Consider the following 288,358-nt stretch of genomic DNA (forward strand, 5'->3'; position numbering starts at 1 on the left):
GCATGTCACAGGTATTTTGGATGTGGAAACGTTACACAAGAGAAATACCGCAGATAATGTCGCTGATGTCACCAGCGGCTAATAAAAAATTACAGGGAATGTCACAGGTATTTGGGATCTGGAAACGTTACACAGGAGATGTACCCCAGGTAATGTCACTGTCCGCAGCGGACACTGTCTATGGAAAAAATACACTGGATGTCACAGATATTTTTGGGATGCACACACGTTACACAGGAGATGTAGCGCAGATAATGTCGCTGTCTGCAGCGGCCTAACTATTGCACGCTATTTAGCGCAGGATGCGCTAAAAATAGATATTGCTGCCACACACACAATAGTCCTTAAAAGGACTTTTGGGTTTGTAAAGTTTTTGAAATTTAGCACAGGTTACGCTAAAAATATATATTGCTGCTGCCACACACAACAATAGTCCTATCACCTGCGACTAATAAAAAATTATAGGGAATGTCACAGGTATTTGGGATGTGGAAACGTTACACAAGAGAAAAACTGCAGATAATGTCACTGATGTCAGCAGTGGCTAATATAAAATTACAGGGAATGTCATAGGTATTTTTGATGCGGAAGCGTTACACGGGAGAAATACAGCAGATAATGTCAGTGATGTCACCAGCGGCTAATAAAAAATTATAGGGAATGTCACAGGTATTTGGGATGTGGAAACGTCACGCAAGAGATATACAGTACCGCAGATAATGTCAATGCTGTCACCAGCGACTAATAAAAAATTATAGGAAATGTCATAGGTATTTGGGATGTGGAAACGTTACACAGGAGAAATACCGCAGATAATGTCGCTGATGTCACCAGCAGCTAATAAAAAATTACAGGGCTTGTCATAGGTATTTGGGATGTAGAAACGTTACACAGGAGATGTACCCCAGGTAATGTCACTGTCCGTAGCGGACACCGTCTATGGAAAAAGTACACTGGATGTCACAGATATTTTTAGGATGCGCACACGTTACACAGGAGATGTAGCGCAGATAATGTCGCTATCTGCAGCGGCCTAACTATTGCACACTATTTAGCGCAGGATGAGCTAAAAATAGATATTGCTGCCACACACAATAGTCCTTAAAAAGACTTTTGGGTCTGTAAAGTTTTAGCAATTTAGCGCAGGTTGCGCTAAAAATATATATTGCTTCTGCCACACACAATAGTCCTTAAAAGGACTTTTGGGTCTGTAAAGTTTTAGCAATTTAGCGCAGGTTGTGCTAAAAACATATATTGCTGCTGCCACACACAACAATAGTCCTTAAAAAATAAAATGTCACTCCCTAAAACTATCTTTCCCTTCTTCAGCACAGCTCTCCCTGTCCCTGACTAACACTGAGCCGAACACGTGTCATTGGGTGCTAGATAGCACCTGATGGCGCGTTCCGGCCAGCCAATCACTGTAATGCCAGTTCCCAACATGGCTACGTGAAGGGCAGTACTTACCTGTATGTTTATTGGGCTGCGTAGCAGGCAACAAATGTGCGGGGAGGAGACTCGAGCATTGCGCTCGAGCGCCATGTGCCGAGCATTCTCGATCAACACTAGTTATTACCACATAAAACGACACATCAGATTTACTAAAAATGGCCTGGTCCTTAACCCTTTCATGACTAAGGGTCATTGATGCCCCAGTGTCCATGTCAAATTTTATAAAACTGACATGCGTCACTTTATGTGGTAATAACTTTGGAACACTTATTTATCCAAGCCATTGTGAGATTGTTTTCTCGTGACACATTGTACTTCATGATAGTAATAAATTTGAGTCAATATATTTCACCTTTATTTATGAAAAAATCCCAAATTTACCAAAAAGTTTGAAAAATTTGCTATTTTCAAAATTTCAATTTCTCTGCTTTTAAAACAGAAAGTGATTCCTCATAAAACATTTATTACTTAACATTCCCCATATGTCTACTTTATGTTGGCATCATTTTGGAAATGTCATTTTATTTTTTTAGGACGTTAGAAGGCTTAGAAGTTTAGAAGCAAATCTTAAAATTTTTAAGAAAATTTCTAAAACCCACTTTTTAAGGACCAGTTCAGGTCTGAAGTCACTTTGTGGGGCTTACATAGTTAATACCCCCATAAACGACCCCATTGTAGAAACTACACCCCTCAAGTTACTCAAAACTGATTTTACAAACTTTGTTAACCCTTTAGGTGTTCCACAAGAATTAAAGGAAAATGGAGAATACATTTCAAAATTTCACTTTTTTGGCAGATTTTCCATTTTATTACATTTTTTTCTTTAACACATCAAGGGTTAACAGCCAAACAAAACTCAATATTTATTACCCTGATTCTGCGGTTTACAGAAACACCCCACATGTGTTCGTAAACTGATGTAAGGGTGCACGGCAGGACGCAAAAGGAAAGGAACACCGTATGTTTTTTTGAAGGCAGATTTTGCTGGACTGGTTTTTAGATGCCATGTCCCATTTAAAGCCCCCCTGATGCACCCATCCAGTAGAAACTCCCAAAAAGTGACCCTATTTTAGAAACTGGGGGATAAGGTGCCAGATTTATTGTTACTATTTTTGGGGGCATATGCCTTTTTGATCGCTTGGTGTTGCACTTTTTGTGATGTAAGGTGAAAAAAATTGCTTTTTGGCACTGGTTTTATTTTTATTTTTTACGGTGTTCACCTGAGAGGTTGGGTCATGTGATATTTTTATCGAGCATGTTGTTACGGATGCACCAATACCTAATATGTACACTTTTTTTTAATTTCACTTTAACACAATAATAGCATATTTGAAATAAAAAAAATGATGTTTTAGTGTCTCCGTGTTCTGAGAGCTATAGTTTTTTTATTTTTTGAGCGACTTTCTTATATATGGTCTCATTTTTTGCGGGATGAGGTGACGGTTTTATTAGTACCATTTTGTGGGACATACGCCTTTTTGATCGCTCTGTGTTGCACTTTTTGTGGTGTAAGGTGGCTTTTTTGACAGCTTTTATTTTTTATTTTTTATCGTGTTTATCGTACGCGGTCGATCATGTGATATATTTATAAAGACTGTCGCTATGGACGCGGTGATACCTAATATGAGTAGTTTTTTTTTTCTTTTTCATTTTTTATAGAAAAAGGCAATTTATTTTTTTTAATTACATTTTTATTGATTTTTTTATTTTTTACTTTTATTATTTTCACTTTTTTTTTTTATCAAGTCCCACTTGGATCTTGAAGATCCAGTGGGGCTGATGCCTGTACTATACTTTGCAATGCTTTTGCATTGCAAAGTACAATACTATCAAATGTCCTGTAGATGGCAAGACCGGGCGCTTTTGCAAAGCGTCCGGTTGCCATGGCAACCATCGGGGCGCTGCAATCACAGCGCGGCAGCCCTGATAGTTGAGAGAGGGATCCCCCTCCCTCTATTAACCCCATGGATGCCGCTACTGCGGCATCTAAGGGGTTACAGCAGAGTGTCAGCATACAGCTGACACTAGCTGCTGATGTCGGCGGCTCAGGAATGGAGCCGCCGACATCAAATAAAGCAGGGGGACTGCATCGGGGCAGGAGGCACAGATAGGGGGCAGCGCTTTAAAGGGGGGGGCATGGTCAGCAGGAGGGGGCATATTTGGGGGTTTGATGCATGCATCGGGGGGAGGCGGACCGCATCAGGGGTACAAAAAATGGATGGGGGGTGGGGATCGCATCGGAGGCCAGGCTCACAGGAGGGGTGGGGAGGTTGGAGGCGCACAGGAAGGGGGCAAAGATCGGGGGCACAGATGGGAGGCTTCATTACACATTACCTGATTTCAGGCTCTGATCTGCAGAGCGCAGATCAGAGCCTGAAACCGGCATTTTAACACTGCCGCAATCCAATTGGTTAGTCTGCACAGACTAACCAATCGGATCGATTGCCGGCAAGGGGCCACTCTGATTGGTCCCTTGCCGGCATTACTAGACTGTATGCTGTCCGTGACAGCAGCAGGGCAGGGGAAGAAGCTTTAAAAACTGCCTGACGTCTATACACGTGGTAGCTGCACGGGGCATGTGCAGCTATCATGTATATATACAGATTGCGGTCGGGAAGGGGTTAAGGTGAAAAATGGCAGGGTTCTTAAGGGTTAAAAGGAGTCTGTCACCTACTTAGAGCGTTTTAGACCGCTTATATCACATTATAGCACAGTTGCCTAACATAAAAATTGCATATCTCTTGTGTCTGTCCCACATCCACAAGCGGAAAAAAACCCTCCTCTGCTACTTCATCCTCCTAGTTCCACAATAGTGCCAAATACTAACTTCCCCCCGCTAGAGTCTATTGACTATAATGGAGCCCGGCCAGTATCCAGTCTTTTTTCAGCATGAGTACCGAGATTCAGCTGGGCAAAAATCTCTGCAGAGGTATTTCTCCAGTTGAATCCTAGCACTGATGATGGAATCATGCCAGATCCCTGCCGGCTTCCATTATAATCAATGGGCCTGGCAGTGCTCTGGCTGTTTTTGGCTGTGCCGAATACAATAAAATCTGGCAAGCTGCTCCTCTGCCTGCCCCAAACTTTTAAAGGTAGTATGAAACTAGCCTTACCAGCCTCAGAAACCACACTAACCACACATTAACAGCACCTAAAATTAGAAGCTAAATAAATTATTTACTGAGATGAATTAACAGGCACATGTCAACATCAATTGTTCAGAGGAGACTGCAAGAATCAAGCCTCTATAGTCGAATTGCTGCAAAGAAGTCACAACAGGGGAACAAAAAGTATAAAATAATTTCTTGAGCCAAGAAAGACAAGGAATGAACATTAGACCAATAGAATCTATACATTGGTGTGATGATTACAAATTTGAGATGTATGGTTTCAATCACTATATCTTTATAGGAGAAGGTGTGTGGATGGTTTGTACATGTGTGGCTCCGATCATGAAACATACAAGAGGTGGTGTGATGATGTGGGGTGTGTTTCAGCTGACACTATTCAAAATTCAAGGGACACTATCAGCACGGCTACCACAGCTTTCTGCAGTGAAATGCCATCCCATCAAGTTTGCGCTATGCGGGGCTATTTTTTGTTGTTCAATAAAAATATAGGCTGGCTCACAGTATTTTTGCTTTAAAATTTATTGATACATTCAATCAAAACAGATTGACTGTGTCAGTATCAGCATACATATATAAACAAAATGTGTAAATAGGTATATAAGTGCGGAGCTCACGCACAAACCTAAATGACCGGAGTACTCCTAGGAATAAGACCTAATGGCTAGAGTTGGGCTGCAAGGAATATTCTATTAAACCGCTCATATGTCCATGCTTTCAGATGTCAATTTACCAAATAGTTGGAACCGGAGGTTCTAATTTGTCCCAGTTATATTTCCCACAGAAGGACTCTGTGTTTGAATGTCGTCTGACAAAATAGAAACCGCACTCTTTCCAATCTGTAGGGCTCCACTTACTTGTTGTTAGCGGAGCAAACCATCAGAACCGCTCTCTCAGCGTCCCACGTGTCCAGCCAGGTAGTCGATCGCTGGTTTGTGACGCAGGAGTCTGAACCGTCAGACCAACGGAAGCTGGTACAGCTGAGTTGAATCGGTATTGCCTGAACTTGTCAGGTCAGGGAGAGTAAACAGGATTTACCTTGTATTTGCGGCAATGTCAGATATAGCGACACAATATCAGTCCACTTAGTGAGTCCTTAGTAGATGGAATCTTTGCAGCGGTATAGGACGTCTTCTAATGCTTTAGAAAAGGATTGCACAAACAATAATTGAAGAAAGTCCTCTTGCGTTTTTTGAAAAACCGCACTGGTAGCCTGGTCTTAATACACACTAGACGCGTTTCGGAAACAAGTTCAGCATTATACAACTATCTACTGAGGAAGGAACTTGTTTCCGAAACGCGTCTAGTGTGTATTAAGACCAGGCTACCAGTGCGGTTTTTCAAAAAGCGCAAGAGGACTTTCTTCAATTATTGTTTGTGCAATCCTTTTCTAAAGCATTAGAAGACGTCCTATACCGCTGCAAAGATTCCATCTACTAAGGACTCACTAAGTGGACTGATATTGTGTCGCTATATCTGACATTGCCGCAAATACAAGGTAAATCCTGTTTACTCTCCCTGACCTGACAAGTTCAGGCAATACCGATTCAACTCAGCTGTACCAGCTTCCGTTGGTCTGACGGTTCAGACTCCTGCGTCACAAACCAGCGATCGACTACCTGCCTGGACACGTGGGACGCTGAGAGAGCGGTTCTGATGGTTTGCTCCGCTAACAACAAGTAAGTGGAGCCCTACAGATTGGAAAGAGTGCGGTTTCTATTTTGTCAGACGACATTCAAACACAGAGTCCTTCTGTGGGAAATATAACTGGGACAAATTAGAACCTCCGGTTCCAACTATTTGGTAAATTGACATCTGAAAGCATGGACATATGAGCGGTTTAATAGAATATTCCTTGCAGCCCAACTCTAGCCATTAGGTCTTATTCCTAGGAGTACTCCGGTCATTTAGGTTTGTGCGTGAGCTCCGCACTTATATACCTATTTACACATTTTGTTTATATATGTATGCTGATACTGACACAGTCAGTCTGTTTTGATTGAATGTATCAATAAATTTTAAAGCAAAAATACTGTGAGCCAGCCTATATTTTTATTGATTTATTCCTCCTTTTCAGCTGGTAACTGAAAGGCTGCGCTCCAGTAGTTTGCTGGTGGAGCCTTTTCTAAATATCTGTTACTTGTTACTATTTTTTGTTGTTGTTTTTCAACAGGGTAATGAACCCATACACACCTCCAGGCTATGTAAGGGCTGTAAGACAAGGAATGAGGTGATGAAGTACTGTGTCAGAGGACATGGCCTCTACAGTCATCCATTGTTAACACAGTTGAGATGATTTGGAATGAGATGTACCATAAAGGGAAGGAAAAGCAGCCAACAAGTGCTCAGCAGCTCTGGGAGCTCCTTCAATACTGTTGGAACACTATTCCATGTAACTACCCCATGAGGCTCATTGACAGAATGCCGAAGGTGTGCAAAGCGGTCATCAAAGCAAAAGAAAGCACAGGAACAGCTAGAGATGTAACCCCAGAATCTCAGCACAAAGGTTTATGGGACTACAAGTTCAAAATGCTAGTTGTCTGCAGTATCATGGATGTTAATTATTATAACTTTTTTATATATTTTTGTTTTGGGGGGGGGGGTTGCGGGGAATGGTGGGGTGACTGGGTAAATTAAGATTTAAGATTAAGATAGCTGTCAGCTGCAATACTGATCATCCAAAATACATCATTTAGAATTTTAGAGGACAAGAAGGGAGAGGTCTACTCTGAGACCCTGCTATGGGTATCAAGATTATATCCCACCACTATAGCCAAATTATATTCACTGATATCTGTAAAAACTGAGATCCAAAGTGGATTTCTGCATCTCCAGTGTTTGTTCATGTGACTGACTACAAGTGCAAAGTTGAATGTACAGTAGCTCCATTAATTTTCAATGTATTTTTTTTTTGTAAGTTCTTTAAATTTCATAAACTATAGATTTTTTAGGTGCAGAAGATGTAAAGTGCATGCTGTGTGCTTTCATAATTAAAAGTAGATCGATTTCTACAGTTACAAGACAGCACATTGAACTCCAAAATGTTATTTTTGTTCATGGATTAAAAGTGTAGAAGGTTAAATGCATCTACAGAACATAGCACCTAAAATAATGCTCTTCAATGTCTGTCCAATTAATTGTATTCAGAAAATGTCAGCTGCAGAACAATCCCTCACCATCCGGACAAATCATTAAGATGCAGAAAGAGCAACTGCACTATCTTGAAATTTTACTAATGATGCTTCTCTAACTTTACTTTCTCTCTCCTCACTCGGATGTTATGTCCCTTGGCCATTTTTAACCATTGTTAATCTTTAAAGAGATTTTTAATTGCTGTGGATTTGCTATCGGACGTAAGGAGGTGATGGAAAAGGTTGGAAAGGTTTTGTCTGTGGCATCTTACTTAACACCAGCTCCTTCTTAATGGAACAACTTCTTCTAGTTCTGTTAAAGGGGACAGGCAGATGTTCTCCAGAACATCACTCTAATTGGACACCTTGAAATATTAAAGGGTTTCTACCACCTCATTTTGACCTAATTAGCTCTCAGACACTAGCGATCTGCTAGTGTCTGATCTACCTAACAATACTATTCTCAGACCTGTGTGTGGATCAGTTTCACTAAAAAATGAACTTTTATTAATATGCTAACGAGCCTCTAGGTGCTATGGGGGCGTCTTTTCAGCACCTAGAGGCTCGGTCTACTCACATTGTATGCCGCTCCGCTTGTCCGTTAAGCCCGCCCATCTCCTCTTGAATGCCATCCTCCATCTGAGCCAGTGGACGAATTCTCGGGCCTGCGCCGTGCGCGTCTGTATTCGGTGCAGGCGCAGTTAATGTCTGACCGCTGCCTGAACAGACATCTCGGTCATCGGCGCAGGCGCAGTGGAGATGTCTGTGCAGGGAGCAGTCAGACATTCACTGCGCCTGCGCCAAATACAGACGCGCAGGCGCGAGAATTCGTCCACTGGCTCAGATGGAGGATGGCATTCAAGAGGAGATGGGCGGGCTTAACGGACGAGCGGGGCGGCATACAATGTGAGTAGATCGAGCCTCTAGGTGCTGAAAAGACGCCCCCATAGCACCTAGAGGCTCATTAGCATATTAATAAAAGTTTGTTTTTTAGTGAAACGGATCCACACACAGGTCTGAGTAGAGTATTGTTAGGTAGATCAGACACTAGCAGATCGCTAGTTTCTGAGAGCTAATTAGGTCAAAATGAGGTGGTAGAAACCCTTTAAAACTATCTCTAAAGAATTTCAACTGATTCTGACTGACAAATAAAAGTAAAAATTCGGTTAATTGTAGGTCATTATGATCAATTTACCCTTCTTAATAGTTTGCATGCTGATACCATAATCTATCATTTTGTTTCCCACAGATGGAACAGATATCCACCAGGGAATATCCTGTGTATCAGCCTTCACAAAATGTTACTTTTCCTAAAGTGATTCAAGAAAATACTCCCTTTGAGTGACCTTGTACATTATGAAAATAAAAGGTGTCTAAAAACAAGAGGAAAAAAAATACTATGAATTTGTGTTGTCTAGATGTTGTTTATACGCAAATACAAAGACGAATACACATTAAAGCAATTAAAACGCCTTCTGCTTCAGCCTGGATCAATAAAGTCTGATCAATAATATTACAGAGTACGCAGTATCTCTTAGCAAGTGCGAAGAGAAAATAATCTACTAAACTTAACTAGAACAGTGATTTAAAATAATCTCAAAACTAACAACTGAGTTCATTGGAAACTTACAGTCATACATCAAATATAACACCTATAAAGATGTAAGTCAAAAAGTAGAGCCTGCACACTTTTAACCCCTTAATGACTATATCTATTGGGGCCTTAATAAGCATAAAAAAAAAACTTCCTGCTGAGGAATTGGCACAGTGCGGTTCACTGTGACAGTTGTGGTCGTGTAGGCTGGCTGCATGTTCTCTCACGTACTGGCTGCAGGCTGACTCCTGTGTATGCTGGTTGCTTGGGGTTGCGTGCTGCATGCTGGCTGTGGTATTGTGTGGAAACTGTTGCCTGTGTTTGTGTATTCCCCTATCCATATTTATATAGTTCCTGTCACCGGGGCCGTGCAGGCTGGCTGCATGCACTTTGTGTACTCGCTGTAGCGTTCCCATGTATACTAGTTCTTCGATGCGTGCTGGCTGCGGCCTTGAGTGTGAAGAGGGTCTGAGTGTGGATGTAGTGTGCGGATCTGTCACTTCTTGCTGTGTAGGCTGGCTGCCTATAACCTCATATGGGCTACAGTTTATCGTGTGTATGCTGGTTGTTGTTTGGGTGTGCTGGCTGCAGCATTCTGTGACTGTTTGAACTGACATTTGTATTGTTTGTTATTTGGTTCTTGTTACTCCTGATTCTGGTGGGGTTAACATTGCCTGGTCTGTTCCTGGGTGTGATATATCAGGTGCCCTCATTATGCAACTATTTTTATCTGTTAGCTGTGGGCTTGTGGTCAGTCTGTTTTGTGTCTTGCTGGGTGTAGCCCCTTTCTGCTAACCCAGGGTGTTTTACCATCCGCCCTTCTGTGTCGCCTGGTAAATTGTTGATGTTGTATACTGCCATTTCATGTCTTGCCTCGCAGTGTAACTGCTTCTGATCCTGCCTGTTTCATGTATAGCCTGGCAGTGCCTAACTGCTTCTGATCCAGTCTGTTCAATGTCTTGCTGTCATAACCAGACAGCTGAGAAGCTCTGACAGGAGCCTTCCAGATCCTCCTCCTTGAGTTTCTTTGTTTTGGTTTCAGTTCCTCATCTCGTTAGTCTATCTCAGATGTCATGCAGTTGGACTGATTGCTTCCCTTTAAGTTCCTCCCCATAATGCAGTAGTGTGCAGCTTATACAACTTCCTGGAGTGTGTGTGCATGCTGTTCCTTATTTCCCAGTCCTCTGCAAGATAAGTGCTGTTCCTTTATTTGTGATTTTCTGTCTGCTGGATTTCAGGAGACCCTGACTCCCTCCGTGTCTAGTGTGGTCGTGTCCCCTCACTATTGTAGGGTCTTCAGGTATTAGATAGCCGAGGTATGTGGATATGCGCCCATCCACCTTTGGGGTGTTCGCATAGGCTGAGCAGTCAGGGAGAGTGGCAGGTCTCATGCAGGGGTCTCCCTTTTGTTCCTTAGTTGTGGATCCAGTGAGTCATTAAATATATTGCATTGTCTTGTTTCCTGTACACCATCCATGACATTATAAGCCGCCAAAACCGTCTCAAGCATGGATCCGGTTTCACTTTTGGCTGAACGCTTCCAGGGTCTTTCATTGGAGGTAGCTGATCTCCGTAAGACTTTTTCTCAGTTTCAAGTGACCGGTTCAGCTTGCGTTCATGGAGTTTGTTCTGAGCCTAAGATCTCGCTCCCGGATACGTTCTCCGGGGGTAGTGAGTATTTTGTGCGTTTTAGAGAGGCTTGCAAACTCCATTTTCGCCTTCTTCCCCATTCCTCTGGTGATGAGGAACGGAGGGTGGGGATCATTATATCGCTGCTCAGGGGTAACGCTCAGTCCTGGGCCTTTTCGCTGCCGGAGGGGGCAAGGCCCCTCCGTTCAGTGGATGAATTCTTTTTAGCCCTGGGTCAGATATATGATGATCCGGATCGTCTTGCTCTGGCTGAGTCTAGACTACGTCTGTTATGCCAGGGTAAACAATCCGCAGAGATATACTGCTCAGAATTTCGGAGATGGGCAGCTGATACTGGTTGGAATGATGCTGCACTCCGAAGTCAATTTTGCCATGGTCTATCAGAGGGATTAAAAGATGCATTTGCCTTTCATGAGAGACCTACCTCCTTGGATTCTGCTATGTCTCAGGCCGTTCGTATTGACAGGCGTCTTAGAGAGAGAGGAGAGATCTCTCCTTCCTGTCATACTCAGTCCCGGGACAGTGCAGCGGTCTCATTCTGTGCGCAGGGGTCTCAGTCGCTGTCAGCCCCGTCTGAGCAGGAGCCCATGCAGCTGGGGTTGATTGCCTCTGACAATAGAAGATTCAGCCCGCATGGGAGGGTTTGTTTTTGTTGTGGAGGTATAAATCATTTGGCAAATGTTTGTCCCTCTAGGAGATTCAGGCAGTCTTCTGGGAGTAATAAAGAAACAAAAAGGAAAAAATCTTTTAAAAATGTTCCGTCTGTTATTATTGGCAGGGTTGAGGCGGAAATTGAAGGTTTTCCGTTTGCTTGTAGTTCCCGTTTTGTCCTGCCTGCTAGGGTGGCGCTAGAGAGCAAGAGCATTTTTTGTGAGATTTTTGTGGATAGTGGAGCAGCTGTCAATCTCATTGATAATCAATTTGCAATAACTCATGGTTTCCAGGTATGCACTTTGGGAAAGGATATTCCTGTTTTTGCTATTGATTCCGCTCCACTTTCTCAGAAATCATTAAAGGGCATAGTTCACAATATCCGTTTAATTGTGAGTGATGCTCATGTTGAGGATGTGTCATGTTTCGTCCTTAGCGGTTTGCCTACTCCTCTAGTGTTGGGGCTACCCTGGCTCACTAAACATAACCCCACCATTGATTGGCAAGCGAGGCAAATAAATGGCTGGAGTGCCTTTTGCAGAGAGAATTGCCTCATGACATCTGTTTCTGAGGTTTCTACTAAGACTGTACCACCTTTCCTCTCTGAATTTTCGGATGTCTTCTCTGAGAGTGGAGTTCAGGATTTGCCTCCGCACAGGGAGTACGATTGACCTATTAATCTCATCCCAGGCGCCAAGCTGCCTAAATCTCGTTTATACAATCTTTCCCAACCTGAGAGGGTCGCTATGCGTGCTTATATCTCTGAGAGTCTGAGAAAAGGACACATACGACCCTCAAAGTCACCTGTTGCCGCTGTTTTTTTCTTTGTTAAGAAAAAAGATGGTTCTTTAAGACCTTGTCTGGATTTCAGGGAGCTGAACAGTATCACTATTCGTGACCCTTATCCGCTTCCTCTGATCCCGGACCTGTTTAACCAGGTTGTTGGGGCTAAAGTCTTTTCCAAATTAGACCTAAGAAGGGCATACAACCTGGTCAGGGTCAGAGAAGGAGACGAATGGAAGACGGCTTTCAATACCCCTGAGGGCCATTTTGAGAATTTGGTTATGCCTTTTGGTTTGATGAATGCCCCAGCCGTTTTTCAGCATTTCGTGAACAGCATTTTTTATCATTTAATGGGAAAATTTGTATTAGTGTATTTGGATGACATTTTGATTTTTTCTCCTGATTTCAAGACTCATAAGGAACACTTACGTCAGGTCTTGCTCATCCTGCGGGAGAATAAATTATACGCGAAACTGGAAAAATGTGTGTTTGCGGTTCCAGAAATTCAATTTCTGGGGTTTCTTCTCTCCGCTTCTGGTTTTCGCATGGACCCCGAGAAGGTCCGCGCTGTGCTTGAGTGGGAGCTTCCTGAGAATCAGAAGGCGCTGATGCGTTTTTTGGGCTTTGCCAATTATTACAGGAAATTTATTTTGAATTATTCCTCTGTTGTTAAACCACTCACTGATATGACCAGAAAGGGGGTAGATTTTTCTTCCTGGTCGGTAGAGGCGCGTAAGGCCTTTTCTAATATCAAGGAGAGTTTTGCTTCCGCTCCCATCCTGGTACAACCTGATATTTCGTTACCCTTCATAGTTGAGGTTGATGCTTCTGAGGTAGGGGTGGGTGCGGTCTTGTCTCAGGGTTCCTCTCCTGCCAAATGGCAACCGTGTGCCTTTTTCTCGAAGAAACTCTCCTCCGCAGAGGGAAATTATGATGTGGGAGATAGGGAATTGTTGGCCATCAAGTTGGCTTTTGAGGAATGGCGCCATTGGCTAGAGGGAGCCAGACACCCTATGACCGTGTTTACTGACCATAAAAATCTGGCCTACTTGGAGTCAGCCAAGCGTCTGAACCCGAGACAGGCCAGATGGTCTTTGTTCTTTTCAAGGTTTAATTTTGTTGTCACGTTCCGCCCTGGGGTTAAGAATGTGAAGGCAGATGCCCTGTCACGTTGTTTTCCGGGAGTTGGGAATTTTGAAGACCCGGGTCCCATTTTGGCTGAAGGTGTGGTGGTCTCTGCTCTTTTTCCTGAATTGGAGGCAGAGGTGCAGGCAGCCCAGTCAGAGGCTCCTGATCTTTGTCCTCCTGGGAGGTTGTTTGTGCCTCTCGCTTTGAGACACAAGATTTTTAAGGAACACCACGATACGGTCCTTGCTGGGCACCCGGGGGCAAGAGCCACACTGGATCTCATCGCTCAGAGATTCTGGTGGCCTGCGCTTCGTAAGTCGGTTGAGGGTTTTGTGGCAGCTTGCGAGACTTGCGCTCGTGCCAAAGTCCCTCATTCACGGCCATCAGGTCCTCTCCTTCCCTTACCCATTCCTTCCCGTCCTTGGACACATCTGTCCATGGACTTCATAACGGACTTGCCTCATTCCTCGGGGAAGACTGTGATTCTGGTGGTGGTGGGCCGTTTTAGCAAAATGGCGCATTTCATGCCTTTTCCTGGTTTGCCCAATGCTAAGACGCTGGCGCAGGCATTTATTGACCACATTGTCAAATTGCATGGTATTCCTTCAGACATAGTCTCTGATAGGGGCACGCAGTTTGTTTCCAGATTCTGGAAGGCTTTCTGTTCTCGCTTGGGGGTTCGATTGTCATTCTCTTCTGCTTTCCACCCGCAGTCGAATGGCCAGACAGAGCGCGTCAATCAGAATCTGGAGACATATCTGCGCTGTTTTGTGGCGGAGAATCAGGAGGATTGGTGTTCTTTTTTGTCCCTTGCTGAGTTTGCTTTAAATAACCGTCGTCAGGAGTCCTCTGATAAGTCACCATTTTTTGGTGCATATGGGTTTCATCCGCAGTTTGGGACTTTCTCGGGAGAGGGGTCTTCTGGTTTACCTGATGAGGACAGATTCTCCTCGTCTTTGTCATCTATTTGGCAAAAGATTCAGGATAATCTAAAGAGCATGAGTGAGAGATATAAGCGTGTGGCAGATAAGAGACGTGTGCCTGGTCCGGACCTGAATGTTGGTGATCTGGTGTGGTTGTCTACCAAAAATATCAAATTGAAGATTCCCTCCTGGAAGTTGGGTCCTAGGTTTATTGGGCCTTACAAGATCCTGTCTGTCATTAATCCTGTTGCCTACCGTCTTGATCTTTCTCAGACTTGGAAGATCCATAATGTTTTTCATAAGTCCTTATTGAAACCTTATGTTCAACCTATTGTACCCTCGCCTTTGCCTCCTCCTCCTATTATGGTTGATGGAAATCTTGAATTTCAGGTCTCTAGGATTGTGGATTCTCGTCTTGTCCGCGGTTCCCTCCAGTACCTCGTTCATTGGGAGGGTTATGGTCCTGAGGAGAGGATGTGGGTCCCAGTGACGGACATTAAGGCCACTCGTCTCATCAGGGCTTTCCATAGGTCCCATCCTGAGAAGGTGGGCTCTGAGTGTCCGGAGTCCACTCGTAGAGGGAGGGGTACTGTCATAACCAGACAGCTGAGAAGCTCTGACAGGAGCCTTCCAGATCCTCCTCCTTGAGTTTCTTTGTTTTGGTTTCAGTTCCTCATCTCGTTAGTCTATCTCAGATGTCATGCAGTTGGACTGATTGCTTCCCTTTAAGTTCCTCCCCATAATGCAGTAGTGTGAAGCTTATACAACTTCCTGGAGTGTGTGTGCATGTTGTTCCTTATTTCCCAGTCCTCTGCAAGATAAGTGCTGTTCCTTTATTTGTGATTTTCTGTCTGCTGGATTTCAGGAGACCCTGACTCCCTCCGTGTCTAGTGTAGGGAGCCGGTGGTCGTGTCCCCTCACTATTGTAGGGTCTTCAGGTATTAGATAGCCGAGGTACGTGGATATGCGCCCATCCACCTTTGGGGTGTTCGCATAGGCTGAGCAGTCAGGGAGAGTGGCAGGTCTCATGCAGGGGTCTCCCTTTTGTTCCTTAGTTGTGGATCCAGTGAGTCATTGAATATATTGCATTGTCTTGTTTCCTGTACACCATCCGTGACACTTGCTTGCAGTGCCTTACTGCTTCAGTTTCTGTCCTGTGTTTGTCCGGCCTTCGTGAGAGGGCTGCTGGGTTCTCTGGAGGGAGGACATCTTGTCTGTGTGCAGCTCTGCCTGTAACCACCATGTTTACATTCTGCATGGGATCCAGACATCTGCTTATGAGCTGGTTCCCGTTTGTCTTGTCTGTACTGGGTCCTGTGCGGTTTTGTTGGGTTCCAGTCTGCGTTTTCCACTGGTGCTTGTACCAGCATGGTTCTTTGCAGGTAGCGGCCAAGTGTACCGGTACCATCCTGGAGGTGCAACCAGTGAGCCCTCAGCCAAGTTCATCCCCACCACCAAAGGGTTTGTAAGGAATGGGACTCGCTGGCTCTCCGCCCTTTGGGTTTGGCCTCTAGTCTACTGGTCCACTAGATGTTTTAACCCCTTAGGGACGCATGACGTATCGGTACGGCATGTTTCCCGAGTCCTTAAGGACCCATGACGTACCGGTACGTCATGTGTTGTTCTGATCACCGCCAGGCGGGCGGTGATCGGAACACGGTGCCTGCTCAAATCATTGAGCAGGCACCACGGCTAAATGCGCGGGGGGATCCCGTTACCCCCGTGTCAATTCAGACCTGCGGTTTGCGGCTTTTTATCGTGTGGGCGGCGGTAGTATCGGGTCCCCATGGGGCTGTGGGGGACCCAATAGCATGGAAGGCAGCACGATGCCTAAGGAAGGCATCGCGCTGCCTTCCGGTGAAGAGCCTGTGAGATCCAGCCCCCTGGATCTCACAGGCCGGAAGCTGTATGAGTAATACACACAGTATTACTCATACAGCCAATGCATTCCAATACAGAAGTATTGGAATGCATTGTAAAGGATTAGACCCCAAAAAGTTCAAGTTCCAAAGTGGGAAAAAAAATAAAGTAATTTTTTTTTTTTAAGTTTCATGTAAAAATAAACGAAAACGTCATTTTCCCCAAATAAAGTTAAAAAAAATTGGTGAAAAATAGGGAGGAAAAAAAAAAAGTATACATATTAGAGATGTCGCGAACATAAATTTTTCCGTTCGCAAACAGCGATTGCAAATTTCCGCAAATGTTCGCGAACGGGAGAACTGCCATAGACTTCAATAGACAGGCAAATTTTAAAACCCACAGGGACTCTTTCTGGCCACAATAGTGATGGAAAAGTTGTTTCAAGGGGACTAACACCTGGACTGTGGCATGCCGGAGGATGATTCATGGCAAAACTCCCATGGAAAATTACGTAGTTGACGCAGAGTGTGGTAAGTTAAATTCGCAATGCGATTAATATAACCTGTATTAATTGCATTGCGATTACAACTTAGATCTGAGTTCCTAATGGTTGTATTGCTAGAATTGACGAATATAGCACTATATTCTCAATCTTCGTTATATTCTAGCAATACAACCATTAGGAACTCAGATCTAAGTTGTAATCGCAATGCGATTAATATAACCTGTATTAATCGCATTGCAATTACAACTTAGATTCAGTGGCGTTGCGAGGGGGGTGCGGTGGGTACGGGCCGCACCGGGTGACACCAGTCTGATGGGGTGTCACCCGCGGCCCGCCGGCGCAGGAGTTCTCACTCACAAGTTCAACTTCTATACTTCGCAAGCAAGCACGTCGCGCCGTCACGTGGTAAAGGGGGACGGGGGTGTGACTCACTGCAGCCTGGTGAGTGGTGGGGCGCCGCGGCAGCTGCCCTGCAGGAGTCTCTGGTGCCGGGAGGAGGAGGTAGGTAGAGCGGCTCTGACTTTATAGACCAAATTATTTTAATAATACCCCAATAATAATAAGTTAATAACCTAACCCCATTCATAAATTACTGGTGGATTATTATAGAGACGGCCCCAGGCCAGGAGACATAAGGGGTTGGGTTGAACTGTGGGCCGGGGCCACCTGGCCACATTTACAAATCTTTGCTCAGGGGGGCCCTCATAAATATAAACCCACATGGTGTGGACTGGTCATTTTTACTAAGGAATATAGTTTAAACTTTTATGTGCAAAAGAGAAAATAAGAAGTCAGCTCCAATCAGATATCTGCACATAGACCAAGACTCCGGGTCTATGCAGATATCTGATTGGAGCTGACTTAGTGACTTCTTTTTTTTTTCTCTTTATTATGGCTTCGGGTGGGGGGCAGGGGTGACACCATTTTCTACCGCACCGGGTGACACCAGCCATAGCAACGCCAACCATTAGGAACCCAGCTCTAAGTTGAATTCGCAATGCGATTAATATAACCTGTTATAATGGCATTGCGATTACAACTTAGATCTGAGTTCCTAATGGTTGTATTGCTAGAATTGACGAATATAACGAATATAGCACTATATTCTCAATCTTCGTTATATTCTAGCAATACAACAACCATTAGGAACCCAGCTCTAAGTTGAATTCGCAATGCGATTAATATAACCTGTATTAATCGCATTGCGATTACAACTTAGTCAAATTTGTGACAGTGCAGCTTCCGAATTAATCTAAAATGGATGCTGTCCAGGAGGTGGGAGGGTCTGGGAGGGAGGGTATGCAGCTGATTGGCTGGAATGTGTCTGCTGACTGTGAGGTACAGGGTCAAAGTTTACACAATGATGACGAATAGGGGGCGGACCGAACATTGCATATGTTCGCCCGACGCGGCGAACAAGTGATGTTCGCCGGCGAATAGTTCGGGACATCTCTAATACATATTAGGTATCGCCACGTCCGAATCGATCGGCTGTATAAAGATATCACATGACCTAACCCCTCAGATGAACACCGTAAAAAAAACAAAAAAAAAAACTGTGCTAAATAAACCATTTTTTTGTCACCTTACATCACAAAAAGTACAACAGCAAGCGATCAAAAAGGCCTTTGCCCACCAAAATCTAACCGTCACCTCATCCCGCAAATAATGAGCCCCTACCTGAGACAATCGCCCAAAAAATAAAAAAACTATGGCTCAGAATATGGAGACACTAAAACATTATTTTTTTTGTTTTAATAAAGCTGTTATTGTGTAAAATTTACATAAATAAAAAAAATGTATACATATTAGGTATCGCCGCGTCCGTATCGACCGGCTCCTTAAAAATATTACATGACCTAACCCCTCAGATGAACACCGTAAAAAATTTAAAATAAAAACTGTGCTAAATAAACCATTTTTTGTCACCTTACATCACAAAAATTGTAATAGCAAGCAATCAAAAAGTCACAAGCACCCCAAAATAGTGCCAATAAAACCGTCATCTCATCCCGCAAAAATCATACCCTACCCAAGGTAATCGCCCAAAAACTGAAAAAAATATGGCTCTCAGGCTATGGAAACACTAAAACATGATTTTTTTTTGCTTCAAAAAAGAAATCATTGTGTAAAACTTACATAAATAAAAAAAAGTATACATATTAGGTATCGCCGCATCCGTGACAACCTGGTCTATAAAAATATCACATGATCTAACCTGTCAGATGAATGTTGTAAATAACAAAAAATAGAAATCGGTGCCAAAACAGCTATTTCTTGTTACCTTGCCTCACAAATAGTGTAATATAGAGCAACCAAAAATAATATGTACCCTAAACTAGTACCAACAATACTGCCACCCTATCCTGTAGTTTCTAAAATGGGGCCTTTTTTTGGAGTTTATACTCTAGGGGTACATCAGGGGGGCTTCAAATGGGCCATGGTGTCAAAAAAAACAGTCCAGCAAAATCTGCCTTCCAAAAACCGTATGGCATTCATTTCCTTCTGCGCCCTGCCGTGTGCCCGTACAGTTGTTTATGACCACATATGGGGTGTTTCTGTAAACTACAGAATCAGGGCCATAAATATTGAGTTTTGTTTGGCTCTTAACCCTTGCTTTGTTACTGGGAAAAATGGATTGAACTGGAAAATTTGCCCAAAAATTGAAATTCTGAAATTTCATCTCTATTTGCCAATAACTCTTGTGGAACAGCTAAAGGGTTAACGACATTTGTAAAATCTGTTTTGAATACCTTGAGGGGTGTAGTTTCTTAGATGTGGTCACTTTTATGGAGTTTCTACTCTAGGGGTGCATCAGGGGGGCTTCAAATGGGACATGATGTAATAAAACACCAGTCCAGCAAAATCTGCCTTCCAAAAACCGTATGGCATCCCTTTCCTTCTGCGCCCTGCTGTGTGCCTGTACAGTAGTTTACGACCACATATGGGGTGTTTCTGTAAACTACAGAAACAGGGCCATAAATATTGAGTTTGTTTTGGCTGTTAACCCTTGCTTTGTAATTGGAAAAAAAATATTAAAATGGAAAAAAAGTGAAATTTTGAAATTGTATCTCTATTTTCCATTAATTCTTGTGGAACACCTAAAGGGTTAACAAAGTTTGTAAAATCTGTTTTGAATACCTTGAGGGGTGTAGTTTATAAAATGGGGTCATTTTTGGGAGGTTTCTATTATGTAAGCCTCGCAAAGTGACTTCAGACCTGAACTGGTCCCTAAAAATTGGGTTTTTGAAAATTTATGAAAAATTTCAAGATTTGCTTCTAAACTTCTAAGCCTTGTAACATCCCCAAAAAATAAAATATCATTCCCAAAATGATCCAAACATGAAGCAGACATATGGGGAATGTAAAGTAATAACTATTTTTGGAGGTATTACTATGTGTTATAGAAGTAGAGAAATTGAAACTTGGAAATTTGCAAATTCTTCCAAATTTTTGGTAAATTTTGTATTTTTTATGCAAAAAAAAATATTTTTTTTGACCCAATTTTAGGAGTGTCATGAAGTACAATATGTGACGAAAAAACTATCTCAGAACAGCCTGGGTAAGTAAAAGCGTTTTAAAGTTATAAGCACTTAACCACCTCAGGACCGCCGTACGCAGGATTGCGTCTTTGCGGCGGTCCTGTTGTTCTGGGTGGACGCGCCGGTGCGTCCTCTCGCGAGACGCGAGATTTCCTGTGAACGCGCGCACACAGGCGCGCGCGTTCACAGGATCGGAAGGTAAGCGAGTGGATCTCCAGCCTGCCAGCGGCGATCGTTCGCTGGCAGGCTGGAGATGTGACTTTTTTAACCCCTAACAGGTATATTAGACGCTGTTTTGATAACAGCGTCTAATATACCTGCTACCTGGTCCTCTGGTGGTCCCCTTTGTTTGGATCGACCACCAGAGGACACAGGCAGCTCAGTAATATGTTGCACCAAGCACCACTACACTACACCCCCCCCCCGTCACTTATTAACCCCTTATTAGCCCTTGATCACCCCTGATCACCCCATATAGACTCCCTGATCACCCCCCTGTCATTGATTACCCCCCTGTCATTGATCACCCCCCTGTAAAGCTCCATTCAGATGTCCGCATGATTTTTACGGATCCACTGATAGACTGATCGGATCCGTAAAAATCATACGGACGTCTGAATGCAGCCTTACAGGGGAGTGATAAATGACGGAGGTGATCACCCCATATAGACTCCCTGATCACCCCCCTGTCATTGATCACCCCCCTGTAAAGCTCCATTCAGATGTCCGCATGATTTTTACGGATCCACTGATAGACTGATCGGATCCGTAAAAATCATACGGACGTCTGAATGGAGCCTTACAGGGGAGTGATCAATGACAGGGGGTTGATCACCCCATATAGACTCCCTGATCACCCCCCTGTCATTGATTACCCCTCTGTCATTGATCACCCCCCTGTAAAGCTCCATTCAGATGTCCGCATGATTTTTACGGATCCACTGATAGACTGATCGAATCCGTAAAAATCATACGGACGTCTGAATGGAGCCTTACAGGGGAGTGATCAATGACTGTGGTGATCACCCCATATAGACTCCCTGATCACCCCCCTGTCATTGATTACCCCCCTGTCATTGATCACCCCCCTGTAAAGCTCCATTCAGATGTCCGCATGATTTTTACGGATCCACTGATAGACTGATCGGATCCGTAAAAATCATACGGACGTCTGAATGCAGCCTTACAGGGGAGTGATCAATGACTGTGGTGATCACCCCATATAGACTCCCTGATCACCCCCCTGTCATTGATTACCCCTCTGTCATTGATCACCCCCCTGTAAAGCTCCATTCAGATGTCCGCATGATTTTTACGGATCCACTGATAGACTGATCGGATCCGTAAAAATCATACGGACGTCTGAATGCAGCCTTACAGGGGAGTGATCAATGACTGTGGTGATCACCCCATATAGACTCCCTGATCACCCCCCTGTCATTGATTACCCCTCTGTCATTGATCACCCCCCTGTAAAGCTCCATTCAGATGTCCGCATGATTTTTACGGATCCACTGATAGACTGATCGGATCCGTAAAAATCATACGGACGTCTGAATGCAGCCTTACAGGGGAGTGATCAATGACTGTGGTGATCACCCCATATAGACTCCCTGATCACCCCCCTGTCATTGATTACCCCTCTGTCATTGATCACCCCCCTGTAAAGCTCCATTCAGATGTCCGCATGATTTTTACGGATCCACTGATAGACTGATCGGATCCGTAAAAATCATACGGACGTCTGAATGCAGCCTTACAGGGGAGTGATCAATGACTGTGGTGATCACCCCATATAGACTCCCTGATCACCCCCCTGTCATTGATTACCCCTCTGTCATTGATCACCCCCCTGTAAAGCTCCATTCAGATGTCCGCATGATTTTTACGGATCCACTGATAGACTGATCGGATCCGTAAAAATCATACGGACGTCTGAATGCAGCCTTACAGGGGGGTGATCAATGACAGTTGGGTGATCACCCCATATAGACTCCCTGATCACCCCCCTGTCATTGATCACCCCCCCTGTCATTGATCACCCCCCTGTCATTGATCCCCCCCCCCCCCCCTCTGTAAGGCTGCATTCAGTCTTTTTTTTGGCCCAAGTTAGCGGAATTTTTTTTTTTTTCTTACAAAGTCACATATTCCACTAACTTGTGACAAAAAATAAAATCTCACATGAACTCACCATACCCCTCACGGAATCCAAATGCGTAAAATTTTTTAGACATTTATATTCCAGACTTCTTCTCACGCTTTAGGACCCCTAGAATGCCAGGGCAGTATAAATACCCCACATGTGACCCCATTTCGGAAAGAAGACACCCCCAGGTATTCCGTGAGGGGCATATTGAGTCCATGAAAGATTGAAATTTTTGTCCCAAGTTAGCGGAACGGGAGACTTTGTGAGAAAAAAATAAAAAATATCAATTTCCGCTAACTTGTGCCAAAAAAAAAAAATTTCTATGAACTCGCCATGCCCCTCATTGAATACCTTGGGGTGTCTTCTTTCCAAAATGGGGTCACATGTGGGGTATTTATACTGCCCTGGCATTCTAGGGGCCCCAAAGCGTGAGAAGAAGTCTGGTATCCAAATGTCTAAAAATGCCCTCCTAAAAGGAATTTGGGCCCCTTTGCGCATCTAGGCTGCAAAAAAGTGTCACACATCTGGTATCGCCGTACTCAGGAGAAGTTGGGGAATGTGTTTTGGGGTGTCATTTTACATATACCCATGCTGGGTGAGATAAATATCTTGGTCAAATGCCAACTTTGTATAAAAAAATGGAAAAAGTTGTCTTTTGCCAAGATATTTCTCTCACCCAGCATGGGTATATGTAAAAAGACACCCCAAAACACATTCCCCAACGTCTCCTGAATACGGCGATACCAGATGTGTGACACTTTTTTGCAGCCTAGGTGGGCAAAGGGGCCCACATTCCAAAGAGCACCTTTCGGATTTCACTGGTCATTTACCTACTTACCACACATTAGGGCCCCTGGAAAATGCCAGGGCAGTATAACTACCCCACAAGTGACCCCATTTTGGAAAGAAGACACCCCAAGGTATTCCGTGAGGGGCATGGCGAGTTCCTAGAATTTTTTATTTTTTGTCACAAGTTAGTGGAAAATGATGATTTTTTTTTTTTTTTTCATACAAAGTCTCATATTCCACTAACTTGTGACAAAAAATAAAAACTTCCATGAACTCACTATGCCCATCAGCGAATACCCTGGGGTCTCTTCTTTCCAAAATGGGGTCACTTGTGGGGTAGTTATACTGCCCTGGCATTCTAGGGGCCCAAATGTGTGGTAAGGAGTTTGAAATCAAATTCTGTAAAAAATGACGAGTGAAATCCGAAAGGTGCTCTTTGGAATATGGGCCCCTTTGCCCACCTAGGCTGCAAAAAAGTGTCACACATGTGGTATCTCCGTACTCAGGAGAAGGTGGAGAATGTGTTTTGGGGTGTCATTTTACATATACCCATGCTGGGTGAGAGAAATATCTTGGCAAAAGACAACTTTTCCCATTTTTTTATACAAAGTTGGCATTTGACCAAGATATTTATCTCACCCAGCATGGGTATATGTAAAAAGACACCCCAAAACACATTCCCCAACGTCTCCTGAATACGGCGATACCAGATGTGTGACACTTTTTTGCAGCCTAGGTGGGCAAAGGGGCCCACATTCCAAAGAGCACCTTTCGGATTTCACTGGTCATTTACCTACTTACCACACATTAGGGCCCCTGGAAAATGCCAGGGCAGTATAACTACCCCACAAGTGACCCCATTTTGGAAAGAAGACACCCCAAGGTATTCCGTGAGGGGCATGGCGAGTTCCTCGAATTTTTTATTTTTTGTCACAAGTTAGTGGAAAATGATGATTTTTTTTTTTTTTTTTTTTTTTCATACAAAGTCTCATATTCCACTAACTTGTGACAAAAAATAAAAACTTCCATGAACTCACTATGCCCATCAGCGAATACCCTGGGGTCTCTTCTTTCCAAAATGGGGTCACTTGTGGGGTAGTTATACTGCCCTGGCATTCTAGGGGCCCAAATGTGTGGTAAGGAGTTTGAAATCAAATTCTGTAAAAAATGACGAGTGAAATTCGAAAGGTGCTCTTTGGAATGTGGGCCCCTTTGCCCATCTAGGCTGCAAAAAAGTGTCACACATCTGGTATCTCCGTACTCAGGAGAAGGTGGGGAATGTGTTTTGGGGTGTCATTTTACATATACCCATGCTGGGTGAGAGAAATATCTTGGCAAAAGACAACTTTTCCCATTTTTTTATACAAAGTTGGCATTTGACCAAGATATTTATCTCACCCAGCATGGGTATATGTAAAAAGACACCCCAAAACACATTCCCCAACTTCTACTGAATACGGAGATACCAGATGTGTGACACTTTTTTGCAGCCTAGGTGGGCAAAGGGGCCCACATTCCAAAGAGCACCTTTTGGATTTCACTCGTCATTTTTTACAGAATTTGATTTCAAACTCCTTACCACACATTTGGGCCCCTAGAATGCCAGGGCAGTATAACTACCCCACAAGTGACCCCATTTTGGAAAGAAGAGACCCCAAGGTATTTCGTGATGGGCATAGTGAGTTCATGGAAGTTTTTATTTTTTGTCACAAGTTAGTGGAATATGAGACTTTGTAAGAAAAAAAAAAAAAAAGAAAAAAATCATCATTTTCCGCTAACTTGTGACAAAAAATAAAAAGTTCTATGAACTCACTATGCCCATCAGCGAATACCTTAGGGTGTGTATTTTCCGAAATGGGGTCATTTGTGGGGTGTTTGTACTGTCTGGCCATTGTAGAACCTCAGGAAACATGACAGGTGCTCAGAAAGTCAGAGCTGCTTCAAAAAGCGGAAATTCACATTTTTGTACCATAGTTTGTAAACGCTATAACTTTTACCCAAACCATTTTTTTTTTACCCAAACATTTTTTTTTAATCAAAGACATGTAGAACAATAAATTTAGAGCAAAATTTATATATGGATGTCGTTTTTTTTGCAAAATTTTACAACTGAAAGTGAAAAATGTCATTTTTTTGCAAAAAAATCGTTAAATTTCGATTAATAACAAAAAAAGTAAAAATGTCAGCAGCAATGAAATACCACCAAATGAAAGCTCTATTAGTGAGAAGAAAAGGAGGTAAAATTCATTTGGGTGGTAAGTTGCATGACCGAGCAATAAACGGTGAAAGTAGTGTAGGTCAGAAGTGTAAAAAGTGGCCTGGTCTTTCAGGGTGTTTAAGCACTGGGGGCTGAGGTGGTTAAAGTGACACTGGTCAGTTTTGCAAAAAATGGCCAAGTCCTTAAGGTGAAATAGGGCTGAGTCCTTAAGGGGTTAATAAATCACTAGTGTCTTTAAGACATTTTTAAATTGTCCCACTATTTTCTGCAAAAAAAAATCTACATAAATTGAAATCAGTTGTAATAAACATCCCACACAAGATACGATTGTTTGACCTGGAGGGTTCACATGATCTTTGCTGATTTTTGGCAGTAAGTAAAAAACAGGTACTTTAGGATGTTCACATAACAAAGTTCTAGCTGGTTTCTCTTTGGCTACTGAAGCACATGGCACAGTACAAGATTACAATACTTATTCATAGGCTGTTCTCAAAAAATGATTATAATTTTTGGTTGCATTATTATATTATTGATTAACCACTTCCAGACCTGGCCATCTACCCCCCTTCCTGAGCAAACCTAATTCTGAAAATCTACCATGCGTAATATTATGTGGTGTAAGGGATCGCTGTACTTGGGGGGGGGGGGGGGGTCATTCTCACAAGAATCGCCGTCCACCGCAGCTTTCGAGGCCAAACATTGCATTTATAGGGACATTTTTCATAGACGGAACAGTCCAGTTAATAATTAATCACTGGTGTCGTGAGGTTCCCACATACATCAAAACAAAACAAATACCTGCCTGGCTGGGCTCTCACTACACCTGTTAACGTGGTTCACACACGGAACCCATATGCGGCTTTTTTCTCAGCCCATAGTTCCCCAGCCTCGCCGGCTTAATCAGTCCCGTGCCTATATGGGGAAGTGTGGCCCAACAGTCCTCCCAACTCCGGCCTTGTGACCCTTGAATCCCGGACGGCGTTCCCCAAACTTCGGGCTATCACAGTGCCCCAGGGTCTCTCAGCCTGGCGAGCTGAGACCACGCACAGAGCCTCTGCTCTGGGTCTCTGTATCTGACAGCGTATCTCTCCCCAGACTGACCTCTGAGGCGCTTTATGCTAGCCTGATTACAGCAGGCCTCACCTGCGATCACCTCAGGTAGAAAGGAAAACCCGTACTGGAATGGTGTGGACTGGCAACTTCCTCTACCAAGCTTAGCCACCAGTCCAAGTAAAATCCAGCCCAGAAAATGCATACAAAAATGTCTCAGCAAACTATGCTTTGCTGAGACTACTGCCACTCTCTGGATTTTATCTGTCTCACCCATCTGAGGTAACTGAAGTGGGACAACACACCTTCCAGCACTGTTCACATTACCACAGTGGTAGTAACTTTGAAAAGCTTTTACTTATTGAAGCCATTCTGAGACTGTTTTCTCGTGGCATGTTGTGCTACACATTTGCAGGAAATTGACATCAATATGTTTTTACTTTATTTATTCAAAAATCCAAAATTGACCAAAATTTTTAAAAATGTACTATTTTTTTAAGTTGAATTTCTGCTTTTAAGATGCATAGTGATAACTCATAAGTACAGTTGAGCGAACACCTGGATGTTCGGGTTCGAGAAGTTTGGCCGAACTTCCCGGAAATGTTCGGGTTCGGGATCCGAACTCGACCCGAACTTCGTCCAGAACCCTAACCCCATTGAAGTCAATGGGGACCCGAACTTTTCGGCACTAAAAAGGCTGTAAAATAGCCCAGGAAAAGGCTAGAGGGCTGCAAAAGGCAGCAAAATGTAGGTAAATCCCCTGCAAACAAATGTGGATAGGGAAATGAATAAAAATAAGCATAAAATAAATAAAAATTGACCAATATCAATTGGAGAGAGGTCCCATAGCAGAGATTCAGGCTTCATGTCATAGCAGAGAATCATGCTTCATGTCACCCAACACTGGAACAGGCCATTGTCAGATATTTTTAGGTCCCGACACCCAGACAGAGGAGAGAGGTCCCATAGAAGAGAATCAGGCTTCATGTCATAGCAGAGAATCGTGCTTCATGTCACCCACCACTGGAACAGGCCACTGTCAGATATTTTTAGGCCCCGGCACCCAGACAGAGGAGAGAGGTCCCATAGCAGAGATTCAGGCTTCATGTCATATCAGAGAATCATGCTTCATGTCACCCTCCACTGGAACAGGCCATTGTCAGATATTTTTAGTCCCCATGTCCTCATCATCAGGAAACATAAGTGGTTGTGCGTCAGTGCATTCTATGTCTTCCACCGCTGGGGAAGGGCTAGGTGGATACCCTTGGGAAACCCTGCCAGCAGAGTCTTCAAACAGCATAAGAGACTGCTGCATAAGTTGGGGCTCAGACAGTTTCCCTGATATGCATGGGGGTGATGTGACAGACTGATGGGCTTGGTTTTCAGGCGCCATCTGTGCGCTTTCTGCAGAAGACTGGGTGGGAGATAATGTGAACGTGCTGGATCCACTGTCAGCCACCCAATTGACTAATGCCTGTACCTGCTCAGGCCTTACCATCCTTAGAACGGCATTGGGCCCCACCAAATATCGCTGTAAATTCTGGCGTCTACTGGGACCTGAGGTAGTTGGTACACTAGGACGTGTGGCTGTTGCAGAACGGCCTTGTCCTCTCCCAGCACCAGAGGGTCCACTAACACCACCACGACCATGTTCGCGTCCGCGTCCCTTACTAGATGTTTTCCTCATTGTTACCATTCACCACAATAAGAAAAAAATTATTTGGCCCAGTGTATTAAATTCAAATTCAGGCCTTTTTTTACAGGCACCTAACACTATCTGGCTATCTACTTAGGTACCGTATTACACTAATACAGGCACAGCAGTAACCACAGATTTAGCTGAATATAAATTGTAGGCCTAGTATTTAGGCGGTGGATGACAGGTATACGTTTACGGACAGAATTAGACTTGGAGATGCACGGTAGCGTTTGAAGTTATTGAGAATGACCCTATCCGCACCTTCAATCTAATATACCCTTTTATGGATAGATTTAAACGTGGCCTGATACAGCAGAAACCACTGATTTAGGGAATTGCTAAGTTGGGAATTGTATTTCAACCCAGAACAAAAACTGTGTTTTGGCAGACACTAAATAACTTTGCCAGGCACAGCAGTAACCACAGATTTAGCTGAAAATAAATTGTAGGCCTAGTATTTAGGCGGTGGATGACAGGTATACGTTTACGGACAGAATTAGACTTGGAGATGCATGGTAGCGTTGACGTTATTGAGAATGACCCTATCCACACCTTCAATCTAATATACCCTTTTATGGATAGATTTAAACTTGGCCTGATACAGCAGAAACCACTGATTTAGGGTACTGCTATTTTGGCAATTGTATAATTTCACCCCTCAATAAAATAGCAAGCACAGCTAAGCCCCTGATGTAGGATATAGCAAAAAAAAACAACACACTATTGATGGTTAAATGTACTTGGTGGCAGCTTGTGCTGGCGCACTACAAGACACAAAATGGCCACCGATCACCCCAGAAAAAAGTGACTGAAAAACGCTCTGGGCAGCCTTAAAACAGTGAGCAATTGAATAGCAGAGGTTGTATGATACACTGCTGTACATCGATCACTTCAGTAAGTAAATCACTGCCTAATCTCGCCCTAACAGCAGCAGCTGCATCCTATCCCTACACTGATCAGAGCAGAGTGACGTGAAGCGCTACGTGACTCCAGCTTAAATAGAGGCTGGGTCACATGCTGCACTGGCCAATCACAGCCATGCCAATAGTAGGCATGGCTGTGATGTCCTCTTGGGGCAAGTAGTATGACGCTTGTTGATTGGCTGCTTTGCAGCCTTTCAAAAAGCACCAAGAAAGCGCCGAACACCAAACCCGAACCCGGACTTTTACGAAAATGTTCGGGTTCGGGTCCATGTCACGAACACCCCAAAATTCGGTACGAACCCGAACTATACAGTTCGGGTTCGCTCATCCCTCCTCATAAGATAGTTATTAGTTCACATATGTCTACATTATGTGGGCATCATTTTGTAAATGTCATTTAATTCTTTTAGGATGTTAGAAGATTTTAGAAATGTTGTTAATCCTTTAGGTGTTTCAAAAGAAGTAAAGCTGAATGGTGAAATTTAAAAATGGCATATCTAATGTGCCACTACAATCATTTTTTCTTTTTAGTCAATAGTGTGTATGCCAACAAGGCTTTCAAAAGCTAGTAGTCTACCTGCTCTCAACCAATTCCCGACCACCCATAGACTATAAACGTTTGGGGGGTCAGGATTTATTTCAGAACGGATGTTCTGAATTGTCCTTTTAGAGATTGTAGCTGCATGCTTATCGTGCAGCTGCTGTCATGGGAGCCTGCTGTCAGTGACAGCAGGGCACCCCATAGAGAAGGCAGGGACTATTCCACAATGTCCCTGCCTTCTAAATTGCTGTATACACTGCTCTGAATGATCAAGGTGATCTTCCTGTTTTAACTTCAGAGGTGATGTGACCTCTGGGGCCGGGAGACTGCAGGAGTTGATTCTGTTCTGATCATTGTATGATGACTTTTGGCAGGACAAAAAAATACTACACACAGATTTTTTTGGTTTCTCTGAAAGCCAGCAAATATGCCATAAAGTGACCAAATCCTATTATAGATAATGGGTATCTGGTGGTGCATGGTGGTATCCCTCTATGTCGGATACAGTGAAATCAGTCATTCTGTTCCTCCACTGAAACAGACCGCCTGAGTTCACAATGCTGATTTGAACATGGCCTTACTTTGCTCTCCTCATTCGCTACATAAGCCTGCTCGGAATGGGAGAGATAGCTCTTGACCGAACAAGCTGCCTCATGGTGTATGGCCAGCTTCAGTCAACAAACTGGGAAGGATGATGAAGGCTTAAACATGAATTTACCAAAGGAAGCCATTAGGAACTATTTATTTGCAATGGAAATAAAATGGTTAATTAACTCTGCACATGGACATCTCTCCATTCCCTTGACATTAAAAGTAAATGCTTAGGTTAATTGATGTAATACCACTGAAATGGCTGACTTCCTTTATCCTGCCCTAGTGATAGAGGGATTAATTAGGCAGTAACAAATAGAATCAAGGTAATTGTACAGCAAAAGCCACTTGTAGTGAATGAAAGGCATCCTGTGACAAAGGCCACTGGTTATTGATATGTTTTAATGACTCTTAATTATATTCATACAGTTTCTGACCCAGACTCTTAATTATGTAAGAAAATGACAATAAAGTGTGTGGTGACTATATTGTTTTATATTGCTCATTATTGTGCTCTTAAACTTTTACTCATATGACTCATGCTTTATTCTTTCATGAGCCCTGCGATTTTATGTTAGAGACCCCGCTGGCCCTATTAACCCACACTAAAGCCACCAATGCGTTTGAAGCTTTTATTATTTTCAGGCGTCGTCGTCCCAGATTTTGTGAATATTATTAAAAATTGAGAACACCAGACATGCTTTAATTGTCTGAGATGTACTGTGCTTTAATTTGGTCTTCAAGTACAGATCCTTAGAAGTGGAAGCAGCAATGTTCAGAAGATCAAAAACAGACTCTTGAGAAATACTTATTAAATATCATATTAGGTTATATATGGACTAGTGTGCAAAATCTAAAAACATCAGATGCAGGGGTGGCCTTACTGAATCATGCCCTGTGTGGAGCCCCCCCCCCCCCCCCATATAGTTTTCCGCAATGCAATGTACAAATATTGTTTCTATACCGTTGCATAAATACAAAATACACAGAAAAATGTATAAACTATTAAGTGCAATGCCTGGTTAATACCACCAAATAGTTATAACGTAATGAAAGCACACAGTGACCAAAAAACAGCTTCATATGTACATGAAGTAATATAATAACAGTGCTACATTATGTTTCAAAACTACTGCCACACATTTAATACAGTATTTTTGAGCGACTGTCAGCAGGATGAACTCTATTAAACAGGCATACTGCCTGGTAGGACTGATCCTCCAAGGACATACTGAGAGGGACCTTGTGAATAACAAATTTTGGCTCATCGGAGCCCATACATTTTAATACTGCACAGAGACGAATCTCCGTACAGTATTATTCCGAAGTTTTGAATGAAGTGACTTCGGATGAAGCATGAAGCATCTGAAGCTCGCTTGGCTCAACACTAGTTACAACATTCCCAAAGAAAAAAGACATAGAGGGTCATTTATGAACAGATATATGCCACTTTTTGGATCTGGGACTTTTTCCCTAGCTCACGCCAAGTCTGAAAAAGGAGCCGTGTCGTGGGCGGGGAAAAGGGCTGGCTGGAAGGCTAGTTTCATTTATCATTTTCTACTCTTGTTTTATATGTAAAAAATGGTCTAAATCTAAGCCAGCAAGGAAGCTGGTGTAGACTCAAACAAGTGTAAAGTCCGCCTAAGTAATGTAGAGGCCGCAGGAGGCATGAACACCAATGTCTAAATCACCGGTCTTCATAAATGTCTCCCATATTCTTTAGTGAGAATGAGGGCTTCAGTGCACTGAGGGGTGAGGTCTAGGTGCTCCTTACCCTTCCCATGTTTGGCGCTGAGTGCACTGAAGCCTTCATTTTCTTGGTAGTACCACAACAGATTTTCACAAGACAGGTGTAATTTTAATCAGGGGATCAATCCTACTAGTTATTATGCCTGGTTTTTTAAGGTTCAAACTGCTGACAGGTGCTCTTCAAGTGTTCTAGAATAAAATATGCCCCCTTCTGTAGGAATGGCTGATGTACACTGTGTAGTCACATAGGTTGTACAACTCTATGGCCAGACCTGATTAAATATTGCCAAGAAGTTCATTTTCCATGTAAATTACTAACTGTGCAATTAAAGCTCATCAGGTCTGCTATGTTACTAGCACAGGGTCAGTACTACTGGCTGTGCAGCTGCCTGTCTTGCTGTCACTTTCATACAGTGAGCAATAGTTAAGATGACATGATGATGAGATGACAGCAGGATGGGTGTCAGCAGCAGGTCTTCTGCACTGAGCAAATGGATTCATCTCATCAGCAAGACTTCTTTACCGGTGGGGGTTAGTCCCCCAAAGAGGACAAAGTGTCCAACTGCCACTAGACTGACAGGGTGGGACATTTTGCCCATCCATACATAGAGATCAGCGAACTAGTCGAGATTTGTTTCAGGACTGGTTCTCTGATTTTAAAAAAAAAAAGATCAATTCAGACCCGAATTGATTCGGGCCGAACCAAAGTTGTTCCAATTGCCACGAAAGTTGGTACATAACCCCCTCTAGCCTCCTAGGACTCATAATATTTAGGAAAACTTGTCATCTCTTTTCATTTATTGTTTATGAATTTTTTTCCCCTCCCCAAGCTCTGGAATACAATGAGAGCATAGTAAATGATGTCTGAGTGACACTAACACACACCGCAACCCAAAATATATATATATATATATATATATATATATATATATATTATTTGTTTATCTGTAAGAAATGCTATCCTCAATGCAAAAACATTCTGTTAGTTGACTGAAGATCTTCATTTTTTGAATGCACTGAAAACCCTCTCCTAGATGACACTGGAGGCTGGGCAGGAAAGAAGATAGAAAGTTCATGCCACTGTTCCAGTCTGCCTGCCCAGAAATCTATGTCATCAGGGATCTGGGTATGTGACAGAGACTGACCATAGTTTAGGTAGCTTGAACCTAAGTGTTGAGGCAGGAGCTGTCAGCTAGCTGACTGTCATCAGTCGGGCGTGGCACGTGGAAAATCTGCTCCATCATGTTGAGGAAACTGAAATGGTTGCTGCTGCTCAAGGCGGCAGGAGGGGGGCCTCCCTTTCAGACATGCTGACGGCAGGCATCTTCTCGCTGTAAGCTGAGGAAAGCTGCTTACACAGTGTTTCCTGGTAATAATTTGTCCTCCCTTTCTGCCAGAGAAAAACATTCCCCCATTTTGCCTGGGTAGCGAGGGTCTAAAAGCACAGCTATCCAGTAATCATCAGATTGCTTGATGTCAAAGATACGCCTGTCACTACGTAAGCAAGCCAGCATAGAAGTGGCCGTTCTTTCCAGAGTGCCATAAGAGCCACATCTTTCCTGCTCTGACCCTCACTGCGACACTTTGGTGACTTTGCCAGTGCCATCCTCATCATCGTCCTCTTGCTCCTCCACTTCCAACTCCTCCTCCTCTTGCAGTAGCAGCTCCTCATCCTCATATTCGTCATCCCCCTCCTCCATGGCAGATTATCTTTGTGTGTATCCAACAGCTGTAGGGCAGACAGTAAGATGTGTCAATTGCTCTTCTTCCGCCATGGTCTCCTGCATGAGCTCAGTGTCTGTTCTAAGATAAATAAAGATAAATATGAGAGGGATGACATTGTTCATGCAGCAGTTGTCCCTGCTGACAGTTTGTGGCCCCTTTGAAGGGCTTCAGCACTCAGGCATTTATGATAAGCTGCTACTGCCTGACCTTGAAGCAACACATGATTTTGTCTAGTGCATGACAAAATCGTTCATGGTTTTCCACTACTCGTACAGATGCTTAAGCATGTGTAATGTCAAATTCCAATGAGTTGGCATGTTGCGGATTAAGCGGAGTAGCGGCAGGCCGTTCAGTCACTGAAGGTCCAGGAGAGCATTACTGTCCACTTAAGAAAGGCTGAAGTGCTTGGACAGTTTCCTGGACTTTGCCAACATCTTGTGCAAGCCAGTGTATTATTTTAGAAAGTGCTATATCACTAGGTTGATGACGTGCACCATGCAGGGAGTATGTGTTATTTTGCCCAGGTTCAGGCCAGCCACGATGTTGCTCCCATTGTGTCTGACCACCTTGCCCAGTTGGAGACAGAGGAGTGACAGCAGGTGAGATGTTTGATGCTTGATGTACTTGAGCAACTGCTCACCAGTGTGGCTTCTGTCTCACAGGCCAATCATCTCTGACACGGCTTGGCAACTCTTGACCTGACACATGTGATAGGAAGGAGGGGTAGTGTAGGCAACCATATACCCATCTGCTGTTGGATATGGGAAAATGTCCAAGGAAGAGACTAAGGAGGAGGCAGAAAAGTTTATTTTGTAGGAGCCAGGCCGACACAATTGGGGGGGGGGGTCAAAAGGATCTGGCCTTGTTGCCGGGGTGTTGCCTCAGCACTTCCCAAAAAAATATTGACCCAATGGCCTGTGAAAGTCATGTACTCTTCCTGCCTGTAAGAGCTGCTCCAGATGTCAAGTTTAGCGTGAACCTTGCCACACAGTGAGAATTGCAGGGAGTGGCCCATGTTGTCTGTCATGTGAGAGTACAAGGCAGGGATGTTTTTTTAGTAGTAATAATGCCAGCTGGGAATCTTCCAGTGAGGCTGAGAATATGTCATTATCTCCTTAAAGGCAGCAGACTTGACTAAATGGTATGGCAGCACCTGCACCACCAGCAACTTGTCCAGGTGGGAATTAAGCTTGGGCACAATCTTTGCTAAACGCCTAACCCACCCACAGCATCAGCTGCATTACCATATCCCAAAGCAGACAGAGCCCTGATAGGGATGAGCGAACCCGAACTGTATAGTTCGGGATCGTACCGAATTTTGGGGTGTCCGTGACACGGACCCGAACATTTTCGTAAAAGTCTGTGTTCGGGTTCGGTGTTCGGCGCTTTCTTGGCGCTTTTTAAAAGGCTGCAAAGCAGCCAATCAACAAGCGTCATGCTACTTGCCCCAAGAGGCCATCACAGCCTTGCCTACTATTGGCATGGCTGTGATTGGCCAGTGCAGCATGTGACCCAGCCTCTATATAAGCTTGGGTCACGTAGCGCTGCACGTCACTCTGCTGATTCAAGCATAGGGAGAGGTTGCTGCTGCGACGTTAGGGCGAGATTAGGCAGATTAACTCCTCCAAAAGACTTCATTCTGTGATCGATCTCCAGCTGTGGATCATTGAAGTGCTAATATCGACTTGCTCACTTTTTTTAGGCTGCCCAGAGCGTTTTTAGATCACTTCTTTCTGGGGTGATCGGCGGCCATTTTGTGGCTTGTGGTGCGCCAGCACAAGCTACCACCAAGTGCTTTTAACCATCAATAGTGTGGTTATTTTTTGCTATATCCTACATCAGCTGCAGGCTGAGCCTGTGTCACCCAAGTGCATTTAACCATCAACAGTGTGGTTAATTTTTGGCCATATACTACATAAGGTGCAGGCTGAGCCTGTGTCACCCAAGTGCATTTAACCATCAACAGTGTGGTTAATTTTTGGCCATATACTACATCAGGTGCAGGCTGAGCCTGTGTCACCCAAGTGCATTTAACCATCAATAGTGTGGTTATTTTTTGGCCATATACTACATCAGGGGCAAGTTGAGCCTGTCACCCAGCGCCTAAAAAATAGACCTGACATTTCTATTCAACCAAATCTGTACTGTTTGAGCTGGTCAAATTATTTGTAGTGACCGTAAAAGCACAGTTTTTGTTCTGGGGTTAAAAACTATTCCCAAATTTGACATTCTCAAAATAACTAAGTAGTTTATGCTATATGAGGCCTACTTGAAATCTATCCCAAAAAGGATATCTTCGATTCAAGGTGCTGATAGTGTCATTCAGAAAAACTTAACACACACGCTACCGTGCAGATACAAGTCTAATTCTGTGATTAAACCTATACCTGTCACACAGCGCAAAAAAAAATAGGTCTCACATTTCTATTCAACCAAATCTGTACTGTTTGAGCTGGTCAAGTTATTTGTAGTGACCGTAATAGCACAGTTTTTGTTCTGGGGTGAAAAACTATTCCCAAATTTGCCATTCTCAAAATTGTGGTGAGCGGGAACAATGAGGAAAACATCTAATAAGGGACGCGTACGCGGACGTGGACATGGTCGTGGTGGTGTTAGTGGACCCTCTGGTGCTGGCAGAGGACGTGGCCGTTCTGCCACAGCCACACGTCCTAGTGAACCAACTACCTCAGGTCCCAGTAGCCAGCAGAATTTACAGCGATATTTGGTGGGGCCCAATGCCGTTCTAAGGATGGTAAGGCCTGAGCAGGTACAGGCATTAGTCAATTGGGTGGCCGACAGTGGATCCAGCACGTTCACATTATCTCCCACCCAGTCTTCTGCAGAAAGCGCACAGATGGCGCATGAAAACCAAGCCCATCGGTCTGTCACATCACCCCCATGCATATCAGGGAAACTGTCTTAGCCTCAAGTTATGCAGCAGTCTCTTATGCTGTTTGAAGACTCTGCTGCCAGGGTTTCCCAAGGGCATCCACCTAGCCCTTCCCCAGGGGTGGAAGAGATACAATGCACTAACGCACAACCACTTATTTTTCATGATGATGAGGACATGGGAATACCACCTCAGCACGTCTCTGATGATGACGAAACACAGGTGCCAACTGCTGCGTCTTTCTGCAGTGTGCAGACTGAACAGGAGGTCAGGGATCAAGACTGGGTGGAAGACGATGCAGGGGACGATGAGGTCCTAGACCCCACATGGAATTAAGGTCGTGCCATTGACTTTCACAGTTCGGAGGAAGAGGCAGTGGTGAGACCGAGCCAACAGCGTAGCAAAAGAGGGAGCAGTGGGCAAAATCAGAACACCCGCCGCCAAGAGACTCCGCCTGCTACTGACCGCCACCATCTGGGACTGAGCACCCCAAAGGCAGCTTCAAGGAGTTCCCTGGCATGGCACTTCTTCAAACAATGTGCTGACGACAAGACCCGAGTGGTTTGCACGCTGTGCCATCAGAGCCTGAAGCGAGGCATTAACGTTCTGAACCTTAGCACAACATGCGTGACCAGGCACCTGCATGCAAAGCATAAACTGCAGTGGAGTAAACACCTTAAAAACAAGGAAGTCACTCAGGCTCCCACTGCTACCTCTTCTGCTGCTGCCGCCTCGGCCTCTTCTGCTGCTGCCGCCGCCTCGGCCTCTTCCTCCGCCTCTGGAGGAACGTTGGCACCTGCCGCCCAGCAAACATGGGATGTACCACCAACACCACCACCTGCGTCACCAAGCATCTCAACCATGTCACACGGCAGCATTCAGCTCTCCATCTCACAAACATTTGAGAGAAAGCGTAAATTCCCACCTAGCCACCCTCGATCCCTGGCCCTGAATGCCAGCATTTCTAAACTACTGGCCTATGAAATGCTGTCATTTTGGATGGTGGACACAGCTCATGTCGCTTGCTGTCCCACAGTATGTTGTTCCCAGCCGCCACTACTTCTCCAAGAGAGCCGTGCCTTCCCTGCACAACCAAGTGTCCGATAAAATCAAGTGTGCACTGCGCAACGCCATCTGTGGCAAGGTCCACCTAACCACAGATACGTGGACCAGTAAGCACGGCCAGGGATGCTATATCTCCCTAACTGCAAACTGGGCAAATATAGTGGCGGCTGGGCCCCAGGCGGAGAGCTGTTTGGCGCACGTCCTTCCGCCGCCAAGGATCGCAGGGCAACATTCTTTGCCTCCTGTCTCCTCCTCCTCCTACTCAGCTTCCTCCTCCTCTTCTTCCACCTGCTCATCCAGTCAGCCACACACCTTCACCACCAACTTCAGCACAGCCCGGGGTAAACGTCAGCAGGCCGTTCTGAAACTCATATGTTTGGGGGACAGGCCCCACACCGCACAGGAGTTGTGGCGGGGTATAGAACAACAGATCGACGAGTGGTTGCTGCCGGTGAGCCTCAAGCCCGGCCTGGTGGTGTGCGATAATGGGCGAAATCTCGTTGCAGCTCTGGGACTAGCCGGTTTGACGCACATCCCTTGCCTGGTGCATGTGCTATATTTGGTGGTGCAGAAGTTCATTCGCAACTACCCCGACATGTCAGAGCTGCTGCATAAAGTGCGGGCCGTCTGTTCGCGCTTCCGGCGTTCACACCCTGCTGCTGCACGCCTGTCTGCGCTACAGCGTAACTTCGGCCTTCCTGCTCACCGCCTCATATGCGATGTGCCCACCAGGTTGAACTCCACCTTGCACATGCTGGACAGACTGTGCGAGCAGCAGGAGACCATAGTGGAGTTTCAGCTGCAGCACGCACGGGTCAGTCGCACTGCGGAACAGCACCACTTCACCACCAATGACTGGGCCTCCATGCGAGACCTGTGTGCCCTGTTGCGCTGTTTCGAGTACTCCACCAACATGGCCAGAGGCGATGATGCCGTTATCAGCGTTACAATACCACTTCTATGTCTCCTTGGGAAAACACTTAGGGCGATGATGGAAGAGGAGGTGGCCCAGGAGGAAGAGGAGGAAGAGGGGTCATTTTTAGCACTTCAGGCCAGTCTCTTCGAAGTGACTCAGAGGGAGGTTTTTTGCAACACCAGAGGCCAGGTACAAATGTGGCCAGACAGGGCCCACTACTGGAGGACGAGGAGGACGAGGATGAGAAGGAGGTGGAGGAGGATGAGGATGAAGCATGTTCACAGCGGGGTGGCACCCAAAGCAGCTCGGGCCCATCACTGGTGAGTGGCTGGGGGGAAACACAGGACGATGACGATACGCCTCCCACAGAGGACAGCTTGTCCTTACCTCTGGGCAGCCTGGCACACATGAGCGACTACATGCTGCAGTGCCTGCGCAACGACAGCAGACTACTGGGTTGCCACCCTGCTGGATCCCCGGTACAAAGACAATGTGCCCACCTTACTTCCTACAATGGAGCGTGATAGGAAGATGCGCGAGTACAAGCGCACGTTGGTAGACGCGCTACTGAGAGCATTCCCAAATGTCACAGGGGAACCAGTGGAAGCCCAAGGCGAAGGCAGAGGAGGAGCAAGAGGTCGCCAACGCAGCTGTGTCACGGCCAGCTCCTCTGAGGGCAGGGTTAGCATGGCAGAGATGTGGAAAAGTTTTGTCACCACGCCACAGCTAACTGCACCACCACCTGATACGGAACGTGTTAGCAGGAGGCAACATTTCACTAACATGGTGGAACAGTACCTGTGCACACCCCTCCACGTACTGACTGATGGTTCGGCCCCATTCAACTTCTGGGTCTCCAAATTGTCCACGTGGCCAGAGCTAACCTTTTATGCCTTGGAGGTGCTGGCCTGCCCGGCGGCCAGCGTTTTGTCTGAACGTGTATTCAGCACGGCAGGGGGCGTCATTACAGACAAACGCAGCCGCCTGTCTACAGCCAATGTGGACAAGCTGACGTTCATAAAAATGAACCAGGCATGGATCCCACAGGACCTGTCTATCCCTTGTGCAGATTAGATATTAACTACCTCCCCTTACCAATATATTATTCTACTCCAGGGCACTTCCTCATTCAATACTATTTTTATTTTAATTTTACCATTATATTGCGGGGCAACCCAAAGTTGAATGAACCTCTCCTTTGTCTGGGTGCCGGGGCCTAAATGTGTGACAGTGGCCTGTTCCAGTGGTGGGTGACGTGAAGCCTGATTCTCTGCTATGACATGAAGACAGATTCTGTGCTGACATAAGGCCAGATTCTCTGTTACGGGACCTCTCTCCTCTGCCTGGGTGCCGGGGCCTAAATGTGTGACAGTGGCCTGTTCCAGTGGTGGGTGACGTGAAGCCTGATTCTCTGCTATGACATGAAGACAGATTCTGTGCTGACATAAGGCCAGATTCTCTGTTACGGGACCTCTCTCCTCTGTCTGGGTGCCTGGGCCTAAATGTGTGACAGTGGCCTGTTCCAGTGGTGGGTGACGTGAAGCCTGATTCTCTGCTATGACATGAAGACAGATTCTGTGCTGACATAAGGCCAGATTCTCTGTTACGGGACCTCTCTCCTCTGCTTGGGTGCCTGGGCCTAAATGTGTGACAGTGGCCTGTTCCAGTGGTGGGTGACGTGAAGCCTGATTCTCTGCTATGACATGAAGACAGATTCTGTGCTGACATAAGGCCAGATTCTCTGTTACGGGACCTCTCTCCTCTGTCTGGGTGCCGGGGCCTAAATATGTGACAGTGGCCTGTTCCAGTGGTGGGTGACGTGAAGCCTGATTCTCTGCTATGACATGAAGACAGATTCTGTGCTGACATAAAGCCAGATTCTCTGTTACGGGACCTCTCTCCTCTGTCTGGGTGCCGGGGCCTAAATATGTGACAGTGGCCTGTTCCAGTGGTGGGTGACGTGAAGCCTGATTCTCTGCTATGACATGAAGACTGATTCTGCGCTGACATTATGCCAGATTCTCTGCTATGGCATGAAGAGACTGATTCTCTGCTGACATGAAGCCAGATTCTTTGCTATGGCATGAAGAGACTGATTCTCTGCTGACGTGAAGCCAGATTCTCTGCTATGGGACCTCTGTCCAATTGATATTGGTTAATTTTTATTTTTTTTATTTTTATTTTAATTCATTTCCCTATCCACATTTGTTTGCAGGGGATTTACCTACATGTTGCTGCCTTTTGCAGCCCTCTAGCTCTTTCCTGGGCTGTTTTACAGCCTTTTTAGTGCCCAAAAGTTCGGGTCCTCATCGACTTCAATGTGGTTCGGGTTCGGGACGAAGTTCGGGTCGGGTGCGGATCCCGAACCCGAACATTTCCGGGAAGTTCGGCCGAACTTCTCGAACCCGAACATCCAGGTGTTCGCTCAACTCTAAGCCCTGACTGTTTTTCAGGAGGTACGTGGCAACGGGGGCCATTACTACCACCAACAAAGTTATGCCTTGGTTCTGTAGCCGCCGCCTCCTCCTCCACCTCAGGGCAGTACAAATGCTGACTGCTCTCACATAAGTCGTTAACAGGGAAACTCTCTTGACTAACTGCTGTAGGGTGTGGTGGAATTTTCTTGTCACTTCTTAGGAAAAAGGAAGGTGCCCCTAAAGGAAGGGGCAGTGAAGACTGGGAGTACTCTACTGAAAGCCTTGTTGGGGCTGCCAGGAGGAGGAGTAGGAGGAACACTGTGATTCCTGGCTCCATTGCACAGTGTCGGACTCTTAACTTACCTCAACGTCCTGCTGCGACTCAGAGGAGGAGTGATCCATCCATTCCACAATCTCATCCTCTTTCTCTTCAACTGTAATGTTGCTCATTTAAAGCCAGCAGGGACAACTGAAGCCTACTACTACTACTATCACTACTTCTAGCCAAATAGATGGTGCTGCTACTACCCACATTCTGGCTCTTGGTCTCCTTCCAAAGGAAAAGATACTGAATGCCCTTAGAGAAAATTTCACTAGTTACCTAAGCAGCTTTGAGCTTGCTGTTTCTCTTTAGAGAGACAGCCTAATATGCATGAGAAGTAGCAAAAGGAAAGCAAATTTTTAAATCTTTCCCAGAAATCCAAAAGGTATGTAAATTAGCTTTCCTTCCAAAAAGAAAAGAATACTAAGCTTATCTGATATTAGCCGCTGTAAGATATGCTACTTTGCATGTGTTTCCCAGAAATGCAGAGCAATGTGCCTCATGCATACTAGATGATCTCCTTAATGAGAAAGAGCACCTCCAAGAGCACCTCCTCTAGGTCACTCAGGTAACAGGGTAACTTTCTCACTCTAGTGATTTTATCCTTTTGGAAGAAGATCTGACAATTGGTCTCATTTAGAGAAGTATTATGCTTGGGTCTGTCTCTGTGATTTAACTAAAATAAATGACAAGAAATTTGGGTGAATTCTGAATAAGTAGAATATCTTTACTCATTGCTAATATATAGATATATGAATAAACTACTAAGTGTGTCTGGATGTTACATTCAGTTCAGTTTAAAAGATAAAAGAGCCAAATTGGCTAGCATCATGTTTTGAACGTATTCTTCTCAAAAGCTTAGTGACTGGTGATGCCATTAGTTTTTAACCTCTGTTTTTTAATGAATAAATGGTGTTACATGGCACTCCTTAACTGCCTTCAGTGGAGGACTTAAATCCTTCAGTAACAGATGCTCCTCTCTTCTGTTTATGTGCGTGTATTATTGTAGGTGAGGCTGGGAACATGCAATATGTTTGTGTTTAACATGTGGCAGTTTTCTGTCCCTGCTGACAAGTACAATACCATTTTCAACACATCTCCTGGCAAATAGAACTGTTCAGTGTCAAAACATATCACTACTACCAGATTTTAGACATTCTCTTTAAATTGAATACTCGGGGTCTGTTCATCGTGATAGGCAATTGATATAGTAGATATAATTTATTTGCTTCAAATTCCAGCAGTCTAAAGAGAATATTCTGTCACTAGAACAGATCCAGATAGATAGATAAAAAATAAAGATACTCTGCGGCACTTCCGTGAATGTGCGTTTATTCACCCGGTATCATGCGACATTTCAGTCCTCTCAGTGGGACTATTCCCAAGCAGTGGTTACCACTTTCTTTATTTTTTGTATTTTTGGGCTTGAGGGATCGCCTTTCAGCCGCTGGCACTCCAGCATTTGCTTGATTTACAGCGGTGCTCCCAGATTTTTTTATTCTTAGATAGATAGATCTATGAAGAAATATTTTACAATGTTTACAGTTTATACAGACTTATCCAATAGTCTGCACACTAGTAACATTGATGAGGAGAGGATGTTTAGAATAGATTGCCACTGTTTGTACGTAAATGGCCAGCTTCTATACTTACAATCAAATAATGTGATTGATATGAAAATTACATGATTGATCAAGTTCCCATTCCCTTACAATGGAACAGTATCAATACATTTGCATCATATCAATGAAGTACTATTCTATGCTTTGTTGCAGCATTCATCAGTAGGGTGGAATCTGTCATTACATTAGTTAAAAAAATAAATTAAAAAAATACAAAATCCTTTAAAGGGGTGCTTCAGGAATTAATAAAATTACTGAAAATAATTAAATATTACAGTATTATAAATATAGTCACAAATACTTTCCATTAGTTATAATGGCTCATTTTGTCTGGCGAGCAATCATTAGGAGAAATAAAATGGTTGCCGTCCTATTAGTGCACACCACACCTGTCCTAATCACACAGGAGGACAATTGTTTTTTCTTTTTTTCTTTTAAAGAACATTGAGATAAAGAGCTGCCTCCTACTTCTCTCCTACTTGTCAGGGATTATCATCCTGTATACAGCTAATAAGATCTTTAGATAAATCTCTGTAGGAATGAAGTTCATGAGGAGACATGAAGTACCGAGAGGACGGACAGGACAGATTGTGGTAATATGGAGCTGTGGTAATGGAGACTGTATATACAAATTCTGCTGCTTATTAGCCACATCCCCACCTCCTCTCTGTACTTCAGGTTCAGAACTAAAATCCTGTCCTAGACAGAAGAAAAAAATAAAACTTCTGGTTTACCTGTTTAAGGGCATTTTACTTGGCGTATCCATCCAATTATGTAAATTTATTGCATCATGTTTCTTCTGTGCTGCCTTTTTTTCATATGGCATTGCATATCAATTCAACTGCCAATGCAATTTCAAACCAAAAATCATTATGAAATACATTAAAAGGCATATCGAATCTATACCTATACATATTTGGAAAGCAGAGACACCCAGCACTCCTAAAAATAAAAGTTCACTTCTTGCAGAGTTTATACTGTACATGGTATTTATGCCTACAGTATGTAAGCCAAGTTCGGGGGGGGGGGGGGGGGGGTTGCAGTTACAAATAGAGCAGACAGATCAGGGGCAGCAATGAATAGTCAACTTTGCAGACCAGCCTGATAGGTTAAAGGGAATCCGTCATCCTGATTTTGGATTATTATCTACAGTATTTTGGATTATTATCTACAGTAATACATGTGTAATACTGCAGATATGGAGTCCAGATTACAATTTTTTAAATTTTCCTACTGCTTCTCATTCCCCTGCTGTCAGTGCTCAGAGCTTCATTGAAAAACATGGTCAGGATTGCTGTGCTGCAGTGAGTACTGACAGCGGGGGAGTGGGAGCAGTAGGAAAATGGTCATTTAGATAATAGGTAAACTTGATTTTTTCATCAATGGAGTTCAAATATTGATTAAAATTTGTGAGATGGATATTCCGTTTAACTACCCTGAAACCTAATGGCCTTAGTGTTGATTTTAGGGCTACAGTCGGTATGATGAGTTAATCTCCAGTATCGTGTTATTAGGGCTAGTGAATTCTAGCGATATAGTATAGTATATTATTTTGTTGGGTAATCATTAGATGGTAGCATAACATTTATTTTTTATTTATTTTCCGTTTGTATATGTATTTCGCCATAGTGATCTGCACCTACAGGCAGGTTGTGCTGACCCAACCCCTTATTTTTTATTTAGGTTTATCTCTGTAGCATTGAAGATATACATCATGCAGGAAGGATGTCATGGCCCACATCGTTATATATAAAAACATACGGTACGTCCTTATAATTGATTGAAATGATTTATGTGTTATAATATATTGCTATAATAAATGCCTGTCAGGGGTTAATAATAGAGAAATGCCTGATGGATTTTTGGATTGCGTTATGTGACCGTTGATTTTGAGTGATTGCTGCCCTGGCGCGATCTGATAACTATCTGGCATTGCGATTTGCATAATTACATGAACCATAGTTATATAGGGTACATATGATTTTTTATGAAGATGATCACGGCATTGCCCATTCCCTTGCCCTTAAACAAGATGGTGACCGCTATCTGCAAGGGGAGTTGGCAATAAGAACTGGGGCATGCGCATTGAATGGAGGATGACGCCGAAGCCTTGACGCCGCGCTTGTGTGCCTGCTCCATGTCAGTAAGGTGATTACTCATTACAGAGGTCCATGATCTCCTTCTATTGCGATGTATGTGATACAGCCAAGCGCTTTTTTTAATGTTTTTTAATATGTACATTATGCACTTTAGGATCTATGCGTATATATAAATATCATACCTCACATTATAACAGTATAATTATGCCTCACACTAGAAGAAATGCACATGTATGCTGAGGAGGTTGGGGAATATATGCACTATTTTAATTGAATCATGTTTGAGCACTGAACCTATATTTAATCATGTAAAAATTATATAATGATGAAATGATACACATTGAAGTTTTTATTGGGCACTGATTGATTAATTGACAGTGATTAAGTATATGCATTTACACTGGTATAATTCACTTAGCTTGAGAAAGGGTCGTGAGGTGACCGAAACGTCGCTGCTGTGAAGCCTATCGAAACAATGTCACAGCGAATGCGTGCCGTAATCAAAGCTAAAGGCGGTCCAACTAAATATTATAGTGTGTGACCTTTTTTTTTTTTGGTGGTGACTTTTTTTTTGGACAGGCAGTGTGTATATATTTATATATATACAGTATATATATATATATATATATATACACACACACACACAAAGCAGGATTTAATGATGGGAGTTAAAAACATATGTGTAGCCGCCTCTTTATTCTTTTTTCCTCCTAGATCTTGTCCTTTACAGTAACCCTAGCAATATAGGGGGTTAATTATTACCAGAAATGCTCTTATATTAGGATAGATCTAAAAAAAAGGGTGTGTGGCAAGGATAGAGAAGGGGATGGTCCCGCAGGTCTGTCATTAATCCTATGCCTATTTTAGGAAGAGAAAATGGTCTAAATGTAAGGCAGCAAGAAAGCTGGCTTACACTTAGATCGGCGCTGGATGTGCTGAAGTTATGTAGATCCACAAAAGTTATGTAGATCCACTGCCAGCACAGGTGCTTATTATGATCGGCGTCTAAAACTCTAGTCTTAATAAATGACCCCTGTAGAGTTTATGCTGGGGCTAGAAGTGGAATACCAAGCATATTTAATCCCTTAAACCACCATGATATACCCATACCTCATGTGGGCTAAAGGGTTATATGGAAGAATTTTGTCCTGTTTTCCAGTGCAATCTATGGTAAATTAAGAAATAAGCCCTCATACAGCTATTTAAAAAGTTATGGCTCTTGGAAGGTGGGGAGGAAAAAACATATATACAAAAACAAAAATTGACTAGGTTATTAAGGAGGGGATTAAAATAAATAATAATAATAATCAATCAATCTAGAGATATCTAATAAATTAAATTCAGCAACAAGAGTAAAATATTTGCTCTAAGATGTTTTCAGATACATCTGGTGCACAACAGTAAAAAATCAACCAAAAGAAGAAAAGAGTAAGATGAAAATTCAGCTTCTTTCATACAGAACTGATCAAAGACAGTGAGAGCTCATTAGACAACAAGATGCTGAAAGAAATGGAACAAAACTTCACAGCTTCTGTAAAATCCAAGCATTTTCTACCTTTCTGATCCATCTCCCCCTCTTTTCTGTCATCCAAATCCTGCTCAGCTGTCGTTCTGATAAGAAAATGGTTGTGTTATTGCCAAGACAGCGATAGAAGTTGCTGATGAATTTGCACATAATTGGAGAAAGTTGGCAGGATCCTGCCAATGAAATATTTCAGGACTTTTGTTGTCACTGGCAATAATTGTGCTTGGCTATCTTTGTATTGTTCATATTGCACACTGTGGTAGAATGAATGGGATGCACTTAGGGAGATTATTGAACTAAATTATTTTAATTATAGAGGAGCTTCCCTTAGTTTCTTCAACTTTCTGCAAAAACTCATATGTATGTACTTCTGATAAATGAGAGGATATATTCATATCCAGTTAGATAGCCTTTGCTCCTGACACCTACATTAAAGTTTTTGAGGCTAATTGTGGCCCAGTGGAACCGGGCGTCTTAATGGAAGAAATTTTGATTTTTCCCAGGATACGATATAAACTGGGAAAAATCAAAATTTCTTCCATTAAGACGCCCGGTTCCACTGGGCCACAATTTCCGGGTTAGTATATTGACCCCAGCAGACTCCTTAATGTATCTGGGTATCCAGATAGTGTCCAAATTGGAACATTATTTGAAACTGAATATACTCCCAATAATAGATAAAGTTAGGGAAAAAATTAGAACATGGTTAAAACTCCCTCTGTCACAAATTAATCAAATAGCGCTTATTAAAATGACATTATTACCAATGTTACTATATGTTTTCAACGCTAGCCCAATTATGATAGAAGATAAGTTTTTCAATAAGTTAGAGACCCTCTTTAATGAATTGATATGGGGCCGCAAACGAGTCAGAATTAAGATTCAGTATCTGTATAAAGAAGAGGGTGGAATCTCCATCCCTTTCTTAAAAGGATATTATCTAGCTGCCCAATTCAGATGGTGTGTGAGGAATCGAAAGAACAAATGCATTTGCCTTTTCTTTGGGGAGCACTGTAGATCATGGTCGGATCTCTTTCATATTCTGGAAACTGGTATTTTTAAGACTATAATAAACCCGTTTAGTAGAATGCTTGGGTATATCTGGCAACAAACTAGAGATATGGTGGGTGCATCTGAAGCAGTTCAGTATACCCCACTATGGGGGAATGCACACTTACCACAAGTTATGCAATTAGGCCACTCTGAATACTGGGAAAAACATGGGATATATTTAATAGCACAAGTTTTTCATCAAGGACTGATTAAGCCCTTAAATGAAATACTACCAGACATTAAATTGGGATTCATTGATAGATTTCGATATGAACAATTACGTCACGCTATACATCACACGGAGAATAAGAATTATTTGAAGATAGTAAGGAACACTTTCTTAGATTTCTGTCAAGATATGACACCTAACACTTCTATATCACATATATATGCTAAGCTTAAACATGAATACACAAAAACGATTACATTTAGGGGTGAGGCTAAATGGGAAAGAGATCTACATAAACGGGAACCTATTATGTGGAACACCGTGTACAGAAATATTAAGAGATCGACTGTGTCACCGGCTCATGCATGGATCCTTTTGAAAATGATACACCGCCTCTATTATACACCAGCATTACTGCATATCATTTATAAAGACAAGAGACAGAACTGCTATAAGTGTAACAAAGACAAAGGAGACTATAAACATCTGCTGTGGGAATGCCCAGGGATAAAGGAATATTGGCTTAAAATATTTCGGAAGCTGCAGGACTGCTCCCCTATGAAGTACCAGGCATGCATTGACTACGCCATCCTGGGTACATTCCCAGAGACAGACCAAAATAAAACTGAGCAGATATTGTGGCTTCGGGGCATTGCGCTAGCTAAAATAATAATTGTTAAACACTGGGGCACTATTAAATACCCCAGTTTCCAGGAATGGGTGGAGTGGATGAATAGGGTTAGGCAGTACGAGAACATTCTAGCCCAAACAGCAGGGAAAAAGGCAGTCTGGCGGCGGATATGGGGCAATTGGAAATAACGACAGGCGATGTAGATACGGCAGTCCCGTGAAAAGGAAAAGGGGGCAACTGGAAATAAAGATTAAAATGTGGACACAGCAGCCCCGCGGAAAGAAAAAGGGGGGGTTGGGGGGAGGGATAGGGGGGTATATAAATAAAATGGAAATTCAATACAGGATGAAATGAATCTATTAATGTATTTCTATCTTACCGTTTTGTGATTCTGAAATAGAAGATTGCTGTATTTTATCTTTTGGAAAATAAAATAAAATTTCTCTAAAAAAAAAAAAAAAAAAAAGTTTTTGAGGCTATTGACGTCTTTGGAGTTATTTTTTTAATTGATTTAGAAATATCGTAGATTAAAAACAATTGCAATCATTGCCACAATTTGGCTTCTGCAGCTTCTATGTTACACGGTACACAGCAGCTGCAGAAACCTGTTCTGTGATAATCTGTCAGAGAGCTTGTCTGATGGCTCACTTTCCTTCTCCTCTCTGACCTCTACTGAATGAACTTCTAAGTTGATTTACTGTTTGCCCAAATCAAAGTTTTCTGACAAATGTTTTTACAGACCAGTATTCTGCTGCTGCTTACGTACTATGAAAAATAAAAGCTTTTAAAAAACTGAATTTTTTTAAATTAAAACATTGCAAAATTGTTTTCCAGTCCAAAATACTTCTAAATCAATAATAAAAAAAATGGCTTTGAATTTGTACAAAGCCTTAAAGGACTTGTTTCATCTCAGACATTGGGGGCATATCGCTAGGATATGAACCTGAATCTGTCTGATAGGTGCAGATCCCACCTCTGGGACCAGGGAAAGTCCCGGAGGGTGCATTGCTTTCATATATTTTGGGCTTTTTGCTCTTGAATTATCAATGAAGTTATTTGGATTCTATATTGTCATATATGAGTGTAGGTTGTGCAGGATACATTAAAGTATAGCTATGGTATTTGTGGTTATGTTCCCCTGTTGATACAATATTGATTTTGTGCATTATCCTGTTTTTATCTTTGACACCAGTGATGTGTTCCCTAATCCTTACCCCTTTATTGTTTTATTTTTGTCTATTCCATCTCCACTTGAAGGGTTGTGCAACCTGTTAGTGATGAGCTATCTTCAGGATAGGTCATCAATATCAGATAGGCGGTGGTCCAACACCCGACATCCCCAATGATCAGCTTTTTGAAGAGGAGGAGGCACTCCATGCAAGCACTGCTTTCTCTTCATTACACTGCCCATCGTCTCTGCAGTGAAGTGTCATTACAAGTACTCGCTCCATTCACTTGTAATTACACTATGCCACCGCTACAGGGGAGGTGACGTGTAGTGTAGTGAAGAGGAAACAGAACTTCAATAGAGATAATTGAATTATTCAAAAATTCGATTCGGCTGCCTCGCCAAATTTTAGAAAAAAATTTGCTTTGTGATTAATTACTTTGTCATGAAGCACATTTCTTCGTAAGCAGTGGCGGCAAATACAGGGAGCGGCGATAGCATAGCCCCCCATCATTGTGCCACTAAGATGCCACGTTCATACATGATAACGGCATCTGATATAAATAACACAGTGTCAAATAAAAAATAAAATAATAAAGAAATCATTCTTACCTCATCCACTTGCGACGGGGCCAGCTGCTGCCAACTTGCTTGAAGATCTGGCACGAAATCTTGCACAGCCCATGGTGACATCATACAGTACTTCACTACGGCCGGGATTTTGTGCGAGCAAATGGATGAGGTAAGTATGATTTTTTTTTGTTTTACACTATTTTAGGTAAAATCGATTCACTACAATGAAGCACAAGGAAATCTAATTTATCTCATAATTCGGATTAAAGAATCACAGACTTTTATTCACTTAACATGAATGTAAAACTGCACAACCCTTTTAAATGTCAGCTACTGGATGACCAGTCTGCACTCTTTATTGATAACTTTTCCATTGTTTATTGGGTTCACATGTCACATTATATGGCAGCATATAATTCCTAAATATTAAATGTGTATAATGGTTTATGGTTGAACTGAATTCACATAAAAGTTAATCTAAAAAATAAAAGCAAAAAAAGAGGTAAAATGGAGAAACTGCGATAAAGAATATTCTTATATAAACACGTAGACAAAAAGCACATTACAGCGCAAACAGTGAGGTGCCAAGAGACTTAAGTGACAGCTTGCCTTCTGGATAAGAGCCAAACTGAATTCCAAATATTGTCACACATGGCTTGCCCCTAAGACATCTTGACTTGGGGTGACATCTAGGGACAAAAGGAAGAATAAAGCAAGTCAACCGTGAATGATCCGTATACCACAGAGAGCAGAGAGAGACCCAAACATGCCCTTGTCTCTTCTCTGCAGTTCATCCAAACTCTCCTAATAACTCTGCAGTTCCCTAGTGTCCATGCTGCCACTAATGAAGGAGTAGAATATGTTACAATAGACCTCATAATTCCTGGAGATTAATTACCTTGCATTTCCCTACTATATAGAACCTATATCTACATTTGACCATTGCTGAGTATTTTTCAGCACTTATTGGAATTCTATTGTTTTCCCAGCTAGAATGAGATTACAAGCAAAGAGCCGTTATCAAACATTTTTACTTTTCTAATAAATGTCTTGCTTCCATCAGAAAAAACATCTGTGGCAGTGTATGATAATGAACAGTATTAACAAATCTGGAAATAGTTAGGGTCCTTTTACAGGGACAGATAAATACCCACAACAACCACATACTCACAAAATGACTTGATAAAAGAGCTTTTGCATCCATTCAAATGATCGCTCATGACTTACCACGGTTTATGCAGCTGTTCGTTTCTATTATTGTCGGCAGCACATACCTGTTTATATAGATAGACGTGTTTCCAACAGACTGTGATTTTTAATACTACATAAAAGATATGATTAGTTGACAATCACAGTGACTTTTACAAGGGGCGGTGATCAGGAATAAATGTACACATTCCAAACACTCTCTTAGATCTGGTCAAAATATACTGCTATGAGGGCTGATTTTGATATTTGTCACCTTTAAATGAAAACTAGCAATATGTATGGAAATAAAAAGCAGGAAAAAATAATGTCTGATAAAAAATAAGTTCTAATAAAAATGTAATACTTTAAATGTGCCCCCCATAACCTCTGCTATACTGAATATTCTGGATTAATGATGTCTATTGTAGCATAAAATTCATAGTATGATACAACTGATACATGATATACTGTAACTTTATACTGCTACAATTGTCACAAAGTGAAAGGACAATATTTTTAAACTTAAACTATTATTACTTAAAATTTTCTAATAATTAACAATTTCCTTCTTGCCGTCCTATAACATATTTAAGTGCCAAATTAAAAGTATTGCCTCATAAGACCCCCCCCCTCCCCTGGCAAACAAATTATGGGGGTCATTTATTAAACTGATATAAAACAGAACTGGCTTAGTTGCCCATAGCAACAGATTTGGAAAATTAAAGGAGGAATTTGATGGGTTGCTGTAGGCAACTAATCCAGTTCTATTTTTCACCAGTTTGATAAATGACCCCATATGTGTCTAGGAGTCTCAAGAGATAATCCTTTTAAATGTGTATTTTAGAGATGAGGAAATTAGTTTGGTGTCCTATTCCTCAAATAAATAAAAATAATGATTTGGGTCCCAATTAATTCTACCTAAATCAAAAATGCTCAAATTGCTCTAAAAATGTGTATATAACAGTTACTGCTCTCCTAGAACTCAGAGAGGAAATATTAGTCCTAGAAGACTAGAAAGGGTCCCATACGAAATATTGTACTGAAACCCAGTTTTCCTTCCAAAAGAACAAGGGTACTGAGAGTCTTAAGGGAATATTGCCCTCCTTGTTAGCTGAGTGACCTTGGAGGTATCTTGGGGTGCTATTTCTCTTTAAGGAGACCAACAAGTATGCATGAGGAGTATAGCAGTCCAGCTAACACTGCACTGTGTTTCTGGGAAACAAATATGAAAATTTTAGTATCTTACTTCAGTTGGCATCAGATAGACTTAGTGGGTTTTATTTGGAAGGAAATCTATTCGGAAAGATATTCAATGGCATTCAAAGATATTCAAAAAGCTTTTCAAAAATATAATTTCAAAGGTATTCCGTACTGGAAGGACAACTAGCTTGCACATCTAATTTTCAGTGGAGTAATATGTCTCTCTGTCACGAAATTTGGGTTTGTTAAAATCTAAAATTTTCTGTGAAATTTGGGATGAATTCCAAATTTATTTGCTGTGAGATGCTGGTATGTTTGTGGCCAGATAGACATTTCATCTGTAGTGGTCCAGGTCAGGTCCTAAGAATGAGAGCTGCTGCTACACTGTAACAGTAGACCAAGATACGGTCAAATTCATATCACCTTCCAAGGATTTGCTCTCCTGTTCATCTGTAGCAGGGTGGAATTATGGCAATGTAATTCTTATACCATGTGCCACAATCTTATCTCCCTTTTAATCTAAAAAAGACATAAGAAAGAAAAAAATCTTATGATTATGCAATGGTAACATATTTTCAGTTATCGGGAAACAATGTAAAAACATCTAGTGAATTTATAGAATTGCATAATGATATTGTATCATAGCAATTTCTTGTTACACAAATGAGAAGGAAAGCACGTTTGACACATTTGTTTAGATCATAATTTAATATTTCAGATTATATCTATCAATAATTTATTTCTTGCCACTATATTTCAAGTCTACCTCTTCTTTAAGGAAATTTTTGGGTAAAATGTATACACTGTGTTATGTCTAGTACAGAGCCTAAGGGGGTGGTGCATGACACAGAAATTTAAAGTCAGCTTCAACCCCTATTTTACTATTCAGATCTTCACTGTACCTAAAATAAAATAAAATAAAATAAATAAAGACTAATTTCCCTGCTTCCCACCACACCAGTGCCAAGGATTCAGTCAAAGTCCTTTTTCTTTTCATGTGTAAACATCCATAAATGGTCATATGTGCCATTATGGCCAATCATTAGCTTCATTGGCAATATGTCCCCAAGCAGTGATGTGTCAATGCTGAAGCCAGTGATTGGCCACAGCGGCACACATGACTCTATCTAGGAAACAGAAGAAGCCAAACCAAATCCTTGGGGCAGAGAGAAGGTGAGTGTTATTTTATTTTAGGTACAGTGCTATCCTGGCACTAGCTAAATGGGAGTTAAAGCTGGAAAAATCCCTTTAAATAACAAATCGAAGAAAAAAACATTGTTAATGCATTGCCCCCTCAGTCCCTGTTCTAGACATAGCACAAGGTGTACATATTGCCCTAAGTGTTCCTTAAAGCCATTATCTATTCTCTGTGTCATGGGGGTCTCATCCATATTATAAATTATTACAAAGTTATCTAACATGATAACTTTTTACTAATCAGAAGGGTTATTTCAATATTATTTGACAATACTTCACCAGTTTTTTTCCCTTTCATGCAGGCAATGAGATGTTTGGCTTATTATCTGACTTTATGATGTGCTTGCTTCTATGGTATATTTACCCTTTTTTATACCTGTTTTTATACTTGTTTACTTGGGCCATTCCCAAGTTTTTACTTGGGCCAAATGTACATTTATCAGCAACTACCAAGTCCTAGCTCTAAAATTAAATTGGTGAGGATGATTGGCCCAAGTAAACAGGTTTTATTGATCTGGAAGTCATACTAAAAAGCCCCAATGAAACCAATTACAACAATTATGTCTCACACAGAAACAAACTCTTCCCCGGTAATGGTTACTTGGATCAATACTCAAATTCATCTTCAATCAATAAAGAATAATTTAGGTCATGTTACATTGTATATGGCAACATTTACTTAATGTCAGTAAACTTGGAGCTGGTTAGCTTTTCTTACATCCACTGATTGCATATTTATACATTTTATAAAATATTTCCTCATGGGACTTGAAGATTTCCTCAAGAAACATTACAATGAATTATAAGCTTCTTAGGTCCTCTATAGGACAACATGCTGCAATGTAATAATAATCTGCAAATGGACGTGATGTTTTATGATGATTTAATAAGGCTCAATCTGAATCAGTAAAACTAAAAGTACTGAGACAACTAGAGCCTTGTACCCAAAGGCCCCTTAAAGGGGTTGTCTCACTTCAGTAAGACAAATTTCATGTAGAGAAAGTTATTACAAGCCACTTACTAATGCATTTTGATTGTCCATATTGCTTCCTTTTCTGGCTGGATTCACTTTTCTATCCCATTATACACTGCTCGTTTTCATGGTTACAGACCACCCTGTAATACAGCAGTTGTGGTCGTGCTTGCAGAATATAGGAAAAAGCACCAGCATATGTGAGCTCCCACTGTCCCGGTCCCGAGAGAGGCTGACACATTTTCCTATAGTGTGCAAGCACGACCACCAATGATGGATAGCAGGGTGGTCTGTAACCATGGAAACGAGCAGTGTGTAATGTGATGGAAAAATGAATCCAGCCAGCAAAAGAAGCAATATTGACAATCACAATACATTAGTAAGTGCCTTGTATTAACTTTCTCTACATGATAAATGCTACTTACTGAATTGAGACAACCCCTTTAAGGAGTTTTACGGCTTCCACAACCATTTTAGCTAGAACCAAGACAGCACTGTACCTGTTCCATTCTAATGCAGTCCAACTCCGATTCCCAGCGTGTAAACTTCCAGACAGGATCACATGTTCCACAATTAGGGCCATTATTGGGAGTAAGTGTTCTTAGGAACACTCATTCACAATATTAGTCTTGTGAAAGTGTTGCAGATCACCTGATGCTCATTAATTGGGTGAAATCATTGTTGATGTGGACACCAAAATCAACATTCCTGGGCAGCAGATCTGTGTAAACATGGATCTGCTGCCCAGAAACAATTAATTTGTTTTGGGCCAAATAATCGCAGGAGCTATCACTCGCCCTCATACAAAAGAGACAATTGCTGCATGTACATTTTCTGCTCATGGTCAGGTAATTGTAAATTGTTTATTCTCTATAATTCTCTATTATAAATTATCTAATTTATATAGAGCCACTGAGGAAGGAGCATGTGAGCTCTAAAATGCGATTGGCAAATAATAATATTGATTTATATTTCTAAATGGGCAAGAATCTATGTCTAATATACAGATAGATGGACCTGGTTGGAGGAGTGTATTGGAATTACAAGTGCAGATCACACACAGCGCATTGGGCCAACCAACACAGGAGCTGGACATCACATGGGACGCCAGGTGAATGAGAGAACTAATGCATTAGTCTATACTCAGAAGTTCTCTGCTAAGCTGGACAGTACCTTGCATGTGGGACTGCAAGAGCCCAGTAAGAGCCAGCGCTCCCTCCCAGCAGAGAGAGAGATGGTGGAGGATTACTTCAGGATTGGTAACATTGAGCTCAATATCATTGGACATAGTTACTTATTACATTACCGGTATATTAACACTACCAGACACCCGGGCAGTTAATTATCACTAACCACCAATAATATACAATATGTTTACATATGCACTAAGACTGTGAAGAAAGCAACATATGGTGATATTTGATCCTGATACTAATTCATTTTATTTTGACTTTTTAATCATTGCAGTGGGGGGGGGGGGGGTATGTTCAAATTTTAAATAATCATGTAATAATCATGTAATATATTTTTATTTTTATTAAACTATTGATTAATACCAATTAATAATATTTTTTCATTATAGTGTGCCTGTCATTATTATTATTTTTTTTTAAAATGGGGTATAATTGGTAACATTTGGTAACAGGAATGAACCTTACTATTCCATTCCTCTCCTCTTAGTAGAAGTAGGCTAGTCCAACATCCTGCCAAGGTGTGGGCTAAGCTAGGGAGATTCAGTTTTAGTGAAGAGAGTGAGGAGTGAGGGAGAATGCGATTCATCTCCTGCTCCTCCATACCAGGTGAACCACAGGGGAAGTTCACCTAGCAGGATGTAATTGCCCCAGGTGGATCACAGAGGTGTCTTACCTAGGAGGATGTAATTGCCCCAGAGAGACTGCAGGGTTCTAGGCCACAGAGGAATTGCAAGCTAAGGCTACTTTCACACTTGCGTTCGGGGTTCCGCTTGTGAGCTCCGTTTGAAGGCTCTCACAAGCTGCCCCGAACGGATCCGTACAGCCCCAATGCATTCTGAGTGGATGCGGATCCGCTCAGAATGCATCAGTTTGGCACCGTTTGGCCTCCGTTCCGCTCAGCAGCCGGACACAGCTTGCAGCGTTTTGGTGTCCATCTGGCCGTGCGGAGCCAAACTGATCCGTCCAGACTTACAATTTAAGTCAATGGGGACGGATCCGTTTGACGTTGACACAATGTGGTGCAATTTCAAACGGATCCATCCCCCATTGACTTTCAATGTAAAGTCAGGAGTCCCCTATTAATATACCATCAGATCGGAGTTTTCTCCAATCCGATGGTATATTTTAACTTGAAGCGTCCCCATCACCATGGGAACGCCTCTATGTTAGAATATACCATCGGATTTGAGTTAGATCGTGAAACTCAGATCCGACAGTATATTCTAACACAGAGGCGTTCCCATGGTGATGGGGACGCTTCAAGTTAGAATATACTGAGAACTGTGTACATGACTGCCCCCTGCTGCCTGGCAGGTGCTGCCAGGCAGCAGGGGGCAGACCCCCCCTCCCCCCCTGTATTTAACTCATTGGTGGCCAGTGCGGCCCCCCTCCCTCCCCAGTATTAAATGTGACCAGTGCGGCCCCCCTCCCTCTATATTCATTGGTGGCCAGTGCGGCCCCCCCTCCCTCCCTCCCCAGTATTAAATGTGACCAGTGCGGCCTCCCCTCTTTTCCCCCCCTAATTAAAATCACCCCCCCCATCATTGGTGGCAGCGGAGAGTACCGATCGGAGTCCCAGTTTAATCGCTGGGGCTCCGATCGGTAACCATGGCAACCAGGGTGCTACTGCAGTCCTGGTTGCCATGGTTACTTAGCAATTTTTAGAAGCATTATACTTACCTGCGAGCTGCGATGTCTGTGACCGGCCGGGCGCTCCTCCTACTAGTAAGTGACAGGTCTGTGCTATAAGCAATGCGCCGCACAGATCTTTCACTTACCAGTAGGAGGAGCTCCCGGCCGGTCACAGACATCGCAGGTAAGTATAATGCTTCTATTTATTGCTAAGTAACCATGGCAGCCAAGACTGCAATAGCGTCTTGGCTGCCATGGTAACCAATTGGAGCCCCAGCGATTAAACTGGGACTCTGATGGGAACTCACTGCTGCCATCAATGATGGGGGGGTGATTTTAATTAGGGGGGGGGAGGGGAGGCCGCACTGGTCACATTTAATACTGGGAATCCGCACTGGCCACCAATGAATATAGAGGGAAGGGGGCCGCACTGGTCACATTTAATACTGAGGAGGGAGGGGGGGCCACACTGGCCACGAATGAATATAGAGGGAGGGGGGCCGCACTGGTCACATTTAATACAGGGGAGGGAGAGGGTCTGCCCCCTCCTGCCTGGCAGCACCTGATCTCTTACAGGGGGCTATGATTCGCACAATAATTGTGCGGATCACAGCCCCCTGTAAGAGATCGGGTGCTGCCAGGCAGCAGGGGGCAGTCATGTACACAGTTCTTTTAGTATATTCTAACTTGAAGCATCCCCATCACCATGGGAACGCTTCTGTGTTAGAATATACTGTCGGATCTGAGTTTTCACGAAGTGAAAAATCACTTTTTTGGTATGGCAAATCACTGCTTCAATAACTTTTTTGGTACCATACCGTTTGTCACTCTGTGTAGCTGTGGTATTGCAGTAAAACCGCAAACAAATGCTGAACTATCCAAGTGCACTATATAGAATGTATAATATTTGTATATAACACCCCTGCTTGAATCACATTTTTTTTTTGGGGGGGGGGCAACTGGTATATCACACCAGTTAAAATTATTTGTTCCAATAGCGTTTGTCACTCTGTGTAGATGCGGTAAGGCAGCAAAACTGCAGACAAATGCTGCGCTACCTAAATGAAATATATAGAAATATATATTATTGGTATATAACACCCCTGCTTCAATAACTTCTTTGGGGGGGAACTGGTATATCACACCAGTGGAAATTATTTGTTCCAATAGCGTTTGTCAATCTGTGTAGCTGCGGTAATGCATCAAAACCACAAACAAATGCTGTACTACCCAAATGCACTATATAGAAAGTATATTATTGGTATATTACAGCCCTGCATTCATCAGTTTTTTGGGGGAAACTGGTATATCACACCAGTAGAAATTATTTGTTCCAAAAACGTTTGTCACTCTGTGTAGCTGCGGTAACGCAGCAAGACCGCAAACAAATGCTGTACTACCCAAATGCACTATATAGAAAGTATATTATTGTTATATAACACCCCTGCTTCAATCACTTCTTTTGGGGGAAACTGGTATATCACACCAATAGAGATTATTTGTTCCAATAGCGTTTGTCACTTTGTGTAGCTGTGGTAACTCAGCTAAACCACAAACAAATGCTGCACTACCCAAATGCACTATATAGAAAGCATATTATTGGTATATAACACCCTGATTCAATCACTTCTTTTGGGGGGCAACTGGTATATCACACCAGTAGAAATTATTTTTCTGTAGGAAGGTGCAAGGGTCAGTCATTGACGGAAGGTACATGTCACCGGGTTCCTGGCCTCGGTGAGATAGGAACCGGTAATTTTGTGTGTCAGCGGCAGCTAGTGCTCGCTGACACCCAGCCAGCAGATCAGCTGGGTGTGGTATGATCCTCCAAGTGATAGTGGAGCTATGGAAGCTCTGTGGTTTTGGGAGCTGAGGAGATCCGCCATGCTGCAAGGCTGAGAGCCGCAAGAGAGCCGCCTGCTGGGAGTCAGGCGCCCTAAAGCCTGTTGTGGTCTGCCAGGTGATTTATGTTGTTCTGGGGACTCTTGCTGTGTGAATTAACACCAGGACCCTATAAAGCATTGTTTTTAATTTTCTGTCTTTTCTGTGTGAATAAACACTGGACTTTTGTTTTTCAACCGTGGTCTTGCCTCTGTATTGCGTCCGCTTACCCTGCCTACCAGAGCAAATCCCTACAATTGGTGGCTTGAAGCCCTGGTAAGGGCTTCCCTGGTACGCTCCGCTGAGTACACCGGCCGCAAGGTCGGAGTCATGTGTATACATGGGGACTTAAAAGACTACTGCTATGGTGTCTCTGTCCTCGGTTTCCGGCAGGTGTACCCACGAGGTGGCTGTTACAACCAACCAACACTATGAACTTATAATAGGGAGAGACTTCCCGGGCTTCCAGACACTGTGGCCGGTTACGAGAGTGACTGATACTCATGAGACAGGGGTAACCCTAGCAGAGTGGCCCGGCTCAGGGGGGAGACCAGAACCCTGGGAACCTGAGTCCGAAGGGCCAGCGGTAGGAGTGACCGCCACTTCAGTGTAAGAGGGGGAAACAACTTACACATTAAGTGTAATGGTGGGTGACATGGAGGACTTGCCGCCGGGGCCTGAGCTGGCAGACCTCAATGTCTCCGGGAATAATTTTGGTACTGCACAACACCGGGATCCAACCTTATCCCGAGCCTGGGAAAATGTACTAATAATAGATGGTGAACCACAACAACCAGGGGCAGAGTTGGTGTTCCCACGTTTTGTGGTTCGTCAGGATATGTTGTATCGGGTAAATCAGCTGCGAGGTGAATCCATTGAACAGTTGGTGGTGCCCCAGGCTTATCGCAAACTCGTGTTAGAGTTATCCCACCAGTATGTTCTCGGGGGTCATCTGGGAATGCAGAAAACGCAGGACCGGATACTACAAAGGTTTTACTGGCCCAGTGTGTTTAAATAAGTAGACAAGTTCTGTAAGTCTTGCCCTATCTGCCAGGCAACTAGCCCCCAGCACTTTTTCCCTTGGTACCTCGATGATCGGTAGTTGAGCGACTCGCTATGGACCTAGTAGGCCCAGTACCGAAGTCTGCTAGGGGACACCAACACATCTTGGTTGTCCTTGATTACGCCACTCGGTACCCAGAGGCAGTGCCACTGCGACATACATCAGCAAAACTTATAGCTAAGAGCTAATGGAGATGTTCTCCCGAGTGGGGCTACCTAAAGAGGTCCTGACTGACCAGGGGACCCCTTTTATGTCCAAGGTCATGAGGAAACTCTGTAAGTTGCTGCATATTAAACAGTTACGGACGTCCGTGTACCATCCACAAACGGACGGACTGATTGAAAGGTTTAACAAAACACTAAAAACAATGTTAAAAAGGGTGGTGTCCAAAGATTGAAAGGATTGGGACCTTCTTTTGCCCTATCTCATGTTCGCAGTGCGAAAGGTGCCCCAGGCCTCTACTGGGTTCTCACCCTTCGAATTGTTATATGGCAGACATCCTCGTGGCTTGTTGGACGTAGCCAAAGAGGCATGGGGACAACAACCCACTCCGCATAAAAGCGTCCTTGAATATGTTACCAAGATGCAACAGCGGATAGAGACCGTTTTGCCTCTTGTCAGGGAGCATATGGAGGCCGCTCAGCGAGCCCAGAGTCGGATCTATAATCGGCAGGCTCGGGTCCGGATCTTTAACCCGGGTGATCGGTTCTGGTGCCGACTATGGACAGTAAGTTCCTAGCCAGGTGGCAGGGGCCCTACGAGGTACATGAAAAAATTGGAGAGGTAAATTACAAGGTACACCAGCCGGGGAGGCGAAAGCCGGAGCAGGTTTACCGTGTTAGTTTACTAAAACCTTGGAAGGATAGGGAAACCTGTACAGAAGACAGCCCGCGGCGGGGCTTTCTAGGGCAAGAGGTTCCGGCTCCTCTGTCTGATGCAAAAGAAGCGGTTGTCACAATAAAAATTGCTGACAGCCTCTCTAAACAGGCGCGGAGTCATCAAAACCCAATTAAGCTAAATAGAGGCGATATGGAATTGGCCCCGACCTGCCAGCTCTAGACAAGTAAAGTCGCTCCTGGGAATGGTTGGCTATTACATGAGGTTTGTCCCCCATTTTGCCACTTTAGCGGCTCAGTTGACAGGTCTCTTAAAGGGACAAAAGTCTGTGATAGTCCGCTGGAATGACAAGGTGGAAGAGGCTTTCTCCGCTTTAAAGTCGGCCCTGTGTGGGTCCCCGGTTTTGGTGACGCCCGACTTCAAGAGGGAATTTATGGCACAGACTGATGCCTCCGAAGTAGGCCTCGGTGCGGTACTGTCTCAGGAAGTCAACCGGGAGGAGCATCCAGTTATCTTCCTCAGCCGTAAGCTCACTCCAGCGGAGACCCGGTACAGTATAGTGGAGAGAGAGTGCCTGGCCATCAAGTGGGCACTCGAGTCTCTCCGCTATTATCTGTTGGGGAGGAAGTTCCGTCTGGTGACCGATCATTCCCCTCTAAAGTGGATGAGCCAGGACAAAGAGAGGAATGTTCGGGTGACCAGGTGGTTCTTGTCTCTACAAAACTTTAAGTTTACTGTAGAACACAGGGCAGGTCGTTTACATGGAAACGCGGATGCTCTGTCCCGAGTACACTGTCTGGCGTGTGTTCACCCCCTCAGTGTTGAACAAAGGAGGGAGGTATGTAGAAAGGCACAAGGGTCAGTCATTGACGGAAGGTACGTGTCAGCAAGGTTCCTGGCCTCGGTGAGATTGGAACTGGTAATTTTGTGTGTCAGCAGCAGCTAGTGCTTACTGACACTGTTTTACTTAGTGTGGCTGTAAAGCCAATCCTGGCAGGTTCTTATTGGGAGCAGCCAAAGAGCAGGGTGGGTGGCTGTTCCCCACGTCCAGGCCAGGTTTTGGGCTGGGTTTAAAAACACAGCCAGCAGCTCAGCTGGGTGTGGTATGATCCTCCAAGTGATAGTGGAGCTGTGGAAGCTCTGTGGTTTTGGGAGCTGAGGAGATCCGCCATGCTGCAAGGCTGAGAGCCGCATGAGAGCCACTTGCTGGGAGTCTGTTATAACACACCAGTAGAAATTATTAGTTCCAATAGCGTTTGTCACTATGTGTAGCTGCGGTAATGCAGCAAATGCTGCACTACCTAAATGCACTATATAGAAAGTATATTGTTGGTTTATAACACCCCTGCTTTAATCACTTTTTTTGGGGGGGGCAACTGGTATATCACACCAGTAGAAATTATTTTCTCCAATAGCGTTTGTCACTCTGTGTAGCTGCGGTAACTCAGCAAAGCCACAAGCAAATGCTTTCACTACCCAAATGCACTATATAGAAAGTATATAATTGGTATATAACACCCCTGCATCAATCAGTTTTTTGGGGGGGAAACTGGTATATCACACCAGTAGAAATTATTTGTTCCAATAGCATTTGACACTATGTGTAGCTGTAGTATCGCAGCAGATCCGCACACAACTTCTGCACAATACAAATGCACTATAATATACTTTCTATGTTAGAAAGTATATTATAAGTATATTACACCCCTCAGTAAGTCACACCTATCGATAGTACACCTATACCAGTCCTTAAAAGGACTTTTGTGTCCCTATTAGCTAGCTTTTGGTGTCCCTAACAGTCTGTCCCTGCTCCACACAGCAACCTCTCCCTACACTGGCAAAAGACTGAATGTAAAATGGCAGCCAGATCAGGTTTATTCATGAGGTAGGCTGTATGTCCATGTGCTGAAACGTCTCAATTTTCTCTCCTGTACCACCTGATGGATGTGGCATGGGTCAAAGTTCTTCACAATGTAAAAGTATATGGCACTGGCGGACATCGCCATGTGTTCGCCCTTTTGGCGAACCGCGAACGAGCAAAGGCCATCTCTAGCAAGCAGTAAGGGATAGGGAAGTGGCCATGATGCTGATGGTGCATGCAGAGACCGTGGCCCTGGGCGCGTTGAAACTTTGCCTGCTGCCAGAGCACAAGAAAAAAAATCATCCACGATACCTAGCTTCATGTCCCAGTTTGCAGGGCGGCGTAGGACAACCAGGTGGTCGGTTGGATTGCAGCAGATAATGGTTCCAGTCGTTTAAGCACCACCCTGTTTTCCTCCAAGTCCAGTGTCAGTAGCCAAGAGTCTGGTCAACACAATCCTCACCCTGATCCTCCTTCCTCCCACCATGGAGAGTCTTGCCAAACAAGTGATCCTACACTCGGATATTCCGAGGAGCTTTTTTCAGCGCCATTCCTTTATTTGGGCCTTTCGACAAGCCCGCTTGAAGAGGGACAAGAGATATTGTGCCCTGATTCCCAAACTCTTGAGCATCCACAGTCACAAGAAGATGACGGTGGGGAATGGCAATTAGTGTTTCACAAGGTGGATGATGATGATGAGACACAGTTGCCAATAAGTCAACGGCAATTAGTGTCTCAAGAGGTTGATGATGAGGATGAGACATAGTTGTCAATAACTGAGGTTGTTGTTAGGTCAACAAGTCAGGAGGATGAGCAGAGTGAGGAAGTGGAAGAGGATGTGGTGGACGATGAAGTCACTGACTCAACCTGGGAAGGTGGCAAGCCGAGCAAGGACAGCAGTACAGAGGGGGAGGGATCCGCAGCACCGCAACAGGCTGGAAGAGGCAGTGGGATGGCAAAAGGGAGAAGGCGGGCAAATCAAACAGGCCCGCAACTGTTCCCTAGAACACCCCCTTGCGGCAATCTCCCTTGCCAAGGGGTAGGTGTTTTCCGCAGTCTGACGCTTTTTTGAGGAAAGTGAGGACGACAAAAGAATTGTAATTTGCAACCTCTGCCGTACAAAAATGAGCATGGGCGTAAACACTAGCAGCCTCACCACCACCAGGATGATCCGCCACATGGCATCAAAGAACCCTAATTGGTGGGCCGAACCCCTAGGTCCACAATCAGTGTCTGCGGGTCACACCACTGCCTCCTCTTCCCCTGTGTTACATGCTGGCAAATCGCCTTTCCAACATGCAGGCCTGGATGCCTCTCACAATGCACCTGAACCTTCACAAGCACCATCAGCTAGCAACCCCACTTATCCTCCTCTGCCTCCTCCTCCATTTCCACCTCAGAATTATCCTCTTGCAGCATCAGTCAGCCATCAGTAGGTAGCTAGAAGCAGTGTAGCACTGCAGTGGGGAAGCGTCAACAGACCTTGTTTAAGCTGATCTGCTTAGTTGACAAACAGCACACCAACGCAGAGCTATGGCATGGGGATAAGAGACCAGACTGAGCTGTGGCTCTCGCCATTCAACCTAGAACCGGGCATGGTTGTGTCTGATATTGTCCGTAACTTGGTGGCGGCTTTAGAGCTCGGGAAGCTCACACGCATCCCATGCCTAGCCCACGTCTTCAACTTAGTGGTTCAGCGGTTTCTCAAAACCTACCCCAATTTGCCTGAGCTACTGGTGAAGGTGCACCGCGTGTGTGCCCATTTCAATGCTGCAGTAGAGGGCAGTAGTGGAATACCAGCTGCAACATGGTCGTCGCCTTTCCAGTTAACTTCCGCTCTTCACAAGCGATGAGTGAGGCATTGATGTCTGACCTTTGTAAAGTTTTAAGAAACTTTGAGGAATCAACACAGATGGTGAGCGGTGATAACGCTATTATCAGCGTCACTATCCCACCACTTTGTCTACTCAAACGCTCGCTGCACACAATTAAGGCCGACACTTTGCATGTGAAAGAGGTGGAAATGGGGGAAGACATTACACAGGGTGATAGCCATACCACGCTCAGTTCATCTTCTCAGCGCAAATTGTATGATGCTGAGGAGGAGGAGCAGGAGAAGGTTGCCTCCGCTACAGAGGGTAGTACCCAAGGAAGAGGATGAGGAGACTGAGAGTCATCCTCCTGATGACGACAGCAAAGTCTTGCCTGTTGGGACTCTGGCACACACAGCTGACTTTATGTTAGGCTCCTTTCCCGTTACCCACGCGTTTTACGCATTTTGGACAACACCGATTACTGGTTGTTCACCCTTCTTGACCTCCGCTACAAAGAGAACTTCTCATCTCTAATTCCTGTGGTGGAGAGGACTAGCAAAATGGTGCAATGCTAGAAGGTCCTTGTGAAAAAATTGCTCCAAAAATTGCTCCAAAAATTTCCAGCTGACAACGCTGGCGGCAGGGTACATAGGTCCTTGGGCAACCGATGAGGGGAGACGAGGGGAACACACAGAAGTTATAACAGAGGCAGGGCAACACTCTCCAAAGCCTGGGACAGTTTCATGACGCCCCGCCAGCACCCTCACCCTGATGCGTAGCCTAGTGTCACAAGGAGGGAACAATTTTGGAAGATGGTGAAGGAGTACGTAGCAGACCGTATCAGCGTCCTCAATGATCCCTCTGTGCCTTACAACTACTGGGTGTCCAAGCTGAACACGTGGCACGAACTGGCACTCTACGCCTTGGAGGTGCTGGCCTGCCCTGCCGCCACTGTTTTGTCAAAGCGGGTATTTAGTGCTTCTGGGGACATAATAACTGATAAGTGCATCCGCCTGTCAACTGAAAATGCTGACAGGTTGACTTTTATCAAAATGAACAAAATGTATTCCCATGCACCCCTTCCACCATAAAAAGGTTATATGGTTCAATATTCCTTTTCTTGTCCTCCTCCTCTTCCATTAAATCAACATGCTTATTAGTCTGCTCTCATTCCTAATGTTGTAGAGGGTCAGCTCACCTGCAGGCCCTCGCATATAATGTTTTAGAGGGTCAGCTCACCAGCAGGCCCTCAACTCCAATATTTTAGAGGGTCAGCTCACCTGCAGGCCCTCACATATATTGTTTTAGAGGGACAGCTCACCAGCAGGCCCTCACCTACAATCTTTTAGAGATTCATCTCACCTGCAGGCCCTCGCATATAATGTTTTTGAGGGTCAGCTCACCAGCAGTTATAGCAGGGATATACCATAGCTAGCCTTTTCTTAGTTAGGTTAAGGACAGCTTAAGGACAGTATAGTCCTAGGTACGAGAACAGGGAACACCTACCATCAAGGTGTGTCCCTGGGTTCAGAAGTGTAAGGGATCAGTTAAGGGATAGTTCATATTCCCCGTATCTGACTGGTTGCTGCCCTGGCACCTCACTTCCTCAGCCCTCTTGTAGTTGATAGCTCGCAATATTTGTCAAAGGATCCATTGGATCCATGGGTGTCATTATTTTATTTGTATATAATTAAAAGTTATGTTTTAGGATACTTGCTCTCAGTGATAGTTGTCAGCTCACCAGCAGTCCCTCAACCATAATGTTTTACAGGGTCAGCTCACAAGCAGGCCCTCGCCCATAATTTTTTCATTGTTCAGCTCAGCAGCAGGCACTTGCCCATAATTTTCTCGATGCTCAGATCAGCAGCACGCACTCACCCCTAATGTTTTAGATGGTCAGCTCAGCAGCAGGCCTTAGCCCGTAATGTTTTAGAGGGTCACCAGCAGGCCCTTGCTCCTAATGTTTTTGAGGGCCACCAGCAGGCCTCAATCATAATTTTTCAAGGGTGTATGATGCCCTCCTTTATGTGTAATAAAGGGTATATCGGAGTGCCGGTTCTTTGTAATTTTTGGAAGCCCTTTCGCTAACTTCGGTTTTGTGCGTATTATTGTCAGTCTGTAAAAGTGGCGTACTACTCGGACAACATCGTTCCCAGCAACGACCTAGAAGTCCAAGATGCATCCAGACATCCTCCCTATGCTGTTCCCAAACCATTTTGGTGGTGTTTCTATCAATTTATGACCCTTTTCTATGAACCAGACACCATCTCCTCTTCAGAGCAGGGGGTGCCTGGTTTAAGGTTCTCCCATTGACTTCCATCCTGAGGTGTTCGACCCGAGCACCCGAACACCCGAGCACTTTGGTGCTCGATCATCACTAGCTGCGAAGTAACAGCTCTGTATCTGTCATTACCACATGGGTTTATAATGGAAGCTCTGGAATTTCGATTGGGAGCTTATAGTGAATGCTCATTGGATCTCATATACAGGGTGGGCCATTTATATGGATACACCTTAATAAAAAGGGAATGGTTGGTGATATTAACTTCCTGTTTGTGGCACATTAGTATATGTGAGGGGGGAAACTTTTCAAGATGGGTGGTGACCATGGTGGCCATTTTGAAGTCGGCCATTTTGAATCCAACTTTTGTTTTTTCAATAGGAAGAGGGTCATTTGACACATGAAACTTATTGGGAATTTCACAATAAAAACAATGGTGTGCTTGGTTTTAACATAACTTTATTCTTTCATGAGTTATTTACAAGTTTCTGACCACTTACAAAATGTGTTCAATGTGCTGCCCATTGCGTTGGATTGTCAATGCAACCCTCTTCTCCCACTCTTCACACACTGATAGCAACACTGCAGAAGAAATGCTAGCACAGGCTTCCAGTATCTGTAGTTTCAGGTGCTGCACATATCGTATCATCTGAAGGCAATCGTCTATGCTGTGAAGATACGAGATGTTCAGCACCTGAAACTACGGATACTGGAAGCCTGTGCTAGCATTTCACCTGCGGTGTTGCTATCAGTGTGTGAAGAGTGGGAGAAGAGGGTTGCATTGACAATCCAACACAATGGGCAGCACATTGAACACATTTTATAAGTGGTCATAAACTTGTAAATAACTCATGAAAAAATAAAGTTATGTTAAAACCAAGCACACCATTGTTTTTCTTGTGAAATTCCCAATAAGTTTGATGTGTCAAATGACCCTCTTCCTATTGAAAAAACAAAAGTTGGATTCAAAATGGCCGACTTCAAAATGGCCGCCATGGTCACCACCCATCTTGAAAAGTTTCCCCCCTCACATATACTAATGTGCCACAAACAGGAAGTTAATATCACCAACCATTCCCATTTTAATAAGGTGTATCCATATAAATGGCCCACCCTGTACTTTTTTTTAGAAATTACAGTTTTTCTAATTAAAAGCAATTTTTTTCAGTTTGATAAAAAGTTTTTTCTACAAAAAAATTGGTGTGACTATGGGCGCAAATACTCTCCCTCCCTGGCAAATTTGGCCATGGCTTACTGAGAGACAATGTATATTGATAATGAAAATAATCCTTTTTTGGATAATATTAGGTGGTACGGCAGATACATCGATGGCCTGCTATTTATCAGGCAGGGAGATGTGTCTGCCGTACCCCCCTTTATATCCTATTTGAATAATAATAACTACAATCTTAAATTAACCCATACTGTAGATGAATATGAAATTACATTTTTAGATCTAAAATTACAGAGTATACCAAATCAGGAGATCATCACAGCTACATATAGAAAATCTATCTCAGGTAATACAATTCTTTATGCAGGTACATTCCATCCATAACATACATTGAAAGCTATTCCCACTGGTGAATTAATAATCAGAGCCAAACGTAATTGCAGCACAGAAAAAAACTAACAATGTGAACAGAAAGCTATACACAATAGATTGTCAGCCAGGGGTTACCCTAACTGGATGCTAAAACAAGCCACTGCCCGTATTAACAAGTTAACACGACATGAGCTTTTAACAAAAGAACATAATGAAAACAGGAACAAAAATAAAAACAAGTTCACACCAACCCTTATTTTGCAATATAATCCTCTTTTTTTTAATCAAGTACGCTCTTTAATTTACAAATATATACCAATACTTTATGAAGATGAAAAATTACATCACATATTATCAGAAGGATTTAGAGTGTCTTACAGAAAAGCTCAAACAATAGGTAAAAAATTGCACCTAGCGATTTAAAAACAAATTATTCCAAATCGCTCACATGGCTATCCAATTTAGGATTTTATCCCTGTGGGAATCATGCCTGCAAAACTTGCTCTTACGCTCACTCAACCAAAGAATTCCCACACACCCAAAAATAAATAAAATACAATAAAAAAAGCTGCATAAATTGCAACACAGAAGGCATCATATATATGATTGTATGCACACTATGCAATTTAACTTACTTAGGCAGCACAACCAGAAAACTCAAGGTGTGTTTTCTTGAGCATCTGAATGATATCACCAACAAAAATAAAAATCGTAATATCTCTGGCGCATCTAAACACTTTTTGGAACAACTTAATGGTAAGCTTGCGTCCCTCAGTTAAATTTGTATAGAAAAAGTAAAATTATACAAGCGAGGGGGCAGTTTCAAAAAATTATTTAAATGAGCAGTTACATGCCTCTATCTGAATACTTTATACTATGAATCTATGAAGAAGACCTGTCTTATGGTTGAAACGTGTGGATTTTATGCAGGAGGATTACTTGTTTGTACATTTTTTGTTTTATGAAGAAATACAGAATCATTGATTTTACTCTCCATTTGGACTTTTTTGCTATAGCTAGAAGCATGAATTCATTGGATGCCTAAAGTCACAGGTGCCAGAGTAAAGCCATAGGGAAGGGAAGCATCAGCTAGCAAGTTTCTGAGTGACATCTTTGATGGAGAGAATTGCGCTTTGTATGAACTGCTGATGAATGTGCTGTTTTTTGCACTCAGTAAAAGAAGAAGTTTTTTTTGTTCAACAATTTCTGCTTGGTAACTTTCATCATCACCTTTTGCACTACATCAAACCCCATGAGGTAGGACACTGACACAACAATAACATCATCAGGGCATCCCTTCTTCTGCACTAGCTCCTCCAGGGCTCACTGCATACTGTATAAATTAGATGAAGAGGAAACAATTTATTTCCCAAACTATGTCCAGAAAAATTCATGAATTGCAGATGCCGAGTGTGCAAATGGTTCTAGACACAGAATAAATTGTTCAAATAGCAAGTGTGAACATGGTTCTAGACACTGAATAGATTGGTCTAATAGCAAGTGTGAGTATGGTTCTAGAAAGATGAAGAGTTGGTCGGCACTCCTAGTCGATGTGATGGTGCTCAGTGATAAATATTTCAATGCCAAAATATATCAAGACCACGGCACACCAATAGTTAATTCATATAGATATTAGTGTTTTTTTATTCCATCCAAAGTAGTACAAAGACAATGGCCAATGTTTTGTTCTAACCTAGACCTTGTTCGCGACCTTGATGTCATATCAGGCATGAGCAAGGCGTGAATAAGGTCTACGTTATACCGAAACGTTGCCCATTGTCTATTTACTACTTTAGATGGAATCAATAAATCACTAATTTCTATATGAATTAAATATTGGAGTGTTGTGGTCTTGATCAGAGATGAGCAAATTTTTAAAAAATTTGATTTGCTGGTATATTCACGGCGAATTTAGTTAAAAACCTGTCTATTTCCTGGCTGCAGAGAGCCTTTATAGTGGTATAGAACACTGTGCCTTGCAGTAACACGCATAGGAAGTCTGCTTTGGTAGTGAAATAATACTGTGAGTCAGTATGACATGCAGATGACAGGCCCTTTCACACGGGCGAGTATTCCGCGCGGATGCGATGCGTGAGGTGAACACATTGCACCCGCACTGAATACTGACCCATTAATTTCTATGGGGCTGTGCACATGAGCGGTGATTTTCACGCATCACTTATGCGTTGCGTGAAAATCGCAGCATGCTCTATATTCTGCGTTTTTCACGCAACGCAGGCCCCATAGAAGTGAATGGGGTTGCGTGAAAATCGCAAGTATCCGCAGCAAGTGCGGATGCGGTGCGATTTTCACGCATGGTTGCTAGGTGACAGTCTATTCACTGTATTATTTTCCCTTATAACATGGTTATAAGGGAAAATAATAGCATTCTGAATAAAGAATGCTTAGTAGGTGATCAATTGAGGGTTAAAAAAATAAATAAAAATTAACTCACCTTTTTCTCTTGTTCGCGTAGTTCCCGGTCTCTTCTTTACTTCTTAAAAGATGAAAATACCGACTAGGACCTGTGGTGACTTCAGATCACATGCTCCAATCACATGGTCCATCACCACGGTGATGTACCATGTGATTGGAGCATGTGATCTGACGTCACCAAAGGTCCTTTAGCCCACAGCTCATCATTAAAGAAGTAAAGAAGAGACCGGGACCTATGCGAACAAGAGGAGAAGGTGAGTTAATTTTTTTATTTTTTTTTAACCCTCAATTGATCACCTACTAAGCATTCTGTATTCAGAATGCTATTATTTTCCTTTATAACCATGTTATAAGGGAAAATAATAACATCTACACAACACCTAACCCAAGCCCGAACTTCTGTGAAGAAGTTCAGGTTTGGGTACCAAACATGCGCGATTTTTATCACGTGAGTGCAAAACGCAACGCACCCGCACATTTTCCTGCAACGCCCGTCTGAAAGAGGCCTTAGAATCACTGCACACTTAACTTATTTGGGCAGTCATGGGGCCAAAAATGACCAAATTACTCAAGTATGAACTCAGCCTCACAGGTCAATGTTTGCGCCAAGAAGAAGCACACTCCTTTTACACCATCATAAGCTAATTCCACATAGATGTCTACAGAACCTGTTCTATTAAACGCTTATACAAGTAGAGTAAAGTTTGTGTCGACGTCACTGATTATTTTGCCCTTCCTTTGATCCATCAGAACTATAACCCACAAAAAAAAGATCCCATCTGTGGAGCATCCTCCTTCACTTGGACAGCATTTAGTCAGTAATCCATCAGTATTGCTAATGCCAAAAAATACAGGAGTGGGTCCAAAACAGAGATGACATGTGAACAGAATATTTGCAAGTCTTCTGTGTTTTGTACCCACTCCTGCTTTTGGCTACCAAATCATAAGCCAATTCTGATGGGACCATACAGTCCTTACAGCTGCTACACAGAGAGGATCCGTTGTGTGTCTCATTTTACCATCCTTCTAACAGATCAGAAGAAGTGTCAAATAAATGATTATGTCAGCCAAACAAAAAAGGAAAATTAGTGGCCCACTCATGAAGTGGGGAGGGTGGTAACAGCATGGAAGTCCACAAAGTGGCCCAATGACAGAGTCTGGTGGCAGCAGCATTAGAAGGCCACAGAGTGGCAAGGTGACATAGAGTGGAGGTGGCAGCAGCATCAGGAGGAAACAGAGTGGCATGGCGACATAGTGTGGAGGTGGCAGCAGCATGAGGAGACCACAAAGTGGCAAGGTGACATAGTGTGGAGGGGGCAACAGCATCAGGAGGCCACAGATTGGCAAGGTGACATAATGTTGAGGTGGTCAGCAGCATCAGGAGGCCATAGAGTGGCAAGATGACATGGTGTGGAGGTGGCTGCTGCATGAGGAGACCACAGAGTGGCAAGGTGACATAGTGTGGAGGTGGCAGCAGCATCAGGAGGCTTAGCAACATCCCTAGCAACCAATAGGAAAGTTGCCTACCACTTTACTATATAGGAAACTCCCCAGCAGCCATTTTCTGTTGTTTTTTGAAGATCTGGTAGAAAGGGCAGTGTCATTGCTGTGCTCTGTGATTTGCAGACTCATCTGGATCCTAATTTAACTAATTACCTTAGATAGTTAGCTTATATTTATATTTCAGATAGTTAGTGGGAGATAGTCAGTGTAGGTTAGATAGTGATATAGTGTAGCTGATAGATTCCAGTGCAGGGTGCTAGGTAGCGTAATAGGAATTTCTGTACTGTACAACAATACTTAGTGCACCAATCAGTAATATCTACTCAGACCTGATAAAATGTGAAGTTTCATGTATTGCAAAAAAAATATGTGCATCATTAGTGCCGATTTACGCAATCGCGAATATATTGGGGCACTCTATCTGCATATAAAGCTATTGTTCTGCCATGCGTGCGAAATGTAATCAAAAACAGTGCTGAAATGTAAAATTACTTACAGTGATCAGGAGCTTTTCCTCAGACTCATGAAAGTTACTGCTAACCATTTTCTCCAGTCTCAGGAAACTTCTAGCAGCTTGACAAATGTAGCCTGTATTGGTGCGCAATATGCGCAAATAATATTGACGATTTTCACAATAAAAAAATGACTGGAGATCGTGAATTCTAGAATTTGCAAATTTATGGCAAATATTGGGCCATAAATTTATGAAATATCGCGAAAACGAATATTGCCTATGCCGCTCATCACTATTATGGAGGTGTCTGCAGCATCAGGAGGCTACAGAGTGGCAAGGTGAAATAGTGTTGAGGTGGCAGCAGCATGAGGACACCCCAGAGTGGCAAAGTGACATAGTGTGGAGGTGGCAGCAGCATCAGGAGGCCACATAGTGGCAAGGTGACATAGTGTGGAGGTGGGTGGCAATATCAGTATCAGATGTGTGGCATCAGGCGGCATCAGAATATTAGCTGAGGCAGGTAGCCAGAAGAAACCGGTCTCGTTTGTCAAAGTGTTGGTGTGGCACCATGGACGATATAGTCTGATGCATGAGGAATTGGTGGGTGGAAATCCTAGCTGATCGACATCTAATTCATCTTGACAAAGGTCAAGGACAGTCAAGTTCTTCTTGGGGTAACTATGGCCCCCGCCGCACTAAACACCCGCTCTGATGCCACACTACTGCCAGGGCAGGACAGCTTTTCCAGGGCAAACTCGGGCAGTTGCTGCCACAAATCCAGTTTGGGTGCCCAGTATTCCAGCAGATCTTCAGGCTGCTGCTGATGGAGATGGTACTACTCCTGCCACCCCACTCCCGCCATATTCTTTTACATTGTGAAGAACTTTGACACATGACACATCCATCAAGTGGTACAGGACAGCCAATTGAGACGTTTCAGCACATGGACATACCCCCGACCTTATAAATAAACCTGATCTGGCCGCCATTTTACATTCAGTGTTTTGCCAGTGTAGGGAGAGGTTGCTGTGTGGAGCAGAGACAGGCTGTTAGGGACACCAAACGCTAGCTAATAGGACCACAAAAGTCCTTTTAAGGACTGGTATAGGTGTTCTATCGATAGGTGTGATACACAGAGGGGTGCGATATACTTATAATATACTTTTATAATGAGTCAAAAACACATAGATCTATATAGTGATCACCTGAAAGTCAGGGGCCTAGGGGCTAGGGGCTTACTAGGGCCATTTTTATAGAGGGTAAGGTTGCGGACGGGGTAGCATTTGCGGATCCGCACTTCTGCATCCGTGCTTCCGTTTCCGCCAAAAAATAGAACATGTCCTATTCTTGTCCGCAATTGCAGACAAGATTAGGCATTTTCTATTATAGTGCCGGGGATGTGCAGTCCGCAAATTGCGGAATGCACATTGCTGGTGTCCGTGTTTTGCGGATCCACAAAACACTTAAGGACGTATGAATGGACCCTCACAGTAACATTATTAAAGGTTACGTTTATGTATTTGTATAGCGCCACAATATTCCGCAGCGCTTTACTTTATGTATATTCTAATGGATTGCCTTACTTGTACAATGTTATAATATACTTTCAATGTTAGAATATATATTATAGTGCATTTGTATTGTGCGGCAGTTGTGTGCGGTTCTGCTGCGATACTGCAGGTATATAGAGGGACAAGCGTTATTGGAACAAATAATTTCAACTGGTGTGATATACCAGTCGTCCCCCAAAAAAACTGATTAAAGCGGGGTGTTATATACCAATATACTTTCTTTATAGTGCATTTGGGTACTGTACAGTGCATTTGCGGATGCGCATACTCGAAAATTATATTGCCGATATTTCACATTGAAAAAAATAATGAATGGAGATAGCAAATTCAAATAATGCATCTGGTATGTCACTGTCCATGTTGTTGGACTATTTGTGCAGTTCTAGCAATTATTTCTTGGCTGCAAATATGAGCTGAAGGTTTTTCAGGTTCGCCTGCCATTAAAATGAATGAGACCCACCGCCAACTTGTGGTTGGCGAACATTTGATCGCGTTTGGGCGATCGCGTTTGCAAACCGTCCCGGCAGATGTTCGTCCATCACTAATAGTGAAAATTCGACTGTCAATACCCAAGCAAGTGAGCCTGCAGCAGGCCATTTGCGCAAGTGACTCAGAGGATCTCCCTGCCTCCATTTCCACTGCATACTGCCACGGTGCGTCTGAGTCCTCTGCCTCATCGCCCTGTAGCTCCTCTGGCTGCTCCTGCTCCTCCTCTCCTGTCACCTGTGTAGCATAACCACCCATTTCACTACACAGGGCTCATGTGGCCGTGAGATGTAGGCGCCACGTCTCCAGTTCCCTGACCAGCCAGATTTATCAGCATCTGTTCCTGGTCATGAAGCAGTGGAATGAAATCATTCATCCCCTAGTCCTGGCGACTGACAAATAACGTGGCCTCCTCAAAGAGCCTGAGCAAACGGCAGGTGTCACGCATGAGCTGCCACTGGCTGACATCAAAGTTACACAGGGGAGTACTCCTATCCGCTTAGATCATCAGGAAATAGTTTATGGCCTTTCTCTGTTCGTGCAGTGGGTCCAACATATGGAGGGTGGAATTCCAACGGGTGGAAACGTCGCATATCAGCCTATGTTGGGGGATGTCATTCTGCCGCTGCAGCTCAGGGAGGATGTGCTTTGCGGTGTACGTCCATTTTTAGGTTGTCTTGCAGATAGGTGGAAGACTTTAGGAAAAACTTGACAACCAAAATGAAACCGTGTGCCATGCAGGGTGCATGGCTCAGCCCTCCTTGACACAGTGCCGACACAATGTTCTTCCTGTTGTCGTTCACCATGGTTCTGATTTTGAGTTGTCCCAGAGAAAGCCAGGATAAAATTTTTTGCTGAAGGACACGGAGCTGTTCCTTCTTTGTGTGACTCCACTATGCCCTGCACATGTGGTATGCTGGAGGGGCACTGTGAATTATCCCTGCAGTGGAGGCTGAGGATACGGTGGACAATGAGCAGGCAGAGACGGACATTGTTGCAGGGCCAACTGCGTGGCAACGTGCAGGCCGAAGCAGCGTCACCTGGCAAAGTTGCTGGTGTGGCTGTGCAGGAACCACATTGACCCAGTGGGCCGTAAAGGACATTTATTGTCCCTGAATGTAGCTGCAGCTTCACACGTCAGCACTGCAGTGCACTTTGGAAGACACCAACAGGATCAAGGACTGGCTCACCTTCTGCTCTACATGTTTATGTGCAGGGGTGGTACTGCCTTTTTGGCAAATAAATGATGGCTTGAGACTGTCCACCTCAGCTCGGCCCAAGCCATCAGTTCACTTAAAGGTGCAGAGTCCACCACTTGGAAAGTGAGGGACTGCAGCACCAGCAACTTGGACAGGAGCAAGTTCAGCTTCTGCGCTGTTGTATGAGTGCACGCATACAGTTGTCTCTTGGCAATTGCTTCGGTGATCGATTGCTGACAGAATAAGTGACTAGGGCTAGGAGGAGGAGGAGGATCAGGAGCATCAGGACCAGCAGATGATGGGAAAAACAGACAGATAACTTCGGCTGAGGTGGTGGAGCCTTGACTGCCTGAAATCTGCTGCGTGCCACTGTGTAATGCAGTGGTTGCTGCGGCTGGCTGGACCACCACATCAGAGCCAAGGTTCTCCCAGGCCACATTATAGCGACACTGCATATGTTAACACAGCGATGTAGTGCCAACATTGGCACCCTGGCCATGCTTCACTTTCTGCCCACAGATTCTACATATGGCCACGTTCACCTTCTTCGGCGGCTTAACAAAAAACTGACACACCGCCGAGTAGGTGATTTTACCCCCAATTAGGCAATTGGGACCAAATTTTTTTCTACTTTTACACAACACAAAAGGCTTTTCAACAGATAAGTGCAGGCAGAAAGGCAAATACATTTTAATTTTGCCACTGATACTTGGCAAACAGGGCTTTAGAATATATCACTGCACCGCTGAACGGCCATAAGGCCCAAATTATTTTTTACTTTTACACAACACAAAGGGCTTTTCAACAGATAAGTGCAACTCTGAAAGGCGAATATATTTTTATTTTGCCACTAATGCACTGCAAACAGGGCTTTAGAACATATCACTGCACCGCTGAACGGCAATTAGGCCCTAATTGTTTTCTACTTTTACACAACACAAAAGGCTTTTCAACAAATAAGTGCAAAGCTGAATGGCAAATATATTGTTATTTTGCCACTAATACACGGCAAACAGGGCTTTAGAGTATATCACTGTACCGCTGAACGGGAATTAGGCCCTAATTATTTTCTACTTTTACACAACACAAAATTCTTTTCAACAGATAAGTGCAACGCTGAAAGGCGAATATATTTTTATTTTGCCACTAATACATGGCAAACAGGGCTTTAGAACATATCACTGCAGCGCTGAACGGCAATTAGGCCCTAATTGTTTTCAACTTTTACACAACACAGAAGGCTCTTCAACAAATAAGTGCAACGCAGAACGTTAAATATCACTATCACATATCACTGCACTGCTAAACGGCAATTAGGCCCTAAATATTTTCTACTTTTACATAACACAGAAAGCTTTTCAACAGATAAGTGCAAAGCTAAAAGGCGAATATATATTAATTTTGCCACTAATACATGGCAAACATGGCTTTAGAATATATCACTGCACTGCTAAACGGCAATTAGGACCTAATTTTCTTCTACTTTTACACAACACAAAAGGCTTTTCAAAAGATAAGCGCAATGCTTAACGGCAAATACATTTTTATTTTGCCACTAATACACTGCAAACAGGGCTTTAGAATGTATCACTGCACCGCTAAACGGCAGTTAGGCCCTAATTATGTTTTACTTTTACATAACACAAAAGGCTTTTCAACGGATAAGTGCAACGCTGAATGGAGAATATATTTTTATTTTGCCACTAATACCTGGCAAACAGGGTATTAGAATATATCACTGCATCACTGAACGGATATTAGGCCCTAATTATTTTTTACTTTTACACAACACAAAATGCTTTACAACAGATAAGGGCAACGCTGAACGGCGAATATATTGTAATTTTCGCCACTAATTCATGGCACACAGGGCTTTAGAATATATCACTGCACCGCTAAATGGCAATTTGGCCCTAATTATTTTCTACTTTTACACAACACAATAGATAAGTGCAAGGCTAAACAACTAATATATTTTTATTTCGCCACTAATACACTGCAAACAGTGCTTTAGAACATATCACTGCACCGCTTAACGGCAATTAGGCCCTAATTATTTTTTACTTTTACACAACACAAAAGGCTTTTCAACAGATAAGTGCAAAGCTAAAAGGCAAATACATATAAATGTTGCCACTAATACATGGCAAACAGGGCTTTAGAATATATTACTGCACTGCTAAACGGCAATTAGACCCTAATTATTTTCTACTTTTACACAACACAAAATGCTTTTCAACAGATAAGTGCAACGCTGAAAGGCGAATATATTTTTATTTTGCCACTAATACACTGCAAACAGGGCTTTAGAACATATCACTGCAGCGCTGAACGGCAATTAGGCCCTAATTGTTTTCAACTTTTACACAACACAGAAGGCTCTTCAACAAAAAGGTGCAACGCAGAACGTTAAATATATTTTTATTTTGCCACTAATACAATGCAAACAAAGCTTTATCACTGCACTGCTGAACGACAATTAGGCCCCAATTTTTTTCTACTTTTACACAGCACAAAAGGCTTTTCAACAGATAAGTGCAAAGCTGAACATCTAATATATTTTTATTTCGCCACTAATACATGGCAAACAGGGCTTTAGAATATATCACTGCACTGCTAAACGGCAATTAGGCCCTAATAATTTTCTACTTTTACATAACACAAAAAGCTTTTCAACAGATAAGTGCAAAGCTAAAAGGCGAATATATATTAATTTTGCCACTAATACCTGGCAAACAGGGTATTAGAATATATCACTGCATCACTGAACGGATATTAGGCCCTAATTATTTTTTACTTTTACACAACACAAAATGCTTTTTAATAGATAAGTGCAACGCTGAACGGCGAATATATATATTTTTTGCCACTAATACATGCACAAAGGGCTTTAGAATATATCACTGCAACGCTTAATGGCAATTAGGACCTAATTATTATCTTCTTTTACACAACACAAATGTCTTTTCAACAGATAAGTGCAACGCTAAACGGCAAATATATTTTAATTTTGCCACTAATACACGGCAAACAGGGCTTTAGAATATATCACTGCACTGCTAAACGGCAATTAGGCCCTAATTATTTTCTACTTTTACACAACACAAAATGCTTTTCAACAGATAAGTGCAACGCTGAAAGGCGAATATATTTTTATTTTGCCACTAATACACTGCAAACAGGGCTTTAGAACATAACACTGCAGCGCTGAACGGCAATTAGGCCCTAGTTGTTTTCTACTTTTACACAACACAAAAGGCTCTTCAACAAATAAGTGCAACGCAAAGCGTTAAATATATTTTTATTTTGCCACTAATACAATGCAAACAAAGCTTTATCACTGCACTGCTGAACGACAATTAGGCCCCAATTTTTTTCTACTTTTACACAGCACAAAAGGCTTTTCAATAGATGAGTGCAACGTTGAAAGGCGAATATAATTAAATTTTGCCACTAATACACGGCAAACAGGGCTTTAGAGTATATCACTGTACCGCTGAACGGGAATTAGGCCCTAATTATTTTCTACTTTTACACAACACAAAATTCTTTTCAACAGATAAGTGCAACGCTGAAAGGCGAATATATTTTTATTTTGCCACTAATACATGGCAAACAGGGCTTTAGAACATATCACTGCAGCGCTGAACGGCAATTAGGCCCTAATTGTTTTCAACTTTTACACAACACAGAAGGCTCTTCAACAAATAAGTGCAACGCAGAACGTTAAATATATTTTTATTTTGCCACTAATACAATGCAAACAAAGCTTTATCACTGCACTGCTGAACGACAATTAGGCCCCAATTTTTTTCTACTTTTACACAGCACAAAAGGCTTTTCAACAGATAAGTGCAAAGCTAAACAACTAATATATTTTTATTTCGCCACTAATACATGGCAAACAGGGCTTTAGAATATATCACTGCACTGCTAAACGGCAATTAGGCCCTAAATATTTTCTACTTTTACATAACACAAAAAGCTTTTCAACAGATAAGTGCAAAGCTAAAAGGCGAATATATATTAATTTTGCCACTAATACATGGCAAACATGGCTTTAGAATATATCACTGCACTCAGGGCTGGGACAAGGCCATTTGGTGCCCAGGGCGAAGATGGCAAACTGCGCCCCCCCCCCCCCCGTTTTTAAGAAAAAAATTAGTTTGTTATTTGTATTACATTATTTTCTTACTTTTTACAGTCTGTGTGTGAGTAGCAGCTAGTGAAGGCAGGCTCCTCGTGGCTTGTTCTTCACGCGCCGACACAGCTCCCTGTAGGCTGCGCGAGTCCTCCCTCTCTCACCTCACACCTCGCCTCCGGCGTGAGCCGCGTGACGTCACACGGCGCACGCCGGTGGTATCAACCAAATGAATCCTCCATGGGGGGGGGGGCGAGGAAACGCAGAGGAGGAAAGGGAGCCCGAGCCAGGAGCGCAGTCGGCACAAAATTCATAGGGGGAGAGAAGGAGCAGCGCTGACATGGCTGGTGTGGACGGTGTAGGCGGGTGCAGGAGCGCACTCAGCACAGCAAGCACAGCAAGTGGCGCTTGGCTAATGTGGTACAGTGAAGCTGTACACTGCTGGCACTTCACCTGCGCCCCCCCTCCTGTCCGCAAATGGTAGCGCCCAGGGCACCCGCTCCTTCGGCCCCTGCCTTGTACCGGCCCTGACTGCACTGCTAAACGGCAATTAGGACCTAATTTTCTTCTACTTTTACACAACACAAAAGGCTTTTCAAAAGATAAGCGCAATGCTTAACGGCAAATACATTTTTATTTTGCCACTAATACACTGCAAACAGGGCTTTAGAATGTATCACTGCACCGCTAAACGGCAGTTAGGCCCTAATTATGTTTTACTTTTACATAACACAAAAGGCTTTTCAACAGATAAGTGCAACGCTGAATGGAGAATATATTTTTATTTTGCCACTAATACCTGGCAAACAGGGTATTAGAATATATCAATGCATCACTGAACGGATATTAGGCCCTAATTATTTTTTACTTTTACACAACACAAAATGCTTTACAACAGATAAGGGCAACGCTGAACGGCGAATATATTGTAATTTTCGCCACTAATTCATGGCACACAGGGCTTTAGAATATATCACTGCACCGCTAAATGGCAATTAGGCCCTAATTATTTTCTACTTTTACACAACACAATAGATAAGTGCAAGGCTAAACAACTAATATATTTTTATTTCGCCACTAATACATGGCAAACAGGGCTTTAGAATATATCACTGCACTGCTAAACGGCAATTAGGCCCTAATAATTTTCTACTTTTACATAACACAAAAAGCTTTTCAACAGATAAGTGCAAAGCTAAAAGGCGAATATATATTAATTTTGCCACTAATACCTGGCAAACAGGGTATTAGAATATATCACTGCATCACTGAACGGATATTAGGCCCTAATTATTTTTTACTTTTACACAACACAAAATGCTTTTTAATAGATAAGTGCAACGCTGAACGGCGAATATATATTTTTTTTGCCACTAATACATGCACAAAGGGCTTTAGAATATATCACTGCAACGCTTAATGGCAATTAGGACCTAATTATTATCTTCTTTTACACAACACAAATGTCTTTTCAACAGATAAGTGCAACGCTAAACGGCAAATATATTTTAATTTTGCCACTAATACACGGCAAACAGGGCTTTAGAATATATCACTGCACTGCTAAACGGCAATTAGGCCCTAATTATTTTCTACTTTTACACAACACAAAATGCTTTTTAACAGATAAGTGCAACGCTGAAAGGCGAATATATTTTTATTTTGCCACTAATACACTGCAAACAGGGCTTTAGAACATAACACTGCAGCGCTGAACGGCAATTAGGCCCTAGTTGTTTTCTACTTTTACACAACACAAAAGGCTCTTCAACAAATAAGTGCAACGCAAAGCGTTAAATATATTTTTATTTTGCCACTAATACAATGCAAACAAGCTTTATCACTGCACTGCTGAACGGCAATTAGGCCCTAATTATTTTCTACTTTTACACAGCACAAAAGGCTTTTCAATAGATGAGTGCAACGTTGAAAGGCGAATATAATTAAATTTTGCCACTAATACACGGCAAACAGGGCTTTAGAGTATATCACTGTACCGCTGAACGGGATTTAGGCCCTAATTATTTTCTACTTTTACACAACACAAAAGGATTTTCAACAAATAAGTGCAAAGCTGAACGGCAAATATATTGTTATTTTGCCACTAATACATGGGAAACAGGGATTTAGAGTATATCACTGTACCGCTGAACGGCAATTAGGTCCTAATTGTTTCTACTTTTACACAACACAAAAGGCTTTTCAACAGATAAGTGCAACGCAAAAAGACAAATATATTTTAATTTTGCCACTAATACATGGCAAACAAAAGCTTTAGAACATATCACTGCACTGCTGAATGGCAATTAGGCCCTAAATATTTTCTACTTTTACACAACACAAAATGCTTTTTAACAGATAATTGCAATGCTCAAAGTCGAATATATTTTTATTTTGCCACCAATACACTGCAAACAGGGCTTTAGAACATATCACTGCACCGCTGAGAGGCAATTAGGCCCTAATTGTTTTCTACTTTTACACAACACAAAAGGCTTATCAACAGATAAGTGCAACGCAGAACGGCGAATGTTTTTATTTTGCCACGAATACAATGCAAACAAAGCTTTAGAGTATATCACTGCACCGCTGAACGGCAATTACACCCTAACAATTTTTTTTTACTTTTACACAACACAAACGACTTTTCAACAGATAAGTGCAATGCTGAAAGGAGAATATATCTTTATTTCACCACTAATACACGCCAAACAGGGCTTAAGAATATATCACTGCACTGCACAAGGGCAAATATTATTATTTTTTGCCACTAATACACGGCAAAAAGTGCTTTACAACATATAACTGCACCGCACAAGGGCAAATAAGACATACTCTAGAAATATCTCTTTGCAATAAACCCTGTTAATGGCTGTATCAGCACTTGCACCCCAATGACAAGAATGGTTTAACTGGAATTACAGAGCTGTCTAATAGCAATTTGGATCCCCATTCAGTGCACCAAGTTGTAAAAGGATTGTTCCTATTACCCAGTCTGTATCCTGCTTTAGGCTACATTTGACACGTGACATTTTGTTGCACTAATGTCGCGCAACAATTTTTAGAATGGCAGTCTATGGTGTCACACTGCAACATGCAACATGCTGCGACTGTTAGAGATGGATTTTTCTGCGACTGTTGCGTCGCAGCATGTTGCAGTGCGACACCATGGACTGCCATTATAAAAATTGTCACGCGACATTAGTGCAACAAAATGTTGCGCTACAAATGTTGCAGTGTAGTTGTGCCCTATCTGTCGCACGACAAATGTCGCTGTGTAGACGTAGCCTCACTAAACCCTGTTCTACACAAATGCTGTGGAACGATTCTCCTCCTATCCTTTCCCTGCACTTATAAATAGTTTTTTTTCACAACAATCAAGTCTTTCCTATTACTGTCCCTAGCGCCTGCTGAAGTCTCTCCCTGCACTAAGTACACTGGTAAATGCAGAATCTAAGATGGCTGCCGCTATTTATAGGGCTGTGACATCACAGCACTAACTGGCTGCTGATTGGCTGCATGGATGGCATTATGGGTGATCCGCCTTTCAAAGTTCCTTTCTCCATGTCCTCACATGTGCCGCAGCCCATTTTAAGAAAATATTTGATTTGTATACTACGAAGCGCGAGGAAATTCGGCTTCAGTGAAGTTAAAATTTTTCCTGAAATTCGGATCGAATTACACTTCGTCAACTTCGATTCGCTCATCTCTAGTCTTGATATATTTTGGTATTTGAACATGGTTATAGACACTGAATACATTGCTCTAATAGCAAGTGTGAATATGGTTCTAGGCACTGAATAAATTGTTCAAATAGCAAGTGTGAACATGGTTCCTACTGCTAATAGCAAAAACCAAGTCACTTAGGCCTCTTGAACACGACTGTATGTATTTTGCGATCTGCAAAAAACAGATCCTCAGAAAATACGGATGACGTTTGTGTGCATTCCGTATTTTGCGAACGGAACAGCTGGCCCCTAATACAACAGTACTATCCTTGTCTGTTATGCGGACAATAATAGGACAAGTTCAACGGATATACGGAAATGCGGAAACGTAATGCACATTCCTTTTTTTTTTTGCAGAACCATTGAACTGAATGGTTACGCATACGGACCGCAAACAAAAACCGCAAAAACGGAGCGGAAACGCAAATAAACTAAGTTTTTTGCAAGAGGCCTTATTCAAATGCCAAGTCTGAACATGGCTCTTATTACTATATTGGCTGTTGAAATACCAAGTGTGAACACAATGCTTAATAATCACGAAAATGAAGAGATGAGGAAAAAAAGGCACTCACCATTTGTTGTATTGATAGTAGCTTTATTTGGGTAAAAACATGCTAGATGCGGGTCACAGCACAGCAATCCAGGGCAACAGCCGTTTCTCACTAAACAGTGCTTTGTCAAAGCCTCCTGTGACGTGGCTGAGGGGCGTAGTAAATACCACATTCACTCGTCCACGTGACCGGTCAACAGGTGAGACAATTACATGTCAATGTATCTAGTACACAGTACATACATGTGTTAAAAACAAAGCAATTATATGAAGACAGCCAAGTCATTTTTATCGTTCAGACCTAATGATCCCATGGCATTAGTTTTGATGATCCATTCAGGTTTCATTTTGTAGTAATTTATGCTTTTTATCTCCTCCTCTCAAAGGTAGTTTAACTACTTCTATGCCAGCACACTTTAAAACCTTTTGATCTCCCTGATGCATAGTGTGTATGTGTTCAATGAGGCGGGTCGCTCCGATACCAGTTTCAATTGATTTCTTATGTTCCCTAAAACTAACATATAGGGGCCTGTAGGTTTTACCTATATAAAATCGGCCACATGGGCAGAGAATAACATATACAACATATTTAGTTTTACAATTAATACATTCTCTAACTATGTGCTGTATACCTCCTATATGAATTAATGTACCTCTGTACAACAAAGTCACACATAGAGCAGTGTCCACATCTAAAATTTCCCCTTGGCCCCCATTTACCAGCCAATTGGTTTGCGAACTCACAAAATTGCTATCAGTGATAACCTCTCCTTTAGGCCTCATGCACACGACCGTTGTGTGCATCCGTGGCCGTTGTGCCGTTTTCCGTTTTTTTTCGCGGACCCATTGACTTTCAATGGGTCCGTGGAAAAAACGGAAGAAATGCCACCGTTTGGCAAGCCGCATCTGTGAGCCGTGTTTCCTGGCCGTGAAAAAAATATGACCTGTCCTATTTTTTTTCACGGCCAACGGTTCACGGACCCATTCAAGTCAATGGGTCCGTGAAAGAACACGGATGCACAACAAGATTGGCATCCGTGTCCGTGATCCGTGGCCGTAGGTTAGTTTTTATACAGACGGATCCGAAGATCCGTCTGCATAAAAGCTTTTTCAAAGCTGAGTTTTCACTTCGTGAAAACTCAGAACCGACAGTATATTCCTAACACAGAAGCGTTCCCATGGTGATGGGGACGCTTCTAGTAAGAATACACTACAAACTGTGTACAAGACTGCCCCCGCTGCCTGGCAGCCCTGATTTCTTACAGGGGGCCGTGATCAGCCAATTAACCCCTTCAGGTGCGGCACCTGAAGGGTTAATTGTGCTGATCCCGGCCCCCTGTAAGAGATCAGGGCTGCCAGGCAGCAGGGGGCAGACCCTCCCCCCCTCCCAGTTTGAATATCATAGGTGGCCAGTGCGGCCCCCCCCTCCCTCTATTGTAATAATTTGTTGGTGGCACAGTGTGCGCCCCCCCCCTCCCTCCCTCTATTGTAATAATTCGTGGTGCAACAGTGTGCGCCCCCCCCTCCCTCCCTCTATTGTAATAATTAGTTGGTGGCACAGTGTGCGCCCCCATCGGCCCCCCCTCCCTCTATAGCATTAACAACATTGGTGGCCAGTGTGCGGCCTCCCATCTCCCCCCCCATCATTGGTGGCAGCGGAGTTCTGATCGGAGTCCCAGTTTAATCGCTGGGGCTCCGATCGGTAACCATGGCAACCGGGACGCTACTACAGTCCTGGTTGCATGGTTACTTAGCAATAGTACAATAGTAGAAGATTCATACTTACCTGCTGCTGGCTGCTGCTGCGATGTTCGTGTCCGGCCGGAGCTCCACCTACTGGTAAGTGACAGGTCTGTGCGGCGCATTGCTAAATGAACTGTCACTTACTAGTAGGAGGAGCTCCCGCCGGACACAAAACATCGCAGCTCCCAGGTAATGTATGAATCTTTTACTATTGTACTATTGCTAGTAAACCCGCTGCCCCAATGATGGGGGGGGGGGAGATGGGAGGCCGCACACTGGCCACCAATGTTGTTAATGCTATAGAGGGAGGGGGGGCCAATGGGGGGCGCACACTGTGCCACCAACGATTTATTACAATAGAGGGAGGAAGGGGGGGGGGGGCGCACACTGTGCCACCAACAAATTATTACAATAGAGGGAGGAAGGGGGGGGCGCACACTGTGCCACCAACGAATTATTACAATAGAGGGAGGAAGGGGGGGGCACACTGTGCCACCAACGAATTATTACAATAGAGGGAGGAAGGGGGGGGGGCACACTGTGCCACCAACGAATTATTACAATAGAGGGAGGAAGGGGGGGGGCGCACTGGCCACCAATGATATTCAAACTGGGGAGGGGGGGGGAGGGTCTGCCCCCTGCTGCCTGGCAGCCCTGATCTCTTACAGGGGGATATGATAGTACAATTAACCCCTTCAGGTGCGGCACCTAAGGGGTTAATTGTGCTGATCACGGCCCCCTGTAAGAGATCGGATGCTGCTAGGCAGCAGGGGGCAGTCATGTACACAGTTTGTAGTATATTCGAACTAGAAGCGTCCCCATCACCATGGGAACGCCTCTGTGTTAGATATACTGTCGAAATGAGGTTTCACCATCTAAACCTCATATCGACAGTATATTCTAACATAGAGGCGTTCCCATGGTGATGGGGACGCTTCAAGTTAAAATATACCATCGGATTGGAGAAAACTCCGATCTGATGGTATAAAAGGGACTCCAGACTTTACATTGAAAGTCAATGGGGACGGATCCGTTTGAAATGGCACCATATTGTGTCAACGTCAAACGGATCCGTCCCCATTGACTTGCATTGTAATTCAGGACGGATCCGTTTGGCTCCGCACGGCCAGGCGGACACCAAAACGACTTTTTTTTTCATGTCCGTGGATCCTCCAAAAATCAAGGAAGACCCACGGACGAAAAAACGGTCACGGATCACGGTAAAACGGAACCCCGTTTTGCGGACCGCAAAAAAATACGGTCGTGTGCATGAGGCCTTACTGCGCCTAAAACTAATTGGCATATTCTGTGTTTTATCTCTCAAGAGGTGATCTCTTTGCAGCATATGCCAATTGTTCAGAATGGTTTTTTTAATTGCTTGGGCCATAGCGGAATATTCAAATGTGAACACTGCTTTAGCGTTTTTTGGAGTCTGTCCTCCAATATTTATTTTTTTTCTTGCGTAACGTCAGGCCATTTACCTTTTGTGCATGCGCTTTTTGGTAAGCTTTGTCAATAATTTTTGCGGGCTCCAATGCACTGAACGGCCGGTTAACGGCCGAGTGCATGAGCCCTTAGGCCTCTTTCACATGAGCGTGTCCAGATAAGGTCCGGATGCATTGTGGCAAACCCGCACGAGTAGGTACGTTCCGTTGTTCAGTTTTTATCGCGTGGGTGCGATGCGTTTTGCATGCGCGTGATAAAAAACTGAATGTGGTACCCAGACCCGAACTTCTTCACAGAAGTTCAGGTTTGGGTTCAAGGTTTTGTAGATTGTATTATTTCCCCTTATAACATGGTTATAAGGGAAAATAATAGCATTCTGAATACAGAATGCATAGTACAATAGGGCTGGAGGGGTTAAAATAAATAAAATAATAATTTAACTCACCTTAATCCACTTGTTCGCGCATCCGGCATCTCTTCTGTCTTGTTCTGTGAGGAATAGGACCTTTGATGACATCACTACGCTCATCACATGGTCCGTCACATGATCTTTTACCATGGTGATGGATCATGTGACGGACCATGTGATGAACGTAGTGACGTCATCAAAGGTCCTATTCCTCACAGAACAAGACAGAAGAGATGCCGGCTGCGCGAACAAGTGGATTAAGGTGAGTTAAATTTTTATTTTATTTTTTTTAACCCCTCCAGCCCTATTGTACTATGCATTCTGTATTCAGAAAGATATTATTTTCCCTTATAACCATGTTATAAGGGAAAATAATAATGATCGGGTCCCCATCCCGATTGTCTCCTAGCAACCGTGCGTGAAAATCGCACTGCATCCGCACTTGCTTGTGGATGCTTGCGATTTTCATGCAGCCCTATTCACTTCTATGGGGCCTGCGTTGCGTGGAAAACGCTCAAAGAGGAGCATGCTGCGATTTTAACGCAACTCACACGCGATGCGTGAAAATCACCGCTCATGTGCACAGCCCCATAGAAATGAATGGGTCCGGATTCAGTGCGGGTGCAATGCGTTCACCTCACGCTCTCAAAACTCGCCCGTGTGAAAGGGGCCTTAGAGTGAATCCAGGTGGTTTTAGGACCTGAAGACTGAAGAGGCTAGTTGATAGACTAGTACCTAAATTAAGAGCCTTTCTAGGGATGACACGATAACCACAATATTTTTATATCACTAAATTTGTTATTATATTGTAAAAATTGTCCAAATTTACTTTTATTTATTAACTCTGTTGTTCTCGCCGTGATGTCCACAATCCCCAATAGCTCCTCCCTGAATTTTTTAATCGAATACTATGAGCTCTTTTTAGTGTCCATTCAGGGTAACCTTGTTTTTTCAAATGGCTTAGGGCTTTTTCATATGAGTGAATCCATTGAGGGAATCACGCTTCGTGTGTGAGTGTAATCCTTTGTTCTGGACTTGCAGGAGCGCACAGTATTATCATGATTTATAATGCTATGTACCTCTGCTTGACCTTACGTCTACAATATCATACTGGCAGCTTTATGGAACTATAAGGCCTCTTTCACACTAGCGTTTATTTTTTCCGTTTTGCGGGCCGTTTTTTGTGTTCCGTATACGGTCTGTATACAGAACCATTTATTTCAATGGTTCTGCAAAAAAAACTGAATGTACTCCGTATGTATTCCGTTTCCATATCTCCGTTCCGTGCAAAAATTTAACATGTCCTATATTTGGCCGCAAATCACGTTCCGTGGCTCCATCAAAGGGTCCATTCACACATCCGCAATTCCATTCCGCATTTTGCGGAACTGAATTGCGGACCCGCACTTCCGCATATGTATAGACAAGTATTTTTAAAAACCTATTTTTAAATATAATTTTAAATGATAAGACGTAATTACAAATTAGGTATTAGAAGGTATTTACAACAAATTTGGAACAAAATTTGGATTTTACAAAATACCTCAGCCCGCAAGCCCACGTCAAGGGTCCTCATACTCTTGCGAGTCCCTAATCTAAACTAACAACAGGGGATCTAACTAAACTAAGAATATTGAAATTTAGATCAAATTTAGAACCAGATTCCAGCTGAAATCAACATCTACCACGGATGGAGTCCAACTGCCACGACAATGCCCCCTCAGGACTGCAGAAGTAGTCGGCATAGAGTTCACGAACAGCTAGTCCAGCCGTTCCAGGGCGTCCAGGCCGATTGAGGTCTAAAATGACAGGAGATGTCATATTTAGGCCCAATTCTGCATCTGTGGAGGCATCGTGGATCCTGGTGAAGTTGTGTAGTAGTACACAAGCCTGTATCACCAGGGTGGCATTGTTCGGATTCATCTGTATGGATGACAGGAATACTCTCCACTTTGTGGACAGTATTCTGAAAGCGCACTCCACATACCGACGGGCACGAGTCAATCGATAGTTGAAGATACGCTTCCGATCATCCAGATCGCGTCTAGGGAAGGGCCGCATCAGGTGGGGTGCCAATGCGAATCCTTCGTTTACCACGATCACAAATGGAGCCGGCGGACCTGCAGATCCGGGAAGTCTACTGGTCTCTGGCAGGGTAAGCTGGTTTGTCTGAAGCCGTTCACCCATTCCGGAAGCACTAAAGATGCAGCTGTCTGAAGTGCTCCCATAGGCCCCGATATCCACAATTACAAACCTGTAGTTACTGTCAGCCAAGGCCATCAGCACCACAGAAAACTACTGCTTGTAATTGAAGTACCGGGGCCCTGAGTGAGGCGGCTTCTTCACACGGATATGCTTACCGTCAGTGGCGGATTACAATAGGGACGTTCGGGTCGGCAGCCCCGGGCCCAGCGCCGCTGGGGGGACCAACGCTGACCCGAACGCCCACATACTGCGCCGGGGCACGGGAGCGCATAGCTCCCTGTCCCGTCGCCGATCACCGCCATAGGCTTCAGGCCTTGTAGGCCTGAGGCCTATGCGGTAGTGAAATCCCATCGCAGTGACGTCATTGCGCGCCCTTGCCGGGACGCAGCACTGTGACACGCCTGACTCATCCCGCCTTCCTCTGCGAGCAAGCGCCTGGACATAGGTGAGTATTTATCTTTTCATTTTTTGTTCATTTTCTATTTTTTTATTTCATGTGCCTACTTTGGGGAGGGGGGGCAGTGGTGGGGGCAAATTGCTGTGTGGGGGCAAATTATTATGAGAGGGACTACACTATGTGGGGGTAAATTGCTGGGTGGGGGCAAATTATTATGAGAGGGACTACACTATGTGGGGGCAAATTGCTGTGTGGGGGCAAATTATTATGAGAGGGACTACACTATGTGGGGGCAAATTGCAGTGTGGGGGCAAATTATTATGAGAGGGACTACTATGTGGGGGCAAATTACTAGATGGGGCAGTGTGGGGGCAAATTGCTATGTGGGGGCAAATTGCTGTGGGGGCAAATTATTTTGAGAGGGACTACACTATGTGGGGGCAAATTGCTATGTGGGGGCAGTGTGGGGGCAAATTATTATGAGAGGGACTACACTATGTGGGGGCAAATTATTATGAGAGGGACTACACTATGTGGGGACAAATTATTATGAGAGGGACTACTATGTGGGGGCATAGTGTGGGGGCAAATTGCTATGTGGGGGCAAATTATTATGAGAGGGACTACTATGTGGGGGCAAATTACTAGATGGGGCAGTGTGGGGGCAAATTGCTATCTGGGGCAGTGTGGGGGCAAATTATTATGGGAGGCACTACTATGTGGGGGCAAATTTCTATATGGGGCAGTGTGGGGGAAACTATTGTGTGGGGGTAATTGCTATGTGGGGATAGTGTGGGGTAATTTCTACACTGCGTGCAGAATTATTAGGCAAATGAGTATTTTGACCACATCATCCTCTTTATGCATGTTGTCTTACTCCAAGCTGTATAGGCTCGAAAGCCTACTACCAATTAAGCATATTAGGTGATGTGCATCTCTGTAATGAGAAGGGGTGTGGTCTAATGACATCAACACCCTATATTAGGTGTGCATAATTATTAGGCAACTTCCTTTCCTTTGGCAAAATGGGTCAAAAGAAGGACTTGACAGGCTCAGAAAAGTCAAAAATAGTGAGATATCTTGCAGAGGGATGCAGCACTTTTAAAATTGCAGAGCTTCTGAAGCGTGATCATCGAACAATCAAGCGTTTCATTCAAAATAGTCAACAGGGTCGCAAGAAGCGTGTGGAAAAACCAAGGCACAAAATAACTGCCCATGAACTGAGAAAAGTCAAGCGTGCAGCTGCCAAGATGCCACTTGCCACCAGTTTGGCCATATTTCAGAGCTGCAACATCACTGGAGTGCCCAAAAGCACAAGGTGTGCAATACTCAGAGACATGGCCAAGGTAAGAAAGGCTGAAAGACGACCACCACTGAACAAGACACACAAGCTGAAACGTCAAGACTGGGCCAAGAAATATCTCAAGACTGATTTTTCTAAGGTTTTATGGACTGATGAAATGAGAGTGAGTCTTGATGGGCCAGATGGATGGGCCCGTGGCTGGATTGGTAAAGGGCAGAGAGCTCCAGTCCGACTCAGACGCCAGCAAGGTGGAGGTGGAGTACTGGTTTGGGCTGGTATCATCAAAGATGAGCTTGTGGGGCCTTTTCGGGTTGAGGATGGAGTCAAGCTCAACTCCCAGTCCTACTGCCAGTTTCTGGAAGACACCTTCTTCAAGCAGTGGTACAGGAAGAAGTCTGCATCCTTCAAGAAAAACATGATTTTCATGCAGGACAATGCTCCATCACACGCGTCCAAGTACTCCACAGCGTGGCTGGCAAGAAAGGGTATAAAAGAAGAAAATCTAATGACATGGCCTCCTTGTTCACCTGATCTGAACCCCATTGAGAACCTGTGGTCCATCATCAAATGTGAGATTTACAAGGAGGGAAAACAGTACACCTCTCTGAACAGTGTATGGGAGGCTGTGGTTGCTGCTGCACGCAATGTTGATGGTGAACAGATCAAAACACTGACAGAATCCATGGATGGCAGGCTTTTGAGTGTCCTTGCAAAGAAAGGTGGCTATATTGGTCACTGATTTGTTTTTGTTTTGTTTTTGAATGTCAGAAATGTATATTTGTGAATGTTGAGATGTTATATTGGTTTCACTGGTAAAAATAAATAATTGAAATGGGTATATATTTGTTTTTTGTTAAGTTGCCTAATAATTATGCACAGTAATAGTCACCTGCACACACAGAAATACCCCTAAAATAGCTAAAACTAAAAACAAACTAAAAACTACTTCCAAAAATATTCAGCTTTGATATTAATGAGTTTTTTGGGTTCATTGAGAACATGGTTGTTGTTCAATAATAAAATTAATCCTCAAAAATACAACTTGCCTAATAATTCTGCACTCCCTGTATGTGAGGACAGTGGGGAAATTGCTATGTGGGGGCAAATTACTATGTGGGGCAGTGTGGGGGAAACTATTGTGTGGGGGAAATTGCCATGTGGGGACAGTGTGGGGTAATTTCTATGTGGGGACAGTGGGGAAATTGCTATGTGGGGGCAAATTACTATGTGGGGGCAGTGTGGGGACAAATTACTATTATGGGGGCAGTGTGGTGGAAATTACTATGTGGGGGCAGTGTAGGGCAAATTACTGTGTTGGGGCAAACTACTATATGGGGGCAGTTTGGGGGAAATTACTGTGTGGGGGCAAATTACTATGGGGGATTACTATGTGGGGACAGTTTGGTGGAAATTACTATATGGGGGTGTTGCTATTGGGGAGGCACTGTAGGGGCAATTCTATTATTTTTGGGGACACTATACAGGGATTATTGCCTGGAGCATAGTATTGGGTGTTATTATTATTGGGGCACTCTAGGGGACATTATAGCTGCTGTGGACACTATAGGAACATTTGGGGTAATTTATCAAACTGGTGTAACGCAGAACTGGCTTAGTCGCCCATAGCAGCCAATCAGATTCCACCTTTCATATTTGACAGCTCTTTTGGAAATCCAGTTCAACTTTACACCAGTTTGATAAATTACTCCAATTATGTCTATTAGGGTCACTATTTTTTCAGCAGTATAGTTCCTGGGGCATTGGGGAGCACAACGGGCACAGTATTGGGGGTGGCAGGATGACACTGTGGGGACACCAGGATGAGGAGGTTGATGGAAAAATTGAGAAATCTAACGTGTCTGTGTTACAAACTGTAGAGACGAGATGCGGCTGAAAGAATTTGCCATGGTGGTCGGGGTCAAATGGAGGAGAAGAGGAAAGAGAAGGTCTACATGACAGGAGATGTCACTGGATGTAAGAGGTATGTGGTGCTGTATTTTCCTCCATGTCTTTTTTATTACAATTATATGTATTTTAAATTTGGCGACCAAATTTTTCAGTTTAGGACCCAATTTGGGGTATTCTTTTTTAGTCTGAAGATGTCATATGGCCTAAGAAGAGACTGTGACGCCCATGAAGCACCCCAGCCTCTTCATACAAAAAAAAAAACTAAACTAAAATGGAGGGGGGGGGGGGCAAGTTGGGTAGACAGCCCCGGGCCTATCATGCACTTAATCCGCCCCTGCTTACCGTCCAGTGCCCCAATGCAGATAGGAAACTGCGCTGATTTGTAAAATCCCTCGGCGATACTAAGCCAATCTTCCGCCTTGGGGGTGGACATCACCGCTTCTCTGAGTCGCTGCCAGATCACTTTGCAGGTGTGACAGACGATCCCAGAGATTGTTGAGATCTCAAGGAGAAACTTCATAGGGTCCTGTCGCAGCTCATTGTATAAAGTATGGAACTGTCCTTTTTGAAGGCGTTGAGCAACAATGGGATGGACCCACTGCCGTCTCCTCTTCCTCTCTGGTTCTTCGTCCAGCAATTGAAAAAAATCGAAAGGATTTTGCGGAAAATGGAACGAATATCTGGAAAGGGAAAATACTGATGTGTGAATGGAGCCTAAACTGTATATGCCATACGGAAAAACGTAACCTAAACGGGAACACAACGGAAACAAAAAACAGAACAACGTATCAGTGAAAAACGGACCGCAAAACACTGAAATAGCCATACTGTAGTGTGAAAGAGGCCTAATTCTGTAGAAGCAGAGGCACATAGCATTATAAATCATGATAAGGCTCCATTCACACGTCCGTGGTGTGTTGCGGACCCACAAATTGCGGATCCGCAACACACCCGCCCGGCACCCCTATAGAAATGCCTATTCTTGTCCGCAGCTGCGGACAAGAATAGGACATGTTCTATGTTTGAGGAGCTGCGGACCCGAAGATCGGGGCCGCGCTCCGCAAATGTGGATGCTGTCCGCATCCATTCCATCCCCATAGAAAATGAATGGGTCCGCACCCTTTCCGCAAAATTGCAGAACGGATGCGGACCCATTTGCGGACGTGTGAATGGAGCCTAATGCTGTGCGCTCCTGCAAGTGCCGACTCAATGAGACAAGCAATTTCTGTTTGAAATCTGGATGTGGGATCACCTACTAGTTTTTTTATATACCTTAGAATCATCAAGGCTTCGTTCACATCACCATTCAACCTTTCCGTTCTCCTGCTCCATTTAGGAGCAGGAGAACGGAAAGAACGGAAAAGGCACATAACTGACGCCAAACTGAGTCAAACGGAGCCCTTAGGACCCCATAGACTATAATGGGGTCCGTTATGTTTCCGCTCAGAAGATGATTTTGAAGCGGAGACAAAAGTTGTGCATGCAGGACTTTTGTCTCCGCTTCAAAATCATCTTCTTTAGCGGAAACATAACGGACCCCATTATAGTCTATGGGGTCCTAAGGGCTCCGTTTGACTCAGTTTGGCGTCAGTTATGTGCCTTTTCCATCCTTTCCGTTCTCCTGAGCAGGAGAACGGAAAGGCTGAATGGTGATGTGAACGAAGCCTAAGAAACAATTCTACCTGGCTATATTAGTCATGATTATCCATGTAAACCACTGTGTCCCCCTTATCAGACATTTTGACAGTGATATCTGTATATCTTTTGAGTTCATGGAGGGCCTCCCACTGTGGTGGAGAGAGATTTCACCTTGGAATCCTAATTTTGTTAATATCAAAAATCCTAATTTTGGTAATATCAATTTCTCTTTTCCAGATTTCTCTCAATCAGTATCTGGAACCTTTCCTTGGATTTAGTTCTTTATTTTAGGAGATAAAATGCAGATTTGGCAGTTTGAAAAACAGCATTCTGTTCCACCACATATAAATTATCACTCAGTTGTATACGGCATAGTAGAGACATTTGTTCCCTGAAACATAAACCACTGAATTCATTTTTAACTTTATTTATATCTATATCTTGTTGTATGGTGTCATCCGCTTCATAAAAATGTCTCCAGACAGTTAATCCACATATAAATTTATTTAATGTATATCCATAAGAGTATTAAACAAATTAAATTCTTTTAAACAACTTAAATGTAATACCTAGAGACTAAACTTCAATCTAGACAAGAATAAAGACCTTTGATGATAAATTAACCACATCCAGACTCTCTTCTGCATCTAGCGCTTGCATAAAAGAGGAAACAGAAAACTGGTGTTTTCCTCCAGTGCTTTTATCCTCTCCTCTTTTCCTCCTTTTTGGATCCTTTATTCTTATAGGCCTCTTGCAGACGAGCATGTCCGGATTAGGTCCGGATGCGTCCCGGTGCATTGCGGCAAACCTGCGTGAGTAGGTACGCAATTGCAGTCAGTTCCGTTTTTATCGCGCGTGTGCAATGCGTTTTGCACGCGCGTGATAAAAAACTGACTGTGGTACCCAGACCCGAACTTCTTCACAGAAGTTCAGGTTTGGGTTCAAGGTTGTGTAGATTGTATTATTTTCCCTTATAACATGGTTATGGATCATGTAATGGACCATGTGATGAACGTAGTGACGTAATCAAAGGTCCTTTTCCTCACAAAAGAAGACAGAAGAGATGCCGGCTGCGCGAACAAATGGATTAAGGTGAGTTAAATTATTTTTTTTTTTTAACCCCTCCACTTATTGTATATGCATTCTGTATTCAGAATGCTATTATTTTCCCTTATAACCATGTTATAAGGGAAAATAATAATCATCGGGTCCCCATCCCGATCATCACCTAGCAACCGTGCGTGAAAATCGCACCGCATCCGCACTTGCTTGCGGATGATTGCGATTTTCACGCAACCCCATTCATTTCTATGGGGCCTGCGTTACGTGAAAAATGCACAAAGTGGGGCGTGGTCTGAGCATGCAGCAGTGAACACGCACATTACAGAGCTCCCGAACCCTTGGCCCTTATACCTGAGTTATTTAGCAAAGATTTTGATGCTACTGACCTAAAAACCATGGTCAGACGTTCGGGCCGCCGAGGGTCTACTTTCATGTCCTCGGATCCTAATATATCAAGGTATTTTACGGCTACGCCGAATCCCGCTCCAGACCCCACCAAGATGGCGCCGATGGAGGAAGGAGCCGCGCTGCAAACCGCTCCCTCGCTGCCGGGAGACGGCGGTTCCCTGCTGATACAAGCGGACCCCCTGCCTTCGCTCTCACCACCCTCGGACTGGAGGCGCCTGTAATACCGCTAGGCCCATCGGGACTCATCTCACAAGCCCTACAGCAGAGGGTTCACTTACCCCTCGTTGCGTCTGGAGAAGATCCACACATACCACCTCCTGCGTCTGACCCCAGACTTAAGGACTCTGGCGGGACCTCGGTTCTGGCTTCCGGTGAGTGCGATATGCTTTGATCCCCACCTAGGCCACAGCAAAGGCCCTACCATCCTCAAAGCACCCTCTTGATCACCCGGAGACTCCTGTCCCATTATCAGAGGATTCCATTACCACACACAGGCCCCTGATACACGCTCCTGATTTACAGGCCTTGAGTGGTGCGCAGGCAGTGGTTAGAGGTGGCCGGCCTACCCAGGCCCATTCGCCTGACATCCCTTCTACCCCAGCTATATTCCATCCGTCTGCTGCCTCTGATCATCGGGGTAATCGTCATCTACCTCATCCTCCCAGGGCAAACCTGCTAAACGTCCCAAACTGAAGGACATTTGGTCATTGCTGAGCGCGCTCCCAACTAAGGCAGACCTTGAGGTGATCATACAGGAGGGTCGAGGCCAAACATGATCAGGCTATTGCTGAGGTCAAGGCGGACTTAGCATCTATCTCTACAAAAGTAACCTCGCAGGCCCAAATCTCATCAGATCTACATACCCGCCTATCTAATGTGGAAAAGATGGTCTCATCACAACAGGCCTTAAACAGACACCTATTGCTACAGATGGATGACCAAGAAAACAGAGGCAGGGCGTAACAATATCAAAATCCGTGGGATCCCGGAGGAGGTACAGTCTGCCGATTTGAGGAAGGTGGTGACGCAGTATTCAACTCGCTTCTTGACAGGCCGGAGGAATCTATTATTGAACTTGACAGGGTTCATAGGGTCCTAGGCCCTAGACGTTCAGAAAACTCCTTGCTCATGACGTCCTATGCAGAGTTTCACTTTTTTAGGGAAAAAGATGACCTATTGCAAAGAGCCTGGAGACAGGTCCTATCCCTTTCAGAGGATGCCAGATCAACTTTTAACTGATGTTTCAAGGAGAACTTTGTTCATGAGGCGCACGCTCAAACCTCTTCTACAGATAGTCATAAATGCCGGGGCCACGTACCGCTGGGGGCCACCCTTTCCACCTAATAATCCACAAGAATGGCGTCTCGTTTGCTCTACACTCTCCAGACCAGGCGGGTGAGCTTAGTCGGTTCCTGGACTGCCCTCTCATCTCCCTACCGGATTGGCAAGATGTCCCAATTTCCTCAATCCAATGGGGGGGCCTCCCCCACGTCTGCATGATGGTCTCCGTCAAGTTCGTCATCAGCCCCGCACTCACCTGGATAGAGGACTTCTTGGTTCAAATGTCCTCTAGTTAATAAGGGTGTGTATAACCCATGCTCTCTGACCACAATACCTGATGTTGTACCAGAAGTGGGGGGTGGTGCGGGGAGCAGGTGGCTGCCTAGACGTTCTTGTTGTCTGTACTCTATAATCCGGGTCGGCGGCCTGCTCCTTGTACCCCCTCCCTACTAGGTATTGTTGTTGCTTTAATTACTGGGCCGGGGGAAAGGCAGCTTTACTGAGTGCTCTTCTTCACCCCCCACTAGGTCAGTGAATCTTGGTTGGCTCCTTTTCCTGGCTAACCTGAGAATCGCATAGTGGATTGCTTTCTCCACTGGTTAATTTAGTTTGGAATTTTATCTGAACCGGATTAGCTGGTTCTGATACTTCGCCTTACAGGCGTGTCTGTATTTGTTTGTATACCCTATAGTAGTGTATACCCCATCCTTGTGTATGTCCCCTCCTCTCTCCCCCCCTCATATATTCCCCCAACCCCTGCTTTCTGTTTTTTACAGATTCAGGATCATGTCAGAGATCACCTTTTCTTCCATTAACGCCAATGGGTTGAATACCCCTGAGAAGCGTTCTTCCTCCATTCCTCCGGCTCCTATGGAGTAAAAAGGTACAGATCGCCTTCATTCAGGAGACTCACTTCCGTAGGGATACTATGCCAAAATTTAGCTCCCCCCGTTATCCGGACGCTTATCATAGCTGCTATAGCGATTCTTAATCGAGAGGTGTGAGTATCCTCATTGCTAGATCCGCCCCCTGGGAGTTCATAGACTCTAGCACTGACAATAATGGCAGATATTTGTTCGTTAAGGGAAGAATAGGGGGCCCAGTTGTATACCCTGGCCAATTGTGTATTTGCCCAACACGAAGCAGTTGAGAGCCCTTACAGTAATACTGTTCTAAATTGGATAGCTTTGCTGAGGGCACGCTTCTGGTCGGGGGGATCTTAATGTGGCCCTGGACCCATTGGTGGATGTCTCCAAGGGTTTCCTCTCACCTGCCTTACTCTACATTCGCCGTTTCAGGAGCCTCCTTCACTCTCATCAGTTGGTAGATGTGTGGCGAGTGATTAACCCCTGAAGTTAAGGACTTCACATTCTACTCCACTCCTAGAGATGTATACTCCAGATTGGACTTATTTTTTGCTTAGACACTCGGCAGTACCTCTCATTGCCTCTTCCACTATTGACCCAATTACTTTTTCGGATCACGCCATGCTGCATGTCTCTTTGAAATCCCCTCTTCCCTCGCCCCGGTCCTGGAGATGGCGTCTCAATGAGTCCTTACTTCAGGATATGGAAGTAGCGCAGAGTATTGACTCGGCCCTTTCACATTACTTTGAGAAAACCTAGTTGACGACACCTCCCCCCTCACGGCATGGCCGCGCATAAGTGTGTGATCAGAGGGGAGTTCATCAAACATGGAGCACGGCGTAAACGGGAGAGGGCTTTGGAAATTTCCCAGATTTTGAAGAACATTTCCGATCTGGAACAGATCCATACACGCTCCCATGCACAGTCTGTTCGAGCTGAGCTCACACAGGCAAGGTGCAAGCTTAAAGATAAACTAGATACCCGTACAAAAATTCTCCTTTCACAGGGCAGGAGACACTTTTTTTGAATATGGCAATAAGAGTGGTAGACTCTGGCCAGATCCTACGTGAACAAAGGGCAAAGGAACTATATCCCACGCATTACTCCACCAACGGGGACCAGCAATACATAATCCTGACTCGATCACAGAAGCTTTTTCGGATTTTATCAGAACCTGTACAATCTTCCTCAGTCCAGTCAATCTAGTCAGGTCTTGGACTCGGCCATGAGCTCACTATTTGGTTAAGTCGGGTTACCGAAATTACCGAGTGAGGCCATGGAGAGTTTGAACAGTCTGGTTTACAGCTGATGAGATTGGGGAGGCTCTGAAATCAATGCAACCTAGTAAGGCTCCAGGCCCAGATGGCCTATCGGCCTCCTATTATATGAGATTCCTTCCCATCCTGCGTACTCCCCTTACCAATGCCTTGAATAAATTAAGCTCCGGAGTTCCTCTCCCTAAAGACATGTCTCATGCCACATTACTGTTGTCCATAAGGAAGGCAAGAGGACCCCGACCGCTTGTGCCAGTTACCGTCCTATATCTCTAATTAATGTGGACATTAAGCTTTTCGCAAAAGTTTTGGCACCCGTCTGACTCCATTCGTGGCGGATCTTATAAATTTAGATCAGGTGGGTTTCATTCCCTCAAGGGAGGCGAGAGATAACACCACAAAAGTCTTGAACTTGGTCCATCTAGCCAAGATTCAACGTTCCAATCTGTGTCTCCTGTCCACAGATGCCGAAAAGGCTTTTGACAGGGTTGGATGGCCTTGGTTATTTGCAGTATTAAATCATGTGGGTGTGGAGGGTTCCTTATTGACATGGATACGTTCCCTATATTCTTCTCCCTCGGCAGCCACAAAGGTTAATGGGGTCCTCTCGCCTCCCTTTGAGATTAGGAATGGTACGCGTCAGGGTTGCCCTTTATCTCCTTTAATTTTTATCCTCACTCTAGAACCACTCTTGAGGACTATAAGGAAAAACCCTGACATTTCTGGTCTCATGGTGAAAGAAAAGGAGTTTAAGATAGCAGCCTATGCAGACGACCTGATGTTCATGATTACCGAACCTCGAGTTACCCTCCCTAACCTTATTGAGGAATTCAAAGTATTTCCATAACTTGTCCAATCTTAAAATTAACTTACTTACAGAAATCTGAGGCGCTTAATGTCTCCATTCCATCGGCTCTAGAAGCCGAACTGGCGGGTTCCTTGCCTTTCCGTTGGACGACAGGTGCCATTAAATATTTAGGCACAATGATTCCCAGGGATTTGCGAGAGCTTTTCTCCAGGAATTTTACCCCCCTTCTGAGTCAGATCAGAGAAGACCTCAAGAGGTGGTCCAAAGGCCTATATACATGGTTCGGCAGGTGTGCCATTTTTAAGATGAACATCCTCCCACGCTTACTGTATTTGTTCCAGACCCTCCCTATCCACATTCGGCCAGTTTTTTCTCTGTTGTACATCGGAACTCTTTCGATTTCTGTGGCAGGGGAAGGGTTCAAGACTGTCTAGATCCTTATTACATGTGCCAAAGGAAAGGGGGGGCCTGGGGATCCCTGGACCTAAGGTAGTATTATGCAGCCTCTATGTTTCAACGATGGTAGATTGGTCCCGACATACCCAGTTCAAACAATGGGATCTCAATTGAGCAATTCACATCCCGGACTCCTTTGGCCCTCCTGCCATGGACGGATAGGAAGGTCCCTAGTGACCTTTCCTCTCATCTCTCATAGGCCCCTACCCTGGCCCAATTCCACAATACAGATCTCCACAATTTCCCCAGCGCCCTCCCCTATGTTCCTGTCTTTGGACATCCAAACTTTTCCGGCGGGCTGCTCCGGGGGCCCGTTCGCACAATGGAGATCGAGTGGTAGTGTAGGGCACCATTCTTTAGAACCTCTGGAGGTGGCTTACTTACTCGGAACTATTAGGTCTGACAGACCCCTGCCCTCTGGGTCCTTGGAGATCAAGACAGCTTCACGACTTCCTTTCTTCTATCCCGTCCTCTCAGGGTTCTGATAGGGCGCTCACCCCTTTTGAAAAGATATGTATTGGCTCTGGCCCTATATCGGCACTCTCTCTCAGAATTATACAAGGCATTGGTAACGCCGGGTTCGGACTATCTCCCCCCTTACTCAGCTAAATGGGCTCAGACTTGCAGAAGGATATCTCTCCAAACCAGTGGCTTAGAATTCTCCAGTTTACCCATAATCATCCATTGCAAGTAAATATCAGGAGGCCAGTTACATATTACTGTCGAGATGGTATTATGTCCCTACCCGTCTCCAGAAAATGTTCCCGTCGGCATCTCCTCTATGTTGGCGATGTGATTCCCACCAGGGTTCCCTCTACATATTTTCTGGCAATGTGACAAAATCAAACCTTTCTGGAAAACTGTTCATAAGGCCCTGGCTTCCATTTTTCCCTTTTCAAATTCCTAACACACCAGAATTTTTCTTACTCTTCCTTTCGGACTTGCCGTTGATACTATTTCGACGATCCTGTTTGCGTCATCTGGTTATAGCAAGCTAGAGCTTGTCTCCCTGCGAGGTGGAAGTCTGGTTCTCCCCCTCCATGGGAATGTGGAATTCAGAAGGTTGAGGAGATCGGAGAATGGAGGAACTCACAGCATCTTTGAAAGGTGGTAACAGAGCATTTGTGACTATGTGGTCCCCCTGGTTTACCTTTCAGGATACCCCCCGAGTATCGGAATTTTAAAACATGACAGGAGGCTTTCCTATTTTGCTTTAAACTCTCTTTACTAACTCCACAGCAGTAAATAAAAAAATGTAAAGAGTAACAAGTAGATCACTCCGCCGCATAGTATTTAAGGGTCATGCTGCCTGTACACTTCCTCTTTCTTTACTGCTCCATCAGCAGACAGGTCAGATTTTTGCTCCCCCTGGAGCTATATTACTTCTTGTGCATTTATTTCTTACTATATCGTATTATTATCATTTACCTCGGGTTCCTCAGGTCCCCCTCTAGCCTGGAGTGCCTCCTGGCTCCTTCATTTTTGCGGCCGTTTTCCCGCCATTTTCGCGGCCATTTTCCCGCCATTTTCGCGGCCGTTTTCTCGCCGTTTTCAGCCATCTTAACCACCTCAGCCCCCAGTGCTTAAACACCCTGAAAGACCAGGCCACTTTTACACTTCTGACCTACACTACTTTCACCGTTTATTGCTCGGTCATGCAACTTACCACCCAAATGAATTTTACCTCCTTTTCTTCTCACTAATAGAGCTTTCATTTGGTGGTATTTCATTGCTGCTGACATTTTTACTTTTTTTGTTATTAATTGAAATTTAACGATTTTTTTGCAAAAAAATGACATTTTTCACTTTCAGTTGTAAAATTTGCAAAAAAACTAGATCCATATATAAATTTTGCTCTAAATTTATTGTTCTACATGTCTTTGATAAAAAAAAATGTTTGGGTAAAAAAAAATGCTTTGGGTAAAAGTTATAGCGTTTACAAACTATGTACAAAAATGTGAATTTCCGCTTTTTGAAGCAGCTCTGACTTTCTGAGCACCTGTCATGTTTCCTGAGGTTCTACAATGGCCAGACAGTACAAACACCCAACAAATGACCCCATTTCGGAAAGTACACACCCTAAGGTATTCGCTGATGGGCATAGTGAGTTCATAGAACTTTTTATTTTTTGTCACAAGTTAGCGGAAAATGATGATTTTTTATTTTTTTTTTCTTACAAAGTCTCATATTCCACTAACTTGTGACAAAAATAAAAAATTCTATGAACTCACTATGCCTATCACGAAATACCTTGGGGTCTCTTCTTTCCAAAATGGGGTCACTTGTGGGGTAGTTATACTGCCCTGGCATTCTAGGGGCCCAAATGTGTGGTAAGGAGTTTGAAATCAAATTCTGTAAAAAATGACCAGTGAAATCCGAAAGGTGCTCTTTGGAATATGGGCCCCTTTGCCCACCTAGGCTGCAAAAAAGTGTCACACATCTGGTATCTCTGTATTCAGGAGAAGTTGAGGAATGTGTTTTGGGTGTCATTTTACATATACCGATGCTGGGTGAGATAAATATCTTGGTCAAATGCCAACTTTGTATAAAAAATGGGAAAAGTTGTCTTTTGCCAAGATATTTCTCTCACCCAGCATGGGTATATGTAAAATGACACCCAAAACACATTCCCCAACTTCTCCTGAGTACGGAGATACCAGATGTGTGAAACTTTTTTGCAGCCTAGGTGGGCAAAGGGGCCCATATTCCAAAGAGCACCTTTCGGATTTCACAGGTCATTTTTTACAGAATTTGATTTCAAACTCCTTACCACACATTTGGGCCCCTAGAATGCCAGGGCAGTATAACTACCCCACAAGTGACCCCATTTTGGAAAGAAGACACCCCAAGGTATTCCGTGAGGGGCATGGCAAGTTCCTAGAATTTTTTATTTTTTGTCACAAATTAGTGGAAAATGATGATTTTTTTTTTATTTTTTTTTTCATACAAAGTCTCATATTCCACTAACTTGTGACAAAAAAATAAAAACTTCCATGAACTAACTATGCCCATCAGCGAATACCTTGGGGTCTCTTCTTTCCAAAATGGGGTCACTTGTGGGGTAGTTATACTGCCCTGGCATTCTAGGGGCCCAAATGTGTGGTAAGGAGTTTGAAATCAAATTCTGTAAAAAATGACCTGTGAAATCCGAAAGGTGCTCTTTGGAATATGGGCCCCTTTGCCACCTAGGCTGCAAAAAAGTGTCACACATCTGGTATCTCTGTATTCAGGAGAAGTTGAGGAATGTGTTTTGGGGTGTCTTTTTACATATACCCATGCTGGGTGAGATAAATATCTTGGTCAAATGCCAACTTTGTATAAAAAAATGGGAAAAGTTGTCTTTTGCCAAGATATTTCTCTCACCCAGCATGGGTATATGTAAAATGACACCCCAAAACACATTCCCCAACTTCTCCTGAGTACGGAGATACCAGATGTGTGACACTTTTTTGCAGCCTAGGTGGGCAAAGGGGCCCATATTCCAAAGAGCACCTTTCGGATTTCACTGGTCATTTTTTACAGAATTTGATTTCAAACTCCTCACCACACATTTGGGCCCCTAGAATGCCAGGGCAGTATAACTACCCCACAAGTGACCCCATTTTGGAAAGAAGAGACCCCAAGGTATTCGCTGATGGGCATAGTGAGTTCATGGAAGTTTTTATTTTTTGTCACAAGTTAGTGGAATATGAGACTTTGTATGAAAAAAAAAAAAAAAAAAATCAGCATTTTCCACTAACTTGTGACAAAAAAAAAAAATTTCTATGAACTCGCCATGCCCCTCATTGAATACCTTGGGGTGTCTTCTTTCCAAAATGGGGTCACATGTGGGGTAGTTATACTGCCCTGGCATTTTCCAGGGGCCCTAATGTGTGGTAAGTAGGTAAATGACCTGTGAAATCCTAAAGGTGCTCTTTGGAATATGGGCCCCTTTGCCCACCTAGGCTGCAAAAAAGTGTCACACATGTGGTATCGCCGTATTCAGGAGAAGTTGGGGAATGTGTTTTGGGGTGTCATTTTACATATACCCATGCTGGGTGAGAGAAATATCTTGGCAAAAGACAACTTTTCCCAAGATATTTCTCTCACCCAGCATGGGTATATGTAAATGACACCCCAAAACACATTCCTCAACTTCTCCTGAGTACGGCGATACCAGATGTGTGACACTTTTTTGCAGCCTAGATTCGCAAGGTGCCCAAAGTCCTTTTAGGAGGGCATTTTTAGACATTTGGATACCAGACTTCTTCTCACGCTTTGGGGCCCCTAGAATGCCAGGGCAGTATAAATACCCCACATGTGACCCCATTTTGGAAAGAAGACACCCCAAGGTATTCAATGAGGGGCCATGGCGAGTTCATAGAATTTTTTTTTTTTTGGCACAAGTTAGCGGAAATTTATATTTTTAATTTTTTTCTCACAAAGTCTCCCGTTCCGCTAACTTGGGACAAAATTTCAATCTTTCATGGACTCAATATGCCCCTCACGGAATACCTGGGGGTGTCTTCTTTCCGAAATGGGGTCACATGTGGGGTATTTATACTGCCCTGGCATTCTAGGGGCCCTAAAGCGTGAGAAGAAGTCTGGAATATAAATGTCTAAAAAATTTACGCATTTGGATTCCGTGAGGGGTATGGTGAGTTCATGTGAGATTTTATTTTTTGACACAAGTTAGTGGAATATGAGACTTTGTAAGAAAAAAAAAATAATTCCGCTAACTTGGGCCAAAAAAATGTCTGAATGGAGCCTTACAGGGGGGTGATCAATGACAGGGGGGGTGATCAATGACAGGGGGGGGTGATCAATGACAGGGGGGTGATCAATGACAGGGGGGTGATCAATGACAGGGGGGGTGATCAATGACAGGGGTGGTGATCAATGACAGGGGGGTGATCAGGGAGTCTATATGGGGTGATCACCACAGTCATTGATCACCCTCCCTGGAAGGCTCCAGGGAGACGCCTGTATGTGTTTTGCAGATCCGATCCATCTATCAGTGGATCCGTAAAAATCATGCGGACATCTGAATGGAGCTTTACAGGGGGTTGATCAATGACAGGGGTGTAATCAATGACAGGGGGGTGATCAGGGAGTCTATATGGGGTGATAACCACAGTCATTGATCACGCCCCTGTAAGGCTACATTCAGACGTCCGTATGCGTTTTGCGGATCCGATCCATCTATCAGTGCATCCGTAAAAATCATGCGGACATCTGAATGGAGCTTTACAGGGGGGTAATCAATGACAGGGGGGTGATCAGGGAGTCTATATGGGGTGATAACCACAGTCATTGATCATGCCCCTGTAAGGCTTCATTCAGACGTCCGGATGCGTTTTGCGGATCCGATCCATCTATCAGTGCATCCGTAAAAATCATGCGGACATCTGAATGGAGCTTTACAGGGGGGTAATCAATGACAGGGGGGTGATCAGGGAGTCTATATGGGTGATAACCACAGTCATTGATCATGCCCCTGTAAGGCTTCATTCAGACGTCCGGATGCGTTTTGCGGATCCGATCCATCTATCAGTGCATCCGTAAAAATCATGCGGACATCTGAATGGAGCTTTACAGGGGGGTAATCAATGACAGGGGGGTGATCAGGGAGTCTATATGGGGTGATAACCACAGTCATTGATCATGCCCCTGTAAGGCTTCATTCAGACGTCCGGATGCGTTTTGCGGATCCGATCCATCTATCAGTGGATCCGTAAAAATCATGCGGACATCTGAATGGAGCTTTACAGGGGGTTGATCAATGACAGGGGTGTAATCAATGACAGGGGGGTGATCAGGGAGTCTATATGGGGTGATAACCACAGTCATTGATCATGCCCCTGTAAGGCTTCATTCAGACGTCCGGATGCGTTTTGCGGATCCGATCCATCTATCAGTGCATCCGTAAAAATCATGCGGACATCTGAATGGAGCTTTACAGGGGGTAATCAATGACAGGGGGGTGATCAGGGAGTCTATATGGGGTGATAACCACAGTCATTGATCATGCCCCTGTAAGGCTTCATTCAGACGTCCGGATGCGTTTTGCGGATCCGATCCATCTATCAGTGGATCCGTAAAAATCATGCGGACGTCTGAATGGAGCTTTACAGGGGGGTAATCAATGACAGGGGGGTAATCAATGACAGGGGGGTGATCAGGGAGTCTTTATGGGGTGATAACCACAGTCATTGATCATGCCCCTGTAAGGTTTCATTCAGACGTCCGGATGCGTTTTGCGGATCCGATCCATTTATCAGTGCATCCGTAAAATCATGCGGACATCTGAATGGAGCTTTACAGGGGGGTAATCAATGACAGGGGGGTGATCAGGGAGTCTATATGGGGTGATAACCACAGTCATTGATCATGCCCTGTAAGGCTTCATTCAGACGTCCGGATGCGTTTTGCGGATCCGATCCATCTATCAGTGGATCCGTAAAAATCATGCGGACGTCTTATGGAGCTTTACAGGGGGTTGATCAATGACAGGGGGGTAATCAATGACCGGGGGGTGATCAGGGAGTCTATATGGGGTGATCAGGGGTGATCAGGGGTGATCAGGGGCTAATAAGGGGGTTAATAAGTGACGGGGGGGGTGTAGTGTAGTGTAGTGGTGCTTGGTGGGACTTTACTGAGCTACCTGTGTCCTCTGGTGGTCGATCCAAACAAAGGGGACCACCAGAGGACCAGGTAGCAGGTATATTAGACGCTGTTATCAAAACAGCGTCTAATATACCTGTTAGGGGTTAAAAAAAACACATCTCCAGCCTGCCAGCGAACGATCGCCGCTGGCAGGCTGGAGATCCACTCTCTTACCTTCCGTTCCTGTGAGCGCGCGCGCCTGTGTGCGCGCGTTCACAGGAAATCTGCGTCTCGGATAGAGGCCGTGGAATCCGCGGACGCGGACGTTCCCGCTTTACTGCAGGTAAGGACCCATATTCCTCCGTTGTTACCATGTACCCACACTGCGGGCCGTATTTCCCTTTTTTCCACAATTGGGCCGCCCTTTGCTCAGACGCTTGGATTCTACAAACAGTGCAGGGATATATCATAAACCTAGTGGGAACCCCCTTTCAGGTTCAGCCCCCTCACCCCATCCACATGTCGTCTTTCGACCACAACCTCGTCAACGCGGAGCTACGCGAGCTTCGGGTCAAAGGGGCTATTCAACCAGTCCACGACCAGGGAGGTTACCTTCAGCAAACATCTTCTCGTGCGGAAGAAGTCGGGAGAATACCGCCCAGTTATCAATCTTCGCGCCCTCAACGCGTACGTGGTCTATCGCCACTTCAAGATGGAGGGCATCCACCTCCTGCGGGACCTTCTTCGCAGCAACGACTGGTTCGCCAGGCTCGATCTAAAAGATGCATACCTGTCAGTCCCGGTGCACCCGGACTGTCGAGCACTCCTACGTTTCCTCTGGCATGGTCGCCCTTGGCAATTCACTTGCCTCCCTTTCGGGCTCAGCTCAGCCCCATGGTGTTTCACCAAACTCCTAAAACCGGTAGTGGCCCACCTGAGGTCCAGGGGCATTCGATGCATCATCTACTTGGACGACCTCCTCCTGTTCTGCTCCGACGAACGCAGACTACGCCAACACATTCACCTGGCAGTATCCCTACTGGAATCTCTGGGCTTCGTGGTAAACCAACAGAAATCGGAGCTGACCCCTACCCAGACGATACAATTCCTCGGCTTCGAGATCGACTCGACGACGTGCACTCTGAGGCTACCAACCTCAAAGATTGCAACCATTCGCAAGGAGATTCGCAGAGTTCTCCGACTCGATTCCATCCCTCTACGCAACCTGGCCAGGATTGTGGGACTCCTCTCAGCTTCCATTCAAGCCATATTTCTGGGTCCTCTCCACTACAGGGCCATGCAACGACTCAAGGCAAAATACCTTCGCCACAGACCTACCTACGATCAACCCGTCCCGGTGACGACAGAAGTTCGCGAAGAGCTGTCATGGTGGCTGGACAGCATGCAAGCCTGGAACGGCAAGGCCATATTCGGAGACACTCAAGATTTCGTTTTAGAATCAGACGCCAGCTTGTGGGGATGGGGTGCCACCAACGGAACCATCTCCACGGGAGGAGCATGGACGACGCAGGAGCTCTCCATGCACATCAATTGCCTCGAACTCCTAGCAGGATCCTTCGCGATTCGCAGCCTGGCTCGGGAGAGCTCCAATTGTTGCATCCTCCTTCGCATGGACAACATCTCCGCAGTCCAGTACATCAACCGCCTAGGAGGCGCTCGCTCACGCCTACTGTCGGATATCACGAGGAACATCTTCGACTACTGCCTCCCTCGCAACATCACGTTACAAGCGGAATACTTGCCGGGAGAAATCAACCTCACAGCCGACTGGTTCTCTCGCCACTGGAGAGACGTCAGCGACTGGAAGCTGAACACGAGAATCTTCAGGGCCCTGGCAGCCCGGAGGGGTCCCTTTCACCTGGATCTGTTCGCCTCTCGCAACAATCACCAGACCCCGGAGTTCTTCAGCTGGCTTCCGGACCCGGAGAGCAAGGCGACAGACGCTTTTCTCCAACAATGGCCGGCGACAGGAGCCTACGCTTTTCCCCCATTCTCCATGATTGCGAGAACACTACACCAGATGCGGACACAGCAAATCAAACTGGTTCTCATAACGCCCTTGTGGCAGAGTCAACCATGGTTCCCGGACCTCCTGGACTCCTCCTACATGGATCCTCTCCTCCTTCCATCCTTCCAGGACCTGCTCACGGATACCAAAGGATGTCTCCACCCGCTCATCCTGGAAGATCGACTATCCCTGGTGGCTTGGTCTCTTTCCGGGGTTCCTGGCGAGTCAGCGGACTATCGCAGACTGCTAGGGACCTCTTATGGGACTCATGGGCCCCGGGAACTAGACGCTGCTACCTTTCAGCTTGGGCCTCCTGGTCTACTTGGTGCATGGAACGGGACTCCGATCCATTTACGGCACCTGTTCCCATGATTCTCAATTTTCTTTCCTCCTTGTTTTCTTCTGGCCGCTCTTATCGCTCTATCAACGTCGTTCGCTCCGCGATTTCGGCAGCCCATACTCCCGTCGGGGACCTCCCGGTCGGCAAAGATCCTCTGGTCTGTCGCCTACTCTGCAGCATGCGGCTCCGCCGCCCCCCAGCTCCCAAATACCATCACCTATGGGATGTGGGACTGGTTCTCAGTTTTTTCAGGGATTGGCCTCCGAATGACCGCCTCTCCCTTCGCCAACTATCCGCTAAGTGCGCTTTTCTCCTCTGTCTTGTGTCTTTCCGACGGGTGTCGGACGTTCGGGCCTTCGATGTCGATGCCTTTGAGGTGACCCCTGAAGGAGTCACTTTCCATATCTCTCGTCGCACTAAATCAGGTTCGACATCGGTCTCTTATCCCTTTTTTCCAGACGACCCGCAGCTCTGTGTTGTGTCCACCCTTCGCAGTTATGTTTCGGTTACCTCCTCACTCCGTTCCTCTAATTCGGGTCAACTCCTAGTTTCCTACGTGCGCCCTTACGCCCCAGTCTCTGTCACCATGCTGGCCCGTTGGATCCGCTGGATCCTTTCCCTCACAGGTATAGACCCCGCTTTCGGCGCCCACTCCGTTCGCGGAGCGGCGGCTTCAGCAGCCCTAATGGCAGGGGCGTCCCTTTCGGATATTCTCCGAACGGCGGACTGGTCTAGGGAATCTACTTTCCGTACCTTTTATTTTCGCACTCCCCCTTCTGCTGGGACATCTCTTCTTCAGTGTTAAAATTGCAAAATAGGAAGCCTCCTGTCATGTTTTAAAATTGAAGATTATGCTAGCTTTAGTGTACTAATAATCTTAATTTTAATAAAGACAGGAGGCGAGTATTTTCCCTCCCTTCTATTCCCTACCCTGACTCTTTGGGGGAGTGAATCTCAAGGTGTCGGATATGGGGCTCAATTTTAATAATCTCTCTGTTTTGGGACATATTCAGAATTTCTCACCCTAAGTATTGCCTCCCTGACGGGCAGTTCTTAGTTGTATTACATACTTACACCTACCATACATTTAGCCACTAGCTAATTTGCACGCTATTTGTAATGATTTAATTTTACACTATTCCGTTAAAGCCCATAAGTGTGAATAGTTACGATTCTATACCTAACCTATTTTATACTCTCCTTTCAGCGTAACCCTCTTCAGGTCCTCCACTGGTCACTGGTTTGTTAATCTTACGACCCCATAGGATGAGATGAGAGCTTCGTTCGGTCTTACCTCCAACCTCGTTTACCAGAAGTCTCCTCAAGTTCTGCTCGCCAGAAACCGCTGTTACAGTTTTCGTTGAATTTCTGGATGTTCGAGCTCAACCTGGACTTTAATGTCGCTTTTAGAAAGAGGAAGTGTACAGGCAGCATAACCCTTATATACTATGCGGCGGAGTGATCTACTTGTTACTCTTTACATTTTTTTCTTTACTGCTGTGGAGTTAGTAAAGAGAGTTAATGCAAAATACTCGCCTCCTGTCTTTATTAAAATTAAGATTATTAGTACACTAAAGCTAGCATAATCTTCAATTTACTGGCGTGAGAGTCTCATCTGGCCACTCTTATACACTTCATTCACCCCCCCCCCCTTATTTCCTTGCACCCCTTGTCCACTAACTCTTCCTTTCGTGTCATTGTCTTGTGTCCCCCCTCCCCCCTTTTTTCTTGTTATTGTTTGTCGAATTTACTTTTATTTTCTTGCTATGGCCACTTCTTCATTGGCCTTTTGATTTGTGTAAGGTTCTTGTTAAATGAATCAAGGTGCTTCATTGTCACAATAAGCTGAATATCAAACACAGACTAACGTGTTGTATTGGTTTGAGCATTATTGTATTATGCTCCAGAATATCAGTCGGCATGGATCCGACTATTATTTTCTAATGTATGTGCTTCAACATGCAATAATTTGTTACTTTTGCAAAATAAGAAATAAAGAATTAAAAAAAAAAAAATGCACAAAGAGGAGCATGCTGCGATTTTCACGCAACGCACAAGTGATGCGTGAAAATCACTTTTCTGTCGCTGCAAGTCGAGGAGGGAGTTCCTTTCTACATAAAAATGGCTGAAATGCATGGAAAGTCTCCTAGACATTTCCATAACCATCTGCAAGCCACTGTACTTTTTTAAAAGGCGTTGTAAGACTAAATTTACTATATATGGAATGAAGGGAGTATGTGTTATTTCTAGAGATGAGCAAATTTCTTAAATTTTCAATTTTGCGGTTCACCGAAAGTTTTGGAACAAATTGACTTCAATCCGAATTAATTTGCAGCGAATTAGGTTAAAAAAAAACAGCTATTTCCAGGCTGCAAAGAGCCTTTAAACTGGTTTAGAACACTGTGCTTTGCAGTAAACATACATAGGGAGTCTGCTGAGGCAGTGAAATAATACTGTGAGTCAGTATGACATGCAGATGACAGGCGTCGCTTTTAGAATGACTGCATACTTCACTTATTTGGGCAGTCATGGGGCCAAAACAGACCAAATAACTCAAGTATGAACTCAGCCTTACAGGTCGATGTTAGAGCCAAGAAGAAGCACACTCCTTTTACACCGTCGTCAGCTGATTCCACATAGATGTCTACAGAACCTGTTCTATTAAACGCTTATACATGTAGAGCCCCCTGACAGAGTGGAGAGGGTGTCAGCAGTAAGTTTGTGTTGAAGTCACTGATTAATTTGCCTTTCCTCTGATCTGTCAGAACAATAACCCACAAAAACATATGCTGTCTGTGGAGCATACTCCTTCACTCGGTCAGCATTTGCTCAATAATCCAACAGTATTGTTAATGCCAAAAAAAACAGGAGTGGATCTAAAACAGAGATGACACGTGAATGGGATATTTGCATGTTTTCTGTGTTTTGTACCCACTTCTTATCTGGCAAGAGTTGAGCGGACACCTGGATGTTCGGGTTCGGCAGGTTCGGCCGAACTTGAAAAAAAGTTCGGGACCCGAACTTTACCAGAACTTGACCCCGAACCCGAACCCCATCGAAGTCAATAGGGACCCAAACTTTTGGGCACTAAAATGGCTCTGAAATAGTCCTGGAAAAGGCTAGAGGCCTGCAAAAGGCATCAAAATGTGCTTAAGAGCGTGACAACTGTTCTGCAAACAAATGTGGATAGGGAAATGACTTAAAATAACATAAAATACAGAAAAATTTTAAATAACAATCTGGATCTAGGAGTAGGAGGTTGAGGAGGTGGTGGATGGGTGGATGTGGCGGTGAAGGTTGACGTGGCGGTGTAGGTGGAAACGGCGGTGAAGGAGGAATAGGTAGCCAACACTGATTTGTGTTATTTTTTATTTTTAAATTGGGGTTCATTCATGGCAAAAGGGGGTATATGTCACCCAGCAATACAACAGAGGATTTTGAGAGATTTAGGCCCCTGTCAGCAATGCAGAGCAGGGGTTCATTCACGGCAAAAGGGGGTTCATGTCACCCAGAAATACAACAGAGGATTTTGAGAGATTTAGGACCCTGTCAGCAATGCAGAGCAGGGCTTCATTCACGGCTAAACAGGGTTCATGTCACCCAGCAATACAACAGAGGATTTTGAGAGATTTAGGCGCCAGTCACCCAGGCACGGCAGGGGTTCATTCACGGCAAAAGGGGGTTCATGTCACCCAGCAATACAACAGAGGATTTTGAGAGATTTAGGCCCCTGTCAGCAATGCAGAGCAGGGGTTCATTCACGGCAAAAGGGGGTTCATGTCACCCATCAATAGAACAGAGGATTTTGAGAAATTTAGGCCCCTGTCAGCAATGCAGAGCAGTGGTTCATTCACTGCAAAAGGGGGATCATGTCACCAAGCAATACAACAGAGAATTTTGAGAGATTTATGCCACAGTCACCCAGGCACAGCAGGGGTTAATTCACGGCAAAAGGGGGTTCATGTCACCCAGCAATAGAACAGAGGATTTTGAGAGATTTAGGCCCCAGTCACCCAGGCACAGCAGGGGTTCATTCACGGCAAAAGGGGGTTCATGTCACCCAGCAATACAACAGAGGATTTTGAGAGATTTAGGCCCCTGTCAGCAATGCAGAGCAAGGGTTCATTCACGGCAAAAGGGGGTTCATGTCACACAGCAATACAACAGAGGATTTTGAGAGATTTCGGCCCCTATCAGCAATGCAGAGCAGGGGTTAATTCACTGCAAAAGGGGGATCATGTCACCAAGCAATACAACAGAGAATTTTGAGAGATTTATGCCCCAGTCACCCAGGCACAGCAGGGGTTCATTCACGGCAAAAGGGTGTTCATTTACCCAGCAATAGAACAGAGGATTTTGAGAGATTTAGGCCCCAGTCACCCAGGCACAGCAGGGGTTCATTCACGGCAAAAGGGGATTCATGTCACCCAGCAATACAAAAGAGGATTTTGAGAGATTTGGGCCCCTGTCAGACAGGCACAGCAGGGGTTTGTATACTCCAAAAATGGTAAAATGTTACCCGACAAATGAAAATAAGATTTTTTTCAATTTAGGGCACTAAAATTGGCCTTTTTTTTATATTAAAATGGCTCTAAAATAGTCCTTGAAAAGGCTAGAGGGATGTAAAAGGCACTGGAAACAAATGTGGATAGGAAAATAATTTAAAATGAAATAAAATAACTAAAAATTACAAAATTATTAACCTGCAACTCAGAGAAGGAGGTGGATATGGAGTCGGAGGTTGAAGAGGCGGTGAATGTGGTGTTGTAGGTGGAGGCAGCAATGGAGGAGGAACAGGTAGCCAACAATGTTTTTTTTTTTTATTGGGGTAGGTAGCCCCCAAAATATTGGGACAAATAAAAAAAATAATAAAAAAGAATCATTGCACTTGACTTGAGTACAAGAATGTATGTTTGATGGTGGTATAAATATCTATTCTGCAAAAGGTACAGACAAGTCTTGTGGGATCCAAGCCTGGTTCATTTTAATGAATGTGAGCTTGTCTACGTTGGCTGTGGACAGGCGGCTGCGTCTGTCTGTAATGACGCCTCCTGCCGTGCTAAATACACGTTCAGAGAGTACACTGGCTGCAGGTCAGGCCAGCACCTCCAAGGCATACAGGGCAAGCTCTGGCCATGTGGACAATTTGGAGACCCAGAAGTTGAATGGGGCAGAACCATCAGTCATTACGTGTAGTCGTGTGCACAGGTACTGTTCCACCATGTTGTTCAAATGCTGCCTCCTGCTAACACGCTCCATATCAGCAGTTGTGGCCGTTTGTTGCAGCGATGTGACAAAGCTTTTCCACATGTCGGCCATGCTAACCCTGCTGACACGGCTGCGTTGGCGACCTCTTCCTCATCCCCTGCCTTCGCCTTGTGCTTCCACTTGTCCCCCGGCGTCAGTCGGGAATGCTCTCAGGAGCGCGTCTATCAGCGTGCGCCTGTAGTCGCGCATCTTCCGATCACGCTCCAGTGAGGGAATTAAGGACGACACATTGTCTTTGTAACGGGGATCCAGCAGGGTGGCCACCCAGTAGTCAGCACACGTTAAAATGTGGGCAAGTCTGCAGTCGTTGTGCAGGCACTGCAGCATGTAGTCGCTCATGTGTGCCAGGCCGCCCAGAGGTAAGGACAAGCTGTCCTCTGTGGGAGGCATATCGTCTGCATCCTCCGTATCCCCCCATCCTCCTCCTCATCCTCCTCGTCCTCCAGTAGTTGGCCCTGGCTGGCCAAGTTTGTACCTGGCCTCTGATGTTGCAAAAATCCTCTTTCTGAGCCACTTCTAAAAGACTGGCCTGAAAGTGTTAGAGATGACCCCTCTTCCTCCTCCTCGTCCTGGGCCACCTCCTCTTCCATCATCGCCCTAAGTGTTTTCTCAAGGAGACATAGAAGTGGTATTGTAATGCTGATAACGGCGTCATCGCCACTGGCCATGTTGGTGGAGTACTTGAAACAGCGCAACAGGGCACACAGGTCTCGCATGGAGGCCCAGTCATTGGTGGTGAAGTGGTGCTATTCCACAGTGCGACTCACCTGTGCGTGCTTCAGCTGAAACTCCACTATGGCCTGCTGCTACTCGCACAGTCTCTCCAGCATGTGCAAGGTGGAGTTCCACCTGGTGGGCACGTCGCATATGAGGCGGTAAGCGGGAAGGACGAAGTTACGCTGTAGAGCAGACAGCCGAGCGGCGGCAGGATGTGAACGCCGGAAGCGCGCATAGACGGCCTGTACTTTACGCAGCAGCTCTGACATGTCGGTGTAGTTGTGAATGAATTTCTGCACCACCAAATTCAGCACATGCGCCAGGCAAGGGATGTGCGTCAAACCGGCTAGTCCCAGAGCTGCAACGAGATTTCGCCCATTATCGCACACCACCAGGCCGGGCTTGAGGCTCACTGGCAGAAACCACTCGTGGGTCTGTTGTTCTATACCCCGCCACAACTCCTGTGCGGTGTGGGGCCTGTCCCCAAAACACATCAGTTTCAGAATGGCCTGCTGATGTTTACCCCTGGCTGTGCTGAAGTTGGTGGTGAAGGTCTGTCGCTGACCGGATGAGGAGGTGGTAGAAGAGGAGGAGGAAGCCGAGTAGGAAGAGGAGGCAACAGGAGGCAATGATTGATGCCCTGCGATCTTTGGCGGCAGAAGGATGTGTGCCAAACAGCTCTTCGCCTGGGGCCCAGCCGCCATTACATTTATCCAGTGTGCAGTTAGGGAGATATAGCGTCCCTGGCCGTGCTTACTGGTCCACATATGTGTGGTTAGGTAGACCTTGCCACAGATGGCGTTGCGCAGTGCAAACTTGATTTTATCCGATACTTGGTTGTGCAGGGAGGGCATGGCTCTCCTGGAGAAGTAGTGGCGGCTGGGAACGACGTACTGTGGGACAGCAAGCGACATGAGCTGTTTGAAGCAGTCTGTCTCCACCAGCCTGAATGACAGCATTTCAAAGGCCAGCAGATTAGAAATGCTGGCATTCAGGGCAAGGGATCATCGGTGGCTAGGTGGGAATTTACGCTTTCTCTAAAAGATTTGTGAGATGGAGAGCTGAACGCTTGAACGGTGATGTTGTTGGTGGCACATCCTCTGTTTGCTGGGTGGCAGGTGCCAACGTTCCTCCAGAGGCGGAGGAAGAGGCCGAGGCAGCAGCAGAAGAGGGAGCAGGAGGGCCTGAGCCCTTTCTTGGTTTTGAAGGTGCTTACTCCACTGCAGCCCATGTCTCGCATGTAGATGCTTGGTCATGCAGGTTGTGCTAAGGTTCAGAACGTTAATGCCTCACTTCAGGCTCTGATGGCACAGCGTGCAAACCACTCGCGTCTTGTCGTCAGCACATTGTGTGAAGAAGTGCCATGCAAGGGAAGCTGCCTTTGGTGTGCTCAGTCCCTGTTGACGGGGGCCAGTAGCAGGCAAATTTTTTGGCGACGGCTGCTCTGCTTTTGCACCCTGCTCCCGCTTTTGCTACGCTGTTGGCTCGGTCTCACCACTGCCTCTTCCTCCGAACTCTGAAAGTCAGTGGCACGGCCTTCATTCCATGTGGGGTCTAGGACCTCATCGTCCCCTGCATCGTCTTCCACCCAGTCTTCCTCCCTTACCTCCTTTTCAGTCTGCACACTGCAGAAAGACGCAGCAGTTGGCACCTGTGTTTCGTCATCATCAGAGACGTGCTGAGGTGGAATTCCCATGTCCTCATCAGGAAACATAAGTTTTTGTGCGTCAATGCATTCTATGTCTTCCACCCCTGGGGAAGGGCTAGGTGGATGCCCTTGGGAAACCCTGCCAGCAGAGTCTTCAAACAGCATAAGAGACTGCTGCATAACTTGAGGCCCAGACAGGTTCCCCGATATGCACGGGGGTGATGTGACAGAGTGATGGGCATGGGTTTCAGGCGCCACCTGGGAGCTTTCTGCAGAAGACTGGGTGGGAGATAATGTGAACGTGCTGGATCCACTGTCGGCTACCCAATTGACTAGGGCCTGTACTTGCTCAGGCCTTACCATCCTTAGAACGGCTTTAGGCCCAACCAAATATCGCTGTAGATTCTGGCGGCTACTGGGACCTGAGGTAGTAGGTTCAGTAGGACGTGTTGCTTTGGCAGAACGGCCACGTCCTCTCCCTGCACCAGAGGCTCCACCAACACCACCACCACGACCATGACCGCGTCCCTTATTAGATGTTTGCCTCATAGTTAGTGTTCACAAAGCAAAGTAAAAAGTGGTTAAGTATGTTAAAAATAATTAACCGCCAATATAAACCCTGATGTAGGGTATTGCACTCAAATTATTATTTTTTTAACACTCTATATGACAGCGGTATTTGTAGCCTAAATGTGACACTCACTTATGCACGTCTTATCCCAGATGTGCAGTATATTAGAGGGCTTTTCCACCCTAACCAAAAAGCTGTATTTCTGTCCTAAATATGACAGTGACTTATGCCAGTGTAATAACAGATGTGCAGTATATTAGAGGCTTTTTTCAACCCAGTAACCAAAAAGCTGTATTTCTGTCGTAAATGTGTCAGTGATTTATGCACGTGTAATCACAGATGTGCACTATATTAGAGGCTTTTTTCACCCCATTAACCAAAAAGCTTTATTTCTGTCCTAAATGTGACAGTGACTTATGCATGTGTAATCACAGATGTGCAGTATATTAGAGGGTTTTTTCACCCTAACAAAAGAGCTGTATTTCTGTCCTAAATGTGACAGTGACTTATGCACGTGTAATCACAGATGTGCAATATATTAGAGGCTTTTTTCACCCCAGTATGCCAAAGCCGTATTTCTGTCCTAAATGTGACAGTGACTTATGCACGTGTAATCACAGATGTGCAGTACATTAGAGGCTTTTTTCACCCCAGTAACCAAAAAGCTGTATTTCTGTCCTAAATGTGACAGTGACTTATGCACGTGTAATCACAGATGTGCAGTATATTAGAGGCTTTTTTCACCCCAGTATGCCAAAGCCGTATTTATGGCCTAAATGTGACAGTGACTTATGCATGTGAAATTACAGATGTGCAGTATATTATAGGCTTTTTTTACCCCAATATGACAAAGCCGTATTTATGGCCCAAATGTGACAGTGACTTATGTACGTGTAATCAAAGATGTGCAGTATATTAGAGGCTTTTTTCACCCCAGTAACCAAAAAGCTGTATTTCAGTCCTAAATGTGACAGTGACTTATGCATGAGTAATCACAGATGTGCAGTATATTAGAGGGTTTTTTAACCCTAACCAAAAAGCCGTATTTCTGTTCTAAATGTGACAGTGAATTATGCACGTGTAATCACAGATGTGCAGTATATTAAAGGGTTTTTTCACCCCATTATCAAAAAAACTGTATTTCTGTCCTAAATGTGTCAGTGAATTATGCACGTGTAATCACAGATGTGCAGTATATTAGAGGCTTTTTTCACCCCAGTATGCCAAAGCCGTATTTATGGGCTAAATGTGACAGTGACTTATGCACATGTAATCTCAGATGTGCAGTATATTAGAGGGTTTTTTCACCCAAATCAAAAAGCTGCATTTCTGTCCTAAATGTGACAGTCACTTATGCACGTGTAATCCCAGATGTGCAGTATATTAGAGGCTTTTTTTTACCCCAGTAACCAAAAAGCTGTATTTCTGTCCTAAATGTGACAGTGACTTATTTATGTGTAATCACAGATGTGCAGTATGGTAGAGGGTTTTTTCACCCTAACCAAAAAGCTGTATTTCTGACGTAAATGTGACAGTGACTTATGCACGTGTAATCACAGATGTGCAGTATATTAGAGGCTTTTTTCACCCCAGTAACTAAAAAGCTATTTCTGTCCTAAATGTGACAGTGACTTATTTACATGTAATCACAGATGTGCAGTATATTAGAGGCTTTTTTCACCCCATTATGCCAAATCCGTATTTATGGCCTAAATGTGACAGTGACTTATGCACGTGGAATCACAGATGTGCAGTATATTAGAGGCTTTTTTCACCCTAACCAAAAAGCTATATTTCTGTCCTAAATGTGACAGTCACTTATGCACGTGTAATCACAGATGTGCAGTATATTAGAGGGTATTTTCACCCCAGTAACCAAAAAACTGTATTTCTGTCCTAAATGTGACGGTGACTTATGCACGTGTAATCACAGATGTGAAGTATATTAGAGGCTTTTTTCACCCCAGTATGCCAAAGCCGTATTTCAATCCTAAATGTGACAGTGACTTATGCACGTGCAATCACAGATGTGCAGTATATTAGAGGGTTTTTTCACCCTAACCAAAAAGCTGTATTTCTGTCCTAAATGTGACAGTGACTTATGCATGTGTAATCACAGATGTGCAGTATATTAGAGGGTCATTTCACCCCAGTAACCAAAAAGATGTATTTCTGTTCTAAATGTGACAGTGACTTATGCAAGTGTAATCACAGATGTGCATTATATTAGAGGCTTTTTTCATCACAGTGTGCAAAAGCAGTATTTATGCCCTAAATGTGACAGTGACTTATGCACGTGTAATCACAGATGTGCAGTATATTAGAGGGTTTTTCCACCCTAACCAAAAACCTGTATTTCTGTCCTACATGTGACAGTGACTTATGCACGTGTAATCACAGATGTGCAGTATATTAGAGGCTTTTTTCACCCTAGTAACCACAAAGATGTATTTCTGTTCTAAATGTGACAGTGACTTATGCACGTGTAATCACAGATGTGCAGTATATTAAAGGGTTTTTTCACCCTAACCAAAAAGCTGTATTTCTGTCCTAAATGTGACAGCGACTTATGCATGTGTAATCACAGATGTGCAGTATATTAGAGGGTCATTTCACCCCAGTAACCAAAAAGATGTATTTCTGTTCTAAATGTGACAGTGACTTATGCACGTGTAATCACAGATGTGCAGTATATTAGAGGCTTTTTGTAGCGGGGTTCCGAGGGTGCACTCGGTCCCCCATTAGCCGCAGACCTGCTGCTTAGCTTTGGGAACGAGGATCTGTGTTTTACCTCGTTCCCAGGGCGGCTTTACTAGCTGGGTGGCTCCCTGCTCCTAAGTCTGCCTTGAGCGCCGAGCTGTTCACTCGGTGCTCGACTGGTTGGTCTGTCGGTCATGTGGCCACGTCACATGACCCTCACTCCCCACTATAAATACAGGCAGCCTGCTGGCGACAGGTTGCCTGTTAATTTAGGTTCCACCTGTGATTTGGTCTTCCTGGCGTACTTACCTCCTGCTGAATTCCTGACCATCCTCTGCCTGCTCCTTGTGTACTTTGCTGCTCTCCTGGTAATCTGACCCCGGCCTCCTCCTGACGATCCTCTGCTGACTCCTTTGGTACTTCACGTCTCTCCTGGTATTTATGACCCCGGCTTCACCTGACTATTCTCTGCTTGCTCCATTTGTACTTTGTAGCTTTCCTGGTATTGACTCGGTCCGTTCATGTTCTGTTGTTTGTCTGTCTGTCATCCCTGCACTTATTCTAAGCTAGGGATTGCCGTCCAGTTGTCCCCTGTCATTAGGGCTTGCGAGGCAAGTAGGCAGGGCCAGGGGTAAGGGTGGAGCGCAGTGGTCACTTCCCTCCCCCTGTGTGTGTGTGTACGCGACCGTTACACCCACAGCATGATGCTGCCACCACCATGTTTCACTGTGGGGATGGTGTTCTTTGGGTGATGTGATGTGTTGAGTTTGCGTCAGACATAGCGTTTTCTTTGATGGCTGAAAAGTTTCATTTTAGTCTCATCAGTCCAGAGCACCTTCCTCCATACATTTTGGGAGTCTCCCACATGCCTTTTCGCAAGCTCACAACTTGCCATTTTGTTTTTAGCTGAAAGTAATGGCTTTCTTTTTGCCACCCTGCCATAAAGCCCAACTCTATGGAGCATACGGCTTATTGTCTTCCTATGTACAGATACTCCAGTCTCTGCTGTGGAACTCTGCAGCTCCTCCAGGGTTACCTTAGGTCTCTGTGCTGGCTCTTGGATTAATGACAAGTCCAGCATTTTGATGCAATCGGTATGATCGAGTTCCTTAAAGCATCAATGGTCCAGCAAAAAAAGGCAAACCCTTAAAATCATAAACTTTATTTAATCTGTTTTAAAAAACGGGAATTAGAGGTCCCGGTAATCAATTAATCTATTGGCCAATAATGTGATACAATTGAAGACCAGACATACACAAAAATTCAGGGGACCAACCAGGAACAGACAGGGGGAGGGGATCTGACTGGCCCTTCACTTACCCTATCTAAACCCTCAGCCCAGGGACGACCCTGGGTGGTAGGGACTCCCTGTCTTCGTATCTAGGCTGAGTATACCCTGGTTGTCCCTATTATGAACATATAACAAATCACATACCCAGTGATAACTTTATTATTTACTAGTGTCCCCACTAGATAATCTTCTGTCATGGGGGCTATCTAGTACATATAAGTGACACCTCGACGTGTTTCTCCCTATAATACGGGTTCCTCAGGAGGTAATTTTTATGGGTCACTATTGTATAAATGTAAATTCAGATAAGAAATTGATATTAGATGCAGCAGTGGCAACCATGTGTGTTAAACACGTCTTCCAGAAGATACGCCAAAATACACTTCCATGCAATATCGGATGAAAAACACTGTGATAATCCGTCAGGTAATGGTTCCCCAGTAATGCGATCACTACCCACAACATGGTTTCCTATCGGATTGTGGTGATACCAGTAAGGGATCCGAGGTCAGTGGAAGATGGCACACCATAAATGTCCACTCTGCTAATGTCACAATGGACAAAATAAGTCCATGAGTCCACTGTGACATTGGCAGAGTGGACATTCATTCCCTTTTAAAACAGATTAAATAAAGTTAATGATTTTAAGGGTTTGCTTTTTTTGCTGGACCATTGATACTCTCGGATTAATGCCCTCCTTGCCCAGTCCATGAGTTTTGGTTGGCGGCCATCTATTGTCAGGTTTGCTGTTGTGCCATGTTTTTTCCATTTGGTTATGATAGATTTGATGGTGCTCCTGGGGATCATCAAAGATTTGGATATTTTTTTTTTTATAACCTAACCCTGTCTCAATAACATTGTCCCTTACTTGTTTGGAGAGTTTTCTCTTTTTTTTTTTTTTATAATTCCCATTTTATTTTATTTTCATATAGTAGAAAACACATATTGTAATAGAAAAAACAGCCAATACAAAGAAGCCACTATACAAAAATAGTCAGCTGTCCTATAACGAATAGCAGAATCCTACAGAGATTATAAATAGGGCTGTAAATTCATACTTACTACATATAATAAAACTATAAGCACTCATCCCTTCCCCCGTTTTCTATTTCTAAACAATAGTTTTATTTATATCTTTTTTTCATTTTACTTCACCAACTTAGACTATTGTGTTCTGATCCATCAAATAAAATTCAGATTAACAAAACATTGAACTTAAGGCTGTAATGTACCAAAACATGAAAAAAGTCAGCCCTTCAGGACCGCCCTTGTACAAGTCTAGGTTTTAAACAGTAAAAATCCAGAACAAAGGTCTGCGATCAGAAATATAACGCCAATCGTAGACATTTAATACCTCAGATTCCATAGTCAATTGTGACCACAGCATTGAGGCTGATTTCCCTCGGAGCGCTATTCTCTCAGGGCCCGAACAGCTTCTCTGCACGGAGATCAGGGAAGCCTTTGATTCTCTGTAATAGCCTGGGTCTCCCCGTCTCTCCCATACATTGCCATTCTAATTCATTACAGTGTAATTGAGAAGTGATCTGAAGATTATTATTCTTGTTCCCTAGGGGAACTTTAAAAAAGGTAAAAAAAAAAAAGGTTTAACAATTTTTAAAACATATTTATCCCATTTGAATGGGATGTAACAGAAAAATAAATGAATATGGCCGACTCAACTTTTTACCTCCACAAAATTGAACAAAAAGCAAAAAGTGCTCAAAAGTCATACACACCACAAAAAGATATCAATAAAACAATACAAATGAGCTCATAGCTCCATAGACACAAATATTTAAAAAGGTGGAGGGGTCAGAATACAGCAATGCAATGGAATGGAATGCTGTAAAAATTATAGCTTGTTCTTTTCCAATTTTACCCCATCTGAAATTTTTTTTCTAGCTTCCCGCTACACCTTAAGCCATATTATTAGGTGCCATTAGAAAGTACAACTTGTCCATTTAAAAATAAGGTCTCAAATGGCTATGTGAATGGACAAATAAAAAAGTTATGGCTCTGGAAAGACCGTGAGGTAAAAAAAAAAAAAAAGAAACACAAAAATGTAAAATAGATGGGTCCTGAAAGGTTTAAAAAAATCTGAAATGTTAAAAAATTCCTCTTAGTAAACCCATCTGGACAGGTTTCTTAGCCAGAAGCAAACAAAGTCTATGAATGTAATATATCTTTTTTTAATTACAAGAAGTGGTAACCTGGCTTCATAAACTGTGCTAGCAGAAAAAATGCTCAAATCATCTGAATAATTATTAAAGGCAACAAGGAGGTGAAGCCTTGTAGTACCTCAGTACCCAAAATCAGAACAAAGTAGGTGAATAATATCAGTTGGTTCCACTTCCACAGTCTTCATTAGTAGGGCTGTATTTTTATGACACAATTGTAGTTTTCTCTGGAATCTAATTCATGATGTGTGCTTATTATTTTAAAAGAAATCTGTCACATAGTTTACCAATATGTAAGTACAACTATTGCCAAGTAGAATAAAATACCTTATTTCTTGATGTACCCTTCATTCTGTTTTTCTGGCTTTCATTTTTGCGTAAATCCACTTTTTGTATTATGCAAATTAGGGAGTAAGGTGCCCAGAGGGGCACTATTATCATTCAAAAGTGCCCAGAAACGCCCCTCTCCAGTGCCCAGCCTGCCCTCCATCAGTGCCCAAACACGCCTTTCCAAGGCCGAAACCAGATGCCCACACCAGTTTGCCGCCGCCTCCCGCTACATCATAGAGGGGATGTAACTCCGCCCACATGTGCCTTCTACAACACCCCACATATCGCTTATCCAACGCCGAGAAATCTCACGTAGGCAGTCCATTATTCTGAGAGATTTCTCGGGGTTGGATGAACGATATGTGGGGCTTTGTATGAGGCACATGTGAGTGTAGTTACATCACCTCTTTGACATAGCAGAGGGGGGGCGGCAAACAGTCCTGGTGTGGGCGTTTATTTTCGTCCCTTGAGAGGCCTGCTTTGGCTCTGATGGAGGGCAGGCTGGGCACTGGAGGGGGGCGTTCCTGGGCACTTTTGAATGATAATAACGCCCTTCTGGGCACCTTACTCCCAAATTTGCATAATACAAAAAGTGGATTTACGCGAAAATGAAAGCCAGAAAAACAGAATGAAGGGTACATCAAGAAATAAGGTATTTTATTCTACATGGCAATAGTTGTACTTTCATATTGGTAATCCATGTGACAGATTTCCTTTAAAAGTGTATTCATATTGCATTGCTACTGTATTTTAGACTTTGCACATGGAAAATACCCCAAAAATTACAGTATTTTTCGCTTTATAAGACGCACTTTTCCCCCCCAAAAGTGGGTGGAAAATGAGAGTGCATCTTATAAAGCGAATGGTGCAATTTTTAAATGTCTGACACTGATACATCGCCGGCCGCTATGCTGCACAGCGTGGCCTGCGATGTATCAGTTACAGTAAACCTCTATTACGCAGGGTGTGAGGAGGAGCCTGAGGCCGGCAACCCGATGCAGTCACTGTACTTCATTACACCGGGCCCTGCTCACAGCAGTCTTTACATGTAAAGTCTATTTATTTAATGCTCAAGAAGTGGCTCTGGTTTTTTAAACTAGCGTAATCATCTGTAGTAGTACTCACTATCAAAGCGGCGGGCAGGCCGGCAGCGTAACATCACTCACTCGGTCATGCTCCTCCTACTTCATTAATGAAGCTGGCAGACCAGGAGCGTGACTTAGTGAGTGATGTTACGCTGCCGGCCTGCCCGCTGCTTTGATAGTGAGTACTACTACAGACGATTACGCTAGTTTAACAAACCAGAGCCACCGCTTGAGCATTAAATAAATAGACTTTACATGTAAAGTCTGCTCTGAGCGGGGCCCGGTGTAATGGGGTCCCTATTCACACAGGGACATGAGGGGACACATTAATAATGTAATACTGTAATACATAGGGCCATGAGGGGACCAGCATAAGATGCTATATGTGTGTCATCCACAGATCCCCCCATAACAGTGTCATCCACAGATCCCCCATAATAGTGCCATTCACAGATCCCCTCATAGCATTGTCATCCACAAATCCCCCATAATAATGTCATCCACAGATCCCCCCATAACAGTGCGTCGTCCACAGATCTCCCCATATCAGTGTGTGATCCACTGATCCCCCAAAACAATGCATCAGCCACAGATCCCCCATAACAGTGTCATCCACAGATCCCCCAAACAGTGTCATCCACAGATCCCCCATAATAGTGTCATCCACAGACCAACATTAGTTCAAAACCCACCAAGAGCACACCTTTTGGTTTTCTTATTTTCCTCCTCAAAAACCTAGGTGTGTCTTATCATCAGGTGTGTCTTATAAAGTGAAAAATACAGTAGCTAAATGTATCCATAAGGTCCTAATAGGATGATGCTCTGTACCTATACAGTGGAATACATCACAAGCCAACTTCAGAGGTATACATTAGGAAATCCACCTGACATAAGTTTCAAACACAATGAAAGGAAGGTCTGAAATAAATAAGATTACATCCATTATATATTCACTGGCTACCTGTTGCTCTGGCAATAATAACCTGCATCACCTCTAATTTAGTGTAGACAGACACTGCTTATGTAAAAGTGGTATATATCTTAATATGAAATGTGATGAACCACATGTAGATATGAGTTTTATACTTGGATTTTATTGTAAAACATTGTTCAAACAAGAGGTTTCCCTGTCAAAAAATATTGCAGAAAACTAATATATTGCTCCCTTAAATTACAGTATTAGTATGTTCAGGGATGACGCTGATAACTTGAAAATATTATAACCCGAGACCATAATGCTATGGAAAACTAATAATAAGTTCAGAAGCCCCCACAATGTCAACCTAAAATAAGACAATTGAAGGATACAGAAAAATATGCACAAAACTAATATACAGGGTAGGCCATTTATATGGATACACCTTAATAAAATGGGAATGGTTGGTGATATTAACTTCCTGTTTGTGGCACATTAGTATATGTGAGGGGGGAAAATTTTCAAGATGGGTGGTGACCATGGCGACCATTTTGAAGTCGGCCATTTTGAATCCAACTTTTGTTTTTCAATAGGAAGAGGGTCATGTGACACATCAAACTTATTGGGAATTTCACAAGAAAAACAATGGTGTGCTTGGTTTTAATGTAACTTTATTCTTTCATGAGTTATTTACAAGTTTCTGACCACTTATAAAATGTGTTCAATGTGCTGCCCATTGTGTTGGATTGTCAATGCAACCCTCTTCTCCCACTCTTCACACACTGATAGCAACACCGCAGGAGAAATGCTATTACAGGCTTCCAGTATCCGTAGTTTCAGGTGCTGCACATCTCGTATCTTCACAGCATAGACAATTGCCTTCAGATGACCCCAAAGATAAAAGTCTAAGGGGGTCAGATCGGGAGAACTTGGGGGCCATTCAACTGGCCCACGACGACCAATCCACTTCCCAGGAAACTGTTCATCTAGGAATGCTCGGACCTGACACCCATAATGTGGTGGTGCACCATCTTGCTGGAAAAACTCAGGGAACGTGCCAGCTAGATAAGCAGTTTCCTGGAAAGTGGATTGGTCGTCGTGGGCCAGTTGAAAGGCCCCCAAGGTCTCCCACTAATTGGCTCATCACGCCCCTCATATTAGGTGTTAATTGACCCCTGTGCCCAATGCCAGGTATGTCCCAGAAAAATGCATGTTATAGTTTTGCACTGTCTCTGGCATTGTAAGTTGTATATTGAACTGATGGCAATATTATAAATACCACATGGTGGCTATACAGGACAGAACCCATTACAGACAGATTTGATGTGGACTAATATTGGATCTACAGTATATTGGCAGCTAAAGAGCACAAGATTGTGCTTTTTTTTTTCTATACTCTTCATATTGCTTTAAATAGTTTACATTCTTCTCTTCCTATTATGTGATTACAGTGTGAATTGTCATAATACCTACATATTACAGGGGGACTATCCTTTTCTATTTTATCTTATTTTATTGAAATGTATCTGATTCATGGATGTGTTTTTGTACTTTTTTTATTGATATTAAATTTGTTCTATATTTAACCTTCTGCGTGACCTCAGATTTAGAGTTCCGGACTCTATATCAATACTTTCTGTACATTTTTTCTGATTGGGTGAATCAGATACAACTAGCACCTTACTACAGTCACTGAATAGGTGACCCACTATACCATTTTTGCAAATCTAAGTTGTATGTTGTTTCAAATTATGTTGGTTCGGGTATGACCACTGCAATACGAAAATGTTGTAACCTGAAAGAGGCCAGTGTAACGTGATGGACCACTCATAATGGGGTGCGTGGGTGTTTTTAATGGAAAATAGCTTGCAATGGTGAAATAGATTTTGTTTCAGTAATGCTGGCAAAAGGACTAACATTTTCTTGCAGATCTGTAGACAATCTTATATTTATGACTGTCCTCCTGCCCCACGATAGTAGGGAGAAAAACGAATGGACAAACTGGATAGAGATAAGTGGCAGCATGTTTTTGGCAACCACTTATTGTCTTCTATTAAATAAAGTGCTGATTAGACAGGTCTGCTGGAACAATGAATTAATAGGAAATTATAACTGGTCGCAATGGTAATATACAGCTGAATAAAATAATATTAGCATAAGGTACTAATAAGCAACAAGAACACAGAATATTAATTTGACATATGGCCAATCCATATATACAATAGTTCAGTGCCACATTCAGAAGAGTGTTTCATAATTTTATTCAAAGCTTTTATCAAATTCAACATTTCCGTATTAGCATTAATTATGACTGAACATATCTACTTAATATATTTTAGATATTCAGGTTGAGATTTCAGAGCTTTAAAGGGAACCTGTCATCTCAAAAACACATATAAAACCGCCAGCAGTTTGATCCGGTAGTCTGATGCTCATTTGCTTAAAAAACTGCATTTTAAGCGCCACCAGCGCTATCTTGCCGGTCAGCTTCAAGTCAAGGGGGCAGCGGCTTCCTTGCTTCAAGTCAAGGTAAGCACGTCCCCTAACAGTCTCCTCTCTTGTTTGATTGACAGCCAGAAGTCTCACACATGCTCGGCGCACTCCTTGGTAAGGCGCGATCCCGTCTCCGGCTGCCGTGGTTTGCCGGCTTTGAGCGGCGCACCGCGCATGCCTGAGACTTCTGCGATCCCGGCCGCACTTCAGGCTGTCAATCAAACAAGAGAGGGGACAATTAGGAGACTTGCTTACCTTGACTTGAAGCAAGGAAGCCGCTGCCCCCTTGACTTGAAGCTGACCGGCAAGATAGCTCTGATGGCGCTTAAAATGTCGTTTTTTTAAGCAAATGAGCATCAGACTACCGGATCAAACATATGATTAGGAACAGACTGGGGTTCAGACTATAAGGTAATGCTGGCGGTTTTATATCCGTTTTTGAGGTTCCCTTTAATGAAATCATTTCAGATATTTTGGAAATAGGTGCAACACTATACTCAATAATGATTTATAGTTTTATACATTGATGTTATTTAAAAAATTGCCATTAAAATGTATAAAAATTAGCAAATCATTAAGGAATTTCTATTCTGTAGAATCAAGCATTTTCCATTTAAAATAGCACGGCAGTGAATCTTGTTATTAGAAGGGATGAGCGAACCTGAACTGTATAGTTCGGGTTCGTACCGAATTTTGGGGTGTCCGTGACACGGACCCGAACACGAACATTTTCGTAAAAGTCCGGGTTCGGTGTTCGGCGCTTTCTTGGCGCTTTTTGAAAGGCTGCCAATCAACAAGCGTCATACTACTTGCCCCAAGAGGCCATCACAACCATGCCTACTATTGGCATGGCTGTGATTGGCCAGTGCAGCATGTGACCCAGCCTCTATATAAGCTTGGGTCACGTAGCGCTGCACGTCACTCTGCTGATTCAAGAATAGGGAGAGGTTGCTGCTGCGACGTTAGGGCGAGATTAGGCAGATTAACTCCTCCAAAAGACTTCATTCTGTGATCGATCTGCAGCTGTGAATCATTGAAGTGCTAATATCAACTTGCTCACTTTTTTGAGGCTGCCCAGAGCGTTTTTAGATCACTTTTTTCTGGGGTGATCGGCGGCCATTTTGTGACTTGTGGTGCGCCAGCACAAGCTATCACCAAGTGTATTTAACCATCAATAGTGTGGTTATTTTGTGCTATATCCTACATCAGCTGCAGGCTGAGCCTGTGTCACCGAAGTGCATTTAACCATCAATAGTGTGGTTATTTTTTGGCCATTTACTACATCAGGGGCAAGTTGAGCCTGTCACCCAGCACCTAAAAAATAGACCTGACATTTCTATTCAACCAAATCTGTACTGTTTTAGCTGGTCAAGTTATTTGTAGTGACCGTAAAAGCACATTTTTTGTTCTGGGTTGAAAAACTATTCCCAAATTTGCCATTCTCAAAATAACTAGTTTCTGCTATATGAGGCCTACTTGAAATCTATCCCAAAAAGGATATCTTACATTGAAGGTGCTGATAGTGTCATTCAGAAAAACCTAAGACACACGCTACCGTGCAGATAGAAGTCTGATTCTGTGATTAAACCTATACCTGTCACACAGCGCAAAAAAAAACAGGCCTGACATTTCTATTCAACCAAATCTGTACTGTTTTAGCTGGTCAAGTTATTTGTAGTGACCGTAAAAGCACACTTTTTGTTCTGGGTTGAAAAACTATTCCCAAATTTGCCATTCTCAAAATAACTAGTTTCTGGTATATGAGGCCTACTTGAAATCTATCCCAAAAAGGATATCTTACATTGAAGGTGCTGATAGTGTCATTCAGAAAAACCTAAGACACACGCTGCCGTGCAGATAGAAGTCTGATTCTGTAATTAAACCTATACCTGTCACACAGCGCAAAAAAAAACAGGCCTGACATTTCTATTCAACCAAATCTGTACTGTTTTAGCTGGTCAAGTTATTTGTAGTGACCGTAAAAGCACACTTTTTGTTCTGGGTTGAAAAACTATTCCCAAATTTGCCATTCTCAAAATAACTAGTTTCTGGTATATGAGGCCTACTTGAAATCTATCCCAAAAAGGATATCTTACATTGAAGGTGCTGATAGTGTCATTCAGAAAAACCTAACACACACGCTACCGTGCAGATAGAAGTCTAATTCTGTGATTAAACCTATACCTCTCACACAGCGCAAAAAAAAAAAAACAGGCCTGACATTTCTATTCAACCAAATCTGTACTGTTTTAGCTGGTCAAGTTATTTGTAGTGACCGTAAAAGCACACTTTTTGTTCTGGGTTGAAAAACTATTCCCAAATTTGCCATTCTCAAATATGTGGTGAACGGGAACAATGAGGAAAACATCTAATAAGGGACGCGGACGTGGACATGGTCGTGGTGGTGTTAGTGGACCCTTTGGTGCTGGGAGAGGACGTGGCCGTTCTGCCACAGCCACACGTCCTAGTGAACCAACTACCTCAGGTCCCAGTAGCCAGCAGAATTTACAGCGATATTTGATGGGGCCCAATGCCGTTCTACGGATGGTTATGCCTGAGCAGGTTCAGTCATTAGTCAATTGGGTGGCCGACAGTGGATCCAGCACGTTCACATTATCTCCCACTCAGTCTTCTGCAGAAAGCGCACAGATGGCGCATGAAAACCAAGCCCATCGGTCTGTCACATCACCCCCATGCATATCAGGGAAACTGTCTGAGCCTCAAGTTATGCAGCAGTCTCTTATGCTGTTTGAAGACTCTGCTGCCAGGGTTTCCCAAGGGCATCCACCTAGCCCTTCCCCAGGGGTGGAAGAGATAGAATGCACTAACGCACAACCACTTATTTTTCCTGATGATGAGGACATGGGAATACCACCTCAGCACGTCTCTGATGATGATGAAACACAGGTGCCAACTGCTGCGTCTTTCTGCAGTGTGCAGACTGAACAGGAGGTCAGGGATCAAGACTGGGTGGAAGACGATGCAGGGGACGATGAGGTCCTAGACCCCACATGGAATGAAGGTCGTGCCACTGACTTTCACAGTTCGGAGGAAGAGGCAGTGGTGAGACCGAGCCAACAGCGTAGCAAAAGAGGGAGCAGTGGGCAAAATCAGAACACCCGCCGCCAAGAGACTCTGCCTGCTACTGACCGCTGCCATCTGGGACCGAGCACCCCAAAGGCAGCTTCAAGGAGTTCCCTGGCATGGCACTTCTTCAAACAATGTGCTGACGACAAGACCCGAGTGGTTTGCACGCTGTGCCATCAGAGCCTGAAGCGAGGCATTAACGTTCTGAACCTTAGCACAACCTGCATGACCAGGCACCTGCATGCAAAGCATGAACTGCAGTGGAGTAAACACCTTAAAAACAAGGAAGTCACTCATGCTTCCCCTGCTACCTCTTCTGCTGCTGCCGCCTCGGCCTCTTCTGCTGCTGCCGCCGCCTCGGCCTCTTCTGCTGCTGCTGCCGCCGCCTTGGCCTCTTCCTCTGCCTCTGGAGGAACGTTGGCACCTGCCGCCCAGCAAACATGGGATGTACCACCAACACCACCACCTGCGTCACCAAGCATCTCAACCATGTCACACGGCAGAGTTCAGCTCTCCATCTCACAAACATTTGAGAGAAAGCGTAAATTCCCACCTAGCCACCCTCGATCCCTGGCCCTGAATGCCAGCATTTCTAAGCTACTGGCCTATGAAATGCTGTCATTTAGGCTGGTAAACACACACAGCTTCAAACAGCTCATGTCACTTGCTGTCCCACAGTATGTTGTTCCCAGCCGCCACTACTTCTCCAAGAGAGCCGTGCCTTCCCTGCACAAACAAGTGTCCGATAAAATCAAGTGTGCACTGCGCAACGCCATCTGTGGCAAGGTCCACCTAACCACAGATACGTGGACCAGTAAGCACGGCCAGGGACGCTATATCTCCCTAACTGCACACTGGGTAAATGTAGTGGCGGCTGGGCCCCAGGCGGAGAGCTGTTTGGCGCACGTCCTTCCGCCGCCAAGGATCGCAGGGCAACATTCTTTGCCTCCTGTCTCCTCCTCCTACTACTCAGCTTCCTCCTCCTCTTCTTCCACCTGCTCATCCAGTCAGCCACACACCTTCACCACCAACTTCAGCACAGCCCGGGGTAAACGTCAGCAGGCCATTCTGAAACTCATATGTTTGGGGGACAGGCCCCACACCGCACAGGAGTTGTGGCGGGGTATAGAACAACAGACCGACGAGTGGTTGCTGCCGGTGAGCCTCAAGCCCGGCCTGGTGGTGTGCGATATTGGGCGAAATCTCGTTGCAGCTCTGGGACTAGCCGGTTTGATGCACATCCTTTGCCTGGCGCATGTGCTGAATTTGGTAGTGCAGAAGTTCATTCGCAACTACCCCGACATGTCAGAGCTGCTGCATAAAGTGCGGGCCGTCTGTTCACGCTTCCGGCGTTCACACCCTGCTGCTGCTCGCCTGTCTGCGCTACAGCGTAACTTCGGCCTTCCCGCTCACCGCCTCATATGCGACGTACCCACCAGGTGGAACTCCACCTTGCATATGCTGGACAGACTGTGCGAGCAGCAGCAGGCCATAGTGGAGTTTCAGCTGCAGCACACACGGGTCAGTCGCACTGCGGATCAGACACACTTCACCACTAATGACTGGGCCTCCTTGCGAGACCTGTGTGCCCTGTTGCGTTGTTTCGAGAACTCCACCAACATGGCCAGTGGCGATGACACCGTTATCAGCGTTACAATACCACTTCTATGTCTCCTTGAGAAAACACTTAGGGCGATGATGGAAGAGGAGGTGGCCCAGGAGGAAGAGGAGGAAGAGGGGTCATTTTTAGCACTTTCAGGCCAGTCTCTTCGAAGTTACTCAGAGGGAGGTTTTTTGGCAACACCAGAGGCCAGGTACAAATGTGGCCAGACAGGGCCCACTACTGGAGGACGAGGAGGACGAGGATGAGGATGAAGCATGTTCACAGCGGGGTGGCACCCAAAGCAGCTCGGGCCCATCACTGGTGCGTGGCTGGGGGGAAACACAGGACGATGACGATACGCCTCCCACAGAGGACAGCTTGTCCTTACCTCTGGGAAGCCTGGCACACATGAGCAACTACATGCTGCAGTGCCTGCGCAACGACAGCAGAGTTGCCCACATTTTAACGTGTGCGGACTACTGGGTTGCCACCCTGCTGGATCCCCGGTACAAAGACAATGTGCCCACCTTACTTCCTACACTGGAGCGTGATAGGAAGATGCGCGAGTACAAGCGCACGTTGGTAGACGCGCTACTGAGAGCATTCCCAAATGTCACAGGGGAACCAGTGGAAGCCCAAGGCGAAGGCAGAGAAGGAGCAAGAGGTCGCCAACGCAGCTGTGTCACGGCCAGCTCCTCTGAGGGCAGGGTTAGCATGGCAGAGAAGTGGAAAAGTTTTGTCAACACGCCACAGCTAACTGCACCACCACCTGATACGGAACGTGTTAGCAGGAGGCAACATTTCACTAACATGGTGGAACAGTACCTGTGCACACCCCTCCATGTACTGACTAATGGTTCGGCCCCATTCAACTTCTGGGTCTCCAAATTGTCCACGTGGCCAGAGCTAGCCTTTTATGCCTTGGAAGTGCTGGCATGCCCGGCGGCCAGCGTTTTGTCTGAACGTGTATTCAGCACGGCAGGGGGCGTCATTACAGACAAACGCAGCCGCCTGTCTACAGCCAATGTGGACAAGCTGACGTTCATAAAAATGAACCAGGCATTGATCCCACAGGACCTGTCCATCCTTTCTGCAGATTAGATATTAACTACCTCCCCTTAACAATATATTATTCTATTTCAGGGCACTTCCTCATTCAATACTATTTTTAATTTCATTTTACCATTATATTGCGGGGCAACTCAAAGTTGAATGAACCTCTCCTCTGTCTGGGTGCCGGGGCCTAAATGTGTGACAGTGGCCTGTTCCAGTGGTGGGTGACGTGAAGCCTGATTCTCTGCTATGACATGAAGACTTATTCTGTGCTGACATGAAGCCAGATTCTCTGTTACGCGACCTCTCTCCTCTGCCTGGGTGCCTGGGCCTAAATATGAAACAGTGGCCTGTTCCAGTGGTGGGTGACGTGAAGCCTGATTCTCTGCTATGACATGAAGACTGATTCTGCGCTGACATAAGGCCAGAATCTCTGTTACGGGACCTCTCTCCTCTGCCTGGGTGCCTGGGCCTAAATATGTAACAGTGGCCTGTTCCAGTGGTGGGTGACGTGAAGCCTGATTCTCTGCTATGACATGAAGACAGATTCTGTGCTGATATAAGGCCAGATTCTCTGTTACGGGACCTCTCTCCTCTGCCTGGGTGCCTGGGCCTAAATGTGTGACAGTGGCCTGTTCCAGTGGTGGGTGACGTGAAGCCTGATTCTCTGCTATGACATGAAGACTTATTCTGCGCTGACATAAGGCTAGATTCTCTGTTACGGGACCTCTCTCCTCTGCCTGGGTGCCTGGGCCTAAATGTGTGACAGTGGCCTGTTCCAGTGGTGGGTGACGTGAAGCCTGATTCTCTGCTATGACATGAAGACTGATTCTGCGCTGACATAAGGCTAGATTCTCTGTTACGGGACCTCTCTCCTCTGCCTGGGTGCCTGGGCCTAAATGTGTGACAGTGGCCTGTTCCAGTGGTGGGTGACGTGAAGCTTGATTCTCTGCTATGACATGAAGACAGATTCTGTGCTGACATAAGGCCAGATTCTCTGTTACGGGACCTCTCTCCTCTGCCTGGGTGCCTGGGCCTAAATGTGTGACAGTGGCCTGTTCCAGTGGTGGGTGACGTGAAGCCTGATTCTCTGCTATGACATGAAGACTGATTCTGCGCTGACATAAGGCCAGATTCTCTGTTACGGGACCTCTCTCCTCTGCCTGGGTGCCTGGGCCTAAATGTGTGACAGTGGCCTGTTCCAGTGGTGGGTGACGTGAAGCCTGATTCTCTGCTATGACATGAAGGCAGATTCTGTGCTGACATAAGGCCAGATTCTCTGTTACGGGACCTCTCTCCTCTGTCTGGGTGCCGGGGCCTAAATATGTGACAGTGGCCTGTTCCAGTGGTGGGTGACATGAAGCCAGATTCTCTGCTATGGCATGAAGAGACTGATTCTCTGCTGACATGAAGCCAGATTCTTTGCTATGGCATGAAGAGACTGATTCTCTGCTGACGTGAAGCCAGATTTTCTGCTATGGGACCTCTGTCCAATTGATATTGGGTCATTTTTATTTTTTTTATTTTAATTTTAATTCATTTCCCTATCCACATTTGTTTGCAGGGGATTTACCTACATGTTGCTGCCTTTTGCAGCCCTCTAGCTCTTTCCTTAGCTGTTTTACAGCCTTTTTAGTGCCCAAAAGTTCGGGTCCCCATTGACTTCCATGGGGTTCGGGTTCGGGACGAAGTTCGGTTCGGGTTCGGATCCCGAACCCGAACATTTCCGGGAAGTTCGGCCGAACTTCTCGAACCCGAACATCCAGGTGTTCGCTCAACTCTAGTTATTAGAAGACACTCCTTTCTTACATAAGTACAAGAGTTATAAGATGGGCTTTTCTAGGACCCAAGCTGAATGTGATCTTGTTCTTCAAGCTCTAAAAATCCTGTGTCCCTTAGGCCATGTTCATAGTTGCCATTTGAATCCAGTAGGCTGCATGCAATGGTATTTGTGAAGCCAAAACCTGGCATTCATGCCAGAAAAGCGTTTGGATCCCCACTGGATCTTTTTAGGTTGGGTTCACACGGGTGTTGCGGGTGACGTGCGGGAACAGATGCGGGTGCGTTGCGGGAAAATGCACAATTTTTCCCAGCGAGTGCAAAACGTCTTAATGCGTTTTGCACGCGCGTGAGAAAAATAGTTATGTTTGGTACCCAGACCCAAACCCGGACTTCTTCACAGAAGTTTGTGTTTGGGTTCAGTATTCTGTGAATTGTATTATTTTCCCTTATAACATGGTTATAAGGGAAAATAATAGCATTCTTTAATACAGAATGCTTAGTAGAAGGTCAATTGAGAGTTAAAATAAATAAATAAATTAACTCACCTCCTCCAATTGATCGCATAGCTGCCGGTCGCCTGTTCTTTCTTCAGGACCTGTCAAAGGATCTGTGGTGACGTCACTGAGCTCATCACATGGTCCATCACCATGAGGTATCATGTGATGAGCACAGTGATGTCACCACAGGTCCTTTGACAGGTCCTGAAGAAAGAACAGGAGACCGGCAGCTACGCGATCAATTGGAGTAGGTGAGTTAATTTTTTTTGCTATTATTATTTGCTATTATTTTCCCTTATAACCGTGTTATAAGGCAAAATAATACAGTGAATAGACTTTCATCCTAGCAACCATGCATGAAAATCGCAGCGTATCTGCACTTGCTTGCGGATGCTTGCGATTTTCACACAGCCCCATTAACTTCTATGGGGCCTGCGTTGCATGAAAAACGCACAATATAGAGCATGCTGCGATTTTTACGCGACACGCAAGTGCACAGCCCCATAGAAAATAATGGGTCCAGATTCAGTGCGGGTGCAATGCGTTCACCTCACGCATTGCATCCGATCGGAAAACTTGCCCGTGTAAAAGGGGCCTTATAGTCAATGGGGATCCGGCTGTCACAGGCACTCCTGTGACAGATGCCAGGAGATCAGAGAGATTGGCAACATGTGAGTTAATCTGACTTGTTCTCTGTGGATCATTTGTGTCTGTGTTGTTTTGGCAATGACCACACCTCTTGCAGGTGTTGTTGGTTTGGTCATTTAACTTCCCCTATTTATTACTGCTTACCCCTTCTGGGGGTGCGGTTTATAGCTTCAGTTTATGGACTCTGAGCTAGCTAGTTGTTGGATCTCGGTTGAGCTTCACACCCCATCCGTGACTCCGGCGGTACAAGGTTGTATCCCGCAATGCTGGATACCCTGAGCTCCAGTTTGTATCCCGCAATGCTGGATACTGTGAGCTCTGGTAGCCTGATCCTCAGTCGGATCAGGCCACCAAAATGCAAACATAACTGTGAAGGGGGCCTTACCAACTACTATAACTATTATGATATGCAGGGATGGAAAGTCAAGAGACCCTACAGGGAAACCTGCCGATGGGTTGATGCCCAGTGGTCTATTTGAGCCCTCCTCAGCTGCCAGCAAGGTAAGTAATATTCTGATGCACTCAGAGTTAAATATTCCTGAGACTGTCAAGTACTCATGTACCTGACTGGCAGCCACAAGTGCCCTCTTGACACCTGAATTCAACTGTATTGCCATCTTGCCATCCTGAGACAATTGGAGTATGAGGACAGAATGTGGCAGCTGTGGATGGCCCCTACAGAGGGGCAGCTTCTAGGGAGGTAGTTTGAGCTTCTAGGGTATTATATTGTGCTGCACTGTGGTATTTGATTCTGCTGGGGCGCTATTTTGTGCCACAATATTGTACTGTTGCTTCTGCCTACTTCTGTTGTCCCACCTTCTGTCAATTTGTACCTGCCTACAACATGGGGATACTTTTATTTTTTTACTGGGCCACTTTAGTTTACAGTCTGCCACTGATGATATTTGTTGTATAGAGGGCTTTGTTTTAATAGTGTTTATCTGGCTTTAGGAGCAATTGACCCCTCAGGCACTGGACAAATGACCAAATATTCAACCCACAGACTAAAGAGACAAATTGAGAGTACTGCCTAATTAATTTGACATTGGGAATGGTAGAATTATTTCCCCACATTAGGATCAGTTCGGGAGAAGCCCTTATATTCTATATGTTGGAACCATTTAAATACACGACATCTACATACACGACATCGACATCTTGAAATTCTATAATATTTGGAGAACTTTATAAATGTATGCGCACACTTCGATTTACAAAGTCAAGTCTGAAGTTCAATTCATGGAAGTCACTCAAAAAGCAATAAATGAACGGTTGGACTTTTCAACTCATTCAGTTCAGGTTATAGAGAATATGTTGTACCCTAGACCTGGGGGTACTACAAATTGTGTATTGCCATGCATTGCATCTTACTGTTGCTTCTTGGTTATTACTACCAGCAAGGAAGCTATGGCAAACGTTGACAGAAACAATATTAACCACCCTGTCCCTCCCTTCTTGGTAGGAGAGGGCTGGTCCTGCTTTTTGTCAAGAGGAAGAGTTTCTATGTAGAGATAGTGTGGAGAAGATGCAGACTGTACTGCTCCTTCTCCTACAGAGAATTCTCCGGAGAGAACAATAACTAAATTTCCATTTCATCCACCATGACGGCCCACATTGAGATTGACCCTTGACCTCTGTAGGGGCAGGAACACATAGAGAGTTTAAATTCCCCCCACCCCTCCACCTCCTCAGTGCTTTCCTGCCCCTACAGGGGCCAACATGTAGAGAGAGCCCTCCTTTCAGGAGGGTAGCAGCTTTATTCTCTTACAGGAATCTCCTGCTGGCCTCCCACGGCAGGAGCCAAGGCTGGCCAGCTTGGAGCAACAGGGACCCTCGTCTTAGCTTATGCTGAGGCCTGCGGTCCTTCCCTACCTCAGACTTCCTTCCCTCTGCTGGGTAATAGTCGGGGGTGCCGGCTTCACAAGGCGCCTCGCGCGCGGCGCTTGGCGTCCTTCCTCTCAGGTGACCGGCAGGAGGAGTGGTGCGGCGCATGGAGTGCATTAAGAGCGGGCCGGGCGGCGCACGTACCTTTTTCTACAAGCTGGTGCGGCGCAGGCTCACGCTGTCAGTCGGGGGCGCTGCTTGATGACGTCAGACGCCGGGACAAGAATTTAAAAAAGCGCGGGTGTCAGCCTTTGACTGCTGCACCGCGATGTCTGAAGCACCTACTCCTCGCCAGGAAGGCTCTGACCCTTCGGCCATCAGTACCGTGAGTCCCCTCTGGGGGGTAATTGTATTTGGAATTTTACTTTCTGTTCCAATTCTAAATACGGTATATCTGGTTGCTTCCTCCAGGGCAGCAAAGAATCTAAAACTAAAGCAAAGCTCTCAAAGTGCTGTGCATGCTCAAGAAGGTTACCTGAAAATTACAAAAAGAGGCTGTGCAAGCCTTGTACTGCTGAAATATGGAAGGAAGAGCAACCAGATATTCTGTCCGAAATGAAAACTTTTATTACGGACGAAATCAGATCTTCTTTGGCCACTATGTCTGTTCCCGCTAGTGTCCCCAACCCTCCCAAGAAGCGCAAACTGTCGGTCGTTTCCTCATCTGAGGGCGAGGATGTAGAGGAAACTTCCGTCACATCCAGACAGATTCCTGCTGAGGACCCCTTGTCAGAGGGGGAAATTTTGGAGGAAGACAAAAAATATTTTTTCTCCACAGACGAGATGGAGGATTTACTCAGAGCAGTCAGGTCCACAATGGGAATCGAGGATACACCTAGACCCCGGACCGTCCAGGATGAAATGTTTGGGGGCCTTAGATCCAAGACTTCCATTGTCTTCCCCATAAACGAGAATATACGGGAAATGATAATGGAGGAGTGGTCAGATCCTGAGAAGAGACTAGGTGTCCCCAAGGAGTTCAGGAACCGACTCTGCTTTGACCCAGCAGAATGCAAAATATATAATCAGACCCCCAAAGTCGACATACAGATGGCTAAGGTTGTAAAGAAAACCGCTCTTCCTTTTGAGGATTCCTCCCAATTGGGTGATCCAATGGACAGAAAAGCAGACGGGCTCCTAAAAAGATCCTGGGAATCAGCAATGTTTGGGGTAAAAGCAAACATTGCAGCAACTTCAGTAGCCAGGGCTATGTATATATGGCTGGGGGAATTGGACGAACACCTAAAAAATAAGACCCCAAGAGAAGAAATCAGGGAGTCTATTCCACTCCTTCGTTCCGCCACAGCATTCTTAGCGGATGCCTCTGCGGAATCCTTCCGCTTCTCAGCCAAAGACGCTGCTCTCTCTAACGCAGCCAGGCGAGCATTATGGATGAAGGCATGGTCAGGGGACAAGGCATCCAAAGCCAAACTCTGTTCCATCCCATTTTCTGGGGAGTTTGTCTTTGGTCCCACTCTAGATAAAATTCTAGAGGGAGCGGCAGATAAGAAGAAGGGATTTCCGGAGGACAAGGAGTCTAGAAAGAAGCCCTTTCGTCAGTTTCAGCCCCAGCAGAGATCCTACAGGGGGAAAGGGAAAACTGGCAGATGGAGCTATCCCAAAGGGGGAAGAGGGAGAGGCTTCATTCTCAATCCCCAAAACAGACAGAATAAGCAGCAATGACGCCAGAGTAGGGGGGAGACTGAAGGGGTTTTTACCATCTTGGGAACCGATCACCTCAAATCCCTGGGTTCTAAACGTAGTCTCTCAAGGCTACAAGATAGAATTCACATCAATCCCCACAAGAAGATTCTGCGTCTCAACCCAGAACAAAACAGAGCTTCCAAAAATATGGCAGGGCGTCCGAGACCTCTTAGATCTAGGGGTAATTCAGAGGGTCCCGCAACTAGAACAAAGGAGAGGTTTCTACTCCAACCTCTTCCTAGTAAAGAAACCAGACCAATCCCTGCGAACCATCATAAACTTAAAACCTCTAAACAGATCCATCTTATACAGGAAGTTCAGGATGGAAACCATCACATCCACTATTCCCCTAATCCAGAAAGGAGCGTTTATGTCGTCAATCGACCTCAAAGACGCATACTACCATATCCCTATTCATCATCTCTCCCAAAAGTACTTAAGATTTTCCCTAAAAGGTCTGGACGGCTTAATCCACCATTTTCAATATGTCGCCCTCCCTTTCGGCATCTCCTCGGCCCCCAGGGTCTTCACAAAGGTGGTAGTAGAAATGGTGGCCTATCTTCGTCGGGAAGGTATAACAATTATCCCATACCTAGACGACTTCCTTATTCTTGGCAATACAGAAGCCGAAAATCTGTCTGCAACTCAGAGATTCTCAGAGATACTAAAAAGTCTGGGTTGGATCATAAATACAAAAAAATCCACTCTGATTCCATCCAGAAGAATAAGGTTCCTAGGCGTAGAACTGGACTCAACCCTGTTAAAGACCTTTCTTCCCCAGGACAAAACAGTGGCACTAATAGAGAAGATCCGAATGTTTCAGAGTTCTCACAGATGCTCCATCAGACGGTCCATGAGTCTTCTAGGAAGTCTAACTGCCTGCATCCCCTCGGTTGCCTGGTGCCAAAGTCACACAAGGGTAATCCAAAGTTGGATCCTAAGTGTATGGGATGGAAGACAGATAAACTTAGACAAAAATTTATGGATTCCTCAGTCCGTAAAATCGGATCTAAGCTGGTGGAAAGAAAAAAGAAGACTGCTTGGAGGTCTACACTGGCGGAACTACCCGGCCGTTCAGGTAATAACAGACGCAAGTCTCGAAGGCTGGGGAGCAAAAATAGGAGACCATCTTCTACAGGGTACTTGGCCAGAAGACATAAGAAAAAGATCCTCCAATTACAGAGAGCTGTACGCTGTCCTCGAAGCATTAACAAAAGGAGTGGACCTACTAAGGGGTCATCATTTAAAGATCCTATCCGACAATACCACAACTGTGGCATACCTACGACACCAAGGAGGGACAAGGTCACGCCTGTTGGGTGCTGTAGCAACGAGAATCTTCTCCTGGGCAGAAGAGAACATCCTGTCGCTCTCCGCCATCCATTTAAAGGGCTGCGAAAACACAGTAGCAGACTACCTGAGCAGGGAAAAAATAGATCCAGGGGAATGGTCCGTGAACCGAAAGATCTTCCAGAGGATCTCAAAAAGATGGGGTCATCCGGAAGTAGACTTATTCGCTTCAAGAAAAAATACGCAGGTAGAATGCTTTTGCTCCCTAAACCTGGAGGACGGCCCGTGGGCAATAGATGCCCTATCAATTCAGTGGAATTGGAGACTGGCTTACGCATTTCCCCCGATACCACTATTACCCCGAGTCATCCAGAAGCTTCTAGGAGAACCAACTACTCTCATCCTAATAGCCCCCCTATGGCCAAAGAGGAGCTGGTTCTCTACTCTGAAGCAGCTATCGCTGGAGGATCCCTGGGAAATTCCTTTTCAGAGAGACATCTTAGTCCAGGGCCCGCTTCTGCATCCAGACCCAGAAATCTTCAGACTGGCAGCTTGGATCCTGAGAGCGAAACCTTAAAGAGCAGAGGCCTGTCAGATAAGGTGATTCTCATGCTCAAGCCAGTAGAAAAAAAGTGACATCTTCCATCTATTTAAAAATCTGGAAAAGATACTGCTCTTGGTTAGGGATTGATCACCCGGACACCTCCTCTCCTCCCATCAACAAGATTCTGGACTTCCTTCAGAGCGGCCTAGAATTAGGTCTGAGACCTAGTACTCTGAAAGTACAAATATCAGCCCTCAGTACCTTCTACGACTGCAGTTTAGCCAATCACAGATGGGTCAGGAGATTTATTAGAGCAGCTTCAAGGTTGAGACCCACCCTTAAATCTAGAGCTCCAACTTGGGACTTGAGCATCGTCCTAGAAGGCCTAACAAAACCTCAGTTTGTACCGTTATCGGAGATCTCCTTAAAGCACCTCTTTCTGAAGACTGCTTTCCTGGTAGCAATTACTTCAGCCAGACGTATTGGAGAACTTCAGGCCCTCTCCTGCAGGGAACCATATCTCCAAATCAGTAATAATCACATCCGCCTAACGCTCGACCCTGGGTTCCTCCCTAAAGTAGTCTCCTCCTTCCACCAGGAACAGGAAATTTTTCTACCTTCTATCACTAGGTCCGAAGTTGCAGGGTCTGGTGATAACATGTATCTCTTAGACGTTAAGGATACAGTAATTCAATACCTGGAGGCTACCAGGGCTCTTAGGATAGATAATAATCTCCTAGTTCAGTTCTCTGGAAAAAATAAAGGGAAGAAGCTAGCTAAATCCTCCATAGCTAGATGGATCAGGTCCACCATCGAGTGTTGCTACAGGATACAGGGCAAGCCCAGTCCCGGCAATATTAAAGCCCACTCCACTAGGGCCACTGCCTCCTCTTGGGCTGAAAAAAGAGGCGTCTCACTAGACCAGATTTGTAGGGCCGCAACCTGGGCTAGCACAAACACCTTTGTAAGACACTACCGCCTTAATCTTCCGGACTCGAATGAGGCTCTTTTTGGTCTGAAGATTTTACAGGCCATATCCCCACCCATGTAGTCATTTAATACATCTCAATGTGGGCCGTCATGGTGGATGAAATGGAAAAACCGCAATTAGACTTACCGGTAATTCCGTTTCCTTGAATCCACCATGACGGCCCCGTACTATTCCCATCCCAAAAAAAAAAAAAAAAAACACATATCATATATGTATATATAAAAAATAAAAATACGAGTTTAAGGGTATGAATCAATATCTCTTTACTCTCTTTTCCACCTTTCGGATAATTTGTAAAGCACTGAGGAGGTGAAGGGGTGGGGGGAATTTAAACTCTCTATGTGTTCCTGCCCCTACAGAGGTCAAGGGTCAATCTCAATATGGGCCGTCATGGTGGATTCAAGGAAACGGAATTGCCGGTAAGTCTAATTGCGGTTTTTCCTCAAGTAATGCCTTAAGAAGATAAAGACAGCAGAGTGAACTGCTAAATTCAGCTTCCACAGACACTGCTGTGAAGTGAGGGAGTACTAAGCCACGCCTCCCCAAACAACCACTAGGCCAGTATCACCTAATCACCACCAATCCACCTGTCTAATATCCTTGCTGGTGCCAGAGAGGAAGTGCACTAAAGCTTGCTGCTACTGTATGTATTTTCAAGTTCTACGTTGCACTTAGTAAAAAGGACTTTCACTGCAACGAACCCCAAGGAGCGACGGCTTTTATAAAGGACACTGTGACACCAAACACTACATTAGGACCACTACCACTCCAATCCTCTATAACGGCTCCCACGGGGGCTCTCTGCAGATAGATAACATTCTAGACATTTTCTGTAGCCTCTTAAATAAAGAATATCTTGAGGCAGTAAAAAAGCACCAGTTGCGGTTTTGCACTTCAGTATAGGAAAATTGACAATACCAAGCAGGCTTTTTATTTTTGCACAAATGCTAAAAAATCGTGGCATTCACACATGTTTTGTAAAAATGTTAATTCAGACAACATTATGAATTCATTTTTTGACCGCCCGTTAATATATTTATCATTTCAAACCCTAAAAATAGTATCTATTGATTTCAGAGTTATAGACTTGCAAATTTTGCCCAAAATGTCAATCAGTGTCTAGACTAGTTTTGCCTGTGGATGTACTGTATCTATCGTGTTTTCACATGCATCATGTCCCTTTTGATGCACCCCATTTTCTTTGTCTTGGCAGCAACTGCTTGACACTACTTAGCACAGTTTTTTATATTTTTTTATTTATTTATTAACTTATATAGGGCTTACATATTCCACAGTGCTGTACAGTCGCTGTCCTCATAATGTGTCCCCTACTGAGCGACCATGATGCCCAGTTAACTTTACTGTGAACTAAAATTCCTAACTCGGTTCTCATGTCAATGCTGCTCAGTGTTTTCACGCTTAGCATATACTTTTAACTTTTATTTTTCTTCCCCATGTGCATAATCTTACATTTATCAGTGTTGAACCGCATTTGCTGCTCCTTTACCAACTTATCCCAATCTATTGGTAACATAATACTGTCTTCCTTTGTGTTCATTGCCTTTCCCTATTTAGTATCATTTGAAAATACATTTTTACTGTGTAATCCATCTAGAAAATCATTAATAAATATATGAAACAGAACAGGGCCCCTGTGGTACCCACTAGTAATGGTGACTCAACCCCAGATTGTACCATCAGGCTATAGCCACATCTACATTGCAGCATTCCAATAGTCTGTTCCAGTAGAGGAGCAGACTTTCATAAGTAAAATATTTAGTATAGCCAGAAACCGGTGGGATGAGCCGGATCCCCATTTTCTATAATTGAATCCATTGAGTTTCCTGCATGAATGCCGACTTTGTGCTAGAAAAATACCACTGTTTGCAGCAAAATATGCCAGAATTCATACCATAAAAATGGACGGATCCAATTATAGTGAAACTGGTGAGCCCTGGCGGTGTTTGGCTGTGCAGAATACAGTAATTATGGTAATCTACTCTTCTGTCAGAACAGACTACCGAAATACTGTAATCCAGATGTGAACCTAGCCTTAATAACCATTCTCTATCACTGAGGCCTAGTTCACACGACCGTATGGCTTTTATTGTTTTTTGCGGTCCGTTTTTCACGGATCCGTTGTTCCGTTTTTGAGTTCCGTTGTGTTTCCGTTTCCTTTCCGTTTTTCCATTCCGTTTTTCCATATGGCATATACAGTATACAGTAATTACATAGAAAAAATTGGGCTGGCCATAACATTTTCAATAGATGGTTCAGAAAAAACGGAACGGAAACGGAAGACATACGGATGCATTTCCGTATGTGTTCCGTTTTTTTGCGGACCCATTGACTTGAATGGAGCCACGACCCGTGATTTACGGCCATATATAGGACAAGCTCTATCTTTCAACGGAACGGAAAAACGGAAACAGAATGCATACGGAACACATTCCCAGTCACTCCAGCCCAGTCTTGATCTTACGTACCTCCTGTTACGCAGTGACAGGCCTCATGGTTGTTAGGGGAGATATATGGCAGGATTTGCTGTGTCTTCCCCAGAATCACCAGGTCTGAAGAAAGACCAGGTGCAGTAATCACCTGGGGATAAAGAATCCTCAGAGTGAGAGGGGGGGGGACTTGCACACAGAAGGCTGGAGTGGTTCTGTGTGGTCTGAGCCGGGAGGGCTGAGAGACCACTATCCCACAAGAGACACTGGTGTGGGAGCAGCCTGGAGGTTGCTGGAGGTTGGGCTGGGAAAGCCGTATCTCATCACGGGTGTGAACTGTGGTACGCTTTAGGTGAGTCAGGGAAACCTATGTGTTTAGATCGGGCCCTGACGGGCAAGGTATTTTATTTTGGCTTTGTATGTTTTTGCTTTATGCCGTGTGCCACAATAAAGCACAGTTTGGCCCCTAAATCCTGGTGTCCGTGAAGAAGTGTGTGGTTGCAACCCCCGAAAAAGAGCTAATCCCCCACACTCCTCATAGAAAATGATCACATCAGTTTGACAGGATCCATCCCTTCTAAACCCCTGCTGGTTTGTCAGAATCAATCCCTCATACGTTCCCTTTACCTTTGTTACTTAACTTCTGGCTTGTTTGCCTACTCTCCGGTACTCCCTGCTTATTGTCCTAACTTCACTGGTATGTTCTTATAGTTCTGTAATAATTCAGTGGGATCTGTCAGGATTGATTGAGTTGCATTGGAAAATGGAATGGATCCATCAAAGCCATCCTACCTCTGGAAAGGACAGAAACTATGGTACTAGGCTGACCAGAACCTTTGAGATTGTATGCTGCCTTATTCTGAATGGGATTTGGTGTAAATGCTAAACTGCGGACAAGCACATTTGTCTTTACTGAATACTTTACATGACCCACTCTCATGGATTAGTCACAGTTTGTTGTATTGCATTTTAAATACATCTAGAAATGACAGAAAGTGACATGAACCTGTATAGTAATTAGTGTTGAGCGTGAATATTCCAATAGCAAATTTTAATCGCGAATATAGCAACTTTGAGAAATTGCGAATATTTCGACTATAGTGCTATATATTCGTTATATCGAATATTATTATTTATTTTTTTCCATTCCACCCTGCTTCTTGCTTGTGGGCCAATGAGTCATTGACCCATAAGCAACTTAAGCAGGGAGAAATCATGATTTCAGATAGAAAAAAATTATGAATATTCTAAAAAACAAATATATAGCACTATATTCAATATAATGCTATATATTAGTTTTTTTAGAATATTCGTCATTTTTTCCCATCTGAAGTGAACACTGTTAGTAATGGCCCATTACCTGCCTGCTTTTTGATAGTGGGCCAATGTGAGAAGGCTGCAATATCTTAGTCAGTAGTGAATTAGAATATTCATTATTTAATTTATTTTATCTTACGTGGAAAAATTGGCAATGTAATATGTGCGTTAATCAAGAAAGGGCGGGTTATAGGCAACTTTCCTTTTGGGTTGGCTTGCTAGAATTCTCGAATATGTAAAATATAACACTATATTCTGCATATTCGAGAATTCTAGCAAGCCAACCAAATAGGAAAGTTGCCTGTACCCGCGCTTACTCGATTAACGTGCATATTACATAGCCGATTTTTCGCAATTAATAAAATAATCTCGAATACGAATATTCGCGAATATATGACAAATATTCTACCACATATTCACGAAAAATTGCAAATTCGAATATTGCCCCTGCCGTTCATTACTAATAGTAATGTGAACTTATATGTTCTTCTCTAAAAAAAGAACAAATGCTCAAACAATGGAGTTTGAAAGTATATTCTTCAGCAGCTTTTGTTACAGCCAGACAACCCAGGGACACTAGTTGTCAATTATGCTTCCCAAAAATAATAATTTTACCTTCACAGCCCTCCAACCACACGTTCATACTGATGAAGTAGGATTCTTCTTGTTTCAATATGCTGGCACTGGCAACTTCAAAGCAGATAAAAAGAAGCAAGTACTCCCACTTCCCTCAAGGGAATCCTGGAGATACTCTTTGAATTAACTGTGCTTTTCATTTCTCCCCCCTTTTCGGTACATGAAAGGCAGACTTAACATTTTTTGTGCTGCACTAAGTGAGGATCTTCCTCTTCTTCCATCTGCGTATCAATCATCCCTCTCCTCGAAGAGACCTGACAGTGTGCACAGAGAGTAAATTAGCTTCTGAAAATTTGATGCCACAATTAGGAAAACCTTATAAATATTCCACTTACAAGAGAAATTGTGTACGTGCAGCTGATAAGCTAGAAAATGACGTCTAAATATAGATGGGGTTATTCTACCTTAAAGGAAATGCATCAGAGTATGTGAACAACTAAAATAACAGGGAAATTCACATAAAAATCCAGGATACATATAGTATAAACATAGAGAAGTTATTGTGTAGCAAAAACCTATACAATTTTCTAAAATACTTGTGCATAATTTCTTTACAGTTTGCAGGTCTCTGCTTGTAAGACATAAAATAAATCTTCTAGAGGTGAGTGAATCAATTCTAAACTAATCATATTTATTTTAAGTATCGCAAAAATCAGTCTGCTGAACAAATCCAAAGCTTTTGTAATTCCTTTTCAACAAATCGAGTAAAAATGGAGCCTAGCACTCTTTTACTGTAAATATTGGAGGGAAAATTATGAGAAAGAAAGATGGGTGGGACACTGAACAGATGTAGGGGGGGGGGGGGGTTGCCTTGAGTGGCTCAGAATCTGACAGCTTGAATCATCCAATCATAAGGGCAGTGGGCAGGCAACTCATAAGGGCTCATGCACACGACAGTATTTTGCGTTCAGTATACTGGACGTTTTTTGAGTTCAGTATGCGGAACATATACTGAACCATTCAGCAAAAAATACATATACTGAACCATTCAGCAAAAAATACTGACGTGCCTCCGTGTGCATTCCGTTTCAGTATTTCCGTACCGTGAAAAGATAGAACATGTCCTATTATTGTCCGCAAATCACGGTGCTTAGCTATATTCAAGTCAATGGGTCCGCAAAAAAAACCGGAACACATACGGAAATGCATCCGTATGTCTTCCGTATACATTCCGTTTTTGCTGAACCATCTATTGAAAATGTTATGCCCAGCCCAATTTTTTCTATGTAATTACTGTATACTGTATATGGCATACGGAAAAACGGAACGGAAAAACGGAAAGGAAACGGAAACACAACGGAAACGGAACAACGGATCCGTAAAAAACGGACCGCAAAACACTGAAAAAGCCATACTGTCGTGTGCATGAGCCCTTATGCTGAGACAGAAGAATTGGTATTCTGTTTTCAGCTTGTGACCTGGAAGGATGTTATTTGTCAGTGACTGACAAAAAGCTATTATAGAGACAAGCCACTGAGGTAGTAAAGTCACTATAAGCAGAGTATCGGGAGAGAATAAGATGTAATTGGGTAGATGTTAGGAATTTGACTAGGGAAAGTTCTACGTGAGGGGCAGGTAACCCAGATGTGTGTTTAATACGACTGCTGGTGACAACTTTTTCTACATGAAAATATGAATAGATAGCTTTAAAAAATAAAAAAATAAAATTATACAGTTCATAGGCTTATTGTCAGCACTCCAATAGGATTCTGCTAGAAACACTGAACAATTGCACAGTTTTTTTCTTCTAAAAAATGCAGTGCATTATATCTGTGTTATTAAATGCATTGAATGATAGCAAAAGCATTTTAAAGCAATAATGTCATTATTATACCCATGTTATTAAATGCTTTGCTTTTATGGCAATGACCTCATTATTATACCTATGTTATTGAAAGTGTTACATATTAATGCGAGATAACCTTCAGTTATAGCAAAAAGCATTTTATCACAGTATGTGTTATCTGTGTTATTGAACGCATAGTTCAAAGTCATTTTATCACAAACATTGCATTGTTATACTCGTGTTTTTGAACACATTATGGCATCAGACCATGTACTTCAAAGACATTTCACAGCAAAAAATGGATTGTTATAATAAACCTACATTATTGGATGCATAGTTAAAAGACAATTTGCAGCAAACTTTGCATTGTCATACCCATTATTGAAAACATTGCAGCATCAGACCATGTAATTCAAAAATATTTTGCTACCAAAATCACATTGTTATACCTGTTATTAAATGCATAGCTCAAAGACATTTTACCACAAACATTGCATTGTTATACCCAGGGGCGTAGTTAAAGGCTCATTGGCCCTGGTGCAAGAGTTCATTAGTGCTTTGTGACAAGGCACAGGAATGCACCTAGCCTTTCTGCTACATGAGGCAAAAATTGAAACAGCACCCCCATGCCAAATTTCCATCTTAACCCCCTCCCTCCAGCCCTACTGTTGAAGACGTACTTGGAAAATATTACATACAGTACTGTAACGGATCACCTGGCACCCCGACTGAGTATCTCCGTTGACAGATGCTCCTAGCGTTTTCCAGAGGTTTCCAAGCACTCTGGCAGACACAACAATCACCGAACCGAAGAAGCATATAAATCCTCTTCAAGCATATGAATGCTGTAGGCAGTTGAATAGGAAACCATACGAATAGGTTTACACTCCTAGCAGTCAAACTGGGACAGCATGCAATAAATCCTCCCCCAAGAATGAGACGACACTTCACCTTGAGGGTTAAAACAGGAACTCACTTTATTTAGACACAGCACACCTACTTTGAACCCCCCAACAGCCTCATTTACATACAATAGGGTACCTAGGACTATGGTACAAGGAAGGGTGGGGCAAGACAATAGCAAGGGCTGATGGGAGATTGAGGAGGGACAGAGCAGCTGGTTTAAACTGGTGTCCCTGCGACAACACCTTGCTGGGGAAACAATGGGACAGGAAAAAGTGGGAGGAAAAGAGGCACAGAACAACAATGCCTGTAACATAGCAAACTTTACAGCCAGGGCAAGATATATACAGTCCACAACACACAGCAATACAAAATACCACATGCCCAAATTGCATTCCACGTACAAATTCACCAGGGGTCATAGTCAGTAGGTAGGAGGCGGGTAGCCAGGCCTCTCCAATGCCTAGTGGCGAGGCGGGTTCCGCCACAAGCACTATAAAACATACAGGGTAAGGCCTCATGCACACAACCGTAGTTCGGGTCCGCATCCGAGCCGCAGTTTTTGCGGCTCAGGTGCGGACCCATTCACTTCAATGGGGACGCAAAATATGCAGACAGCACTCCGTGTGCTGTCCGCATCCTTTGCTCCGTTCCCTGGCCCCGCAAAAAAAATATAGCATGTCCTATTCTTGTCCGTTTTGCGGACAAGAATAGGCATTTATACAATGGGCCGGCCTTTCCGCAAATTGCGGAAGGAACACGGGCGGCTTCCGTTTTTTCCGGTTTGCGGACCGTAAAAAACGGAATGGTTGCGAGCATGTAGCCTAATACAGTGGTGCCACATGCCTCTTTTAACCAGGGATGTCTCCTCTGAAGTAGATGTTCTCTTTCCTCATCTTCTCCATTCACACCAGGCCATTTCTTCTCTCTGCAGAGTTTGACAAACATACATCTTAGTTTCCTACTTTTCCATAATCCTGCCACCCCATTCTACCACCCCAATGCTCCCCAAAACTATACTGCAGAAACATTCCCCCTGAAAATACTAGTTCCACACAGATAGTGACCCCTTCAATAATTATTGGCAGTGTCTGAACTCCGCCCAGCAACTAGTGTCACTGACACTAAAAGTATAAACATAATGCCCCCCAAAAATGTGATTGTGCTAAGCTGATACTTTGCCAGGGTGGCCACCACAACAGTAATAGTGGTCCCCAAAGACCCACCAATAGAAATAATTATTAGTGTTGATTGAGCATGCCCGGCCGAACTCCAGTTCGGCTCGAGTATCGCGATGCTCGGCACATCGTGGTGTTCAGCCGAATATTGCTTGTGCTCTAGCACAATGCTTGAGGCTCCTCCCACACGTTGATACGCAGCCAATAAACGTGCAGGTAAGTATTGCCACTCACTGTTATACTGTAGCCTTGTTGGTTACTGGCATTACAGTGATTGGCTGGCCGGAACGCGTCATCGGGTGCTATAAAGCACCCGATGACATGTGGTTCAGCCAGTCTTAGTCAGGGAGAGCTGTGCTGTAGAAAGGATAGATAGTGTAGGGAATTGAATTTTATATTTTTGTTAGGCAGGGTTGGTGTTAGAGACCCAAAAGTCCTTTTAAGGACTATTGCATCTGGCAGCATTATATATTTTTAGTGCAACCTGCGCTTAATTGCGTCCAATTGTTAGAGACTCAAAAGTTCTTTTAAGGACTATTGTGGTATCAGTCAGCAATATATATTTTTATGTCATGCTGTGCTAAATAGCTTTCAATTGTTTGGCTGCTGCAGACAGCGACATTATCTGCACTTCATCTCCTGTATAACGTTTGCGCATCCTAAAAATATCTGTGACATCCAGTGTACTTTTTCCATAGACGATGCGGACAGCGACATTATCTGTGATACATCTCCTGTATAACGTTTGCGCATCCCAAATAGTTGCAACATTCCCTGTGATTTTTTTATTAGCCGCTGGTGATGGCAGTGACATTACTTGCTCTACATCTCCTGTATAACGTTTGCACATCATAAATATCAGTGGCATTCAGTTACATTTTTTCGCCGCTGGTGACAGTGACATTAACTCACTGAAAAAAAGTGGCCTAAACGGGTGGAAATGCTCCAAACCCAGACACTGTAGAGTGTCTATAACCGGGGGAGCGGTCCGCAGATAACGGCAATCCCCAGCAAAAAAATGCGTACAATAGAGGATGCTGGGGCGGACCGCATGCACCACAAGGACATCTTACACAAAATGATACATTGTGCAGATGAAAAAATATATACTGTACATACACAAATCACTGAAGAAAATGCACCAAAATGATGCACAACTGACAATACTAGCTAATTCCTCAGGCCGATGTTAAAAGCTGAGAACTTTGCCAATATCTTCCAGTCAGGAACATATCGGAGCCCCTCATGCACCACGTCACGGTGTCTCAGAAAGCATGGGATCCTACCACTCAACTATCGGTGGTGTGTGAACAGGGTCTGAACAGTGCTAGAAACCAACTCACAGCCAGACTCTCACATGCCTCCATAGGGGTATCACCAATGCACTGTGAATAAAGCTGTCAGCCGCACCCACAACAGACCATGTGACACAGAAGCTAGCAGGTGCAAAATAACATTACTGCCACTGTTCAGACCCTGTTCACACACCACGGAAAGTTGAGTGGTAGGAGTGCTGAGACACTGTAACGTGGTGCATGAGGGGCTCCGATATGTTCCTGACTGGAAGATATTGGCAAAGTTTTCATCTTTTAACATTGGCTTGAGGAATTAGCTAGTATTGTCAGTTGCGTATCATTTTGGTGCATTTTTTTCAGTGATTTGTGACAGTGACACTACCTGCGCTACATCTCCTGTATAACGTTTGCGCATCATAAATATCAGTAATATTCCCTGTAATTTTAAATTAGCCGCTGGTGACAGCAGCGACATTACCTGTGCTACATCTCCTGTATAACGTTTGGCATTGATGTCTGACCTCTTTGAGGTTTTACGCATCTTTGAGGAATCAACACAGATGGTGAGTGGCAATGCCACTATTATCAGCGTAGCCATCCCACTTCTGTGTCTACTGAAACGCTCGCTGCTCACAATGAAGGAGGACGCTTTGCATGTGGAAGAGGTGGAAATGGGGGAAGACAGTACACAAGGTGATAGCCAGACCACCCTCAGTTTATCTTCTCAGCACAAATTGGATGATGGGATGAGGAGGAGGAGGAGGAGCAGGAGACGGTTGCCTCCGCTACAGAGGGTAGTACCCACAGCAGATTTATTCCATCTGGTCAGCATGGATGGGCCAAAGTGGAGGAAGAGGAGGAGGAAATTGAGTCATCCTCCTGATAAGGACAGAGAAGTCTTGTCTGTTGGGACTCTGGCACACATGGCTTAATTTATGTTATGATGCCTTTCCCGTTACCCTCACGTTATACGCATTTTTGGCCAACATCGATTACTGGTTGTTCACCCTTCTCGACCCCCGCTACAAAGAGAACTTCTCATCTCTCATTCCTGTGGTGGAGAGGACTAGCAAAATGGTGCAATACCAGAAGGTTCTGATGGAAAAATTGCTCCAAAAATTTACAGCTGACAACGCTGGCAGCAAAGTACGTAGTTCCTTGGACAACCGAGGAGGGGAGACCAGGGGAACACACAGTAGTTCCAACACTGGCAATGTGACCCGTGTATGTGTGTGACCACCATTGTTTGTACGGGGCAGATATCTTAGGCCTGTGATACACAATACAGAGATATAGCTTTTAGGGACAGGAATTAAGTTTTGTGTGTTGGTACTGAGCCACAGTACCTATACAACAGAACTGACTAGTACCCTTGGTCTGAATGCTAATTGATCAAATGTGAGTTGCACGAATCAAACAATTCCATTACCATTGGCAATAATTGCTACGAGTTTTTGGGAGACTGTAAGATAACATTCAATGGTAGCAACCTAGATTGCACCTAATTGTTTATTAATGAACTCTCAGTCTCGCACAGCAGTACCACACATGTAAACTACACCTGATCCTTAATGTAGTCTAGCTATCCTCAGTTCTGTCACAGGCTCTGCACCCATAAAATAATCAAATGGTCCATAAAGTGTGAGGTGGCACCAATTGCAAGTGAGGAACCGTCACCCCCCTCTCATTCCTGATAGTTTTAACCTATCCCTGTAGGTCTTTAGATTTTAGATATGAAACAATAAAGTTATTTAGTTTCGGACCCCTACAGGGATTTTTGTCGGTCCACTGACCGAATTGAGTACTTGTGAAATTATCCTGAGGGGCCTAAAATTGGGCATTTTTTGTTTTTCAACAGAGGCTGGGACAGTTTCATGACACCCCACCAGCACCCTCACCCTGATGCGTGGCCTAGTGTCACAAGGAGAGAAAAGTTTTGGAAGATGGTGAAGGAGTACTTAGCAGACCGTGTCAGCATCCTCAGTGATCCCTCTGTACCTTACAACTATTGGGTGTCTAAGCTGGACACGTGGCACGAACTGGCGCTCTACGCATTGGAGGTGCTGGCCTGCCCTGCCGCCAGCGTTTTTTCAGAGTGGGTATTTAGTGCTGCTGGGGGCATAATAACTGATAAGTGCATCTGCCTGTCAACTGAAAATGCTGACAGGTTGACTCTTATCAAAATGAACAAGGCCTGGATTGCCACTGACTTCTCTACTCCACCAGAGGAAAGCAGCTGAACATAAAGGCACTTTAAATGTGGCTTTTATGGTGTATTGAATACACTGTATTCCCATGCAGCCCTTCCACCACAAAAAAGGTATATGGTTCAATCTTCCTTTTCTCATATTCCTCCTCCTCCATCATATCATAATGCTTATTAGGCTGCCCTCGCTCTTAGGCCTCATGCACACGACCGTTTTTTTTTGGTGTCCGCAAAAACGGGTTCCGTTTTTCTGTGATCCGTGACCGTTTTTTCGTCCGTGGGTCTTTCTTGATTTTTGGAGGATCCATGGACATAAAAAAAAAAGTTGTTTTGGTGTCCGCCTGGCCGTGCGGAGCCAAACGGATCCGTCCTGAATTACAATGCAAGTCAATGGGGACGGATCCGTTTGACGTTGACACAATATGGTGCAATTTCAAACGGATCCGTCCCCCATTGACTTTCAATGTAAAATCAGGAGTTAATATACCATAGGATCGGAGTTTTCTCCAATCCAATGGTATATTTTAACTTGAAGCGTCCCCATCACCATGGGAACGCCTCTATGTTAGAATATACCATCGGATTTGAGTTACATCGTGAAACTCAGATCCGACAGTATATTCTAACACAGAGGCGTTCCCATAGTGATGGGGACGCTTCTAGTTAGAATATACTACGAACTGTGTACATGACTGCCCCCTGCTGCCTGGCAGCACCCGATCTTTTACAGGGGGCTGTGATCAGTACAATTAACCCTTCAGGTCCCCCCGGCCCCCCCTCTATTGTAATATCATTGGTGGCCAGTGTGCGCCCCCCCCCCTCTATTGTAATATCATTGGTGACTAGTGTGCGGCCCCCCCGGCCCCCCCTCTATTGTAATATCATTGGTGGCCAGTGTGCGGCCCCCCCGGCCCCCCCTCTATTGTAATATCATTGGTGGCCAGTGTGCGCCCCCCCCCCGGCCCCCCCCTCTATTGTATTAATATCATTGGTGGCCAGTGTGCGGCCTCCCCTCCCCCCCCCCCCGATCATTGGTGGCAGCGGAGATTCCGATCGGAGTCCCAGTTTAATCGCTCTGGGGCTCCGATCGGTAACCATGGCAACCAGGACGCTACTGCAGGCCTGGTTGCCATGGTTACTTAGCAATATTACAATATTAGAGGCATCATACTTACCTGCTGGCTGCTGCGCTGTCTGTGTCAGGCCGGGAGCTCCTCCTACTGGTAAGTGACAGATCATTAAGCAATGCGCCACACAGACCTGTCACTTACCAGTAGGAGGAGCTCCCGGCCGGACACAGACAGCGCAGCAGCCTGCTTGGCTTGTGGGAACTGTAGGTTTCTACCAGGAGGCACATCTCTTCCACTGGGGTGACTCTTCTGAGCTAACATAGACTCAGGGAAAACTTCAGGTAGGCTGTACTTCTTCACTAGCCTCCTGGGGCAACTAGAAGCCAGGGCTGTCTAGCTGCATGTCAGGAAGAGGCCCTCAGCATATCTCTGGCTGGTGCCTTCTCACTTCTGTCTCCACAGACTCCACAGACTCCTGACTACAGACTAACTCCTCCCTGTCTGGGCCTGAACATTTATACTAGGGGCTCTCTATCTCCCTCTAGTGTCTAGGGTGCTACACTACACCCTAATAGGCCTGCTGCACCTATCACAGGGGAACAATACACATAAAAGCATATAGAAAATACATTAAAATGGACTGTTAAATATACTGCCACTGGAGTAGGAGGACAACGTGGCCCAATTGACCCTTGTGTAGTGCCCACCTTTACCTAGTGGGACTACACCTACTACACTGGATTTTCTCAGTGTGGGTACGCAGCAGCTAATGGACAGCCAGCAAGCGTACACTATTCTTCCACCTTCCCTTTTTGCATCAGCATGAGTGTCTGCTCTAAGGTAAATATCAGGGACATGACATTGTTTATCCCTACTGCCAAATTTTGTGGTCTCTTTGAAGGGTGATGAGCTGCCACTGCCCGAACCTGAAGTAACACGGTCTATCATTTGCGAGGTGAAATTCTAGTGAGTTGGAACATTACAGATTAAACAGTGCAATTGCAGTCTGTTCTGTTGCTGCAAGTTCAGGAGGGTTTTTCTTGCCACATACAAAATGCTGAAAGAGGGGAGAGTCTCCTGAACATGTCAAGCACCCTCTGCAAGCCACTATATTTTTTAAAAACAGTTGCACAACTAAATTGATCATATGTGCCATGACCGGAGCATGTATTATTTTCCCCAAATGAGGCATGATGTTCCTGCCATTGTCTCTGACCACTTTGCCCAGTTGGAGTTGGTAGGGAGACAGCTAGTGGGGTGTTTGCTGCTTGATACACTTTAGCAATAGTGTTGATCACGAATATTCGAATTGCAAATTTTAATCGCGAATATCGGCACTTCGAGAATTTGCGAATATTTAGAATATCACAAAATATATTCGGAATCGCAAATATTTGATTTAAAAATAAAAAAACAGTTCATGCAAATTTTATGCGAATTTTCGCAATCAAGAAAATAATGCCTGGAGATCAGGAATTCGTGAATTCTCGAATATATGGCAAATTTTCGTCCAAATATTCGCGAAATATCGCAAATTCGAATATTACACCTGCCGCTCATCACTATTTAGCAAGTGATCAGCTATGTGGCTACTCTGACCCATGTCCATCACCTCTACCATGGAAAGGCAACATTTCACTTTAGACATATGATAGGAGCGAGGGGGAGTGGGAGCAATGCTGTGCTCTGCTGCTATTGGGGACAGGAGGATGTCAAAGGTAGAGAAAACGGAGGAGGCGGATAAGCAGCTGGACTAAATATATCACATGCGCCATGCAGGGAACATTTGCTATTTTCCCCAAATGCAGTGCATCAATGACATTCCTGCCACTGTCACTGATCACCTGGCCCGGTCGGAGTTGGCGGGGAGAGAGCTTGTGGGATGTTTGCTGCTTGATGAACTTTATCAAGTGATTAGCTTTGTGACTGCTCACGCCCAGACCAATCAGCTATAACATGACATGGCAATGTGGGAGTGACACTCTGCCCTTCTTCTGTTGAGGAACGTGGAGAAGCCCACTTCATGTGGGAACTAGACTGACAGAAATGTGGAGGTGTCAATACGCTCTAAAGTGGGAGGGAAACCCCACACCGAACATAGGAAGGAAAGGGGAAAGGAAATAAGGCCTGAAAACTAGGTGAAAACTCTAACCTAAGCCCTGACTGGCTACCAGTATGAACAGACCTCAAAGGCAGGTGAATTCATACACAGGAATACCTAAAGTCATATCTAACCCTAATGGACCCTGGTACTAATGACAGGAATGAGACATCCTGTTCCTCCAAAAGAAAAGATGAACTGGAGTCTCCCTGAGGCCTAATACAAAACAACAAGGAAATGCAACACACAGAAAAGACCAAATAAAATACAAAAGGGAAATGTAACACTTAACTTTCAAGAAGCTATAGTAACACAAGGAACTCAGCCGAGATCCAAACACCAGCTATCCACAGGTCCAACTGAAGCTATAAACCACACAGCATTGTGGGAGAAACAACTTTAAATAGGGAAAGCTAAATGACCACAATAGAAACACCTAGAAGTTAAGGATGAGGCCAGTACCAGAAACAACACAGATGCCTATTGATCCATAAGGTAAATATGTCAAATCAAACCACGTGTTGCCAGTCTCAAAGATCTCCTGCCACTCACTAAGTACGTCCGTATGTCGTGGTACGTCCGTGACACTGACCTTGTTGCTGTGTTGTTGTCTCTCCACAAAAAAACACTGACCCATTGGGCCTTAAAAGACATGAAATGTCCCTGCCCATAACAGATTTCAGTGTTCAAGGCAGTGTGCACCTTGCTGCACAGTGAGAAGTGCAAGTAATACTCCACGTAGGTCTGGAACATTTTAAGCCTTCTCCCACAGCATCAGTGGCATGTGGCCCTGGCAGTTTTTTTTTAGCTGTATGTTGTCTCTGCTATTTAATGCTGCCATGGCCACCACCACCCTCCTCTAAAATTACCTCCTTGTAGCTGGCCAGCTAAGACCTGTCCTAGGTTGCTAACATAGCTTATATGTTTATACAGCTAGACCTGCCAATAACCTTAAGACAGTTCCTATGTTTGGGGGTTAAAGACAAAAGCAGAGTTATTTACAGTGACTTTATGTTTGGATGTCATGTAATAGTTATATTTTGTGTCCACAGAAGCAGAAAAAGATAATGTGCCTTTAAGATTCATTATATAATGTAAGGTAATCTCAATGACACAGCAGAAACAACAGAAAGCATGGAGTTAAACTGTTGTTGCTGGGCAGGAGTATTGACCAATCACAGCTAGCCTCACGCACAGCAAGAGTTTTGACCAATCACAGCCAGCCTCACACACAGCCTGTGAAGGAAATCCCCCTAGCAGGAGCTGCTGGAATTATTATTAACCAGAGAGGAAAGCTGAACAGACATTCACTCCACTAAGAGCTGTGTTTTATGGAAGCAGAGAGGCCAAAATAGGTATTTAAAACAGTTTTATAATGTTCCTACTGTTAATATAGTGATTAGAACTGTATACTGAACCAGTTATATGTGTGTTTACTTACAGTTCCACCAATTGCTAATTTCATACCAGATTCCAAATTCAAATTCCATATTGCAATCCAAATTGCATATAACCATACCAGATCATACTCAACCAATCTGCAAATAGTTACTGCTAACTGCATACTGCATATTGCGACCAAATTCAGCAAGGGAACTATTAGTTAGACCTCAGATATACCTCTCAGAGAGATCATAACGTGCTTAAATAACTTAAAGTGAGAGTACAGATACTCAAGAGAAAAATATATCCACCATTTTATGTTGAATGACAAGATTGAACAGTTGAACCACCATCTTATGCATACCGCCATTTTGTGATATCTTTTCAACACGTGTTATGTACATGGACTATCTGCTTCGGAGGCTGCAAAATTTGAAGTTAATAAAGAAGTTATTTCAAGCATTTGTTATGCTTTTAAACCTACTGTTTCCATAGAACGGTGCTAGAGGAATTACAGAGTAATAGACAGTCAAAATTCTTCTAATGCCACAGCACAAAAGGCACTTCATAGTGCTGCGCCTGCCACACTACTCCTAAGCATCACGATCCAGCTCCCAGGTTCTGTCCAACACACAATCATCATCATCCTCACTTTCCACTCCACTTTTATCAGACTTTGATATGTCATTGTGAGCTCCTTAGTCCCCCTCCCGCTTCCCTTTTCTGCATTTGCCCAGAGTGCCACTGTCACATCCACTTTTGCTTTTTCCACCATCTTGACTACAAGTTCCACTACTACAACCACTGCCACTAACACAGCTATGCATGGGATCCCCTTCCTCTGCCTGAATACACTCCTCATTTAAGTCCAAATGCTGACTGTTCTCACTGAAGTCATCAACATGGTGACTATTTTGAGCATCTTCCATAGAACATAGGATTTCTTAGGAAAAATGTCAGTGTCCCACTAAAAGGTTGATGTGTTAAATTATCAGGTTATAAAAATGACTTTATTTCCATAAAATGCTTTTGCTATAACTGAATGTTATCTTGCAGTACTATGCAACACATTTAATGACACAGGTATAATAATGGCGTTATTGCTGTAAAATGTTTCTGCAACTACTAAACTTTATCCTGTAATTATATGCAAGACGTTAATAACATGGATATAGTAATGGCATTATTGCCGTAAAATGCTCCTGCAATAACTAAATGTTATCTGGTAATTATATGCAACACGTTAATAACCCCTGACGAAGCTCAACTGAGCGAAACCCGGGTCGGGGGAATGATCCATTGTATATTGCTCGTATATACTTGTATATTGTGAGTATAATAAACCATTTTTACTCCAATTTGCATGACGGTACTTCACTATTGGATGCAATCTTTGGTGTTCCATAGAAGCTTGGAAAGGAGAGGAGGAGAGGCTTTGATTGGCTTGTTTGCTTCCCCATGTCCATGATTATTTTGCTGGCTTCGATAGTGGATTTCCTGTGACTTCTGAGGCAGCGCGGTCCAACCAAAGAAACACGTTAATAACATGGGTATAGTAATGTCATTATTACCATAAAATGCTTTTCCTATAACTGAACATTATCTTGTAGTAATAGGCAACATGTTTAACTATGAGGGTATAGTAATGCCATTATTGCCATAAAATGCTTTTCCTATAACTACCCTTATCTTGCAATAATATGCAAATTGTTTAATGTCAATGACACAAGTATAATAATGGCATTATTGCCATAAATACGTTTGCATAACTGATTGTTATCTTGCAAAAATATAGAATTTGTTTAATAACACGGGTGTAGTATAATGATGATGCTATTGCCGTAAAATGCTTTTGCTATAACTGAACTCTCTTTTACAGTAATATGCAATAAGTTTGATAACACAAGTATAATACTGGCTGGCATTATTGCAGTAAAATGCTTTTGTTATAATAGAACATTATCTTGCAATGATATGAGAAGTGTTTTATAACATGGGTATAATGATCACGTTTAGAGATCAGCAAATTTTAAAAAAATTCAATTCGGCAGGTTAGATTTATTTGCGCCAAATTGCATTAAAAAACGGCTATTTCTGGGCTGCAGAGAGCCTTTATAGGGGTGTAGAACACTGTGCCTTGCAGTAACATGCACAGGGAGTCTGCTGTGGTAGTGAAACAATACTGTGAGTCATAAAACGGATCTTGTCTGTTGAGCATTTGCCTTCACTCGGTCAGCATTTGGTCAGTAATCCATCAGTATTGCTAATGCCCAAAAAAACAGGAGTGGATCTAAAACAGAGATGACACGTGAACCGAATATTTGCATGTCTTCTGTGTTTTCTACCCACTCCTGCTTTTGGCTACCAATTCATAAGCCAATTCTGATGAGACCATACAGGCCTTAAAGCTGCTACACAGACAGGATCCATTGTGCGTCTCATTTTTCCTTCCTTCTGACAGATCAGAAGAAGTGTCAAATAAATGATGATATCAGCCAGGCCGAAAGCCAAAATAGTGGACCAGTCATGAAGTAGGGAAGGGTGGGAACAGCATGAGAAGTCCACAGAGTGGACCTATAACATAGTGGTGAGGAAGCAGCATGAGGAGACCACAGAGTGGACCAATGTCAGTGTCTGGAGGAGGTGGATGCAGTATGAGGAGTTCACCAAGTGGCACAATGACAGAGTCTGGAGGTAGCAGCAGCATGAGTAGGCCATAGAGTGGCACAATGACAGAGTCTGGAGGTGGCAGCAGCAGCATCAGGAGGAGACCACAAAGTGGCACAATGACCGTGTCTGGAGGTCGCAGTAGCATGAGTAGGCTACAGAGTGGCACAATGACCGAGTCTGGAGGTAGCAGCAGCATGAGTAGGCCATAGAGTGGCACAATGACAGAGTCTGGAGGTGGCAGCAGCAGCATCAGGAGGAGACCACAAAGTGGCACAATGACCGTGTCTGGAGGTCGCAGTAGCATGAGTAGGCCACAGAATGGCACAATGACAGTGTTGATCGACCAAGATACGTCTGGGGGAACCTGCCTGGCATGAACAGGTCTCTAGTAGCTACATACAATGACAAGACAAAGCATCAAGATAGCTTTGAGGCCGGAAGAGTCGCGAAGTTTATCAAGATACGTCACTAAAGATTTTACCGCATATAACCGCAGCACTGACCGCAGAATAAATTTAGTTTTTCAACTGAAATACTTCAATAAAGATTTTACTGCATATAACCACAGCGTGACCACTGAATTAATTTTGTTTTTCGACCAACATATTTCAATAAAGATTTTACCACATATTACTACAGCGCTGAACGCCGAATAAAAAAAAAAACATTTCCACCGAAATAAGTCACAAAAGATTTTACCACATATAACTGCAGAGCCGAACACTGAATACAATTTGTTTTTCCACCGAAATACGTCACAAGATTTTACCACATATAACTGCAGTGCTGTCACAAACGGGGGTAGAGGGTAGTGACCACTGGCTCCACCCACACCCCTGTTCCTGCCTACTTGCACCACTCATCCTAGGCAACGAGGTACAACTGGACGATGTTCCCTAGCCTGGGTAAGTGCGGAGGGACATACAAGACAAACAACAGATATGTCAGCAAGCCGAGTGAGAACTAGGATGTCGCTAAAGTACAAAAGGATAATCAAAGAGAAGTCAAGTCCACGCCAAAGGTCAAACCTGGAGAAGCCAATAAATGCAGGGAGCAACCGGGGACGAAGTCGGGAACGGAGCCGGGAATCTAGCCGCATGTCACACAGAACAAGTTCAGGAAGAGACTGAATTCACAGGCAACCTGTGGCCAGCAGGCTGCCTGTTAAATAGTGGAGAAGAGGAGTCATGTGACGTGGCCAGCGTCACATGACTCATTCTCCTGAATCCAGCCGAGCACCGAGTGATCAGTTCGGCGCTCAGGCTTACCGCAGTTGCCATGGACGCGAAGGACGCTGACTGCGCCAAGGGAATACGCGCGGCCAGATCCTCCCCGTCCCTCATTGCTGTGGAGACGAGGGCGTAGCGCACGTCCTTGCTGCGTATGAACCGCAGAGCGCTGCCGGCCGTGAATAGGGGAACCTGCCATCAGAGCCCCATGACAAGCGCTGAATGCTGAATAAAAAAAAAAATCCCACAAAATACCTCCCCAAAAGGATTTACCACATATAACTGCGACCGAAATGTGTCAATTAAGATTTTACCACAGATAACGGAGCATGGAGATGGAGAGTGTCCGGATTCCCCCCGCACTATACGGACATCTCAGAAATGAACTGCTGCTCCCGACAGCAGCTCCTGGGCAGGTCATGGAGCATCCCGGTCATCCAGTATCTATTCGCTCCACTGAAGGATGATTTTGAAATTGTGTAGAAGCCTATAAGGTATATACCTATCACAATTAGATTTTAGGACTCTTTTAAAAATATCCCATTTTGTGGCGGTGTGTTTCTATTTTAGAGGACTTTGTCTCAGTTAGTTACGCCTATGGCCTATTTTAGTTGGCTAAATTTAGCTTTTTTGAAGTTTTGGTATTTTTGTTTCTCCCTGTAGAAATGCTCGTTTGAAGGATAATTGGAAGGTTATTACTTTATGGTCACTATTTCCCATGTGTCCCCCAACCTGCACATCTGTTGTTCTGTCAGGTCTATTGGTTAATACTAAGTCCAGTATGGCCGTCCCTCTAGTCGGGTTCTGAAACAGTTGGGAAAGGTAATTGTCTTTGGTTATTGCCAAGAACCAGTTTCCTTTATGAGATGTACAGCTTTCAGTTTCCCAGTCTATATCTGGGTAGTTGAAGTCCCCCATAATAACCACCTCATTATGATTTGCCACCTCGTCTATCTTGTTTAGTAGTAGATTTTCTGTGGACTCTGGTATATTAGGTGGTTTATAATAAATTCCTATTAGTAATTTTATTATTTTTGCCTCCATGTATTTCTACCCACAGTGACTCCACATGTTCATGTCCCTCGCTTATATCTTCTCGGACTGTGGGCTTTAGACAGGACTTTAAATAAAGGCAGACCCCTCCCCCTTTCTGGTTTTGACGATCCTTTCTAAACAGACTGTAACCTTGTACATTAACTGTCCAGTACTAGTTATCATCCAGCCATGTGTCAGTTATTCCCACTATGTCATAGTCCTCCTCACACATCACTAAATCCAGTTCCCCAGTTTTATTAGTCAGGCTTCTGGCATTAGTATACATACATTTGAGAGGTTTATGTATATTTTTTTACCCTACACCTTTCCTTCTGAACTGTTCTAGTTCCTCCTTCCATTCCTCCCCCAGTCCCACTACCTTGACCCCGGTCTCTATCTGCACTATCTTCCCATCCTATAACGTAATTACCCTCCCCCCAGTCCCTAGTTTAAACACGCCTCCAACCTTCTAGCCATCTTTCCCCCTTTGTAGTACTGAAATATGCCCCTATACGCTTTCACCAGAAATGACTGCAACAGTGCAGTGCATATATATTTTTCTTTTTTTTTTTACTGTAATGCACCCCTATACACTTTCAAAAGAAATAACTGCAACAGTGCAGTGCGTATATATTTTTCATTTTTTTATTGTAATATGCCCCTATACGCTTTCACCAGAATTAACTGCAGAAATGCACTGAGAATATATTTTTCTTGTTGTACTGGAATACGACCCTATACACTTTGACCAGAAAAAACTGCAACAGTGCAATGCATATATATATATATATATATATATATATATATATAATATTTTTTTTTTATGAAATACGCCCCTATATGCTTTTACCAGAAATAGCTGCAGAAGTGAAATGCGTATATATTTTTCTAGTAGTACTGATATAAGATACTAAGATATAAGTCACTAAATGCTTTTCACTTGCAGCCCAATAACAAATAACTGGAATGACAGAGCTGTCTAATGACTATTTGGATCCCCAGATAATCTTTTCCTGCACTTGTAAATTGCTCTCCTATCAATGTCCCTAGCACTTTCTGACATCTATCCCTGCACTAAGATGCTGTGAAATGATTCCTCCCTATCTTTTCCCAAATAGTTTTTTCTGTCTTTTTTTTTCCACAATGAGGTTTTTCCAATTGCTGTCCCTAGCGCCTTCACACATCTGTCCCTGCACTCTGAACGCTGGAAAATGGCAGAATCTAAAATGGCTGCCGTATTTATAGGGCTGTGACATCACAGGGTTGACTGGCTGCTGATTGGCTGCATGCAGGCATGTCAATCTTGGTGATCCCACCTTCCCAGAGTTCCTTGCCCCATGTCCTTAGTCCTCATACGTGTAACCGCCATTGTAGGAAAATTGTGATTCGTTACCACGAAGCGCAAGGACATTTGCATTCTTTGCGAATCGATTTTATTTCCTGAAATTCAGATCGAATTCCACTTATCAACTTTGATTCGCTCATCTCTAATCACGTTATTGCACTAAAATGCTTTTGCTATAACTGAACGTTATCAACTTATCTTGCAATAATATGCAATGCGTTAAATAACATTAGTATAATTCGCTATTCGCTTTACCAGAAAATGCTTTTTCTATAATCTAGTTTTTTTAATGACATGTGTATAATGCACTGAAATGGTTTTTAGAAAAAAAATAAAGTAAAATTGCTCAGTGCTACAGCAGAATGCTATTTCTTTTTCTTGCAGGGGGTTTTGTAATGCATAACTACCTGCCAGCAGCAGCTGCATTAAACACACAGCACAATGACCAGACCGTCAATCCCTCAAAGCTCTAAAGCTTTCCCTGATCAATTTTCCCAGTGTCTACTCATTATATCTCCCTATTCTCTCCCTATAGTGTCCTCAGTACATCTAGATTACTGTCTTTCATCTGCACTTGCTTTTTATCAGACACTGTCACAAGACTCCCTTCCAGGTCAGAAACTGAACACAGAATGGTGCTCTATGACGCTCTCAGCAAAGGACCACCCCCCCCCCCCCTCCTCTTAGTTTCCTCTATCTTCTTCCTCCCTTCTGGTTTTTCCTACCAATATCCACAGAAAAATGGCGCTGGGCACTGTTTTTGCGGAATTCATGTCAAATGAATTGCAAGAGCTTAAGTTTTTTTTGGTGGACAAATTTCTGTGAAATTTGATTATGATAGTTTAGAATTGAATTACTCATCTCTAGATATTTCCTACAAATAAAGCCAATTTTGTAGCCATTTTTTTTTTTTTTATAAAAAAAATGCTGTATCAATATAATAGGAAGGGATAATTATTAGTGTTGAGCGAATCGAAGTCCAAATTCGATCCAAATTTCAGGGAAAATTCGATTTGCCACAAAGCCAAATTCCCACGTGTAACAAATCTATATTTCCTGAATAGCTCAAAATCCTGTGTGCGGTGATGTATGACGTCATCACGGGCCACACGAGATTTCATGCTAGATCTACAATCAAGATGGCGCCAGCTGGCTCTTTGCGATCAATGGATGAGGGCAAGTATGATTTTATAAAAATTTTTAAGATATTGATGTCAGATGCCTCGATCAGCTATGAACGCGGAATCTGAAAGTTAAAATGACGGGTCGCTGCCCCCTGTCATTGCACCCACTACTTGTAAAATTTGGCGAAGAAGCCGAATAAAATCTTTCAATACTTATTCACAGATATCCTCTGGCGTTCTGTGGTTATGCCTCCAGATGGATCTAAGCATTTGTCAATTAATTATCATTACTTCTAAGCACATGTGCCGATTTGATTAAAAGAAAATAGCAATTGTTTGGAGGCCAATTGAATTAGAGTATGACAATAAGTGATCATACTAAGAGCAGAGTAATCTAGAGATGGACTAAAAGAATTACGAACTTCAGCCGGCTTCATTACTAAGCCTGTGGAGAAAATTGCATTGGCTGTGATTTAATGAACCTGTTCTGTGCTTGAAAATATTGAAGCATTGTAGGGTGCTAAGAATTTACAACAAAATGTAATACTTACTGGCGAATACTATACAGAAAAAAAGAAAATGTAGTTTGTAAAGTGTTTTCTTTAGTGATGAGCAGGGGTCATCTTCGAATCCGTGATATTTTGCTAATATTTTGTAGAATATTCGTCATATATTCGCGAATTCGTATATTTTTTATATTCTACTTTTGTTTTATTTTACGCAAAAATTGGCAAGGTAATGATCGCGTAATATGCAAATTTTGCGTGCTCAATACAGGCGTTGGTCAAAAATGAATATATTGCACTGTAGAATACAGTGCTATATATATATTTTGAATATTCGTAATTTTTTTCCCATCTGAAGTCATGATTCCTCCCTGCTTAAGTTGCTTGTGGGCCTATGACTCATTGGCCCACAAGCAAGAAGCAGGGAGGAATCCTGTGTTCAGATTGAAAAAAAAATGACGAATATTCGTCATTGCGAATATATAGCACTATATTCTAAAGATTTGCGAATTCTCAAAGTGCGGATATTCGAGATTAAAATTCGCTATTCGAATTTTTGTGCTCAACCCTAGTTTTGATTCTGTTCCTATGGAGTTTTTCCTTGTAGAGTTTATTTAGTCGATCATGTATTTGATGAGGTTTCTGTAATCAAAAGACATCTATGAAAGCTGGATTTAGCGGAAATATCAAGAATGTCATTCTAATAAAGCCAAATACCTCTACTATTAGGGTTCTGGGTGCAATGGTGGATCGTCTAAGCTGCAGTCCAACTAACACAAGCTAAACCAGGTTGTGTAGTGTAAGGGATTATGTGTTTTTCATCCTATAACCCCTGCAACCAGCTATGGACTTTGCCATAGAGAATGCCCATCCAACAACAGGGGAGCCCTTGTGATATATCCGGCCCCAGCACGGTCTGCCTTGGTTGTCTTACCCAGGACACAGTACATTTTCTATTTATCTTTTTTGATCTAAGATGTTATACACATGTATTATATATATATCCATCTCTAACCAACCCCCTGATGAGCCCTGGTGGTGGAAACGCATTGGGGTTATAAATATTGTTACATCATTGTTTTCTTTCTTCCCAACATCTAAGGTTGTACAAGGCCGGACAGGGCAGGTACGGGGACAGGGAAATCCCACCATCAGGGATTATCCCTCGGCAAAGGCTAATTTAGGGCTGGTACAGGGAGAGATATTCCCTAGCACCTATCTAAGTGCCCCTAGCCTTCCCCCGGTCCATACCATAGCCAATGTCATAAGTGCCTACGTGAATTTTGTACTATTTATACGACATCAAATTCACCATTCACGGTGGTAGCTAGGTGATATCTTTGTCCTTGAAGTCACCCAGATATCATAGAGGGATTAATTCTCTTTTAACTTTAATTAACACAAGTTATATTTTAAAGGGTCCATATACTCTATGCTAATACGTATTTTCACACTGCGGACAGCTATACTATTGTTATATATCAAGTTTTTTAGATTCATTTACATGACTATAAAGGTCCCTTTACATAGGCTGAGAATCCTCTGGATATATGGGTAATATACTCACTTGTGTAGGCACTTAAATCATCATTTTCTGGCAGCAGATGGTGCTGTCTAAACCAGGGATGCACAACCTTTTTTGGTCTGAGGGCCACATTGTCACATCACTCTATTTAAAGGGGCCACCAATAAACAATCGGTGCTCATTGCATGAGCCTATTACACAGGCCAAGGGAGGAATGATCACTACCACAGTTATTCTGCCTTCATTCAGTTCTATTGATTATTAGTAGCACCACAGGGAGAGGTGCTGACGATAATTGTACATCTTTTATCCTGATAAAATATGCAAATCAGTCGACAAATGAGCGATTCCTTGTTTATCGTCTGATCAGCAGCACGATTGTACCGGCCAGATATCAGAAATGAGCTTTCCTATGAAGACTTGCTCCCAATAATTGTCCCGAATATTGTGCTGCAGCATAGCCCCTGAAACTTACCTGCTCCCCGTGGCTCTGGTCCTCCGCACTGCCCCCACTGCCTCCATCTTTGGGTCCCTGCGCTGTTTACACCTTGCAGTGCATCGATATGGTCATACACCACGCCAGCCAATGACTGGCTTCAGCGGTGATGTGGCCACAAGCAGCATGTCACTGCTGCAGCCAGTCACTGACTGGAGTGGTGTATGACTATGCACATGCACTGCCAGCAGTGGCGGATTACAATAGGGACGTTCGGGTCGGCAGCCCCGGGCCCAGCACCGCTGGGGGGCCAACGCCGACCCGAACACCCACTTACTGCAGCGGGCACGGGAGCGCATAGCTCCCTGTCCCGTCGCCGATCACCGCCATAGGCGTATGCGGTAGTGACCCCATTTTGGAAAGAAGACACCCCAAGGTATTCCGTGAGGGGCATGGCGAGTTCCTAGAATTTTTTTTTTTTTGTCACAACTTAGTGGAAAATGATGATTTTTTTTTTCATACAAAGTCTCATATTCCACTAACTTGTGACAAAAAATAAAAACTTCCATGAACTCACTATGCCCATCAGCGAATACCTTGGGGTCTCTTCTTTCCAAAATGGGGTCACTTGTGGGGTAGTTATACTGCCCTGGCATTCTAGGGGCCCAAATGTGTGGTAAGGAGTTTGAAATCAAATTCTGTAAAAAATGACGAGTGAAATCCGAAAGGTGCTCTTTGGAATATGGGCCTCTTTGCCCACCTAGGCTGCAAAAAAGTGTCACACATCTGGTATCTCCGTACTCGGGAGAAGTTGGGGAATGTGTTTTGAGGTGTCATTTTACATATATCCATGCTGGGTGAGATAAATATCTTGGTCAAATGCCAACTTTGTATAAAAAAATGGGAAAAGTTGTCTTTTGCCAAGATATTTATCTCACCCAGCATGGGTATATGTAAAATGACACCCCAAAACACATTCCCCAACTTCTACTGAATACGGAGATACCAGATGTGTGACACTTTTTTGCAGCCTAGGTGGGCAAAGGGGCCCATATTCCAAAGAGCACCTTTCGGATTTCACTCGTCATTTTTTACAGAATTTGATTTCAAACTCCTTACCACACATTTGGGCCCCTAGAATGCCAGGGCAGTATAACTACCCCATAAGTGACCCCATTTTGGAAAGAAGAGACCCCAAGGTATTCGCTGATGGGCATAGTGAGTTCATGGAAGTTTTTATTTTTTGTCACTAGTGGAATATGAGACTTTGTATGAAAAAAAAAAAAAAAAAAAAAAAAATCATCATTTTCCACTAACTTGTGACAAAAAATAAAAAATTCTAGGAACTCGCCATGCCCCTCATGGAATACCTTGGGGTGTCTTCTTTCCAAAATGGGGTCACTTGTGGGGTAGTTATACTGCCCTGGCATTTTCCAGGGGCCCTAATGTGTGGTAAGTAGGTAAATGACCTGTGAAATCCTAAAGGTGCTCTTTGGAATATGGGCCCCTTTGCCCACCTAGCCTGCAAAAAAGTGTCACACATGTGGTATCGCCGTATTCAGGAGACGTTGGGGAATGTGTTTTGGGGTGTCATTTTACATATACCCATGCTGGGTGAGAGAAATATCTTGGCAAAAGACAACTTTTCCCATTTTTTTATACAAAGTTGGCATTTGACCAAGATATTTATCTCACCCAGCATGGGTATATGTAAAATGACACCCCAAAACACATTCCCCAACTTCTCCTGAGTACGGCGATACCACATGTGTGACACTTTTTTGCAGCCTAGATGCGCAAAGGGGCCCAAATTCATTTTAGGAGGGCATTTTTAGACATTTGGATACCAGACTTCTTCTCACGCTTTGGGGCCCCTAGAATGCCAGGGCAGTATAAATACCCCACATGTGACCCCATTTTGGAAAGAAGACACCCCAAGGTATTCAATGAGGGGCATGGCGAGTTCATAGAAATTTTTTTTTTTTGGGCACAAGTTAGCGGAAATTGATATTTTTTATTTTTTTTCTCACAAAGTCTCCCGTTCCGCTAACTTGGGACAAAAATTTCAATCTTTCATGGACTCAATATGCCCCTCACGGAATACCTGGGGGTGTCTTCTTTCCGAAATGGGGTCACATGTGGGGTATTTATACTGCCCTGGCATTCTAGGGGCCCTAAAGCGTGAGAAGAAGTCTGGAATATAAATGTCTAAAAAATTTTACGCATTTGGATTCCGTGAGGGGTATGGTGAGTTCATGTGAGATTTTATTTTTTGACACAAGTTAGTGGAATATGAGACTTTGTAAGAAAAAAAAAAATAAAAATCCGCTAACTTGGGCCAAAAAAATGTCTGAATGGAGCCTTACAGAGGGGTGATCAATGACAGGGGGGTGATCAATGACAGGGGGGGTGATCAATGACAGGGGGGGTGATCAATGACAGGGGGGGTGATCAATGACAGGGGGGTGATCAGGGAGTTTATATGGGGTGATAACCACAGTCATTGATCACGCCCGTGTAAGGCTTCATTCAGACGTCCGTATGCGTTTTGCGGATCCGATCCATCTATCAGTGCATCCGTAAAAATCATGCGGACATCTGAATGGAGCTTTACAGGGGGGTAATCAATGACAGGGGTGTAATCAATGACAGGGGGGTGATCAGGGAGTCTATATGGGGTGATCACCACAGTCATTGATCATGCCCCTGTAAGGCTTCATTCAGACGTCCGGATGCGTTTTGCGGATCCGATCCATCTATCAGTGCATCCGTAAAAATCATGCGGACATCTGAATGGAGCTTTACAGGGGGGTAATCAATGACAGGGGGGGTGATCAATGACAGGGGGGTGATCAGGGAGTCTATATGGGGTGATAACCACAGTCATTGATCATGCCCCTGTAAGGCTTCATTCAGACGTCCGGATGCGTTTTGCGGATCCGATCCATCTATCAGTGCATCCGTAAAAATCATGCGGACATCTGAATGGAGCTTTACAGGGGGTTGATCAATGACAGGGGGGTGCTCAGGGAGTCTATATGGGGTGATAACCACAGTCATTGATCACGCCCCTGTAAGGCTTCATTCAGACGTCCGGATGCGTTTTGCGGATCCGATCCATCTATCAGTGGATCCGTAAAAATCATGCGGACATCTGAATGGAGCTTTACAGGGGGGTAATCAATGACAGGGGGGGTGATCAATGACAGGGGGGTGATCAGGGAGTCTATATGGGGTGATAACCACAGTCATTGATCACGCCCCTGTAAGGCTTCATTCAGACGTCCGGATGCGTTTTGCGGATCCGATCCATCTATCAGTGGATCCGTAAAAATCATGCGGACATCTGAATGGAGCTTTTCAGGGGGTTGATCAATGACAGGGGGGTAATCAATGACAGGGGGGTGATCAGGGAGTCTATATGGGGTGATCAGGGGTGATCAGGGGCTAATAAGGGGTTAATAAGTGACGGGGGGGGGGGTGTAGTGTAGTGTAGTGGTGCTTGGTGGGACTTTACTGAGCTACCTGTGTCCTCTGGTGGTCGATCCAAACAAAGGGGACCACCAGAGGACCAGGTAGCAGGTATATTAGACGCTGTTATCAAAACAGCGTCTAATATACCTGTTAGGGGTTAAAAAAAACACATCTCCAGCCTGCCAGCGAACGATCGCCGCTGGCAGGCTGGAGATCAACTCTCTTACCTTCCGTTCCTGTGAGCGCGCGCGCCTGTGTGCGCGCGTTCACAGGAAATCCCGGCTCACGCGAGATGACGCGTATATGCGTCGCTGAGCGCAGGGCTGCCACCTCCGGAACGCGATCCTGCGTACAGCGGTCCGGAGGTGGTTAAAATGTGCCGATACACTATGGGTCATCAGGCCTTTTTTGATGTTCCGTAGGTGTTCTTGTATCCTAACCTTCAGCTTCCTAACTGTCCTACCCACGTACTGGAGCCCGCAAGGGCATTCCAGTACGTAGATGATGCCCTCATTTTCGCACGAGCAATTGTTCTTTATACGAAATTCGTATATTAATATTAATATTAATATTTATCTGACGTTCTTTAGAGTTCCGATTTTTACAACCTGCACAAAATCCACACCAAGTAAATTTTCCTCCTTCTTTTTTCACCTTTATATTTACTGGGGGAATGGCGCTGCGTACGAGTTTCTCTCTAATGTTGGCCGCTTTTTTGAAAATAAAAGAGGGATTTGCAGGTATTATTTTTCCTATTGTGTTCTATAGTCGCTCACGCTATCCGGATGGAAGATGGGCGCTTCTTAACCAGTTCATTTTTTAAAGAAACAGATGTTAACTCCTACATTGACATGAAGAGCTGTCACTACGGCCCATGGCTCAGGAACATACCGAAAGGTCAGTTCAAGAGGATGGCCCGTAATTGTACAGACGTGAGCGACTATAGAACACAATGTGGGGTGTTAAAAAATAGATTTGTGGAAAGAGGATATGATGAGGCTAATCTAGATGTGTGCATACAGAATGTGGAGATGGAAACAAGGGGAAGAAAGGAACATATAAAAGGAATAGTGGAAAAGGGAGATAGGGATTACAGATTTTCATTTGTGACCAAGTTTTGCTCCATGTCCGATAATATTAAGAAAATGGTGAAAAAGAACTGGGGAGTATTAAAAAACGATCCAACAATAGGAAAAATAATACCTGCAAATCCCTCTTTTATTTTCAAAAAAGCGGCCAACATTAGAGAGAAACCCGTACGCAGCGCCATTCCCCCAGTAAATATAAGGGTGAAAAAAGAAGGAGGAAAATTTACTTGGTGTGGATTTTGTGCAGGTTGTAAAAATCGGAACTCTAAAGAACGTCAGATAAATATTAACCATATAGTATCCAAAAAGAATGGGGTCGAATTTTGTATAAAGAACAATTGTTCGTGCGAAAATGAGGGCATCATCTACGTACTGGAATGCCCTTGCGGGCTCCAGTACGTGAGTAGGACAGTTAGGAAGCTGAAGGTTAGGATACAAGAACACCTACGGAACATCAAAAAAGGCCTGATGACCCATAGTGTATCGGCACATTTTAAACTGATGCACGGAAAAAATCTGTATGGGTTAAAATTTGCTGGAGTTGAAACTGTTAAGCCACACTGGCGTGGAGGGGACTCGCTGGCACAGATCAACAGAAAAGAGGTAGAGTGGATCTACAAGCTAGGGACCCTACAACCCAGTGAGCTTAACATCGAATTTGATTTAAAACCATGTCTATTGTAAAGCGGTCTTACCGGTGACGTTGTCCGGCTGTTCTCTACCTGGCCTCCTAAGGACCTTTGAGTGACGTCAGGTCAGCCTGGCTGCTCTATTGGACCATGGCGTCTCGTGATGGGGACGTCAGGGGTGGAGGCGGGGTCGAGAATACCTGAATGACGCTACCGGAGTGGGCGGCGTCATTCGGAATGACGCTCCAGGAGTGGGTGGAGATTACCTGAATGACGCTTCAGGAGTAGGTGGAGAGTACATGTACAACGTCTTAGGAGTGGGCAGAACCCAGAGGACGGTATTATTAACATCATAGACTGAGTTGAAGCATTTTAGGATATTAGAATATATGATGTGGGATAAGATTCCTGTAAGGAGGCTGAACATATACATTGAATATAGATATTAGCGGTAACCCGAAAGGGTATATATATGAATTGGTAATAGGGAGAGGAAACTCGCTCTCATTCTTATCTTATTTTAAGTTTAGGTTTTAAAGGTGATTGTATTAAAAGGATCACTGAATGTGATTTTATTATGTACAGTCAGGTCCATAAATATTGGGACATCGACACAATTCTAAAATTTTTGCCTCTATACACCACCACAATGGATTTGAAATGAAACAGACAAGATGTACTTTACCTGCAGACTGTCAGCTTTAATTTGAGGGTATTTACATCCAAATCAGGTGAACGGTGTAGGAATTACAACAGTTTGCATATGTGCCTCCCACTTGTTAAGGAACCAAAAGTAATGGGACAATTGGCTTCTCAGCTGTTCCATGGCCAGGTGTGTGTTATTCCCTCATTATCCCAATAACAGTGAGCAGATAAAAGGTCCAGAGTTCATTTCAAGTGTGCTATTTGCATTTGGAATCTGTTGCTGTCAACTCTCAATATGAGATCCAGAAAGCTGTCACTATCAGTGAAGCAAGCCATCATTAGGCTGAAAAAAACTAAACAAACCCATCAGAGAGATAGCAAAAACATTAGGCATTGCCAAAACAGCTGTTTGGAACATTCTTAAAAGAAGGAACGCACCGGTGAGCTCAGCAACACCGAAAGACCCGGAAGACCACGGAAAACAACTGTGGTGGATGACCGAAGAATTCTTTTCCTGGTGAAGAAAATACCCTTCACAACAGTTGGCCAGATCAAGAACACTCTCCAGGAGGTAGGTGTATGTGTGTCAAAGTCAACAATCAAGAGAAGACTTCACCAGAGTGAATACAGAGGGTTCTCCACAAGATGTATACCATTGGTGAGCCTCAAAAACAGAAAGGCCAGATTATAGTTTGCCAAACGACATCTAAAAAAGCCTTCACAGTTCTGGAACAACATTCTATGGACAGATGAGACCAAGATCAACTTGTACCAGAGTAATGGGAAGAGAAGAGTATGGAGAAGGAAAGGAACTGCTCATGATCCTAAGCATACCACCTCATCAGTGAAGCATGGTGGTGGTAGTGTCATGGCGTGGGCATGTATGGCTGCCAATGGAACTGCTTCTCTTGCATTTATTGATGATGTGACTGCTGACAAAAGCAGCAGGATGAATTCTGAAGTGTTTCGGGCAATATTATCTGCTAATATTCAGCCAAATGCTTCAGAACTCATTGGACAGCGCTTCACAGTGCAGATGGACAATGACCCAAAGCATACTGCAAAAGCAACCAAAGAGTTTTTTAAGGGAAAGAAGTGGAATGTTATGCAATGGCCAAGTCAATCACCTGACCTGAATCCGATTGAGCAAGCATTTCACTTGCTGAAGACAAAACTGAAGGGAAAATGCCCCAAGAACAAGCAGGAACTGAAGACAGTTGCAGTAGAGGCCTGGCAGAGCATCACCAGGGATGAAACCCAGCGTCTGGTGATGTCTATGCGTTCCAGACTTCAGGCTGTAATTGACTGCAAAGGATTTGCAACCAAGTATTAAAAAGTGAAAGTTTGATTTATGATTATTATTCTGTCCCATTACTTTTGGTTCCTCAACAAGTGGGAGGCACATATGGAAACTGTTGTAATTCCTGCACCGTTCACCTGATTTGGATGTAAATACCCTCAAATTAAAGCTGACAGTCTGTAGTTAAAGTACATCTTGTTCGTTTCATTTCAAATCCATTGTGGTGGTGTATAGAGCCAAACATGTTAGAATTGTGTCGATGTCCCAATATTTATGGACCTGACTGTATGATGTATAATTGTTGGTTTTGAAAATATGTTATATGGATCGGAACTACACCGGCTTGAGTAATGAGATCAGCTGGGCTATTTAAAGGGCTCGATTGCGAGCATGCGCAGTTATCGCCCCTGAAGAAGCGAGGCAGCGAAACCCGGGTCGGGCAGGAACGTGACGACTGATTTGTATTTTATGCCTTTTGTCTACTGACTTGTTGTAAGTAGAATAAAACCTTTTACTAAAAGATTGCTAAGGTTGCTTCAATATTCTGCCTATCTTCTTAAACCCTGTAGAGGAGGAGGTCTGAGAGGATCGTATCCTTTGGGTGTCGAGGAGAGGGGCTGATACCCTTTTGCCATCCACTTTTGACCCGGAGACATAGTTTCCAGCAGCGCGGTTCCAAAACCCTTTGACAGGTGTAAACAGTGCAGGGACCGGAAGATAGGGGCAGCGCAGAGGACCCGAGCGGCGGGAAGCAGGTAAGTATGAATCTTTTGTTTCAGGGGCTGTGCTGCAAGAATTAGTAAAATAATTTTTACTGGAAAAGTGCCGACATTTCCTTCCATCCTGCCTCCTATTCATAAATCAGCGCTTTCCTTCACTGCAGAGGATGGCACGCTCACTGGTTATTACCGCCTCCTGTCCCCCAGTTACAGGTACCATGCAATAATCAGTAAGCACTTTACCTTACTAACGGGGAAAACGCTCATTCGTTAACACTTTAATGATCAGGACTGAACCAGCCTTAATGACCACGTGGTGATTCAAACGGTTATAACTATCTTATGTGTTGGGACTATCAAAATAATTTTTGAAACAATTTTTTACGTTACACATAGGGCCTTAGAATTTTTTTTTTTTAGTTTTATTTGGGGGAAACTGTACAAGCCATTTTTTTTTTAAACTATAGCTCCTTATTTTTCAAATATGCAACACAAATATATTATTATAATTAGTTCCCTATTTTGTGTTGACCGTTTTGTTTTATAATATTTATAGTTTCACATAAATGGGGTGAAAATTTTGATGGTTTTGGTTGGTGTGGGTGTTTTTTCTTTTATGTATTTTATTATTTTTTAAATCTTTTTTTAACTTAATTTTTAATATATTTCTGCTACATATGTCCCCCAAGAGGTCATAAAAAGACCTTTGGGAGACAATTATAATTTTTTTGTTTTTATTAAGCTCTTTTTTTCTTTTTCTTTTTTACTTTTATTTCTATTTTATTAATATTTCATTGCAATATTTTTTTTATAATTGGTTTATTACTTATTTTGTTAAATATATTTTTGCCACATATTAAGTCCCCCAAGAGGTCATAAAAAGACTGTTGGAGGACAATAACCATTATTATTTTGCACTTTTTCGTTTTTATTTTTTATTTTATTTGTATTTTATTATTTTTAATTTATTTTTTTAGAATTTTCTATTTTTGGCCACATAATATGTTTCTTTTTTCTTTTATTTGTACTTTAAACCTTTTTTATTTAGTTTTAATTTTTTTATTTTTTTTTAGAATTTAACTTATTTTCTTAGATATTTATTTCACATAATTTGTTCCCAAGGTCAATGAAAAACCTTTGGGAGACAATGAGAGACTTTTTTTTTTTTTTTGCATTATTTCCACTGTAGCTGGGGCATCTAAAGGAGCTCCAGTTACAGGGAAAACCAGCCTGCTGGGAGGGCGAGGGGGCTTTGTAAAAGGCAGAGCTGATCAGGGTTTACTGACACTGCAGCTCTGGGCTCCTCTGCCCCTAATACACCCGGCGAGAGCACTCATTGAGGAGAAGTCAGAAGCACTGATAAACCGATTCTGCCTTCTCCTTGGCTCCTCTGCTCTCACTAACATCAAGGACACGTCCTGCTCTTGCTACAGTGCAGGATCAGGAGCTGTCATTCATTGCTCTGTGGCGCTCCAGGAAGAAACACAGCTGATCGCACAATCAGCTGTGTTTCTACCCATCAGAACGGGGGCCGCAAACCATGGGTCCGGGGGCCGCACGCGGGTTGTGCACCCCTGGTCTAAACACTCTCTGCTGCTGGCAAACAATATTCTGTATGGTGACAAAGATGGCATTAATGATCATTCCTCCCCATACTGTAGAGGAGATCACTGCATGTAAATGCAGCAGTCTCCTTCACTGATGAGCAGGCGATTGTCGGGAAGGAATACTTCCTTCCCGACAATTGCCTGCATAATTGTCACATATAAAGGGGTAATGCCAATTTACAGCCCAATCTTACATTTGCCCCACACTCAGGCTACTACTTGAGCAAAACATGTACCCCCAGACCCTCTTTTGCCATGAGGCTAGATGCAATGCATCTTATAAAGGGAATACTAGTGAGTGCTTCCATAATGGAAGCACTCACTAGTAAGCAGCAGGAGGGGCAGAGAAGTGCTGTGAGCGCTGTACAGTATTTATTCCTCCTCCTGCTTGCTCTTCTCAGGATCAGGACGTACAGAGCACACTCTGACCTGACACTGCAGGAGGTCAGGTGACTGCAGCTCGGGTCTTGAGAAGAGAATGGAAGACTGCTGGACATGGACAGAAGCCGCGAAGCAGGCGAGGTAAGTTAATTTATTTATTTTTAAGTCTGATCTGAGGTCTAAAAGGGGGATGTCTGAGGTCTGAAAAAGGGCATCTAGAGGTCTGATATGGGGGTCTGGAGGTCTGATATGGGGGGGTCTGGAGGTCTGACATGGGGGGGTCTGGAGGTCTGATATGGGGGGGTCTGGAGGTCTGATATGGGGGGGTCTGGAGGTCTGATATGGGGGTCTGGAGGTCTGCTATGGGGGTGCCTGAGGTCCAATGGGGGTCTGGAGGTCTGAAATGGAGGTCTGATTGGGGGCCTGTAAGTCTAATGGAGGTATGATATGGGGGCCTGGAGGTCTAATGGGGGTCTGATTTAGGGGTCTGGAGGTCTAATGGTGGTCTGGAGGTCTGGTCTGAGGTCTGATATGGGGGTCTGGAAGTCTAAAGGGGTCTGACATGGGGGTATGGAGGTCTAATGGGGGTATAGTCTGATACATGAGGGGGTAGGTCTGAGATGGAGGTCTAATTGGCAGCCTGATATGGGGTCTGACATAGACATCTAAAAAAAGGTCTAGTCTGAGATGGGAGGTTTCATCTGAGGTTTGATATAGGGCTCTGATCTGAAAGGTAAGGGGGTATTTTTTGTACTGGTGCACTATCCGTGTGGTACCAGTATTTTCAGGGAGACTGTTTCTGCAGTATAATATTGGGGAGCACAGCAGGCACAGAAACTGAGGAGGAGGATGGAAAATTAGGAAACTAAGATGTCTGTTTGTCAAACTCTGCAGAGAGAAGAGATGGCTGAAATAAATCATCATGGTGGTCTGGTCTGACAGAAGAAAATGAGGAAATAAAATATCTACATCAGAGAGGAGACGTCACTGGATGTAAGAGGCACATATATGGTGCTGTATTACCCTGTATGTTCTGTAGGGCTGTATGTAATGTTTTCCAAGTACGTCTTTAAGTATGCTTTTTTTCGTACGAGCGCTGCCTTCTCTGCTCTGTTTACCTGCTCACCACTGCAAATGCTGTGGCGAGTAGGTGAACAGAGCAGAGAAAACAGCTCTCATATGAGCACTGCCTTCTCTTTAAACAGCTGATCGACAGGGTGCCGGGAGTCAGATACCCACAGATCTGGAGGAAATGTGTTAGGTTGAAAATTTGGCATGTGGGTGACGTTTCGATTTTTACCCCATGCAGCATACAGGCTAGGTGCTCCCCTGACCCTGGCCACAAAGCACTGACGGAGGGGGAGGGGGGGGCGCCATTTCATTTTTCGCCTCAGCCAGCAGAAAAGCTAGAATCGGCCCTGCGTACTCCCAACCAGTCCACACACCCACGAAAACACTTCTTGCCACTAAACACCAACAGGCAAACAGTAACACCCACTGCACGTACAGCTATACAATATGCAAAATAATAGCAGTGTGTTTAAAACAACTGAGAAAAAGCTCATACCTCATAAAATGATTTATTGCCATACACACAAAGGCACTGGGAGAACTGCAAATTCAATTCCAAATGAAAACATGAACAAAATATCAATGTTTAAACTGAAAATGAAGAAAAGGTAATAGGCTGTTCAAAAAATAGCAGTGTTTGCATATTCAGTTACAAACTGGAATATTTCCACTATAAACTGATATGTGTTTCCAGATTAAGTTTTTCTGTTAATCACTGAACTAATATTTACTTGTATAACCTTTATTTTTCATAACTGTTTTTCTTCTGTATAGCATGGAGTCAACTAACATCTGACACCTACGAACAAATATTACATTCCACAGTTCTTCTGCATTCTTGGGTTTGGCATCAAAAACAGCATTTCTGATGTCATTTCACAAATTCTCAATCGGATTGAGGTCTGGAGATTGGGCTGGCCACTTCATAACATCAATCTTGTTGGTCTGTAACCAAGATGTTGCCTGCTTGCTGGTGTGTTTGAGGTCATTGTCCTACTGAAACACCCCTTTCAAGAGCATTTCTTCTCCAGCATAAGGCAACATGACCTCTTCCAGTATTTTGATGTATTTAAGCTGGTCCATGGTGCTTGGTAGGCGATAAATGAGCCCGACTCCAGAGTATGAAAAACATCCCCAAACCATTATGCTTGCACCTCCATGTTTTACAGTCTTCGCAGTGGTTTGAATTCAGTGTTTATGGGTCGTCTCACAAACTGTCTGTGGCCTTTAGACCCAATAAGAACACTCTTGCTCACATCTGTCCATTGAATGCTACACTTCTCTTTAGGCCAGTCAATATGTTCTTTGGCAATCTGTAACTTTTTCAACAAATGTCTTTTTCTCAGCAACGGTACTTTCAAAGGTATTTTTGCAAATAGTTTGACTATACTGTATTTCTTTTCCTTCCATATGTTTTGGGTTTTGTTTACCATTTTAAAGCACTGGAGATAATTTGAGCTGAGCTGAGCTGCACATCTTTATATGTTTTCTCTCCTCCAATCAACTAACTTCTTGATCAAAGTTCTTCTTCGGTACAATGTCTGTAACAACCCGTTTTACTCACGGAGCAAGGGCCAATACCAGCAGATGCATTTGAGGCCCTCCTTCTTTAGGGCCATAGTTGACCTGTTTCTCAGAAAGAATGACCTCACTAATTGTGGAGATCTTGATTAAAGAAAATGCGTCACCGCACCTGGACAGCCCGCTGACTTGGTGATGTCACACATCAGCGTGCACGAGATTTGCTGCATTTTCGGGAAAAATGAATTAGTTACAGAGTAACGTTAAGAAATTCCGATTGAATTCCACTTCATTAACTTCAATTTACTGAACACTAATCATGACACTTGAAAGTGTCCAAAATATTGTGTTATTTATCACATGCAGTGAACACAGTAAATAAAAAAATCCCAATACCAGAATTTTCATTTTTGGTTGCCAATTTGGCACTATTAAAAACTACACTTACCTAAAGAATTATTAGGAACACCTGTTCTATTTCTCATTAATGCAATTATCTAGTCAACCAATCACATGGCAGTTGCTTCAATGCATTTAGGGGGGTGGTCCTGGTCAAGACAATCTCCTGAACTCCAAACTGAATGTCAGAATGGGAAAGAAAGGTGATTTAAGCAATTTTGAGCGTGCCAGACGGGCCGATCTGAGTATTTCACAATCTGCTCAGTTACTGGGATTTTCACACACAACCATTTCTAGGGTTTACAAAGAATGGTGTGAAAAGGAAAAAACATCCAGTATTCGGCAGTCCTGTGGGCAAAAATGCCTTGTGGATGCTAGAGGTCAGAGGAGAATGGGCCGACTGATTCAAGCTGATAGAAGAGCAACGTTGACTGAAATAACCACTCGTTACAACCGAGGTATGCAGCAAAGCATTTGTGAAGCCACAACACGCACAACCTTGAGGCGGATGGGCTACAACAGCAGAAGACCCCACCGGGTACCACTCATCTCCACTACAAATAGGAAAAAGAGGCTACAATTTGCATGAGCTCACCAAAATTGGACTGTTGAAGACTGGAAAAATGTTGCCTGGTCTGATGAGTCTCAATTTCTGTTGAGACATTCAAATGGTAGAGTCCGAATTTGGCGTAAACAGAATGAGAACATGTATCCATCCTCTGATGGCTACTTCCAGCAGGATAATGCACCATGTCACAAAGCTTGAATAATTTCAAATTGGTTTCTTGAACATGACAATGAGTTCACTGTACTAAAATGGCCCCCACAGTCACCAGATCTCAACCCAATAGAGCATCTTTGGGATGTGGTGGAACGGGAGCTTCGTGCCCTGGATGTGCATCCCTCAAATCTCCATCAACTGCAAGATGCTATCCTATCAATATGGGCCAACATTTCTAAAGAATGCTATCAGCACCTTGTTGAATCAATGCCACGTAGAATTAAGGCAGTTCTGAAGGCAAAAGGGGGTCCAACACCGTATTAGTATGGTGTTCCTAATAATTCTTTAGGTGAGTGTATATAAAAATGGTCAAATGGTATCATCTTTCCCAAAATGGTATAGCTAAAAATTGTTATGAGTGAGGTTTGCAAAAACTCGGTTCATCTGCTTAGTCGAACTTCGACAAGAAATTCAATTAGTTACGAATTACTTGGTAACAAATCACATTCCATTGCATGGAGTGAGTGCAATGATGGAAACGGTGATAACGCTGCTTTCCCATCACATTCAGCCTATCAGGGGGTTAGTCAGAGGATAAAACAAAAAAATACATTTTCACTTCATCCATTTGATCGCGGTGAGGCCGTCACGGCCATCTTGATTAAGCGAAATGTGCCAATTCTCACATGTGCTAACTTCACCACAACATCACGTTAGGCCTGCGTGGTGACATCTTCACTTATAACGTCTCCATGCCCGCCCAGTGTGATGACATGTTGACGTTAGATGTCAGAGTGCCCGAGAATTGGCACATTGGCAAACAAGATGGCCACAATGGTCTCTCAACCAAATGGATGAGGTGAGTATGTTTTTCTTTTGTTACTGCCATTTCAAAACAAATTCCACGAAGCGCCAAGAAATTAGGATTTGTGGTGAATCAAATTTTTCATGAAGTTTAGATCAAATTCCACTTCGTTAACTTCGATTCGCTCAACGCTACTAAAAACTAGAGTTTGCTCACAGAAAACGAGTCATCACAAATCTGCATTGTGAAAATGTGCATCCAGAAAACTGATTAGTAACTGGTACTGTCTGCTTTCTATTATTGATCTCACTATGAAATCAGAGGCTTGTGAAAATGTTATGTACACATGTGCAAACTTCTAGAAATCCATTTTGGGTCCAATACTAATGAATCAGCCAGATGATTTGATTATGAATAAATTTGCCATCACTGACAGAAAACTATATGGTTGATAAGTACCAAAATTAATTATCACAGAGAAAAATGACTTTTCATATAAAACTTAACTTTTACTACTAGATATTAAAATAATACCCCATATATTGTAGAATATAATAGCATACTATGCCAGATAGATAGGTAGGCAAAGCCTTACTTTGGACGTGTCCAGGATAATACCATCCAAATAAAATAAAGATGCAATAACTTACAGTTTGGAGACCAAGGGCTTGGATAATTAGTATACGAGAAGTAAAGTCAGGACAGGAAAGGGAATTATTCCCTGATGTAGCCCTAAAGTCTACCCCTGCCTACAGGCAAAGTACCCGCCCCGAAAGGGGCAACCCACCTCTCGGTGGCTAAGCCCTCGCTGTCACCTACTGTAACCCTGCCGGTGGATATGAAGAATGTTTGTCCCAACGCACTTCCCCAGTGTCAGTAGAGCTGATTCATCAGGGGACCAAAGATGAGTAATCCAAAAGTCATAGGCATCATTATTTATAGTTGCAAATTGATATGGGCATCCTGGTTTGGTTTTGGTGGCCAAAATAAGAATTGCAGTTTGAATACTGTCAGCCTACTCAGCGCAACTAACTATGCCTGGATTGGACACACGGGGCATAGGTAGGGTTTTTGTGCATTTAGGTGCCGTGATCTCACTTGATCACGGCATCTAAAGCATTTAATTACCGCGATCGGCATTATTGAGATCTGCTGGCCATGACGCCCGCTGCATGTGCAAGCAGGTGTCATGTCTACCAATCGCACCAGCGCCATACATGTACGCCGCTGGTAGCCTAAGGGTTAAATCACATTTTTATGTTTAACATTTTTAAAGAATTTTCTTATGATGTTGTTTTTTATTTTTCATGTCAATATCTATAATTAAACAAGAACAATAAAATCCTGCCGTTTTTTCACTGGCCACATAGCTTGCATAGCTACATAGCATTTCTTAGTCTTTACAGATCACTTTACTGCAGTTACCTGCTTATCTGTCATTCTAATCCTGCCTCTGATGATATCACCTTTGCGTATAGATAAGATAGGATCCACCATTCACAATAGGTTATTGTCAGATCTTATCTATTATTATCTTGTACAATTACCTCGAAACAGGTCACAGAGCATGCCTAGAAAACTCTCCTATAGAAGCCATTGTGTCTATGACCCATGGGGCTGCCGTAAAGCAATTTTCTTAATGCTTTCTAAATGTTGTTAAGAACAGCTCAAGCAAGATGGCCTCCATAATAATGTTCAGGACACAGAATAAAAAAAATTACAAACAGAAAATAAAAACAGATTAGAAAAAAAGGAGATGTGCTGCTATCTGGTTCTAACAGGTAGAGAAAAATTCAATCTACTTAACTAAATATATCATTTAATTTCCTAACACTGTCCGTGTAATACCCTGGCTTGTATGTCTAATCGCTATTTCTGTGACGAACATGTCCTATCACATCTATGGCTGGGCTCAGAATGGTGTCTCTGCTTGGGACCTTACACAGAGTCAAAATACAAGTCAATATCAACCTTCCTGATTGGCTGTGAAGCTGAATGCAAGCATTATGATCAAGCCTGAAAGCCAATGCCTTGCCCAGGATCCTATGATTCCCCAATGACCATTTTGCCTTACCTGTTTCCCTCACTAGTGTACAGAATTTGAATTATAAAATGACGGTCACAGTTTTGTGCCCTTTGTCAGAGTTGAATTGCCAAAACTTTAGCTTTATTTAAGTGTAACATTTTTGGAAATTCATCATGAAACTGATTCATTTAGAATCAATTCACTCATCTGGTGACGGACCATGTGATGATCGCAGTGACGTCATCAAAGGTCCTTTTCCTCACAGATGAAGACAGAAGAGAAGCCGGGCTGCGCGAACAAGTGGATTAAGGTGAGTTAAATTATTTTTTATTTTTTTTAACCCCTCCAGCCCTATTGTACTATGCATTCTGTATTAAGAATGCTATTAGTTTCCCTTATAACCATGTTATAAGGGGAAATAATAATGATCGGGTCCCCATCCCGAACGTCTCCTAGCAACCGTGCGTGAAAATCGCACCGCATCCGCACTTGCTTGCGATTTTCACGCAGCCCCATTCACTTCTATGGGGCCTGCGTTGCGTGAAAAATGCACAAAGAGGTGCATGCTGCGATTTTTACGCAACGCACAAGTGATGCGTGAAAATCACCGCTCGTGTGCACAGCCCCATAGAAATGAATGGGTCCGGATTCAGTGCGGGTGCAATGCCTTCACTTCACGCATTGCACCCGCGCAGAAAACTCGCCCGTGTGAAAGGGGCCTTACAGACAGTGCACGTGTTCTGTCCCCATTTCTGCACTTTATATTTGAAGTGTAGCATGGACCACAGGAGGCTTGTGATATCTCTCACAGAAGTATCTGATGAATAACCATATTGCTTACTAGAAGTCACTCCTTCTTCATGCATATTCTTCATCATCAGTGCAATTCCATATTTTGCAGTCTTTATAAATTATAAATGAAAGTGTAACTTTGTATAGAGATTGGTGTCATTTATTAAGACCGACACATTAGACGTTGGTCTTAATAACCCCGTGCGTTGGCGGTGGATGGGCCGAAGTTATGAAGAGGCGCTGGCCTCTATATAACTTCTACGCTTCCACCGCTGGTCTAAATCTAAGATAGCTTCCTTGATGGCTTACATTTAGACCATTTTCTACACCTGTCCCCTTCCCCGCCCACGCTACGCTCCCTTTTGCAGACCTGGCATGATAATAGAAAAGTCGCACATTGCAGCACAAATAACCTTTGTGCCACAACCTGGAACAAATATACACCAGATAGTATGTATATCTGATAGTAAATGACCTTAAGCATTGCCAGATAATAGTATTGGTGACCCATAATATGCATTGTTCAATGTGTCAAGTTTGAAGGTCCAGGATATGAAGAAAAATATAAAAGATTGTGGACTGGAATCTATTAAAGGAAGAGAAGTAGAAGAAAGATTATATAAAAAGTGAGAATAAAAGAGAACGGGGGCACAGTGTGGGTATGATATTTGCATCAGGGTGAAGCGGAGTGATACTCTTCGTACTTATATGGGTGAAATCTGGCAGATATATATTTTTTGACATATACCATAAATTACCATCTGAAATTTGTAGCTTTAATGAGATTGACAGTACCACTAATTAATAGATTTGTAGAATACTTTAATTATACTTGAATTGATTAATACTGATGGCTCAGCCCATTTGATGAACAAATGTAATTATCAATGAAGTGCTGCAGGTCTATTTATTACAATCAGTGTCAGCCACAAACAACTTCATATGTGATATTCTGCAGGATAAAAGAGAAAAAAGGTTTTGTATTTTTAAAAAGTTTTTACAACAATAATAGTAATAATGAATATATATATATATATATATATATATATATATATATATATATATATAAAATAAAGCTGAGTGTATGTGGGTATGTATGTATGTCCTCTAAAGGAATCCATACTGTCACATTTACAATCACAAAATTTGGCACACAGGTACATCAGGTGTCCAGGAAGGTTTTAGGCCAGGTCTCAGCTCTCTAGGACGTATCGTTCTTGAGATTTTCCCAAAAAATGCATTAGTTAATAGAAGCTTGGTCACATGACCCTTATCAGCCAATAGAAGCTCGCAGGTCCTCCAGCCTCCACATACACAGTTTTACTCCAGGTTTCCATAACAACCGAACTATTTATCTTCACTGCTGTAGGAGAGCTTTAAAGGAAATCTGTCACCGGGATAATTGCTATTGAAGTAAAGTTATGGCCTAATTGCACTTAATACCTTATTTCAAGATGTGCCTTTGTTCCAGCAATAGATGTTTTCTATCTTCTGAAAATCCAGTTTATTTGGTATGCAAATGAGCCAGTAAAGTGCCCAGAGGGGCGTCACTCTTGCAGGAAGGAGCCCAGACACGCCCCTGCTACAATGTGTCCACCCTCAAAAGACTTAAAATACCGCCCCCAGGTCCTGCTAAGCCACACTCCTGATCTTGTTAGGACCCCCCCTCTCCCAATCCGTAGCCGATGAGGATTGAAAAAACTAAAGTAAAAATCAAAATCCACTTCTGTCAGCTGCAGCTTACATTCAGACAGCACAGTGCTGTTGTCTTAGAGTGAGCTGTTCAAAGAGACACGCCCCCAACCTGGTTAGACCGATCCCCCTCCCACTCATCAGCCTACTAAGATAGAAAAAATAAAGTTAAAAATCAACTTCTAGGTCCCACTAAGCCACGCCCAGATATGGTTAGACCACACCCCTTCCACTCCTGAGCCGACGAGGATTGAAAAAATGAAGGTAAAAATCAGTTCTGTGTCTTAGAGTGAGCTGTTCAAAAAGACACGCCCCTGATCCAGTAAAGACCACTGTTAAGGGGGCGGACCCTGTGGAGGTAACTGTCAAGGGGGTGGTATGCTGTGAAATTCACTGTTAAAGGGGAAGGCTGCTGTAAATTTCAAAGGTCAAAGTTAAGGGGGTGGGCTGCTGTGGAGGTCCAATTTTAAGTTACGGGGCACTGTGGGGGGGGGTCAGTGTTAAGGGGTGGGGGCTGTGGAGGTCACAGTTTTGGTGGCAGGATGCTATAGATGTCACTGTTATAGTGGATAGTGTTGATATCTTTTAAACGACACACACAAACATTAAATTTAATTGATTAAATATACCCGAGCGAAGACGGGTCCTTCAGGTCAGCTAATATATATATATATATATATATATATATATATATATATGTGTGTATATATATATATAATATACTAGTAGAAGGACCCGGCTTTGCACGGGTATATTTCATCTATTTTATTTTATGTTTCCGTGTGTCATAAAAAGATATCAAGTTTCCCCCATAACAGTGACCTCTACAGTACCCGCCCCTTTAACAATGACCTCCTCAGTGCCCACCCCTTTAACAGTGATCTCCACAGTGGCCGCCCCTTTAACAGTGACCTCCACAGTGGCCGCCCCTTTAACATTGACCTCCACAGTGGCTGCCCCTTTAACATTGACCTCCACAGTGCCCGCCCCTTTAACAGTGACCTCCACAGTGTCTGCCCCTTTAACAATGACCTCCACAGTGTTCGCCCCTTTAATAGTGATCTCCACAGTGCCCGCCCCTTTAACAGTAACCTCTACAATGGCAACCCCTTTAACATTAATCTCCACAGTGCCCGCCCCTTTAACATTGACCTCCACAGTTCCCGCCCCTTAAACAGTGACTGCATCTTTAACAGTGACCTGCATAGTGCTGCCCCTTTAACAGTGACCTCCACAGTGCCCTCTCCTTTAACAGTGACCTCCACATTGCCCATCCCTTTAATAGTGCCGTCCCTTTAACAGTGACCTCCACAGTGCTCGTCTATTTAACAGTGACCTCCACAGTGCTCGTCTATTTAACAGTGACCTCCACAGTGCTCGCCCCTTTAACAGTGACCTCCACAGTACCTACCCCTTTAACAGTGACCTCCATAGTGCCCGCTCCATTAACATTGACCACCCCTTTAACAGTGACTTCCACAGTGCCCGCCCCTTTAACAGTGACCTCCGCAGTGCTCGCCCCTTTAACAGTGAACTCCACAGCGCCTGTCCATGCATGTAGCAGTGTAGTTGTGCCGTCATACGTCATATGACTGAATATTTAAGGACCTGCTACCTGCTGAAACCATTGATCAGTTGTTATGGCAACCTGGAGTAGGACCTGCGAGCTTCTATTGGCTGATAAGGGACATGTGACCGTGTGTATGGCAGTTGGTATATGAGTGAAAAACTTGCAGGCTTCTATTGGCTAATGCAGGTATTTCTTTGGGAATATCTCAGGAACGGTAAGTCCTAGAGAGCTGAGACCCGGTCTAAAACATTCCCGGACACCTGATGTACCTGTGTGCCAAATTTGGTGAAGATCGGTCCAGTCGTTTGGTCGCACATAAAGAACGTCCAGACAGACAGACAGAGAGACAGATGTCTAGACAGACAGAAACTCATTTTTATATATATAAGAATTGTGGTGTCTCACAGGGTGAAGTAGTTGAGGGTGTAAGTATCTCCCAGATTCCTAACATACGCTGAGGAGTGCTATTTAGGAAGGGGTTAAAAACCCAAGCCTTGGTCATGATGAGCTCCACATGGCTAGTTGCTAGATAACTAGGCTGGCAGCACACTTGCTCAGAACTTTCCTGGGAGTGAGAGAAGCCATATCGCACTGAGAGACCTGAAGGTCCAGAGCAAGGAAAACCGCAAGTATCACAGGTTGCTGTTCAGACTGTGTGTCTATTTTGGGTGAACTGAGGCTAGCTCAGCCCCGTTCTAGTGAGGGACCCACTGTTTAGTTAGAGCCTGGACAAGGGCAGAGGCCCCTAAGTGGAGAGGCTCAGAAGTCTTATTATGATTTGGATCCTGCAGACGCCCACGATTACCGTAAGCTGAAAGCTGAGATTTTGGCCCGGTTGGGAGTCACTTTGTCGGTTCGGGCCCAAAGAGTGCACCATTGGGTTTTTCAGGCGGACAAACCAGCTCGCTCCCAAATGTATGACCTGAAACATTTAACCAAGAAGTGGTTACAGCCAGATGTTTTCTTGGCTCCAGAGGTCATCCAGCGTGTGGTAGTGGACAGATATCTTAGAGCCCTTCCTCCCGAAATATGCAAGTGGGTTACCCATGGTGACCCTAACGATGCAGATGCATTGGTCTCCCTGGTGGAAAGATATGCAGCGACAGAGGACCTGATACATAAGTCCCGGTTAACACAAGAAAGTGCCCGGCAAGGGGGTATTTCTGCTAGAGGGGGCCCCTAAAAAGGACGCAAGGTCAAAATCTGAACTCTGGCCGGAACGGTCAGAAAGATCCAAGACTGATTTTCTGAGATCAGAACCTATCAAATGCTTCCAGTGTAAAGGACCAGGACATATTGCTGCTAACTGGTCTTTAAACTCTGAACCCATGCAGTGTGATATGAGTACTATGCCAAATGTGAAATCCATGTTTGCCAAAGTGATTTGTTCTGCTGGGAACACTGAAAAGGTTGACAAACATCTGTGTCCTGTATCCGTAGAGGGGAGAGAGGTGCAGTCTCTCCTTGATACTGGCAGTATGATCATGTTAGTCAAAGCCAATTTGGTAAACTCCAATAGCATACAGACCCAGACAGTAGGGGTCACCTGTATTCATGGGGAAACTCGCGAGTATACTACGGCATGGGTTGTCATAGGAACTATGCTCAAGCAGGCACCTTGTCAGGTAGCAGTAATACCCACACTCATATATGTCGTAATACTGGGGAGAGATTTTCCTTTTTTCTGGGAATTGTGGGAGGAAAATGTTAACGAGCCACCCTGTAGAAAGGGTAACAGGAGTCACAGAACCTGAGTCTCTTGAGGAAGTTCTGCCATCTACTGATAGTGTCGCTTTCCTTTTTCATGTCATGTCAGGGGACACCAAAGCCCCTGATGTAAATGAAGAGCCAGAGGAGAGGGTGGAAGATATCTTAGCAGATATAAAGGTTTCATGTGAAAATTTGGCCACAGCGCAGCTGAATGACCCTATTTTGGTTCGGGCCCGAGAAAATGTAAAAATAATAAATGGAGCAACCCAGGTGTCATGCTTGCTTATCCCCATATAGTGATGCAAAATAACTTGCTGTATCAGATGTACAAGAAAGGTGAAGACATTGTAGAACATCTAATAGTTCCCAAGTCATTTAGGAGGGTTGTCTTGGATGTAGCACACAGTCATTTGTTGGGGGGACATCTGGGGATGGAAAAAACAAAAGAACAAGTTTAAATGCATTTCTTTTGGTCGGGTAGCAGATGTATGGGATTACTGTGCGTCCTGTCCCAAGTGTCCCAAGTATACCTCCCCTTTCCCAAAATTTCGAAGCCCACTGGTACCCTTACCCATTATAGAAGTGCCATTTGAACGAATAGCTATGGATCTGGTGGGCCCTATTGTGAAATCAGTTTGCGGACATCAGTACATACTGGTCATCCCAGACTACACCACCAGATATCCAGAAACTATTCCATTAATAAATATGACGGCAAAGACCGTAGCCAAAGAGCTGGTACAGGTCTTTAGTAGGGTTAGGATCCCTAAAGAGATCTAAACGGATCAGGGCACCCCATTTATGTCCAGAGTGACCAAAGAATTATGTCGGCTATTTAGGGTGAAGCATATCCGAACCTCAGTCTACCATCCCCAAACGGATGGGTTGGTGGAAAGATTCAATAAAACACTGAAAAACATGTTGAGAAAAGTGATTGCCAAGGATGGGAGGGATTGGGATTCCCTACTTCCTTATTTAAATGTTTGCCAAACGAGAAGTACCGCAATCGTCTATGGGATTTTCACCCTTTGAATTTCTGTATGGCAGGCAACCCCGAGGGCTACTGAACATGGCTAAAGAAACGTGGGAGCAGGAATGTACCCAGTACTGCAGTGTAATTGAACATGTATTATTGATGCAGAACCGGATCAAGGCAGTCATGCCCTTGGTTCGGGAACATATGCAGCAAGCCCAACAGTCTCAAAGTAGAATATATAACCTGGTGCGAAACTGCGTCATTTTGATCCAGGGACCGGGTGCTTGTGTTAATACCCACCGTAGAGAGCAAGTTCTTAGCAAAATGGCAAGGGCCCTTCACAATTATTAAAAAGGTAATAGAAGTGAACGATCTAGTTCATCAGCTCGGGAAGAGAAAATCAGAACAGAACTATCATATTAACTTGATAAAGCCTTGGAAAGATAGGGAAGCTCTGATTGTAAACTTGGCACCACAAAGCTACACCATACCTGAGGTTAGGATTGCCGAGTCCTTATGCCCACATCTAAAACAGGAAGCACAGGAATTCGTAATGCGAAATAAAGATTTTTTCTCAGAACTCCCAGGCCTCACTCAGGTGATAAAACACGATAACGTCACAGAACCCAGTGTTAAGGTGAAGATTAAGCCCTACCGGTTCCCCGAAGCGAGGCGAGAGGTCATTACATAAGAGAATTTAAAAAATGGTAGACCTAGGGGTAATCGAAGAGTCCGTAAGTGAGTGGTCTAGTCCCATTGTTTTAATTCCCAAACCTGATGGGTCCATCAGGTTCTGTAATGACTATGGCCAGTTAAACTTGGTCTCAAAGTTTGATGCCTACCTGATGGCGAGAGTAGACGAGCTAATAGACAAGCTGGGTTGTGCTTGGTACTTAACAACATTGGACCTAACTAAAGGATACTGGCAAATTTCGCTGACTGAAAGGGCCAAGGAATAGACAGCTTTTTCTGCACCTAGCAGTCATTTCCAGTACACCAGGTTGCCCTTTGGCCTCCATGGGGCCTCGGCGATGTTTCAGCGTATGATGGACAGGATTCTAAGACCCCATATTGCTTATGCATTAGCGTATTTGGATGACGTAGTAATTTACAGTAGCGACTGGGAGTCCCACCTAAAAAAAAGTGCAGGTGGTCGTGGAGTCGCTAAAACAGGCAGGTTTCACGGCAAACCCTAAAAAGTGTGCCATCGGCTTGGAAGAAGCCAAGTATTTGGGATACACCATTAGGCGAGGTCTGATCAAACCCCAGCTAAATAAAACGGAAGCAATACAAAACTGCACCTAGCAGTCATTTCCAGTACACCAGGTTGCCCTTTGGCCTCCATGGGGCCCCGGCGACGTTTCAGCGTATGATGGACAGGATTCTAAGACCCCATATTGCTTATGCATAGCGTATTTGGATGACGTAGTAATTTACAGTAGCGACTGGGAGTCCCACCTAAAAAAAAGTGCAGGCGGTCGTGGAGTCACTTAAACAGGCAGGTCTCACGGCAAACCCTAAAATGTGTGCCATCGGCTTGGTGGAAGCCAAGTATTTGGGATACACCATTAGGCGAGGTCTGATCAAACCCCAGCTAAATAAAACGGAAGCAATACAAAACTAGCCTAGACCCCTAAACAAGAAGCAAGTAATGTGTGTGTGTTCCCAACCAGTACTGGTATTCCCAACCAGTACTGGTATGTCCGGATTTTCAAAAACCCTTCTCGGTGCAAACCGATGCTTCAGATGCAGGGTTAGGGGCAGTGTTGTCACAAATAATTGATGGGGAAGAACACCCTGTCTTGTACATAAGTCATAAGCTGAACGACCATGAGAAGAGGTATGCCACCATAGAGAAAGAGGCTTTGGCCATTAAGTGCGCTCTGGACGCTCTCAAATACTACCTACTGGGCAGAAAATTCACCCTCAGCACAGACCATGCACCCCTGAAGTGGATGCAGAATAACAAGAAAAAGAATAGTAGAGTTACTAGGTGGTTTCTATCCCTACAACCTTCTAGGTTCACAGTACAGCACCGAGCAGGCAGCCTCCAGGAAAATGTGGATAGTTTGTCTCGTACTTACTGTTTGTCAAGCCAAGGTGCCCCAACCCATAGGTTAGTGCAAAGGGGGGGGGGGGGGATGTGGTGTCTCACAGGGTGATGTTGTTAAGGGTGTATATGTATCTCCCAGGTTCCTAACATACGCTGAGGAGTGCTATTTAGGAAGGGGTTAAAAACCTAAGCCTTGGTCATGATGAGCTCCACATGGTGAGTTGCTAGATAACTAGGCTGGCAGCACACTTGCTCAGAACTTTCCTGGGAATGAGAGAAGCCATATCTCACTGAGAGACCCTGAAGGTCCAGAGCAAGGAAAACCACAGGTATCACAGGTTGCTGTTCAGACTGTGTGTCTATTTTGGGTGAACTGAGGCTAGCTCAGCCCCGTCCTAGTGAGGGACCGACTATTTAGTTAGAGCCTGGACAAGGCTAGGTGTTTTGTTTAGGTTTTGGTTTATTCAGACTCTGGAAATAAAACTGGCAGAATGCCAGTTTAAATACACTTCTGTCTCCTGAGTCATCCTTGTGCGTAAAAGCCTGACGATTGCCCGCTACCTTTCACCCCTGGCAAGGTGAGCTTGCAAGATGGACTGTCATTATATATACAGTCAGGTCCATAAATATTGGGACATTGACACAATTCTAACATTTTTGGCTCTATACACAACCACAATGGATTTAAAATAAAACAAACAAGATGTGCTTTAACTGCAGACTGTCAGCTTTAATTTGAGGGTATTTACATCCAAATCAGGTGAACGGTGTAGGAATTACAACAGTTTACATATGTGCTTCCCACTTGTTAAGGAACCAAAAGTAATGGGACAGAATAATAATCATAAATCAAACTTTCACTTTTTAATACTTGGTTGCAAATCTTTTGCAGTCAATTACAGCCTGAAGTCTGGAACGCATAGACATCTCCAGACGCTGGGTTTCATCCCTGGGATGCTCTGCCAGGCCTCCTCTGCAACTGTCTTCAGTTTCTGCGTGTTTTTGGGGCATTTTCCCTTCAGTTTTGTCTTTAGCAAGTGAAATGCATGCTCAATCGGATTCAGGTCAGGAGATTGAGTTGGCCATTGCATAACATTCTACTTCTTTCTCTTAAAAAAACTCTTTGGTTGCTTTTGCAGTATGCTTTGGATCATTGTCCATCTGCACTGTGAAGCGCCGTCTAAAGAGTTCTGAAGCATTTGGCTGAATATGAGCAAATAATATTGCCAGCAACACTTCAGAATTCATCATGCTGCTTTTGTCAGCACTCACATCATCAATAATTGCCCACTCCATGACACTACCACCACCATGCTTCACTGATGAGGTGGCATGCTTAGGATCATGAGCAGTTCCTTTCCTTCTCTATACTCTTCTCTTCCCATCACTCTGCTACAAGTTGATCTTGGTTTCATCTGTCCATAGGATTTTGTTCCAAAACTGTGAAGGCTTTTTTAGATGTCGTTTGACAAACTCTAATCTGGCCTTCCTGTTTTTGAGGCTCACCAATGGTTTACATTCTGTGGTGAACCCTTTGTATTCACTCTGGTAAAGTCTTCTCTTGATTGTTGACTTTGACACACATACACCTACCTCCTGGAGAGTGTTCTTGACCTAGCCAACTGTTGTGACGGGTGTTTTCTTCACCAGGGAAAGAATTTTTGGTCATCCACCACAGTTGTTTTCTGTGGTCTTCCGGGTCTTTTGGTGTTGCTGAGCTCACCGGTGTGTTCATTCTTTTTAAGAATGTTCCAAACAGTTGTTTTGGCCACACCTAATGTTTTTGCTATCTCTCTGATGGGTTTGTTTTGTTTTTTCAGCCTAATGATGGATTGCTTAACTGATAGTGACAGCTCTTTGGATCTCCACTTGAGAGTTGACAGCAACAGATTCCAAATGCAAATAGCACACTTGAAATGAACTCTGGACCTTTTTATCTGCTCATTGGAATTGGGATAATGAGGGAATAACACACACCTGGCCATGGAACAGCTATAGAAGCCAATTGTCCCATTACTTTTGGTTCCTTAACAAGTGGGAGGCACATATGCAAACTGTTGTAATTCCTACACCGTTCACCTGATTTGGATGTAAATACCCTCAAATTAAAGCTGACAGTCTGCAGTTAAAGCACATCATCTTCGTTTTATTTCAAATCCATTGTGGTGGTGTATAGAGCCAAAAAGGTTAAAATTGTGTTGATGTCCCAATATTTATGGACCTGACTGTGTGTATATATATGTGTATATATATATATATATATATATATATATAAAACGAGCTACAGAAAATATGTAAGTAGTGAATAAAAAAAAAGTAGCATATCCTGGTGCTCCATCTTAAAGAGGACCTTTCACTAGATTAAAAAATCTAAACTAACTATACAGACACGTAGAGCGGCGCCCAGGGATCTCCCTGCACTTACTATTATACCTGGGCGCCGCTCCGTTCGCTCGGTGTAGCCTCCGGTATCTTCACATGTCCTCCTTAAGCACACTGTAAAAAAGTAAAGGGAAAGAAAAGGAAGAACATTTTACAACATGATAGGATGCACAAATTGATTCTAAGCTAAAGTTATGAACTACATAAAAACTGCCAAACCAATCTAAAGCTTTGCAATTTGCTTCGGACTGTTAATTTTGCTGGGGAAAAACCATGAAGGAGGTGGATGATAGAGGATTACATGATACTGGGAGGAAGTGGGTGAAATGGCTTGCCCTGATTGCCAACACTGCATCGTTATATTGGTGGGAGTTGGTGCATTATTGCATTGCACCATGTGTTTTATGGTACAAAAATGTTGTATTGAAACCAATCCCAAGATATTAAAAGCATACGTAGTTCAAAAAAATTTCACTGCTGACACTGTATCATCGTATTGGTGGTAGCAGGCAAATTATTGCATCACACCTTGTTTTGCATAGTAAAAACAAATTGTTGAACCTGTCCAGTGATATTAAACGCACACAGTTCAAAGAAATTTCACCACCAACACTGCATAATTCTTAAAGTAAAATGGTCAATGGTAGCATGTGCAGTGTGTTTGTAGAAGGGGGGGACATCTAATCGTGCCTTTGTCTTTAAAAGACCGAAAACACAATATTGCTAGTACTGTTCAAAATAATCTGTGTGTAACAAACCCTGGACTTTTCATTTATAAGAAATCTGTGAGTTTTCATTTATAGGCTATGTAATAAAATGTCTGAAAAATGGAAGAGTGCAGAATAAAAGACCCATGCCTCATCCAAGAGTTAGAATGTAGGAAGTAGCAGCAGTAGCAGTAATATTAGAGGTAAGCCACGGTTCTCTCTGGCTTTCGAAAGGTACAACATTATACAGTGTTCCCTCAAGTTACAATATTAATTGGTTCCAGGAGGACTATTGTATGTTGAAACTAGAGATGAGCGAATCAAATCAGGGGAAGTGTAATTCGATCCGAATTTCAGGAAAAATGTGATTTGCAACGAATGGGAATTTCCTTGCGCTTCGTGGTAACTAATCTCTATTTTTCCTAAAATGGTGGCTACAATGGTGGCTACACATGTGAGGACATGGGGCAAGGAACTCTGGGAAGGCGGGCTGACCCATAATGCCATGCATGCAGCCAATTAGCAGGAAGGCAACCCTGTAATGTCACAGCCCTATAAATACGGCGGCCATCTTAGAGTCAGACTTCTTTTCAGCGTTCTGAGTGCAGGGACAGACATGAGAAGGCGCTAGGTACTGCAATAGGAAAAACCTCATTGTGAAAAAAAAAAAAGGAAAAAATGATTTATATGTGCAGGAAAAGGATAGGGAGGAATCATTTCACAGCATCTTAGTGCAGGGAGGGACGTCTGAAGTCGCTAGGGACACTGCTAGAAAAACCTGTGAAAAAAATGTGATTTCCAAGTGCAGGGAAACATTATGTGGGGACGCAAATAGCCATTATACAGCTCTAGCATTCCAGAAATTTGTTCTTGTTATTGGGGTGCAAGTGCTATGTTGAAAAGCCTTTAGTAGCTTATATCTGTGGAAAAAGAAAAATATATTCTCTGTTCACTTCTGCAGTTATATGTTTTGAAAGTGTTTATTGGCCTATTTCAGTACAGAAAGTAAAATATATACCGTATTTTTCGCTTTATAAGACGCACTTTCCCCCCCCCAAAAGTGGGGGGGAAATGGCAGTGCGTCTTATAAAGCGAACACTGCCATGTTTACTTTGGTGACGCTGATACATTGCGGCCTGCGATGTATCAGAGAGGTGGGAGGAGGGGACGGAGGCTGGCAACACTCGCGGCGGGGCCTGATGCAGTCACTGTACTGTAATACATCAGGCCCCGTTCACAGCAATTTTCATATGTAAAGTCTATAATCTTGTAGTAGTGCAACTCACTATGAAAGCGGCAGGCAGGGCGGCAGCGTAACCTCGCGATTCTTACTCATTCAGGCTCCTCCCACTTCATTCATGAAGGAGGAGCAGGAGCGTGAATGAGTGAGCATCGCAAGGTTACGCTGCCGCCCTGCCTGCCGCTTTCATAGTGAGTTGTACTACTACTACAGAGAATTGCCCTAGTTTAAAGCAGAGACACTGCTTGAAGATTATAGACTTTACATATGAAAACTGCTTCATTACACTCTGCTTTCTTCTATAACAGTACTCACTATGAAAGCAGCGGTCCAGCCGGCGCGTGACGTCACTCACTCGGTCATGCTCCTCCCACTTCATTAATGAAGCTGGCAGGAGCGTGACTGACTGAGTGAGTGACGTCACGTGCTGGCCGGACTGCTGCTTTTATAGGGAGTACTGTTATAGAAGAAAGCAGAGCCATTCAAAGATTTTACATATAAAGTCTACTGTGTGCCCTGTGGTGTAATGGGGGTCACTATTCACACAGGGACAATATACTGTGACACATGATCCTGTGACCAGCATAAGATCATCTTATGCTGGTCACAGTATCATATGTTTGACCAACCTATAAGAAAAACTCTAATAAGGTGCACAAAATACACTGGGGTCTAGTATAATATACCGAAACCAACAAAAGAAGAGAGACCAATAACCCCATTGAAAAATGAGAGAACACTCATATATAAAATATATGTCGTTTATTAGGACGAAAAATAATAAATATACAATAACACGAAGGCACGAGGTAAAAGGGGATGGGACGCCCCGTGTAGCGGGACCGTACCCCCACCCTCACATATACCCGACTAACAAGGAAGAACCGCATATTAATGGGAGAACTGTAGATTTGCCCAGAATAACATATAAGCATATGTATTGCACACATGTAAAAGATCAATAAGGTCACACATAACAGACTTGCCCACCACTAGTAACTATAGTGGCCATCACGTAAGATACAGGCAGCCAAATCACATAATAACTGAATACGGGTGAAACAAGAGTGGTATGTGTAAGCAAATGACACTAAAATTACATACTAGACATGTATAAAGCAAGACATAAATTACCCATGATATGCGGGAACACAGGGTGTATGACCAGAGCGTTTCGCCAAGAAAGGCTTCGTCATGAGGTAAGGATTACACGCAGGTGTCCGTCTTTAAATAGTGTGGTCCACAGCCAGACAAGGGGGGAAATGTTGTGATCTGGCCAGCACAGATGTATGAGAAAGAAGCATTTAGACAGTTAGGGGACAAGAAATGTAACAAACGACTAGATAGCAATCCCACCACCAGGTTCAAGGTTGAACTGGATCAGATAGTATACTCTCACCATGACTTAAGGAGGGTCTGGTGGTTGACCACCCGGTGACACCTACCCTGTATCTTCTGCCCAAAGTTCACAAACAGTTACAAAACCCCCCCAGGCGCCCTATTCGTGTCCGGGGTGGGGAGTCTTTGTGAACGTGGGAGTAGATTTGTGGATTTTTACCTGAGGGGATGCGTGGAGACCCTACCGTCCTATGTCAGGGACACTTCTGATGTATTGAGGAAACTCAATGGGGTGTCGCTGGAGGGGGACATGTGGTTGGTCACGTGTGATGTTGAGGCCCTCTACGCGTCGATATGCCACGACCACGGGATCAGAGCCTGCCAATATTTTATGCAAATGGCAAATATAGATCCAGAGACTATTGTGTTTGTGATTGAGATTCTGGACTTTATCTTGAAACATAACTATTTCACATTTAAGGACCGCCTCTTCCTACAGCTCTGGGGAACAGCGATGGGGGCGACTTGTGCGCCCTCTTACGCTAATTTGTTCCTTGGACTGTGGGAGAGGGAGATAGTCCAGAACCTCCCAGATTATGGCTCTGTGGTCTCGTGGTCGCGGTATATCGACGATGTATTATTTATCTGGCAGGGCACAGAGGGGCAGCTTCTGACCTTCCTCCAGTGACTTAATGACAACACCCTCAACATCAGAATGACATGGCACTACAGTCAGGATAGGATGGAGTTTCTTGATATTCTTATTAGCAAGGAGGGGGGTGGTTGGGTCTCCACGGATCTATATAGGAAGCCGACTTCCACTAACACCCTCCTACATGCCAAGTCCTCACATTACCCACAGACGGTTAGGGCCATTCCGGTGGGTCAATTTTTGCGCCTTCAACGTGTCTGCTCAAGCGATCAGAGATTTGAGGCCCAGTCTGGGGAGTTGTCCAGGAGGTTTCAAAATAGAGCATATAATCAATGTGACATTAGGAGGGGTTATGCACGTGCTAAATCCACAAATAGGGACTCTCTCTTGGCCAGCAATAGACAAAAGACCGATAATACCAGCTGTCGGTTCATTACGCCTTTTAATACGCAATGGCGTAAAATACGCAAAATACTTACTAACCACTGGCCCATACTGCTCTCAGATAATGATTTGCGGGCGACACTTCGAGACTATCCCCAGGTTCATGGCGATGTTCCAAAAACCTGGGTGATATGCTTACCAACAGTCACTATGTATCCCCATCGCCTTCCTATATTTTTGGGAGTAAGGGCCCTAAATGGGGCTCTTACCCATGTAACAACTGTCAGGCGTGTAGATACATGGTTCGGACCTCCACATTCATGGACTCTGAGCGTCTACGGGATTATCATATTGTACATCATATCACATGCAGAACTGCATCTGTGATATACCTGATCACATGTCCCTGCAATCTCTTGTATGTTGGGATGACCACTAGGGAGTTGCGTGTAAGGATATTTAAACATGCAAGTAAGATCCGCCAAGCAGCTACCACCGAATATGACGAGTTGACCCAATTTCAACCTATAGCCCTACACTTTAGGGATAAACATAATTGTGACCCCCGAGGTTTACAGGTTAGGGGCATTGATAGGGTCTCCATGGGCTGTCGTGGAGGTGATATTAAGAAGCGTCTCCTGCAGCTGTAGACAAAATGGACTGTTCTACTTAAGAGCGAGATCCATAGAGGATTAAATGAGACAGTTAGCTTCAAGTCTTTTCTATAAATCGTGTTTTTTAACTTTTATTGTTGGTTGTCCCCTTATTATTATGTATTTATTGTTGTTATTAGTTTTTCATAGTATATCTAATTCTGCTGCGATTTTATGTGGTTCTACTGGAGACATGTGAGACTCGGGCCTAGAGAAGAAAAACTGCTATTAGAGCAATGGATATCCATTAACATCCTAATACCTACACATATGTTTGTGGGGGGTTTTTTTGGCTGCTGCTCTTTGTCTTTTATAACCTTTTTTGTTAGTATTTGGCGACCACATGATGCAGTTGGGGCATTGGCACTTATAATGTACATCTACAAACCGGAGTCCAAAAAAGTTGGGACACTAAACAAATTGTGAATAAAAACTGAATGCAATGATGTGGAAATGGCAAATGTCAATATTTTATTTGCAATAGAACGTAGATGACAGATCAAACGTTTAAATGTAAATGTATCATTTTAAAGGAAAAATACGTTGATTCCAATTTTCACGGTGTCAACAAATCCCAAAAAAGTTGGGACAAGTAGCAATAAGAGGCTGTAAAAAGTAAATTTGAGCATAACGAAGAGCTGGAAGACCAATTAACACTAATTAGGTCAATTGGCAACATGATTGGGTATAAAAAGAGCTTCTCAGAGTGGCAGTGTCTCTCAGAAGCCAAGATGGGTAGAGGATCACCAATTCCCACAATGTTGCGCAGAAAGATAGTGGAGCAATATCAGAAAGGTGTTACCCAGCGAAAAATTGCAAAGACTTTGCATCTATCATCATCAACTGTGCATAACATCATCCGAAGATTCAGAGAATCTGGAACAATCTCTGTGCGTAAGGGTCAAGGCCGTAAAACCATACTGGATGCCCGTGATCTCCGGGCCCTTAAACGAATACTGCACCACAAACAGGAATGCTACTGTAAAGGAAATCACAGAATGGGCTCAGGAATACTTCCAGAAACCATTGTCAGTGAACACAATCCACCGTGCCATCCGCCGTTGCCAGCTGAAACTCTACAGTGTAAAGAAAAAGCCATTTCTAAGCAAGATCCACAAGCTCAGGCGTTTTCACTGGGCTAGGGATCATTTAAAATGGAGTGTGGCAAAATGGAAGACTGTTCTGTGGTCAGACGAGTCACGATTCGAAGTTCTTTTTGGAAATCTGGGACGCCATGTCATCCGGACCAAAGAGGACAAGGACAACCCAAGTTGTTATCAACGCTCAGTTCAGAAGCCTGCATCTCTGATGGTATGGTGTTGCATGAGTGCGTGTGGCATGGGCAGCTTGCATGTCTGGAAAGGCACCATCAATGCAGAAAAATATATTCAGGTTCTAGAACAACATATGCTCCCATCCAGACGTCATCTCTTTCAGGGAAGACCCTGCATTTTTCAACAAGATAATGCCAGACCACATTCTGCATCAATCACAACATCATGGCTGCGTAGGAGAAGGATCCGGGTACTGAAATGGCCAGTCTGTAGTCCAGATCTTTCACCTATAGAGAACATTTGGCGCATCATAAAGAGAAAGGTGCAACAAAGAAGGCCCAAGACGATTGAACAGTTAGAGGCCTGTATTAGACAAGAATGGGAGAGCATTCCTATTTCCAAACTTGAGAAACTGGTCTCCTCGGTCCCCAGACGTCTGTTGAGTGTTGTAAGAAGAAGGGGAGATGCCACACAGTGGTGAAAATGGCCTTGTCCCAACTTTTTGGGGATTTGTTGACACCATGAAATTCTGATTCAACATATTTTTCCCTTAAAATGGTACATTTTCTCAGTTTAAACTTTTGTTCTGTGATTTATGTTCTATTATGAATAAAATATTAGAAGTTGGCACCTCCACATCATTGCATTCAGTTTTTATTCACGATTTGTATAGTGTCCCAACTTTTTTGGAATCCGGTTTGTATTATTTCTGTAGGGATATGCTCTGTGGCTATGGTCTCAGGGCCGTATTGCACTATGAACTTTTATTGTTGTCACATATTATACTCACAGTATTTATTTTTATTTTTTAATTTTATAATGTGGATTGGACTTATAGTTTACACTTTGTGTTCTGATATTGTGACATGTATTGCACTTTATATATGAATTGTATTTAGAATTTGGTATATGTAATATATTAAATTATATATGGAATAAAAAAAAGAAAAAAAAAGGGGGGGATGAGAAATTTTCAATTATTTTTATTGATTGTTTTTCATTCCTGTATATCAATTTTCAATTATTCAATTGATTAACTTTTCTACTATTACACTACTATCATGTTATATTGTTTAACCACCTCCGGACCGCTGTACGCACAGACGCGTCCTGGAGGTGGTTGATTCATTCCGAGTGGACGCATATACGCGTCATCTCGCGAGACGCGAGATTTCCTGTGAACGCGCGCACACAGGCGCGCGCGCTCACAGGAACGGAAGGTAAGAGAGTTGATCTCCAGCCTGCCAGCGGCGATCGTTCGCTGGCAGGCTGGAGATGTGTTTTTTTTAACCCCTAACAGGTATATTAGACGCTGTTTTGATAACAGCGTCTAATATACCTGCTACCTGGTCCTCTGGTGGTCCCATTTGTTTGGATCGACCACCAGAGGACACAGGTAGCTCAGTAAAGTCCCACCAAGCACCACTACACTACACTACCCCCCCCCCCCCGGTCACTTATTAACCCCTTATTAGCCCCTGATCACCCCTGATCACCCCATATAGACTCCCTGATCACCCCCCTGTCATTGATTACCCCCCTGTCATTGATCAACCCCCTGTAAAGCTCCATTCAGATGTCCGCATGATTTTTACGGATCCACTGATAGATGGATCGGATCCGCAAAACGCATCCGGACGTCTGAATGAAGCCTTACAGGGGCATGATCAATGACTGTGGTGATCACCCCATATAGACTCCCTGATCACCCCCCCTGTCATTGATTACACCCCTGTCATTGATCACCCCCCTGTCATTGATTACCCCCCTGTAAAGCTCAATTCAGACGTCCGCATGATTTTTACGGATCCACTGATAGATGGATCGGATCCGCAAAACGCATCCGGACGTCTGAATGAAGCCTTACAGGGGCATGATCAATGACTGTGGTGATCACCCCATATAGACTCCCTGATCACCCCCCTGTAAAGCTCCATTCAGATGTCCGCATGATTTTTACGGATCCACTGATAGATGGATCGGATCCGCAAAACGCATCCGGACGTCTGAATGAAGCCTTACAGGGGCATGATCAATGACTGTGGTTATCACCCCATATAGACTCCCTGATCACCCCCCTGTCATTGATCACCCCCCTGTCATTGATTACCCCCCTGTAAAGCTCCATTCAGACGTCCGCATGATTTTTACGGATCCACTGATAGCTGGATCGGATCCGCAAAACACATCCGGACGTCTGAATGAAGCCTTACAGGGGCATGATCAATGACTGTGGTTATCACCCCATATAGAGTCCCTGATCACCCCCCTGTCATTGATTACCCCCCTGTAAAGCTCCATTCAGACGTCCGCATGATTTTTACGGATCCACTGATAGATGGATCGGATCCGCAAAACGCATCCGGACGTCTGAATGAAGCCTTACAGGGGCATGATCAATGACTGTGGTGATCACCCCATATAGACTCCCTGATCACCCCCCTGTCATTGATTACCCCCCTGTCATTGATCACCCCCCTGTAAAGCTCCATTCAGACGTCCGCATGATTTTTACGGATCCACTGATAGATGGATCGGATCCGCAAAACGCATCCGGACGTCTGAATGAAGCCTTACAGGGGCATGATCAATGACTGTGGTTATCACCCCATATAGACTCCCTGATCACCCCCCTGTCATTGATTACCCCCCTGTAAAGCTCCATTCAGACGTCCGCATGATTTTTACGGATCCACTGATAGATGGATCGGATCCGCAAAACGCATCCGGACGTCTGAATGAAGCCTTACAGGGGCATGATCAATGACTGTGGTGATCACCCCATATAGACTCCCTGATCACCCCCCTGTCATTGATTACCCCCCTGTCATTGATCACCCCCCTGTAAAGCTCCATTCAGACGTCCGCATGATTTTTACGGATCCACTGATAGATGGATCGGATCCGCAAAACGCATCCGGACGTCTGAATGAAGCCTTACACGGGCGTGATCAATGACTGTGGTTATCACCCCATATAGACTCCCTGATCACCCCCCTGTCATTGATCACCACCCCTGTCATTGATCACCCCCCCTGTCATTGATCACCCCCCCTGTCATTGATCACCCCCCTGTCATTGATCACCCCCCTGTCATTGATCAACCCCCCTGTCATTGATCACCCCCCTGTCATTGATCACCCCCCTGTAAGGCTTCATTCAGACATTTTTTTGGCCCAAGTTAGCGGAATTATTATTTTTTTTTCTTACAAAGTCTCATATTCCACTAACTTGTGACAAAAAATTAAATCTCACATGAACTCACCATACCCCTCACGGAATCCAAATGCGTAAAATTTTTTAGACATTTATATTCCAGACTTCTTCTCACGCTTTAGGGCCCCTAGAATGCCAGGGCAGTATAAATACCCCACATGTGACCCCATTTCGGAAAGAAGACACCCCCAGGTATTCCGTGAGGGGCATATTGAGTCCATGAAAGATTGAAATTTTTGTCCCAAGTTAGCGGAACGGGAGACTTTGTGAGAAAAAAATAAAAAATATCAATTTCCGCTAACTTGTGCCAAAAAAAAAAATTTCTATGAACTCGCCATGCCCCTCATTGAATATCTTGGGGTGTCTTCTTTCCAAAATGGGGTCACATGTGGGGTATTTATACTGCCCTGGCATTCTAGGGGCCCCAAAGCGTGAGAAGAAGTCTGGTATCCAAATGTCTAAAAATGCCCTCCTAAAAGGAATTTGGGCCCCTTTGCGCATCTAGGCTGCAAAAAAGTGTCACACATCTGGTATCGCCGTACTCAGGAGAAGTTGGGGAATGTGTTTTGGGGTGTCATTTTACATATACCCATGCTGGGTGAGATAAATATCTTGGTCAAATGCCAACTTTGTATAAAAAAATGGGAAAAGTTGTCTTTTGCCAAGATATTTCTCTCACCCAGCATGGGTATATGTAAAAAGACACCCCAAAACACATTCCCCAACTTCTCCCGAGTACGGAGATACCAGATGTGTGACACTTTTTTGCAGCCTAGGTGGGCAAAGGGGCCCATATTCCAAAGAGCACCTTTCGGATTTCACTGGTCATTTACCTACTTACCACACATTAGGGCCCCTGGAAAATGCCAGGGCAGTATAACTACCCCACAAGTGACCCCATTTTGAAAAGAAGACACCCCAAGGTATTCCGTGAGGGGCATGGCGAGTTCCTAGAATTTTTTATTTTTTGTCACAAGTTAGTGGAAAATGATGATTTTTTTTATTTTTTTTTCATACAAAGTCTCATATTCCACTAACTTGTGACAAAAAATAAAAACTTCCATGAACTCACTATGCCCATCAGCGAATACCTTGGGGTCTATTCTTTCCAAAATGGGGTCACTTGTGGGGTAGGTATAATGCCCTGGTATTTTAGGGGCCCAAATGTGTGGTAAGGAGTTTGAAATCAAATTCTGTAAAAAATGACGAGTGAAATCCGAAAGGTGCTCTTTGGAATATGGGCCCCTTTGCCCACCTAGGCTGAAAAAAATTGTCACACATCTGGTATCTCCGTACTCAGGAGAAGGTGGGGAATGTGTTTTGGGGTGTCATTTTACATATACCCATGCTGGGTGAGATAAATATCTTGGTCAAATGCCAACTTTGTATAAAAAAATGGGAAAAGTTGTCTTTTGCCAAGATATTTCTCTCACCCAGCATGGGTATATGTAAAAAGACACCCCAAAACACATTCCCCAACTTCTCCTGAGTACGGAGATACCACATGTGTGGCACTTTTTTGCAGCCTAGGTGGGCAAAGGGGCCCATATTCCAAAGAGCACCTTTTGGATTTCACTGGTCATTTACCTACTTACCACACATTAGGGCCCCTGGAAAATGCCAGGGCAGTATAACTACCCCACAAGTGACCCCATTTTGGAAAGAAGACACCCCAAGGTATTCCGTGAGGGGCATGGCGAGTTCCTAGAATTTTTTATTTTTTGTCACAAGTTAGTGGAAAATGATGATTTTTTTTATATATTTTTTTTTTTCATACAAAGTCTCATATTCCACTAACTTGTGACAAAAAATAAAAACTTCCATGAACTCACTATGCCCATCAGCGAATACCTTGGGGTCTCTTCTTTCCAAAATGGGGTCACTTGTGGGGTAGTTATACTGCCCTGGCATTCTAGGGGCCCAAATGTGTGGTAAGGAGTTTGAAATCAAATTCTGTAAAAAATGACGAGTGAAATCCGAAAGGTGCTCTTTGGAATATGGGCCCCTTTGCCCACCTAGGCTGCAAAAAAGTGTCACACATCTGGTATCTCCGTATTCAGGAGAAGTTGGGAAATGTGTTTTGGGGTGTCTTTTTACATATACCCATGCTGGGTGAGAGAAATATCTTGGCAAAAGACAACTTTTCCCATTTTTTTATACAAAGTTGGCATTTGACCAAGATATTTATCTCACCCAGCATGGGTATATGTAAAATGACACCCCAAAACACATTCCCCAACTTCTACTGAATACGGAGATACCAGATGTGTGACACTTTTTTGCAGCCTAGGTGGGCAAAGGGGCCCACATTCCAAAGAGCACCTTTCGGATTTCACTGGTCAGTTTTTACAGAATTTGATTTCAAACTCCTTACCACACATTTGGGCCCCTAGAATGCCAGGGCAGTATAACTACCCCACAAGTGACCCCATTTTGGAAAGAAGAGACCCCAAGGTATTTCGTGATGGGCATAGTGAGTTCATGGAAGTTTTTATTTTTTGTCACAAGTTAGTGGAATATGAGACTTTGTAAGAAAAAAAAAAAAAAAAAAAAAATCATCATTTTCCGCTAACTTGTGACAAAAAATAAAAAGTTCTATGAACTCACTATGCCCATCAGCGAATACCTTAGGGTGTGTACTTTCCGAAATGGGGTCATTTGTGGGGTGTTTGTACTGTCTGGGCATTGTAAACATGACAGGTGCTCAGAAAGTCAGAGCTGCTTCAAAAAGCGGAAATTCACATTTTTGTACCATAGTTTGTAAACGCTATAACTTTTACCCAAACCATTTTTTTTTTACCCAAACATTTTTTTTTTATCAAAGACATGTAGAACAATAAATTTAGAGCAAAATTTATATATGGATGTCATTTTTTTTGCAAAATTTTACAACTGAAAGTGAAAAATGTCATTTTTTTGCAAAAAAATCGTTAAATTTCGATTAATAACAAAAAAAGTAAAAATGTCAGCAGCAATGAAATACCACCAAATGAAAGCTCTATTAGTGAGAAGAAAAGGAGGTAAAATTCATTTGGGTGGTAAGTTGCATGACCGAGCAATAAATGGTGAAAGTAGTGTAAGTCAGAAGTGTAAAAAGTGGCCTGGTCTTTCAGGGTGTTTAAGCACTGGGGGCTGAGGTGGTTAATGATATCACTGTATCTATTATGAGGGTATATTGTTAGTTTGTCATTTATAGTATAGGTCACTTTTAGCTATGCATCATGTGGTACGATTGAGAGGGGATATATATCCCCGCTTGTTTGCCAATACTTCATCATTGTATTTTGTATTTATTTGTTATTACTCTTTATAATTCTATAAATATTGGATTTTTAAAAGCTGCCTTGATATGACATGTACTGTAATGGGAGATATATTGCACCTGAGAAATGTTATGTTACTTTTCGAGTATTATGCTTTTCATCTATTGTTACCCCTGTATGCTGTATTGTTTAGATGAAATTTACAATATTTGCCCCATCTTGTCTTCCATCTATTGTCTCCACCTGGCAATTGCGCATCGCACCAGTGCACTGTGGAGTGACATTGTGGGGGCGCTCCTATACCTGGTTTCCATGGGAGCCGGGTGACGCGTGCCCTTGTGTCATGTGATCGGATAGGAGGGGGGTGTGGCTGCGCGCTCTCAGCGCGGCTCCGTCCTCCTTGCCTGGCCATGTGACGCGATGGGCGTGTCTTGTTTGGTTTCCGGATGGCGGGTGGCGCGCTTCTATGATGTTACATCCTTAATCACTTGGCGCATGCGCAAAATTAAATGCCGGCTGTGGACCACACTATTTAAAGACGGACACCTTTGTGTAATCCTTACCTCCTGACGAAGCCTTTCTTGGCGAAACGCGCGTCGAGGTGCAGCTCTGGTCATACACCCTGTGTTCCCGCATATCATGGGTAATTTATGTCTTGCTTTATACATGTCTAGTATGTTATTTTAGAGTCATTTGCTTACAACATACCAATCTTGTTTCACCCATATTCAGTTATTATGTGATTTGGCTGCCTGTATCTTATGTGATGGCCACTATAGTTACTAGTGGTGGGCAAGTCTGTTATGTGTGACCTTATTGATCTTTTACATGTGTGCAATACATATGCTTATATGTTATTCTGGGCGAATCTACAGTTCTCCTATTAATATGCGGTTCTACACTTCTTCCTTGTTAGTCGGGTATATGTGAGGGTGGGGGTACGGTCCCGCTACACGGGGCGTCCCATCCCCTTTTACCTCGTGCCTTTGTGTTATTGTATATTTATTATTTTTCATCCTAATAAACTACATATATTTTATATGAGTGTTCTCTCATTTTTCAATGGGGTTATTGGTCTCTCTTCTTTTGTTGGTTCACAGTATCATATGTGTCACAGTATATTGTCCCTGTGTGAATAGTGACCCCTGTTACAAAAGATGCTATATGTGTGTCATCCACACATCCCCCGTTGTAATGCATCATCCAAACATCCCCCTCATAACAGTGCGTCATCCACAGATCCCCCATAAAAGTGCGTCATCAACAGATCCCCCATAACAGTGCATCATCCACAGTTCCCCCCATAACAGTGTCATCCACAGGTCCCCCCAAAACAGTGTCATCCACAGGTCCCCCCAAAACAGTGTCATCCACAGGTCCCCCCAAAACAGTGTCATCCACAGGTCCCCCCAAAACAGTGCATCATCCACAGGTCCCCCATAACCGTGCGTCATCCACAGGTCCCCTCATAACAGTGCGTCATCCACAGACCACCATTAGTTCAAAACCCACCAAAAGCACACCTTTTGGTTCAAAATATTTTTTCCTTAGTTTCCTCCTCAAAAATCTAGGTGCGTCTTATCATCAGCTGCGTCTTATAAAGTGAAAAGTACGGTACATATTTTCTCTAATCAAACTAGGACCTTTTTTAAAATATACCTTTTATTATTTATCTTTAAAATATATGCCCCATATTGGTGGCTGAAACCATACAAAAAGTGCAGACCTCAGGCCGGCTACATATTTCTACACATATAGCATCCACCACATTTGTAGCATACAAACAATACACAATATACAATTAGTAGAATGGAAGGTCGTCGGCTACTATCCTTATATAAGGGGAGTCTTTCCCTAGCACAGTCCTCCTCTAGCCTTTGTCCAGGGACCACCCCTGAAGGTGTGGTTTCCCTGTCCTCGTACCTTTCCTACTTTCCCTATAACACCCTAAGGCTGCATTCACACGGGCGAGATTTCCGCGTGGGTGCAATGCGGTAGGTGAACGCATTGCACCCGCACTGAATTCCGACCCATTCATTTCTATGGGGCTGTTCAGATGAGCGGTGATTTTCACGCATCACTTGTGCGTTGCGTGAAAATCGCTGCATGCTCTATATTCTGCGTTTTTCACGCAACGCAGGCCCCATAGAAGTGAATGGGGTTGCGTGAAAATCGCAAGCATCCGCAAGCAAGTGCGGATACGGTGCGATTTTCACGCACGGTTGCTAGGAGACGATCGGGATGGAGACCCGATCATTATTATTTTCCCTTATAACATGGTTATAAGGGAAAATAATAGCATTCTGAATACAGAATGCATAGTAAACTAGCGCTGGAGGGGTTAAAAAAATAATAATAATAATTTAACTCACCTTAGTCCACTTGATCACGTAGCCCGGCATCTCCTTCTGTCTCCTTTGCTGAACAGGACCTGTGGTGAGCATTAATTACAGGTAAAGGACCTTTGGTGACGTCACTCCGGTCATCACATGATCCATCACATGATCTTTTACCATGGTGATGGATCATGTGATGACCGGAGTGACGTCACCAAAGGTCCTTTACCTGTAATTAATGCTCACCACAGGTCCTGTTCAGCAAAGGAGACAGAAGGAGATGCCGGGCTACTCGATCAAGTGGACTAAGGTGAGTTAAATTTTTTTAATTTTTTTTTAACCCCTCCAGCGCTAGTTTAGGCTACTTTCACACTTGCGTTTGGAGCAGATCCATCTGGTGTCTGCACAGACGGATCCGCTCCTATAATGCAAACCCTTGCATCCATTCATAATGGATCCGTCTGCATAACTGGTTTTTACATATCAGATTTTTCACTTCGTGAAAACTCAGATCCGACAGTATATTCTAACACAGAGGCATTCCCATGGTGATGGGGACGCTTCAAGTTAGAATATACTAAAATAACTGTGTACATGACTGCCCCCTGCTGCCTGGCAGCACCCGATCTCTTACAGGGGGCTGTGATCCGCACAATTATTGTGCAAATCATAGCCCCCTGTAAGAGATCAGGTGCTGCCAGGCAAGAGGGGGCAGACCCCCTCCCTCCCCTGTATTAAATGTGACCAGTGCAGTCCCCCTCCCTCTAAATTCATTGGTGGCCAGTGCGGCCCCCCCTCCCTCCCCAGTATTAAATGTGACCAGTGCGGCCCCCCTCCCTCTATATTCATTGGTGGCCAGTGTGGATTCCCAGCATTAAATGTGACCAGTGCGGCCTCCCCTCTCCCCCCCCTAATTAAAATCACCCCCCCATCATTGGTGGCAGCGGAGAGTACCGATCGGAGTCCCAGTTTAATCGCTGATTTTAATTAGGGGGGAAAAGAGGGGAGGCCGCACTGGTCACATTTAATACTGGGAATCCGCACTGGCCACCAATGAATATAGAGGGAGGGGGGCCGCACTGGTCACATTTAATACTGGGGAGGGAGGGAGGGAGGGAGAGGGGGCCGAACTGGCCACCAATGAATATAGAGGGAGGGGGGCCGCACTGGTCACATTTAATACTGGGGAGGGAGGGAGGGGGGGCTGCACTGGCCACCAATGAATATAGAGGGAGGGGGGCCGCACTGGTCACATTTAATACTGGGGAGGGAGGGAGGGGGGGCCGGACTGGCCACCAATGAGTTAAATACAGGGGGGGGGAGGGGGGTCTGCCCCCTGCTGCTTGGCAGCACCTGCCAGGCAGCAGGGGGCAGTCATGTACACAGTTCTCAGTATATTCTAACTTGAAGCGTCCCCATCACCATGGGAACGCCTCTGTGTTAGAATATACTGTCGGATCTGAGTTTCACGATCTAACTCAAATCCGATGGTATAACATAGAGGCATTCCCATGGTGATGGGGTCGCTTCAAGTTAAAATATACCATCGGATTGGAGAAAACTCCGATCTGATGGTATATTAATAGGGGACTCCTGACTTTACATTGAAAGTCAACGGGGGACGGATCCGTTTGAAATTGCACCATATTGTGTCAACGTCAAACGGATCCGTCCCCATTGACTTGCATTGTAAGTCTGGACGGATCCGTTTGGCTCCGCACGGCCAGGCGGATACAAAAACGCTGCAAGCTGCGTTCGGGTGTCCGCCTGCTGAGCGGAACGGAGGCCAAACGGTGCCAAACTGATGCATTCTGAGCGGATCCGCATCCACTCAGAATGCATTGGGGCTGTACGGATCCGTTCGGGGCCGCTTGTGAGAGCCTTCAAACGGAGCTCACAAGCGGAACCCCGAACGCAAGTGTGAAAGTAGCCTTACTATGCATTCTGTATTCAGAATGCTATTATTTTCCCTTATAACTATGTTATAAGGGGAAATAATACAATCTACAGAACACCGATCCCAAGCCCGAACTTCTGTGAAGAAGTTCGGGTTTGGGTACCAAACATGCGCGATTTTTCTCACGCGAGTGCAAAATGCATTACAATGTTTTGCACTCGTGTGGAAAAATCGCGGGTGTTCCCGCAACGCACCCGCACATTTTCCCGCAACGCCCGTGTGAACCCAGCCTAACAGTGATAGTTATGTGAACAATCATTTAGTAAAGTAAAAAATTATACTGCCGCAACAGAGATGGTTGTTGCTATAAGTCAGGTAACAATAAAGTACTCCACAGCACAATACCCCAATGCGTTTTGCCCACTCAAGGGCTCATCAGGGGGTCCCGGTTCCAATGATACATACAATAGCACTTGTCTACATGGATGGATAGATAAATACAGTCACCATATGGTACGTTATACCATTTGTCGTCCTGAAAGGATACTGCGGACGTCACAAATTATTGTAATGAAACAGACCTTAAAAGATGCGAACTGGGCGTCTCACTAGCAAAGAAAAAGGGGGTCAGTCAGCACATCCCAAAGCGCAGGGGCACGTTGCTATGGCTGAGAACAACACTGTAAAACAAAACATGCAATGCAACAGCTCTCTGCAAACCAAATAAAGTACAAAATTGCATAATAATTGCAAGTGCTATACTAATAAGTTAGAGATGCTTGGCAAATCATTTTTTACAAAATTATTTGAGCCCGTCTGCCGCACGTCAAGGCGATCTCTGTAAGACGGGTTCCTAACACTAAATTCTACCTGTTATGTGCCATGACAGCTACCATATAATTCAGGGAGTGTAGGTTCAGTGGCGTTGCTAGGGCTGGTGTCACCCGGTGCGGTAGAAAATGGTGTCACCCCCCCCCCCTCCCCAAAACAATAATTTTTTAGCCATATATGGGGGCTATGGTGGTGCTACTGCCATAGGGGGCATCCGTTAGCTCAGCAGACCCCCCTAGCAGTCAGAGCCTGGTCTCGGGAGGGGCACTTCCAGTTTATTTTCTGTCCGCTGCCACAAAACAATGGTGCTTATAGCACAGACTACACAGTGTAGTGGTATACTGTATATTGTGGGGCACAGTGTAGCGGTATACTGTATATTGTGTGGCACAGTGTAGAGGTATACTGTATATTGTGGGGCACAGTGTAGCGGTATACTGTACATTGTGTGGCACAGTGTATGCTATATGTCTATAACAAACATATTCCACATGAAAACTTACAATTACTTAGCTTGGCCCTTGGGGATCTCGGACACCACTTCAACACTTGGCTGGGGTCTCGGTGTAGCTGATGTTGTGTTTTTTCCTAATAAGAAAGATTTCATAATAAGGATTTGGAGAAGGGGCAGAGGGATAGCAGAGCAGGGAGAGGCTGGGGCTGCTACTAGGGGGTCATACCATGGGGGAGTAATAAAGCCCACCATAATGCCCCCCCCCAGTAGAAATAATTCTCCTTATAATGTGACAGTGCAAAAATACCCCCTTGTAATGCCCCAGTTGAGCTAATGTCCCCATAGTGCCCCCATAATGTGTCAGTATAAAATACCCCTATATAGTGCCCCCAGTAAATTACCCCATAGTGCTTCTCTCCCCCCTTCCTGCTAGTGCCCCCCATAATGTACCAGTATAAAATGCCCCATATATAGTGCCCCAGTAGATGCCCTCAGTGTCCGGCCTCTGATAGGCTGCCGGCCTAGTGTCCCCCATAATGCCCCCCAATAATGTGCCAGTAAGTGTCCCCATAGATGCCCCCCATCATGTGCCAGTATCAAGTGCCTCTCTCCTCCCGCCCACATGTCCCAGTATCATAGTGCCATCTACCCCTCTCAATGTGCCAGTATCAAGTGCCTCTCTCCTTCCCACCCCCCATGTGCCAGTATCATAGTGCCAAACCCCCCCATGTGCCAGTATCAAGTGTCTCTCTCTTCCCCCCATGTCCCAGTATCATAGTGCCATCTCCCCCCCCAAAAGAAAAAGTGCCAGTATCAAGTGCCTCTCTCCTTCCCACCCCCCATGTGCCAGTATCATAGTGCCAACCCCCCCCCCATGTGCCAGTATCAAGTGCCTCTCTCTTCCCCCCATGTCCCAGTATCATAGTGCCATCTCCCCCCCAAAAAAAGTGCCAGTATCAAGTGCCTCTCCCCCCATGTGCCAGTAATATAGTGCCAAACCCACCCATGTGCCAGTATCAAGTGCCACCCCCCCACGTGCCAGTATCAAGGGCCTCTCTCCTCCACCCCTATGTCCCAGTATCATAGTGCCATCTCCCCCCCAAAAGTGCCAGTATCAAGTGCCTCTCTCCTCCCCCCCAAAAAGTGCCAGAATCAAGTGCCTCTCTCCTCCCCCCCAAAAGTGCCAGTATCAAGTGCTTCTCTCCTCCCCCCATGTGCCAGTATAATAGTGCCATGCCATCTCCCCCCCAAAAGTGCCAGTATCAAGTGCCTCTCTCCTCCCCCCCAAAAAGTGCCAGTATCAAGTGCCTCTCTCCTTCCCCCCATGTGCCAGTATCATAGTGCCATGCCATCTTCCCCCCCCAAAAGTGCCAGTATCAAGTGCCTCTCTCCTCCCCCCCATGTGCCAGTATCATAGTGCCATGCCATCTCCCGCCCCCCCATGTGCCAGTATCAGGTGCCAAACCCCCCCATGTGCCAGTATCAGGTGCCAACCCCCCTCCCACCATGTGCCAGTATCAAGTGCCTCCCGCTCCCCCCATGGCAGTAACAGTCGGGTATTTAAAAAAAAAAAACACTTGTACTTACCTCCATGTCAGCGATGCGATGCAGCCTCTTCCTGTGTCCCGCCCTGTATGTCCATATATGGAGTCAGTGCTTGTGTATTCTAATTTAGCCTGTATTTCAGAAAAGTTTCTGCTGGGATTCGAACCCACGACCTTCTGTATCAGAGGCAAAGCACTTATCCGCACAGCCATAAGATCTGCCTTGCTACTGACCGAAAAAATATGAGACTTCTACTGTTATAGCTGGCTAACATATAGGAGGCTTGCGAGGGGTTAAACTTGGTTGCCGCACAGCTTCTGGGAGCGCCAGCGTCCTTACCTACCCATAGAAACCGCTGGAGGCTGATATATGAGCGATCCGTGGAACCGGAAGTGATGCTTACGTTCCACCGTACCGGAAGTAAGGCTACGGCGTGCGTTCCACGGGCCGGAAGGGTCCGTGAAGTGCTAATTTTTAAAGAGCAAATTTCCCCTTTCATGCCACTGCCACATCGAATCCCTGGGAGGAGGCAGGCATGACAGAAGCTGGGAGTGACCAGTAAGTTTACCTGAATGTCTCTGCATGTAAAAGCAAACAGTATGCCCTCTGAGTGAAGGGCTTTCCTGTATTTTTGCATTTCGGACCTATCTTTATTGAATCTTTTGGATTACAGGTAGCATCTCTGTTATCAAAATAGGAACTAGTGAGACGCCCTGTTAAACAAAACATGCAATGCAACAGCTCTCTGCAAATCAAATAAAGTACAAAATTGCATAATAATTGCAAGTGCTATACTAATAAGTTAGAGATGCTTGGCAAATCATTTTGTACAAAATTATTTGAACCCGTCTGCCGCACGTCAAGGCGATCTCTGTAAGACGGGTTCCTAACACTAAATTCTACCTGTTTTGTGCCATGACGGCTACCATATAATTCAGCGAGTGTAGGTTCCAAGGAATGCAGGTACCTAAATGCATGCCGGGCCCACTCCACACCACTCCTGGTGCCGAATGGCCACCAAAGACTGCAATGAGAGTCCACAAACTATCTCTCTCCTGGTGCCAAATGGCTTCCAGTGAGTGAGGGAGAGCAGGCCAAGCTATACACTCACACTAATTAAAATAATCCTATGGGGTAGACGAGCTGGTCAGGAGTGCACGACTGAGGTGTCAGCCACACCTCCAGTACAAACTGCAAAGAAAAAGGGGGTCAGTCAGCACATCCTGCGGCAGACAGGCTCAAATAATTTTGTACCAAATGATTTGCCAAGCATCTCTAACTTATTACAATACAGGAAAGCCCTTCACTCAGAGAGCATACTGTTTGCTTTTACATGCAGAGACATTCAGGTAAACTTACTGGTCACTCCCAGCTCCTGTCATGCCTGCCTCCTCCCAGGGACTCGATGTGGCAGTGGCATGGAAGGGGAAATGTGCTCTTTAAAAATGAGCGCTTCACGGACCCTTCCGGCCCGTGGAACGCACGCCGCAGCCTTACTTCCGGTACGGTGGAACGTAAGCATCACTTCCGGTTCCACGGATCGCTCATATATCAGCCTCCAGCGGTTTCTATGGATAGGTAAGGACGCTGGCGCTCCCAGAAGCTGTGCGGCAACCAAGTTTAACCCCTCGCAAGCCTCCTATATGGGAGGGGGCGGTGCCAACATAATGCTATAGTTTTTTTGTCCCTAAAATAAGGGGAGACAATAAGGGATTCTGGTACCTTTATATAATGATCCAGACTCTACATTAAATCACAGTAATGACCCTGATGACGTCACCTTGTATTAATTTGAGTGCTTCTCGCTCTCATGACCACTTTTTTAACTGTCATAAAAATATATCAACAGAAATTAGAGGGGGTTGTTTCTCTCTCTAAGGAGACCTTTGTGTCAGATACTTACAACTGTATCCACACGGATAAAAAAACTATAGCATTATATTGCCCCCGCCCCCTCCCATATAGGAGGCTTGCGAGGGGTTAAATTTGGTTGCTGCACAGCTTCTGGGAGCGCCAGCGTCCTTACCTACGAATAGAAACCGCCGGAGGCTAATATATTAGCGATCCGTGGAACCGGAAGTGACGCTTGCGTTCCACCGTACCGGAAGTAAGGCTGCGGCGTGCGTTCCACGGGCCGGAAGGGTCACATTTTTAAAGAGCAAATTTCCCCTTCCATGCGTTCCATGCCACTGCCACATCGAGTCCCTGGGAGGACCTATTACTATCTCAAATGTGGTAATGTGAACAGTGCTGGAAGGTGTGTTGTCCCACTACAGGTACCTCAGATGGGTGAGACAGATAAAATCCAGAGAGTGGCAGTAGTCTCAGCAAAGCATAGTTTGCTGAGACATTTTTGTATACATTTTCTGGGCTGGATTTTACTTGGACTGGTGGCTAGGCTTGGTAGAGGGAGTTGCCAGTCCACACCCTTCTAGTACGGGTTTTCCTTTCTACCTGAGGTGATCGCAGGTGAGGCCTGCTGTAATCAGGCTGGCATAAAGCGCCTCAGAGTAGGTCAGTCTTGGGAGAGATACGCTGTGAGATACAGAGACCCAGAGAAGAGGCTCTGTGCGTGGTCTCAGCTCGCCAGGCTGAGAGACCCTGGGGCACTGTGACAGCCCGAAGTTTGGGGAACGCCGTGACGCCGGGATTCAAGGGCCACAAGGCCGGAGTCGGGAGGACTGTTGGGCCACACTTCCCCATACAGGTACGGGACTGATTACAGCCGTAGAAGCTGGGTAACTACGGACTGAGAAAAAGCCGCATATGGGTCCTGTGTGTGAACAGGGTTCTGTAGCTGAGTCAGGGCCACGTTAACAGGTGTAGTGAGAGCCCAGCCAGGCAGGTATTTGTTTTGTTTTGATGTATGTGGGAACCTCACCACCCCAGTGATTATTAACTGGACTGTTCCGTGTATGAAAAATGTCCCAATAAATGCTTGGCCTCGAAAGCTGCGGTGGACGACTATTCTTGTGAGACTGACCCCCCAAGTACTGCGATCCCTTACACAAAACATTTAAGAAAACTGTGTTAATAAAATATATACGCACTTCACTGGTGCATTTATTTCTGCTAAAAAGTTTTACTGTCCTATTTCAGTACGGAAAGAAAAATATACGCACTTCACTGGTGCAGTTATTTGTGGCAAAAGTGTTTACGCCTATTTCAGTACAGAAAGAAAAATATATACACACTTTACTAGTACATTTATTTCTGGAAAAAGAGTTTAGTGGCCTATTTCAGTACAAAACAAAATATATTCAGCATTCCCTTTTGCAGTTATATGTGGCAAAACCTTCAGTGACGTATTTCGGCCGAAAAACAAAATATATTCAGCGTTCAGCGCTGCAGTAATATTTGTGGAAAAACCTTTAGTGATGTATTTTGTTAGAAAACGATACATTTATTATTCGCTCAGCGCCGCAGTTATACGTGGTAAAGCCTTTAGTTGCGTATTTCAGTAGTAAACGAAAAATGTATTCTTATAAAAATGTTTCCTTATTAAGGAGGGGTTCACGGAAACAGCAGCGGTAGCTGTCAGTTAGTGCGTATTGTTGCCAGTAAAATCACCTACGTATTGTGGAAGTTTTTTGTACAGCCTCCGGAGGAAGTTAACATGGCCTTATGTAGAATCTGTGAGCAGAAGAGGAAGAGTGGCCAGTGTGCCGATGTTAGAACCACGGCCCTGCATCAAGATATGCAGCGTCACCATAAACTGAAATGAGAGAACCGTGGCTCCGATGTGGTGGTCCAGCCTGCCACAGCAACCGCTGCATCACCCAGTGGCACACTGCACCCGATTTAAGGCAGTCAAGGCTCACCAACCTCATGCGAAGGGAGCTGTCTGTTGATCCTATCGTCTGCTGGTCCTGATGCTCCTGCTCCTACTCCTCGTTAGAGTTGAGTGGACACCTGGATGTTCGGGTTCGGCAGGTTCGGCCGAACTTGAAAAAAAAGTTCAGGTTCGGGACCCAAACTTGACCCCGAACCCGAACCCCATTGAAGTCAATGGGGACCCGAACTTTTGGGCACTAAAATGGCTCTAAAGTAGTCCTGGAAAGGGCTAGAGGGCTGCAAAAGGCATCAAAATGTGCTTAAGAGCATGGCAACTGTTCTGCAAACAAATGTGGATAGGGAAATGACTTAAAATAACATAAAATACTGAAAAATTTAAAATAACAATCTGGATCTAGGAGTAGGAGGTTGAGGAGGCGGTGGATGGGTGGATGTGGCGGTGTAGGTTGATGTGACGGTGTAGGTGGAAGCGGCGGTGAAGGAGGAATAGGTAGCCAACACTGATTTGTGTTTTTTTTTTTTTTTTAATTGGGGTATCCCCCAAAATATTGGGACATATAACAAAATAAAACTAAGAATAAGTGCACTTGAGTACAAGAATGGATGTTGAGGCTGGTATAAATGTCTATTCTGCACAAGGTACGGACAAGACCTGTGGGATCCATGCCTGGTTCATTTTAATAAACGTAAGCTTGTCCACATTGGCTGCGGCCTGTGATAATGCTCTCTGCAATGCTAAACACACGTTCACACTATACACTGGCTGCAGGGCAGGTCAGCACCTCCAAGGCTGACAAAGCTTTTCCACATTTTGGCCATGCTAACCCTGCCTTCTCAGGTGCTGGTGGTGCCCCAGCTGCGTTGGCGACCTCTTCCTCCTCCTCTGCCTTCACCTTTTGCTTCCACTGTGCCCCCACTCGGTGGGAATGCTATCATCAGCGTGCGCTTGTAGTCAAGCATGTCCGATCAGTAACAGATGTTTTCACTAAATTTAGTTCCCTGTCAGCAATGCAGAGCAGGGGTTCATTCACGGCAAAAGGGGGATCATGTCACCCAGCAACATAACAGAGGATTTTGAGAGAGCCCCTGTCAGCAATGCAAAGCAGGGGTTCATTCACGGCAAAAAGGGGATCATGTCACCCAGCAATACAACAGAGGATTTTGAGAGATTTAGGCCCCTGTCAGCAATGCAAAGCAGGGGTTCATTCACGGCAAAAGGGGGATCATGTCACCCAGCAATAGAACAGAGGATTTTGAGAGATTTAGGCCCATGTCACCCAGGCACAGCAGGGGTTCATTCACAGCAAAAGGGGGATCATGTCACCTAGCAATACAACAGAGGATTTTGAGAGATTTAGGCCCCAGTCACCCAGGCACAGCAGGGGTTCATTCACGGCAAAAGGGGGTTCATGTCACCCAGCAATAGAACAGAGGATTTTGAGAGATTTAGGCCCCTGTCAGCAATGCAGAGCAGAGGTTCATTCACGGCAAAAGGGGTTCATGTCACCCAGCAATAGAACAGAGGATTTTGAGAGATTTAGGCCCCTGTCAGCAACGCAGAGCAGGGGTTCATTCACGGCAAAAGGGGATTCATGTCACCCAGCAATAGAACAGAGGATTTTGAGAGATTTAGGCCCCTGTCACCCCGGCACAGCAGGGGTTTGTATACACCAAAAATGGTAAAATGTCACCCGACAATTGAAAATAAGATTTTTTTTCAATTTAGGGCACTAAAATTGGCATGTTTATAAATGAAACTGGCTCTAAAATAGTTCTTGAAAAGGCTAGAGGGATGTAAAAGGCAGTAAAATGTGCTTAAGAGCATGGCAACTGCTCTGCAAACAAATGTGGATAGGGAAATAACTTAAAATGAAATAAAATAACTAAAAAGTACAAATTATTAACCTGCAACTTTTTTTTTTATTAGGGTAGGTAGCCCCCAAAATATTGGGACAAATAAAAAAAAAAGAAAACAAAGAATCATTGCACTTGACTTGAGTACAAGAATGTATGTTTGATGGTGGTATAAATATCTATTCTGCACAAGGTACAGACAAGTCTTGTGGGATCCAAGCCTGGTTCATTTTAATGAACGTGAGCTTGTCCACGTTGGCTGTGGACAGGCGGCTGCATCTGTCTGTAATGACGCCTCCTGCTAACACGCTCCATATCAGCAGTTGGGGCCGATTGTTGCGGCGAGGTGACAAAGCTTTTCCACGTGTTGGCCATGCTAACCCTGCCTTCTGAGGTGCTGGTGCTGTCATAGCTGTGTTGGCGACCTCATCCTCCTCCCCTGCCTTCGCCTTGTGCTTCCACTTGTCCCCCGGCGTCAGTCGGGAATGCTCTCAGGAGCGCGTCTACCAGCGTGCGCCTGTAGTCGCACATCTTCCGATCACGCTCCAGTGAGGGAATTAAGAATGGCACATTGTCTTTGTAAAAGGGGATCCAGCAGGGTGGCCAACCAGTAGTCAGCACACGTTAAAACGTGGGCAACTCTGCAGTCGTTGCGCATTCACTGCAGCATGTAGTCGCTCATGTGTGCCAGGCATCCCAGAGGTAAGGACAAGCTGTCCTCTGTGGGCGGCATATCGTCTGCGTCCTCCGTATCCCTCGAGCCACGCACCAGTGATGGGCCCGAGCTGCGTTGGATACCACCCCGCTGTGAACAAGCTTCATCCCCATCCTCCTCCTCATCCTCCTCGTCCTCCAGTAGTGGGCCCTGGCTGGCCAAGTTTGTACCTGGCCTCTGCTGTTGCAAAAATCCTCTTTCTGAGCCACTTCTAAAAGACTGGCCTGAAAGTGTTAGAGATGACCCCTCTTCCTCCTCCTCGTCCAGGGCCACATCCTCTTCCATCATCGCCCTAAGTGTTTTCTCAAGGAGACATAGAAGTGGTATTGTAAGGCTGATAACGGTGTCATCGCCAATGGCCATGTTGGTGGAGTACTCGAAACACCGCAACAGGGCACACAGGTCTCGCATGGAGGCCCAGTCATTGGTGGTGAAGTGGTGCTGTTCCGCAGTGCGACTCACCCGTGCGTGCTGCAGCTGAAACTCCACTATGGCCTGCTGCTGCTCCAGCATGTGCAAGGTGGAGTTCTACCTGGTGGGCACGTCGCATATGAGGCGGTGAACGGGAAGGCCGAATTTACGCTGTAGAGCAGACAGCCGAGTGGTGGCAGGATGAGAACGCCGGAAGCGCGCACAGACGGCCCGCACTTTACGCAGCAGCTCTGACATTTTGGGGTAGTTGTGAATTAATTTCTGCACCACCAAATTCAGCACATGCGCCAGGCAAGGGATGTGCGTCAAACCGGCTAGTGCCAGAGCTTCAACGAGATTTTGCCCATTATCGCACACCACCTGGCCGGGCTTGAGGCTTACTGGCAGCAACCACTCGTCGGTCTGTTGTTCTATACCCCGCCACAACTCCTGCGCGGTGTGGGGCCTTTCCCCCAAACACATCATTTCCAGAACGGCCTGCTGACGTTTACCCCTGGCTGTGCTGAAGTTGGTGGTGAAGGTCTGTCGCTGACCGGATGAGGAGGTGGTAGAAGAGGAGTAGGAAGACGAGTAGGAAGAGGAGGCAACAGGAGACAAACAATGATGCCCTGTGATCCTTGGCGGCGGAAGGACATGCGCCAAAAAGCTCTCCGCCTGGGGCCCAGCCGCCACTACATTTACCCAGTGTGCCGTTAGGGAGATATAGCGTCCCTGGCCGTGCTTACTGGTCCACGTATCTGTGGTTAGGTGGACCTTGCCACAGATGGCGTTGTGCAGTGCACACTTAATTTTATCCGATACTTGGTTGTGCAGGGAGGGCACGGCTCTCCTGGAGAAGTAGTGGCGGCTGGGAATGACGTACTGTGGGACAGCAAGCGACATAAGCTGTTTGAAGCTGTGTGTCTCCACCAGCCTGAATGACAGCATTTCAAAGGCCAGTAGTTTAGAAATGCTGGCATTCAGGGCCAGGGATTGAGGGTGGCTAGGTGGGAATTTACGCTTTCTCTCAAAGGTTTGTGAGATGGAGAGCTGAACGCTTCCATGTGAAATGGTGGAGATGCTTGGTGACGGAGGTGGTGTTGTTGGTGGCACATCCTCTGTTTGCTGGGCGGCAGGTGCCAACGTTCCTCCAGAGGCGGAGGAAGATGCCGAGGCAGCAGCAGAAGAGGGAGCAGGAGGGGCCTGAGCCCTTTCTTGGTTTTGAAGGTGCTTACTCCACTGCAGCCCGCGTCTCGCATGTAGATGCCTGGTCATGCAGGTTGTGCTAAGGTTCAGAACGTTAATGGCTCGCTTCAGGCTCTGATGGCACAGCGTGCAAACCACTCGGGTCTTGTCGTCAGCACATTGTGTGAAGAAGTGCCATGCCAGGGAACTCCTTGATGCTGCCTTTGGTGTGCTCGGTCCCTGTTGGTCGTGGCCAGTAGCAGGCGAACTGTTTTGGCGATGGCTGCTCTGCTTTTGCACCCTTCTCCCGCTTTTGCTACGCTGTTGGCTCGGTCTCACCACTGCCTCTTCCTCCGAACTCTGAAAGCCAGTGGCACGATCTTCATTCCATGTTGGGTCTAGGACCTCATCGTCCCCTGCATCGTCTTCCACCCAGTCTTCCTCCCTGACCTCCTTTTCGGTCTGCACACTGCAGAAAGACGACGCAGTTAGCACTTGTGTTTCATCATCATCAGAGACGTGCTGAAGTGGTATTCCCATGTCCTCATCAGGAAACATAAGTGTTTGTGCGTCAGTGCATTCTATGTCTTCCACCCCTGGGGAAGGGCTAGGTGGATGCCCTTGGGAAACCCTGCCAGCAGAGTCTTCAAACAGCATAAGAGACTGCTGCATGACTTGAGGCTCAGACAGGTTCCCCGATATGCACGGGGGTGATGTGACAGACTGATGGGCATGGGTTTCAGGCGCCACCTGTGCGCTTTCTGCAGAAGACTGGGTGGGAGATAATGTGGATGTGCTGGATCTACTGTCGGCCACCCAATTGACTAGCGCCTGTACTTGCTCAGGCCTTACCATCCTTAAAACGGCATTAGGCCCAAATATCGCTGTAGATTCTGGCGACTACTGGGACCTGAGGTAGTAGGTTCAGTAGGACATGTAGCTGTGGCAGAACGGCCACGTCCTCTTCCTGCACCAGAGGCTCCACCAACACCACCACCGCGACCATGACCGCGTCCCTTATTAGATGTTTGCCTCATAGTTAGCGTTCACAAAGCAAAGTAAAAATTGGTTAAGTATGTTAAAAATAATTAACCGCCAATATAAACCCTGATGTAGGGTATTGCACTCATTTTTTTAAAAAAAAACTCTACATGACAGTGGTATTTGTGGCCTAAATGTGACTGTATTCGATGTACGTTAAATCCAAAATGAGCAGTATATGAACACACAGTTTATTTCAACCGCAGTAAACGAATGGCCGTATTTGTGGCCAAAATGTGAATGTATTCTATGTACGTTAAATTTAAAATGAGCAGTATATGAACACACGGTTTATTTCAACCGCAGTAAACGAATGACCGTATTTGTGGCCAAAATGTGACTGTATTCTATGTACGTTAAATCCAAAATGAGCAGTATATGAACACACAGTTTATTTCAACCGCAGTAAACGAATGGCAGTATTTGTGGCCTAAATGTGACTGTATACTTTGTACGTTAAATTCAAAATGAGCAGTATATGAACACACGGTTTATTTAAACCGCAGTAAACTAATTTCCATATTTGTGGCCTAAATGTGACTGTATTCTATGTACGTTAAATTCAAAATGAGCAGTATATGAACACACGGTTTATTTCAACCGCAGTAAACGAATGGCCGTATTTGTGGCCTAAATGTGACTGTATTCTATGTAAGTTAAATTCAAAATGAGCAGTATATGAACATACGGTTTATTTCAACCGCAGTAAACGAATGGCCGTATTTGTGGCCTAGATGTGACTGTATTCTATGTACGTTAAATTCAAAATGAGCAGTATATGAACACACGGTTTATTTCAACCGCAGTAAACAAATGGCCGTATTTGTGGCCTAAATGTGACTGTCACCTATGCACATGTAATCAAAGATGACCAGTATATTAACACACGGTTTATTTCAACCACAGTAAACGAAAAACATAATAATTTTAAGCACAGTCAGCAAAAAAGCTGTATTTCTTGACTAGCAGACATGCAGATAGAAAGTGCTGGTGCACTATATGAAAAAAAATTTTTTTAAACACAGTCAGCAAAAAAGCTGTATTTCTGGACTAGCTTACATGCAGATAGATAGTGCTGCACCAGCATGTCTGCATAAAATGGCTGCCAATTAGGTATTCATAGTGACAAACTGAAGTAAAAAAAAAATGCGTTTTCAACAGAAGTTGGCTCAGTGCAGGCTTAAAAAAACTGTGCACTGTACCCACAAAACACTATTATAGTGTTATATTGCAGTTCTTCTTAGTATTTATCCCTGATCTGTCCCTGACAGCAGCAACATCCTCTCCCTACAGTAAGAATAGCAGAGTGACGTGCAGCGCTACGTGACTCAGCCTTATATAGAGGCTGGGTCACATGCTGCAGTTGGCCAATCACAGCCATGCCAATAGTAGGCATGGCTGTGATGGCTTTTAAGGGCACACAGTTAAACGCTTGTTGATTGGCTGCTTTGCAGCCTTTTAAAAAGCGCCATAAAAATCGCCGAACACCGAACACGAACTTTTACGTAAATGTTCGGGTCCGGGTCCAAAAAAAGCTTAAGTTCTGTACGAATCCGAATTTTACAGTTTGGGTTCGCTCAACTCTACTCCTCGTCAGTCATTCCATCAGCAATCGATCACCGAAGCGATTGCCAAGAGACAACAGTATGCGTGCACGCATCCAACGGCGCAGAAGCTGAACGTGCTGCTGTCCCTACCTTTTCAAGTGGTGGACTCTGCAACTTTCAGAGAACTGATGGCTTGTGGCGAGCCGAGGTTGAGAGTCCCAAGCCTTTAGTGACGTATTTTGGTAGCAAAAAAAAATTTGTTCAGTGCTGCAGTTATATGTGGTAAAATCTTTATTGAAGTAATTTGGTCGAAAAACTAAATTCAGCTGTCAGCGTTGCGGGTATATGTGGTAAAATCTTTATTGAAGTATTTCGGTCAAAAAAACAAATTAATTCAGTGGTCAGAGCTGTGGTTATGTGCGGTAAAATCTTTAGTGACGTACCTTGATGAACTTCGCAACTCTTCCGAGCTCAAAGCTATCTTGATGCTTTGTCTTCTCATTGTCTGTAGCTACTAGAGGCCTGTTCATGCCAGGCAGGTTCACCCAATGGTATCTGGGTTGATGAGCAGCCGATACTGCACTTTCATCAATCTTGACAGGATTCGTCTCCAGGTGGAGAGAAAATAATTTTTGGAATGCTTTCTCCATCGTAACCATTTCTTTGAATAACCTGAAGACTGGCGGATTCTCTCCTGTCTTAGGCAACGCTTCATTTTTATTATTAAATATTGAATATTAAATTAAACCAAAACTTGATTAAAATTATAAGAAAGTAAATTAAATTTGCCAATATATTATCCCAATCTTCGAGGGACAATCAATTTGCCAAGCCTTTTGTGCCGGAGAACGTGTATTATTAAATCGTGTTTTAAGCAACACTTTATAAAGTTGAGAAATTGCAACCTTCTGTTCTGCCCCATTTTCCCTATAAATGACAAAGTGGTTACTCTGTGGCCCCCTCATGCTGCTGCCACCTCCGCAATCTCTTGTCATCATCCCACTCTGTGGCCTCCACCTCCACACTATGTCCCCTTGCCACTCTGTGGTCTCCTGATGCTAACGCCACCTCCACACTTGGTCATTGTGCCATCCTGTGGCCTCCTCCTGATGCTGCTGAAGCCGCCACCTCTAGACTTTGTCATTGTGCCACTCAGTGGCCTTCTCCTGATACTGCTGCTGTCGCCACCTCTAGAGTCTGTCATTGTGCCACTCGGTGGCTTCCTCATACTGCTGCCACCTCTAGACTCTGTCATTATGTCACTATGTGGCCTCCAAATGCTGCCGCCACCTTCACTCTGTCATTGGGCCATTCTGTGGTCTCCTCATGCTGCCACCACCTCCAGACTCTGTCATTGTGCCACTATGTAGCCTCCAAATGCTGCTGCAACCTCCAGACCCTGTCATTGGGCCACTCTGTGGTCTCCTCATGCTGTTCCCACCCTCCCCACTTCATGACTGATCCACTATTTTAAAAAGGTAAGGTTAGTGGCTCACCCAACCGACCCACAAATGGACAGATGCACTCCCCTCAGCACTCCCAATGCTGGTAGAAATATTTGTGAAGAAATTGGAATAAATCAATGGGGGGCACTCATTATTTGGCAATAATATGGGCTGCTATACATAAGAACAATTTATTAGTAAATATTTTTTGATATACCGGTGTGAAAATGATCAGCAGTAGATGTAAACGCAGCTTGTCTGAACATACACCTATTATTGAGACTAGGTGTATGTTCAGACAAGCTGCATTTACATCTACTGCTGATCATTCTCACACCGGTATATCAAAAAATATTCAAATATATAGAGTTGTATGCAGTCGTTCCTGTTGTAATCTATTTATATGCCACGTATGATTTTATATGTTTTTTATATATATTTACTAATACATTATTATGTATAGCAGCCCATTGTATTGCCAAATAATGAGTGCCCCCCCATTGATTTATTCCAATGTCGTCACTGATCCACTATATTGCCTTTCGGCCTGGCTGACATAATCATTTGTTTGATTCTTCTTCTGTTCTGTCAGAAGGAAAGAAAAATGAGACGTACAACGGATCCTGTCTGTGTAGCAGCTGTAAGGCCTGTATGGTCCCATCAGAATTGGGGAGGGAGGGACCTACAGAGGCCGTAGGATTGAGTAGCTGCCATCCTACATTTCTAATTAGCTCCTAATTGCTGAGGATCAAGGAGACTTGCTCTATAGTTTAACCAGGGTTGCCAGAGCTGCAAAAATCGGTCTCTACTGTGATATGCCCACCCTATCAATTCCTCCATTTGGCACATCTGGTGGACCCTGTCACGCCACATGTCTAATGTTGGTGGATCAACTGATCTCCATTTTACGGGAATCAGGAGCTTTGCGGCCATAAGCAAGTGTGTGATCAGATTATTTTTCCCCGGGCGAAAATCTGGAGTGGGCAGCCAGAGAAGTACCAGCTGGGCTGTAAGTCTCAGGGTCGTGGCACAAATCTTATTCATAGCGCATTCTACATCTGCCCAGAAAGGTCGTACGGCCGGGCAGGACCACCAGATGCGGGAGATGGAACCAGTGGCGGCATTACATCTCCAGCAGAGATCAGTGGGGAGCAACTTAATTTTAAAAAGGTACTCAGGGGTCCTATACCATCTTAACGCTACCTAACAGAGTTTTCTTGTATTTTTATACACTTGGAGAAACTGTGCGAGCATTTTTGGATCTACTTTCTGCTAGTGTCATCTAGTACAAGGTGGAGTTCTCTCTCCCATTCAGCGACCCATGGTGGCGAATTTGAGTCTCTCGCACTGAGGATTTGCCTATAAATGAGGGTGGTGCACTTATGGGGTAGACTTGGCAATAAGATGAAGTTCTCTAACCACGTCGGGTCAGGCAGTGGAATGAACCTGGAGGCCATAAACTGCCTACAGATATTCTCAAAATCATTCCTTTGGACAAAGTTCTTCCCAGGTTCTGTATCACCTGAAAGGGCAGTGTAAAAGCCAGTAGTGGCCTGAATCCTTTTCAAATCTCCCAATCTGTGACGGGACAATGAGAGCCAGATGCCTGATGGAGACTTAATTTGTGGGTACATGAGGGTGGGTAAAACTGATATAGGAGCCAAAGGAGAGATCTTGGCCTGACTAGAGGTAAGTTCCTTTAATTTGTGGCAGACATGGAGCATCCCTTTGGTAAGTCCACTATCTATTTTGGTCCCATCTCCTACCCTCCCAAGTGTCCACAGCCTGTGAAATGAATCTTTGCCTAGCAGGGCCAATTCTAGGTCTACATGCATGCAGTGAATCTCTTGTCTGTTCAGCCTAAGCCACCTTTCTAGACAAATGGCCTGGATGTAGGTCGGTATGTCCGGGAGGGAGATACCCCGTGTTTTTTCCTACGGGAGAGCAGGCGGAGGGACACTCTAGGGTGACCCTTATCCCAGAGATATTTGCTCATAATGGTTTGTAGTTTATTTATGAAGTTACCCGGAACTAAAATAGGAAGGGCACTTAAAGTATACATTATCAATGGCAGAATGTAGGTGGTTAGGACATTTTTACTGCCTAGCCAGGTGAGGAAAGGTGAGGAGCTTTTTGAGAGAATGGAAGTGACTTTGGAGAGTAGTGGAGGGAAATTAAGACTAAACAAAAGTTTGGGATCCATCGGGATCAAGACTCCCAGATATTTTATTGCCTGTGTAGGCCATTTAAATGGTGTGAGGGCTTTAACCTTAGTATGCAGGGCAGCCGACAGGGAAATGCCTAAGGCTTCCGACTTATCAAAGTTTATCTTGAAATTTGAGATTAGCCCAAAAGATTTGAATATCTGCATAACCTCCGGCAGAGCCTCTTCAGGGTTTGTCATCAAGAGCAATAAATCATCCGCGAAGGCTGCCATCTTATGGGTGTAACTTCCCAATGTCACCCCTTGATCGTGGGAGATTGGCAAAACTTTAGTAGAAGCGTCTCTAGGGTGAGGACAAATAGGATGGGGGACAACGGGCATCCTTGACGGGTTCCATTTTTGATTTTGAAGGCGTCCGATAGGGTTCCATTGACCAGCACTCTCGCAGATGGTGCTGAGTACAAAGTATAAATAGCTCTTATGAAGTCCTCTGGGATGCCAAAGGCATTTAATGCTTTTCTCATATAGTCCCACTGACCCTATCGAACGCCTTCTCAGCATCTGTGCCTAGGAGCACAAGGGGGGACTTGGTGTTGATGGCGTGGGTGATCATATGTATCACTCTGCTAATGTTATGTCTGCCCTCTCTGCCTGCAACAAAACCCACTTGCTCTTCACTCACACCAGCCCAGGAAGCAACTTCGAGATCCTGTTATTAAGCAATTTAGCCCACCATTTTAGATCAGTATTTAGCAGCGATATCGGTCTGTAACTTCCACAGGCCTCCTTATCCTTCCCTTCTTTGTGGATAATCGTTATGTGTGCTTCCTGGGCTTGCGGGGTCAGAGATCCACCCTTGAGGAGGAGATTACAGACATCAACAAAATGGGGGGTTAGGATGTCCTTGAACTTTTTATAATAGGAGATTGGGAACCCATCAGGCCCAGTGCGTAGTTAGCTTCGGGATGTTGATGGAGCCAAGAAACTCCGATATACGCTCGTCGAGTTGCTGTCTAGTGAGGGGAGCTGGGAGATTATACAAAGTCGAATAGAAGGAGCAAAACTCTTGGGCTATCGCTGGGGTATTGATAAGTTGGGGGCCCGAGTCCGATTTGATGGCTTGAATAAAGGACTTGTTCCTTTGGCCCTTGTGGAGGTTGGAGACTAATTTGGAGCCCCTGTTCCCATGTAGATATTGTTTAAAACGCAGGTAACCTTATGCCTCAGTCACCTAAGCGACTCCAAGACCTCATCTGATCTCGTTCTCTTGTGTAGAATTTCAAGTGTGGAGATATGCTGAAGGATGGAATCCAACTGTTTCTGTCTGTGTCTCTTGGCTCTAGAGCCTAAGCTTATAAGCTCTCCTCTGACCACGACCTTATGTGCCTCCCAGAGTGATGTCCCCAGGGCTTTTTGTCTGGCGGAACGCACCGGAACGGCGTTCCGCCACCTTTTGACATCGCAGCCTGCCATGCTCCAGCATCGCAGGCTGCGATGTATCAGCTGGGAGGGACTGGGAGGAGGAGCTGGAGGCCGGTGCGTTCACTGTGCTCCGGCCCCGCCGCTCCAGTACAGTTATAAAATGTGTAATTCAATTAATAATGATTCATACTGCCCCCTCTGTAGTATAACATTCAATATATCCTACTCACAGGGCTACTGTTATATCGTAAGGCAGGCCGGCCGGGCAGACGAGCGGCAGAGTGACTGACTGACGTCACATGCCTGCCCGGCCTACTTTATGAATGAAGCAGGCCGCGCAGGCACGTGACGTCAGTCAGTCACTCTGCCGCTCGTCTGCCCGGCCGGCCTGCATTACGATATAACAGTAGCCCTATGAGTAGGATATATTGAATGTTATACTACAGAGGGGGCAGCATGATTCATTATTAATTGAATTACACATTTTATAACTGTACTGGAGTGGCAATGGGGGGTCTGTGGATGACACTGTTAAGGGGTGGGGGGGGGGGTCTGTGGATGGCACTGTTATGGGGTGGGGGGGGTCTTTGGATGGCACTGTTATGGGGTGGGGGGGTCTGTGGATGGCACTGTTAAGGGGGGGGTCTGTGGATGGCACTGTTATGGGGTGGGGGGGTCTGTGGATGGCACTGTTATGGGGTGGGGGGTATGTGGATGGCACTGTTAAGGGGGGGTCTGTGGATGGCACTGTTATGGGGTGGGGGGGGTCTGTGGATGGCACTGTTATAGGATGGGGGGGTCTGTGGATGGCACTGTTATAGGATGGGGGATCTGTGGATGCCATCCACAGATCCCCCATAACAGTGCCATCCACAGACCCCCCCACCCCATAACAGTGCCATCCCCAGACCCCCCATTAACAGTGCCATCCCCAGATCCCCCATTAACAGTGCCATCCCCATCTGGGGGGTTTCTTTGCTGGGCTGGACTTTTATAGCCCCCCCAAATTTTACTTGCATCCCTGTTCTCTAAAGGGGCAGTTTTAGGGGGCGGCCTAGGGGTGGGTAGGGGCGTAGCCAGGGGAGGGGGGGTGAGTTCCACCACCTTTTCTCTGAGAAAAAAAGCCCTGGATGTCCCACTAGCGAGATCTCTAGCATTTTCCTTAAAGTCGTTTTTAAGGCACTGCTCAACAGCCTGTCTGTGTGGTTCCTCCTCTAGGAGCATCTCATTCAACCTCCAAACCCAGGATCTCGGAGGCAAACCATGAAACCTCACCTTGACACTCACCGGCGCATGATCAGAAACGACTATGTTTCCAATACTGGCCTCCGTAACTGAGGACAACAGATGGTTAGTTAAGAGTAAATAGTCCAGACGCTGATATGTATTATGCGTCCGTGAGTGGAAGGTGTAATAATTTTCCTCAGGATGGAGGAGGCGCCAGACATCCGAGACCCCTAAGTCCGTGAAGGTGAGAAGGAGTCTCCTCAACTGTCTCCTAGAGGGAGGTCGACCTGTAGAGGTCGAGTCTTTGGATGGGTCAAGCGTGATGTTAAGGTCTCCCCCCATAATGAGGTGTCCTTCCTTAAAGGTTTTTAGAACCTCCAGTGTGCGGAGCAACCAGGTGATCTGTCCACTATTCAGAATAGGGATGTCCCGATACCATTTTTTTAAGACTGAGTACGAGTACCGATACTTTTATTTAAGTACTCACCGATACGAATTACCGATACTAATTTTAACAATAAAATACACACACATGTATTTTCTGACCACTGACCAACCAAAAGGCCCAAAAACAGAACTATAACATTCCAAGGAGACGTTATACTGTATCGGGGGCCACAAAGACATTATACTGTATGGGGGCAGCCACAAGGAGACGTTACACTGTATGGGGGCAGCCACAAGGAGACGTTATACTGTATGGGGGCAGCCACAAGGAGATGTTATACTGTATGGGGGCAGCCACAAGGAGACGTTATACTGTATGGGCGCAGCCACAAGGAGACGTTACACTGTATGGGGGCAGCCGCAAGGAGACGTTACACTGTATGGGGGCAGCCGCAAGGAGACGTTACACTGTATGGGGGCAGCCGCAAGGAGACGTTACACTGTATGGGGGCAGCCGCAAGGAGACGTTATACTGTATCGGGGGCCACAAAGACATACTGTATGGGGGCAGCCACAAGGAGACGTTACACTGTATGGGGGCAGCCACAAGGAGACGTTACACTGTATGGGGGCAGCCACAAGGAGACGTTACACTGTATGGGGGCAGCCACAAGGAGACGTTATACTGTATGGGGGTGCCACAAGGAGACGTTATACTGTATGGGGGCACCACAAGGAGACGTTATACTGTATGGGGGCAGCCACAAGGAGACGTTATACTGTATGGGGGCAGCCACAAGGAGACGTTATACTGTATGGGGGCAGCCACAAGGAGACGTTATACTGTATGGGGGCAGCCACAAGGAGACGTTATACTGTATGGGGGCAGCCACAAGGAGACGTTATACTGTATGGGGGCAGCCACAAGGAGACGTTATACTGTATGGGGGCAGCCACAAGGAGACGTTATACTGTATGGGGGCAGCCACAAGGAGACGTTATACTGTATGGGGGCAGCCACAAGGAGACGTTATACTGTATGGGGGCAGCCACAAGGAGACGTTATACTGTATGGGGGCAGCCACAAGGAGACGTTATACTGTATGGGGGCAGCCACAAGGAGACGTTATACTGTATGGGGGCAGCCACAAGGAGATGTTATACTGTATGGGGGCAGCCACAAGGAGACGTTATACTGTATGGGGGCAGCCACAAGGAGACGTTATACTGTATGGGGGCAGCCACAAGGAGACGTTATACTGTATGGGGGCAGCCACAAGGAGACGTTATACTGTATGGGGGCAGCCACAAGGAGACGTTATACTGTATGGGGGCAGCCACAAGGAGAAGTTATACTGTATGGGGGCAGCCACAAGGAGACGTTATACTGTATGGGGGGCAGCCACAAGGAGACGTTATACTGTATGGGGGGCAGCCACAAGGAGACGTTACACTGTATGGGGGGCAGCCACAAGGAGACGTTATACTGTATGGGGGGCAGCCACAAGGAGACGTTACACTGTATGGGGGGCAGCCACAAGGAGACGTTACACTGTATGGGGGGCAGCCACAAGGAGACGTTATACTGTATGGGGACAGCCACAAGGAGACGTTATACTGTATGGGGGCAGCCACAAGGAGACGCTACTGTAAGGAGTCAGGACAACAATTTTTGAAGCCCTTCCCTCCTCAGTATAATAGTCTTGTGGCCATCATACAGTAATATATATTTCTTCTTTCCCTAATGCCTGCTTTTAGAGATCAATGTGCAGCTTGCAGGCAGGAAGGACCAGGGCCATAGAAGACAGACACAACACATTTAGAGGGACTCGCTCCTGGCAAACACAGCTCTGCTGCAGTGAATGCAGTGGAGCAGACTGTGATGTAATTACAATGTATAGTTATTGCAAGGACTCAGAGAATCGTCTGAGAGTTTATTAGTTAAAAGAATCGAATGAGTGTGTCGCCGAGTCCCTGCCAGACTTCCTGCTCTGCTACATGCACCTGTACACACCCAGCTCCACTACATGCTATGCTAATAATGCCCCCCCTTCCCCCGGACGGACTTACAGGGAGCCGCAGAGCAGGAAGCCTGGCAGGGACTCGGTGACACAGTCTGTGACTCATTCCATTCTTTTAACCACTTCCCATCTGGGCCCTTTGCCCCCTTCCTGACCAGGCCAAATTTTGCAAAACGGACATATCTCACTTTATGTGGTAATAACTTTGGAACGCCTTTATTTATCCAAGTCATTCAGAGATTGTTTTCTCGTGACACATTGTACTTCATGATAGTCATAAATTTGAGTCAAAATATTTCACCTTTATTTATGAAAAAATCCCAAATTTACCCAAAAATTTAAAAAAATCGCAATTTTCTAAATTTCAATTTCTCTGCTTTTAAAACAGAAAGTGATACCTCATAAAATATTTATTATTTAACATTCCCCATATGTCTACTTTATGTTGGCATCATTTTGGAAATGTCATTTTATTTTTTTAGGACGTTAGAAGGCTTAGAAGTTTAGAAGCAATTCTTCAAATTTTTAAGAAAATTGCCAAAACCCACTTTATAAGGACCAGTTCAGGTCTGAAGTCACTTTGTGGGGCCTACATAGTGGATACCCCCATAAATGACCCCATTGTAGAAACTACACCCCTCAAGGTATTCAAAACCGATTTTACAAACTTTGTTAACCCTTTAGGCGTTCCACAAGAATTAAAGGAAAATGGAGATCAAATTTTTAAATTTCACTTTTTTGGCAGATTTTCCATTTTAATCAATTTTTTTCTCTAACACATCGATGGTTAACAGCCAAACAAAACTCAATATTTATTACCCACATTCTGCGGTTTACAGAAACACCCCACATGTGGTCGTAAACTGCTGTACGGGCACACGGCAGGGCGCAGAAGGAAAGGAACTCCACATGGTTTTTAGATGTCATGTCCCATTTGAAGCCCCCTGATGCACCCTTACAGTAGAAACTCCCAAGAAGTGACCCCATTTTGGAAACTAGGGGATAAGGTGCCAGTTTTATTAGTACTATTTTTGGGTACATATGATTTTTTGATCATTCAATATAACACTTTATGGGGCAAGGTGACCAAAAAATTGGTTGTTTTAGCACAGTTTCTATTTATTTATTTTTACAGCGTTCACCTTAGGGGTTCAGTCAAGTGACATTTTTATAGAGCAGATTGTTACGGACGTGGCGATACCTAATATGTATACTTTTTCTCATTTATTAAAGTTTTACACAATAATAGCATTTTTGAAACCAAAAAATTATGTTTTAATGTGTCCATGTTCTGAGAGCTATAGTTTTTTTATTTTTTGAGAGATTTTCTTATGTAGGGGCTCATTTTTTGCGGGATGAGGTGACGGTTTTATTGGTACCATTTTGTGGGACATACGCGTTTTTGATCACTTGGTGTTGCACCTTTTGTGATGCAAGGTGACAAAAATTGCTTGTTTTGACACAGTTTTTTTTTTTTTTTTTTTACGGTGTTCACCCGAGGGGTTAGGTCATGTGATATTTTTATAGAGCTGGTTTTTACGGACGCGGCAATACCTAATATGTATACTTTTTTTTATTTGTTTCACTTTAACACAATAATAGCATTTTTGAAACCAAAAAAATTATGTTTTAGTGTCTCCATGTTCTAAGAGCTATAGTTTTTTTATTTTTTGAGAGATTTTCTTATGTAGGGGCTCATTTTTTGCGGGATGAGGTGACGGTTTTATTGGTACCATTTTGTGGGACATACGCGTTTTTGATCACTTGGTGTTGCACCTTTTGTGATGCAAGGTGACAAAAATTGCTTGTTTTGACACAGTTTTTTTTATTTATTTTTTACGGTGTTCATCCGAGGGGTTAGGTCATGTGATATTTTTATAGAGCTGGTTTTTACGGACGCGGCAATACTAAATATGTCTATTTTACTTTATTTTTTCTATTTTAATTTTTTTTTTTTTATTCCTAACTTGGGAACTTTTTCTTTTTTTACATGTAAAACTTTATTTTATTTTATTTTTTCAACCCTTTATTTTTTTTTACACTTTTCGTCCCCCATAAGGTCATACAAGACCTCTGGGGGACATTTGCTTCACTTTTTCTTTTTTTTTTTCACAGTTGATTTCTCCTGTAACTGGGGCTGAGATAGTAGCCCCAGTTACAGGACAAATGCACCCCTATAGAGGCTGTACAGCAGCAATCCTGCGCTGTACAGCCTCACAGCAGGGCTGATCGAGGTCTCTGAGAGACCTTACACAGCTCCTGCACACTCCGGTCACGGCGGTCACATGACCGCCGGGCCGGAACAGGAAGCGCACAGCGCTTCCTGCTCTGCAGACACAGCGCTCGGTGAGCGCTGTGTCTGCAGCGATCGTGAAGGCAGGGACACCTGGGCACTGTCCCTGCCTTGTCTTAGGGTTGCCCTGCTGTCACTGACAGCGGGCAACCCGATCAGCAGCTGCACGATTAGCGTGCAGCTGCTATTTCTGACAGGACGTTTTAAAACGTGCTGTCAGAAATAGACGTCCACCCATAGGACGTTTATATCCTATGGGCGGACGTGAGGCGGTTAACTAATAAACTCTCAGACGATTCTCTGAGTCCCTGCGACTCCCCCTGTGCTGTGAGTCGGTGCTGGTTGCCTCTGATTGGTTGGAGGGTGGGGAGGGGCGGGGCTAGCTTCCACTGTAGGCTCCTATTACACTGCCTGCTGCTGCCTCTGAAGCTGTATAGCTGTGCGAGATGCAGGGGCAGGCCGCGGACGGACACAGACACATTTAGAAGCGGCGCACAGGTATCGGCAGTGGTATCGGGGACATTTGCACGAGTACATGTACTCGTGCAAATGCCCGGTATCGGGACATCCCTAATTCAGAGCATACAGATTCACCAATGTGAACATAGTATTTGCTACTCTACCTTTCAAAAATAGGTAGCGCCCATCAGGGTCAGCTAATTTAGATGCCAAAGTAAAAGGAAAATTCTGCCCCAGTGCTATGGAAACCCCTCTGGCTGCTGAGGAATACGAGGCATGATGCTACATAGGGAAATGTTTGTTTACAGTTTTAGGTATGTGCAAGTGTCTAAAATGGGTCTCCTGTATAAGTACTAAGTCAGCACATTCCTTTCGAAGCAAATGATAAATTTGGCTTCTTTTTTGCGGGGTATTCATGCCATTCACATTGAAAGACAAAATCTTCAAGTCAGACATGACACTAGTGTGTGAGTCTGAGCAAATAAGCAGAAAAATCAGTTGGAGGGTGACACAGGGCAACTAATAAAAAACTAAATATGAACATTGCAACTGGTAAGGTTTTGAAGGTAAATACTGAGAGGGTAATATCTACCTAGGGGGTCGCGGACCACGGTAGGGGGGGAATTAGTGTGGAAGTACCCGAAAACCAGGTCCCACACACTAAGCCCAACACAGGGAGAAAAGACAGTAGACATATGATAAGCGATGTAAAGCGGGAGCGTGGTACATGAAACAAGCCCTCTATAATACATCACAGTGTGACCGCCTCAGGCGCAGACTAAACCAGGGTGACCGGTCCCTATGTGCGACCATCAGAAAACGGTCAGGCGGCAAGTAATATACAAGTGAGGGAGAGTGGTAACGGAGCGGTAAGTGGGATAAGGGGGGGGGGGGGAAGTGGAGTAGAAAGGGGGGGGAGGAAAGGTGAGGAAGAAGTGGGTAAGGATAGGATCGACAAACAGGAAAAAATCAAGGAAAGTTATGATATAATATACAGAGGGGACCTTGAAGGGGGAGATAGGCAGGAATCATAGAACCTGAGTCCTGCAAGGTGGAGATGCGGCAGCCGCCGCAATCTCAATGGAGGTGGGCCTCAGAGTCCGGTTTTAGAGTGTCCTCAAGGTCTTTTGTGGGAAGCGAGTCAGGGGATCCTCTTCTTCAGGGATCTCTTCTTCTGCGCTAGATACCAACCCACCGTCTGTGGCAGGCTTGGAAGATCTGAAATCGGGTTGCAGGGGAGCCAAGGTTGAATGTCCAGGGCTTCTGATCCCAAGGCCTCCCATACAGGCGGTAAGTCCTCCGGGAGTCTCACAGTGTACTGCTTCCCTCCAATTGCAGTACTGAGACCGAAGGGAAACAGCCATCTGACCGGCAATTTCTTGTCCCTCAACAACGTGGTTAACGGGCGCAGGTTCCTGCGCTTGGCCAGCGTACTCGCCGCTAGGTCTTGAAACAAAAGCACCTTATGGTCGTCCAGGGAAACATCGCCCTTTTCTCTAGCCGCTCTCAGGACGGAGGCAGTATCTAGAAAGTTCATGAGGGCGCAAACGACGTCTCTGGGTGGCTCTCCCGTAGCCGGTTTGGGCCTAAGAGCTCTATGAGCCCTTTCGATGACAATGGCAGCGGCCTGGTCTTCTCCCAACAGGAAGGCAAACAGGCAGCGTACTGTATCAGTCAGGTCCTCCGCCTGCACCGTCTCAGGTATTCCCCTCAGGCGGACATTTTTTCTCCGTCCCCTGTTTTCCTGGTCTTCCAGGTTCAGGAAGGCTGTGTTAATCATCTTGGACATAGCCGTCAGGTGATTTTGCATTCCAACTTCATGCTGGACTAAAAGATCATGACTGTCTTCCAGATTTTCCACCCGGTGGCCAAGCTGCTGGAACTCGGCTTTGATATCCGACAGTTCTTTCATGACCGGGGTAAGGGCCTGGGCCAGCGATTGCTGTAGGAAGCTTCGGGTGAGAGGGAGGGAGTCCGACTCACCTCTATTGTACGCTTCAGCGTCGGAACTGTCAGCATCCGAGTCGGCTCCTTCCGCTCAGAGTTGGTTCGCGCCTCGCGCGCCATCTTGCCGCCATCAGGGTGCGATGTAGATCTTCTATTGAGGAATTTATTCAGGTCCCCCTGAGTCTTTTTCATCTTCAAAGTGTTCCCTGACGCTCCATCCCTGTCCCTGAGAGTTTTCCCCATCTTGGGGTCTTTGTCTACTGATTAAAGCTGATAAAGCTGGGCTAGCGGTGAGGAGCTCTGGTGAAGACGACCTACACCATGGCTTGCTGGCTCCGCCCCCCACTGATCAAGTTCTGATGCTGGGACTCACTGTTCTATTTGAACACCTTCCTTGCCTTGTGCCAGTGACAGTCTCAGACTCTTTAGCTGTGTCCCTGGTTTCAGGATTACTAGTGTTTTGAATTTGGCTTGTCCTTTTGACCACTATCTGTCTAACGTCTTGGTACTGAGTTTCCTAACTGGTTCTGATCTCAGCTGGGCTATTTGACTACTCTGTCTCTCGATTTGGCACTTTGTATTTCCTCCTGTTTCTTACCCATTTAAGTACTACTCTATCTCTGTGTCTTGTTTTTGTCCCTTGGTGATGTTTGTCTCTCACCTTAACAGAGTAGATGCACGCCGCCAGATCCCATGCACCTATCCAAGTTTTGCCTCCCAGGATCCTTCTTCTACCTGCCACAGACAAACATAGGGGTAACCTCATCTATGTTCGTCCCTCCAAACCTTTGAACGTCATATCCAAACCCTCCTGCAAGCCCAAGGTCCACATATCAATCCCAATCTAATTCAAATGAACCCTGTCCTGACGTAAAAACATAGGGGATAACCCTTCCAATTCGTTATGACGCACCACAAAACCGCCCTGATGCCTCACAAAACGGCCCACTTCCTTGTTAACTTTTGCCCGTGCCATGTTCAACTTCTCAACCGACCTCGTCATCCTCCATGCTCGCCGCGCAACAATGTCAGACCATACCACTAACAAACCCGGAAAATCTGCCAACAACCTCAAAAAATCCAGCTTGATGTCCCTAATAACATCCCTGGAACGATGGACGGCCAAATCGTTTCCACCTGCGTGTAAAACCACTATATCCGGGGGACGATCCAACGATACTTAAAAACAAAATTCCGGGAGCACTCGACCCCAAAACAAACCTCGTAAACCGATCCAACGCACCTGCAAATCTCCTACATCAAAACCCAACTGCCTACCGTTCCTGCGCACATCCACTCTCTGGGCCCCCCAGTACACGTAGGAGTGACCAGAAATCCAGGCTAAACATGGCACAGGCCCTGAAAGAAATAAAACAGAAAGCAAGTCAGTGATGCAACACCTTAACCAATACCTTGAGCTCCCACAAATACCACCAACTTATAACAGTCACTATCCAACTTCTCCCTATAAAACAACAAATGCGGGCGAATGTATGAACGAAAGCTTGCAGACTCTCCCATCTGCTTATCCGCTGAATCACATCCTCCCCCAGACCCCACCTGGATGCTTCCGTGGCCGCCCTGATCCTAAATGAGTGAGATGCAAACTCATTCGCCGCCAATCCCTCGGCTGCCAAGCATTTCCGAAATATCGCAACAAACTGAAAGTGAGACAAGGCTGCCCCATTCTGATGTGTCAACAACGGCCCAGAGATATCCAGCTGCAAAGCCAAGAAACACATCGAACAGGACAAACAACTGACCCTCCCCTTCCCCCCATCGACCACAACACAAAGTGCATCCCCTTACCCTCCGGGTCTGTTTTTGATTGCCGCAAAAAACACCGAAACCCATCTGCACACCGCACCACGTCACGAAACTGCAAACCGCCTAACCAAATTTACTCCTCGCAACCAACTCCGACACTCTAATTGTGCCAAAACCCGCCAACAAAAAAGTAGCCTGAAACAAGCACACCTCATAACCTAAACACACATATCATGCCCACCTGACTCCATAAACATTGAAATAATTCGTAAGATACCGGGCGACACTTATCCCTTGTAAGGGTGCTCCGCCGGTAACCATTTAACGCTTGTCACACCAGGAAGCATTTCGACACGTCCATCAAACCCCGCATGGATAGACAAAATGCAACCGCTGAAATCCTCTTAGCCACTACCGAATAAGACAAACCCTAACTAAATACCAAACCCACCATAAATCCATAACATCCGGAAGTCATCTGCCGTACTGCAACCCCCAACCTGCTCTATCAATCGCTCCTATAAAGACCACACAGATGCATAAGCCGACCACGTACCCTCACTCACCAATTGCCTAATCAATGCTGTGGAGACCCCAAGGCCATGCTCCAGAGCCACTGAGGACAAGGACGACCCCGCTCAACCTCCTCCAGCACTAATCGTGAAAACGATCCCACTGAAAACGAGAGAGAGCATCAGCCACAAAGAACGCTTACAAAAACAAACCTTGCAAAACCAAATGCCGCAGCAAGCGAATCACCGGCGGTGAACTGGCTGATTGTGAGTTAATAGCTTGAACTACCCCCAAATTGTCACAGGAAGATCGCACTCGCTTATTCCGAAGCAAATTCCCCCCATAATTCCACCTCCAAAACAATAGGAAACAATTCCAGTAATATCAGATTAGAAAGGAAGCCTGTCTGCCGCCATTCATCGGGCCACGCCCCCGCACTCCATTCACCCTGACAAAACACATCATATTCGCAAGATCCAGATGCGTCAGTGAAAAGTTCTAAATCAACATTAGAAATCTGCCCTCCCATCCACACTGATCTTCCATTCTACTGAGACAAGAATTGCTCCCAAACTGCCAGATCCGTCCTCACCTCTGCAGACAATCTCACATAATGGGAAGGAGCTGACACCCCCGGCGTCGCCCTGGCCAAGCGTCGACAAAAAACCCACCCCATAGGCAGAATCCTACAAGCAAAGTTCAGCTTACCCAATACCAACTGTATCCTACGCAACTGTGCCTTCTTAACCCTCCGCAAACCCACCACCTCCGATACTAGGTCACACAATTTCTGGTCAGACAAACGACATTCCATCTTCACCGTATCAATGACAATGCCCAAGAATTTCACAGAAGTCGCCTTAAGTCTTCTGCAGCACCAACGGGACCCCAAACATTGCCGCCACCCGTTCCATCGTGTGTAGCAGAATAGAACAGGTATGATCGCCAGCCGGCCCCAAGAACCAAAAATCATCTAAGTAGTGAAGCACAGATTCCCTACCTGACTACTGCCTGACCAACCATTCCAGAAAAGAACTAAAAGTTTCAAATAACGAACAGGAAATTGCGCAACCCATAGGTAAACAACAATCAACATAAACTTGCCCTCCCCATTTAAAACCCAACAGGTGAAAACAATCCTGATGTATAGGGAGCAAACGAAAAGCCGCTTCTATATCCGTTTCAACAACATGCCCTGCCCCAAACGCCGAACCCAAGCGACCGCCGTGTCAAAAGACATGTAGGAAACGAAACAAAGTTCTTGATCTATCCCGTCATTCACCAAACTCCCTGGCGGATAAGACAGATGGTGAATGAGCCGAAACTTATTGGGCTCCTTCTTAGGTACCAACCCCAACGGCGATAAGCCCAACCCCAGCAGAGGAATGTCCGAAAAAGGTCCCGTGACTCTGCCTGCCCGAACTTCCTTCTCAATCTTGTCTTGTACGACTCCCGGCCTAGCAAGCTAACCCCAGCACCACCTGACGTGCAAGGTATCCTGAAACCCTCAACAAATCCCTTCCGTAACAACTCCGCTGCTGCCCTCCTAGGACACCTATTTAGAAATGGAAGCAATTGAATGTGCTCTCCCACATCCGGAACATTCATGCTTAAAACGGCAGTCGGAAAGGAACCTACAGTGCCCTTCGTTAAACTGCCAACAGCAACCTTTTCTTCCGCCAGAAGGTGACTCTGCTGTTGAAGTACCTCCTGACGACACATGAAAGGGCTGAACACCACCCTTAGAGGCAGCCATAAGCCTCATCCACAAACTAATATCTTTTTGGTCCCACCTTATACTAGGCCGTATGGCTGACGGAACTGCTCGTCATACCTCAACCACGCTAATCCGCCATATACTCTATACGCCTCGCCAATTGAGTCCATATAACCAAAAAGCGCGAAGCAATGCTCCGGTGCTTTTTCGCCAACTAATACTCGCCAATATAGCAAAAGCATGTAACTTTTTTGCAAATGTGCGCGGAATCAAACAATACTGATGCCTCTCTTCCTCCCGCTTGCTCTCGTCTGGCTTCACTCGATCAAGATTAAACTTCTCCAATGGTAACAACGAGAAAATTTCTACATATTCATCCCTATATATCTTTTCTCTCACCTCTGGCCTCAAATGAGCCCCCAACGGCCCCTCAAAACACACATAAACCTCCCCTCTCGCTGCGTCTGCTAAACGCACCAAATCAGCCGCCCCTGCCTTACCGGAGCTAGTTGTCGCCTTTCCCCCTCTATCGTTGACACACCAGACACCGCAACATCACTCGCACCCCAAACCTCTATGGGTCTGTATCCCAGCAGCCGCAGACCGCCTTCCTCCATGCTTCTGTACTACACTGGAACAGATAGCCGCCGTGGACGGCTCGGTCTCCGTCCCCACCGTCGCCTCCTGTCCATCTTCTGAATCCTGCAATAGTTTGCCTTCCTCTTCTGAATGCTGTGACGGCGGCCTGCCTCCTCATCCATCAGGAGCAGGGTCGCGATCTTCCTCACCTACCTAGTCCGGCCCACCGATAGGCGGTCACCTCTCATCACTTGCTGCTGCCACCTCTCCACCTCCAGATGTCCTGGCTGCCACTCTGCTCCTCAAATGGCTCCCTCCCCCCAACGCTGCCATCTTCAGGGGAGGAGCCACAGAAGGCTCGCTCCTCTCTCTTCTCCTGCAGTACCTCCGGCTACCAGCATGTGGCCTTGGCACTTCATAAACCTCCGTCCCGGCTTGCCTGACGTTGCGCCCTTCCGCACTTGCATCTCCCAGCTGACTCCGTCTGAAGCCCGGCCGCCGGCCGCGCGCTGCTACTCTATCGCAAGGTAAGTTCCTGGCCCGCTCCCCACTCACCTACTGGGTGGCCACCGCTCTCTCCGGAACAGCTGCTTGAGATGAAGGAGACCAGGGCGGGGGTTAACCCGTCCCTCTCCCGTCGGGCCCGACTGCCGCACAAGATTCCTCCCAACTCGGCTGTGGGACGAACAAGCGCCACTGCCGTATTGCCGAGCTGGAGGTCCCTAGGGGGGCTCCTTAGGCGCCGCCAGACAATCAGCATATTAACGGGGCTTAACAGCACCGGGGGCCTAGATCTCCTAGCCCTCACCCCCACACCTGGGGTCACCACCGCCTGTCTCCCCTTTTGCAAAGCTGCCCATAATGTCTCCTGCATTTACTGGGCGCCATTGCTGGCTGCCGCAGCCCTAACCTGCTCAATAAGTTGATCAATGGAGGACATGTTGCTCGGCAAACTTCTCTACACTTTCAGACAAACCTAAAACTCCTCCCATCCAGCTTTAAGTACCTGGAGCGAATATACCACTCCACCTCCCCAAAATTCCTCCCCCGCAACCTCACACTATCCTAATATTAACCCCATGTGCCACAACCTTCCAAAAGCTCCATTGCTTTTCAGACAATCCTTTCGAGAAAAAGTATCTATTATCATAGGAGGAAATTTTGACTGTCCATATGCTCATACATACTGTACATTCCCTGCATCGGAAGTAGAAATGAGCTGAGTTCTTTAACCCTTCCACCCCCAGAGTTTTTTTTTTTTGTGTTTTTGTTTTGCGCTCCCTGCCTTCCCAGAGCCATAACTTTTGTATTTGTCTGTTCACATAGCCATATGAGGGTTTGAGTTTTGTGGGAAAAGTTGTGCTTTCCCAAGCCACAATTTAATATTGCATATAATGTAGTGGGAAGCGGGAAAAAAATTCCAAATGGGGTGAAATTGCAAAAAAAAGCTATTCCACCACAGTTTCACGTTTTTTTTTTATTTCTTTTTTTATTTTTATTTACGATGTTCAATGTGCGATAAAACTGACCAGTTACTTTTATTCAACAGGTCAGTACGAATCCGGCGATACCTTATGTATAGTTTTTCTTACGTTTTGATAAAAAAAAAAAAAGTGGGAAAAAATCTGTATGACTTTTTGATCACTTTTTTTTTTTTTTTTATAGAAAATGAAGCGACCAAAAACTGTGAATCGGCCATTTGGACACTTTTTTCCGTTTTGCTGTTTTCTGTATGGAGAATATATTTTTATATTTTTATACTATGGGCGTTTTCACACATTACGACACCCATTATGTGGATTTTTTTATTTTTTTTTAGTTATTTTATTTTGATTTTGGGATTAAAATTCTAATATAATTTTTTTATTTTTAAAAACTTTTTTTTTTTTTTTTACAGTTTTTTATAGTTCCCATAGGGAACTATAACATGCAATCATTAGATTGCTATTCTCATAGACTTCAATGCACTAGCATTGGAGTCTATGAGAAAATTGCTTATTTCCTATGGAGCCCTATTGCAGGCAATGGCTCCATAGGAAATACTATGCAGCAGCCTCCTGTCATTCACAAAGACAGGGGCTGCTGTACACAAGCTCCGGCTACTCTGATCGCCGCACAGGGGAGCCGGAGCACCACCGGAAGCGCACTCTTTCGGTTTTCAGCACGCTCAGATGCTGTGGTCAGGATTGACCACGGTATCTGAGGAGTTAAATGTCCACAATCGGCATTACGGCCGGTTGTGGACATGAGCCGCGGGTGTTTTCTATGAGAAGCAAGCGGCCACCCGAGGCTATGGCGCCCGCATCGCTCAGGAGCGGGCTCCATCTTAAAAGATCCGGCCAGCGCAGTACTATTACGCCGCTGGTTGGGAGGGGGTTAAAATTCGATTTGTCTGCTTCAACAAATTTTACAAAAAAATTTGCTTCATGGCGAATTGCTTTATTATGAAGTGCATTTTTTTGTAATTAGCAGGTACAGGTACAATAACAGGGAACGACATCTGAAATCAATTTTAAAGAATTTTAGGTGTTGCTCCTAAAAAAATAAAAAAATAAAATACATTTGAGTGCGAAGAGGCCGCCATGGCCGTTTTGCTTGAAGATTTAACGTGAAATCTCGTGCAGCGCGTTATTTCATCACATCGGCTGTCGTGGTGAGGTCATATGTCTCTTCAAGCAAGATGGCTGCGGCGGCCTCTTCGCATTCAAATGGATGAGGTAAGCATACTTTTTTTTATTTTTATCATTTCAGGGAAAATCTATTTGTTAGCACGAAGAATAAGGAAATTCGCCTTTGTTGCGAATCAAATGTTTCCTAAAATTCAGATCGAAGTCCACTTTGTTAACTTTGATTCACTCAACACTAATCTAAAGCATAGTATTACAAGTGGCTATTTCCTGTTCGGCTAGCTGTCATGGCTCATTGAGGGAGTCATCCTTTATTAAATCCATATTTTCTGTTGGACATATAAATCAAGGTCTTGATGAGATGAATATTTTAACTTTTCAAGATGAAATAATGAGACATAATGAGAGTCATAGAATATTGATGTGATTGATAATAGTGGCATGAGGCTCTTATGAAATCAATGAAAAAAGAGTCCAGACAGGGTTTGTTTGATCCCTTTGATGTTCATTGGTAGGTAGGTAAATTTTATGATAACAAATTATGATAATTAATAGATTAGTACTAGAATGTTAATATACATAAAGGGTGTAAGGGAGTCTGCGATTCCGGTTCCCTTGCGAGCAGATACGGTAGAGCGTCCGCATGGGTGCCGGAGGGGAGGGCCGCGGGGATCTCCGGTGTCCCCTGCAGGTTCCGTTCCGGTGTCCATGCTGGTGCGATCCCGTGCCCGTGCTGAGTCTGTTGGGTGTCCGCGCCCGAGGGGTGATTTGCAAAGGAATGCCCGGCCAAGTGTGTGTGCATCTTATGTGCTACGTCGGCCACTGGCAGGTAAAGCATCTGTGCATGAATTCAAAGTTGATTAGGGATTTGCTGCACAGGTGCTAATGAGTAGGATCATCGCATGACCTATGAGGTTCTGACAAGCAGCACTCTGTGATTGGCCAGCGAGTGTTTAAAAGGTGATCTCCCTGGCTGATCAGTGCTCACTGTTGTCTCTACAACCTGGGAGTATGCTGGTTCAGATTTACTAAGTTTGTTCCATGCATGAACTCTGTGTCTTCATCTAGTGAATGCCTCTGGAAACCTCATCTCTGCTCTACAGTTGCACCGTGTGTGGCCTCGGATCGGACCTTGGATACTTCACCATCTCATCCTTAGGTACCTGGTTTCACGGACTCTTCTGTATGAACTTTAGCCTGGTCTGGCTTTTCTCTGACGTTTTCCCAAAGAGGTTATTATTTGGACTACGTTATTTCTGTATGATTTCTGGCTTGGACTTTACTGCTGTGTTTTCAATAAATCCACGTTTGTTCAAATCTTTGCCTGGTTGCTGGGGGTTCTGTAGCATTACAGAACAGTGAGCCCCAACTGCCAGTTATCATGGATCGTATCCAACAGCAGCTAGTGGAATTGACCAGAGCAGCAAACCCCTTGGTCCAACACAGGATAAACATCTCTGCTGTGAATATTAATAAGATCCATGCACAACTGGCAACAGTCGGGGACAAGCTTAAAATCCTCCTCCAGGGAGGAGGGGTTTGCCCAACCCGACTTCAGCAGAACACCCAGTGGAACCCAAGATACCCCTACCTGAGGTTTTTTCAGGTAATAGGCAGGAGTTTCTCAACTTCCGTGACTCCTGCTGCTTATACTTTGAACTGCGCCCTGTATCACCGGGTAATACCAAGCAAAGGATCGGCATAGTGATGTCTCTATTGAGGAAGGACCCGCAACTCTGGGCTTTTAACCTCCAGACAGGGGATCCCGCATTTGACTCAGTAGATGCCTTCTTTCATGCTATGGGGGTTTTGTATGACGACCCAGATCACACTCGAACTGCTGAGACTCAACTGGAACACCTCCAACAAGGACGACGCACAGCAGAAGAATTTGATGCGGAGTTCCATCGCCGTGCCACCTTTACCAACTGAGGGGATGCTGCTCTTCGTCACCGGTTCCGGTTGGGACTCTCCGACTCTGTCAGAGATCTACTATTATCTCTACCATCTCCATCATCTCTAGATGTGGCAATCCAGCAAGCAATCGACGATGATCATTGCATTCGAGAATGTTGTCTGGAGCGGGCTTCTCGTTCAGTTTCTTCCACCCCATCTCCATGACCCGGTAAACTGGCTGAGGAACCCATGGAACTGGGGTCTTCGCATCTTACCCCTACGGAAAGGGCTCGTTGCCAGAATGAGGGTCTTTGTTTATATTGTGGAGGAGTTGGGCACCGACTAAAGAAATGTCCTTTACTATTGTCGGGAGCCGACAAAGCCTAGTGGAGATTGAGGAGAATCCACTAGATACTCTGCTGCCTCCTCTTAAAATAAATTGTCTTCTCATACCTATTACTTTTGAGTGGCAAGGGAAGAACCATCCTATCTCTGCCTTACTCGACTCGGGAGCTGCCGGTAATTTCATTGACTCTTCTCTGGTCCAACGACTACAGATCCCAGTCTTCAAACCGGGAGAAGCCATTTCCGTCACCACTTTGGATGGGTCTCCCCTTCAAGAAGGCCGGTCATTGTGGATGACACCCAGGTTGCAGGTAACGGTAGGGGCTGGTCACTGGGAAGTCTTAAACCTTTTAACCCTGGACATGCCATCCACTCCTGTGATTTTGGGCCTCCCCTGGTTGAGACTTCATAATCCAGTTGTGGACTGGCGTTTGGTAAAAATTTGCAAGTGGAGTTCTGACTGCTTCAAAAGGTGCGTTTGCCCGATGTTGCCACTTGCATCAATGGAAGTGCTGAAGACGTTACCCAAATGCTATTATCACTTCCAAGACGTGTTTAGCCCACTTATTGAAGATTTGTTTGCTCAGGTGTCAGGGGCCCGGATTTTTACCAAACTCAATTTGAAGGGTGCGTACAACTTAGTACGTATTCATAAGGGTGACAAATGGAAGACCGCATTTAATACTAGAGATGGGCATTATGGGTATCTTGTGATGCCTTTCGGTCTCTGTAATGCTCCCGCAGTCTTCCAGGGGTTCATCAATGATGTCCTCCGGGATTTCTTGGGTAGATTTGTGGTTGTCTATTTAGATGACATACTAATCTACTCATCAGACTTGCAGACTCACTGGGATCATGTTTGTCAGGTTTTCGAGAGGCTGAGAGAGAATCACTTGTACGCCAAGCTCGAGAAATGCTTGTTTGAAGTGAAAGAATTGCCTTTTCTAGGGTATATAGTCTCTGAACGAGGATTGGCGATGGACCCCTCCAAACTCTCATCTGTCCTGTACTGGCCTCAGCCTAGAGATCTGAAGGGATTACAGCGTTTCCTAGGTTTTGCCAATTTCTATCGCAAATTTATTAAGAACTTTTCTGCGGTAGGGCTGCCTCTCACTAACCTCACTAAGAAGGGGATGAACCCTTCTGAGTGGATGAAAGAGGCTGGTGAAGTCTTTGAGACACTAAAGGAAGCCTTTTGCTCAGCTCCAATCCTCACTCATCCAGACACTTCTCAACCTTTTTTTCTCGAGGTTGACGCCTCTGAGTTCGGAGTGGGGGCAGTTCTGTCTCAGTACTCTGGAGATCCTGAGAGGCTTTATCCTTGTGCATTTTTTTCTCGGAAGCTCTTTCCAGCCAAGCGCAACTATGATATCAGTAATAAACAGCTTTTGGGGGTTAAGTTGGCCTTTCAAGAGTGGAGACATTGGCTAGATGGTGCGGAACATCCCATAACGATTTACACCGACCACAAGAACCTCGAGTATATCGAAGAGGCCAAGAGATTAAATTCTCACCAAGCCCGCTGGGCATTGTTTTTTACCCGCTTTAATTTCCTCTTAACCTATAAACCACGAACCAAGAATGTCAAAGCGGATGCTCCTTCCCGTTGTTTCCCTGAAGGCCCTTCTGGACATGACACTAAGCCAGAACCCATTATCCCTGCGATTCTTTATTATCCCTGTTTCGTAGCCGCCTTGGACACCTCAGGGATAATGGAGATTCTGTCTTCACTGCTCTTGCCTTTACAGGCGGAGAGCCCTCCTAACAAACCAAAAGGTCGTCTATTTGTGCCTTTAAATTTCAAACTCTGCGTTTTCCAACAATTGCATAATTCTAAGTTGGCTGGAAAAACCATATCCCTTTGTAAACGTCTGGTGGCCCAAGATGCTTTCTGATGTCAAATGCTATGTCCAAGCATGTAGTGTCTGTACTCGCTGTAAATCGTCTCGGTCCGCCCCTTCTGGTACTTTGCTTCCTCTGTCCATTCCTTTGACCCCGTGGACCCACGTTTCTCTGGATTTCATAACGGATCTGCCTAGGTCTTCCGGCTGTACGGTAATTTGGGTAATGGATCGTTTTAGAAAATTGGCTCATTTTATTCTACTTCCTGGATTGCCGTCGGCTGGAGAGCTGGCAGATCGGTTTGTGAAACATGTCTTCCGATTACACAGGGCACCGGAGAATATTGCTTCACAGAAGGGAGTTAGGTTTATTTCCCGTTTCTGGCGTTGCTTCTGCTCCCGTCTAGGGTTTAGGCTGTCATTTTCATCTGGTTTTCAACCAGAGACTAACGGGCAGACAAAGAATGAACCAGACCCTGGAACAGTATCTCCGGTGTTTCGTGTCAAACTGCCAGGAGGAATGGGCAGCTCACCTCCCCTTTGCAGAGGTGGCTTATAACAACTCCGAACATGCATCTACCAAGATGTCTCCGTTCAGGTGCGTGGGGGGCAGGTATCCAAGGCTCTCCTCTCTGGCAGGGGCTTCCACTGACTGTCCAGTGGTGAATCAATGGTTCCAGGATAGACAGCCCATTTGGTTGTTGACATAGCGGAATCTTCATAGCGCGGTGGCGCAACAGAAAGAATTCGCTGACTGCCATCGCACTACAGAGCAAGAGTTTTTAAGGTAGGAGATCCAGTGTGGGTCTCCACCCAAAACATCCCATTGAGTCAACCATCTACCAAACTGAGGCCTAGATTCATTGGTCCATAGCCGGTTATACAAAAAATTAACCGAGTGACTTACAAGGTTGCTCTTCCTCCGTCGATTCGAGGAGTGAACACCTTTAATGTTTCACTGCTCAAATCGGCGGCCGAGTCAGCTCCTTTCATTCGAACTCCAACTCCGTTGGAGGTTCAAGGGTAGCCGGAATTTGAAGTCAATAAGATTTTGGATTCCCGCTTTGTCCAGAGATCTTTCCAGTATTTAGTTGACTGAAAGGGATTTGGTCCAGAGGAGAGATGTTGGGTACCTGCCCGCAAGGGTTCATGCGGAGGAATTGGTAGGTACTTTCTACCGTGAGAATCCAGGGAGTTTGGAGTCTTCTGAGCTGCCTCCTCGAGGGGAGGGTAATGTAAGGGAGTCTGCGGTTCTGGTTCCCTTGCGGGCAGATTACGGTGGAGCGTCCGCATGGGCGCCGGAGAGGAGGGCCGCGGGGATCTCGGAGGCAGACTTGCCGGGCTGATGGCAATATTTTGCGGCGGGTCCTGCCTCCGGTGTCTCCTGTGGGTTCTGTTCCGGCGTCCATGCTGGTGCGATCCATTGCCGAGTCGGTTGGGAGTCCGCATGCATGCCCAAAGGGTTATTCACAAAGGAATGTGCGGCCGAGTGTGGTAGCACTTATGTGCTACGTCAGCCACTGGCAGGTAAAGCATCTGTGCACAAATTTGATTAGGGATTTGCTGCACAGGTGCTAATGAGTAGGATTATTGCATGACCTATGAGATTCTGACGAGCAGCACTCTGTGATTGGCCAGCAGGTGTTTAAAAGGTGATCTCCCTGGCTGATCAGTGCTCACTGTTGTCTCTACAACCTGGGAGTATGCTGGTTCAGATTCACTAAGTTTGTTCCATGCATGAACTCTGTGTGTCTTCATCTAGTGAATGCCTCTGGAAACCTCGTCTCTGCTCTACAGTTGCACCGTGTGTGGCCTCGGATCGGACCCTGGATATTTCACCGTCTCATCCTTAGGTACTTGGTTTCACGGACTCTTCTGTATGAACTTTAGCCTGGTCTGGCTTTTATCTGACGTTTTCCCACAGAGGTTATTATTTGGACTACGTTATTTCTGTATGATTTCTGGCTTGGACTTTACTGCTGTGTTTTCAATAAGTCCACGTTTGTTCAAATCTTTGCTTGGGATTTTGCAGCATTACATTGGGGTTGTGTACTGTACATATTGAATACATATTATTTTACTCTATTGGATCATGCAAAACTTGATTGGAATTATAAAAAAAGAAAAAGCTCCTATGTCTACATATTATTGCATTGTTGTTATGGCGCCCCCTGGTGTTACCATGTTTCTTTCTCAGAACATCCATTGAGTGTACTGCCAGTAATAACAAATACCTAATAGCTGAGGATCATCACCTGGATAATCATTTTCTGCTATTTTGCAGGTCAGCTAATAAGAATCAGTGGACAAGAAGGAGCTTCATCTTAACTTCCCATAAGGTGGATATTTTTAAAAAGAATTTCTATTGAAAAATAATATTTAATTGTCTGACAATCGCTTTAATCTGAACCATAATAAATATCACTAATAATAATAATAATAATAATATATATATATATATATATATATATATATATATATATATATATATATGTGTGTATATATATATATATATAGATATATATCTTGAATTACACCGGAGCTTGATTTTTCCGATTTGCCTTTTGTTTTTCGTTAATGGCAAAACCTACTAAGATATATAGTTTAAATAGTTTTTTTGAGTATTAAATGCAGGATTAAACAGCCTTATCCTTGTCAGTCCCATGCAACAAACTAACAAAAAGCATAAATGAACGCATAGATATAAAATGTATTTTCTTTTAATGTTCTGTTACCTAACTCTGCGCCAAAGTCCATTAAGCAAAGCTGTTGTTGAAAATACAAGTATTGTTGACATGGTTGTATAAATTCAAGAATACACTAAGAGAAACTATCTTTCCACTGAGGTCATCAATCTTCCTTTGCTCCTGTCTGAGACACTGTCATTCTGACTCCTAATTTGACACAATTGCCTACAAACCAAGGCAAGAACATGAAGTATCTGTGTATACCACAGACAGACTGAAAAAATAGTATAAGGCCTCATGCACACGACCGTTGCGTGTTTTGCGGTCCGCAGAACACGGATGGCGTCCCTGTGCATTCCACAATTTGCAGAACGGCACAAACAGCCATTAATATAAGGGCCCATTCACACGACTGTATGGCTTTGCGGATCCGCAAAAATGCGGATCTGTTCTTTCATAAAAAAAGGAACGGAATATGTTCCGTTTTTTGCTGATCTGAAAAAAAACTGTTTTATTTTAAATTTTATATAAAGATTTAAGTGATGAATAAAAATTTTTTTAATTTGAAAATGTGTATAAAATAATCCTGTCAGATTGCTTTGTCTGGCTTTGATTGCACAGAGAGCTTAGTGTGAAACTTGTGCTTGGTCGGCATTGGTTTTGGGCTATATTTCTTGTGTATCATGGCTAATGAACGAGAGGTTTTTCTGTACTGGCTAGTTTCTCGGAGATTTGGACGGCAGCCAGCTATGCTGTCTGAAGAACCGAGAAGGAGGAGGCGGTGGGTTCATCCCCTTGTCTCCCAGTGCCTACAGAAGGGCCACTTTCAGACCTTGTACTTCGACTTGCGGCAGCACCCTGATACATTTCAGAGTTATTGCCGTATGACAGTAGCTACTTTTGATATGTTGCTTGAGTCTCTCCGTTCTGGACTGACTTTCCTGGACACAAACATTAGGTGCAGCATTTCTCCTGAAGAAAGACTTCTAGTCACGTTGAGGTAAGTTTATTAGTCTATCGTTAATTATAACTGTAAAATATTTAGATTTAATAAATGGAAACTTATAAATGTGTTTTTTCTCTTCACAGGTTCCTTGCCACTGGGAACTCTTTTGCCTCCTTGCATTATGAGTATCTGCTGGGAATCTCAACTATATCTGGGATAGTCTGTCACACATGTCAACTTATCTGACAGCAACTTAGAGATGCGGTGATGCCCCAACCCAAGGCAGAAGACTGGCTTAGAATTGCTGATGAGTTTTATCAATCTGTGCAGTTTCCAAACTGCATAGGGGCATTGGATGGCAAACACATACGTGTTAAGAAACCGCCTCACTCAGGATCCCAATATTCTAATTTCAAACCAAATTTTTCTATAGTGCTGTTGGCCTTAGTTGATAGTAATTATAGATTTATTATTGTTGATATTGGGGCCTATGGAAGCACTGCAGACGCCCGCATCTTCTGTTCTTCTAGAATGGGTGAACGACTTCATGCCAACCAACTTGCTTTTCCAGAGCCCAAACGACTACCCGGATCCTCTGCTTCAGCCGCTGTATTTGTAATCGTGGCAGACAAAAGGTTTGCATTATCTCCACATGTAATGCAAGCTTTTCCTAGACGCGATTAGGATGACCGAAAAAGCATATTCAATTATCGTCTGTCTCGTGCACTTCGATATGTTGAATGTGCTTTTGGAATACTGTCCATTAAATGGAGAGTTTTCATGTCATCCTTGCAAATGAGTCCGCAAAATGCCACCCTGGTGATACAGGCTTGTGTGATTTTACACAATTTCACCAGGATTCATGATGCACCCTCCGAACCTGAAGTGGCCCCTTCTCCGACAATCACATCTGTTGGATTAGACCAGGCATCCTCAAACTGTGGCCTTCCAGCTGTTGTAAAACTACAACTCCCACAATTCCCTGCTGTAGGCTGATACCTGTAGGCTGTTTGGGCATGCTGGGAGTTGTAGTTTTGCAACAGCTGGAGGGCCGCAGTTTGAGGATGCCTGGATTTGACCATAATCAGCATGGAAGACCTGGATCTGCTAGACTAGCAGTTCGAGAACTCTTTGCTGATTACTTCATTAGTTACTTCATTAGTAGAGAGGGTGCATTATCATGGCAGCTGAACAGCATTCGTGGTACTCGTAGATAAAACTTGGGTTATGGTTATCTAAATTTATCTAAATAATTTTTTTTGTTAGTTCCTATATTTTTAGATTAGATTAGGGACTCACAAGAGAATGAGGACCCTTGACGTGGGCTTGCAAGCTAAGTTTTTAAAAGAAAAACATGAAATGTTTAATTTAATGTTTTTTTTTTTTTAAACTGACTAATACCTCATTAGAAAAATACATTTTATGTATATATCATATAATATATATATATATATATATATATACAGTACAGACCAAAAGTTTGGACACACCTCCTCATTCAAAGAGTTTTCTTTATTTTCATGAATATGAAGGCATCAAAACTATGAATTAACACATGTGGAATTATATACATAACAAACAAGTGTGAAACAACTGAAAATAATTCATATTCTAGGTTCTTCAAAGTAGCCACCTTTTGCTTTGATTACTGCTTTGCACACTCTTGGCATTCTCTTGATGAGCTTCAAGAGGTAGTCCCCTGAAATGGTCTTCCAACAGTCTTGAAGGAGTTCCCAGAGATGCTTAGCACTTGTTGGCCCTTTTGCCTTCACTCTGCGGTCCAGCTCACCCCAAACCATCTCGATTGGGTTCAGGTCCGGTGACTGTGGAGGCCAGGTCATCTGGCGCAGAACCCCATCACTCTCCTTCATGGTCAAATAGCCCTTACTTTCAAAGTTTTCCCAATTTTTCGGCTGACTGACTGAGCTTCATTTCTTAAAGTAATGATGGCCACTCGTTTTTCTTTACTTAGCTGCTTTTTTCTTGCCACAATACAAATTCTAACAGTCTATTCAGTAGGACTATCAGCTGTGTATCCACCTGACTTCTCCTCAACGCAACTGATGGTCCCAACCCCATTTATAAGGCAAGAAATCCCACTTATTAAACCTGACAGGGCACACCTGTGAAGTGAAAACCATTTCAAGGGACTACCTCTTGAAGCTCATCAAGAGAATGCCAAGAATGTGCAAAGCAGTAATCAAAGCAAAAGGTGGCTACTTTGAAGAACCTAGAATATGACATATTTTCAGTTGTTTCACACTTGTTTGTTATGTATATAATTCCACATGTGCTAATTCATAGTTTTGATGCCTTCAGTGTGAATCTACAATTTTCATAGTCATGAAAATAAAGAAAACTCTTTGAATGAGAACGTGTGTCCAAACTTTTGGTCTGTACTGTATATATACACAAATTGCAAACCCAAAATCCACATTTTTTTTATTACAAGGTACAAACACGGCAATTTAAACAGAATACCAATATAGTATATCATCCATGTACTTTATCATTTAGCTATAATAGGCAGCCTACATTAAATGTGCTAGTTCTGCTGTTCATAATGCGCCCTGTGCTGATAAATGGCAGAAAAAGTTCAAAGGCATATTGGTACACCATAGACTTTTTTCCCAAGCGTGGGTGTCCACAGAGTGGGCTCTGAGTGCCACAGGATTTCCAGCACTGTGCTATTCTAACACATGGTATTTTTTGATTATATCTTTTCCAAATAAACCTTTTTTAACCCCTTAAGGACTTAGGACGTACCGGTACGCGATGTTTTCCGAGTCCTTAAGGACCCAGGGCGTACCGGTACGTCCTAACTTTTAAATTATATTGCGGTGAGGGTTTTTCGGAACATGATGTCCTCTGAAATCATTCAACGCCCCCCGCATCGGCGATCGCCGCAAACCGCAGGTCAATTAAGACCTGCGGTTTTAGCTTATCTGGCGGGCGACGGTGCCATCGGGTCCCCATGCGGCTGTAGGGGGGACCCGATGGCATGGAAGGCAGCGCAATGCCTTCCTTAGGCATCTGCGCTGCCTTCCGGTGACGAGCCTGTGAGATCCAGCCCTACAGAAGTATTGCAATGCATTGTGAAAGGGATTAGACCCCAAAAGTTGAAGTCCTAAAGTGGGACAAAAAATTAAGTTAAAAAAAAGTTGAAAAAATAAAGTTTTCCCCCCAAAAAATTTAGTTTCAAGTAAAAATAAACAAAAACATCATTTTCCCCAAATAAAGTTAAAAAAAATTGGTAAAAAGTCGGGGGGAAAAAAGGAGACATATTAGTTATCGCCGTGTCCATATCAACCGGCTCTATAAACATATCACATGACCTAACCCCACAGATGAACACTGTAAAAAATAAAAAATAAAAAATAAAAACTGTGCTAAATAAACCTTACATCACAGCAAGCAATAAATAAGGCGTTTGCCCACCAAAATAGTACCAATCTAACCGTCACCTCATCCCGCAAAAAATGAGCCCCTACCTGAGACAATCGCCCAAAAAATAAAAACTATGGCTCAGAATATGGACACACTAAAACATCATTTTTTTTGTTTTAAAAAAGCTGTTATTGTGTAAAACTTACATAAATAAAAAAAGTATACATATTAGGTATCTCTGCGTCCGTATCGACCGGCTCTATAAAATTATCACATGACCTAACCCCTCAGATGAACACCGTAAAAAATAAAAAATAAAAACTGTGCTAAAATAACCATTTTTTGTTACCTTACATCACAAAAAGTGTAATAGCAAACAATCAAAAAGTCACACGCACCCCAAAATAGTGCCAATTAAACCGTTATCTCATCCCGCAAAAATCATACCCTACCCAAGGTAATCGCCCAAAAACAGAAAAAATTATGGCTCTCAGACTATGGAAACACTAAAACATGATTTTTTTTTGGTTTCAAAAAAGAAATCATTGTGTAAAACTTGCATAAATAAAAAAAAGTATACATATTAGGTATCGCCACATTAGTGACAACCTGGTCTATAAAAATATCTCATGATCTAACCTGTCAGATGAATGTTGTAAATAACAAAAAATAAAAACGGTGCCAAAACAGCTATTTTTTGTTATCTTGCCTCACAAAAAGTGTAATATAGAGCAACCAAAAATCCTATGTACCCTAAACTAGTACCAACAATACTGCCACCCTATCCCGTAATTTCTAAAATGGGGTCACTTTTTTGGAGTTCCTACTCTAGGGGCGCTCTGGATGGCTTGCTGCGGGCTCATCTTTGAGGCTGTCGACGGTCCTTTATAAGAGAATAAAAATAATAGAAATATATTTATGTAGATTGGCAATTAGTAAAAGTATAATCCCAAAAGTCGACAATATTCCAATTTACAGTCTCATCTCAAAGATTGGCTTAAAAAAGTGTAGTTGCTTTATGTAGAGATAGGGCTTTATTTTTCTTTCCACCGCTATCGCCACTTTTGCCTTTACGTGCTGTTTCTTCGCGCCGGAATTGATCCCGGCAGGAATGCCATCGGGTCCTAAGATTTTTTACTGTGATGTAAATAAAAAAAAATTGATGTCAGTTTTATCTAGTGTACAGTCATGGCCAAAAGTTTTGAGAATGACACAAATATTAGTTTTCACAAAGTTTGCTACTAAACTGCTTTTAGATCTTTGTTTCAGTTGTTTCTGTGATGTAGTGAAATATAATTGCACGCACTTCATACGTTTCAAAGGCTTTTATCGACAATTATATGACATTTATGCAAAGAGTCAGTATTTGCAGTTTTGGCCCTTCTTTTTCAGGACCTCTGCAATTCGACTGGGCATGCTCTCAATCAACTTCTGGGACAATTCCTGACTGATAGCAACCCATTCTTTCATAATCACTTCTTGGAGTTTGTCAGAATTAGTGAGTTTTTGTTTGTCCACCCGCCTCTTGAGGATTGACCACAAGTTCTCAATGGGATTAAGATCTGGGGAGTTTCCAGGCCATGGACCCAAAATGTCAACGTTTTGGTCCCCGAGCCACTTAGTTATCACTTTTGCCTTATGGCACGGTGCTCCATCGTGCTGGAAAATGCATTGTTCTTCACCAAACTGTTGTTGGATTGTTGGAAGAAATTGCTGTTGAAGGGTGTTTTGGTACCATTCTTTATTCATGGCTGTGTTTTTGGGCAAAGATGTGAGTGAGCCCACTCCCTTGGATGAGAAGCAACCCCACACATGAATGGTCTCAGGATGCTTTACTGTTGGCATGACACAGGACTGATGGTAGCGCTCACCTTTTCTTCTCCGGACAAGCCTTTTTCCAGATGCCCCAAACAATCGGAAAGAGGCTTCATCGGAGAATATGACTTTGCCCCAGTCCTCAGCAGTCCATTCACCATACTTTCTGCAAAAGATCAATCTGTCCCTGTTGTTTTTTTTGGAGAGAAGTGGCTTCTTTGCTGCCCTTCTTGACACCAGGCCATCTTCCAAAAGTCTTCGCCTCACTGTGCATGCAGATGCGCTCACACCTGCCTGCTGCCATTCCTGAGCAAGCTCTGCACTGGTGGCACTCCGACCCCGCATCCTCTTTAGGAGACGATCCTGGCGCTTGCTGGACTTTCTTGGACGCCCTGAAGCCTTCTTAACAAGAATTTAACCTCTTTCCTTGAAGTTCTTGATGATCCTATAAATTGTTGATTGAGGTGCAATCTTAGTAGCCACAGTATCCTTGCCTGTGAAGCCATTTTTATGCAACGCAATGATGGCTGCACGCGTTTCTTTGCAGGTCACCGTGGTTAACAATGGAAGAACAATGATTTCAAGCATCACCCTCCTTTTAACATGTCAAGTCTGCCATTTTAACCCAATCAGCCTGACATAATGATCTCCAGCCTTGTGCTCGTCAACATTCTCACCTGAGTTAACAAGACGATTACTGAAATGATCTCAGCAGGTCCTTTAATGACAGCAATGAAATGCAGTGGAAAGTTGTTTTTGGGATTAAGTTAATTTTCATGGCAAAGAAGGACTATGCAATTCATCTGATTACTCTTCATAACATTCTGGAGTATATGCAAATTGCTATTATAAAAACTTAAGCAGCAACTTTTCCAATTTCCAATATTTATCTAATTCTCAAAATTTTTGGCCATGACTGTACATGCATGTAGTGTCTAGCACATGCAGCATGCTCAAAGAAGTTTGCAAACTTCTCTGACCATGCTGCACATGCTATATACTACATGCATGTAGACTAGATAAAACTTACATCATGCTCGTGCACTTAGAAAATAAGTGCAGGATGCTCAGAGAAGTTTGCAAACTTGCTGCACATGCTAGAAAACCTAAGCCCAATTTCATTTCAAATAAAAATTTATCTAGAAATATTAAAATATAAGTGGCTTATTAACATAAGAACAAAAGGATTTGGCAATTGAAATGCAAAATGCTCAATCCTTATTTCCCCCTATATCTGTCTTCAGGAGAAAGTCACACTGAAATCAGCCAGTTAAGCCAAAATACATATAAGGCTAAATTCATCTGTGTTGGGGGCTCCGTTCAGGGTCTCCATCACAGATTCCATAAAAAAAACTGGACAAAAACGTACTGCAGGACTTTTTTTGTCTGGTAAAAAGAAACAGGATTTCATACTGAAACTGAATACACTCGGGCGGAGCCTAGCCGTGACTGCAGATGGCTGTGTGAAACCTCGGCTCCTCCACACCCAAGCAAACTAAACCAAATTTACAGTGGTGACCCACTCCAAAATGGTCAAGTACGGGAGAGACAGGGGTTCTGACAACCCCGTCACACCGAGAACCGAAAAGAGCCAACAAGCTATGCAGCGCTTCCTTAAGAAGAAAGCTCTTCTCTCACCAGGCGCGGGCCCTAAGATGGCGGCGGCAGCAGCATGCGCTGAAGAAGGAGAAGACTCCGATGTAGACAGCTCACAAGGAGATGCAGTGGAGTCTCGGGACCCCTCACCGGTATCAAAGTCCTTTCTCATGAAGGTACTGGGGCAGGCGCTTGAAAAGGCCATAAAGCCGGTGCTAGTTGAACTGTCAGATATAAAATCGGAGATAGCACAAATGGGGCATAGAGTGTAGACGCTCGAAACTGCGACGCAGGAGCTAGTGACACACTCCACAGGAATGGCGGATTACCTCGATTTCTACACCACAGAGCTTAACAGAGCGATGTTAATGCTAGAAGACCAAGAAAATAGATGCAGAAGGCGAAATATTTGCATCAAAGGGTTACCTGAGTCCTGTGCCTCTGAATCGTTGCGTAAAGTGGCTATGGAAATATTCGCCGATCTCTTAGGTCAGGAATCGGCTGCTTCGATTATAATCGAGCGAATCCACAGGGCCTTGAGACCAACTCCGAAGCCGAACGAAAGACCCAGGGATGTTGTCTGCGGCCTGCTGTCGTTTTTAGACACTGCTCGCATAATGGCCTCAGCTAGAGAGAGAAGGCAGATCGCATACGATGGTGCGGACATTGCACTGTACCAGGACATTGCGCCTTCTACACTTGCAAAACGGCGCATCATGAAGCCACTACTTGACGCGCTGAGAGCTCAAAAAATATCATATATATGGCTATACCCCTTTGGCATCTCGATTTATAAAAAACGGAAGATGCATTGCGATCCATACTCCAGACGACCTAGAAAGAGCCTGGGAAGTTATAGGAATACACCCGGTAGTAATTCCCTCATGGATGCCGATAGCTCAACCCGCAGATTTGCCGCGACTCACACAAGTAGAGCCCTGGAAGAAGGTGCTAAAGGCGAAGACCAAGATGAATAAAGTGGCGTCCGGGGCGCATTCTCCTCCACCCTGAAGACAGAACCAGGGACTGAAGGCCTCAGATTAAATGGACAGCCAGAATAAAAATGGCTGTATGTCAATAAAAAAAAGCCATTATAGTTCCGATATATTACCAAGAAAAAGTATATATATTTGGTATATGCTCTCAGTTATCCCTCATAAGTATATGATCTGATAGATATTATTACTTTCTGATAGATATTATCCTTTCCTCCCCCTTTGTTACTCCTAATCTCAGATATGGGAATATTACTGCCTCTTTTTACAAGAGACTCATCTTCGCCAGCAAAAATTGCCAAAACTGCCATCTCGCCCTTTCAGCCAATGGTTTCAGAGCACTCACCCCACCTCAGCCTCCAAGGGAGTTTCTATTGCTATACACCTTTCCATACCTTTTACATTAAACCAGCAGCTTACAGACGCTGAAGGTAGACTTCTGATCTTGAAAGGGGAAATAGCGTCACGAAAATACACTTTAGCTAACTTATACGCCCCGAATACAGCTACTGTACAATGGTTTCTCAAAGCCTTAGACACTATTAAACATTTTGCAGAAGGACAGGTGATCTTGGGGGCGGACCTCAACCTGGTATTAAACCCAGAACTTGACTCCTCCACATCCAAGTCACATATTGCGCAGAAACATATCAGTAGGTTACATAGAAAATTGCATGATCTTCCACTGATAGACGTATGGAGAAATAGCAATCCTACAGCTAAGGACTACTCCTTCTTCTCTAACCCACATGGTTCATATCTGAGACTTGACCACATTTTAACATCTACCTCTCTTTTGCCTGTTTCCAGCACTGCCGAGATTGGGAATATCACTATCTCTGACCATGCACCATGCCACGTGACCCTCACCCTGGCTTCCTTACCAAGAAGAGAATGGAACTGGAGACTCCACAAATCCCTGTTGAATAACAGACTTCACTCCGAACAGGTTAGGTCTCAACTAGAGTTGTATTTTGGGATCAACTCCACCACACACAGCACTTCCCCCATTGAGTGGGAAGCCCACAAAGCTTACGTTAGGGGGTGCTTTATTTCTATTGGTACCAGGGTTAAAAAGGAACATCAGAAGACCCTAGACTCCATACTAGCTCAGATATTGAGAGTAGAAAAGCTAAACAAACTATCTGCATGCAGAAAGAAACAAGAGGAACTAGCGGAACTTAGACTGCAACTTAACAAACTTTTAGCCCAGAAAGTGAGGAAACAGATGTTAAACTTTCAACACAAAGTGTACGCCCACGGGAACAAAGGGGGCAAATTGATGTCCTCATTACTAAAAAAGACAAAAAATTTAACATACATCCCAAAAATAAAAAAGACCAATGGCAACGTCACCCAAGAAACGCCTGAGATAGCAAGGGCCTTCCAAAAATTTTATGAGGGGCTATACAACCTTAACAAATCAAAAATCCCCAGACCAAAACGATATTAGACAGACACATGTCAAAGAATTCCTAAATTCCCTCAAGCTACCGTCAGTTCACCCGGACGACTTAGAATCACTAACTATCCCAGTGAGTTCTATTATACGCAGTTTTCCCCCAGGCAAGAGACCAGGACCAGATGGTCTGCCTCTTCTGTATTATAGGAGTTTTCAGGACATTCTCGTACCCCGACTTACTGATGTCTGCAATGCATTAATGCAGGGAGGTTTTCTGCCTAGACAGACACAAGAATCATATGTCACACTTATCCACAAAGAAGGCAAAGATCCTCAGAACTGTGGAAGTTATAGGCCGATTTCCATCTTGAATCAAGATCTGAAGATTTGGGCCAAAATCCTAGCAACTAGATTAAGCAAAATATTACCTTACTTGATAGGCCCAGAACAGTCGGGATTTATCCAAGGCAGAGAGGGGAAAGATAACTCACACCGGATCTTTCACGCAATTCACGCTGCTAAAACAAAGAGGTTCCCGCTGACCCTGCTGAGCATAGACGCTGAAAAGGCGTTCGACAGGGTCAACTGGAACTTCATGAAATTGACCATAGAAAAATTTGCCATCCCTGATCCATTCATTCATTCGATATTCACACTATACCAGCAACCACATGCCAGACTGAAAGTCAATGGCACACTCTCCGCAACCTTTGAAATAACAAATGGAACAAGGCAAGGGTGCCCACTGTCCCCCTCCCTATTCATTCTGGTTGTAGAGACACTCATTCAGCTGGTCAGACAGACCTCAGAAATCAAAGGTGTTAACTATGGCCAGAAAGATCTAAAATGTACTGCTTTTGCAGACAACCTCTTGTTCCTGGTGACTAATCCCGATAAAGGATTGGATCACTTAGTCAAAAAGATTGAGATATGGGGGGGCGGATAAGCGCCGGTCTGAGATGGCCGCTTGATTCTGAGCTCCGTGACAAAGTCCGTCCTCAGCACTAGCAATCTGAAACTGCACACTCGAAAATGGTTAAAATCGGGAACCCCAAAGCAGGAGAACACCCGGGCACCAACAAGAGTCACATTGCAGGAGGAGATATGGATAAGTTTATTAGAAAAGCTGCCTCCTCGTTTGCTGCTCATGACTCCAATATGGCGCCGATTCAGCCACACAAAGCCAGCCTGCAGGACAAATCGGAGGATGAAAGCGACACAGAGGAGCCGCAAGGTAGGGGGGCTCTTCCGATCACCAGAAATTATCTGAAGAATACACTGAGCAAAGCCCTAGAGCCCCTGCTAAGTGAATTTGCCGCCTTACGCCAAGATATGAGGCAGGTGGGCGATCAAGTGGAAGCGCTCGAAAATCATCAGGCCCAGATCCTGGATCACCAGAGGGCCACATCAAGCTCACTTCAAAAGTGCGGCACCTACCTAAACAAACTGCACAATGCTCTAGAGGATCAGGAGAACAGGGGACGCCGGAGCAACCTGCGCCTCAGAGGGATCCCGGAATCCGTCTTACCCGGGGACATCCCCGCTGCAGTTATCTCCCTTTGCTCCTCACTGCTTGGCCCAGAGTTCGCCCCAGAGATCGTGATCGAGAGGGCTCATAGAGCATTGCGACCTAAGCCTAAATCAGAGGATCCCCCTAGAGATGTAATATGTAAATTCCTCAACTTTCAAGTTAAATTAGCAGTGCAAGAAGCTGCAAGGAACAGATCAAACATCCTATTTGAAGGCGCTGAGGTGTCAATCTATCAAGATCTATCCCCCTCCACTTTGAGGAAGCACAAAACCCTTAAAGGGACACTGACAGGCCAAAACAGCATATATAGTTAGATATATCACATTACAGGTCTTATACAGTCTTTTAAAAGCATATAAGTATCCCCCCTGTCCACCTTATAAAGAGCTAAATATAAAGTTTTATAACCTGCTTCTCCTGTCAGCAATCTGCCCAAGGGGCGGCGTTTCATGTGAAAATGCGCCCAGCCAGCCTTCCCAACTGCCGCTTGAAGCCCCGCCCAGCTCATCAATATTCACTTCGCTGGGCGGCGGCTAGAAATCTCCCCAGTCCCGATCCTGCGCCTGCGCAATTCAATCCTCCGGGCTGCTCTGAACAGTGCATGGCTGAGGCTGCAGCTGCCTCGAAGACGCAGGCTGGTGTGTGTACGCAGGCGCGATCTAAGGGCACGGCGGGGCGCAGGCGCAGAAGATTGGGCATGAACGATGCCCGGAGGATTGAATTGCGCAGGCGCAGGATCGGGACTGGGGAGAGTTCTAGCCGCCGCCCAGCGAAGTGAATATTGATGAGCTGGGCGGGGCTTCAAACGGCAGTTGGGAAGGCTGGCTGGGCGCATTTTCACATGAAACGCCGCTCCTTGGGCAGATTGCTGACCGAAGAAGCAGGTTATAAAACTTTATATTTCGCTCTTTATAAGGTGGACAGGGGGGATACTTATATGCTTTTAAAAGACTGTATAAGACCTGTAATGTGATATATCTAACTATATATGCTGTTTTGGCCTGTCAGTGTCCCTTTAAGCCATTGATAGAGTGGCTGCGGGCTAACAGAATCCTATACAAATGGAACTTTCCTTTTGGACTCTCTTTCTCCCAAGGAGGACGTCGCTTCAATATTACCACCCACGCTGATCTGGAGGCCATATACGATCAATTACAAATTCCTCCCATGCAAATTGATAACTGGGACTTATTTCAGGATCTCTCCACCTTACCAGAAGTTCCGACGGTCGCTGCCTTCACCTTACAACATACCCCTAAGGCTCACAAAGCGGGGAATAGAAGTCGGCAATTAACACCTAAGAGACTATCTCAAGATTAATAACCTCGAGCTTTCTACTGCATTCATTCTACATGGATGCAAATTCTCGATGGACTTCCTTAGATCTAGCCAGACAGTCAGCGTTACCTTCAGAGAAGAACTTTCTCTACTGCACTGTCTCTGGCAGCTTATCAATACTAGAGGTTTCATGTTGAAGTCCAGCAATACAAAATGTCTCTCCTTTATAACATGCCTCCTTAACCCTTCCTTCCCTTTCCCGCTCTAATAAATCCCTTCACTGTCCTCTTGACTTTAAAACCCTTTGGCTCTCCCTGTTCAACCGGGTTTACTCAAAACCTTTCCTCTCTCCAAATTCTGATAGTTACCTGTCTTGATCTAAACTACCTTACTGGGTTGCTATGACCAATTTTTCCCCCATGCTTTATACCAGTGTGTCATTTCACACACAATGTTATTTTTTGGTTATGTGTTTTGTTCTCATCGTTTTCCCTATCCCTCTGTTTAGTTCCAGGTACCTGATACAGTCATCCTTGATCCCTGAGATGGATATACAGGACTCTGGGAATCCTGCTTCTCCTCTAGACGGGGCAGACGCATTTCAAACTGTAAGTGTTCTCCCCTGGGGGACCAGCACATTTCACTTTCCTTCGTCCACATTAACCCTCGACTATGGCTGACATTCATATAGCCTCTTACAACGTGAAGGGCTTCAATTCACCCTCTAAAAGAAGCCAAATATTCACTATTTTACGTAAAGAGGATTCTGATGTGCTGCTCCTTCAGAAGAAACATTTTAGGTTCAATCATTATCCCAACATGGAATTTTCTCACTACCCCCTCTGGTTCCACTGTGGTGGTAATTCTGCCTCGTCCGGAGGAGTAAGTATTGGGTTTAAGAGGAGGGTCCCCTTCAAATATACTAACCACATACAGGACCCAGAGGGGAGATTTATCATGGTCAAAGGTCATATAGGACCCCAATTATATACCTTTATAAACCTTTATGCTCCTAACACTAAACAGGTCAATTGGCTCTCATCCATCGCCCAAACAGTTGCCTCCTTCAAGGAGGGCATAGTTATCATGGGAGGAGACCTTAACATAGCCATTATCCCCCAAATTGACTCTTCCTCACACAAGTCATCCCACTCAAGGCGCTCTCTAAAGCTCATCAAAAACATCTTCTGGGACCTCCATCTAGTTGATGTTTGGCATACGTTGTACCCTAATACTCCAGATTATACTTTCTATTCACATGTCCATAATACCTATCATCGCATAGATTACCTTTTTATCTCGAAAGAGCACCTTCAGCTATGTCCGGAAGCCAAAATTAGGTCCATCCACATTTCAGACCACACCCCAATCTACCTCATGGTAACCTCCCCAACACAGAAAACCAAAAGTTTTAATTGGAGATTAAATGAATCCATTCTTGGTAACCCAGATTCTATAAAAAAAAATAGCTTTGTCAATAGATGAATACTTTAGCATGAACGCTCACCCAGATCTCTCGCCCCAAACTCTTTGGGACGCGCACAAACCCTTTATTAGGGGTGAATTCATTAGCATTGGCTCACATTTGAAAAAACTCAGAGAGAGTAACATTAGTAATCTCCTTTCCAAGATAAACAAGTTGGAATCAACTCATAAACGCTCCTTATCTGACTTCCAACTCCAAGAGCTTTCTAAAGCTTGAGCTGAATTAAAAGCTCTGCTGCAAATTAAATCAGCCAAATACTATCTCAATTCACAATACAAATATTTTGCACATGGGGACAAAGCCACCAAATTCCTCATGAACAGAATTAAAACCAGAAGAGCAGATAATTACATACATCAATTATCCTCCCCAAAGGGCGATCCAGTTTTCGCCTCATCTAAAATGGCCAAACAATTTAGAGACTTTTATGAAGCATTATATAATCTCCCTTCTCCCCTCTCACCTTCTTCCCATTCTTCGCTAGTTGACACATTCCTGAAATCAACATCCTGTCCGACACTTTCGGCAGACCAAAAACAATCGCTTGAGGACCCATTTACCATGGACGAGCTTTCTATAGCCCTAATTCCACAGGGGAAAAGCCCTGGTCCAGACGGACTTCCTGCTTCCTATTACAAAACTTTTAGAAAACAATTACTACCACATCTCCTTACTGTCTGCAACCAAACCCTTCAAAGCATCCCCCTATCCAGAGATATGACAATTGCTCATATTGCTTTAATTCCCAAAGAGGGGAAGGACCCTAAATTATGCGCAAATTACAGGCCTATCTCACTTCTAAACATTGACCTCAAACTTTTAGCTAAATTACTTGCAAACCGTCTAGCAAATTTACTTCCTCTTTTGATTCATATGGATCAGGTGGGTTTTGTTCGTAACAGAGAGGGTAGAGATAACACAACTAGGGTCATCAATGCGCTCTGTTATGCCAAACATACCTCCTCTTGTACTCCTCGGCACTGACGCTGAAAAAGCGTTCGACCGCATAAACTGGAATTATTTAAGCCATGTTTTAGAGGTTTTTGGCCTGCCTGATCCATATGGTAAAGCTATATTTGCTATGTACAATCAGGCCACGGCTCGAGTCATGGTAAATGGGGACCTATCCTCTCCTTTCCAAATCCACAATGGAACCCGTCAGGGTTGCCCTCTGTCCCCCCTTTTATTCATACTGGCAATGGAACCCCTTCTATCCACACTCCGGGCAGATACTGAGATCAAAGGCTTGAACCTAGGTGGTCATAGTCATAAATTAGCGGCATTTGCCGATGATGTTATGATAATGACAACTAACCCCAAAATTTCCATTTAAAGAATTATAGTGCAATTTCCGACTTTAAGATTAATGAGAGTAAATCCATCATAATTAGTACTGGTTTATCCCCGCAACTTAAACTTTCTCTAATGGAAAATTCCCTATTCAATTGGTCTTCCCCAACCATTACTTATTTAGGAGTGAAACTTAGCCCCAATATTTCTGACCTTTTTGCACTTAACTATATCCCCCTAAAAACCTCAATATTTAAAGCAATAAATAAAATCACTAAATCTGCCCCGACTCTTTCATGGTTTGGTAGGAAAAACCTTCTTACTTCTCTTATCATCCCCCGTCTCACTTACCTCCAACAAGTCCTTCTAATTCCCATTGCCAAATCCTATTATACCTCTCTTAAACAGAGATTCAGAGCCTTCTTTTGGAACGGGAGGAAAGCTAGACTCTCCCATTCTCTTCTGTCTCGTTCCCGCACGTTAGGTGGGATTGGACTCCCAGATCCAGAACTCTATGGGAAAGCCATTCTTATGTCCAGAATTGTTGACTGGCTGAGAAATACGAGAAGCAAATCCTGGGTAGCATTGGAACAAAGTGTCATTGGAATGCCAACTCGGGCTCTATGTTTGGGCTACAGCAACCCGCCCCAAATCAATTTACAGCCCTTTCCAATAATAAAAGCCACTTTGGAAGCATGGAAATGGTGGAACTACTCCCATTGCTCTGTACCTTTTACTTCTCCTCTAATTACAATCAGCGATATCCTAGGCTCATCTTCCATTGGGCCACGCCACTCCTCCTCTAAATTAGTTAGATCCTCCTCCGTGCCAATTTCTCATCTTCTTGAATCCCAAGGTTCATTACCATCAATAGATACCCTCAAAACCCTTCTAAACCCACAACCCTGCGACTTCACCCTCATACCGCTTATCAAATCCTTTGTTCACAGAAACAACATGAAAGGTGAGCTTCTACGTCCCCTAACATGGTTCGAAGCCTTAATAGTAAACCCAAACCCCCCAAAAAAATTAACTCACTGATTTACAACAAACTAAGATCTAATTGTTAAACCTGCATTCATCCGATCTTGGGAAAAAGATACTGGGTTAGATCTACCTCTCTCTATTCTACCCAAATTATTTGAAATCTCACATAAATCATCAAGATGTGTTCGGGTTCAGGAAAATGGTTACAAAATCCTGTCACAATGGTACATCACTCCAATTAAGTCCTCACACTTCACTAGATCCTCCTCAAACAAATGTTGGAGATGCCAAGAGGAGAAAGACACCTTCCTTCATATTTGGTGGCTGTGCCCCCCTATTAAAAAGTGGTGGTCGGAAATCATTCAGATTTGTAATCAAATCTGTTCTTCATCTGTTGAGATATCCCCTTATGGAGCCCTGCTTTCCTATTTCAATGAAAGTACTACTCCCTCCCCATCCTTTCTCTTTAAGCAACTTTTGATAGCGGCTCGCCTCCTGATACCCAAATATTGGCTACAGACTAACGTTCCCTCGGTGGAGCAGTGGAGGCTCAAGGTCGATCAAATTTACCGTTTTGAGGAGCTTGCCTCTTGGGAATCTAGGACACATCCGGCATTTTTAAGACGGTGGGCTTCTTGGACAAAATACAGGTTTCTTAAGACCTAAATTATTCAGCTTCACCTCATCGATACTCTTGGCCCTGCCTTGGGTGCTCCACTGCTAAACAGAGAGAAGCCTTATTGGTGTTACCTCTAGATGAAAGTTGGGAAGGAAATTCTGTCTGACTTCTAACATCCCGCACACTTTATGTCGGGTGGTGGTTCTTGAACAGAAAGATTCTTGGCTAGGAACTCATTTCTACTTGTCCACTCTTCAAATTAGTAAATATATTGTCTTATAGGATTATGACTGTCTCCCTGTGTCCTCGTATCTATAATATGTATACTTGTGTTTCATATACTTGAAATTAGCTGCTACTATCTACCAATCTTCTTACACACTGTTGTATCCTAATGACTATGTGCCTGGTACCGATTTACACCACTGTTGGTGTTCTGTTTACTCTGTCTATTTTATTGAAAATAAAATATTAAAAAAAAGATTGAGATATTCAGCCAGATTTCAGACTTTAAGGTTAACCACTCTAAGTCTGAAATACTAAACATTTCATTTTCTGACTCAAGAGCAGCCTCTTTACAGACCCATCTTCCATTCCACTGGACTAAGGGACCAATAAAGTACCTAGGAATACTGATACCAAGGGACTTGGATGATCTATTCAAATGTAATTACATACCCTTTAAAAGTGATATCACACAACTACTACAGAAATACAACTTGCCATACCTATCCTGAATGGGCAGAAAAAACGTGCTTAAAGCCTATGTTTTTCCCAAGATCCTATACATAATGCAAATGGTACTGATACATCTACCAAAAACATTCCTCCTAGAGATTAGGCAAATCTTTTAAAAATTCCTATGGAACGGGATAAAACCTAGACTCTCACACAACCTTCTAGTTAGACATCGGGACAGAGGAGGTTTGGGAATCCCAGATGTTTCTAAATACTACCAAGCTATACAATTAAATAGGTGGTTAGAGTCAGTAGATCCCAAGAGACAACCAGATGTACAAGAGCTAATGCAATATAGTATGGGACCTTTACTCCAGAGGCTTCTCTGGTTACCTGAAACTGAATACACTCTATTGCAGTCAAGAGTCTGTTCAGCTCTGTTCAGGTCAGTTATTTGCCCTTTCTGGCACCTCCATTAATTCTATTGTTCTGCTCTTCTAACAGAACAACAGAAAGATCTAACAGTGATGTGAACTCTGCCTTATGTGTATGGCCAACATTAATGTGTCTAGATCTATTGTTATGGTGACACTGTAGCTAGTGCCACTATTATGGTGGAACTGAGACATCTGAAAAAACAAATCACACTGAGACATCTGGAAGAAAAAAAACATACCATACAATTTCACCACACTTTGTTGCACTGTCAATTTTTATCATATTCCAAGGCTTGTTAAAAAGTCGGATGTTGACTCCTAGGGATCCACTTCCACAAGGTGGCACTAGTAAGATAGTTCTCTTCCTTGGGAGATACCTCTTTGCATATTCCTTCCCCATGGAGCATTGCCAATAAGTCTCCATACCATGGAGTACTTCCAGTAAGTCTCCATTCAGGACTTGTCACTTTAAGGAGGTCCAGCACCCTGCCTAAGTTGCCCTGACCTAATAGACAATCCTGTGATATTCCCCCAAGCCTTACATCACAAAGACTATAGTGTTTGCATCTTGAACTGATGAGTATTTCCTACATGTTACAGTTGTTTACAATTTTCCTAAATTAATCTGCACTTAAAGGCAAGGTGTAAATATGTTCTTCATCATGGGTCATGTATGAATGATGGGCCCAGAGGATTTCCAATCATAAACTGCATGGATTAACCCCCTTATATTTTATCTCCTGGAAAGAACTATGGAATAGTTTACAGACACTATCAGAAAGCATTGATAAGATTAATAAGGTATAGAGTGAATTGATTTTACACACATGAAATTCATTATGAATTTCACAAGAAATTCTAATTTCGCTGAATTTGGGTATTCTTCTTTCCAAAATCGCTCAAAATCGCAGCCATCATTATACAAGTCAGAAGACAGGGGAAAGGTGTCTGCTACCAAAAGGGATCACTTTTTATTACATTTTTTTTTTTTTTAAATCACCCAATAAAGTGTGTGATTAAACAGGCTGTTTGTCACCACTCACTACCAACCGTTTTCCTATATATATATATATATATATATATATATATATATATACACATACACTCACCTAAAGAATTATTAGGAACACCATACTAATACGGTGTTGGACCCCCTTCTGCCTTCAGAACTGCCTTAATTCTACGTGGCATTGATTCAACAAGGTGCTGATAGCATTTTTTAGAAATGTTGGCCCATATTGATAGGATAGCATCTTGCAGTTGATGGAGATTTGAGGGATGCAGATCCAGGGCACGAAGCTCTCGTTCCACCACATCCCAAAGATGCTGTATTGGGTTGAGATCTGGTGACTGTGGGGGCCATTTTAGTACAGTGAACTCATTGTCATGTTCAAGAAACCAATTTAAAATAATTCGAGCTTTGTGACATGGTGCATTATCCTGCTGGAAGGAGCCATCAGAGGATGGATACATGTTCTCATTCTGTTTACGCCAAATTCGGACTCTACCATTTAAATGTCTCAACAGAAATCGAGACTCATCAGACCAGGCAACATTTTTCCAGTCTTCAACAGTCCAATTTTGGTGAGCTCGTGCAAATTGTAGCCTCTTTTTCCTATTTGTAGTGGAGATGAGTGGTACCCGATGGGGTCTTCTGCTGTTGTAGCCCATCCGCCTCAAGGTTGTGCGTGTTGTGGTTTCACAAATGCTTTGCTGCATACCTCGGTTGTAACGAGTGGTTATTTCAGTCAACATTGTCTTCTATCAGCTTGAATCAGTCGGCCCATTCTCCTCTGACCTCTAGCATCCACAAGGCATTTTTGCCCACAGGACTGCCGCATACTGAATGTTTTTCCCTTTTTACACTATTCTTTGTAAACCCTAGAAATGGTTGTGCGTGAAAATCCCAGTAACTGAGCAGATTGTGAAATACTCAGACCGGCCCGTCTAGCACCAACAACCATGCCACGCTCAAAATTGCTTAAATCACCTTTCTTTCCCATTCTGACATTCAGTTTGGAGTTCAGGATATTGTCTTGACCAGGACCACTCCCCTAAATGCATTGAAGAAACTGCCATGTGATTGGTTGACTAGATAATTGCATTAAAGAAAACCTGTCACCAGGATTTTGTGCATAGAGCTGGGGACATGGGTTGCTAGATGGCCGCTAGCACATCTGCAATACCCAGTCCCCACAGCTCTCTGCGCTTTTATTGCGTTAAAAAACCTTTTTGATCAATATGCAAATGACCTGATATGAGTCCTGTGTCCTGGGAGGGGAGTCAAGCAGAAAGGAGCCCAGCACCGCCCCGCGTCCTACAAATCTCCTCCGTGCTGGCTGACGTCACAGAGCTGGAGCGCCGAAATCTCGCGATGCACGAGCTAGCGCATGCGCAGTGTCGGCATCATGTTCATTCCCTGTGCTGGCATCAGCACAGGGAACGAACTACTCATGCGCTAGCTCGCGCATCGCGAGATTTCGGCGCTCCAGCTCTGTGACGTCAGCCAGCAAGGAGGAGATTCGGAGGACGCGGGGCGGTGCTGGGCTCCTTTCCACTTGACTCATCTCCGGACACAGGACTCATATCAGGTCATTTGCATATTGATCAAAAAGGTTTTTTAACGCAATAAAAGAGCAGAGAGCTGTGGGGACTGGGTATTGCAGATGTGCTAGCGGCCATCTAGCAGCCCATGTCCCCAGCTCTGTGCACAAAATCCTGGTGACAGGTTCCCTTTAATGAGAAATAGAACAGGTGTTCCTAATAATTCTTTAGGTGAGTGTATATATATACAGTGCCCGTCCACTGTGGTGGCCAATCCATGTGTGAAAATGATGTCTCATGCTCCCTGAACCACTCTTTCACAATTTGAGCCCGATGAAACCTGGCATTGTCATCTTCGAATATGCCCGTGCCGTCAGGGAAGAAAAAACCCATTGATGGAATAACCTGGTCATTCAGTATGTTCAGGTAGTCAGCAGACCTCATTCTTGGAGCACATACTGTTTCTGAACCTAGACCTGACCAAATGCAGCAACCCCAGATCATAGCACTGCCCCCACAGGCTTGTACAGTGGGCACTAGGCATGATGGGTGCATCACTTCATCTGCCTCTCTTTTTACCCTGATGTGCCCATCACTCTGGAACAGGGTAAATCTTGACTCATCAGACCACGTGACCTTCTTCCATTGCTCTAGAGTCCAATCTTTATGCTCCCTTGCAAATTGAAGCCTTTTTTCTGGTTTGCCTCACTGATTAGTTATTTTCTTACAGCTACACAGCTGTTCAGTCCCAATCCCTTAAGTTCCCTTTGCATTGTGCGTGTTAAAATGCTCTTACTTTCACTATTAAACATAGCCCTGAGTTCTACTGTTGTTTTTCTTCGATTTGATTTCGCCAAATGTTTGTGATCACCGATCACCATCATTCAGGATTATTTGACCGCCACATTTCTTCCTTGAATACGATGGGTCCCCACTATCCTTCCAGTTTTTATTATTGCGTTGGACAGTTCTTAACCCAATTTTAGTAGTTTCTGCAATCTCCTTAGATGTTTTCTCTGCTTGATGCATGCCAATGATTTGACCCTTCTCAAACAGACTAACATTTTTTCCACGATCACGAGATGTGTCTTTCGACATGGTTGTTTAAGAAATGAGAAGCAATTTATTGCGCTAGTTGGGGTTAAATAACTTGTTGCCAGCTGAAAGATAATCACCCATGCAGTAATTATCCAATAGGAGGCTCATAACTATTTGCTTAGTTAAATCTAGGTGGCAACTTTTTGGGACAGGCAGTGTATATATCTTATAATATAAAAATGAGTTTCTGTCTGGACTTCTGTCTGGACTTCTGTCTGTCAATTCTTTATGCGCAACCAAACGACTGGACCGATCTTCACCAAATTTGTCACACAGGTACATCAGGTGTCCGGGAAGGTTTTAGACTGGGTCTCAGCTCTCTAGCACATACTGTTCCTGAGATATTCCCAAAAAAATACTTGCATTAGCCAATACAAGCCTGCAAGTCTTTTACTCATATCCCAACTGCCATATACATGGTCACATGTATCTTTTCAGCCAACAGAAGCTCGCAGGCTCTTAGTCACCAGGTTTCCATAACAACCCAGCCATTTTTCTTCACTGCTGTAGGTCAGCTTTAGGCTAGGGTTACACAACGACAATAAGTCACACGACGCATAGGGCACAACTACGCTGCTACATACATTCGTCTTGGATAGATTTTTTGCAACTGTCGTGTCGCAGTCACAGCGCAACATCATAGGCTATCATTATAAAAATTGTTGGTCGACATTGGTGTGATAAAATGTCATGCGACACATGTCTTCATGTAGCCCTAGTCTTTAAAGGGCAGAGCGCTGTGGAGGTCACTGTTAAAAGGGGCAGGGGCATCTATTAAAGGGGCATCTGCTGTGGAGGTCACTGTTAAGGGAGCGAGGTACTGTGGAGGTCACTGTTAAAGGGACAGGTGCTGTGGAGGTCTCTGTTAAGGGGTCAGGGAACAGAGGAGGTCACAGATAAGGGGGCGGTCCTCTATGGAGGTCAGTGTTAAGATGCGGGGTGCTATAGAGGTCACTGTTAAGGGGATGGGCCCCTGAGGAGGTCAATGTCAATGGACTGGGGTGCTGTGAAACTCACTGTTAAAGGAGCGGGCTGCTGAGAAGGTCAAAGTTAAGGGGATCGGCTGCTCTAGAGGTCCCATTTTAAGGAAGCGGGGCACTGTATAGGTCACTGTTATGGGGGATACTGTTGATATCTTTTAACGACACCGAAAAATGTAATGAAATAGATGAAACATTTAATTAGTAGGATATAGGTGAGCACTCTGGCACTTGGACTTATTCTAAAAATTTTATTAAATCAGTTAATACATGTATGATATTACCAATTAAGATAAATAAAACATCAAAAATACTAATGCCAAATAGATATGTTGGGATTCAACACTTTGCATATAGTCCTCTTAATATTCCATCAGACCGCCAGGGTGGTGGTAATTGGACACAAATCTGCTGGTACAAGTGTATTCAGGATATAGTCTTATCCCATATATCAATCCTGTGTCACAAGTAGATATGAATATACCCAAGGCAATGAACGTATACCGTCCACAGAGTTCTCAAGAGGGCATTCAAATGACTGAATCTCCGAAGTAATTCCAGGCTTAATAGCCGTAGGTATTCATCACTCTGCTCAATTGGTGCTTTTGGGAAGGATTAGCTCTTACCTTCCTTCTAATCCAAACGACAGTCGAGCGGTGCAGGTAAGTCTCAGCGTCACGCTTCCAGCGTCTCTCGCCGGCTATCCCGAACTATCGCGGGAATTGGAGCGGAACTTGGTTGGTCCGTGCCTGTTGCCGTTCCGGCTGGAATACAGAAACAGCCTCTTTGGTCCGAGTTGATCTGTTCCGATACACTTTACTCTGTCTTACAGCTGTAATGTTCGTAGCGTGGCCACGCTAGTAGTAACGGAGGTACTTTTTACAGGTGTCCAGCCCAGACGCGTTTCGGGAATTAGCCTTCCCTTCCTCAGTGGTGCCTTGACACCTGTATGCCTCCGCCTTTTATATCCCAAACGGCACCCACAAAAATATGGAAGCCTGGATTTTCCATTTTAGAATGCACTTGCGGTTTCTTTGCATGCGTTTTCCACGCGGTTTTTTGAGCACATATGCGTTTTTTGGTGCTGCATGGTTCTACTTCTCTTGTAGACTCAGGGTATAAATGAATTTATTATTGCTGGTTACTTTACTGAGATATATATATTTTAAAATTTCTCACTGGCAAATAATACATTCTCTAATATCCATATAGATGGAATAGATCTTCCATTATTCTAGCCATCATAAATGTGCTTGGTCATCTAATATAATTGCAGTATAAAATATATTAATATGAATGAAACATAATAGTTTAAAATATTAAAAATAAAATTTATAAAAATATATAAAAAACATTAGTATAGAGCATACATATTCTATAAAACCTGACGAAATGAACATTTAAAACATTATGAACATTATGGACATTTGGTGGGGATCTTGCATGGACCCCAGAGACATGATAGATCTTCACATTGAATAGTGACCCCATGGCCAATTTCCCTAATCTAGGGCTAATTAACTAACAGGTGAATATAAGATGAATGTATAGTGGATGACATATTGATTGGATGTCTGAGGGCTGGGGGCCACAGCCCGAGTCAATGGCGCAGTGTCGGTAATCGACCAAACTGCGGCATATGAGTCGGATCTGGGGCACCCAGCCTACAAGAATCCAAAGATCTCAAGATCAGCATTCAGACCAGCCGGTAGCATTGATCCAAACTCATAGATACGTCTTGACTCCATCCTAGACATCTGTTTAATATAGTTCCCTCCCCGCCAGTGTATATCCACCTTCTCCAGTGCCATGAAGACAAGGTTGGACGGATCTTTATTGTGAACATCTCTGTAATGTTTTGAAAGACAATGTTTGTCATATCCCTTACGGATATTTGAGATGTGTTCCGCCAACCTAGTTTTCAAGGGTCGTTTGGTGCGTCCTATGTACTGTCTTTTACAGGGGCACTGGATCAGGTAGACAACACCCGTGGTATTGCAGGTTAGACATTCCTTCATTTCCCATTTATATCCATTTTGGGTGGAAGAGATTGTTGATATTTTCTTTGGTGTTGGGGTAATCTTGCATGCCAAGCATCTACCACATTTGAAAAAGCCCTTTAATTTCATCCAGGTACCCATGATTGAATTGTCCTGTTTTATTGGTTTCTTAATTGTTGGGGCTATTTTAAGACCCAAATTAGGGGCTTTGGTAAATGTTAGAAGTGGCCCAGTGGGCATTAAATGGCCGATTACCCGATCACTCAAAATATGATGCCAATGGGCTTTGATGATTTTCTGTACTCTCTTATGATTATTATTGAAGGGAAGTATCATTCTGGTATTAATTATACCACTTTCTTGTGTGTCATTGTTAGCTACTTTTTTGTCTTGGAACCAAGATTGTCTGTCTTTTTTCTTTGTTTTTTCTAATGCTTCATCTAGGATTTTCTCTGGGTACTGTCTATTTAGGAACTGGTTTCTCATTTTTGCAGCTTCTATTTCAAAATCACCTTCTTGTGTGCAATTTCTTTTAATTCTACCGAACTGGCCAAAAGGAATATTGATCAGCCAGTTAGGCAGATGACAGCTGGAAAACTGGATGAAACTATTTTTTGATGTAGGTTTGGTAAATGTACTACATATATATTTATTACCCTCTTTCCTGATTTTTAGGTCTAGGAATTCAATCACTTCAGTGATATTGGGGGTGAACCTTAAGTTCATTACATTATTGTTTATCTCTTTCAAAAACAATTCCAGTGTCCCTCTACTGCCTTTCCAGACAAAAATAATATCGTCTATGAATCTACGCCATAGGGCCAGATCCGCCCCAAGTTTGGGTTTAATGATATTTTCTTCCCATTCAGCTAAAAATAAATTTGCGTAACTTGGGGCGAATCTGGTCCCCATGGCGGTTCCACATTTCTGTAGATAGTACTGGCCTTCAAAATAAAAATAATTATGGGTCAAGATATACCCAATACCCTCTATGATGAACTCTACATGTTTCTCTTTTATTGTTCCATCCCTATTCATTTGTTCTTGTATAGCTGACATCCCTTGTTGATGGTCAATTACAGTATATAGAGATTGTATGTCGAGTGTCCCCATAATCCACTCTGGTTCTACTACCAGTTCTTCTAATATTTTTATAATATGGGTAGTATCTCTAATATAAGAACTGTTTTTTTTCACAATTGGTTGAAGCTGTACGTCGATATATTTTGACAAATTTGAAGATATCGAACCTATACCCGAGACAATCGGTCTACCAGGTGGTCTCATCATGCATTTATGGACCTTGGGGAGACAGTAGAAGACTGGTAGTCTCCTCTGTGTCCCCAAGATGAAATCATGTTCTTGATTTGAAATGACAGCTGAGTCCAAACCTCTCTTACACAGTGTCCTGAGTTCACGATCAAAATGCTCCAGCGGGTCTTTTTTCAACATCTCATATGTCTTCACATCTCTAAGTTGTCGCAAACATTCATCATTATAATCAACTGTGTTCATCACCACTGTCCCGCCCCCCTTATCTGCGGGGCGTATGGTGATCTTTTCATTTTTCTGTAATTGTTTTATAGAATGACATTCATGTCTGGTTAGGTTCCCCTGTCCCAGACCCTTTGTTTTTAATTTGCGTATGTCCACTTCAACATTTCTCTGAAAAGTGGACATTTCCGCACTAATTTCATTCCTGGGAAACAATGTGGATCGATTTTTAAGAATGGTTTTAGTAGGTAAATTTTTGGGGTCAGTTCTCCCTACAGGATTTTTTAGGAAATGTTTTTTTAGACATAGGTTCCGTATAAATTTTTGGATCCCTATATAGACAGAAAATTTGTCCAATTTTTCAGTGGGTGCAAACTTAAGGCCCTTTTGTAATAATAGTGATTGTGAATTCGTGAGTTGGACAGTACTTAAATTAATTATGGTTGTGTCATCGTTTGTTAGTGTCTCCTGTGTTGTCTTCCCCTTCCTATGGCTTCTTCTGGTCTTTCTCCTTCTGTGTGTTCTCTGTGGTAATGATTCCGGGGACCCCTGTGGTTGTGATAGTGATGATCTAGTGTTTGTACTGGGTGATAGTGTTTGTGCCTCAAATTGTAATGGTGTGTTGGTGATTCTCTGTTGTGTATAGGGGGTGTGTGTTCCTTGTGTCTCGTTCGGGTCCTGTGATGTGCTGGTGTGTGATCTAAAAAATGTTGAGTGGACAATTGATCATATCTATTATTCACAGTCACTTCATATTTGTTTTTATTTTCTGTCTCTTCTTCTTCTCTAATTTCCCTATTATTGGATGGATTATCTTTGGATCTATTGATCTTCTCTCTATTATCCAATATATAGGGATTTTTTTGGGGATCTGTATGTTTCCTCCCTTTCCTGTTAATTATATCATTCTCAATCCTATCCAGTCCTCTACAGATTCTCTCTTGCCAATTTATAAATTCATCATTTTTAGGCAACTTATCTACATGTTCTTTAACTTTTTGTATCTTACTGTTCAAGTCCTCCAGCATTTCGATTCTTCTTTTAATAATTAGTTTGATCAGTGATACTGAGGTTGAGAACAGTATAGTATTCCATTCTTCCTCAAATTTATCACTGAATAAATCTTGTGCTGGGGTCTTCTGCAGTAAGAGTCCTTTAGGTATTTTATTGTTCTCTAGATATTGTTGTAGGGATCTTATCTCCCAATATTGTTTTAATTGTCTCTGTAAGAGACCCTCCAATTCCCGAAAAATATCGGTCATGTCTCTGTTGTCCAATTGTATCTCTCCAATGTCACAAAAATTATAGGTTTCTGCTCTCTTTCTCTTAGTTTCTAAATGATGCCAAATGTCCATAGTCTCGCCTGGAGGAGCTCACTCAAATGGGTGATTATAGATAGGAAATGTTATACAATATGGTGGCTCACTTCAGGCAGGGCTATGGAAATCAGGTGCTGCTAACCCAAATTAGAGGGACACCCACCCTCTAGTCAGGTGTAACAATTAATTAGTAGGATATAGGTGAGCACTCTGGCACTTGGACTTATTCTAAAAATTTTATTAAATCAGTTAATACATGTATGATATTACCAATTAAGATAAATAAAACATCAATAAAACATCAAAAATACTAATGCCAAATAGATATGTTGGGATTCAACACTTTGCATATAGTCCTCTTAATATCCCATCAGACCGCCAGGGTGGTGGTAATTGGACACAAATCTGCTGGTACAAGTGTATTCAGGATATAGTCTTATCCCATATATCAATCCTGTGTCACAAGTAGATATGAATATACCCAAGGCAATGAACGTATACCGTCCACAGAGTTCTCAAGAGGGCATTCAAATGACTGAATCTCCGAAGTAATTCCAGGCTTAATAGCCGTAGGTATTCATCACTCTGCTCAATTGGTGCTTTTGGGAAGGATTAGCTCTTACCTTCCTTCTAATCCAAACGACAGTCGAGCGGTGCAGGTAAGTCTCAGCGTCACGCTTCCAGCGTCTCTCGCCGGCTATCCCGAACTATCGCGGGAATTGGAGCGGAACTTGGTTGGTCCGTGCCTATTACCGTTCCGGCTGGAATACAGAAACAGCCTCTTTGGTCCGAGTTGATCTGTTCCGATACACTTTACTCTGTCTTACAGCTGTAATGTTCGTAGCGTGGCCACGCTAGTAGTAACGGAGGTACTTTTTACAGGTGTCCAGTCCAGACGCGTTTCGGGAATTAGCCTTCCCTTCCTCAGTGGTGCCTTGACACCTGTATGCCTCCGCCTTTTATATCCCAAACGGCACCCACAAAAATATGGAAGCCTGGATTTTCCATTTTAGAATGCACTTGCGGTTTCTTTGCATGCGTTTTCCACACGGTTTTTTGAGCACATATGCGTTTTTTGGTGCTGCATGGTTCTACTTCTCTTGTAGACTCAGGGTATAAATGAATTTATTATTGCTGGTTACTTTACTGAGATATATCATTTTAAAATTTCTCACTGGCAAATAATACATTCTCTAATATCCATATAGATGGAATAGATCTTCCATTATTCTAGCCATCATAAATGTGCTTGGTCATCTAATATAATTGCAGTATAAAATATATTAATATGAATGAAACATAATAGTTTAAAATATTAAAAATAAAATTTATAAAAATATATAAAAAACATTAGTATAGAGCATACATATTCTATAAAACCTGACGAAATGAACATTTAAAACATTATGAACATTATGGACATTTGGTGGGGATCTTGCATGGACCCCAGAGACATGATAGATCTTCACATTGAATAGTGACCCCATGGCCAATTTCCCTAATCTAGGGCTAATTAACTAACAGGTGAATATAAGATGAATGTATAGTGGATGACATATTGATTGGATGTCTGAGGGCTGGGGGCCACAGCCCGAGTCAATGGCGCAGTGTCGGTAATCGACCAAACTGCGGCATATGAGTCGGATCTGGGGGTGTCCCTCTAATTTGGGTTAGCAGCACCTGATTTCCATAGCCCTGCCTGAAGTGAGCCACCATATTGTATAACATTTCCTATCTATAATCACCCATTTGAGTGAGCTCCTCCAGGCGAGACTATGGACATTTGGCATCATTTAGAAACTAAGAGAAAGAGAGCAGAAACCTATAATTTTTGTGACATTGGAGAGATACAATTGGACAACAGAGACATGACCGATATTTTTCGGGAATTGGAGGGTCTCTTACAGAGACAATTAAAACAATATTGGGAGATAAGATCCCTACAACAATATCTAGAGAACAATAAAATACCTAAAGGACTCTTACTGCAGAAGACCCCAGCACAAGATTTATTCAGTGATAAATTTGAGGAAGAATGGAATACTATACTGTTCTCAACCTCAGTATCACAGATCAAACTAATTATTAAAAGAAGAATCAAAATGCTGGAGGACTTGAACAGTAAGATACAAAAAGTTAAAGAACATGTAGATAAGTTGCCTAAAAATGATGAATTTATAAATTGGCAAGAGAGAATCTGTAGAGGACTGGATAGGATTGAGAATGATATAATTAACAGGAAAGGGAGGAAACATACAGATCAACAAAAAAATCCCTATATATTGGATAATAGAGAGAAGATCAATAGATCCAAAGATAATCCATCCAATAATAGGGAAATTAGAGAAGAAGAAGAGACAGAAAATAAAAACAAATATGAAGTGACTGTGAATAATAGATATGATCAATTGTCCACTCAACATTTTTTAGATCACACACCAGCACATCACAGGACCCGAACGAGACACAAGGAACACACACCCCCTATACACAACAGAGAATCACCAACACACCATTACAATTTGAGGCACAAACACTATCACCCAGTACAAACACTAGATCATCACTATCACAACCACAGGGGTCCCCGGAATCATTACCACAGAGAACACACAGAAGGAGAAAGACCAGAAGAAGCCATAGGAAGGGGAAGACAACACAGGAGACACTAACAAACGATGACACAACCATAATTAATTTAAGTACTGTCCAACTCACGAATTCACAATCACTATTATTACAAAAGGGCCTTAAGTTTGCACCCACTGAAAAATTGGACAAATTTTCTGTCTATATAGGGATCCAAAAATTTATACGGAACCTATGTCTAAAAAAACATTTCCTAAAAAATCCTGTAGGGAGAACTGACCCCAAAAATTTACCTACTAAAACCATTCTTAAAAATCGATCCACATTGTTTCCCAGGAATGAAATTAGTGCGGAAATGTCCACTTTTCAGAGAAATGTTGAAGTGGACATACGCAAATTAAAAACAAAGGGTCTGGGACAGGGGAACCTAACCAGACATGAATGTCATTCTATAAAACAATTACAGAAAAATGAAAAGATCACCATACGCCCCGCAGATAAGGGGGGCGGGACAGTGGTGATGAACACAGTTGATTATAATGATGAATGTTTGCGACAACTTAGAGATGTGAAGACATATGAGATGTTGAAAAAAGACCCGCTGGAGCATTTTGATCGTGAACTCAGGACACTGTGTAAGAGAGGTTTGGACTCAGCTGTCATTTCAAATCAAGAACATGATTTCATCTTGGGGACACAGAGGAGACTACCAGTCTTCTACTGTCTCCCCAAGGTCCATAAATGCATGATGAGACCACCTGGTAGACCGATTGTCTCGGGTATAGGTTCGATATCTTCAAATTTGTCAAAATATATCGACGTACAGCTTCAACCAATTGTGAAAAAAAACAGTTCTTATATTAGAGATACTACCCATATTATAAAAATATTAGAAGAACTGGTAGTAGAACCAGAGTGGATTATGGGGACACTCGACATACAATCTCTATATACTGTAATTGACCATCAACAAGGGATGTCAGCTATACAAGAACAAATGAATAGGGATGGAACAATAAAAGAGAAACATGTAGAGTTCATCATAGAGGGTATTGGGTAT

The sequence above is a fragment of the Bufo bufo genome, chromosome 4 (genome assembly GCF_905171765.1).
Source record: "Bufo bufo chromosome 4, aBufBuf1.1, whole genome shotgun sequence".
Taxonomy (NCBI): Eukaryota; Metazoa; Chordata; class Amphibia; order Anura; family Bufonidae; genus Bufo; species Bufo bufo.